At 43.0% G+C, this 275392-nt stretch overlaps 2 protein-coding genes and 2 non-coding genes across 4 annotated transcripts; all 4 read left to right on the top strand.

Annotated features, from left to right (window-relative positions):
- The first annotated feature begins 32476 nt into the window (after positions 1–32476).
- LOC124796086 lies at positions 32477–180682 on the top strand. The gene is made up of 7 exons (XM_047260172.1): positions 32477–33040; positions 94482–94592; positions 121914–122352; positions 162730–163199; positions 168889–168987; positions 180410–180572; positions 180658–180682. The coding sequence occupies exons 1-7, from the start codon at positions 32518–32520 to the stop codon at positions 180680–180682; spliced, it is 1830 nt and encodes a 609-aa protein (XP_047116128.1). The 5' UTR covers positions 32477–32517.
- On the top strand, positions 79194–79267 carry Trnat-cgu. Its single transcript has one exon. It is a non-coding gene; the product is annotated as a tRNA-Thr (tRNA).
- On the top strand, positions 180673–209135 carry LOC124795986 (peptidoglycan-recognition protein SD-like). The gene is made up of 3 exons (XM_047260066.1): positions 180673–180826; positions 187020–187121; positions 207864–209135. The coding sequence occupies exons 1-3, from the start codon at positions 180682–180684 to the stop codon at positions 208343–208345; spliced, it is 729 nt and encodes a 242-aa protein (XP_047116022.1). The 5' UTR covers positions 180673–180681; the 3' UTR covers positions 208346–209135.
- On the top strand, positions 204498–204569 carry Trnat-agu. The gene has a single exon. It is a non-coding gene; the product is annotated as a tRNA-Thr (tRNA).
- Positions 209136–275392: the final 66257 nt, after the last annotated feature.

The following is a 275392-nucleotide window of genomic DNA, read 5'->3' as shown; positions in this document are numbered from 1 at the left end:
TGTAAATAAATGTGGAACTGTCCTTTATTGCTGCATGTGTCTGAGTGAGGAGAACTGAGATTAATTTTAAGGGTATCAGTCCTTGTAAAGAAATTAAAATACGGAAAAAGTGCAACCTTAAGCTGTGTTCAAGTTTACAAACCTGCTATTTTTGTCAAAATAACTAGCAACTATTTTAAAAAAGAAAGAATAATTGTGTGTGTGTGTGTGTGTGTGTGTGTGTGTGTGTGTGTGTGTGCGAGCGTGTGCGTGTGTGTGTTTTGCATGCTCCAACAAGCAACACCACGTCTTCTCCATCCCACCGTGCTATCCTCTCCTCCCCACCTCACACCAGCTCCATATCCCCACAACCAGTTTGCTACTACCATCAGGTGCAGTTACTACTCAGTCTGGCCACAGTGTCCATAGACAACAGTCATGGTGTGCGACTTGTGCTTGTGTGAATGTGTGTGTGTGTGTGTGTTTCCTACTTTAGAAGAAGGCCTTTTGACCAAAAGCTAAAAAGGGTAGCAATTTGTTCATTGTGCCTGCCTCCTTGGTATTGTTAGTAGCAATTTATCCTCTTTGTAATATTGTTGTTACTCCATCCTGAACTATCCATTGTTTATTTTAAAGATAAAATAAAACTGAAGCAATTGTAAAAGTAACAGGCACTTCATATCCTTAACAGTGATATATTATTATTGCCTTTAGAACTAAGGTGACACTCTGTATCAACCTTTCCATTCATCTCTTACAGGTGTATTTCCTGCAGTCCATGTAGCATCAGCCCCTGGTATGGTTTTGATGCAAAGATAATATTCTCACTACTTAAACACATGGTGAAGATGAAATATTGTACTTCATATAACAATGGAACTCAGTTTCTGAGTCACTATACATCTGGTCATTTCTCCCATCTTTCATGCTGACCCATTATCTCACTAGAACTCAACTCCATACTTCAATATAAGTTTAAATCTACAAGTAAACAACAGTACCTGCACTTTGCCAGTTGCTGTCCTTTCCATAAGAAACATTGCCTCTGTCACTGGCTTGGCATCCATTGTTAATTTATGTTTGGTAATTACACAAATCAACATTGCCTGCGCTTATAACTGTTTCCTTATCAGACCAATTCACCCAGATACTTCCTGTATCTAGTTAGTCACCCCTAGTACTATGACACAGTTTAAAAGAAAAGAAAGCAGTTTATCCTTCTCACATAATACTAGCCTGGCTTGGAATACATCAACCACAACTCATGGTATGAATTCATATTCTTATGACCAATGTTGTTTGTTCTGTCTTGGCATTATGATCTAGGCTGCCAGTAATGCTGAATGGATGTTGACAACTGTGCAGCTGACACAAAATTCTGTTTCACAGACCACAACCAACGTTACCATGGAGCACACTATGCAACACACGAGAAAGTTGTTTGTCCTCCCAGCATTAGCATTTGCAGTGTCTCAGAAATGTCTAAATCCCCCCCTACCCCTTACTACCATGATTAGTCCCTCCATCACATTTATTTTCTCATATTGTATCTCTTACATTTTCTCATTTCTGGTGCTATATATCTTTATCTTTTCTTTTATCTTCCCCTCCTCTTGTTATTTACATTACAATAGCGCCATAGTTCATATTTCCCTGAAGAACAGCTTGATTTTGTATTAGTCTGAAAGACAGTGCATGCTGGCAACACAATACCCACCTGCTGAATGTAACATAAGTCACAATTTAGCACCATAATCTATATTGTCCGCCTAATTATGATTGCTCTTCTGTGCCTTGTGAGAGCTGCTTATTTATTCCTTGTTCTCAGTGTTTCTTTCCAACGTCAAATTCTTGTATAAATGTCTTTTTAACACAAAAAAAGAGATCACAAGTTCCAAAGTGTCAACTTTTATGCACTGCTACCTAGATTTCTATACTGTGTTAATTATTTAATTGCAGCAGTTTCATTCTCTTTAACATAGTCTGAACTGAAGTTTATGCGTGTGATAGAATACTTTCTTAATGCAACAACATATTTTACTGAAACACATTATATACTTGCTAAAGCTATGATATAATTGCAAAATGGTATGAAACGTTTTATTAAATATTATCAGGAGTGTATGGTGTTTTATACCCATGTTATAAACAAAGCTATTTTTAAAACATGAGAAAAATCACTGTGTATTTTTTTACAATTGCTTCTCACAGGCAGTGCCCAAGAGTTTTGTTAATGAAAATGAAGACATCCTAACAGTTCAACTCCTATGGTTGGTAGTGACACAGGTACACTGCACAAGCCAAGCAAGGCATCCTCTTTATTCTGTATATTCATAACCAAATACACAATCCTTTCACTTTTTTGTTTGTGGACATGCTGTTCCAGAGAAAAATTTAACCGTTTCACTGCTCCAGACATAAATATACGCTAATCGTTTCAGTGCTCCAGACGTATATATACTATTTGCTATAAAATATACTTACAGCGGTTCCCTGCTACAGTCGTATAGTGACGTATAACGTCGACAATCGGGCCAGCGAGTCGGAGGTAATTGTTGCGCAAGTATGCAATTTAATTGTTGGAATACTAGGAAATACCTGAATGACAACTGAATGCTGAATTCTCTTTCTGCTGAGTTCATTTGTATTGCTATATTACCTAGTTTGTGTGCGGCCGTTTCTGCGTTACTGAATAAAATGACGTGACGTTACCGTCTGTTTACAGACAATGAGCTCTGAGTATTCTAAACCAAAGTGACGACGAAGACATCATCATGCCCAATCCAGCTGATTATGGGTGGACAGATAATGACGACGACGAGCTGACAGATAAATCTGTCACCACAAGTGTAAAAAATATTTGTGAACCAACAAACATTGAACCAGTAAATGCAGATCCAGATTTTGCTGTTATCGTCGATTCTTTCTCCGATTCCAAAGAAGAGCCTGAACGTATGCCTGAAATATCTCCTAAGAGACACAAAACAGTTGATTTTAGATTGAGACTCTGATTTGGACCCCAAAGTGTATAATTTCGATAACAGTGGTTCCGGTTGCAGAATCATCAATTTAGATGATTTATGTACTGTATACGACTGCTTCCAAGTTTTTTTTAGCCAAGAAATTGTGAGCTACATAGTTGAGCAATGTAATTTATATTATGAACACCTTTGCAATGATGCCAGTGAAAAATCGAGACTGTGAGGTTGGGAAAACACAAACAGTGACGAAGTTTACTGTTTCCTTGTAAATTTTGTGATGGCTCAAGTGAGAAAAAAAATGAAATAAACAGTTATTGGACCAATGATCAGTTACTGTCTACTCTAATGTTTGTGCAAATCATGCCGAGAGATAGATATCTTCTGTTACTTAGAATGTTACATTTTGCTGATAACAGTAAGGACCCTGGAGATGACAAAATCTGGAAATTACTTCAAATTGTGGATCACTAAAGAAAAGTAGTTCCAGGTGCTTTCTATCCTTTTAAAAATTTGTGCATTGACAAAAGTTTAGTTCTCTTCAAAGGTCGTGTCTTCTTCAAGCAGTACATTCCTTCCAAAGGCCACAGGTTTGGTGTAAAAATTTTTTTGTGTTATGTGATTGTGAAACTGGTTATATTCTTGACTTTATTATTTATGTGGGTGCAGCAAAAGACATAAAAAAAGAAACTGACTTTGGTGTAAATGTTGGAATACCTGGAAGCATTGTTCTCACTTTACTTGAACGTTACCTTGGTAAAGGTCACATATTATATGTTGACAACTGGTACACTAGCCCAACGTTATTTTCTTATTTGCATGACAGAGTGACTAATGCCTGTGGAACTGTGAGAACAAACTGCAAAGGCATGCCTGCTTTATCAAAAAAACTTAGAAAAGGCGAGATTGAGTTTATGTCAACAGATAAACTTCTTGCTCTAAAGTGGCAGGACAAGCGGGATGTGAGGATGCTTTCAACTCTTCATACAAGCGAAATTACTGCGACTGACAAAACTGACAGAACCACGAATGAACCAAAAACAAAACCAGCTTGCATCGTAAGCTACACTGAAAATATGGGGGCCGTCGACAGGAGCGACGTGATGCTAAGTTCAGTAGAATGTGTACGAAAAACTGTAAAATGGTATAAAAAAATATTTTTTTCATTTGGTGGCTCTGTGTCTGCTCAGTGCGCATGCATAATATAAAACTCAAACAGGACGAAATATTTCAGTATCTGATTTTCAACAGAAACGTATCAAGGAGATCCTAGAGATTCACCAAAACAGAGGGACGTCGTGGAAGGAGATCAGCCGATGGTGACAATTCCTTACGCCTAACCGAGCGCCACTTTATCTCGTTAATCCCAATAACTTCAAAGAAGAAGGTCGCCCAGAGAAGGTGTATTGTATGTGCAAAACATGATAAACGAAGTGACACAAGATACATTTGTGTAAAATGTAATGCGCCTTTATGTTTGAATTCTTGTTTCGAGATATATCACACTTTGAAGTATTACTAATGTAATATGTTTTGTATTTTTTTCTCCTAATAAAGTACCTTTTTTGAACAAAATAAGACTTTGTGAACAAAGATTTAAAAAAAGGAAACGATTTACACAGACAGTGCTGGATTTTGCATCTCATTTTTATCTCAATAATAACAATAGACTGCTACAGACATATATATACGCACCGCGTGAAAATAACGCACACAGGGCTTGAGCCGCTGAGAGTAAATGCGCGGTGAAAGGGTTAAAAAAGTTCCCATCCCTAGGATCGCGCCAAGGTTTTGCAGGCTTCCATTGGTTGTGAGGCAAATGCAACAACTGGAACCACATCCCAAATATCCCCAATTTGAACTCCTTCTGACCCACTATTTGCTCACTTAACATAATGGTGAAAAGTTCCTGAGTCCACTTGAGGAGCTACTCTATCTAGAGAATGAAATGAATATAAAAAAGATTGTTCATACAGAGAGCTTCTGTTGAAGAAAAATTCATTAAGTGACAAGGAATTCACCAGCTTCTACATTACCAACAGTAATGTCATACCCCATTGTTAATGTCATACCCCATAACCCCATATATGTCTGCTGCTGGAGGTTGGGGTGTGGACAGGAGAAGGGTGGGGGGGATATGTAAAGTAGGCCCTGCCTGTGGCTGTCAGCAAGGCCACAGGGTACAGTCATCTGCAAGTTGCGACTCATGTCAGCACGAATGATGTGTTGGTTGGGTTCTGAGGACATCCTCAGTACTACAGGTGGCTACGTTCAAAGTAAAGACACTTTGAATGCCGAAATTTAACTGTAAATTGCCAAAACATTTGTAACGAAAATCCATGAATTTATTGCACTCCAAGAAGCTGTTGCATTCAAGTTATGCTTGAAACCAAGAGCTGGAGGAAACTGAAGTGCAAAGCTCCAAAATATTTAATGAGGTGTGGAACTGTATTGAAAATACAGGTTAAACATGATAGCAGTGGGAGTATTCATTTCAGTGGACAAAATATTGTGTCTCTCAAGGTCAAAATTTCTGGAAAGTTGCAGGACATGAGTAACCCACATAGGTGAACTCAATCATAGGATGTTTTTACTGTCCCATGATTCTGCCGTAACAGTTTAGAAACATTCAAAGAAAGTCTTCACTCAGTAGCATGAAAATGCATTTATCATGCAATAATCAGTTGTAGGTGACTTTAATCTACAGAGTATAGACTGGGATTCATTGCAGACGGTACTGACAGAGTCTTCCAAAGTAGTTCTGTACACTTTCGCAGGAAACTGTCTTTGAGCAACTAGTTCCAACAACTGACACACAATGGAAATATTATAGACTTCATAGTTACAAATGGACCTGACCTTATCAATAACTTGGGTGTACTAGAAAGAATATATCTTTGTTGTCTGCTATTTCTGATGTCTATGAATTATTGTAGGTAATACCTGAAGTTTGTAGTAGCCTAAACTGATTATAATTAATTCACTGCATCCTACATTCTTCTGATATGCATGCAAGAATGTAGTGATCTTGTATGTATGTATGTATGTACATTTTAAGTTATTACAGTGAAGGACTTACGCTTAGGATGTACAGTCCACTTCCAAAACATAGAGAAGACAAAACGTTTTCCTTAACTTTATTTTTTGGTTGACATGTTGCCAACAGGATGCGCCATCAGTCATCCAGTTACCTGCAGATGTCTTCCAGCAGTTTTTATAAACTGCGCACTTAGAACAAAGTAGTGTCTAAATCCATATATGATAAACTTTACTCTTCAATTTGAAGCTCTGATAGTTTTTTTTAGCTTCAAACATGCTGTTTTAGCAATAATTTGATCGTACTAGTGTGAAAGTTTAATTGTTTATGTGCTTTTCTGGTCGACTGAATTGCGATACTTGGTGTATTGAACAGAAAATGGGATAGTTCCTACTTCATGTGATAGATGCAGTAAATTATTTTTCTAAATGGAGTACAATATCACAAGGTGTGTTTTAAGGTTCCATTTTGGTGTCAATCCTATTCCTATTCTACATAAATGACTTCTCCATAAATACTAATTCCCCATCAATTCTGTTTGCAGTTGATACTTCTGTTTTAATTGAAGATGATGATGCAGAAAAAATTCCAAGCCCATCATAAGCACAATGGATACCTTAGAAAATTGGTTCCAGGTTGAAACTGAACATTGCAAAAACCCATACGGTACATTTCAAAACCAGACATTCCAAATGTGTGGAATTTAAAATACAACATAACAATCAACTCATGAAAGAAGCTGACACCGTCAAATTACTGGAACCAAATGTGGACAAGAACTTAAGCAAGAATACACATATTGACTTCATGTCAAATAAACTAAGCACTTTTGCATTTGTAATGCAATTACTAGCAAATTCCACTGATGAGTACATGAAAAATTGCTTATCATAGTTATTTTGAATCTGTCATTAGATATCTTCTGGGCAATCTTCTGGGGAAGTTCAAGTAGTGTATCTCGAATACTGAAACTGAAAAGAAAAGTGTTTGATACATGTGTACTGCACAGTAAACAGAGTCTCGTAGCCCATTATTTCAGAAACTACAAATCCTAACTGTACTTTCCATATACATTTATGAAATTATAATTTTCCTACACAGCAGACAAAAATTATTGGAGGAAAATCATTTTAAAGACACATATAAGACAAGAAATAAAAATAATGTTATGCTACCCACACACCAGTTGAAATTATATGCAAGGGGCTCCACAGTATAAGGGGATGACAACATATAACAAGTTAATGGAGGAAACCATATTTAATATGAGGCCAGAAATTTTAAAAATGAGGCTACAGAAGATTCTATAGGAGAAATGCTACTATTCAATAGGATTCATGGAGGATGAAATGATAATTTGAGCAAGGTATAATTAAGTGTTAGATTTTATTATATGTATAAATAACAATATTGTATTATCATTGTGATGCTGTTTGTTAACAGCAGCTGTTCTTTGTTTATGGTGAAATTTTACTGCAGTTTTTATGTGTCTGCTGCACCTGAATCAAATGATTTACATTATGTATGTTATGAGACAAACAAAGCACAATTTAGAGGGTTCATCAGACATTGTAATGGCAATTAGTGTGATAGTCAAATACAATATGGTGCAGTATCAGCACATTCAATTGTGACCAGATCTTAGGTGAATGGTGCGTAGAACACACTATCTCTTAAGCCATTCAGCTTTACACAACTGTGAATTGTAATTTATTAGTCTCGTACCATATAGGCATAGTCCATATCACTTCAGGCAGGGGGGTTACCTTCATAACCTCGGTTGTTATTGAATTTAGCGTATGTTAAAATTCAGGAGTAAGTACGAAACACGTATTTTTTTTGTCTTCTCCAGAAAAATCCCAGTTCTGAGATACAGGCTTCCAAAGATGACACTGTAAACACCATTTTAAAGATGTGAATTTCAGAATTTTTAAAAAAATGCTGTATGTCTGTAACAGTTCTAGATATTTTGTTAGAGGTTTTTTTTTTATTTGAAAGATAATTGCTTTATGATTACAATGGTATCCTCCATTTGGACATATCTGTCAAAGTTCTTTGAATTTTTTCTATAATTTTCAGAAAAAATTTTTTTTTCAAAAATGCCAATCGAGAAAATTTAGATTTTTTTTTCTGTTGATTAGTACCATGTAGTATTATATACTCTGTAAAGGAAAGCTTCCACTTTTAAATTGGACACATTTTATGTTAAAAAATCATTGCTTGTAACTTTCAAGGGTACTGTATGTCTTCACTGAAGTTGTTTCTTACTATTTTCTTTGTTACAATGTTCATTTCTATTGTCTTTGTTGAAATTATTTCTTATCACTTTCTTTGTTGCAGTTATTTCTTTTCACTTTCATTCTTGCAGATATTTCTTACACTTTGTTGTAATTTCTTGTCAGTTTCTTTGTTGTGGTTGTTCATTGCAGGTTTCTGTATTGTTCAGTGCTAATTTGTTTACTGAAGAGGCTTCTAAAATATCTGAGTCCATCCAGAGAGTTCTGTGTTTTTTGTGAGGAATTTGCCAGTTGACATAGTTGCAGTGTGATGTGTGAAAAGGACTGTTTGAAATGTCTTCTGACTGTGGCCACAGGAGAGTCCGTGGACTTGCCTTCAAATGGTTCAAGTCTTATCTCTCTGATAGACAACAGAAAGTACAAATATGTCATGAAGGCAAAGAGTATCTTCCAGATTTAAAAAAAAAAAAAACAAAAAAAAAACTAGCTATGGAATGCCCCAGGGTTCTGTGCTACGCCCTCTGTTGTTCTTGGTGTACATAAACGATTTGCTAAACCATCTGACATAATGACTCTTCCTAGCTTATACATCTATGAATGTGTATGCTTTCTGCAAACTTACCAGGAATTTTCAACATTAAAAGAGTGAAATGTTGAGCTCAGAAGGAGGATAAGGTGGTAGTGTTATACATTATATACCTTTGGGAGTAAGTTTTTCCGGAAAAGAAAGAAGAACGAAAAATATAATGTGGAAGTCTTGAGTGGAATGACAGATATTTTACTATCATCATTATTATTATTTATTTGTGTTACAGTCTTTTGCCAAACTCCTACTCTGTATTATCTAAGTAGCCTTTCAATGTATAGAATGTATTACTTAACATCTACTTTTAACAGCCTTTTTAAATAATTTTTATTTTAGTAATTTCTTTAATTTTCTTTGGAAATGTACTCATATTGTACAGTTTAATTCCTTGCTAGAAAATACTGTTTTGAGTTCTCTGTTTATTCCTTGTAGGTAAATGTAACTTCAGTCTAGACCTTGTTTCATGTTCGTGGACAGAGCTATTTGTGCAGTAATTATCACTGTCATTTTTTATGTGCACAACTGATTGATAAATGTAATCACACCATGCGGTTAAAATCTCCAGTGTTTCGAGCAGATCTTTACAATGAGATTGACTATTATTTTTTATTATTATTCTTGTGGCACTTTTCTGCAGTTTGAAAATTGAGTTCATATTTTGTGCATTTGTTCCAGAGAAAGAAATGGCATAGCTAAGAAATGAGTGTAGATATGAATAGTATGTAACTAAAAGACACTGCCTGTTACACACTGATGACAAAAATCCAAGGGAATAACACACTGATGACATTCTGTTTCAAGTGTCTTCATGTGTTCACATCACTTCAGCTGAGAATCAATATTCATTCCTAGAAATTCTGTATATAGAGGTGCCAACTATATTTAATTTAACAATGTCATTTTCCATCTTTAAACTGAAATTCCTTATGTTCAGTGTGACTTTATTGCTTATTGACCAACTGTAACTTTTCTTTTTCTGCAAGAAGTTCTCTTATTTTCTCAGTGACTATAATGTTGCTGTCATCAGCAAAGAGAATAATTTCCCCATGACTAACTCTAATAGGAAAAAACCGGTATATTTAAGGATCAGTATTGGCCCTAATATGCTACCCTGAGGAACTCTTACATTAATGTATTTTAGTTTTGATAAGTGTTTTACTAAAAGTTTAGATTTGTTTAAGATATGTGTTATCCCTATTCTTCATTCCCTATCTGGTAGGTGTGATCAGAACCTGTCATTAGTTACTACTCTTATTTAGTAGAATCTTGTGGTCAACAGTATCAAAAGCCTTAAAAAGATCTAACCACACATCTGTGACACACTCTTCTTTGTCAAGAGCATCAAGTACCAGTTTTGTGAATTCTACTATAGCTGATTCCGTACTTCTGCTGCTTCAGAATTCAAACTGTGATTCACTTAAAAAGTTGCATTTATTCAAGTAAGTCATTAATTTCTCTTTCATAACTGATTCTATTATTTTTGAAAATGGTGACTCCAGACAAACTGGCTATTCATCTTCTATGTCTCCTACAAGAAAATCTACCAGAAGGTGAATAAATGAATAATTATTTGATGTGTTTCATGAAATCAGCATCTACATCCATGCCATGAGAAAAAACACTCTCATCGTTGAACACAATTTGTCACTCCTGTGACTAGAGACCAATTCTTCAGCATGCTTAGAAGAATGAAGACCTGTATCAGGGCTGTTGTTGTTGTTGTTGTTGTTGTTGTTGTCATCATCATCATCATCATCATCATCATTGTCTTCAGTCCAAAGATTGTTTTGATGTAGCTCTCCATGTTTGTCTTGTCCAAGTATCCTCATCTTTGCACCACTGGTACAACCTGCATCCATTTGGACCTGCTTACTGTATTCAAACCTTGGTCTCCCTCTCAGTTTTAATTCCACATATTTCATTTTATTACTAGTAAACAATTCCTTGATACCGCAGGATGTGTCTCATCTACTTTTAGTCAAATTGTGCCTTTTTCCCTAATTATATACAGTACTACCTCATTTCCTTTTCCATCTAACCATCTAATCTTATGCATTCTTCCATAGTGCAATATTTTCATCTGAACTGTTTATCATCTATGTTTCGCTCCAGACAAATACTTTCAGGAAATACTTCCTGAAACTTAAATTTTTATTCAGGATCAGTTCGAGAAATTTTCCACACAAATAACATATCACTAGATGCCCCCCCCCCCCCCCCCCCCTCCTTCTTTATTCCTCACACACATTCATCCCCATCATTTTTTCACTACCAACTGTGAAATGCACTTTGTATTAATCTTTCACCCTGGTGCCCCTTGTGGCCACTACTCATTGTGAAATGTCCTTTATAGAAATCTTACAGTTGTGGCACATCTGGCTTGGCACCCCAAGCTTATGCCTTAAAGCAGCCCTGTTTATATCAGATGTTAATAGATTCCTCTTTTTGAGAAATGCTTTTCTTACTCTTGCCTGTCTGCATTATATACCTTCTCTACTACAGCCATCATCAGTTATTTTGCTGCCCAAACAGCAAAACTCATCAGTTACTTTTAGTTTCCTGATGTGGTTCCCTCAGCATTGCCTGATTTAATTCAACTGCATTATTCCATTACCCTTGTTTTACTTTTATTGATGGTCACCTTATAACCTCTTTTCAAGACACTATCCATTCCATTCAAGTGCTCTTACAATTCCTTAGCCATCTCTTGACAAAATTGCAGTTAAGTCAGTAAACCAAAAGAGCTTTTATTTCTTCTCTGTAACCTTCAATGCACTTTTTCAATATCTCCTTGGTTTCCTTCATGGCTTGCTCAGTGTGCAGACCGAATAATGTCAGGGATAGGCTACAACCCTGTCTCACTCCTTCTCTACTATGACTTCCCTTTCCTTTCCTTTGACTCACATAATTGCAATCAGGTTTCTCTACAAGTTGTAAATAACCTTTCTGTGCTCATATTCTATACCAGTTACCTTCAAAAATTTCGAAAAGTGTAGTCTAGTCAACATTGTTAAATGTTTCTCTAAATCTACAAAGGGTATAAACATAGGCTTACCTTTCTTCAACCTATTGTTTGAGGTAAGTCATAGGGTCAGTATTGTCTTGTGTGTTCCTACATTTCTCCTGAACCGAAAATGATCTTGAACAGGGCTGGTCTTTACCAGTTTAGGAGCATTATGGGATAGGAAATACTGACTGAATAATGCCTAATGCACATGCATTGGAGTTTATGGATGAAAACTGTGAGGTACTGAGAAAAAGTTACATTCAAATTTGCAGAAAATATGTGAAGGTTATTGTTAACTATAAAGTGTGTTTAGTGGTTAATAATCTCAGCTTTTCAAAACTCTTGAGTTTCCTGAATGAATCTTGAAAACTCTGCAAGATAGTGTTCATTGTTGTGAAAATTCCTGCCAGTGACAGCCTGGGACTCGAACCGGTAACCTTGCCTTTGGTGGGAAATGGTCCCACCATCTGAGCTATCAATGTACATGACCCACTCAAAGGTTCAGTCAAACTACTCATGAATGGCAAGGTTCCAGATTTGTGTCCTGGTCCAGCACAAAGTCAACAATTTTCTAAAACAGTGCAAAATCCAATGAGAGTGTAAAAATATTTGTTCTGAAATACTCCTGATCTGAATCAAGGATTATTGGTTTGACACAAATCAAGTCTATTTACTGGAACAGCCTGCCCAAGGTCACCGCTAATCAACCATTTCAAGGGCTTCAAGTCTTGCTGCGGCACACAGTATAACTTTTCAGCTCAGTTTCTACCACTCATGCCTCCCTCCTCGCCCCTCCCCCCACAATCACAACACCCTCTACAATTTTTACCTTTAACACTTACCTAAATTACCAAATTAATTATTCCTTGATGCCTCAGGATGTGTCCAATCAACCTTCTGTGATGTAATATTCTTGATACACTGGTTTGGCATTAGTGCAGCTATCCTAACTGATGTCCCTGAGAATGGTTTTATTACTTCCAAAAGCACCAAAGTTGGGTATAATTTGAGTAAGACTTCCCTGCTCCCCTGTCACATGTGATGCTCCCCTGTTGCCTGACACAGTGTTCAATCCTTGTAAATGCATATCTTCCAGAGAAACCTTCGATATGAAACTGCAACTTCCATGGATTGCCATCAGCCCTACCATACATAAAATGTATGTCCACATGTTCTTCATCCCACAAGGGTCCATTGTGATTACAGCAGATTGCTCACACAACTGACCCCATTGCTACAGCAATGCACTGCATCTATCCTGTCCATCCTGATCAAAACTCCACTTATGGCAACATTTTTTACTGGTAGTCCTACAAGACTTGAAACTCCCCTGCTTTCACTCTCCATTTGGTACATTCTTACCTGAAGTGCCGGTGTAGCACTTGCCATCAGATTTCAAAACAGGGATGAAAATTAATCACAAGCTAGAGCACTTCTTAACCCGATGACACTGACCACAGTATGCTTGTATCTATATGGATGGCCTTAAATTGAGGTGGGTGTGATATATACCCTCTTCAGCCTCTCTAGCAAGACATGCCAAATGTTTGCACTGCTGCCTGAATCGTCTATTTATATGGCAGAGTTACTGTTATCAGGAGGCTATTTATAATGGCACACAAACTTTCTGACTCGTATTGGTCCTCACAGACTCCCAGAGTGTATCGCATAAAATACAACATCTGGCATTTGATAAACAGACTAACAAATATGTCTTGGAGGCCATAATAGATGCACAGATATTGGGCATTGATGTCCGCTGTTTTGGATAAAAGGGCATCAGGGCATTCTCCATAGTGAAAATGTTTATCGCCTCACTAAGAGGAGCATGGACAGATACACCCAATATCAATCCTTATACAAATTTCAACTTGACAGCCAAGAAAGCTGCTTACCACAACTGGAATTGTAAGTGGTACACATCTTAGCATTACATGTGCAATCACTTGGTGGCCATACAACTGAACATCTCTTCTTGTCCATGGTTCACCTGGGTGAAGCTTAGTAGAATAATGTAGACTTTCTCATCAGTGTGAGGCTGGGACATCCCTGCCCACCGATATCAGTTGAAAATCATCACTTCTGCAGACTGTGAGCAGGTCAAAACAATGGTAGCAGGTCTGAACCATATATTGGCGTGTACTAAGTATTCACCTGCACAAGTGGTCTTCTACAAACAACTAGTTACAAGAGGCTACCTCCTCCTTACAAATCTCACTGCTTTACTTCACTGGTTCGATATACATTGCTGGAAAAAATGTTAGTATACTTGGAAAGTCAGTGTCAATTTTTATCCAAAGACTACATATATCACCTGGTGGATAGTACATGTACTGATAATGGTTTCAATATCATTCACCAACAGGTAGCTTAGAGTGCCATCAGTATCTAGCCTTAGGAATGGTCAGAGCCAGAAGGCTCAGTGTAAGGCAAATGTGTGAAGCAAGGAGGCAACCACACCAATGGAGATGCACTCAGGTTTCCTACAGTGAACTGAACGAGTTTGAAAGGGATCAAATTGTGGCATTCTGAGTGGCAGGATGGTCTTTCTGGAGCATTGACACACGAGTTGGGTGTGTTGCATCAGTAGTACAACGATGCTGGTATTAGTGGTCACATAAATGTTCCCACATCTGTAGATGAGATTCTGAACATCTACACTGCACAGACATCTACCAGAGTTGCCATATTGTAAGTGCAGCAGTGGCAGAACATACAGCTACCAAAAAACAGATAAAAAGGCTTGTGAGCCCAGATGTGTCACACAAACTGTTGCAAACCAATTACTAGCAGTGGGATTATGGGGAATCACACTTCTAGACTGTCTTCCACTGATGCGACCTCATCGATGTGCACGATTTGACTGGCACCAACAGCGTATCACATAGAAGATTAAATGCCTTACTATGGTCTTCAGTGATGAAAGCAGATTCTGTCTGCATGCAAGTTTGTTTGCACTTACAGCATAGACCTGGTGAGTGCTGTCTTGTATAGTGTATTCCCTATCCCGGGCCTTATGGTCTGCGGTGCAATAAACTACAACTCTCATTCACCTTTGGTGTTTCTGGAGAGGTGTTAAACAGCACTCCATACATGCAGAATGTTTTTAGACCAACTCTTTTGCTGTTCTTACAACAGGAAGGTGATGTGTTGTTCCAACAGGTTAATGCTTGCTCACACACTGCGCATTAGCTTGCCTTACAAGACTTGCAGCAATTTCCTTGGCCAGCACAATCTCTGTACTTGTCTCCAATCGAGCATAAGAAGTGACTCGTCAACCAACAACTCTTCGAGAAGAACTACGTGAGCAGGTTGAGTAGACATGGCACAACATATGCCAGCACTACGTATTAACAGGGGTGTTTCAGCTTGGGTCGATACCTGGTACCTCAGAACAACTTGTGCTATTGATATGTAAATGTATTCATTTCATGTATTCCATATGAACTGTTGCAACAATAAATCTTGAGTGAATTGCAAACTTGTAAAGGGGTGTACAATTTTTTTTACCAACGGCTTATATACAGATATTATGTTCGTTTGAGAAGTTTTTAAAATATGCCGGTACCCAGCGTTTTTTCTTTTTGTTGTGTAGATCTTGTCCTCCCATGAAACTAGCCCAGTAACAGTACAAAAAACTCAGATTATTGTTTATGGTTCTCCTTTGCTTCGTAAATGATGCCATTGTCCAGCTTTCAGTTATAAGTAGCTGTGGATCTCATTCTTCTATGGAACTGGCCCCATCTGGGTCATAGTTTTGTGTTTTTAATCTTTATTATGTACTTCTCTTTGTATTTCCCACTCTCATCATTTTTCTGTAGTGAAAAATGCACTAATGCTAAATTTGAATTCTTGAAACTACTGCTTGCTGTATGGCGTTTGTCTTTTAGCATTTATGTTTTATATTAAGAACTTAATGTATGCACGTCAAACTTCAAAAATACATAAATAAAAATAAAAAAAATATTAAAAAAACTCCACTTCTCGACAATGTTTTCTATCAACACATTACAGACTGATTCTTGTGGAGAACAAGTTAAACATTATAATGTTTACGATGAATGAAGTCAGTAGCGGATAGTTACATTCGCAATTATCTCTCAAAGGACTCATTTCTGGACAGAAATTTGCTGGTGAATTTCTGCTTCCATTATCGTGTCAGTTTTTACTGTTAACTGTTACACCTTGTACATGTACACCGAGGTGACATAGGTCGCAGAATACCTCTTAATATCATGTTGGACTTCCTTTTGCGGGGAGTATTGCAACAGATCGACGTTGCATGGTCTCAACAAGTCATTGTAAGTTGCCTGCAGAAATAGTGAGCCATGCTGCCTCTACAGCCATCCATAATTGTCGAAGTGTTGGCAGTGGAGGTTTTGAGCATGAACTGACCTTTCGATTATGTCCCATAAATGTGATGGGATTCATGTCAGGCGATCTGGGTGGCCAAACCATTCACTCAAATTGCCCAGAATGTTCTTCAAACGAATTGTGAAAAATTGTGGTCCAATAACATGGTGCATTGTCAACCATAAAACTTCCATTGTTGTTTGGGAACATGAAGTCCATGAATGGCTGCAAGTGGTCTTTAAGTAGCCGAAAATAACCATTTCCAGTAGATTATCAATTCAACTGGACCTGAGGACACAATCCATTCCATGAAAACCCAGTCCACACCATTATGGAGTCATCACCAGCTTGCACATTGCCTTTTTGAAAACTCAGCTTTTACCAACTGACATCAAGACTCATCTAACCACACAATGGTTTTCCAGCCATCTAGGATCCAACCGATATGGATACAAGACCAGGAAAGGAGCTGCAAATGAAGTTGTGCTGTTAGCAAAGGCACTCGAGTTGGCTGTTTGTGGCCACAACCCATTAACGCCAAATTTGGTGGCATCGTTCTAATGGATATGTTCATCGTATGTTCTGCATTGATGTCTGCACTTATTCCACACAGTGTTGCTTCTCTATTTACACTGATAACTCTATGCAAATGGCGCTATTCTCGGTCGTGAAGTGAAGGCCGTCGGTCACTGCATTGTCCGTGGATAGTGTTAGGAAGGAACTGATGAGGTTAAGGGGGAAGAAGGCTGAGGACAGGTGGGAAGTGGTAGCAAGGAACAGGGCCCACAGAAAGAAAACTGTATCTGACAGTTTCATCTTTGGCACAAACAGTAGATTTGCCTTGCTACCTCAGTCAACTAAGGAAGAGGCTCAAGTAGACGTAAGTGTAGTCAGCACTCCACAGACTTTCACTAGGAAACCAACTATTGCAAAAGAAGTAGCAAGTAGGAGGAAAGTTCTGTTGTTAGGTAGTAGCCATGGAAGAGGTGTGGGCCAGATCTTGCAGGAAAAATTAGGTGACAGGTACCAGGTCACAAGTATTTTCAAACCCAGTGCCTGTCTTAGCCAAGTGATAGAGTATGGAGGATCATTGTGCAAGGGTTTTACAAAGTAGGATCATGTTGTGGTAGTGGGTGGAGTGGAAAACAGTATTGATTGGGATCAGGGCTACAATATTGATTGTGATCTGGTAAAAATGGCATCTGAAACGAACCATACAAATGTTGGCTTGGTTCCTGCTTTCATGCAGTATGATCAGCCCCAATTGAACAGCTCTGTCAGGAGGGTTAATATGGAGCTAGATCATCTGCTTTGGGCAGCTGCTTTGTCAGGCGTAGGTTTGTTTCCTGTTGATGTAGGTGAGACTTCACAAGACATGGCCTGCATCTCAGTAGGAAATGGAAGAGTAAACTGGCTGGGATGACAGCAAAATCTTTAGGGGGGGGGGGGGGGGGGGGGACTGAAACTCATAACTCATGGGAGTACTTTTTTAGGCTAAGATCAATGTCCAATAATCCAACATCGATCAAAATTAAGCTTAATGAGAAGTTTAGACAGGCAAGTACTGGAGATGTAAAATATCACAAGATTCTCATAACAGTGTAGTGAAAAATAACTTAAGTGTGTCACAAGATTCAAATAAAAGCACAGTGAAAAATATTGTTGGGTAAGATAGATACTGCCTACAGGAAAATTAAAGAGACCTTTGGAGAAAAGAGAACCACTTGTATGAATATCAAGAGCTCAGATGGAAACCCAGTTCTATGCAAAGAAGGGAAAGCAGAAAGGTGGAAGCAGTATATAGAGGGTCTATACAAGGGTGATGTACTTGAGGACAATATTATGGAAATGGAAGAAGATGTAGATGAAGATGAAATGGGAGATAAGATACTGCGTGAAGAGTTTGACAGAGCACTGAAAGACCTAAGTCAAAACAAGGTTCCAGGAGTAGACAACATTCCATTAGAACTACTGACAGCCTTGGGAAAGCCAGTCCTGACAAAATTCTACCATCTGGTGAGCAAGATGTATGAGACAGGCAAAATACCCTCAGACTTCAAGAAGCATATAATAATTCCAATCCCAAAGAAAGTAGGTGTTGACAGATGTGAAAATTATCGAACTATCAGTTTATTAAGCCACAGCTGCAAAATACTAATGCGAATTCTTTACAGACAAATGGAAAAACTGGTAGAACCCGACCTCGGGGAAGGTCAGTTTGGATTCTGTAGAAATATTGGTCCACATGAGGCAATACTGACCCTATGACTTATCTTAGAAGATAGATTAAGGAAAGGCAAACCTATGTTTTTAGCATTTGTAGGCTTAGAGAAAGCTTTTGACAAAGTTGACTGGAATACTCTCTTTCAAATTCTGAAGGTGGCAGGGGTAAAATACAGGAAGCGGAATGCTGTTTACAATTTGTACAGAAACCAGATGGCAGTTATAAGAGTCGAGGGGCATGAAATGGAAGCAGTGGTTGGGAAAGGAGTGAGACAGAGTTGCAGTCTCTCCCCGATGTTATTCAATCTGTATATTGAGCAATCAGTAAAGGAAACGAAAGAAAAATTCGGAGTTGGTATTAAAATCCAAGGAGAAGAAATAAAAATTTTGAGGTCGCTTTTGACATTGCAATTCTGTCAGAGACAGCAAAGGACTTGAAAGAGCAGTTGAACGGATTGGACAGTGTCTTGAAAGGAGGATATAAGATGAACATCAACAAAAGCAAAATGAAGATAATGGAATGTAGTCGAATTAAGTCGGGTGATGCTGAGGGAATTAGATTAGCAAATGAGACACTTAAAGTAGTACAGGAGTTTTGCTATTCGGGGAGCAAAATAACTGATGATGGTCGAAGTAGAGAGGATATAAAATGTAGACTGGCAATGGCAAGGAAAGCGTTTCTCAAAAAGAGAAATTTGTTGACATCAAGTACAGATTTAGGTGTCAGAAAGTCGTTTCTAAAAGTATTTGTATGCAGTGTAGCCATGTATGGAAGTGAAACATGGACGATAAATAGTTAAGACAAGAAGAGAATAGAAGCTTTCAAAATGTGGTGCTACAGAAGAATGCTAAGGGTTATATGGATAGATCACGTAACTAATGAGGAGGTACTGAATAGAATTGGGAAGAAGAGGAGTTTGTGGCACAACTTGACTAGAAGAAGGGATCGGTTGGTAGAACATGTTCTGTGTCATCAAGGGGTGACCAATTTAGTATTGAAGGGCAGCGTGGAGGGTAAAAACCGTAGAGGGAGACCAAGAGAGGAATACACTAAGCAGATTCAGAAGGATGTAGGTTGCAGTACGTACTGGGAGATGAAGAAGCTTGCACAGGATAGAGTAGCATGGAGAGGTGCATCAAACCAGTCTCAGGACTGAAGACCACAACAACAACAACATTGCATCAGAATATTAGGAGATTAAAAAACAAAGTAGATGAGCTTCTTGTTTGTTTAGAAGATTTAGATACTGAGGGTGGAACAGATGTACTATGCCTGTCTGAACATCATACAGTCACAGGTATGGAAATGGTAAATGTAGGTGGATATAAGCTTTCAGCACATGTAACTAGAGGCATTATGAAGAGAGGAGGATTTTCCATATGTGTTAAAATCTGTCATAGTGTGAAAAATATGGAAACTAAAAAATTTTGAATACAGCAACATATAGAAGCATGTGCGTGTGAGCTTAAACTAAATAGTGGCACTTTTATAATTATAGCCGTATATAGGTCCCCATTGGGAAATTTTCAACTACTTTTGAAAAACTTGGATTCTTTGTTGTGCTATCTGTCAGACAGAGGAAAGCAAATTATTGTTTGTGGGGATTTGAATGTAGATTTTCTGGAAGAGTACGATTGAAAGTTTGACCTTGAAGTATTACTTGGTTCTTTCAATTTGACATCATTTATTGATTTTCCTACTCGGGTGGTACAGAAAAGCAGCACATAGCACACTGATAGACAAAAATAAATTTAATCAACTAAAAACTTTTCCTGTTAAGAATGGTCTGTCTGATCATGATGCACAGCTAGTTACAGTATATGTTATAGCTACATACAGTAATGCAGAATTCTGGAGTAATAAAAGAAGTGGCAGCCAACAATATCTTTTTCACCTTTGCTATTGCACTGATTCATATTGTCCAATCTGTTCTTACGTTACAATACCACTGTGTAGGATACTGTCTCGTGCAGAAATACTTGGATACACTCAAGAGTTTGAGAACCTGAATTAACTGGAGGAAATTAATCAGACTGTCATGCACAAGTTTTATCTGCGTATGAACATAGTACCGATCTATTTACCCTGAATGGCAGTTTACAAAGACACAATTCCTAATTTGTGTAGCACTCGTCTCGTAAATACATGCTCATAAAATTGCAGAAACAAAATAGTGTCTCAATATTTTTCAACATGTAAAGTGCCTCATATCAATATGACATTCACAATTATACAGTCATTGTATACGCCTATGAAAAATGACTGGTACTCCTTCCACATACTTTTCTTTATTTCCATAACAACGCCAGTGCTGCACCATAGCTGTTACTAAAACACGAATGTGCAGAAACGTGTATGAAACAAGGTGAATACGTGTAATATTCAAGTTTCGCCACTATCGCAAATTGCAGACAAGCTCCCAAAATCACGTGACTAGCCCGGTTTAATGCTGAGAAAATGCCCTGTAGGGTACATATACAGAGTGTTGCAAAAAGGTACGGCCAAACATTCAGGAAACATTCCTCACACACAAAGAAAGAAAATATGTTATGTGGACATGTGTCCGGAAACGTTTACTTTCCATGTTAGAACTCATTTTATTACTTCTCTTCAAATCACATTAATCATGGAATGGAAACACACAGCAACAGAACGTACCAGCGTGACTTCAAACAATTTGTTACAGGAAATGTTCAAAATGTCCTCCGTTAGCGAGGATACATGCATCTACCCTCCGTCGCATGGAATCCCTGATGCGCTGATGCAGCCCTGGAGAATGGCGTATTGTATCACAGCCGTCCACAATACGAGCACGAAGAGTCTCTACATTTGGTACCGGGGTTGCGTAGACAAGAGCTTTCAAATGCCCCCATAAATGAAAGTCAAGAGGGTTGAGGTCAGAAGAGCGTGGAGGCCATGGAATTGGTCCACCTCTACCAATCCATTGGTCACCGAATCTGTTGTTGAGAAGCGAATGAACACTTTGACTGAAATGTGCAGGAGTTCCATCGTGCATGAACCACATGTTGTGTCGTACTTGTAAAGGCACATGTTCTAGTAGCACAGGTAGAGTATCCCGTATGAAATCATGATAACGTGCTCCACTGAGCGTAGGTGGAAGAACATGGGGCCCAACCAAAACATCACGAACAATGCCTGCCCAAACGTTCACAGAAAATCTGTGTTGATGACGTGATTGCACAATTGCGTGCGGATTCTCGTCAGCCCACACATTTGATCACGTTGGAATGAAGCCTCATCCGTAAAGAGAACATTTGCACTGAAATGAGGATTGACACATTGTTGGATGAACCATTTGCAGAAGTGTACCCGTGGAGGCCAATCAGCTGCTGATTGTGCCTGCACACGCTGTACATGGTACGGAAACAACTGGTTCTCCCGTAGCACTCTCCATACAGTGACGTGGTCAACGTTACCTTGTACAGCAGCAACTTCTCTGACGCTGACATTAGGGTTATCGTCAACTGCACGAAAAATTGCCTCGTCCATTGCAGGTGTCTTCGTCGTTCTAGGTCTTCCCAAGTCGCGAGTCATAGGCTGGAATGTTCCGTGCTCTCTAAGACGCCGATCAGTTGCTTCGAACGTCTTCCTGTCGGGACACCTTCGTTCTGGAAATCTGTCTCGATACAAACGTACCGCGCCACGGCTATTGCCCCGTGCTAATCCATACATCAAATAGGCATCTGCCAACTCCGCATTTGTAAACATTGCACTGACTGCAAAACCACGTTCGTGATGAGCACTAACCTGTTGATGGTACGTACTGATGTACTTGATGCTAGTACTGTAGAGCAATGAGTCGCATGTCAACACAAGCACCGAAGTCAACATTACCTTTCTTCAATTGGGCCAACTGGCGGTGAATCGAGGAAGTACAGTACATACTGACGAAACTAAAATGAGCTCTAACATGGAAAGTAAGCGTTTCCGGACACATGTCCACATAACATCTTTTCTTTATTTGTGTGTGAGGTATGTTTCCTGAAAGTTTGGCCGTACCTTTTTGTAACACCCTGTATATACACTATGGTGACACTACACAGTACTGAGAGAGCCACTACATGATGCGGCGCGGAAACGAGCTCCAGTGGTCCTGATTGGCCCCAGTAAAAGGTATTTACCGGTGTATCGTGTGGTTGCGACGAAATTGCGGCATGGTGGTATAGTAGTCTGGGGCTGTTTGCCCTGGTTTTGGCTCCTTACATCTGATCATTGAGATGAATGATGTTCATGGAGACAGTTTAGATCAGTGGTTGCCAACCTGGGGATAATTACCCTCTGAGGGGTAAAATGAAATTTTCTGTGAGGGTGGGGGGTAAAATCAGGAAGCGTTCGACTACGATTTAGTTTAAAAAAACTCGTTACCACTAACTCGTTAGACTCATAATTTCTAGCTAGGTAATTAATTCTAAATTTGTCAAATGTGGGCATTATCGCATCGCGGACGCGGTGGAGGTTACAGTGAATGCATTTACGACGTCCATAGAAATTTGCGGGCTCGCGCTGTTGGCGATAACTAGTTGCATCCGGCCACTTGTTTGGCCTCATAGAGTTACCGGCTTGCTCATTGTTCTTTTTTCGTTGGTCGTTCGCTCGCCAACGAAGTTGATGGTCACGTGAAGCGAAGGCACTGTTGGTGTCTCCGATTCTGTGTGTTGTGGTTTAGTTTGGCCGTGGTACATGCTATTTTGGTGCTAATAATTAAATTCTTGATATTATTTTTTTTTTTTCAGTCTGGGAGTAAGTGTTGTTTGAGCTCAGCTCCTTACCGCTGAAACCCGAAGTGGAAATCTCTGAGATATTTAGCTTGTCGTGAAACGTGTATCGGAAAGACACATTAGAGGCCATAGGAGGAGCAGTCTTCATTGCAGTTGACAAAAATAATTGTCTCTGTTGAGATCAAAGTGGAGTGCGACAGTTAATTTATGTGGTAGAGTATAACGGGTGTAAGTGAAACCAAGTTAATTGTAGGATGTTTTTACCGGCCTTCCGATTCCGCTGTGACAGTTCTAGAGTCATTCGAAGAAAGTCTACGGTCAGTACCGCGTAAATACCCAGATCGTGCAATACTAAACACATCAAAAAAAAGTGTTGCATCACCTCGATTCCGAGAGTTTCGGAACCTGTACCGAAAATTGGGATAGAGATCAATATAAACATCATTTCTGCCCTTCCAAGTAGCACGTCCTCTTGCATTGATGCATGCCTGTATTCCTCGTGGCATACAATCCACAAGTTCATCAAGGCACTGTTGGTCCAGATTGTCCCACTTCTAAGCGGCGATTCGGCTTAGATCCCTCAGAGTGGTTGGCGGGACACGTCATCCGTAAACAACCCTTTTAAATCTATCCCAGGCATGTTCGATAGGTTTAATGTCTGGAGAACATGTTGGCCACTCTAGTCGAGCGATGTCGTTATCCTGAAGGAAGTCATTCAAAAGATGTGTACGATGGGGGCGCGAATAGTCATCCATGAAGACGAATGCCTCGGCAATATGCTGCCGATATGGTTGCACTATCGGTCGGAGAATGGCATTCACGTATCGTACACCCGTTACGGTACCTTCTATGACCACCAGCGGCGTACATCAGCCCCACATTGCGCCACCCCAAAACAGCAGGGAACCTCCACCTTGCTGCACTCGATGGACAGTGCGTCTAAGGCGTTCAGCCGGACTGGCTTGCCTTCAAACACGTCTCCGAAGACTGTCTGGTTGAAGGCATATGCGACACTCATCGGTGAAGAGAATGTGATGCCAATCCTGAGCGGCCCATTCGCCGTGTTGTTGGGCCCATCTGTACCGCGCTGCATGGTGTCGCGGTTGCAAAGATGGACTTTGCCATCGACGTCGGGAATGAAGTTGCGCATCATGCAGCCTATTGCGCACAGTTTGAGTCGTAACGCGACGTCCTGTGGCTGCATGAAAAGCATTATTCAACATGGTGGCGTTGCTGTCAGGGTTCCTCCGAGACATAATCCGTAGTTAACGGTCATCCACTGCAGTAGTAGCCCTTGGGCGATCTGAGCAAGGCATGTCATCGAAGGTTTCTGTCTCTCGTATCTCCTCCATGTCCGGACAACATCGTTTTGGTTCATTCTGAGACGCCTGGACACTTCCCTTGTTGAAGTCCTTCCCGGCACAAAGTAACAATGTGGACATGATCAAACCGCGGTATTGACCGTCTAGGCATGTTTGAACTACAGACAACACGAGTCGTGTACCTCCTTCCTGGTGGAATGACTGGAACTGATCGGCCTCCGGATCCCCTCTATCTAACAGGCGCTGCTCATGCATGGTTGTTTACATCTTTGAGCGGGTTTAGTGACATTTCTGAACAGTCAATGGGACTGTGTCTGTGATACAATATCCACAGTCAACGTCTATTTTCAGGAGTTTTGGGAAGCGGAATGATGCAAAACTTTTGTTGCTGTGTGTAGTTGGAGGTGACTTTAAGCTACCAAGTATAGACTGGGATGTCTATGGATTCATTGCGGGGTGGTACAGATAGTCGTGCGAAATACTTTAGAACTCGCGGTTTCTGAAAACTGCCTTGAGGAGTTTGGTTAGCAGCCCACATGTAATGGAAATATCTTAGGCCACGGAGCTTCTAATAGGCCGGACCTTATCGACAATGTCAGTATAGAAACAGGTATTGGCGATGTCCGCAGCTCGTGGTCTAGTGGGCAATGTTGCTGCCTCTGGATCACGGGGTCCCAGGTTCGACCCCCGGCCGGGTTGGTGATTTTCCCTGCCCGGGGACTGGGTGTTTGTATTGTCCTCATCGTTATATCATCATCATCATCACCATCATCATTCGTAACAGTGGATCGATTAGATTGTGTAAAAATTGGACTGTGTAAATGTCCGCAGCTCGTGGTCTAGTGGGCAATGTTGCTGCCTCTGGATCACGGGGTCCCAGGTTCGACTCCCGGCCGGGTTGGTGATTTTCCCTGGCCGGGGACTGGGTGTTTGTATTGCGTTATATCATTATCATCATCACCATCATCATTCGTAACAGTGGATCGATTAGATTGTGTAAAAATTGGACTGTGTAAATGTCCGCAGCTCGTGGTCTAGTGGGCAATGTTGCTGCCTCTGGATCACGGGGTCCCAGGTTCGACTCCCGGCCGGGTTGGTGATTTTCCCTGGCCGGGGACTGGGTGTTTGTATTGCGTTATATCATTATCATCATCACCATCATCATTCGGAACAGTGGCTAGATTAGATTGTGTAAAAATTGGACTGTGTAAACAAATGGTTCAAATGGCTCTGAGCACTATGGGACTCAACTGCTGAGGTCATTAGTCCCCTAGAACTTAGAACTAGTTAAACCTAACTAACCTAAGGACAACACAAACATCCATGCCTGAGGCAGGATTCGAACCTGCGACCGTAGCGGTCTTGCGGTTCCAGACTGCAGCGCCTTTAACCGCACGGCCACTTCGGCCGGCGACTGTGTAAACATGGAGACTTTGCACGGGCGCTGATGACCGCGCAGTTGAGCGCCCCACAAACCAAACATCATCATCATCATCATCAGCAGCAGCAGCAGCAGGGATTGGTGATCATTATGTCATTATAGCAACTATGGTTACGAAAGTTAATAAATCATTCAAGAAGACTAGGAGAGTGTTTCTGCTGGATAGAGTAGATTTAAGCAGGTGTTAGCATCTCACTTACAGAGTGAATTAATGTCACTTATTCCACTAAGGTGGACATAGAGGGATTCTGGGCAAAGCTCAGACAGAGTGTATATCACGGTTTGTAGAATTATGGGCCTAGTAAATGAATAAAGAACGGAAAAGACCCACCATGGTTTAATAATGAAATTCGGAAGACGCTGAGGAAGCAGAAGCTGTTGCACTCTCGGTTCAAGAGAGAACACACAAATGACGACATACAAAGCTTAGTAGCGATTCGTGCCTCTGTGAAAAGATCTATGCGCGAAGCATACAACTACTACCACCGTCATATCTTAGCAAAAGACCTGGCAGAGAAGCCGAGAAAATTCTGGTCCTATGTAAAACAGCTAAGTGGGCCCAAGGCTTCCATTTAGTCCCTTGTTGACCAGTCAGGTGTGGCAGTTGAAGACAGCAAAAACGAAAGGCTTAGTTTTCAATTTCGCGTTCAAGAAATCATTCACGCAAGAGTATCGTACAAACATAGTGCCATTTGACCACTGGACAGACTTCCGTATGGATAAGATAGCAATAAGCATCCTATGCTTAGAGAAGCAGCTAGGAGATTTGAAAGCAAATAAGTCACCAGATCCGGATGGAATCCGAATTCGGTTTTGCAAAGAGTACTCTACGTCATGTGCCTCTTACCTAGTTCTCATTTATCGCAAATCCCTCGGCCAGCACAAAGTCTCAAGCGACTGGAACAAAGCGCAGGTGACTCCTGTATATAAGAGGCGTAAAAGAACGGACCCGCAAAATTACAGACCAATTTCCCTAACTTAGTTTTGCTGCGGAATCCTTGAACATATTCTCAATTCGAATGTAATGCATTTTCTTGAGACTGAGAAGCTTATGTCCACGAATCAGCATGGTTTTAGAACGCATCATTCGTGCGAAACTCAGCTTGCTCTTTTCTCACATGATATAGTGCGAACTATGGATGAAGGGCAACAGCCAGATTCCATATTTCTAGATTTCCGGGAAGCATTTGACACGGTGCCCCGTTGCATGCTGTTAACGAAGGTACTAGCGTATGGAATAAGTTCACGGATATGTGATTGACTCGAAGACTTCTTAAATACCAGAACCCATTATGTTGTCTTCGACGGCGAGTGTTCGAGACAAAGGTATCGTCAGGCGTGCTCAGGATCGCTGTTGTCCTCTATACACATAAATGATTTGGCGAACGAGGTGAGCAGCAATCTGCTACTGTTTGCTGATGATGCTGCAGTGTACGGTATGCTGTCGAAGTTAAGTAACTGCAGCAACATACTATATGACAGGTAAAATTTGGAGTTGGTGTGATGAATGGCAGCTAGCTATAAATGTGGTAAAATGTAAGTTAATGCGGATGAGTTGCAAAAACAAACATATAATGTTCGAATACAGCATTAGTAGTGTCCCGCTTGGCACAGTCAGTCGTTTAAATACAGGGTGTTTCAAAAAGAATATACGTATTACAAAGTATTATTTTGTCCAAACTATCGATCGCCGCGCCTCGGCTCGGCAATTGGAGAAACGAATACATAGTCTAGTTTATATTAATAGCCGCTAGATGTCAGTTGTCTTCGGTTTGCTTGGTAACCGTCATATGTTTAAAATGGCTACACCGCAGCAGAAATCATTTTGTGTTTTTGAGTTTGTGAGGTGCAATTCCGTGATTACAGTGCAAAGACATTCGCAGATGATATCGACAGTTTCTAGACACAGGATGTGTATATAAACGAAACAGTTCTGGCCGCCCTCGTGTCCTTGAAGAAAATGTTGCACGAATTCAAACCGCTTTCCAATGTAGTTCTTCAGAATCAAAGCGTTGTGCCAGTCAGGAGTTAAACTGCCTACAACAACAATTTGGCGTGTTTTGAGACGTCATTTTGTTATGAAGCCGTACAAATTACAGCTATTACAAACTCTGCGTCCTAATGACAATCACAAACGTGTGGCATTTTGTAACGAGATTCTTGATGCTACTGACAATGATAACATTTTTGCACAATGCATCGTGTTCAGTGATGAAGCGACTATCCATGTTAGCGGTCAGGTAAACAAACACAGTGTTCGAATTTGGAGCCTACAGAACTCATATGCAGGCACTGAACATGTACGAGATTCGCCCGAAGTCAATGTGTTTTGTGAGATATACCAATCATCTGTTTACGACTCATTTTTCTTTGATGGAAACACGGTTAACGGTCAGTAGTATCTCGCTATGTTACAAAACTGGTTGTTGCCAAGGCTGCACGAAGACAACTTCATTTCTCAACAAGAGGGAGCACTCCCTCACTGGAGTCGCCAAGTGCGTGAATATCTGAATGAAACTCTACCGAACCGTTGGATTGGTCGTCAAGGAGCTGACGGTTTAGCATGTCTCAGCTAGGCTCCACAGTCACAGGATTTGACACTCTCTGACTTCTTCCTGTGGGGTTTCGTTAAAGACAAAGTTTATGTACCACCACTTTCACAGAATATGGAAGAGTTGTAGAACTGGATCCGTACTGCCATAACATCAGTGACAAAGGACATGCTTGCCCGAGTATGAGAGGAATTTGAGTATCGATGTGATATTGTTCGTGTCGCTGATGGAGGACATATTGAACATCTGTAATCTGAACTTGAGAGGTTCGTAAATATGTGCAAAGTTTCATATTCATATGTCTTGAAGTTTAATGCATTCGAAATACGTATATTATTTTTGTAACACCCTGTATAAGGGCGTAACGTTGCAAAACGATATGAAATGGAACGCGCATTTGAGGATTGTGGTAATTGTGGTAGAGAAGGTGAAAAGTCGACTTCGGTTTCTTGTGAGAATTTTAGGAAAGTATAGTTCATCTGTAAAGGAGACCGCATACAGGATGCTGGTGCGACATATTCTTGATTACTGCTCGAGCGTTTCGGATAAGTACCAGGTTGGATTGAAGGAGGACATCGAAGTACACTACTGGCCATTAAAACTGCTGCACCAAGAAGAAATGCAAATGATAAACGGGTACTCATTGGACAAATATATTATACTAGAACTGACTTGTGATTACATTTTCCCGCAATTTGGGTGCATAGATCCTGGGAAATCGGTACCCAGAACAACCACCTCTGGCCGTAATAACTGCCTTCATACACCTGGGCATTGAGTCAAACAGAGCTTGGTTGGCATGTACAGGTACAGCTGCCCATGCAGCTTCAACACGATACCACAGTTCATCAAGAGTGGTGACTGGCGTATTGTGATGAGCCAGTTGCTCGGCCACCATTGACCAGACGTTTTCAGTTGATGAGAGATCTGGAGAATGTGCTGGCCAGATCAGCAGTCGAACATTTTCTGTATCCAGAAAGGCCCATACAGGACCTGCAACATGCAGTCGTGCATTATCCTGCTGAAATGTAGGGTTTCCCAGGGATCGAATGAAGGGTAGAGCCACGGGTCGTAGCACATCTGAAATGTGACGTCCACTGTTCAAAGTGCCGTCAATGCGAACAAGAGGTGACCAAGTCGTGTAGCCAATGGCACCCCATACCATCACGCCGGGTGCTTCCAATGTGCATTCACCGCGATGTCGCCAAACACGGATGAGACCATCATGATGCTGCAAACAGAACCTGGATTCATCTGAAAAAATGACGTTTGGCATTCGTGCACCCAGGTTCGTCGTTGAGTACACCATCGCAGGTGCTCCTGCCTGTGATGCAGCGTTAAGGGTAACCACAGCTATGGTCTCCGAGCTGATAGTCCATGCTGCTGCAAATGTCGTCGAACTGTTCGTGCAGATGGTTGTTGTCTTGCAAATGTCCCCATCTGTTGACTCAGGGATCGAGATGTGGCTGGACCATCCGTTACAGCCATGCGGATACGATGCCTGTCATCTCAACTGCTAGTGATACGAGGCTGTTGGGATCCAGCATGGCGTTCCGTATTACCCTCCTGCACCCACCGATTCCATATTCTGCTAACAGTCATTGGATCTCGATCAACGCGAGCAGCAATGTTGCGATATGATAAACCGCAATCGCGATAGGCTACAATCCGACCTTTATCAAAGTCGGAAACGTGATGGTACACATTTCTCCTCCTTACACGAGGCAACACAACAACGTTTCACCAGGCAACGCCGGTCAAATGCTGTTTGTGTATGAGAAATCGGTTGGAAACTTTCCTCATGTCAGCACGTTGAAGGTGTCGCCACCGGCGCCAACCTTGTGTGAATGCTCTGAAAAGCTAATCATTTGTATATCACAGCATCTTCTTCCTGTCGGTTAGGTTAAATTTCGCATCTGTAGCGCATCTTCGTGGTGTAGTAATTTTAATGGCCAGTAGTGTAATTCAGAGGCGGGCTTCTAGATATGTTACCGGTAGGTTCGAACAACACACAAGCTTCCGGCGATGCTCCAGGACGGATGCTTCCTGAAGGGAAGGCGACGTTCTTTTCGAAGAACACTAGTGAGAAAATTTAGCGAACCGGCATTTGAAGCTGACTGCCGAATGATTCTGCTGACGCCAATGTACGTTGCGCTTAAGGACCACGAAAATAAGATAAAATTATCGCTCATATGGAGGCCTATGGACAGTCGTTTAACCCTCGCTCCATTTGCGAGGGGAAGAGGAAAGGAAATGACTAAAGTGCGCGTCATTTATGACGGCGGCCGAGTTTAGGTTCGATCTGCGCATCTGACGTCACAAAACACAGTGAGCCAATGAACAGAGAACGACGTTGCCAGAGCTCGTCTGCAGTACAGAGCAGGGACGAGTGTCTTCAGTTTTAGAAATGTCCAGTCATAAATAAAGTAACTGAACGAAAGCAATGTCTTGATAGTAGAATTTCTTTTATAGAAAGTTTGGAAAAAGCATTCTTTATATCAATTGCTTCATATTCTATTAATTAATTAAACCAAACAAGCAATAAGCCTCCTACTTCAGGCGATAGCAAGGAAAGGTGTTTGTATCATTCTCACTAACCGCTTTTCGCAATAAAGAACAGCGGTAATTGTTTATTTCCTATTGTACTTCGACGAAACGCGAGTAATTCATAGTCATACCAACAGTGTTTGTCGGTATTTTGCGTTCTAGTTTAAAGTCCTCCAGGAATCATATTGAATGATGAGCTGCGTTAGCATAAAAGTGTTTACCTCCTACGCGGAAGGTTTCGAGTTCAAACCTTGTTCTGTGGTTAATATTTTCTTTATTTAAAAACAATATCGAAGTGTCTTACTTCATGAATTTTATTTGTTTGAATATAATTTTTTTATATTTTTAGAGGCAATTTAAATCAACCATACGGAAAGTATGCGCTATGGACTTTTACCTCTGTAAACTCTTCAAAATTTCGTGCAGTGGTTTACTACATTTAATGCTGCACAATAACTGCGTTGAACATCGAAACAAAATTAAGTCATTTATGGGGGGAAGGTATCAGTCAAGAATACGTGTAAAAATCAAATTTTTGGGCCAAATAGTTTTTGTGAAATCGAGTGATAAACTAAGTTTGCTTGGCGCGTGCAACTGGCAACGCAGCAATCTCCCGCGTCTGGGCGGGCATGCGCGAACCGCCAAGATAAAAGAATTGAACCATAGTAGTGGTATAGGGCACCCTCCGCCATGCACCGTACGGTGGCTAGAGGAGTATCTATGTGTCTGTAGATGTAGATGTAGATGTAGAAAGTGTTGTTCACACTTTATGACAGAATTTATTTGGTGTAGAGGCATTGTCTGTAGATTCGATCTGTGTTTTGTTTGAGATCAAAACTGAAACTTTTTCTTTTGCTTATAATCTATTTACTGTTGTAATTTATTAGCCTGTGCATCAGCTTTGTCAAGAAATTGCATGTGGTGACAGTCATCAGTGACATTACATAGTTCAAAATACAATTCGTAAAGCATTGTAGTTAACTTTCGTCGTACAATGACCATGCTGTTGGTAATTGTCGCGGGAGTGGTAATAGAGGTCTCCTAGTTTCAGAGTAGCGTTGGAGAGGAGCGTGTATTGTGAGATGTTACCACAAGGCCACATCGCTCTCGCCAATAAAGAGATGGAATCTGTCAGATGCTTGCAGGTGCTAACATTTTGTAGCTATTTTGCTTTAGAGTACCTGTCGCAGCTTCTTGTTTTTTCTTCCTTACGAGCGTAAGGCTTTCCTCGCCGTGCTCCTGTCTTGCATTCGCTCTCTTTTACGCTTCTACTCTTCAAGCAACACGCCGACGCCGAGTGCATAACGCCTGCGAAAAACGAACAGTGTGTCAGTCTGGCAGACTGCAAGGAGGGGACAGGAAGGACGTTAGTGGTGGGGTTGCGCTGGAGGAGGGGAAGTAGAGAAGAGGGGTAGACGCGGTACTTGTTATCAGGTCGCGAGCCGCGTTCTACCAGTCTGCCGGCGTCGCTCGCTTCTGGGCTTGGTTAGTGATTTGCGCGTCGTCGTCGTTGCTATGGCAGCAGGAGAGCTGTCACTGCTTCGAGAACAGCCGCCCTCAATCTGCACGAGTCTGCTCGGAGGTGTGACCTCAGGCGAACGAAGTTGTAAAGCATATGAGAGAGCCTCCGGGAGAGACGATGATTTTGATGACAGCGACAAGTCTGATGGCGCCGAGGGCCAGGCGGACAGTTGCGAACATTCCTCCCACTCTGTCACCAGCCGTACCACAGAGGATCTGGACAGCTCTGAACAGCTTCATGACAGACTCACTTGTCAGTCGATTGCTGAGCACGTCGACCCCGGTGCATCGCGGGAACAGGAGAGAGCAGAAGAGGGCGGCGTCATACAGAGCGAAGGAGACGTCTTGGAGTTGCTGTCTTCTCTGCTGCACGGTGAACAGACCTTGGAGCATCTGGAAGTGTCAGATTCACAGGCAGTCACCGTCGGCAACGTCACGTATGTCTTGGGCGATATCAAGATGAAGGAAGTGGTGCAGGAGAACACCCTTAAGCAGCAGATTTTTGTGAAGAAGCGAGGTAAGAAATTACTGTGTTTATTAGTATTTATGATCGCGTCGGCAGAGCGGTCATCGGATATGCGTTGCTGGCTCAAATGAGGTGCAGGCCAAACAAAACGAGCGCAGAATCGCACGTAAGATCGTTCCATTGAAACCATCGATAATATATAAGGCACGATCAAAAAGTTTCCGTTTGAGGGCGTTGCTGCAGCGTATAAGCAACGTAGCGCGGCTCCGATGCGGGTATATAAACAGCGATACGTAGATAAGGGATTATGGCGGCATTCATGTCTTTCCGACGTGCATGCGGTAGATGTGGTAAAGTCACTGCGGCGACGTTATTACCACGTGCGACCACACAGGACCAATGTGCTGTCATTCTCATCTTCGCTGCAGAAGGACAAACGCCAGTAGACATCCATCGAAGAATGAACAATGTGTATGGGGCAACATGCCAGTCGAAGCGTCCCCATGTCCAGGAAAACTGCGCCAAGGATTGGTGCTGCTTCGCGATAACGCCTGTCCCCATGTCGCAAATGTCATAACCCAAAACTGGCGCCAACTCAAGCTGGAGAGACTCGAGCGTCCGCCCTACCGTTCTGACCTCTCCCTATGCTGTTATCACGCCTTCGGTCCCTTGAAGAAGCCCTTGAAAGGTCGATGATTCTTTTCAGACGAGGATGGGCGGCAGGCAGTTACGGGATTCTCCACGCAAGAGGGCACAGTGTTGTATCAACAGGGGATTTTCAACCTGGTGCGTCAATGGGATACTGTCTCAGTGTTCAAGGCGATTTTGCTTGATTAGCATACCGAGTCTGGACTGTAAGGCCTTCGAACGGAACTTTTTTGATCGCCCTTTAAAATTCACTGTGATACTGGCCAAACAATTTCATTCTGTGCTCACTACTCAAATTTTCTAACAAACGTTCATCACCTGCTAAAATGAGGCACCTGGATGTTGATAAATGACTGTATTTCATTTTGTTACCTTTAACGTGTGTTTAGTAGATCACATATTTGTTACCAATACAGTTTTAATAGCAACTGCTGCCATTTTAAAGTTATTCTGCCTTAACTCTGGAGAAGAGTTTGTTGGTTCATTTAAACCTTACTGGTTGATTTCATGGGCTGTTCTTGTTCATAAAGTAATGATTCTGAAGACTAGGTTGATGCGGCTCTCCACACTAGTCTACGTTGTGTGAGTCTTTTCATATTTCCATATCTACTGCACTCCACATCTCTTTATATTTGCTTACTGTATTCACGCTCTCTACAATTTTTATTCTCCACTCTTCCCTTCCTTACCAAATTAACTATTACTTGATGTCTCACGGCGTGTCGTATCAGTCTAACCCTCTTTTAGCCAAATTGTGTCATAAATCTGTTTTCTCCCCAATTCGAATCAATACCTCTCCTTCAGCTATGTTGTACCAAAATGTTAATGATTATTCCGTAGCAGTTCTCGTCTCATTTGTATTTTTGATAGTCCATGTAAGGGCAGATATGACCAAATGTTCAAAGCTTTCTCATGACTTGTCTGATATTCACCTGGACAAATGAATCAAAATTACTTAATTTTCACAAAACCGAGTAAATTAGTTTTGTACGCGTGCATCTGACGGAGCCACAACCAAATTGAAAAATCACGTACAATGTAAGCTTTTCTCTAAAAAAATCCACGAGCAAATAATCAGTGGTTCACGAGTGCTTTCGGTTTGTGATTCAGGACGAACAAGATCATTTTCCGACGGATAATAGTGGTAAAATACGTTATACTATCTTTCTGCTTTCATTTACGTTCCGTTATACAGATGCTATTTGAAGGAAATCATTTTCCTGTGTAGACTGTTTTATTTTGAAATCACTTTATTTCATAATTTCGCACCCACTGGGCATTTTCTAGCGACCAGTCGAATTTTACACCGACTTCAAGAAGAAGCGAGAAATAAAATCACACACACACACACACACACACACGCACACACACACTTACTAGCTAAGGTCCCAAAAGTTATATGTATAGCAGAGTCTCCAATAGTTTTGAACGCTCACCCTCCAGTATTGTTTTGACTCTACAACACGTCTGTACATACTTCTGTTACGATCGGAGCACTGTAACTCGAGCCGACTTGAGCTGAGATGTCGCGATGACGTCATCTCGGCTTATCAGTATATGCGCTTGCAGTGCAGTCAGTTGTTTATTTTTTAGCCATCGTGTCTTACGTATATTACAGCCGCTATCTAAGATGTCACATTAATTGCGCGTAGCCAAGGAACGTGTGTTTTTAATAGGAAATACGAAACATCAAATAACTGGACACGAATTACCATCAAATAAATAATACAACATAAGGGAAGTAAAATTAAACTTTAATGAAAGCGCTGTACTTGTGGTTTACGAGTGCATTATATTTCGGCAGAAAGCAAAAATTCCCATAAGAACTGTTCAGCATTGTCCACAAAAACTTACTAAATTGTTTCGAGGTGGAGAAAATTGCGAAAAACGCAAAAAAGCATCAAGAAATGTTCGAGCACCGTGAAGATACGTTTATAAATAATTTGGATAATTTATTTGATATTGCACATGCAAATACCCTTGAAACGGTCAAGTTGGAAGAAGACCCGATGTTTCTATTTCGGCGGAGAGAGACTGGGCGTAAAGGCGATGTTGCAGGCGTAGACCGAATACTTGCGGATAAGGAAGAAACGGCGAGGCAGAGAAAAGTTGATAAACTGAAAAGACAAGAGAAACAAAAGAGCACAGCATCTTCTTCTATATCTTCTGTTGTATTTCCTTCATCATCATCTGAAAAATGATATATAAGGCATATTTAAGTTCAGATGAAATTCATGTTGGTGACGCTGAGTTTCTAGAACGTACTTCTGAGAGTAGTTCATTGAAGAATGCTGCAAGGCGAGACGCCACACATTTTAGTATTGAAAAATTAGCAGCTGCGTTGGAGATGCCAGCTGAGTGTAAGAGATTGTGTATATATGCTTTAGGCGACAGGAGAGACACTTGGTCACAGTACAGAAGAGATCCACATGAATAAATCTTCTCTTTATAGATTTAGACAGAAGAAAAGAAGAGAATGGTCTCAAACAATTAAAACAGCTTTCAATAATGATATCCTTGCTTTTCTTACTGTGCACTGGGATGGAAAACTGCATGAAATGTCGGGGACCCAACGAAGAAAGACTTCTAATCATTGTTACATTTGGGGACTGTGAACAGCTCATTGACGTTCCAAAATTACAGAATGGTTCTGGTAAAGAGCAAGAGACCGTTTTTTGGAATTCATTAACTTACGGGGATATTGAAGACACTGTACAAATACTATGCAGCGACACAACTGCTTCAAACACTGGCTGTCTTAATCGGACGTACTTCTTAGTTGGTCATAAATTGGACAAGGAGTTGGTGCACCTCTCATGCCGTCATCACATATACAAACAAAGAACCATCGTCCGAACGGGCCTTGAATGCTCAACGGTACGGACTGGCCGCCGTGTCATCCTCAGCCTTTAGGGCCTCACTGGATGTGGATGTGGAGTGGCATATGGTCAGCATATCGCTCTTCCAGCCGTTGTTAGTTTTCGTGACCAGTGCCGCTACCTCTCAGTAAAGTAGTTCCTCAATTGGCCTCACAAGGGCTGAATGCACCTCACTTGCCAACAGCACTCGGCAGGCCCGGATGGTGACCCATTCAAGTGCTAGCCAAGACCAAACAGTGCTTAACTTCGGTGATCTGAAGACAACCGGTGTTACCATCACAGCAAGGCCGTTGGCCTATCACATCTACAGGGTGTTACAAAATGGTATGGCCAAACTTTCAGGAAACATTCCTCACACACAAAGAAAGAAAATATGTTATGTGGACATGTGTCCGGAAACGCTTACTTTCCATGTTAGAGCTCATTTTATTACTTCTCTTGAAATCAAATTAATTGTGGAATGGAAACACACAGCAACAGAACGTACCAGCGTGACTTCAAACACTTTGTTACAGGAAATGTTCAAAATGTCCTCCGTTAGCGAAGACACATGCATCCACCCTCCGTCGCATGGAATCCCTGATGCGCCGATGCAGCCCTGGAGAATGGCGTATTGTATTAGAGACATTCCACAATACGAGCACGAAGAGTCTCTACAATTGGTACCGGGGTTGCGTAAACAAGAGCTTTCAAATGCTCCCATAAATGAAAGTCAAGAGGGTTGAGGTCAGAAGAACGTGGAGGCCATGGAATTGGTCCGCTTCTGCCAATCCATCGGTCACCGAATCTGTTGTTGAGAAGCGTACGAACACTTCGACTGAAATGCGCAGGAGCTCCATCGTGCATGAACCACATGTTGTGTCGTACTTGTAAAGGCACAGGTTCTAGCAGCACAGGTAGAGTATCCCGTATGAAATCGTGATAACGTGCTCCATTGAGCGTAGGTGGAAGAACATGGGGCCCAATCAAGACATCACCAACAATGCCTGCCGAAACGTTCACAGAAAATCTGTGCTGATGACGTGATTGCACAATTGCGTGCGGATTCTCGTCAGCCCACACATGTTGATTGTGAAAATTTACAATTTGATCACGTTGGAATGAAGCCTCATCCGTAAAGAGAACATTTGCACTGAAATGAGGATTGACACATTGTTGGATGAACCATTCGCAGAAGTGTACCCGTGGAGGCCAATCAGCTGCTGATAGTGCCTGCACACGCTGTACATGGTACGGAAACAACTGGTTCTCCCGTAGCACTCTCCATACAGTGACGTGGTCAACGTTACCTTGTACAGCAGCAACTTCTCTGACGCTGGCATTAGGGTTATCGTCAACTACACGAAGAATTGCCTCGTCCATTGCAGTTGTCCTCGTCGTTCTAGGTCTTCCCCAGTCGCGAGTCATAGGCTGGAATGTTCCGTGCTCCCCAAGACGCCGATCAATTGCTTCGAACGTCTTCCTGTCGGGACACCTTCGTTCTGGAAATCTGTCTCGATACAAACGTACCGCGCCACGGCTATTGCCCCTTTGATAATCCATACATCAAATGGGCATCTACCAACTCCGCATTTGTAAACATTGCACTGACGGCAAAACCACGTTCGTGATGAGCACTAACCTGTTGATGGTACTTACTGACGTGCTTGATGCTAGTACTGTAGAGCAATGAGTCGCATGTCAACACAAGCACCGAAGTCAACATTACCTTCCTTCAATTGGGCCAACTGGTGGTGATCGAGGAAGTACAGTACATACTGACGAAACTAAAATGAGCTCTAACTTGGAAATTAAGCGTTTCCGGACACATGTCCACATAACATCTTTTCTTTATTTGTGTGTGAGGAATGCTTCCTGAAAGTTTGGCCGTACCTTTTTGTAACACCCTGTATAAGCTAATTAAAAAAATGTATTTGAATGTAAAGTACTTGGTGTAAGAATCAGTCCTTAGATATCTGTTTTCCAACGTTTGAGAGAAAACTAGATGTTATGGACCAAAACAAGAAAAAATTCCACTAACTGTGGGCTCTAAAATGCATATCTTAAGAGCTATGAGCACTTGTTCATCTTCACTACTGTGGAAAATGTCTCCTCTACTAAACAATTGTCATAGCTTTCAAGGTATGCATTTTAGAGCCACTGTTTACTAGACTTTTCTCCTTCAAATGGCTATATGCATCACATCCGTGAATGCTGATCATTCCTCTTGGCACATCGTGCATGTTGTAAAACCCGTGCGCAGTGAAATTTATTTGAAGGGCAATGGCGGAAGTAGTCTGTTATTTTGACAGTCTGAGCGTGAAAAGTGTACATTATGAATAAAAATTATCTACTGAGCTCCATATATTTGCTTTAGAGCTCTGGTACAAATTACGAAGACGTAAGAGGATCTCTGGTTGAAAAGTTCTACACAGGCAAGCTGTCTACAGATTAGATCGAAGGTTCGGGGTCGACAGGTTAAGTAGCAGACTTACCTCTCAGTGGCCATCCAAAATCAGTAACTAGTGAAGAAAATCTGCAGCTTGTTGCATTCGTTGCATTCGTTTGATCACCCAAGGAATATGCAAGAAGAGCTTCCAAGGAACTACAATTTTCCGGCAGAAGTTTAAGGAGAATATTATAAACATAACATCTGAAGCCTTATAAGCCTACATAACTAAACGCCCTAATCGATGTAGATACTGATCGAAGACATGAATTCTGTGTACGTCATGTGATCTGCAGTGAAAGTGTTCCTAACTTTGCCGGCCGGAGTGGCCGAGCGGTTCTAGGCGCTACAGTCTGGAACCTCGCGACCGCTACGGTCGCAGTTTCGAATCCTGCCTCGGGCATGTATGTGTGTGATGTCCTTAGGTTAGTTAGGTTTAAGTAGTTCTAAGTTCTAGGGGACTGATGACCTCAGAAGTTAAGTCCCATAGTGCTCAGAGCCATTTGGAGTCATGGTTTGGGCTGACAGACACAACGAAGAAGTGATAGGTCCTTAGTTTTTCAATGAGACCGTGACTACGGAAACGTCTCTTGAAAAATTAAGACGAGATATTATTGAACTGGACAATAAATCCGTACTTGAAGCGGTACGGAACAACCTCATTTTACAGCAAATAGGTGTTTCACCGTTTACGGATTATATCTCTGTGCATTTTTTGATGACAAGTTTTAAGACCGGATGGGGAGGCGGGGTAAAATCGATAGGCCTCCAAGATCCCCGTGTGATTCTTTTGTGTAGAGGACACTGAAAGACAATGTTTTCACTACAGAACTATTAAACCTACAGAATTTAAAGGATTTGATTGAACAACAATTTGAAGACATTTTCGGTAATAATGGGGAACCATGTAACCAGATATATATATCAGTTATTAAACGATGTCTAAATAACAAATGGAGGACACTTTGAACAACTTCATTACTTTGTGTAAACCATTAAAGATACGAAACACTGTACTGCGTTTTCGGTTACCTGACTTTTGCCGCACCCTGTATATATAGGATGATTCAGCTGCCCCTACCGATGTCGTTCTATGTATCCCGCAATATTATAATTGGTCTTGAAGAAACATGGGCGAGATTGCCATATTCTCTTGCTTGCTACGTGCAAACTATTAGTCCTACAGAAAAAATGAACAAGACCTTATTGTAGGAAATTTAATGTAGTTAAATTTTGTACTGGGATACGTTTTCGCTACAGGCCGTAGCTTTCGAGTTATTCGAGAAAAACGTACGAAAGTGAGCTTTAGACACACCCCCATTCCCACACTCAGCCCCCACCAGTCAGGATATCTTTGCTGCACGACACAAAGCTTTACGCCTCGCCTGGGCCCTTCAACACCGACCATAGGCTGCTGATGACTGGAAATAAGTTGCCTGGTCGGAGCGGATGGACGTGTACGGGTATGAAGAGAACCTCATGAATCCTGCATGTCAGCAGGGGACTGTTCAAGCTGGTGGAGGCTCAGTAATGGTGTGGGGCTTGTGCAGTTGGAGTGATGTGGGACCCGTGATACGTCTAGGTACGATTCAAACAGGTGACACGTACAGAAGCATCCTGTGTGATCACCTGCATCCATTCATATCCATTGTGCATTCCGTTGGACTTGCCATTTCCAGCAGGACAATGTGACACCCCACACGTCCAGAATTGCCACAGAATGGCTCCAGAAACACTCTTCTGAGTTTCATCAGTTCCAGCGGCCACCAGACGCCCCAGCCATGAACATTATTGAGCATATCGGGGATGCCGTGCAACGTGCTGTTCAGAAGAGATCTCCTCCCCCTCGTACATTTATGGAGTTTTGGGCAGCCGCGCAGGATTCATTATGTTAGTTCTCTCCAGCACTACTTCGGACATTAGTCGAGTCCATGCCACGTCGTGTTGCGTCACTTCGGCGTGCTCCCGGGGGCCTACACGAAATTAGGCAGGTGTACGTTTCTCTGGCTCTTCAGTGTATAAAAAGATTGTATCCCCTGAAAATACCATACACTCATATAATACATGTATGGCATTGTGAAACCCAGCCGTAATCTTACAATTAATACAACGCCCTTGTATCCCTTAATCTGACATGGGTATATAAATGAAAAAAAAAATGAAATAAGTAAAAGTGGTTGTCGGGTTTCGAACAGAGGGGGCTAAAGCGACAGCCAACGATGTTAGCCACTGTACCATCATTTCAGCTGAGATTATCTCTCACTAAAAGGCATGTAAATTACATCGAAAACTTATAATCCCCTTTTCTCAGAAACGGTCGAGTATATCGGGATAAGCCGAGACACGTGTTCGTTTTTGTGTACTCCTTTCCCACTGAGCGAAGTTTCTTGGAAATTTGGTTATGGCACTTGTCTTGTTCTCCTCCTCAGCATGGCGACTTTCCTGCCTGAAAGGTGGATTATATTCGGACCGAATCTGCGCGACAAATTAATGGCTGTTAGTCTGCAACATCGGCCATCCTAATTCTGAATTTCAGACAGCTTCCCACAGCCATCAAGCGAATGGCGGGCGGATTCTATGCCTTCATTTCAAATTCACAATGCAGTAATATTTCGTTTACGAAAATACACGCAATAAAATTTTCTCTGTTCCCAGACTGATAGCGAGTTAGTGTGCATCTTCCCTTCCATCTTGGATCATAATGATGATCCCATACGAATGAAATCCGGCAGTAGTAATATCATGTTAAATCCTGGAGGATCAAATATTCATGTTGCCAAAGCCATGAATAGTTCCATATGCACCAGATGAGTCCAGAAATTTGGTATCTCTAGATCCGTACTTTGCAAACCACTATGTAGTGAATGACAGATCTTACATCCCAGTGAACCACGTATTAGGATATCTTTTCTTTCCATTCACGTATGGAGCATCGGAAGGATGATAGCTCAGAGGCTTCTGTGCGTGCTGTAATTAGTCTAGCTTTGTTGTCACGGTCCATACGGGAGTAATGAAGGGTTGTGGTATGTTTCTAGATTCATCACTCAGTACTGGGTCTTGAAACGCCATGAAGTCGCTTTTTGCGGGATAGTTGTCGTCTGTCTTCAAGCTTCTGCCATTCAAGTTTTTCAGGATCCGTGGGCCGTTCTCCCATGGGTCAAACAAACAAGAAACAGTTCTAACTGCTCTTCTTTCAACACGTTCAATCTCCCATGTTAGTCCTATTTGCTATGGGTCCCCCATGCCTGAACGATATTCTAGGATAGGTCAGACAAATATCTCATCAGTGGACTGAAGTCTGCCACCAGCCTTACCTTCGACTGAGTTCATGCATTCATTAGATTTAAAATGCTGACAAATCGTTATACTCATGTATTTGTGTGAGATAACAGATTCTAGTTGTGAGTCAGTGATTTTGTAGTCATACGATACTATGTTTCTGCGTTTTACGAAGTGTGTGAGAAAAGTAATGAGGTTGAGAACACTGTGAGCGATCCAGAAATGTCGTGTCATTCTACTTGTGTAGACCCGTGTGTTCTTCCCATCCAGATGTTCAGTCCGAATTTCAGCTCCGTACAGCCATTATGTGATTTTTGAGAGCGCCATCAATGAAGTTATGTTTTTTTTGTTGTTGTTAGGAAAATGGAACAGCGGGATTTAGAGCGAAGTTATGCCACCCAGTTTTGTTTTAAACTTGCGGGATCCACGAGTGTGACCTTTGAAAAGTTGAAACAGGCCTAAAGCACAAATCATTTTTGGAAGGCTGAGAATGCATTGAAGATGAACCTCGCTCTCGGAGACCTTCAGCTTCAAAAACCGACGTGTGCGTACTCTTGTGAGATCAGACCAACAATAGGGAAGATGGATGACTCGCTAAACTTAAACGCTTTCGGCACACATCAAATTTTGACCGAAGTTTTGCACATGCGAAAGGTTTGTGCAAAATGGCACTGAAAAACCTCACAACTGAGGAGAAGGACAATCGAAGAAACGTGTTTGTTTATGTTCTTGAGATAACTGCCAATGGCCACGAATGGTTCTGTCGCGTGATGACAGGTGATGAATCCTGGATTTTTCAAAAATGGTTCAAATGGCTCTGAGCACTATGGGACTTAACATCTGTGGTCATCAGTCCCCTAGAACTTAGAACTACTTAAACCTAACTAACCTAAGGACATCACACACATCCATGCCCGAGGCAGGATTCGAACCTGCGACTGTAGCAGTCACGCGGCTCTGAACTGAGCGCCTAGAACCGCGAGACCACCGCGGCCGGCAATCCTGGATTTTTGATCATGATCCGGAGACAAAGCGGCAAAGTGAGGAGTGCCACACTGAGACATCTCCTCGTCCGAATAAAGCTCGAATAAACAAAGCGAAAGATGAAAACAATGCTGATTCGCTTTTTTGACAGTAGGGGTATGGTGCAAAGAATATTGTTCGTCCATGACAAACTGTCAACCAAGTGTTTTATAAAAGATGTTCTTGAAAGGCTCAGGAAAGGATGAATCGAGTGAGACCAGACATTGCAGATTAGTGGATGCTGCATCATAACGAAACCCCATATCACACGTTCACTTCCATCACGGAATTTTTGACCTCGAAAGGCATTCCTGTTGTTCCACAGCCCCACTACTCACCTGATGTGACTTTTTTTCTTTTCCCGAAATTGTAAAATGTCCTAAAAGGACGTCATATTGTGACTCTGAAGATCATTCAAAAGAATATGACCGGCATGTTAAAACCCTACCAGTTGAAGCCTTTCAGCGCTACTATCAATACAAGGAATTACTTTGGTGACAATATTGTTAAAAAATAAAACCTTTGGTAGGTAAAAAATCAATTTCATTACTTCTCTCACACACCTCATATATATTGTTAAGATTTCAAGTAGAAGGTACTAATTAGTTTAATAAAGTCCCACTGCTTGCGTGGTTGACCTACCGAGATTGAAACCGTGCTGTTACCAGGGTGTCACAGTCACGATCTTGTTATGGGTCTTTTTAAGTGTGGTGCTGTTCACTATCTTGAGCGGTGCATTTTCCTCTGTAGCAGTCCAGTGAGTTCTGCGATTCTTTTCCTTTGTAGGTCGCTTTAACTGTCGGTTCTCTTCATATTTTGGGGATGTTCATGATGTCTAGGCGCTTGTTGTAGAGTGCCCTCCATAGTTTTGCAACATTTAGCTTTTCTCCTTTCATTAGGTCATACGGGATACCGTCTGGTTCAGCTGCCTTACAGAGTTTGTTTCTTTCAGTTGCTTGCCAGACTACAGCTTCTGTTATTATTTTTATTTCCAGTCAAGGGGGTGCTTCCATAGATGTGAAAATTAGATCTCTTCTACTGGAGTAGATTTATGAAGTGTTTTTTTTTTAATTTTCTTTATTATTTTTTTTATGCTGTCATGGAGTTGGAAGGGGTCGTCTTTATTCTGTGTGGTTCCAGGACTTTGTAGGGCCCCGCTTCCGCTTTCCGTATTAGTTCTTCGTCCTTTATCAGAGTGTACATTTGTTTCTTTCAGGAGTGTATGGACCACTTTGCAATGGAACCTCCGTGGAGGGTGGTGCGTGTGTGGTGATGCAGTAGGTGGTGGTGGGGAAGCAGTGTAAACGCTGTGGGCAATTTACAATATAATTTTATCACATCTTCAATTCTACGTGAGGCATGTACGCCTCTCCTCGTGAGCTCTGGACGGTGTAGCTGGCGTCGGTTGCTAGAGCGGCGCCCAGTGATGCTGCACCATGCATCTGCAAGGCGGCGAAGACATGACCACGAAGGCAAGACCACGCCCAGTTGCGACAGCGGTGCTTTCCCGCAGAGCGACACGCAGCCGGCAGCCCAGCTGGTTTAAGCCTAGTGCACGCGACGACATTGGGTTGCGCCACTAGTTGCGTGGAATGAGTTGCACGCAAGTGGTTTCATATATGACAGTAGACGCGGCGACACCAGTATACACTTCAGTTTCGTCGTTTTGTGGGTCCCTGAGTCGTGTCTGAAATGAAACTTTTGGCAGCTGCACGTCGCACGAGTTGTGATGGAGTTAAAGCTTGTTGCGTGGAATCGCTGCATAAGAAAATAAAAAAGAAACGTGTTTTGAGTCGTGACTGGATGAAGAAAATGTGGTGTCACCGCCAGACACCACACTTGCTAGGTGGTAGCCCTTAAATCGGCCGCGGTCCGTTAGTATACGTCGGACCCGCGTGTCGCCACTATCAGTGATTGCAGACCGAGCGCCGCCTCACGGCAGGTCTAGAGAGACTCCCTAGCACTCGCCCCAGTTGTACAGCCGACTTTGCTAGAGATGGTTCACTGTCTACATACGTTCTCACTTGCAGAGACGACAGTTTAGCATAGCCTTCAGCTACGTCATTTGCCATGACCTAGCAAGCGCCATATTCAGTTACTATAATCTGAACAGATAATATTGTGAATCATGTACCGTCAAGAGCGACGTTCATCATTAATGGATTAAAGTTAAGTATGAAACTAATTACATCCGCTTTCTGAACTCTAATTCCTTGTCACGTTCCAGACCTCACGTTAGGAGAGTCCTTCCCTCCTCACGCCAGCCTGCGTGAGCTAAAACCCGTACATTTCGGCCACCACTAAGACTGTTGGCTCTTCTGCCAACACAACAGAAAAGACGTCAGCTCGGTTGCTCAGCATCCTTGCTGAAACAATTTATAACAGAAGATCCAAGAAGTTCTTTTAATTATCTTAGAATGTCACCAGAACTGTTCACGTTTCTTCTAAATAGAGTTAGTTGTTCGAATGCATGAAGCACTGTCGCCAGTACTGAAATTACATATCATATTGCGAGCATTACAATCGAGAACACTCGGCATGCTATAAGATACGGTTTTAGTTGGCGATGACGCTTTTTCGTTAACGCAAATAATTATTAACATTAACAGTACTAATTATTAACATTAGCAACAATAATTATTCGAAACAGGCTGCATTGAGAAGAGAATGGTTTGCAAACTACTCTTTTGAAGATCTGTACAGTGGCAACATTTCAAAATTCAAACATATGTGAATGGGGAGCACTGCAGCGACGTTTTAAATAGACGAATACTGAATAAAGAATGCAGCGTCTTGCATTTGTATAGCTTCCCTCCTGTCAACAATATTCCTTAACAAAGAGTTGGCCAACTCGAACGATGGGATTTTAGTCTTGTAGACGAGAGCATTGCCACAGGTAGAATGACACTTGCTTGTATTTTTCTTAATTCAGTTGTATATGTGCTCCTAACTCAATAAATTTTGCCCTGCAGCTCAGATAATGTAAAACCATCTATGTTACGATTGCACAGGGCGGCAAGAGCAGCAATACGTTGCTTATTTTTGTAATCAGCATCACTGAAATCACACAAACACCTATGAAAAGCATAGATATCCAAAAAGCGAATATTATTCTCCGTTCCCCACTTCATATTTCAGTTTGTCAGCACTCTACGAACACACATAACCTCAAAACTCATGCAACTAGTGTCGCCAAAGTTGCCGGCCAGGTGTGGCCGAGCGGTTCTAGGCGCTCCAGTCTGGAACCGCGCAACCGCTACGGTAGCAGGTTCGAATCGTGCCTCGGGCATGGATGTCTGTGATGTCCTTAGGTTAGTTAGGTTTAAGTAGTTCTAAGTTATAGGGGACTGATGACCTCAGATGTTAAGTCCCATAATGCTCAGAGCCATTTGTCGCCAAAGTTGGAACACGCCTCAAGTGTTTAGTTTCACCAACGAGTTGCGCAAACGCGCGGCGCACATGCGCAGTGGCAGGTAGCGCAGTTACCTGCGACCTAGTGTCGTGTAAACTAGGCTTTACGCTCCGTGGCAGCGGAGACGGCCGTGCGCCCGTCGAGACAGATTACGGATGGTTGCTGGCGTTGCAACGCTAGGTTCATCCGTGGGCCTAAGTGTCGGCGGTGGCGGCAGACACAGGCGGCAGGCTGGCGGGGCCTTGAACAAAGTACAATGAAGGATCCAGTGCGGTGGCAGATGCAACCTGGCCTCGAACCGAAGACTGCTGCTGGCGCTGCCCAGTTGTCTCGTGGTCTGGCGGTGCTCTGGTGTCGTGGTGTGGCTACTCAGCGATTCCTCAAATTCATTCTCATTTATACTCCGTTAATGCCCATTTGTTTCTCTAGAACCTGGTATCTAGTCACATCACCCATAACAGATTCGCTCGATTGTGGTGTAACGACCCGATTACTACACCGTTCTTTGCTGCAGAATCGCTGTGGTACTACTGCGACACTTAAAGCCACTGTGCAGGCTCAGCTACCCTCGCTTTGCAGTTCAATTGCGCATCTATTACTGTACCCTACATGTCGTCGTTGCATGGCTGACAGCCAGCGCTGATACCGCAGTACTCCTTGGTGGCCTCCATGCTACTTCCAGTCACTCACACTAATGATCTGGTACTTTTACCCAGAATACCGGGTAGTGCCACTACATTGCCTCCCTTCATGGAGAATGCCTGGTCTCTCAGGTCTTACTCTGATCTATTACTGTACTCTGAAAAAACTATACTCTTTATCTGTACAGTTACCTCAACTTGTCTATTCCTAACTATTACATCATCATCATCATCATCATCATCATCATCATTTAAGACTGATTATGCCTTTCAGCGTTCAGTCTAGAGCATAGTCCCCCTTATAAAATTCCTCCATGATCCCCTATTCAGTGCTAACATTGATGCCTCTTCTGATGTTAAAATCGTTCATGTCAAAATCATTCTTAACCGAATCTAGGTACCTTCTCCTTGGTCTACCCCTACTCCTCCTACCCTCTACTGCTAAACCCATGAGTCTCTTGGGGAACCTTGCTTCTCCCATGCGTGTAACATGACCCACCATCTAAGCCTGTTCGCCCTGACTGCTACATCTATAGAGTTCATTCCCAGTTTTTCTTTGACTTCCTTTTTGTGGAAGTCCTCCTGCCATTATTCCCATCTACTAGTACCTGCAATCATCCTAGTTACTTTCACATCCGTAACCTCAACCTTATTGATAAGGTAACCTCAATCCACCCAGCTTTCGCTCCCATACAACAAAGTTGGTCGAAAGATTGAACGGTGCACAGATAACTTAGTCTTGGTACTGACTTCCTTCTTGCAGAAGAGAGTAGATCGTAGTTGAGCGCTCACTGCATTAGCTTTGCTACACCTCGCTTCCAGTTCTTTCACTATGTTGCCATCCTGTGAGAATATTACATAAGTACATTAAATGAATTCGCAATTGGGAATACGGACAACCATCAGCTGCAGAATGGAATGACGACAGTGAAAATTTGTCCCGGACCGGGACTCGAATCTGGATTTCACGCTTACCGCGAGTACAGTTCATAGACGCATGGTTGACGACATATGGTAGTTTGGGTCTAGCCGTAGGTCGTACACGGATAGCCAAATGGTAAGGCAACCGCTCGCGATAAGCGGGAAATCCCAGTTCGAGTCTCGGGCCGGCAGAAATTTTCATTGTCGTCATTCCATTTTACAGCTGACGGTTGTGCTTATTCCCAATTGCGAATTCATTTAAAGAATTTCATAACGGCTGTAGTCGCCGCAGTACCTCTTCCTTTGAACAAGCATGCATTTATCGTAACCAGAATAACACAGGTACCGCAGTGCCGTATTACATAAGTACTATATCAAATAAGTTGAGCTATCTGTCATCTCTTGCCCTGCGGATCCAATCTACTGGAACTTCTACTAATCCTGGATCTGGTTTCCTGGCGCTATGTCGCCTCAAATACAAAAGAAACGAAAGTTGATCCCACGATATCACAAGTGTCTAAATTCTTTTGTTACTATGTCGAAAAATAGCTCAAACATCGCTGTACCTGTTGGCAATAAAGTATATCATGTAATTATTTGTCTTTGTTTTAAAAAAATTAGGGAAACTTTCTTTATGTATGTGCTTGGTATATAGGTCTATCGCTACTACTAACAGCGTTACGTCCTACACTACACATACAAATAAACTGCACAAAATCGATTCACGTAACTACTCTCTCGACCTTAACGTGTAATGAGTCTGAAGTATCCGGAATTCCCTCGGCAGTTGCTCATCGTTTCGCTTTTTCCTCTTAATATCCTTCCTTGCCTTTACTAGTACTTCTCGTGGAATCAACCCTGGTGCACCCCTGAATGGTTGCAGATGTCTCACATGCACAATCGTCGTCCTTGTTGGCAACTGCAGCTTCACATTCACCGGTGATGTAGTTTCAACTATTTGGTACGGGCTCTGGTACTGTGTTTCCCTTCAGCGTATGTGGATTCGCCATCATCCATTCGGCCACCTTATACTACGGTAACGTCTCCACACGCCTCACTGCTTTTTCCCATTTCTCCAAAGCCTTGGTATTTGCTCTTTGTATCCTTTTGCATGCCTCCTTTACTTTTATTGTAAAATCGTGGATTGCCTTCTTTCTGCCACTTTTCTGGTCAATCGAATTTTTCGAAACGCGACGGCATCTTCTTGCCATACATTACCTTGTATGGTGACAACCCAGTGCTAGTATGTACTTTAGAGTTATATGCATTTACGGAAAAAGCTAAGTTTGTATCCCAGTTTGAATGATTTGAGTCCATGTAGTAACTAAAAATTTTCCCAGATGTTCTGTGAACATTTTCTGTTCTTCCATCAGCCTGTGGATGTAGTGGACTAGTCTTCGACTTCTCTCTCGGCAAGTGACACAATTCTTTCATCAGGTCTGACAAGAAGTTCGTCCACCGGCCTATTATCATTGTCTGTTGCTCACCGAACTTCAGTATCCACCTATTAACTAGCGCCTGTGCAACTGTTACTGCCTGTTGGTCCAGCATTCGAACCATCTCGACGTAATGAGAAAAGTGATGTATTATGGTCAGCCCAAAGCGATTACCCACTGGTGTTCAGTTGAGAGATCCTAACACGTCCGCCCCAATGAAACAAGATTCTGTTGCTTCAGGCAGTCACTGTAACAATAGCTACTTCCGACTCAAATTGACTGTGCACAGTCCACACAATTCTTGACATATAAATCGACTTCATCTTTCCTTCCTCTCCAATACTTCTCTGCCACCCTTCTGTTAGTCGTCCTGCATCCACCATGGACTGACAAAATGTGATCATGTATCTCACGTGACGCTTCAGATTTTACATTGGGCAGCAACACCACTCGTGGTCCCAATTTCGTATCTGTGTTCAATAATCCGTCGTGAAAACTAAATAGCTGCTGTTTCTGGTACTGCCTACAGTCCTTGTCGGTGTTCTGTGCTGCTCTACATTCTGCAAGATCGTGTACCTGTGCTTGTTTTACATCTGTCTTTCTGCTTTGCCCGTCCGCATATCCATACTTCCTTCCTGGCTGAGTTTGAATGCCCATCTCGTTCCTCTACCAGTTGTGTCCTTCAAGCCTCGTAACCTCTTTAAACCTGCATGGTCCGTCATCACCATAGACTTCCTCCAGTACAAATAACATCCAAAGTACGTTACTCCTTATAACAGACTAAGCATCTCCCTCTTCGTTGTAATTTCTTTCTGCAGCGTTCAGTTGCCTTGATGCAAAGGCGACGGGGTGTTCTCGACCATCGACCTTCTCGCTGAAAACGCAGCCAGGAGCATAGCTTGATGCATCAAATGACAATATAAATTTTTCAGAAAGTCTAGAAACATAAGATCTGGACTAGATGTCAACAGCATCTTTAATTTAATTGTAATCGCACCTTTAATTTAATCGCAATCGCACCTACGAAGTCTATGGACGGATAACAGAAGTGTAGTAGTGATTATCGCTATTGGAATAGCAAGACTACAACATATGCATGCTTTGATCCGAATATTAAGGAGATATAACCTAGGCAAAAACTCCCTGAAATTCAACTCATCAAATGCTCCCTGAAATTCCTCTAACCACACAAACTTAACCCATTTCTTCAACAATCGCGTAAGCGGTCTTGCAATATCCGCAAATCCCTCCACGAACCTCCTACAATAATTTGTGAGATCGAGGAAAGATTGTAACTCCGTAGTATTTTGCGGTACTGGAAAATCTCGTACTCCTTACACCAACCTGAGATCAGTCGTTACACCATCTTCATTTCTGACAATGCCCAAATAGTTAACTTTCTCCAGAGCAAAGTGGCATTTTTCGGTGTTGAGTGTGAGATGTGCTGCCTGTAATGTGCTGTATTCTCATTTTAGGCATTATCTATGTTCCTGCATATCACTCGAATGGACGAAACACTAAGCGCTGGTGTGAATTCAGTCGTCTCAGTACTCCGTCCAACAATCACAGGAATAAAACAATAAACTGGTAGCCAAGATCGCAGGAATTCTTTTTATTCCATGATTACCGGCGCGGCGAAACTAAAGTCGCCATCATCGGATCTTCGGACACATACAGGTTACATGTGTTCTAAGAACCAATGTTCAAATGTTTGTGAAATCTTATGGGACTTAACTGCTAAGGTCATCAGTCCCTAAGCTTACACACTACTTAACCTAAATTATCCTAGGAACAAACACACACACCCATGCCCGAGGGAGGACTCGAACCTCCGCCGGGACCAGCCGCACAGTCCAAGACTGCAGCGCCCTAGACCGCACAGCTAATCCCGCGCGGCTAAGATCCAATGATGGCGGCTTCAGTTTCGCCGAAACCGGTAATCATGGAATAAAAAAAATTCCTGCGATATTGGTTACCAGCTTATTGTTTTACAACCCTCTAGATCGGTCCCACATGAGCGCAATGTGCTCCCTACAAAACCACAGGAATGTCGCATGCGCATTTTTCAACCAAAAAGGTATCCTCCTATATCGGTAGTGTTCCCCCTTTTGCTATAAAAACATCTATTTAGTCTAACTTCAGGAGCCACTTATAACTGATAGTATTCGCCATTTAAATCCAACATCAAGAGATGTTTTCTTTTGCTTAGGTTATATTTCCTTAATATTCGTATCAGGGCATGCATCTGTTGTAGTCTTGCTATTCAAATAGCGATAATCGCCACTACACTTCTGTTATCCGAACATGGACTTCGTAGGTGCGATTACAATTTCTGCCCCCCCCCCCCCCCTCCGCGCCCATGCACAATTACTTTCTTCTATTACTCCGTCAGCTAACTGTTGATCTCTGGTTACAATGACTGTGGTATTCTACATCTACATTACATACATACTCCGCAAGCCACAATACAGTGCGCGGCCGGAAGATACCCTGTACAACTAGTCGTTGCCTTTCCAGTTCGGTACGCGGACAGAGCGAGGAAAAAACGATTATCTATATGCCTCCGTATGAGCCCTAATTTCCCAAATCTTATCTTCGTGATCTCTACGCAAAATGTACGTTGGCGTCAGTAGGATCATTTCGCAGTCAGCTTCAAATGCCGGTTCTCTAAACTTTCTCAGTAGTGTTCTTCGAAATGAATGTCTTCCTCCTTCCAGGAATTCCGGTTCTCGAAGCACATCCATAACATCGCATGCTGATCAAACATACAGATAACAGATCTAGTATCTCACCTCTGGATTGCTTCAATGTGTTCTTTTAATTAAACCTGGTGCATATCCCAAACACTCGAGCAATACTCAAGAATAGATCGCACCGTCGTCTTATATGCAGTCTAGACTAACCACACTTTCGTAAAATTCTCTAATAAACCGAAGTCCACCATTCGCCTTCCCTACCATAATCCTCGCATGCCCGTTCCATTTCATACTGCTTCGCAACGCTTGCTGTATCCAAACTTTACGGGATTGCTTTTCCTACTCATCCGCATTAACTTATGTTTTCCACATTGAGAGCCAGCTGCCATCCATTACACAAACTAGAAATTTTGTCTAGGTCATTTTGTATCAATCTACAGTCACTTATCTTCGACGCCTTCCTGTACACCACAACATCATCAGCGAACATTCACAGATTACTGCCCACACAGTCTGCCAGATCATTTATGATTACAGAAGATAGTAACAGTCCTATCACACTTCCCTGGGGCACTCCTGATGTTACCTCTGTCTCCGAGAACACTCGCCATCGATGACAACAAAAAACTGGTTCAAATGGCTCTGAGCACTATGGGACTTAACATCTCAGGTCATAAGTTCCCTAGTACTTAGAACTAATTAAACCTAACTAACCTAAGGACATCACACACATCCATGCCCGAGGCAGGATTCGAACCTGCGACCGTAGCAGTCCCGCAGTTCCAGACCGAAGCGCCTAGAACCGCTCGGCCACCGCGGCCGTCGATAACAACATACTGAGGTCTATTACTTAAGAAGTCTTCAGGTCAGTCACAGATCTGGGCGCCTATTCCATATGCACGTACCTTCGTTAACAGTCTGCATTGGGATACTGTGTCGAACGCTTTTTAGAAATCTAGAAATATCGAATCTGCCTGTTGCTCTTCATCCATAGTTCGTGAGAAAAGAGCAAGCTGGGTTTCGCACGACCGATGCCTTCTAATGCCGTGCTGGTTTGTGAACATGAACTTTTTGGTCTCTAGGAAATTTATTACATTCGAACTCAGAATAGGCCCTAGAATTCTGCAGCAAACCAGTGTTAAGGATATGGATCAGCAATTTTGAGGGTCCGTTCTTTTCCCCTTCTCACATACAGGAGTCAACTGCGTTTTTTTACCAGTAGCTTGACACTTTTCGCTGGTCGAGAGATTCGCGATTAATGCAAACTAAGTAAGGGTCCAGTGACGAACTTGGATTTCATTCGGACCTGGCGACTTATTTGTTTTCAATTGTTTCAGTTGTTTCTCTTCGCCAGGGATGCTAAGACTATGCCTTCCATAGAGGAGTGTGCGATGGTCAAACGACGGTACGGTTGTAGGATTCCCCTGCAGGCACGATTTCTTAAACGTGGAATTTAAAACTTCTGCCTTCCTTTTGCTATCTTCTACTGCCAAGTAAGACTGGTCACGATTGACTGAATGGAATCCTTAGGCCCGCTTAGCGATTTTACGTAGGTCTTTGGTATACCGGTGCTTCATTTCCTGTTGGAATCCGGTGTTGTATTACTGGCGTGGCAGGCAACAGCACTCTCGGAAAAAAAAATCAGATCCTGATCCTCCAACCGAGCTCTTTCTGCTCCTTTCATATACTTCATCTTCTCACGAAATACGCTTCTAGCAGATTCCTGTGACCGCTTATACCTCACATCTCCTGTGTGGCAATCTTCGTCATCTAGAGTCTCTCTACTGTAGCTGATAACGTTCTCTTCAACAACTTTACACCTTCGGTGCCAAAATTATTGACATTGACAGGTATCGTTTTTCCTCCGTCCCTTTCCTGTGCGCGTGCAACACTACATTTCCCTGAACAATATGCCGTGTTTAATATTTCACTACACTACAATAGTTCTATTACACGTGTCACACCTGTTTGATTCGGTTCCACATTAACCCATAATGACTTTCCCGTGCCTTTCGACACACAGTCGCGTAAATCAATCCTTAATGCTATTGCTCGCAGTTTATCTGGACCGTCTTGTTTACTAGACACTCCTTGCGGCAGATTAACACTGACAAGGGAACCTCCCCATCGCACCCCCCTCAGATTTAGTTATAAGTTGGCACAGTGGATGGGCCTTGAAAAACTGAACACAGATCAATCGAGAAAACAGGAAGAAGTTGTGTAGAACTATGAAAAAAATAAGTAAAATATACAAATTGAGTAGTCCATGTGCAAGATAGGCAACAACAAGGAAAGTGCAAGGTCAGGAGCGCTGTGGTCCCGTGGTTAGCGTGAGCAGCTACGGAGTGAGAGGTCCTTGGTTCAAGTCTTCTCTCGAGTGAAAAGATTAATTTTTTATTCTCAATTATTTTCCGTCCGTCCGTCCGTGACAAACTCTTATGTTTTCATCACTTTTTTGCGAATGATTATCACATCCACAAGAAAACCTAAATCGGGGAAGGTAGAAGAATCTTTTTACCCATTCGCCAAGTGTACATGTTAGGTGGGTCGACAACATATTCCTGTCATGTGACGCACATGTCGTCACCAGTGTCGTATAGAATATATCGGATGTGTTTTCCTGTGGAGGAATCGGTTGACCTATGACCTTGCGATCAAATGTTTTCGGTTCCCATTGGAGAGGCGCGTCCTTTCGTCTACAAATCGCACGGTTTTGCGGTGCGGTCGCAAAACACAGACACTAAACTTATTACAGTGAACAGAGACGTCAATGAACGAACGGACAGATCATAACTTTGCGAAAAAAAGAAAATAAACTTTTCACTCGAGAGAAGACTTGAACCAAGGCCCTCTCGCTCCGCAGCTGCTCACGCTAACCACGGGACCACGGCGCTGCTGAGCTCACGTCCTCCTTGTTTTTGCCTATCTTACACATGGACTACTCAATTTGTATATTTTGCTTATTTTTGTCATAGTCCCACACAACTTCTTCCTGTTTTCTCGATTGATCTGTGTTCAGTTTTTCAAGGCCTATCCACTGTGCCAACTTATAACTAAATCTGAGGGGGGTGCGATGGGGTGGTTCCCGTGTGAGAACAGTTTCCGCTAGTCGTAATGTCTTCCCACTCAGTTCCTCTATAGGTCAATTATGATATGGTGTTGATGCAGATATCTAACCCTAGGATGATACCGTACCCCTCACTTACATCAGACACCACTTTCACACACTGCCAAAACTTGACTGTTCCAACCGAGAAATTCACCATGGTTGACCCCATAGGTAGTATATCATTATCCCCTGCCCCACGTAAATCATCGAGGTGGTTTCCACTGCCTCCTACCCACTAATTCTCTCAAGGCTACTGACACATTTGCTCCTGTGTCCAACAATACTTTATATTCTCTTCCACCCACAACATCTATTATGGAACATTCCGCCTCTGCATTCGTTCGGACTGAACATACTTCTGCTGGGAACTCCTGTCGGCGGCCATGGGACTCCTTTCTAAGTTTGACGGACCCCTCCTATTCAGTGGGCTACCTGTACGTAACCCTATAACCTTTCCATTGACTAAAACCTCCTCTACTGCCATTTCCACCAAATTGTTGGCGACCACTGTTACTCCAGCTGTACTGTGGGATCCATAATTTGAAACATTGCCTTTGTCTGTGTTCCGCTCGACAGCAATTAAAACACTTAACATTTGATGTAAATACCTGTTTCCGCTCTTTTACAACTGTCGACCTATCGATTTCTTCATATACCAAAGCTAACCTACCCCTTCATGAAGATCCTTAGGCATCCACGTGCGCACTCTCCTAGACATTTGCGGTGTCAAGCTCCTGAAAAACGCATCGAGTGCTGCTTGCTCGCCCTCTTGCAACACCACTTTATTTACTTCCTCGTTTAATGAGAGCTCGCATGTGTTAACGTTCATTTTCCTAATTCTGTGCGCAAGATCTTCTACTGCTTCATTACGTCTTCTGGATGCCATTCCTAATTGTTCGCGAAAAAAACTGTGCTTTATTATGCTCCATGTGTCGTTGTTGTAACCCCTGTGTCAACTGATCAAAAGTTTCTGTATTTCACAGTGCTTCTGTGCACCTTACGAACAATTTTGCTTCGCCTGACGAATGTAACCTAGCGCTCTGCAACAAACCGTCTATGTCAGCTAACGACTTAAGATCCTCTATAAATGCCAACACACCCTCAGGCACTTCACAAGAGAAAGAAGAAACAATATTCGTTACAGTCGTCGCCACTTCTAGAGTTTGCGACTTTGCAATTCTATCTCGCGATGCTTTCCTGTTGGTTCATTAAACATGACCACATTATCCGCTCTGAATTGAACCACCTGATTCACTAAAGACTGCACCGATTCTTCACTGGTGACAACTATTGTCTCTGATTTTTCCTCTGCGTCCATTATGTTTCAAATGGCTCTGAGCAGTATGGGACTTAACATCTGAGGTCATCAGCCCCCTAGACTTAGAACTACTTAAACCTAACTAACCTAAGAACATCACACACATCCATGCCCGAGGCTGGATTCGAACCTGCGACCGTAGCAGGCGCGCGGTTCCGGACTGAAGCGCCTAGAACCACTCGGTCACAGAGGCCGGCAGGCGCAAAATGCCCGAGTAAATTACACTGAGTTCAACGAATGGATACTAACAGTTCATCTTTATCATTACTCCTAAGTTATGACAGATCCACAGGTTTCCTCTGGTTTCGCAAATGTAATTTTCGTAAAATCACCCCCTCTAAACTTCGACCCCATAATTAACACCACAAAGGAATGAAATAGTCTCACTCACCCCAGTGACGACACTATGGCTCGAACGATGTGCTGTGGCGGTGGCACACCCTCTGCTGTTGATTGCTGCAATGTTGGCCCTCCTGACACAATTCTGTATGGACTGCTCTGTAGTGATAAAAAGTGGTTCAAATGACTCTGAACACTATGGGACTTAACTTCTGAGGTCATCAGTCCCTTAGAACTTAGAACTACTTAAACCTAACTAACCTAAGGAAATCACACACATCCATGTTCGAGGCAGAATTCGAACCTGCGACCGTAGCGGTCGCGCGGTTCCAGACTGTAGCGCCTAGAACCGCTTGGCCACCTCGGCCGGCTTGTAGTGGTAACTTTGTAGGGGGTGATGCGTGTGTGGTGATGCCGTAGGTGGTGAGGAGCCAGTGGAAACGCTGTGGATAATTTATAACATAACTTTATTATATCTGCAATTCTACATGCGCAGGCACGCCTCTCCTCGTGAGCTCTGAACGGTGCAATTGGCATCGCCTACTAGAACGGCGGCGTAGCAAGCCATGTCCAGTTGTGACAGTGGCGCTTCCCGGCGGAGCGCTACGCCAGGCTGCGGCCCCAGTGCTTTTTGCTCCGTAGTAGCGGAGAAGGCCGTGTGCGGGTCTCGACCAGTGCCTCTCGGACAGGCGGTGGACGGCTGCTGGTGTTGAGACGCCGAGTTCCTCCGTGGGCCTGAGTGTCGGGGGCAGCAGGTACGGACAGCAGGCAGGCAGGGTTGTGGAAACAAGTCTCGTGAATGACCCAGTGTGGCGGCAGATGTAGCCTGGTCTCGAAACGAAAGCTGCTGCTGGCGCGGCCCAGTCATCTCGTGGTCGGGCGGTGGTCTGGCGTCATGGTGCAGCTATTCGGTGATGACGAAGTCCCAAATCGAATTATGTCCTGTCCTCAAATTCAGCCTCATTTATACTCCGTTGCTTATTGTGTTTCTCTAAAACCTGGCGTCTAGTCACGTCGCTTATAACAAATAGACTGCCTCAAGTGTGGTGGCAACGACCCACTTACAAGATTGTTCATTGCTTTGGGCGGCAGTTTACAACTTCACTCAACTATCATCGCTTCGCATCTCACTTTCGCATCTGTTACTATGCCCTGCATGTCGACATAGCATGGCTGACAGTCAGCGCTGTTACCGCGATAATCCGCTGCGTCCCCCATGCTACTTCCAGTCACTCACACTTACGATTTAATACACTAATGACCATTAAAATTGCTACACCAAGAAGAAATGCAGATGATAAACGGGTATTCATTGGACAAATATATTATACTAAAACTGACATGTGATTACATTGCAATTTGGGTTCATAGATCCTGAGAAATCAGTACCCAGAACAACCACCTCTGGACGTAATAACGGCCTTGATACGCCTGGGCATTGAGTCAGACAGCTTGGATGGCGTGTACAGGTACAGCTGCCCATGTGACTTCAACACAATACCACATTCCATCAAGATTAGTCACTGGCGTATTATGACAAGCCAGTTGCTCGGCCACCATTGACCAGACGTTTTCAGTTGGTGAGAGATCTGGAGAATGTGCTGGCCAGGGCAGCAGTCGAACATTTTCTGTATCCAGAAAGGCCCGTACAGGACCTGCAACATGCGGTCGTGCATTATCCTGCTGCAGTGTAGGGTTTCACAGGGATCGAATGAAGAGTAGAGGCACGGGTCGTAACACATATGAAATGTAAAGTCCACTGTTCAACGCACCGCCAATGCGAACAAGAGGTGACCGAGACTTGTAACCAATGGCACCCCATACCATCACGCCGGGTGATACGCCAGTATGGTGATGAAGAATACACGCTTCCAATGTGCGTTAACCGCGATGTCGCCAAACACGAATGCGACCATCATGATGCTGTAAACAGAACCTCGATTCATTCGAAAAAATGACGTTTTTCCATTCGTGCACCCAGGTTCGTCGTTGAGTACACCATCGCAGGCGCTCCTGTCTGTGATGCAGCGTCAAGGGCAGCCATGGTCTCCAAGCTGATAGTCCATGCTGCTGCAAACGTCGGTCGAACTGCTCGTGCAGATGGTTGTCGTCTTGCAAACGTCCCCATCTGTTGACTCAGGGATCGAGACGTGGGTGCACGATCCGTTACAGCCATGCGGATAAGATGCCTGTCATCTCGACTGCTAGTGATAAGAGGCCGTTGGCATCCAGCACGGCGTTCCGTATTACCCTCCTGGATCCACCGATTCCATATTCTGCACAGTCATTGCATCTCGACCAAGGCGAGCAGCAATGTTGCGATACGATAAACCGCAATAGCGATAGGCTATAATCCGGCCTTGATCAAAGTCAGAAACGTGATGGTACGCATTTCTCCACCTTAGGCATCACAACAATGTTTCACAAGGCAACGCTGGTCAAATGCTGTTTGTGTATGAGAAATCGGTTGGAAACTTTCCTCATGTCAGCACGTTGTAGGTGTCGCCACCGGCGCCAACCTTGTGTGAATTCTCTGAAAAGCTAATCATTTGCGTATCACAGCATCTTCTTCCTGTCGGTTAAATTTCGCGTCTGTAGCACGTTATCCTCGCGGTGTAGCAATTTTAATGGCCAGTAGTGTACTTTTACCTAAAATACTGGGTAGTATCACAACTGCGTCCCAGGTTTGCGTTGTTCACGCTTGTCTTTCTCAGATAATTCAGTTTTTACTGGACCACGTGTCTTCTTATGTCGCGTTCACTATCAAACCAGAGTTTGTTGAATGTGTAAGTAGATTGAGGTGACGAAAGTCATGGGGTACCTCCTAATATCATGACAGACCTATTTCTTCCGGGTGTAGTGCAGCAACTCGACATGGAATTGGCTCAACGAGTCGTTGGAAATCTTCTGCAGAAATACTGAGATATTCTGCCTCTTTAGCTCTCCATAAATGTGAAAGTGTTGCCGGTGCAGGATTTTGTGCACGAACTGACCTCTCGATTATGTATCACCAATGTTCGATTGGATTCATGTCGGGCGATCTGAGTGGCCAGACCATTCGCTCAAATTGTCCAGAATGTTCTTCAAACCAATCACAATTGTGGCCCAATGACACGGCGCATTGTCGTCTAAAAAAATCCCGTCTTTTGGAACATGAAGTCCATGAATGGCCACAGATGGTCTCCAAGTACCGAAAATAACCATTTCCACCCGATGACCCAGTCCATTCCATGTAAACACAGCCCACACCATTATGGAGCCGCTGCAAGATTGAGCAGTGCCTTGTTGACAAATTGGGTCCATGGCTTCGTGGGATCCGCGATGGGCTCGAGCCCTACCATAAGCTCTTACAAACTGAAGTCTGGACGAGGCCACGGTTTTCCAGTCATCTAGGGTCCAACAGATATGGTCACGAGACATTCTAGACTCTAGACATAGTGGATCTCGAACTATTAAATTCACTGACGATATCCGAAATGGAATGTTCCATGCGTCTAGCTCCAACTACCATTCCGCGTTCAAACTCTTAATTCTCGTCGTGCGGCCGTAATCACGACGGAAATCTGTTCACATGAATAATCTTAGTACAAATGATAGCTCGCGAATAAAATGCCCTCTTATGCCTTGCGTATGCGATACTACCGCCGCTTGTATATGTGCATGTCGCTATGCTCTTGACTTTTGTTACCTCACTATAAACTATGAATATCTGAGCCATGCTGAAATTTTATCAAGATATGATTGAATATTTGAGCAGCTCTTTTAGACAGTACTTCGTCACTGAAAAAAGAAATGTACCTTATAACGACTGAGTGTAGTGACGAGAGTGGGTGAGGAGCTGTGGGGAGGGAAGGAGAATGTCAAATAGTAGTGAAAGAATGTGAGGCGTCTTATAGTTGCTGTCTATTGATTGTACAACCACACATCGTCTGTATCTTATCATACTTCTCAACCGTTACACATAGGCGCCGGCCACTGTGGCCGAGCGGTTGTAGGTGCTTCAGTACGGAACCTCGTGGCTGCTACGGTCGCAGGTTCGAATCCTGCCTCGACCATGGGACTTAACATTTGAGGTCATCAGTCCCGTAGACTTAGAACTACTTAAACCTAACTAACCTAAGGACATCACACACATCCATGCCCGAGGCAGGATTCGAACCTTGCGACCGTAGCGGTCGCGCGGTTCCAGACTGTAGCGCCTAGAACCGCTCGGCCACCTTGTCCGGCGTAGAGTTTGTAGCCCAGGTGCCATATTGACACAATAACGTGCCAACTATGGAGGTGAAGACAATTACGTTTGAATCCTTGGTAGTTAAGATTTGGTTCTGTCGATCAGTTTCGTGATCGTTTTCGAAGTTTTCGTGCATCCATATTCACAATAATAGTATAAAAAGATATACTAATAAAATATACCTACCTTAATGGTACAGCAGTAATATACGCTCAAAAAAATATTGACTGGATAACCATCAGACGTTTCAGATACAATGAGCCTTGTGTGCTTCCTGTCAGATTTATTTATTGGGGCGTGACACGTTGTCAGACGCAACTGATCAGTTGTATAAATAGTGGGACCTTTGAAAGCTTGTTCTCTCTTATACAAATTTTTGCGCATGTCCATGCCCTTACGCGCGACGTTCTTGTTGTTTTCGAATTATTCACTAGCTTGTAAAAATTGTGACACTTTCACTTTCTAGATATTTGTTCTAACGAATGGCTGTTGTCGCAACGTAATGTGTAGAAGTAATCATATAGTTTGACGTCAGTTGTTGGTAATGCAGCCTACTCCGCGATCCTATTCTGACCTTGTTTACTGTCTCGAGAAACTCTACTCGATACGGTAGAAGTTGTAAACACTGCGTACGATGTGCAGAACAATTAACAACTGAGTCCATCACTGACCCCCAGCTCTGACGAATGTTTCTTTTGTTTCTAATATTTTCATTTCAAGTATCGTCATAGAGTAAGACTATATGGGGTGAGATATTAGATTCACACTAGAGGAATTTTGACGTCAGCATACATTGCTTCCCAGATCACGGCGTAAGCAGATGCTGAATGCTATTGCGTAGTGAATACAGACAGATCGCGCGACATAGATTTTGCATACGTGTTTCATAGGCATCTTTACAGTCTGCCTGTGTTATCTGGAGAGAACTTGGCTTAACGCTTTGCAGAGATAAATGCAAGGGCATTTCGCCTGTTGTGATAAGTATTGCGGCCGAGATTTTCCTTGTTTGATTATCATTATCTTCCACAGTGTGTATTGGGCTTACAGCATTGACGAGAGGCTGTTTCAATAAAATATGCTGCAGTGGAATTGTGAAATGGCTTTCTAATACGCCAAAGGGAAAGTTTCCCAAAACATTGAATTTGGAGCTACAATATACAGGAAAATAGCGGCTTATTGTTGTAAATTACTTTTAATCGATATTTTTTATTTATCTCTCTTTTTATAATAGGCAAGTTCACACTAATACGGAAAATTTTACCGTATTTATTTGGCGTATTGCCTATACAGTTGCTCACTAAACTGCAGAATAAACAGTACGTGACAAAATTCAGAGAGTTGAATAAATTTATAACAATGTCATTTCACACACACATACACACACATAAACACACACATACATTCCCTTCTAAACTGTTATGAGCACACTTTATGTGTATACCTTGTGTAATAGTTCTGTCACAGTATGTTTTTGCAATTATCTCGCTACTTCTGCCGTCCACTCGTTGAGCCTTGTGTTTCCAGTGCTCTGTCAAATTCTTTTCACGGTATCACGTCTCCCACCTCACCTTCATCCATACTTCTTTCCTTTCCATAAACTTGTCTTCAAGCTTCTTTCCTTTACTTGTTACTTCTACAAATTCCTTCTACTTTTCAGCTTTCCCTTCTTTGTTTATCGCTGGCCTGCCTTTGGAATGTTTGATATTCGTACAACTCGTTTCCTTTTCTCCAAAGATTCAATCCATATTTCCCAGTCAGCTATTCTTCTACAGCTTTGTATTTCTCCTGCAGCCATTTCTGATTCGCTGTTTTGCCCTTTCTGCCACTCTCACTTCCTTAGAACTTTGCAAGCTTAATTTGAAGTACTTTTATATTTTCTCCTTTTGTCATTTAAATTCACTGTCCCTTTTTACAAACTACAGGTTTCTCTGACCTCTCCACAGATACCTCTTTGATGTGGTTTCATCTATGGTGTTGCTGTCTTTATTGTTGCGGAACACAAACTCCCCACTGTGGCAAGGTCCACGGCTCGTGGCCATCACTGACCTCTCGGAGAAGTAAAAATTAGAGAATTTATTGAGAATCATACCTTGTAAAAATGTTTCCACTCGGAAACATTTGCGCCAGGTTTCACCACGGATAACCCCATATTTAATAACTATAATAAATGATGCCCTGAGAGTGGGATGGGTGCCTCTAGTCTGGAAAACAGCCAACACAATAATTATCAAAAAAAGCTGCAAATAGGGATCCATCAGAATCAAAATCGTACTGACCAATTTGCTTGTTAAATACGGTGGCTAAGGCCCGTGAGAGGTTTCAGCCTCACAGGGAACTCCATGACCTCAGTCAGCACCAGTTTGTCCTTGGACCAGGAAAATCTGTTGATGACACAATTAATCAGACTTTCTAAATTGTAGAACAGACATTACAGAAGTACGCAGCTGCTATTCTTATTGAGATTGCTGGCGTCTTTGATAATCTTTGGTGGCCAGCACCAGCAATGTTTGCATGATTTCGAGAACTGACGGTACCCGGATCCCTGTACAATAGTCTTCGAGACTATTGTAGAAACAGAGCGGCTGAGTGGCGAGAGGTCGATAGCGAAGTTGTAAAAATGATTTCTAAAATATGTCTACAAGGCTCTACCTGCGGACCCATCTTCTGGGATATCACAATTGAACCGCTCTAGAATGTAATCGAGGGAGATGGACGTTCAGGCGGGATCGTTGCGTATCCTGACGACCTGTTAGTTGTGTTATCGGCCAACACAAGAGCAATGTAGGGAAACAAGGTCAGTGGTACGCTACACACAATATATAGTAATGGTGCAACCAAAACAAATTATCCATAGCAGCACATAAAACAGCATACATAATGCTTAAAGGATTATTACAAAGAAACGTAGCAATTAAAATAAATAACAAAAACATATAACGCGAAATAGTAACTATAAATCTTGAGGTATACAGTGACAAACGACATAGCTTTAACTCGCAACTAACCACAAACAAAGTCCAAACTAGCGGCATTAAATTCGAAATGACACAGACTACCACTGATATAGCTTTAACTCACGACTAACCACAAACAAAGCCCGAACTAGCGGCATTAAATTCGAAACGACACAGACTACCATTGACACACATAAAAATGTGCCGTGGTGCACATTCTGTGACTGGACATTGCCCTTATCCCACGCACTTGCAGCGCATGTCGCTTTCAGAAAGCAATCATTGCACATGCGAGGAAGTTGGTTCCCCAGAACATTTCCTTTGAAATGCATTAGATACATCTACTTACGCTATAACATAGATCACATGACAGAAACAACACTATTTGATACACTGAGGACCTAGATACATGGACGTAGTTGACGCAATCGCCAGCAACATCTCAAAAGCAGAACATGACATATAAAACAGACTCATAAACACAGAAGACGCAGAAGACGAAGAGAGCCCGCCATAGATAGCTCGAGTAGCTCCAGTACCGATGATGAAATGAGTAACAGTGACAACGCTGACATAACATAGTCATACAAAATATATGTAACATAAAGCAAGTAAAACATGCACATCTGCTCACGTGAACATTAATCAAAGATTTCAATTTATATCTTATGAAAATTAGAATAGCCTGTGGATAGATATTGTTCTGGAATACACGTTGAATCTGTACCCAATATCGTTAACTAGCTACATAAATAAATATGTCACTGTAAATGCAATAATATGGAATGGTTCAAATGGCTCTGAGCACTATGGGACTCAACTGCTGTGGTCATTAGTCCCCTAGAACTTAGAACTAGTTAAACCTAACTAACCTAAGGACATCACAAACATCCATGCCCGAGGCAGGATTCGAACCTGCGACCGTAGCGGTCTTGCGGTTCCATACTGCAGCGCCTTTAACCGCACGGCCACTTCGGCCGGCAATAATATGGATTTAATATAAATGTAATATAAAGTAAGCAAGCAAAATCAAGCAGTGCAAATACACAACAGAAACAGATAATGCGTATTACACAATCATACAAAATTAATAGGTCAACTACTCAAAAACGTCTAGTTTTATTGTACAAATATGTTTTTACAAGATTAATGATAGGTTAGTGGTGGCTTGTTATTTCTCATACAGCTATGTAGGAACAATATATAACTTAGTTAGATTACATTGAGGCAGGATATTGTTCCAAAGCCATGCAGAATTTCAGACTGAGATTTTCACTCTGCAGCGGAGTGTGCGCTGATATGAAACTTCCTGGCAGATTAAAATTGTGTGCCCGACCGAGACTCGAACTCGGGACCTTCGCCTTTCGCGGGCAAGTGCTCTACCAACTGAGCTACCGAAGCACGACTCACGCCCGGTACTCACAGCTTTACTTCTGCCAGTACCTCGTCTCCTACCTTCCAAACTTTACAGAAGCTCTGCCAGGAAGTTTCATATCAGCGCACACTCCGCTGCAGAGTGAAAATCTCATTCTGGAAACATCCCCCAGGCTGTGGCTAAGCCATGTCTCCGCAATATCCTTTTTTTCAGGAGTGCTAGTTCTGCAAGGTTCGCAGGAGAGCTTCGGTAAAGTTTGGAAGGTAGGAGACGAGGTACTGGCAGAAGTAAAGCTGTAAGTACCGGGCGTGGGTCGTGCTTCGGTAGCTCAGTTGGTAGAGCACTTGCCCGCGAAAGGCAAATGTCCCGAGTTCGAGTCTCGGTCGGGCACACAGTTTTAATCTGCCAGGAAGTTCCATGCAGAATTTGTTTACTAACTAACCTAGTAGTAGCAGTTGTTGTGTAACCTAGCAAATATCAAGTGACATACCACTCTAACAAACAACACTGACCCAGATTAGACCCGCATGGGCTGAGCAAATCGAATTTTCCCAAAGAGTGATGATCATGTGGACAAAGCTAAAATTGGTAGCACCATGTATGGCCGCTGAACTTGAAGTTCAGTACCAAGTCCCCTTCCCCAGGTGGTTTTGGCGAACGGATATCTGTATCTACTCTTTCCTTTCTTCTTTTATTCCCTTCTTAAACTGTGGCATAAATTTAGAATTCATAAATTTAAATTTTCTGCTTCCAAATTCCTGTATTTTTCTTCAAAAAATAAGTGTAATTGCTGTAAGTAAATAAAAGACGTCACCAAAGTGCAGACAAAAGAACTCCATCCAATCCCACCTCTATGTGGTGCTGCATGGGCAACAGTGCACTTGGCCTCAACTGTGTAGCACAATTCTGCTGCACTGTGGTGGTCATGTGTACTGACTAACAGATCTGTGTGGAGCGATACGGCCTGAAGAAAGTAATAAGGTGGCAGGTCCGAATAGTCATAATACATCTTGAAGAAAACGATGCAGCTTGTGAATCCCCTCGAAACCAGTAGGATTTCAATTGTTACTAGCAGAACCATTAGCGTATGTAAGGCACTGTAATCATTTCGGCATTATGCGTATGTTATAGACATCGTGAATACTGTAGCAAACGGTGCTAGCACATTAAATAAAATGTGGTGCTCATTTGGCTCTTATTGAATTTCATTATTCTTATCATTTACAAGCGCATTTCCACTGCTCATTTTGGAAGAAAGATAAGAAATATGCTGTTAATCAAATAAACCTACACGCTAAATTAGCTCAGATGGAAGCTCCATTGTTGAAAAGAAATGTATGTGATTTTAAATACGTTGTGATGTTTTTCGACGCCATTTTGGCACGAACCTTTCGCATGCGCAAAACGTCATTTAAAATTTAATTTACAGTTAAATGTTTTAACAGGCCCGATGATCAAATGGCTCTGAGCACTATGCGACTTAACTGCCGAGGTCATCAGTCACCTAGAACTTAGAACTAATTAAACCTAACTAACCTAAGGACATCACACACGTCCATGCCCGAGGCAGGATTCGAACCTGCGACCGTAGCGGTAGCCTGGTTCCAGACTGTAACGCCTAGAACCGCACGGCCACTCCGGCCGGCGGCCCGATCATCCTTATTGTTAAATGTCAGCCTGACATCACAAGAATACGCACACATTCGACGTTGCTTCATGAAGTTGCAGGTCTCCCTGAGCGAAGTTTATTTTAAATGTGTTCTCGGCCTCTCAAAAATGATTTGTGCTCTTCATAAGGAATGTTCCCCATAGGCCTATTTCAACTTTTCAAAGGTGACACTGGCGGATTCCGCAAGTTTAACACAAAACTTGATAACAAAACGTGACTCTAAATTGAACTGTTGCATTATCGTAACACACAAACAAAACACAACTTTACTGTTGGCGCTCTAAAAAATCACGCGATGGCAATACGGAGCTGAAAGACTGAGCACCTGGAAACGATTAACACACCGGTCTTCACAAGTAGAAAAACACAGCGTTGCCATAACGCAGCGTTGTCAGACTCATTACTTTTCTCATACACCTCGTACACATGAGAATCAACAGAAGGCGTAAACACGCATTATGATCCCCAATGTTAATAGCAGAACATTGCAACATTCTGATTATTCCACTACACAATGTCAATCCCCAATTATTACCAAAGGACAAATTAGAAAACATTTAGAAAACGCTAGCAGGAATGTCTTACCCCTGCCACCCAAACTTTCTAACCATTCACCTGAACGCCCCTTGTGGAAAAATACAACTACTCGATTATGTAGACCGAGCGAGATGGCGCAGTGGCTAGAACACTTGACTCGCATTCCGGAGGACGATGGTTCAATTCCGCGTCCGTCCATCCTGATTTAGATTTTTCGTAATTTCTCTAAATCGCTCCAGGCAAATGGTTCCTCTGAAAGGGCACGGCTGATTTTTTTTCCCCGTTTTTCCCTAATGAGATGAGACCGATGACCTCGCTGTCTGGGTCTCCTCCCCCCAAACAACCCCATCCTCGATTGTGTAGCTATTGCAATGGATCTGTCGAGCAGATGTTCACCTCGGTGGCATCGTGTTAATACTCAATTGTCGATATGGTGTAACAGGAAGAGTGTGTTATCTGATGGCCTATTTCCATTGTTGCAGGGACCTACCACGATTTTCTCCTGTGTACAGCTGTCGGTACTGTTGATGTTGGCCGCGCGGTTTAGGGCGTCATGTCTCGGACTGCGCGGCCCCTCCCGCCATAGGTTCAAGTCCTCCTTCGGGCATGGGTGTGTGTGTTGTTCTTAGCATAAGTTAGTTTAAGTAGTGTGTAAGTCTAGGGACCGATGACCTAAGCAGTTTGGTCCGTTAGGAATTCACACACATTTGTTGATGTTGCTGTGTTCACTGCGTTCCTTCTTCTACAGTAGATGTGGAATGCTGTCCCACACAGCCCTTGTGTATTGTACTGCATATTACTCATTACTGTCAATAGAACCTCAGATTGTCTCCTAGGATGACGAAGAAAGTGTGCAAAATTCTCAGATCCTCATTTTCAAACACAATGACACTGACAGCCATTTTATCTTCACTGGGTTTCGTCGTTATCCATTCACTCTCAATCGATAGTGTAGAACGTGAACATCTGGCAAAGTTCCTTATTTCTTACAACAGTTTTTCTCATATTCTGACACATAAACGATCGTTTTATATAATTTGATTGGTCTCAGTTCTCTCTCAGAACAGTCAAGAGATCTACAATACAAAAATGCAGTAAACCTTCAGACAGTTGTGGTCGACTCAAAAGTCTCATAAAGCAGATTATGAAACTTCCTGGCAGATTAAAACTGTGTGCTGGACCGAGACCCGAACTCGGGACCTTTGCCGTTGGCGGGGAAAGGGCTCTACCGACTGAGCTAACCAAGCACAACTCACGACACCTCCTCACAGCTCCACTTCCGCCAGTACCTCGCGAAAGGCAAAGGTCGCGAGTTCGAGTCTCGGTTCGGCACACAGTTTTAATCTGCCAGGATGTTACGTAACAGCGCACACTCCGCTGCAAAGTGAACAATTCACTCTGGAAAGCAGATTATACTGGAAGTTATTCGTGTTTAGTGTGACTTGCGTTTCTTCTAACTGATATCACATCTGACTGATAACTGGTATTACATCTGTGTGATAATGCATCTGTGTAGCATCAGACTAATACTTAATTCTGCATCTGACTAGAAGACTTAACAACCCAGAATGCAAAGAGGATCCGCTGAAGAAACTGTACTCATAATCCAATACATCGAACAGTTAAACGGATTGGAATACACTATCATACCAATTAATTACTTAAATATTATTAATTATAATTCAACATGAAATTTCAGTTCATAGTACTACGTACTACAATACTGTGAACAATGGAATAACCTTCCCAACGACTGAACACATAGTTAACCATCAACGTCCATCAGAAATCATTAAGGGTAAAAACATGAAGTACACCTGAAGTATTCCAGCATCAACTACAAAAACAACTATCTTATATTTTCTTGACTGTGTGGAACTCTGCTTATTTCTGCTGTATTTCTGCTGTAATTCATCCGTATCTGATCACTCTCGAAAGAGTGAAAAACTCTTGTGGAACAACAGGATAATTTTTCGCTCACTTGTAGTCTTGTTAGTAGAACGCCCTTCGCTGGAAAAGTGGACTGAAAGAAAAGTGCTAATGCACAATGTGTTCCGCTATGTGGTCGTGCTATGGACGAGCTCCGCCATGAGCACATGGTGTACACTCCGAAACAAAAACATTTTGGGATATAGCGAGCTCTCATATTTGAAACAAAGATCGTGAAAGTAACTGTTGATAATTAATACGTATTCTGAAATTTCATATTCTGAAATTGTACCATAGAAGGAATATAAATAGATAAATGTACGAGTGATAAGTAAACCGAAATCACATCTAATCATGGGTAATGATGAAAATCGTTTCTCCACATTTTCTATTCCACGTAATCGCACAGTAATCGCGTGGTTAAGATAAATCCTCGTTCACTGTGTAGAAATATTCAAGTAATACACACAAGGATTCTAGATATACAGTCGTCTTACCAAATTCAAGTGTTATCTACGCACGTCTATGAGTGTGAAATCTTTTCGGTTTACCAGCCGAGTCATGGCATCGTGTTGCCACAACGTTTCGCCGAGTTTGCTACTCGTCACCTTCAGGCGAAGATGAGCAGGAAACTCGCCAAAACGTTGCGACAACACGACGTGACTACTCGGCTGATAACTCGAGAAGATTTCATCAGTGAAAGTCACCCGGAAAGTCTGTTTTCCCATATAGGTCCCATTTCCCCAACAATCAGTCAAAAACTGTTCAGAGGTTGACTTCAAAGCACCGAGAAATCCCGGTGCTTTTTCATTTTTCTTTTCTTTAAGTCGTCAGTCTTCTAACTTGTTTGATGCAGTCCGTCACGAATTCCTCTTCTGTGCCAACCTTTCCTCTCGGAGTAGCACTTGCAACCTACGTCCCCAATTATTTGGTGGATGTACTCCAATCTCCGTCTTCCTCTACAGTTTTTACCCTCTGCAGCTCCCACTAGTATCATGGAAGTCATTCCCTCATGTCTTAACAGATGTCCTGTCATGCTGTCCCTTCTCCTTATCAGTGTTTTCCACATGCTCCTTTCCTCTCAGATTATGCGGAGAACCTCCTCATTTCTTACCTTACCAGTCCACCTAATTTTCAACATTCGTCTGTAGCACCACACCTCAAATGGTTTGATCCTCTTCTGTTCCGGCTTTCCCACAGTCAATGTTTCATTACCATACATTGCTGTACTCCAGATGTACGTTCTCATACATTTATTCCGCAAATTAAGGCCTAAGTTTGATACTAGCAGACTTCTCTTGGCCAGGAATGACCTTTTTGCAGTGCTGGTTTGTCCCCTTGCTGCATTCGCCATGCGTTATTTTACTGCCTAGGCAGCAGAATTCCTTAGCTTCATCTACTTCGTGATCACCAATCCTGATGTTCAGTTTAACCGCGCAGTGTGGCCGCGCGGTTTAAGGCGCTAGTCACGGATTGCGCGGCTGCTCCCGCCGGAGGTTCGAGTCCTCCCTCGGGCATGGGTGTGTGTGTTGTTCTTAGCATGAGTTTGTTTAAGTAGTGTGTTAAGTCTAGGGACCGATGACCTCAACAGTTTGGTCCCTTAGTAAATCACACACACACACACACACACACACACACACACACACACATTTGTTTAGTTCACCATTGTTTTCATTTCTGTTACTTCTCATTACTTTCGTCTTTCTTCGATTTACTGTCAATCTATATTCGGTATTCAAAGTTCTGTTCAGTCTATTCAGCAGATCCTGTAATTATTCTTCTCTTTCACGAAGGATAGCAATGTCATATGCAAATCTTATCATTATGTATGAAGATAGTAAATGTTCTCGAAGGATCAGATAGCATTGATTACCGTGCAGCTTCTCTAGAAAAAATGTAATTAATTGAAACCCTTAGCAGCCGACAGGTGTTGTTGATATACGTCGATGGGAGCAGCCGAAAATGTGTGCCCCGACCGGGACTCGAACACGGGACCTCCTGCTTACATGGCAGGCGCTCTTTACATCTTTTTTTTCTAGAACCGCTTTTTTATCCTTTTTTGGGAGGGGGGGGGGGGTAGTGGAGAGGTGGGGGCTCGGGGGGCAAAGTGGGCAGGGGTCGGAACCCGAGGCCTGACCACAGTGTCCCTCTCACCACCACCGAACCTGTAGTGCTTAGGGAAGTGGGAGACACAGGAATCAACAGTAGTGGAAGACGTTGTTATTTATTTATTTGCATGTGTTTTTGTAATATTCACTATTATCATGAAATTATGTGAACACATCGGCGAAAGAGAAAAAGAAATATAAATTCTGGGTAAAGAAAAAGAAAAGAAAAAGGAAAAGCAAAAAGAAATAAAATCCCCGCAATCTGCGACTCGATCTCCCATCCGCGGAGGTCAGAAGTAGAATCGATTGTAGGCGGCTTCAACTCAGACACCACTGGGGAAGGAGGGGTAGGTGCCCTCGGACCCAGGAACCCCCCCTCCCCCTCCCAACTCAGTGGAGGTCTAACAAAGACAGCTCGAAGGTAGTTAGCAAATGATGTTCGGTAACGAGAGCTGCATGGGCTGTTCGTAAATAGGTCCAGAAGTCGAGGCGTGATTTAGGTCCCTCATGAAAGAAATAAGCGAACGCCCACCCTTTGACCCACGTAATAGCACGACATTTCGCGGCGGAAAAATGTTTGTCCCCCGGGTATAGGAACATTCGAGGTTCAATTGTGTCAGGTGGCACCCGGAGATAGCAGGCAATGATTTGCTGCACGAAGCGCCATACATCTTGCGAAGAGGCGCATGTCAGACGGTGTTCATCAGTGTCCAGTTGCTGGCAAAGGAGAAAAAGAGGGGATTCTGACAAGCCAATGTTGTGCAGTCGCTGCTTCTTGGCAAATTTCCTGTTGACTATGTGATACCACAGTGCCGGGATGTTCATAGGGAGGAAGGGCTGGTTGACGTTAGTCCACACTATGGGCCACTGGATGGAGGGTTGTTTGGTCTCCATCACATTACGGGGAACACAGCACAGCAGCAGGCTGTAAAAATCCTTAGTCCTGGGTGGGCGCGTATCTGGGAGACTGCTATGTATGTAACTGTTGTAAGACGTGTATATTTCTAGTGTTTATTGTCAAATCACAATTTATGAAAGATGTTTATATTTTATTAATAGGATTAAGTAGGAATAATTAATATTTGTCATGTTGGAAATAATTGTGGTAGGAGGGAATGTCTGCACCAAAGTATTGTTGACAAGAGAGACCGCAAATTGTTAAATTTTAAAAAGGGCGGGAGAGACCGCGTATGGATACATTTTAAGAAAAGAGCGGGGAAGACCGCGCATTGATACATTTTGTAATGGTAGCAGGGATTGTCTGCACCAGAAAGCATTGTTGGCAGGAGAAACGGTACTTTAGCGTTCGTAGGAAGTCAGTAGTAAGCGAGAAGTGAAGCGAGTCGGTAGCAGGTCTGAAGCGAGAGGTTGAGAGGAGCGGTGTGCCTGCCAGCCACTAGCTATGATTTACAAGAGATTATAAACGGATGTACAGAGACATCAGCTAACTACGAGGTGCATTCAAGTTCTAAGGCCTCCGATTTTTTCTAATTAACTACCCACCCGAAATCGATGAAACTGGCGTTACTTCTCGACGTAATCACCCTGCAGACGTACACATTTTTCACAACGCTGACGCCATGATTCCATGACAGCGGCGAAGGCTTCTTTAGGAGTCTGTTTTGACCACTGGAAAATCGCTGAGGCAATAGCAGCACGGCTGGTGAATGTGCGGCCAAAAGTCACTAGGAGCCAGGTCAGGTGAGTAGGGAGCATGAGGAATCACTTCAAAGTTGTTATCACGAAGAAACTGTTGCGTAACATTAGCTCGATGTGCGGGTGCGTTGTCTTGGTGAAACAGCACACACGCAGCCCTTCCCGGACGTTTTTGTTGCAGTGCAGGAAAGAATTTGTTCTTCAAAACATTTTCGTAAGATGCACCTGTTACCGTAGTGCCCTTTGGAACGCAATTGGTAAGGATTACGCCCTCGCTGTCCCAGAACATGGACACCATCATTTTTTCAGCACTGGCGGTTACCCGAAATTTTTTTGGTGGCAGTGAATCTGTGTGCTTCCATTGAGCTGACTGGCGCTTTGTTTCTGGATTGAAAAATGGCATCCACGTCTCATCCATTGTCACAAACAACGAAAAGAACGTCCCATTCATGCTGTCGTTGCACGTCAACATTGCTTGGCAACATACCACACGGGAAGCCGTGTGGTCGTCCGTCAGCATTCGTGGCACCCACCTGGATGACACTTTTCGCATTTTCAGGTCGTCATGCAGGATTGTGTGCACAGAACCCACAGAAATGCCAACTCTGGAGGCGATCTGTTCAACAGTCATTCGGTGATCCCCCAAAACAATTCTCTCCACTTTCTCAGTCATGTCGTCATACCGGCTTGTGCGAGTCTGAGGTTGTTTCAGTTTGTTGTCACACGATGTCCTGCCTTCATTAAACTGTCGCACCCACGAACGCACTTTCGACACATCCATAACTCCATCACCACATGTCTCCCTCAACTGTCGATGAATTTCAATTGGTTTCACACCACGCAAATTCAGAAAACGAATGATTGCACGCTGTTCAAGTAAGGAAAACGTCGCCATTTTAAGTATTTAAAACAGTTCTCATTCTCGCCGCTGGCGGTAAAATTCCATCTGCCGTACGGTGCTGCCATCTCTGGGACGTAATGAAAATGAATGCTGCCTCATTTTAAAACAATGCGCATGTTTCTATCTCTTTCCAGTCCGGAGAAAAAAAATCGGAGGCCTTAGAACTTGAATGCACCTCGTATTATAATAAGAGGAACTAATATTATTGAATTAATTTTTTGAGAAACTCAAGACTACTGAAGGTATGTTTGCGCATTGCTAGTTGTAAGATTATTGTAAAAAGTAAGTCCCATTTGAACGCTTGTAAAATCATTTCATTCAGAATATAATTAACTTTTGCCAGCAATATTGCAATTCTAATTATAATCCATCCCAAAAACCATAAACGTAAAAGTTTGCAAAATTTTATTGTTGTAAAGACGAAATAGGTCGAGATATGAGACAAATGAGGCACGATATGGCCGCCAGACACCGGTGGTGAGATGGAAGCAGGTAGGAGGACCTCAAGCAACCTGCGTGTTAGAGATGTACCCTGGCCCATCCACTGTTTTCTCATGGTACTCATGTACAAGGCTGCAGCTCGCATACGGACATTGACGAGCCCGACGTCACCATCCCGTGGGGGCGGGGTAAGTGTCTCATAACGGACTTTAAACATGGAACCAGCCATGAGATAATAGCCAAAAGCCTGAAGGTTGCGCCCAATTGCAGTTGGCAGAGGGAGAACTTCAAATATATTTATGATACATAACAACCCACCACCTTATGCAGTTAGTGGGTCCTAGTTGATACAATTCAAGAATCTCAGAGCCGGAGCGAATGAGGAGGAGGAGGTCATCAGCATATGCCCGACAGCGAAAAGTGTGTTGGCGTAGGGTGAGGCCAGAGAGCTTGGTCGTCAAGTTCCCAATAAGGGGCTCAAGGGCAATGGCATACAGGAGGGTAGAAAGGGGCACCTCTGCCGTATCGAACGGCATATAGGTACCGGCTCTGCTAAACGTCCATTGACTTGGACACGTGAACTGGCACTGTTGTAAAGACGCCGGATGACGTCGATAAACGGAGGGGGGATGCCCATTCGAGCTGCCACCGAAAACAGGAAACGATGACGCACTTTATCGAAGGCGCTGTCGAAGTCTATAGCGACGACCGCTGCCCGGAGCCTGCAGGCCGCCGCCATCGCAATTAAGTCGCGGCATTCCCCTGTGGCAGTCTGTATGTTAACCTGTCCTCCAGGCGTCGTTTGCTCTGGCGAGAGGATATGAGGGAGTATTGTTCGGAGTCGCATTGCCAGTAAGCGCGCGAAAATATTGTAATCGGCATTGAGTAGGGTGAGCGGTCTGTAACTCGTGACCATCGAACCACGGGCTGGTTTGTGGTCTGGTATGATGATGCCCTCAGCAAAGGCGGATGGGATTGCTTGGTCAGATGTCATCAGTTCTTGATACATAGTCGTCCACCGCGGTGCCATGAGGTCCCGAAAGGTACGGTAAAACTCAATCGGTAAGCCGTCAATGCCGGGCGATCTGTTGACAGCACCCTTGACGATTGCGTTGTTGACTTCGTCTCGCGTGACCACCACTGTCAAAGCATCCGCCTCCGTGTGGGGGAGGGGGCGCGTAACGTAATGCAAAATGGAGTCGTCTGCTGCAGTTTCAGCGTCTTCTTCACTATAAGTACGGTGGTAGCGCTCGACGAATGCGTGGACATTGTCATTCTGAGTGGTCACCTGCGTGCCATGAGGCGTGATCAGAGTGCTGATGATCTGCCGACGACGCCGTCGTTCGTCGGACACTATATGATGCATGGATGGAATTTCTAAACCCGCGTGATCGTGGCGTCGCGTCCGTATCACCACCCCTTGCCGTTTTCGGCGTGCCAGCGCAATTATCTTCGCCTTAGTTCTTTGCCGTTCCAACTGGTTGTCCGAGGTTGACGGTTGAGCGTCCAGATCTCGGAGAATCGCATAATAGAAGTCAACAGTGTTGCGATGCCAGTCGGCCATGTCCTTCCCGTATCTCATCAGTGTTCTCCGGATCGCCGGCTTGGCGCAGTCCAACCACCATGTCAATGTCGAGCGGTAGCGGGACAGGCGTCGTTCGCAGGCTGTCCACGTTTCAGTGACTTGTTGGCGACATGCCAGGTCATGCAGGTGTGAAGTATTTAGTTTCCATGGCGCTCGGCTGCGCCATACTGATTGCGACGGAAGGAGGACCGTACAGATGTAAGCGCAATGGTCGGAAAAGGCCAGCGGCCAGCGTTCGGCGCCCCCTTTTCGCAGATCTAAGAGTTTGTGAGACATATATTCTGTCTATTCGGCTTGCGGAATGACTATTAAGAAAGGTATGGCCAGAACGGTCGCCGTGTTGAACTTCCCAGGTATCGTGAAGCAGGAGGTCTCGCACCACTATACGCAGTTCCAGGCATGTAGTATAGTGGGGAATCTGATCTTTGGGATGCAGAACGCAGTTAAAATCACCTCCTAGTAGGCAGTGGTCATAACGCCCTAAAAACAGGGGAGCTATTTCCTCGGAATAAAACTGGGTTCTTTCATGCCGTCGGTCGGTGCCTGAGGGAGCGTAGACATTAACGATGCGTGTCCCCATGGCAGAGTGCCATGCCCCGAGATGATGGAAGGAAGGCGACGTCGGTCACAGAAATCCCGTGGCGGACGTAGATGGCCACTCCGCGGCCCATAGGATCACTCGCGGAGTCGTGGGCGGTATAGCCATTGATATCCGGGAGACTGGTCCACTCCGCTGTCCGCGCAAGGGCGTGGGCGTTGCAGCGGAGCGTTATCCCGCTGGCCCGCAGGGGATTCTGGGGAGAGTATGATTAGTGGTGCGGCCGCGACGGCGCAGGGTCCCGTAACGGGTCCTGCTCCTCGACCTCCTCCTCGTGCCACGCCGTGGAAGCGGGCACCGGTGTATCTTCCATTTGGTCTGCAGAAAATGTTGTAATAGTGCGTGGTGTAGTGTCGCCTGTGATATGTTCATGATTTAGTTCAGCATCAGCACGGGGCGAAGGCATACCGGTGGATGTCTCCGCGCTCATAACGTCTCCGTCAGCAGTAGCGGGTTCTGAGGCCTCGTGCTGGTCGACGGTTGCGTCCTCCTCGACTTGTAACGTCTCCTATTGGCCGGAAACTGTGCGACGTTTTCGCTTGCGACGTTTCGGAGAACGTTTTTCCTTGTGCCACCCTCCGTGTCCGACGACGGAAGGGAGTCGCGTCGCTCTGGCAGAAAGGCCGCTGTAGGAACGATGAGTGAGTCGATCTCCATCGTGTTGCCGAGGTCAGGGTCAGCGTCTGGTTGCGCCGGCATCTTCGGAGCGGCGCCGATGGCCGGCCGAGGCGGCGGGTCGTCCGAGGCGCTCTCCGTCGGTGTCTGGTCGGGCTCGTTGGTGGCGTCATTTGTGGTGACCGGGCGACGTTGCAAAGCGGTAGGAGAAGCTAGAGCAGCGGCGTAGGTCACCGGTAGCACCGTAGGTTGCGACGTGGGTGGTTCTTCGGCAGCAGGAAGTTGCGTAATACGCCGTTGTAGGCATTCGGATCTAAGGTGGCCTTCTTTGCCGCATCCGGAACAGGTCCGAGGCTGGCCATCGTATATAATTATTGCACGGCATCCGCTGATCTGTAAGTAGGACGGGACGTGGCTTCGGAGATCAATGGTGGCAATTCGAAAATGCGTATCGTTCGCATACCTAAGCCTGCGTGGTCGATGGTTACCTCCCCCACATTGCCATCAGCATGACAGAAGCGGAGCCCCTGTATGGTCTCACGTAGGATGCGTTCGCAAGCCGTGTCGTTAATGATCTTAACATAGACCGTGCTGCTCACGTTTGACAAATGTATGCCTATAATATCGGTCACCGGGATCTTCACTTCATCTCGAAGAAAACGCTCCACCTCTAGTGCTTTGGGTCGGGCATAATCGTTGCAGAATGTAAATCGGAGTGTAGATTTACGGTAACGGTTCGCCATGGATCGTACACGGTAAGCCGGCACTTACGGAACGGCCGTCAAAATGCAAACAAGGCGAGGTCGCGCTCCGCACGCGGTCAACACGGACGCGTCTGCTCTGTTGCCCTGCCGAAGGCAGACTGTAAGTAGTGTGTTAAGTCTAGGGACCGATGACCTCAACAGTTTGGTCCCTTATTAAATCACACACACACACACACATTTGTTTAGTTCACCATTGTTTTCATTTCTGTTAGTTCTCATTACTTTCGTCTTTCTTCGATTTACTGTCAATCTATATTCGGTATTCAAAGTTCTGTCCAGTCCATTCAGCAGATCCTGTAATTCTTCTTTTCTTTCACGAAGGATAGCACTGTCATCTGCGAATCTTATCATTATATATGAAGATAGTAACTGTTCGCGAAGGAACAGATAGCATTGATGACCGTGCAGCGTCTCTAGAATAAATGATAATTAATTGAAACCCTCAGCTGCCGACAGGTGTTGTTGATATACGTCGATGGGAACAGCCGAAAATGTGTGCCCCGACCGGGACTCGAACACGGGATCTCCTGCTTACATGGCAGGCGCTCTATTCATCTGAGCCACCGAGGACACAGATGAATAGCGCGACTGCAGGGACTTATTCCTTGCACGCTTCCCGTGAGACCCACATTCCCAGCTGTCCACAATCTACATACGTGATGTTCCTAATATCTATTAGGATAAGTCCCTGCAGTCGCACTAGTCATCTGTGTCCTCGGTGGCTCAGATGGATAGAGCGTCTGCCACGTAAGCAGGAGATCCCGGGTTCGACTCCCGGTCGGGGCACACATTTTCGGCTGTTCCCATCGAGGTATATCAACAACACCTGTCGGCACCTGAGGATTTAAAAAATTGTCATTTAATCTTATCATTGACATCCTTTCACCTTGAATTTTAATTGCACTCTTGAACCTTTCGTTTATTTCCATGATTGCTTCGTCGATTTTTAGATTGAACAGTAGGGGCGAAAGACTAAGTCCTGTCTTACACCCTTTTTAATCCGAGTACTTCGTACTTGGTCTTCGACTCATATTATTCCTTCTTGGTTCTTGTACATACTGTTTACTACCCGTCTCGCCCTATAGCTTACCACGATTTTTCCCAGAATTTCCAACATCTTGCACCATTTTACATAGTGTCATGCTCTCTCTAGGTGGACAAATCCTATGAACGTGTCTTGCTCTTCCTTCAATCTTGCTTCCGTTATCAATGGCAACGTCAGCATTGACTGTCTGGTGCCTTTACCTATGCTAATGCCAAACTGATCGTCATCCAACACGTCCTCAATTCTCTTTTCCGTTCTTCTCTATTTTAGTCAGCAACTTTGATGCACGAGCTATTCAGCTGATTGTGCGATAAATCTCGCACTGGTCGGCCCTTGCAATCATCCGAATTGTCTGGATGGTTTCCCTAAATGTGCGATAAATCTCGCACTGGTCGGCCCTCGCAATCATCCTAAAAGTCGCTAGTCGCTAGATTCATAGGTTGTACACACCAACGTGAATAGTCATTTGGTTGCACTTCTCCCAATGATTTTAGAGATTCTGATGTAATGTTATCTATCACTTCCGCTTTATTTATTTTAAGTCTTCCAGATCTCATTTAAATTATGATTCTAATACTAGATCTCCCATCTCTTCTAAATCGACTCCTGTTTCTTCTTCTATCACGTCATCAGACAAGTCCTACCCATCATAGATCCCTTCAATGTGTTCTTTCCACCTACCCGCTCTCTCCTCTGCATTTAACAGTGGTATTCCCATTTTACTCTTAATATTACCGATGGTTATTTTGACTTCCCTAGATGGAGAGTCAGAAAGCCCTATACACTCTGAAACAGCGTCCTTTTTTCGTGAAGACTGGACTTCCCTAAGCTTCGTTACACGTAAGCTGATAACACAAGGGGCTCGTTAGAGTGCTCACTAATGACTGAATGATGCTCAAGATTCCGAATTGCAAAAATAATCTACTTTCCGAAATGACACGAATATATATAATATTTCAGTTGGCACTCTTTTTCACACAATGCACGTCAGTAATGTCACATGAGCTTACAGAAGGGAATAAAGGAACTATCATCAATCACTGACTTGACACATTTAAAGAAAAAAGATTAGATCTTCTGAAACTACCTTTAAAACAATTCAGTAGTACAAAGCGTTACCATAAAGAATGAGCAAGAAATTGCGGAATTAATGGAAGAGCATAAGAATCACCACTAAGACAATGGACTAACCTTAATGGACTAACCTTAACCCCACTGCAGACGGCTGGAGCTATCTTGAACATTGAGTGAACGTAACAAACAACATTTCTGCAGTTTGGTAGCTCCGTTGCATTTAACCATCAATGAACGGCTTCTGCTGCAAATTGCATACCTCAAGAAACTTGTGGAATTTCTTCCTTGTTGAACTGAGACATTGTCAAATTTAGAGACTGGTTTAGACGGTATTAGCGAATTGTATCCTGGCCACCTGTAGTCTAGAGGCGCGGGCAAGGTAGCTCAGCGTGTTCAGTCAGAGAGTTATCTGCCTCTGAAAAAGAAAAAAAAAAAACTGAGTGAATAGATCAACTGTGAACTTTAATACTTTAATGCGTGTCGTGGGACGTCCGCTTGGAAAAAATGTAGCGAATTATTACGAAAAAAAAGAAAAGGGGTAGGTCTTTGATTAGTAATAAAAACGTTATCTGTCCTGGGTTCTAAACCCACCATCGCTTAAATTTTGATTAATGATCTGCATTGGCGGCCGAAGACTTCCGGCATAAGAAGTCACCTACAATCTGCAGCAGCCTTGTCAAACAAGGTGGAGGAGCAGACAGAGAGTCAGGGCACTCTGTGGTCCTAGGGGTGGCAAACTGCCCCTAAAGGCGGAAGAATCGGCAATCATCAACAGCATGAGAATGCAGAAGGCAATCGAAACCACTGCATTAAAAACACATAACCTGTATCCAGAGGACATGTGTCCTGTAATTGAAAAAGCGTCTTGTTGATCTCTCCATTAGCCAAGGATTCCGGAACAGTTCTCCATTTCGGAGAGAACTGCCAAGGGGGAAGTTACCATGAGAAAATCTTGAATAATCAACGAAAGGATAACGTTCTACGAGTTGGGGGTGTGGATTGTCAGAAGCTTGAAACGGTCATTCCTTCACCACTCAGTTTTTGGTGTTTGGCTCTCCCGGCGCTACTAACCTGGTTCAAAAATGGTTCAACTGGCTCTGAGCACTATGGGACTCAACTTCTGAGGTCATCAGTCCCCTAGAACTTAGAACTACTTAAACCTAACTGACCTAAGGACATCACACACATCCATATCCGAGGCAGGATTCGAACTTGCGACCGTAGCGGTCGCGCGGTTCCAGACTGTAGCGCCTATAACCGCTCGGCCACCCTGGCCGGCTAACCTTCTGGGTCTGGGCATTTTTGGTCGTCTGGGTTTCTTAGTCCAGGACGGAGTACAGGCAGTTTCGATCCCCTCCTCAGATACCCTCCTCGCCCCGTTGCTCAGCAAATTCGAAACGTTGTTCTCATCCTCCACACCAGGGGTGAGGGGTTTCGCCACACATGTTCAGCTTCTTCCCTCTACTGTCCCTCGTTGTTTTTTTTTAAGGCCCACCCGGTCCCCCCGCTCTCCAGGACAGGCTCCAGGTGGAACTTCGCCGCTTTCAAGACGAAGGCATCCCGTCTGCCGTCGCGCACAGTCACCGGGAGACGCCTATCGTGTTAGTCGAGCTATGCCAAACGGTGCTTTATGCATATGTGGCGATTTTAAGGTGACGGTAAATTCTGGGTCCGTCATCGGTACATATCCTGTCCCATCGGTGGATGACACGTTCACACGTCTTGGGGGCTCCACCATTTTCGCCAAAATTGATTTGCGCAATGCTGCTTTCCAGCTGCCGTTGGACGAGGAATCGCAGCAGACCCTAGTCATCAGTACCCCGTGTGGCCTTTTCCAGTATAACCGCCTCCCATTTGGCATTGTCAGTGCCCCCACCATTTTCCAACGTTATTTAGAACACCTCACAAGTCAGGTGCCAAGTGTGGCAAATTATCTGGATGATGTCATCGTCAGTGGTTCGTCCGTTGTGGACCTCGCGGACAAGCTGGATCGGCTGTTTCAGGTTTTTCTGAGGCGAACCTGCGTTACCAGAAAGAAAAGTGACTTTTGCGTGTGAGATCAGTTATCTTGGGTTCATGATTGATGCTCACGGCCACCACGCCTCTGAGGACTATTTCGAGGGCATTCAAAACCTACCTCCTCCCATCAACGTGAAGCAACTACGTCCTCGGGCAAATCAACTATTATTGGGGTTTTATACCCCCCCCCCCCCCCCCCGCCGAGATTTCGGCGCCCCTGACCAGGTTATTGCGCAATGGTGTGCGTTGGGTTTCGGACACGGCGTGTGAGCAGGCTTTCACAAGTATTAAGAAGACGCTCTCCCACCCTCCTTGTCTGGTTGTTTACAACCCTCCCATGCCCCTCATCATCACCGCCGACGCATCGGACTATTGCCTAGGTGCGGTCCTCTCTCAAGTGGTCAACGGCGTTGAGAGGCCGGTGGCTTTCGCATCAATGACCGACACTCAAACCAAATACAGTTAAATTGAAAAGGGAGCTTTGTCGCCGGTTTTCGCCCTGATGAAATTCTACGATTTCGTGCATGGTCGTTATTTCACTCTGCAGATTGACCACAAACCTATGGTTTCTTTGTTTCACCCAGGTGCTGCAGTGCCCACCCGGACACCACGCCGCCTCCAGCGTTGGACGCTTTTCCTGGCCATATTCGATTTTGATATTGTCTATAGCACCTCTGACAGGCAGAGAAACGCCGATTTCTTTCCCGGCTGCTTGCCAGAGCGGACCGTTAGTTTGATACCTCCTCCTTGGTTTGTTTCCATGTGGAGCCGACGTGGACGCAGCCTTGGGCGCGCTTCCATTGGATGCCGATGTGGTCTGGTGGGTCACCGCTCAGGATCGGACACTGCAAGCTCTCTGCAGCCAAATCGCTGCAGGCTGGCCAACCAGTTGTCGTTGCGTCGGTGATGTGGAAGTCTAGCATTTTTGGGATAATTGGCACAGTCTATTTTTCTGCTGTGGCGTTATCCTTTTGCATAGTGATCTGGATGACCCCTGGGTGGTCATATCCCATACATTGCGCCGCAGTGTCCTCGATCTCCTCCATGCTGGCCACTGGGGAATCATCCTCACCAAACAGCTGGCTCGCTGACACCTTTAGTGGCGCGGATTGGATAAAGACATTGCCTCCTTCTGTCGGCCTGCACCATGTGCCAAACACGTCTGGCAGCAACCTCATGCCAGTATTTTGCGTGGCCAGCTGTTCCGTGGGAATGTCTCCACTTGGATTTCGCAGGGCCGTTTCACGGTTCCCAGTGGCTCATCCTGATTGACTCAAGGTTGGGATACCTTTACGTATCCCACATGATGAACACCACTTCTCCTGAGACTATCAAAATTCTCTGGCACCTCTTTGCTGCCGAGGGAGTCCCCAAAACGATCGTTACGGATAACGGTCCACAACGTATTTTGATCAAGTTTAAGCAATACTGTGCTGCTCATGGGATTTCCCTTGTCGACACTGCCCTATTTCACCCTGCATCAAACGGCCAGGCAGAACGTTTTATGTGGACGTTCAAGACCCAGCTCGATAAGCTGCTGAGCCATCACCCACTGGAGGAGGCTGTGCTTTTTTGGCTACATACAGCGCTGCCCCTCCCCCCCCCCCCCCCATGCCCATAACAGTCCGGCATAGATACTTCACAGTAGATCATTCCGCTCTTCTTATCTGTCCTTGTTCCTGATACTTCTCACCCTTCTGCCGCACACCGGCGCACTCCTTCCATGTCGGGCAGGAGGACTGGGTGCGGATCTCCTCTCATCCACCGGCACCCTGGGCGCCTGCCGTCATCACCAACGTCTGCGGCTGGACGATGCCATGTCTCTGGTGGGCCGGTGGTTCTGCTCCCACCGGCACCTCAACCAGCCATGCCCACATCTGGTGGACAACTACGCACAAGGGGAACTGCCAGGGCCTGTTGCCAGCCGCCCTGTGACGGAACCTCCGCTTCCACCTCTGCCTCAGCCTCTACCTCCACCGCCAGCTGCCCCTGCTGCGTCGCCGCTCCAGCTTCAGCCAGCCATGAACTTATGAACATCGACTAGGATGCTCCTACTCCTATGGATGTTTGTGGTGCTGCGCATTCTTTTTTTGAGGGGTAGAAATGTCGAAGCGGCCCTTATCAGTTAGAGGGCCTGCATAACAGACAAGCAAGGTGGGCTTCCAACCTCCCTTCAAAAGCTCAGATCCAAACATCGCCAATGGATGCAAACATCAACAGACGTTCCACATAAACGCGACACTATTTCGTGAAAAGCCATGTTGGAACTACTGTGACTATGTGTAGCACTCCGCTGAATTGGTGTTATAAGCACACCAGCAGAGTCAGACCGACGGTGTGTACCTTCACCTAGGACAGCTCCGTCCAATACCTGTGCTGGCTATAACCTAGTAGACAATCCATAGTCTGCAGTAGGAAATTGTATCTTGTTGGGCATAACGCCACTTTGTAATTGTGTAGCATAGTGTTTTGGTTATTATATCTTCTCATTGTCTTGTACTCTTGTCTGGTTTTTGCCACCACAAGAATTGTTATGTTTCTTGGCGCTCTTGGGTTTGGAAATAAGTGCACGCGAAGAAGGCGTTTTGGTTAAATAAAGCGTGTTCAGACTTGATCGTTAGTTCTTTCCTGCCGACCGCAGGACACTACAGTAGTGAATCGTGAGCTGTGGGAGAACTGGAACAGAAGAGAATTGAAGCATTTCAGATGTGGTGCTACAGATGAATGTTGAAAATTAAATGGACTGATTAAATAACGAATGAGGAGGTTCTGCGCAGGATCGGAGAGGAAATGAATACGTGGGAAACACTGAGAGGAAGAAGGGACAGGATGATAGGACATCTGTTAAGACAACAGGGAATGAGTTCTATGGTACTAGAGGGAGCCGTAGAGGACAAAAACTGAAGAGGAAGACAGAGATTGTAATACATCCAGTAAGTAATTGAGGATGTAGGTAGCAAGTGATACTCTGAGATGAGGAGATTGGCATAGGAGAGCCATATCTAGGAATGACTCAATTCTCTATCTTCATCCGCGGTGGTCAGCCAGCAGGTCGAAAAGCTGACGCCCATCGTCTCCCAGAAACGGTTGTGCTGGCGCTCAGAGGCCCCTGTCACACTGTCAAAATTGTTTGATCAAAGGTCTGTGTCAAAGATTTTGTCAGACTTGTCTCATCAATATACTTCACTTTTTCCGTTACACTATTGTAAAAGTTTTCATCATAGTTTTTCGAGAATGGATGCCTAACAGATAATCGTCTCTGCAGCAGCATTTAAAGCAGGGGTATCCCCGCGGCTCGCTTGCCGCATGCGAGCTAAAGGAAGTATCAAAGCGGCCTAAGAAATGAGCCTGTATCATACGATCGGTAAAAAACAAGTCCGTAAAATTCCGTTCATGTGAAGTTATGATAAACTGTTTATATTCAGTATGAAACTCCTGCCGTACCATGCTACTCTCTCGTCTCTGGTTGGTCCATTGCGTTTTTTTGGTTTCTTCTTTCTGTGCGGCCCTTAAATACTCATCTTCTTGAGATCGCCTCCCGCTAAAAGGCTGAATTTGCCGAACGTTAACGACCCTGTCATCTGCTTCATAATTTTTCTCTCTTTTTGCAGGCACATAGTTTTGCTTACTAGTAAAACTTTGACGTACCTTTTAGCCCATTTTATGAGCAAGCTCACAAAACATTTCAGTGTAAGTAGCAACTGAAAATGTCAAACAGCTGGATAAATGGATGCCAACTATTAACTATATATGTCAGTCATGTCACCGTCGGCTACGCGTGCAGAGGCCCCCCCCCCCCCCCTTTCCCCGCTCGCCCGCCGCCCCGTCTGCCCTATCCCTGCCCGGACGCACAGATTAGAGAGAGAGAGAGAGAGAGATCTTACATGAATTTCTAACACAGTTGCGTTAAAAGTTAAGTAGTAGGGTCATCTTGTGTTTCTCATAGTTTATCTTCGATATTCATATACGAGGGTAATTCCAAAAGTAAGGTCTCGTATTTTTTTTGTAAGTACAGAATGTTTGTGTGGTAGTTGTCAGCTCTTGCCGTCTTCGGAATTGTGTGGATGATGCTTTTCCGAAAGTCAGATGGTATGTCGCCAGACTCATGTATTCTGCACACCAACGTGAATAGTCGTTTTGTTGCCACTTCCCCCAATCATTTTAGAAATTCTGATGGAATGTTGTCTATCCCTTCTGCCTTATTTGACCGTAAGTCCTCCAAAGCTCTTTTAAATTCCGATTCTAATACTGGATCCCCTATCTCTTCTAAATCGACTCCTGTTTCTTCTTCTATCACATCAGACAAATCTTCACCCTCATAGAGGATTTCAATATGCATTATTGAGCCACAGAAAATCGTAGTTGGGTATGTGATATCGGTCATCAAAAGAGGTGGTCCATTAATGTGTGTTGCCAAATCCTTGGACATAAGGTCATCGGTCCACTCAGCCCATTCTGTGCGTGGCATTTGCAAGAACTGGAAGATGGTTAGGACTCCTTGGTTCTCAGGAATGACCAACACGGTCGCCCGATTTAACACCAGTTGAGTTCTTTTTGTATTTACTGCACCGAACCCCAGATGACTTCAAACAGTGCATCGAGGAAGCTTGTCGCTTTGTGACATAGCAACTTTACGTCTCGCCCATAGGTCATATAGAACATGCACTGATTTGTGCGATCAGGAGGATCAGTATTCGTTTAAACACCTCACCTAGATGAACATTCTGCTACTAGAACATCCATGTCAACGTAGTAAATTATATACAACATGTTGCATTCACTCCTAAAACCTTACGCATTTGCAGGTCCAGAACTAAAATTGAAAGAAATTTGAGTTAAATTCATTTTCACGCAGTCGATTTAAATACAGTAGCTACATTATAGCAAAAAAGTTCAATTAAAAAAATTAAAGCTCGTTTATTTAATTACCTGGAAAATAACTAAATTAACTATCTTCATAAACCAGCAGAAATGTACCGTTCATTACATTTACCAGACTAAATAAATATTCCTTTAACTTATTGTTTTGTAAGTCAGAAACAAAAATACATCTGAAACACCGTGTATGACCTGAGAACAACGGAGAGACGACAACGGAGATGCAGTGCAATGTGTCCTTACGACCTCGCCGACTAGCAGTATTCAGAGGCGCTACTTGTTAACCGTCCTTGTGTGGTTGGGCGGCGAACATACGAGATCACATGTGACCTTCCTTATGATTGGCCGTAATAGGGAAGCGTTGCTAGCTCGTCCGTGCAGGAATCGTGCTTGATGATCATTTAATCGTCGATGTTTCGTCTTCCGACTTATACCGCGATACATCAAAGCACATTTGTCTGTATTAAAAGGGCAGTTTCAAAGCGACGCTCTCTGTTTCGTTTTTTGCGGTTGGCTTGACTGCACGTTTCTCTGTCCATATATCCATTTTCCCAGTCCTTGCTGTACTTCTCACCAGTCTAACACACACAGACGCAAAACCCTTGCCCCTCAATTTTTTTATGCTACTGCGATAAAACGCGCCAAGCGGCTATCCGGTTAAACGATTCTCTACAGATTTTGGTGAATACGATTACACTATCGGATCAAAAATACTCTGACACACCTTTGTGATGTAGAATTGACCACTAGGTGTCACGAGAAGTGGACCCGACAGTACAATAGGAGGCGGGGAGTATCGTGTTGTCAGTGGAGAAGCAGTAACAGCAGCACGTCATTCTCAATGGTGAGAAGTCTTCTGAAGTAAGAGTGATTTCAGGTGTGCCGCAGGGGAGTGTCGTAGGACCGTTGCTATTCACAATATACATAAATGAAATTGTGGATGACATAGGAAGTTCATTGAGGCTTTTTGCGGATGTTGTAACAATGGAAAATTGTACTGAAATGCAGGAGGATCTGCAACGAATTGACTCATGGTGCAGGGAATGGCAACTGAATCTCAATGTACAGAAGTGTAATGTGCTGCGAATACACAGAAAGAAAGATCCTTTATCATTTAGCTACAATATAGCAGGTCAGCAACTGGAAGCAGTTAATTCCATAAATTATCTGGGAGTAGGCATTAAGAGTGATTTAAAATGGATGGCCATATAAAATTAATCGTCGGTAAAGGAGATGCCAGACTGAGATTCATTGGAAGAAACCTAAGGAAATGCAGTCCGAAAACAAAGGAAGTAGGTTGCAGTACACTTGTTCGCCCCCTGCTTGAATACTGCTCACTGGTGTGGGATCCGTACCAGATAGCGTTGAGAGAAGAGATAGAGAAGATCCAACGGAGAGCAGCGCGCTTCGTTACAGTATCATTTAGTAATCGCGAAAGCGTTACGGAGATGATAGATAAACTCCAGTGGAAGACTCTGCAGGAGAGACGCTCAATAGCTCGGTACGGGCTATTGTTGAAGTTTCGAGAACATACCTTCACCGAGGAGTAAAGCAATGTATTGCTCCCTCCTACGTATATCTCGCGAAGAGACCATGAGGATAAAATCAAAGAGATCAGAGCCCACACAGAGGCATACCGACGATCTTTCTTGCCACGAACAATACAAGACTGGAATAGAAGGGAGAACCGATAGAGGTACTCAAGGTACCCTCCGCCAGACACCGTCAGGTGGCTTGCGGAGTATGGATGTAGATGTAGATGAATGTATTGGTCAGGAGAGGTCAGTGACTTCGAACGTGGACTCGTCACTGGATATTAATTGACTAAAAAATCCATCAGGAACATTTCAACCCTACTAAAGCTGCCCACGTCGACTTTTGGTGACGTGGTTATGAAGTGGAAATGCGCAGGAACAACCACACCTCAAAAAAACCGTGTGAGAATAGTCAGGCATTGTGGAGGGTAAAAAAAGTCGTATGACATCAGTGGGAGGAATGAGTCCAGTTCCAAATTGCTACCCCTAGTCGGCTAGCATAATGGATGTGCTTAGGAAGTTAAAAAGGAATGTATAATGTTCGAGTAGCTCCTCATTAGCCATACATACCTGTCGTCAGTACCTAGCAATGCTCGAGGTGCTGTGAGGAACAACTCCACTGGACACTGGATCACTGGAAAGGAGTGGTTTGGAATGATGAACCACGCTATATGCTGCGGCAATCAGGTGGAAGGGTTTTGGTTTGGCGAATGCCTACTGGACGTTACATGCCATACTGTGTAGCGCCAACAGCGAAGTACAGAGAAGGTAGTGTTAAGGTATGGGGATATTTTTTTGTGATTAGGACGTGGTATCCCTACTGTGCTTCAGGAAACGCAAAATGTGGAAGGACATGAAAACATTTTACAGCATTGTTGACTGTATACAGCTGAGGAACTGTTTGGAGACGACGATTGTGTGACGGTCCACCCTGTCAGTATTTGTGAGGCGATGGTTTGTTGACAATGACATTCTTGAAATGTCCAGACCTTTCCAGAGCCTCGAGATGAACCCAGGGGAACATCTTTGGGATGACTAAGGATGTCGATTTCGCTCCAGACGCCACTGTCCAACGACGTTACCTTTTCTGGTTTCGGCTTATGAGGAAGACTGGGCTGCTATTTCTTCAGAGACATTCATATATCTCACTGAAAGCGTCCCCAGCAGAGTTGTCATGAAGGAGAAGGATAGGCATACACCATACTAATGTCCACTAACAGGTGTCCGAACTTGGTGCTTGGGCCTCTCGCCTAGTAGACTTGCAACTTCTTTCACACCTGAGGTTTGCGAGTGGCGTAACTAGGAAGGGGTTACGTTAGCAAACAAGAGAACTTCAATCGACCAGGCCAGTAGGCAGCAGTGCCAGTGGTGGTGGAGGTCACCGATCCTGTGGACCTGCTTACTTGGGAAAAAAGTGCGTTGGCTTCCATCGACCACGTGACAGTAAATAATTCCCCCAGTTACCTCTACGCAGCCTCAGTATTTAGGGCGGCACAACGGTGCTCCAAGGCAGTTTTCGGTCGAGCTTCGGGCCAGGCACCAATTGCACTCGCAGTTCTTCAGTCAGAGTCTCTTTGCAATCTTCGCTACATGTTACACCAAGCTGTTGGCCAGTCTCCCCCCGACCGAGAGAGCCACCAGTGTCCATCACCACCATCACCCGGGCATGGCCTCTGCATCAGTGACAATCAGCAACTGCATTGACCAAAGACCTTCACTACGTTATTTTGTTTTACTTCCGAGTGAATGTCTTTAATCATTAAGGCCTTTGGCGTAATTTAGGTGAATAATTTATTAACAAAACTGTTCTACATTGTTTACCTGGCTATGCTCTCAGCCGGACCAAGGCATTTCAATTGGCGACAAGGACTTCTAGGGCCCAAAATCCTGCTGGAAACCCGAAACTTAATGGAATACTGGAAATTTATTTGGATTACTCTATTTGGATTAACTGTTTGTCAGTGCTTGTACTTTTGATGTCAATAAAAAGTGTTACTGTATTATGGGGTGTTTCGAGGTGTAGTAGTCACTACAGTATCACAGAATACCTCTGACCAATAGTGTATATTGGTTTATATGCAAGGTGAATCCTTATGGTGCCTTCAAAATTTTGGAAGTTGTTCAGTGATATTATCTGAGAATTTTGGTGTGAGGGGCCAGTGGCCTCCAGTGGCTCGTTACAGGGTGAAAAGGTTATTATCGTTTATTTGGTTAGCCGAGAGCACTAATGCGCTGCTCCCTGGACTCAGGTAGGGGTGCCGGCCCCACATCGAATCCGCCCAGCAAATTAACGACGAGGGCCGGTATGCCAGCCAGCCTGGATGTGGTTTTTAGGTGTTTTTCCACATCCCACTAGGTGATTACTGGACTGGTTCCCATATCCCACCTCAGTTACATGACCCGCAGACATTTGAAAACATTCGCGCTATTTCATGGCTTCCAATAGATGCAGACAGCCGAGGTACACTACTTCCGTCCCAGGGGGGGGGGGTATGGGGTGACTACAGGAAGGGCATCTGATGCGGCCACCCCCTGGCACTAAAACTGCCGAATCCATGGTAACAGGGTCGACCCCGCATTGCACTGGGACAAAGACCTAAGCAAATGATGGTGTTTATCGTTTCTATGAAAATACCTTTAGAACAATGAAAACTGTAATATCAAACTACCAAAACGTACAATACAAAACACAGAATAGGGAAACAGCACTAAGACAGATGCAACATCACTTCGATGTGGTAGCTGTAGTTGTGGGAACAGCATTAAGTGAACGTTCTTCATCAGTTAACCTATACATACTGGCGTATATCGCTGTCAACGTTATCCTTCACTGTCAGAACAACAAATCCTGAACAGAACCGAGCAGTACTGAGCGCAGCTTGAGGGCGAAGAGTATAGCGGCCATTACTGTTATCAGCAGTTAATACCTTTAGCGAAAATAACAAGTTTGTTTCCAAATAAGACAGAAAGCGATTGCTGTCGACATTTGCACTGTCGTGCGGATGTTTTCAGTGCGATACAAATGCAAACGTAAATGGGAGTAAGTGTTAAATCTTGCCTAGTCGTCAAATGTGGGGTGTCTAGGAAACCTGCTTTTTCGGATCGCTAGATAACATCCAAACAAATCGTATTAATGGGCAGTTACAATAATTAACTTTCTGTTGCGCAGATGTGTCGCAAGCAAAGGGCGACATACGAATAACCAAGTTTCTTCAGTACAATTAATCCTTAGTCTGATACATAGAGGGTTCAAGCGAAGTAGTGAGCTTTGAGGCTTCTGTGCAAGTCGATAGTTTTGAGGCCGCTGTTTGACTGGGCCGTGACAAATCTGGCGCGACGCTTATGTCTTCTTCGCATAGAGGCCGCTGCTGTTGTGTTGTCGTACTGGAGAGGAGTCGGTCAGCGTGTGACTGCCTGACCGCTTCTCACAGCTATCTCTGCTCTGTCGTTCCCAAATGGCGTGCCGGCGCTTGACTTTACGCCGTAACTGCAAGAAATACTGTTACAATGTAACGAGCCACTGGAGACCACTGAAATCTTGCAGCAAAATATTCATAAAATATACCTGATAAACCTCCCAAATTTTGTTGCTGCAGTTCAGGTCCATCCTGTACAACGGAACCCTTACAGAATCGCTTTGTTGTACAGTCTGTCTATCTGGCTGTCTGACTATTAAAGACCCTTTGTCGCAGGAACGAGTAGACGTTGCAAGTTGAAAATTATGTCACATACTCAGGTCTATGGTTCCTTATCACTGTAAAGTATTGAAGTTTCTAATTCAATATACTGAAAAGATATGTCCATATACGCCACCTGTTTTAATACTAGCTAAGTCGCTCATCAAAACCTATAGAATTTGTATTGTATTGTATGTTAACTGGGGCGTAGAAAAGATGGAGAGGCTCTGTTCCCGCCACAGCCGCAGTGGTCCACAAACTCACGACGACTACCGCAGTCCACTTCACCGCTCCGCTGCCCCACATGGAACCACTCTTTCAGGGTTATTGTACGGTTTGGCCCCCTGTGGACCCCCCCCCCCCCCCTCCAGGGAACGTCTCACACCAGACGAGTGTAACCCCTATGTTTGCCTGGTAGACTAATGATGGTGTACGTGCACATGGAGAACTTGTTTGCGCAGCAATCGCTGACATAGTATAGCCGAGGCGGAATAAGGGGGACCAGCCGCCATTCGCCGAGGCTGATGGAAAACCGCCTAAAAACCATCCAGAGACTGGCCGGCTCACCAGACCTCGACACAAGTCCGCCGGGCGGATTCGTGCCGGGGACCAGGCGCTCCTTCCCACTCCGGAAAGCCGTGCGTTAGACCGCACGACTAACCGGGCGGGCAACCTATAGGATACTTCCCCTTAGCCTAGAATCATGAAATTTGGCAGAAAGCAAGGTTTGACATTACAAATAAAGGAAAAACTCCGAAAATGGTTAATTTGTGACTGTCACACACAAAAAATTATTTCTTTTGTTATTTGTTATCCGACTTCAGACTTAAAATTGAAACAGTCTCTAAAGTCTTGGAATTCCCAGGACCGATATCTTGCCAGTATCAATGTAGATAACAAGGAAAAATCGTCGAAATTCTTCATTCCTGGGGTGGGTGAACTGTCAATATACATAATTAAATTTGTACGGAACCCTCAAAGTGCGATTCCTACTCGCACATGGGCGTTTTTTAAAATAATCATTACTATAGACAATATATAAAACACCAATGAAAGATATTTTCAAAATTCAGTGGCTTGTTTTTTTTAGTTGAGAAAATGGCACACCTATATAATGCATGCGGCCACTTACGCTTCATATTAGACGGCGACCACTGCAGGGTTAATGTGCACAAGAGTTGGGGACGGAGGCCAGCTGCGTATTGTATATCGTATGCATTAATGGACATTTCGGTGCCGCTGGAGCACGTGATGTATTTTTATGTATTTATGATTGAAGCCTCCCAGAAATAACATTGTGTACATTCCACAGGTTTTGTGCAGCACTAGCCTCAAATAAAAGAAGTCTTTTGAGCTAAATATTTCTTTGAGTTTGGCCCTTCCACTCTCAGGTCCTTGCTCTCTAGCCTTAAGTGGTACCAGAAGTACTCTTTGAGGCTTACAGAGGATAGACGTAGATGTAGACGTAGAAACGCCTGTGTGAAGTTCTGGACTATCCAGTAATCACCCATCAAATACCACGGATACACAGTCGTACTAAGCTACCACTGCCAACACGACAGTATTCAGAACTGGTCCTGGTTTGATACAAACCAGCAGTTGCTGCTCTCTTTATCGAAAACGACCATCACCGTTGCAGAATCTACTGTGATCACGAGATGCCACTTTGTGCCGTCTGTACACTTTGCATGCACTTACAGCATAGTCTGTTATGTCTTAATCAATTGGCGGTGACCTTTGCCCTGCTGACGTGTAATCTGCGGGTGTTACAGGGGAGTCTACCGACGACCAGCTACAAGTGGTGAGCCGCAAGGAGTGGCTGGCGGAGCCTCCCTCGCAGCCAGTGGACGTGGTGGAGGGCCCCCTTGACCTGGTCATCATCAGTGAGTATCGCTGTCACCGAGTGCTGCTACTCATGCTACTCACTTCAGATCTAGTGCTGAAAGTGAGGTCTGTAACAAAACGCTCATTCAGCAGTGATAAATACCTTGTTATTAAACCCTGTGGCAGACTGAAACTGTCTGCTAGATGTGTTCCGAGCGTAGACTCTTACATTTGGCTGGTAACGCCAGCCGGCCGGGGTGGACGACCGGTTCTAGGCGCTACAGTCTGGAACCGCGCGACCGATACGGTCGCAGGTTCGAATCCTGCCTCGGTCATGGATGTGTGTGATGTCCTTAGGTTAGTTAGGTTTAAGTAGTTCTAAGTTCTAGGGGACTGATGACCTTAGAAGTTAAATCCCATAGTGCTCAGAGACATTTGAACCATTTTTTTGGTAACGCCAACTGAGCTATTCAGGCACAATTCATGATCATCTGTGGAGTTTAATTAGTAGGAAGAAGGTATTGGTGGAGAGAAACTCGGAGAGTGCATGGTAAACTTGTTTGGAGAAAATGTCAAAGGACTACATTCGAGTCTCATCTGGTTCGTAGCCTTAATCCATTCACTGTTTTGACTGCCATCTCGTCCATAGCGTCAAATGGTAGAGCAAAGTCTAATGCTTAAGTTGGGAAGGTACTGTATCTAAGGGTAAGAAAATTTTGGTCGGATCCGATTATTGTGAAGAAACCGGAGCCGAGGTTGAGGCTGTAATCTGGGTGGAGTGCGTTGGTTTGCCGTTGTCAGGACAGGAACCCATGGTCTAGCGGTAGCGTCTCTGAGTAGTAATCAAAACGTCCTGGCTCCTGGGCTAAAACTCCGCCACTGCTTAAATTTTGAATAAAAATCACCAGCAATGGCGACCAAAGACTTCCGGCGTAAGAAGTCACCCTCGTTCTGCCTACGGCCTTGTCGAAGAGGGCAGAGGAGCCGACAGAGTTCAGGGCACTCTCTTCCCCTTGGGGTGGGAAACTGGCCTTAAAAGGCTGACGAATCAACAGTGATCAACGGAATGAGGATGAAGGAGGCAACGGAAATCACTACATTAAAGATTCATTATGTGTATGTGGCCTGTAATTGAAGAAAGTGGTATGATGAATCTGACTAGTCTCCCATGCGCCTCTCCAGGAGCGGACGGACAAGGGAGAGGTGACCATGAGAAAAAGATTGAGTAACCAACAAAACGGCAGTGTTCTACGATTTGGGGCGCGGAATGTCATAAGTTTGAACGGGGTAGGGAAGCCAGAACATCTTAAAAGGCAAATGCAGAGGCCCAAGCCAGATACAGTTGAAGTCTCTGAAATGAAATGGTCACTTAAGTATAGGGTAATCTGAAAAGCAACAGGAAATGGTATAACGGGGTAGGATTCGTTATGAATAGGGAGGTAGGGAAGAGAGTCAGTTACTGTGAACAGTGCAGTGATAGAGTTGCTCGTATCAGAAGCGACAGCAAACCAACACCGATAAAAATATCTCATTTGTACACGCTGACGCCGCAAGCAAAAAATGAAGATAAAGAGAAACTATAGGAGGATGTTGTGGAGGCAATTTGTACGCAAAGATAGACGAAACTCTAATAGTCACGGGAGATTGGAAAGCGGCTGTAGGAGAAAGATAAGAAAAGATTACGGTAGGATATGTCCCTGGTATAGAAATGAAAGAGAAGGAAGACTAATTGAGGTTTGCAATAAATGTTGTTGTTGTTGTTGTTGTGGTCTTCAGTCCTGAGACTGGTTTGATGCAGCTCTCCATGCTACTCTATCCTGTGCAAGCTTCTTCATCTCCCAGTACCTACTGCAACCTACATACTTCTGAATCTGCTTAGTGTATTCATCTCTTGGTCTCCCTCTACGATTTTTACCCTCCACGCTGCTCTCCAATGCTAAATTCGTGATCCCTTGATGCCTCAAAACATGTCCTACCAACCGATCCCTTCTTCTAGTCAAGTTGTGCCACAAACTTCTCTTCTCCCCAATCCTATTCAATACCTCCTCATTAGTTACGTGATCTACCCACCTTATCTTCAGCATTCTTCTGTAGCACCACATTTCGAAAGCTCCTATTCTCTTCTTGTCCAAACTAGTTATCGTCCATGTTTCACTTCCATACATGGCTACACTCCATACGAATACTTTCAGAAACGACTTCCTGACACTTAAATCTATACTCGATGTTAACAAATTTCTCTTCTTCAGAAACGATTTCCTTGTCATTGCCAGTCTACATTTTATATCCTCTCTACTTCGACCATCATCAGTTATTTTACTCCCTAAATAGCAAACCTTCTTTACTACTTTAAGTGTCTCATTTCCTAATCTAATTCCCTCAGCATCACCCGATTTAATTTGACTAAGTTCCATTATCCTCGTTTTGCTTTTGTTGATGTTCATCTTATATCCTCCTTTCAAGACACTGTCCATTCTGTTCAACTGCTCTTCCAAGTCCTTTGCTGTCTTTGACAGAATTACAATGTCATCGGCGAACCTCAAAGTTTTTACTTCTTCTCCATGAATTTTAATACCTACTCCGAATTTTTCTTTTGTTTCCTTTACTGCTTGCTCAATATACAGATTGAATAACATCGGGGAGAGGCTACAACCTTGCCTCACTCCTTTCCCAACCACTGCTTCCCTTTCATGCCCCTCGACTCTTATAACTGCCATCTGGTTTATGTACAAATTGTAAATAGCCTTTCGCTCCCTGTATTTTACTCCTGCCACCTTCAGAATTTGAAAGAGTGTATTCCAGTTAACATTGTCAAAAGCTTTCTCTAAGTCTACAAATGCTAGAAAGGTAGGTTTGCCTTTTCTTAATCTTTCTTCTAAGATAAGTCGTAAGGTTAGTATTGCCTCACGTGTTGCAACATTTCTACGGAATCCAAACTGATCTTCCCCGAGGTCCGCTTCTACCAGTTTTTCCATTCGTCTGTAAAGAATTTGCGTTAGTATTTTGCAGCCTTGACTTATTAAACTGATAGTTCGGTAATTTTCACATCTGTCTACACCTGCTTTCTTTGGGATTGGAATTATTATATTCTTCTTGAAGTCTTAGGGTATTTCGCCTGTCTCATAATATATAATGCAATAAATATCAGTCAGTAATAGTGAATTCTCTGTTCAAGAATCACGAGAGGAGGAAGCATGCTTGGAAAAGGGTGGGCGATACAGGAAGATTTCAGTTCTGTTACGTCATGGTCAGGCAGAGATTTTGAAATCAAATATTTGATTGTAAGACTTGCTCAGTTCAAATATAGACTCATTTCACAATTTAGTAATGATGAAGAGTACGCTGACGTTTAAGAGACTAGTCAGGAACTCTCAGTGCGCAAGGAACTGAGATACAGAAGTGCTAAAGAATGAAGAGGTACGTTTGAAGTGCTCTGTAGATACTGCGATAAAGAACAGCTCGGTAGGCAGTTCAGTTGAAGAGGAGTGGACATCTCTAAAAAGGCCAGTCACAGAAGCTGCAAAGGTAAGCGTAGGTGCAAGGAAAGTAACTGTGAAGAAACCATGGATAACAGAAGAAATATTTCAGTTGATCGACGAAAGAAGAAAATACCAAATTGTTCAAGGAGATTCAGAATACAAAAATACAAGACACTTAGGAACGAAATAAATAGAAAGTGCAGGGAAGCCACGGCAGAATGGCTACATGAACAATGCGAATAAATCGAAAACGAAATGATTGTCGAAAGTACGGACTCTGCATACAGAAATATCAAAACGGCCTTCGGTGAAATTAAAAGTAACGGCGCTAACATTAAAAGTGCAATGGAAGTTCCACAGTGAAATGCAGAGGAGAGAGTGGATAGTTGTAAACAGTAAACGGAATGCCTCTATGAGGTGGAAGACTTGTCTGAAAACAAAAAAAAGAGTCGACAGGGAGGAGATAGGGGATACAGTATGAGAATGAGAATGTAAAAGAGTTTTGGACAACTTAAGATCAAATAAGGCAGAGGGATGGATAATATTCCATCGGAATTTCTAAAATCATTAAGGGTAGTGACAGAAAAACGACTACTCACGTTGGTGTGTAGAATATATGAGAATGCCAACATACCGTCAGATTTCCGGGAAAACATCTTCCAGACAATTCCGAAGATAGCGAGAGCCGACGAGTGCGTGAATTATCGCACAGTCAGAGTAACAGCTCATACGTCCAAGTTGCTGACAAGAATCATATACAGAAGAAAGGAAAAGAAAATAGGGGATCAGTTCGGTGACGATCAATTTGACATTAGGAGAGGTAAACGGTTCAGAGAGGCAGTTCTGACGGTGTGCTTGATAATGGAAGGAAGTAATCATCTTGGGGTTGAAGCTCTTTTTTTTTCGTGTTTGCTTTTTGGATAGGGTCTGCCTTTAGCAAAACACAATTTTGTTTGCTGCAGTTGCAGCATCTTCAGTGACTTTTATTTTTCATCTGTTAAAGATGAAGAATTTTCTTTACTGTTTGTATACATGTAACTATTAGTTTTTAAGTTGTAATTACAGATATTTGAAAAACACATAAATTGTGAATTCATACCTTTTTACCTTTAAAGAACCAAGACACTTTCGTAGGATTTGTTGACCTACAAAAGTGTTTGACGTTGTAAAACAGTGCAAAGTGATCGAAATTCGGAGAAAATAAGGAATAAGCTGTAGGGAAAGACAAGTAATGTATAAGAATCAAGAGGGAACAATAAGACTCGAACGAAGCGCTCGGATTACAAAGAGAATGAGGCAGGGATGTAATTTTACGTCCCTACTGTTCAGTCTGTACATTGAAGAAACAATGACGGAAATAACAGAAAGGTTCAAGAGTGGAAAGAAAATTCAAGGTGGAAGGACATCAACGTTTCACTGACGACACTACTATCCTTAGCGAAGGTGAAGAAGAATCACAGGATCTGTTGAGGGGAATGAGCAGCCTAATTAGTGTAGAATATGGACTGAGAGTAAACCGAAGAAAGACGAAAGTAATGAGAAGTAGCAGAAACGTTAACAGCAAGAAACTGAACTTCGGAATTGGGGATCATAAAGTAGACGAAGCTAAGGAATTCTGCTACCTTGGAAGCAAAATAACCCATTATGGACGGAGCAAAGAGGACATAGTAGGCAGACTAGTACTGGCAAAGATGGCGTTCCTGGCCAAGAGAAGTCTACTAGTATCTAACATAGGCCTTAATTTGGCTCAAATGGTTCAAGTGGCTCTGAGCACTATGGGACTTAACATCTGTGGTCATCAGTCCCGTAGAACTTAGAACTACTTAAACCTAACTAACATAAGGACATCACACACATCCATGCCCGAGGCAGGATTCGAACTTGCGACCGTAGTTGTCACGCGGTTCCAGACTGAAGCGCCTAGAACCGCATGGCCACACCCGCCGGCCTTAATTTGAAGAAGAAATTTCTAAGAATGTTCGTTTGGAAGACAGCATCGTGTGGCAGGGAATCATTAACTGTGGGAAATCCAGAAAAGAAGAGTATTGGAGCATTTGAGATATGGTACTACTGAAGAACGTTGAAAATTAGACGTACTGACAAGGTAATGGATGAGGGGTCTCTTCGTATAATCGTCAAGGAATGGGATGTATAGGAAACACTGACAAGAAGATGAAGGGCAGGATGATAGGACATCCGGTAAGACATCAGGAAATATACATGATACTAGAAGGAGCTGTAGAGGCTAAAAATATAGAGAAAGACAGAGATTTTAATACATCCAGCAGATAAATAAGGACGTAATTTGCAAGTGATGCTCTGAGATGAAATAGTTGGCGTTGGTGAGGAATTTGTGACGTGCACCATCAGACCAGTCGGAAGACTGATGGCTCAAAAAATAAATAAATATATAAGTAAGTAAAGAAATAAATAAAAGGACTTCAATTTATAGGAAATACAACATCATAACAAAAACAAAAAAAAACAACAACGTGTTATATCTATGGCAAACTTAGAAATTTTCTGCAAAAATCGACAATTTCTCTGACTTATTTTGTTGGGCACTAAATATTTAGTTTGACACATTCACAGAAAATGTTTTATAGTGTCGCTGATATCGGCTATCATTACTCATTATCAGAGACGTGAAAGCAGCATCAGATGATCTCCAAGTGAAGTTTTGTCAAAGCCTGGTTAGCAGCAGATGCTGCATTCAGCCGTTCTGCTGATGGCCAATGGTAGCTGATACTGGTGATCAACGTAAAACATTTTATATGATTGCGTCATCAAAGTATGAAGTGTTCAGTGGGAAATTTTCTATCGCCCACGAAGGGAGAGTGAACGGTCAGATTGAAACTATGAGCTGGGTTGTGACTTGTGTTTGGAAAAGTAAGTCGGCTAGAGTATTACCTACGAAAGGCAAGAGTCTGCTGCACAGTGAATGATGCATTCTACGAGAGCTTTTCGAAAATAAGACCCGATCGTCTGCGGAGTGGAGACCACTGCGAAAATCAAAAATGTTTTTATTTGTAACAGGCAGCTACACCTTCTAGCTATTTTTCTACACAGCCGCCGCCACGACTGATATTTGTCGTAGCGTTGTACCAATTTTACAATATCCTCGCCATAGAAGGCAGCCGCCTGTGCTTTCTGCCTATTCTTTACGCTTGTCTTCAACTTGCTGCCTGTGTCTAAAAGTTGTCTTCGTAGCCAGCGGTTCATGTCAGCAGAGATGAAACTCAGGGGGAGCTAATGACGGGTTTGTACTGTGGATGAACAAACACTTCCCATCGAAAACGCTGCAGGAGCGTCTCCATTGGCCCTGCAGAATGCGTCCGAGAATTGTCTTGAAGGAGGAAACGCATGACAGTTACGTTATGTGGGCTGCATGACATCAGGCGAAATCTCACACCAGACCCTCATACTTGGCGGGAGACGTTGTTTCCTAGGCATCTTTACGTGCTCACTGTGTGTTCAGGACTGAAAACAGCGGTGTGACCCAAACGACGGGTATGCTGGAGACACTGCCCAACACATCTGTGCAAAGCTTCATATGATTTTCGTTGTGACTTCCATTTCGCGGCCGATTGAACCTTACTTTCCAAATAGACCACGTAGAAATGGAATAATTCGTTGACTTTAGCTAAGATATTCTCTGCCACATACCGTTTTCCTGCCCACAGATTGGAATCCCACATCCTTGTACATATTGACTAGAGTGAGAAGAGCATTTCGAGAGCTAGAACAAAAGTTGCTGCTTTGTTCTTCCGATTCTTGCCGGAATATTTCCTGTCCCTCTCCGCCTGCCATCCGTGTCGACGCTTCATCGGTTGAGTACCGTCCACTCCGAGCTTCGTCACACCTGTAGAGGTTACCACCACCGTCACCTTACTGATGTCGATACAATCATCACCGTACAGACCTTTCATCTTCCTATGAAATTCAGTTGGAGGCGTAGTTTCTACGGCTATAAACTCTATCACATCACGTTGTTTCTCACCCACTGACATAGTTACGCTACATATTGCCAGATCACACGATGAAATTCAGAGTCCCTTAACGACAGAGGGCGCAAATTGCGTTATCGAAACAGGAATGTCGACTGACAAGGGGAGGTCACGACTAACAGATTTACTTCAACTGTGTGCAGCTTCAGTAGGCCATTAAAACAACATAATATGCAAGTGGTAAGATGCATTACTGTGTCAATTCCGAGAAGATCGCAAGAGAAGTTTTGCGCGTCTTTTATGTAACAAAATGCCTCTGAGCACTATGGGACTTAACATCTATGGTCATTAGTTCCCTAGAACTTAGAACTACTTAAACCTAACTAACCTAAGGACATCACACAACACCCAGCCATCACGAGGCAAAGAAAATCCCTGACCCCGCCGGGAATCGAACCCGGGAACCCAGGCGCGGGAAGCGAGAACGCTACCGCACGACCACGAGCTGCGGACTTATATGTAACACATGTAGACTCTGTGCGTAGCGCCTGCGTGTCAGAGATCGCGGTAGTCAAGTGGGTTTTGCACCGGCACGGTAGCTTAGCGTGTTCGGTCAGAGGTTTAGCTGTCCTCTGTAATACACTGAAGCACCAAAGAAACTGGTATAGGCATGGGTATTCAAGTAAGCAGGCAGAATACAGCGCTGAGTCCGGCAACGCCTGTATAAAACAACAAGGGTCTGGCGCAGTTGTTAGATCGGTTACTGCTGCTGCAACGGCAGTTTATCAAGATTTAAGTGAGTTTGAATGTGGTGCCATGGTCGGCGCACGAGCGATGGGAGACAGCATCTCCGAGGTAGCGATGAAGTGGAGATTTTCTCATATGACCATTTCAGGAGTGTAACGTGAATATCAAGAATCCGGTGAAACACCAAATCTCCGACATCGCTGCGACCGGAAAAAGATCCTGCAGTAACTCGACCAACGACGACTGAAAAGAATCGTTCAACGTGACAGAACTGAAACCCTTCCGCAAATTTCTGCAGATTGCAATGCTGGGTCATCAATAACTGTCAGCGTGCGAACAGTTCAACGAAACAACATCGATATGGGCTTTCGGAACCGAAGGCCCACTCGTGTACCCTTGATGACTGCACGACGCAAAGCTTTACTCCTCGCCTGGGCCCATCATCAGCGACACTGGACTGTTGATGCCTGAAAACATGTTGCCTGGTCGGACGAATCTCGTTTCAAATTGTATCGAACGGATGGACGTCTACGGGTTTGGACACAACATCATGAATCCACGGACCCTGCATGTCAGTAGGTTCAAGCTGATGGAGGCTCTGCAATGGTCTGGGGCGTGTGCAGTTGATGTGCTATTGGTCTCTTGATACGTCCAGATGCGACTCTGACTATTTACACGTGCGTAAGCGTCCTATCTGGCCACCTGCATCCATTCATGTCCATTGTGGATTCCGACGGACATGGCCAGTTGCCGGCCGCGGTGGCCGTGCGGGTCTAGGCGCTCCAGTCCGGAGCCGCGCTGCTGCTACGGTCGCAGGTTCGAATCCCGCCTCGGGCATGGATGTGTGTGATGTCCTTAGGTTAGTTAGGTTTAAGTAGTTCTAAGTTCTAGGGGACTGATGACCACAGCAGTTGAGTCCCATAGTGCTCGGTGTGGCCGTGCGGTTCTAGGCGCTTCAGTCTGGGACAGCGTGACCGCTACGGTCGCAGGTTCGAATCCTGCCTCGGGCGTGGATGTGTGTGATGTCCTTAGGTTAGTTAGGTTTAAGTAGTTCTAAGTTCTAGGGGACTGATGACCACAGATGTTAAGTCTCATAGTGCTCAGAGCCATTTGAACCATCCCATAGTGCTCAGAGCCATTTGAACCATTTTTGAACATGGGCAGTTACAGCAGGACAATGCGACACCCTACAGGTCCAGAACGCTACAGAGTAGCTCCAGGAACACTCTTCTGAGTTTAAACAACTCCACTGGTCACCAAACGTGCCAGACATGAACATTATTGTGCATATACTGGATGCCTTGCAATATGCTGTTCAGAGGAGCTTTCCATTCCCTCGTACTCTTACGGATTTATGGACAGCCGTGCAGGATTCATAGTCCCAGTTCCCTCCAGCACTACTTCAGACATTAGTCGAGTCCATGCCACGTCGTGTTGCGGCACTTCTGCGTGTTAGCGGGGCCCTACATGATATTAGGCAGGTGTACCAGTTTCTTTGGGTCTTCAGTGTAAGAAACTGACAATAGATTAAAGAGGAACTTGAGCGGATGTTATGGGACGCCTGTCGCGAACAAATGCAACGAACTATAACGAACAAAGTTAGATTCTTAAAGAAAAAAAGTTGTTAGCGATTGAGATTCGTGGGACGATCGTGTATGAAGCGACGGTTCGGCTGCGGGTCAAAGGCTTAATCTATATTCTTTCTTCACTGATCATATTATTTAATTTATATGACCTTTGAGAGGTAATATAATTTAAAAAATCACTTGCTTTTGCATGAAGCTTTAGTGAATTTCATGTTATTTGGCAACTTACTATTTTTAGTTAATAGAACAGACATATTTATAATTATCGGCAAGTAAATGAAAAAAGGTATAGAGTTTTCCTGATAATGTATGCCTATCGTCATGTGTGAAATCCCTTATACAGACAATCTGTTAAAGTACCAGAAACTACTTTTCTCCTCGACGCTTCAAGCTGCAGACACAGAAGTCTGAGCGGGAGTCGAAACTTCGCCTCACACACGTTCAAACGCTAATCAGCTGACCACCAGGAGCTCTAACCTCCGACATCTAGACACAGGTACATCAGTTACATATAGACGCGTAAAATTTCTCGTGCGATTTTCTCGGAATTGCCAGAGTAGTGCAACTTACTGTTTGTACATTATGTTGTTTTAATGGCCTACTAGCGATGTACAAAGTGTTGATCCCAATGTCATGGCCTCTTTTCAGTACGCCCTTGTACAAACTAAGGGGTAAAAACAATACAAGGTTTCTAGGACAATAAAAATGAGAGAACTGAAAAGAAATCTGATTTTGAGTTTTTAATCATAACGTTGAAACTTTTGTCTCCACCAGGTCGTGGAGTGCTGGCGATAGTTTTTCATTATTTGTGTTCTGTATAAGATCATAGTTGCCATCCAGATGGACCATAGGAGTTAGAATTCAGGGAAAAGGGGAAGTAGCAGTTACACTCTCCGTTGCAGTATGGGCGTCTTGTAATTTTCTGCAACAGTGGTGTGTCGGGTCATAGATTTAATAGGATTTGTTTCTGTAATACACTGAAGCACCAAAGAAACTAGTATAGGCATGGGTATTCAAGTACAGAGATATGTAAGCAGGCAGTAAGTGTTTTATTGTCTTTGGAGATTCTCCTGTCCAGATATGCAAGCATATCGACTAAAATCAATAGGGAATTAAAATGTTTGTTGTGTATGTATGAATGAACGAGGCCTGCTATCGCTGTTCTTAACTGTACTATTGTAACTTCTTAAAGGAAACTTGAATGATAACTCCACTCATGGCTACTGGCTGAACGGAATAAATCTGTTGTGAAAAAGAATGCCTATGGTGTGGCAACGTCTCATGTCTTTGCTTAAAAATAAAAGTGAACTTAAGCGCCCACATACACTCATCCACTCATACCATACAACGGAATATACAGATATAACTATAAAATTACAATAACATTTAGTATTCAAGTAGGTAAGAAAGACTATTTCAGCTCGTGGGGAGCACCGAATATTATTGTTACTCTTATTAACATTTCTTATAAATGCTTCCAGAATCAGATTTTCACTCAGCAGCGGAGTGAGCGCTGATATGGAACTTCATGGCAGCTTAAAACTGTGTACCAGACCGAGACTCGAACTCGGAACCTTTGCCTTTCGTGGGCAAGTGCTCTACAACTCAGATACCCAACCACGACTCACGATCCCCTCCTCACAGCTTCAGTTCCGCCAGTACCTCGTCTCTTACCATCCAACAGTGGTAGAACACTTGCCCGCGAAAGGCAAAGGTCCCGAGTTCGAGTCTCGGTCCGGCACACAGTTTTAATATGCCAGGAAGTTTCAGGTTGTAAATGTTTGAACTGTTGCGAATCGAATGAAACTGTGCGGAGCAATTCAGGGGCAGTTAATCATCACTGAATTGAAATGGTATGTGTAGCAAAAGTGTTAATCCTCTACTACTTTCCAGAATGAAACTTTACTCTGCGGAGTGACCACCCTCTTGCACAGTTAGTTAGCAAACATGTTTTCACGGACATGAGTTACAATTCAAAATATCGTGTACGCTGTCCCCTCTGCAAGCCCCAGAAGTCTGTAAAGGGAATTTTTCAACTCCCTGTTAACAGACTAAGATAAGTATCTGTGGAGTTTTAATTCTTTTCAGGTTTAAAACAGGTGAAAGTAAGTAATGCACGTTTTGACCATTTCATCGAATAAGTTGCACATAATCCAAAAACCAAGCACACTCACCAAAATCTATTGCCAACCTAGGAAATCTGATGAAATTCTAGCCCTGACTGATGTGTAATACACGTAGTAGTGATAAAATGACATTCTTTAACAGGTCAAAGGGATTAGCGCGAATCGTATGTGACGTGTTTAGATGTGTAATGTTTATAGTAATATGCACCTACGTTTAGTTTTGTTGGTATTGCAACGGCACATCGAGGCTGTATAAGGGCAGTAGTCATGTTGGCCAAGATCGGTTCGCTTTGCGAGATCGGTAAGTCAAGACGTGCGTTCATGATCGGCTTGTCAGCAGCATTAGCGTTTGAAATTTTTTGACTGACAAATTTAGGACATGTGGAATTTTTGCAGGATTTCGGGAACTCAGAGGTTTTTCCACCGTCGGGTTTTGAACTGCAGCATTGTGTTTAAAGACTTGTCGATTTGCAGTACAGTTTCGTAGTCTTTGAAAGTTACTCACAACCGATATTCCGAACTTTAACTTTGAAAAGCAATGTGATGAACCTGACTTCGTGCATTCCGAACCTAAGTCACAAACAGATCTTCCGCTGCATTCACAACATTAAGGATCAATCAGTATTTTAATTACTGAACAGTACTCAGCTTGTGTTAAGCACGTTTATTCGTTTTGCCAATGATAATCGTCTCTGCAGCTTAATCAAGCTATAGGAAGTTAAGAGAACAGGGTATTGTGGCAGATACGTGGCCCTCTGCTAGACTTATGAAGCCTAAAAACTTTAAAAATCGGTCTCGCACTCAGTTAAGAGTGTAATTCTTTTTACACGCATAAAAATAGGTGCTGCTCTTGATTATTTTTCAAATAAAACAAAAAAATCTGATGATATAGTTCTAGTTATTACACTCCTATCTGTAGGAAACATTTTTCTGTCCACATCTGACGCTCTCTGAAAGCGCTGTAACCGCTGAACAAAGTGGAAAGACTCCTTGCAGCCGGAACATTAATCATCGGCGGGAATTCCCGAAGCCCATCTACTGAACTTGAAACAAAATAATTTTGTATAAGTCATTTAAAACATATTTTATACCAGCATACATAGAAAAATTCAAAAATGTTACCTTCTAACAGAATGGTGACATATTGAAACAAATGTGCACTGAAAATAGACTTTTGAAGATATAGCAGAACGGTTACGTGTGCTGGTATAGAATTCAATTTAGAATGGTGGCATCTAGCTCCAATCAAAATCGTATGTAACCGCTCTCAAGCTCTGTTTCTCGTCAGTTTAAGAAATACAGATTTTAGGAAAACGCATTTGCAGTTACTTTTCTGGTAGTTAAGATTAAGATGCTTCTAGTCAGCTATCTCTAGATAATACAGAAATTCTTCGAGGTCCAAAAGGAATCCTACTCCACCTTGTTCGTGGCTATGGTGGTCCTGCCGGCCTCTTTGTCAGCTTCTCTCATCTGCTGCTCTGTTCTCTCGATAAGCTTTCCATCTGATTTTGTTCAGAAGTTGTAACGGCTTGGTCCGATCTCAGGTTCGAGCACGTTCATGTTGTTATTGTTGTTATCTTCAGTGCAAAGACTGGTTTGATGCAGCTCTCCATGCTGCTCTATCCTGAGCAAGCATCTTCACCTCCGTGTAACTACTGCACCCTACAACCGTCTGAATTTGCTTAATGCGTTCATCACTTGGCCTTCCTCTACGATTTTACCCCCCCCCCCTCTCTCACGCAGCCCTCCAGGACTAAATTGATGACCCCTTGTTGCCTCAGAAAATGTGTCCTACCAACCACCCTTCCTTCTAGTCAGGTTGTGCCACAGATTTCTCTTCTCCTCAGTTCTATTCAGTAGCTCCTGATTAGTTACGTGGTCTACCCATCTAATCTTCAGCATTCTTCTGTAGCACCACATTTCAAAAGCTTCTATTCTCTTCTTGTCTAAACTGTTTATCGCCCATGTTTCATTTCCATACATAGCTACACTCCTAACAAATACTTTCAGAAAGGAATTCCTGACACTTAAATCTATACTCGATGTTAACAAATTTGTCTCCTTCAGAAACAATTTTCTTGCCGTTGCCAGGCTACATTTTATATCCTCCCTACGTCGACCACCATCTGTTATTTTCCTCCCCAAATAGGAAAACTCGTTTACTACATTAACTGTCTCATTTCCTAATCTAATTTCCTCGACATCACCTGATTTAATTCGAGTAAATTCCATTATCCTCGTTTTGCTTTTGTTGGTGTTCATCTTATATCATCCTTTCAAGACACTGCCCATTCCGTTCAACTGCTCTTCCAGGTCCTTTGCTGTCTCTGACAGAATTACAATGTCATCGGCGAACCTCAGAGTTTTTATTTCTTCTCCCTGCACTTCATTTTTACTCCAACTTTTTCTTTCGTTTCCTTTACTGTTTGCGCAACATGCAGACTGAATAAATCGGGGATAGGCTACAACCCTGTGCCACTGCTTCCCTTTCATGCCCCTCGATTCTCAAAATTGCCATCTGGCTTCTGTACAAATTGTAAATAGCCGTCCTCTCCCTGTATTTTCCCCTGCCACATTTAGAATTAAGAAAGAGAGTATTCCAGTAAACATTGTCAAAAGCTTTCTCCATGTCTACAAATCCTGTAAATGAAGGTTTGTCTGCAGGTTTGCCTTTCCTTAACCTATCTTCTATGAGAAGTCGTAGGGTCAGTATTGCCTCACGTGTTTTAACATTTCTACGGAATCCAAACTGATCTTCCTTGAGGTCGGCTTCTACCAGTTCTTCCAATCATCTGTAAAGGATTAGTGTTAGTATTTTACAACCGTGACTTATTAAACTGGTAGTAAGGTAATTTTCACGCCTGTCAGCACATGTTTTCTTTGGAATTTCTTGCTCACCAAAAGGAAGAGTTTTGTCATGGATGGCTCTCCCAAGGACATCAGTAGCTCTACCGGAATGCCGTCCGAAGTGGCCGTGCGGTTCTAGGCGCTGCAGTGTGGAACCGCGAGACCGCCACGGTCGCAGGTTCGAATCCTGCCTCTGGCATGGATGTGTGTGATGTCCTTAGGTTAGTTAGGTTTAACTAGTTCTAAGTTCTAGGGGACTAATGACTTCAGAAGTTGAGTCCCATAGTGCTCAGAGTCACTTGAACCATCTACCGGAATGTTGTCTACTTCCGGGACCTTGTTTCGACTCCAGTCTTTCAGTGCTTTCTCAAAGTCTTCTCACAATATCATATCTCCCTTCCATCTCCATAATATTGCCCTCAAGTACATCTCCTTTGTACACGCCTTCTATACACACCTTCTACCTTCCTGGTTTCCCTTCTTTGCTGAGGACTGGTTTACCTTCTCCTAAGGTCTCCCATTTTCCTGTAGGCAGCATGTATCTTACCCCTTGCCGGCCGGTGTGGCCGAGCGGTTCTAGGCGCTTCAGTCTGGAACCGCGTGACCGCTACGGTCGCAGGTTCGAATCCTGCCTCGGGCATGGATGTGTGTCATGTCCTTAGGTTAGTTAGGTTTAAGTAGTTCTAAGTTCTAGGGGACTGATGACTTCAGATGTTAAGTCAACTAGTGCTCAGAGCCATTTGAACCATTTTTATCTTAGCCCTAGTGATATGTGCTTCTACATCCTTACATATGTCTTCTACCCATTTAGAGCCTTCTGTCGATTCATTTTTTAGTTGTTTGTATTCCCTTTCGCCTACTTCATTTATTGCGTTTTATATTTTCTCCTTTCACAAATTAAATTCAAAATCTCTTGTGTTATCCAAGGATTTCTACTAGCTCTCGAATTTTTACTTACTTGCTCCTCTGCTGCCTTCTCTATTTCATCTCTCAAAGCTACATATTCCTCTTCTACTGTATTCTTTTTCATTGTTCTTGCCAATCGTTCCTCAATACTCCCTCTGAAACTCTCGACAACCTTTTGTTGTTTCGGTTTATCCAGGTTCCATCTCCTTAAATTCCTGTCTTTTTTGCAGTTTCTTCAGTTTTAATCTGCAGATCATAACCAATAAATTGTGGTCAGACTCCATATCTGCCCCTGGAAATGTCTTGCAGTTTAAAATCTTGGTTCCGAAATCTCTGTCTTACCATTATATAATCAATCTGAGACCTTCTGGTGTGTCCAGGTCTCTTCCACGTTTACAGCCTTCGTTCATGATTCTTAAACCATGTGTTAGCTATGATTAAATTATGCTCTGTGCAAAATTCCACCAGGTGGCGTCCTCTTTCATACCTTTACCCAGTCCATATTCGCATACTAATTTTCCTTGTCTTCGTTTTCCTACTATCGAATTCCAGTCCCCCATGACTATTAAATTTTTGTCTCCCTTAACTACCTGAATAATTTCTTTTATTTCACCATACATTTCTTCAATCTCCTCCTCATCTGCCGAGCTAGTTGGCATATAAACGTCTGCTGCTGTGCTACTGTGGTAAGTGTGGGCTTCGTGTCTATCTTAGCTACAATAATGCGTTCAGTATGTTGTCCTTATTAGCTTACCAGCGTTTCTATTTTTTATTCGTTATTGAACCTACTCCTGCATTATCCTGTTTGATTTTGTATTTATAACCATATTTCACCTGACCAGAAGCCCTGTTCCTCCTGGCACCGAACTTCACTAATTCCAACTGTATATAACTTTAACCTATTCATTTCCCTTTTTATATTTTCTAACCTGCCTGCCCGAATAAGGGACCTGACATTCCACGCTCTGATGCGTAGAATGCTAGTTTTGTTTCTACAGTTAACGACATCCTCCTGAGAGTCTCCTGGGAGACTATTTTACCTCCGGAATATTTTATCCAAGAGGATGACATCACTTTAACCACACTGCAGAGCTGTATGCCCTCGAGAAAAATTACAACTGTAGTTTCCCCTTGCTTTCAGCTGTTCGCGGCACCAGCAAAGCTAGGCCATTCTGGTCGATGTGACAGGTTCAGACCAATCAATCATCCAGATTATTGCCCCTGCAACTACTGAAAAGGCTGCTGTTCCTCTTCAGGAACCACATGTTTCTCTGGCCTCTCAACAGATACCCCTCCGTTGTGGTTCCACCTACGGCAGTGCTATCTGTATCGCTGAGGCACGCAAGCCCCCCCCCCCCCCCCCCCCGCCCCACCACACCAACGGCAAGATGTGTGCTTCATGGGAGTGGAGGGGCGGGGGGTGAGCTCGTTATGGATATTATCACGTTCATAATATACATCATGTCTGTTAGGCAAATGGCGAAATAACATGCTGCCGCATTGGCCACTTTTTCCCGGTCTGACTGGTTTTCGAGTACAATTTTTCACAACTCGCCCAGTAACTCAATAAAGGAGCTTCTGGTGTCTTTGGGAGGGACATAATGACCGATGTAAACGACACAGACAGGCCAAGGAGCCACCGTATTTAAAGTCAACTGGGAACTTTAGCCGCCACGTTCTGCAGCGTCAGGACAACTGATACCTAGGTGAGCACGGAATCATATGTTTATGTTTGTTATACCATAGCATTTGCTGCTGTCGGTCACAGAAATGACGCATTGCGGGAGACGATTCGCGTTATTAGGTGCGTTTGGCGTGTACTGTATCATTTTAAGCGTTATATTGGGTATGCTCGAGCTGCTGCATTATTTTGGTGACTTTACTATAATGTAAGCAAGCGTGTTTTAGTAATTACTAATGTATCTTTCCCTATAGATACAGGCGGTTCCGTTTATGGCTTTTAAATTCGATTATTCTATTTCTGACTCGAATAACAGTTCACTCTTAGTAGTACTGCCTTACATACACTGAGGTGGCAAAACTCTTGAGATACCTCCTAATATCGTTTCGGATTTCCTTTTGTCCTGTGTAGAGCGACAAATGGACATGGCATGGACTCAACAAGTCTCTGGAAGTCCCCTGCTTAAACATTCAGCCATGCTGTTCCTACTGTGAAAGTGTTACCGGCGCAGGATTTTGTACACGAACTAACCTGTCGATTAAGTCCCATAAATGTTCGATAGGTGGCCAAATCATCCGCTCGAATTGTTCAGAATGTCCTTCAAACCAGTCGTGAGCAATTGTGGCCCGGTGACATGGCACATTGTCATCCATAAGAATTCCATCATTGTTTGGGAACACGAAGTCCATAAACAGTTGCAGATGGGCTCCAAGTATCCGAAAATAACATTTTCCAGTCAATGATCATTAAGTCGAACCAAGGGACCCAATCCTTTCCATGTAAATAGAGTCCACGCTATCATGGAGCCACCACCAGCTTGCCAGTGCCTTGTTGACAACTTGGGTAAATGGGCTTGTGAGGTCTGCATCACAGTCGAAGCCTACCATTAGCTCTTACCAACTGAAACCGAGTCTCATCCGACCAGGTCAATGTTTTCCAGTCGTCTACGGTCCAACTCGTGCGGTCACGAACACACTTGAAGCGTTGCAGGCAATGTCGTGCTCTTAGCAGAGGCACTCGCAACTGTCGTCTGCTGCCATAGCCCATTAACATCACATTTACCCGCAACGTCGTAACAGATACGTTCGTCGTACGTCCCACGTAGATTCCAGCGTTTATCTCACGCAGCATTGCTTGCCTCTTGACATTGACAACTCTACGTAAACGCCGCTGCTCTCGGCTGTTAACTTAACGCCGTCGGCCACTGCATTGTCCTTGGTGAGAGATAATGCCTGAGATGTGTTATTCTCAATCCACTCTTGACACTATGAATCTCGGAATATTGAGCACTCTAATGATTTCCGAATGTCCTATGCGTCTAGTTCCAACTACTATTCCGCGCTTAAAATATGTTAATTCCCTTCATGCGGCCACAATCTCGTCGGAAAACTGATTGCAAATGGCAGCTCCACAAAAGCACTGCCATTTTATACTTCGTGAACACAATAATACCACCAACTGTATATGTGCATATCGCTATCCCATGAACTTTGTAAAAAAAAATGGTTCAAATGGCTCTGAGCACTATGGGACTCAACTGCTGTGGTCATAAGTCCCCTAGAACTTAGAACTACTTAAACCTAACTAACATAAGGACATCACACACATCCATGCCCGAGGCAGGATTCGAACCTGCGACCGTAGCGGTCGTGCGGTTCCAGACTGTAGCGCCTTTAACCGCTCGGCCACTCCGGCCGGCGAACTTTGTAAGCCCAATGCATTCATCAGAAGTACATTTAACAGATGTTTGGTATTTGTGATGAAAACAAACCATTGTCGAGCATACAAACAATAAAAAACGTAGGTCGAATGTTTAACTAATGATGAAAACTCCAGCATTATGCTGATTTTGTGTGTCTTTGAGCAGTTCTAATGCTAACTGAAGGCAGGACTTTGATGTAATATTGCTCTGGGATATTTGTTTCTTCGGATAAAAGCAGTTATCAGATCCCCAAAGTCAATTCATTCAGGTTGAATTTTTATACATTTGTATAACCTGTTTCGTGATTCAGTATCTGATGTGATATCAACCTTCTGCTGTCGTTGTTTCTACATCCATAAACTTTCAAGAATTATTTGATAACGGATAAAATAAAACTGAATCATATTAGTGTACGTTGTGCACTGACCTAAAAAACAAACCCGTGCTGACAATCTAATATTTCTGTTGTAAAGCTAATAGGGATAGAGAGAACCAAAATAGAACACGTTTATGCTTTACTGCAATTCTGTTACATAAGCGTACAGTTATTCGATATTAAGATGCGGCCCATGCTACAGGGTGGTTTTTTCCACCGTGTACAAACTTTTGGAACGACGAGAGGATACAGAACAAAAAAGGTCTAATGAACTTACGTCCGGAAATGCATGGTTTCCATGCTAGAGACATTTCAATCATACTTTGTTACAGAGACTGCGGTGTAATACGCGCTGTGCCATGAAGTCAGTTACAGTATGTGTTGAAAATGGTTTCCATGTGCCTCAACGCTTGCGTGTACGCGCCGTAGCATGTTCTGTCTCACACGTTCGAATCATCAATGACACTTTTTGCAGCAGGGGAGGCAAAGTCACACGCAAGAAACGCCGATAGTTCCAGCCTGCTGGGCGACGTGGAAGGAAGGCTGGACCCGAAATACGATCGCCGATTATCCCGGCCCACACGTTCCGACTGCACCGATGCTGATGATTCGCTATCATCATACGATGGGGGTTCTGCAGAACATCTCACAGATGACTTTTATGAAAGATGAAGATATCACTACGCGTAAAGCTGGCTTCACCTGTGAATAGGGTGGATGGCACAAATTACGGAAGGGTGGTTGGCTGGTGAAGAAACCAGTGACAAAACCGCTCCCGATGTGGAAAGTCTGTCGCTAGTAAGCCCTGCACACGCTGTAAGTGATAAGGACAGTAACAATTGTTATGGAGAATGTTCCACACAGTCGTCTGGCTTGCCCTTTACTAGCGAGCCAATTGCCTGGTACTGACACGGCGGTCGCTTTCCGCAATGTTAATCAAATTTTCCTCCAAGTCTTTTGTCCGAACATTTCTGGTACGTCCTTCATGGTTTCTTGCTTCCTGAATCAACCTTGTCTCAGACAAACGGTGAAACGCTGTTGCAAACATTGAATGGTGTGCTTATTGTCAGCGAGGATAAGTCTCCTGATACAAATTGCTGCCCGCCACCCGTTGCCATATGCCTTTCCGTAAATTCATACCATGTCGACAAGCTATCGATTCGAATATGGAACCATTGTGTAGAACGCTGTATCACGTTCAAGGTGCGTCAGCAAGGAAAGTGAATGGGACACAACAGTACCATTTACTATCACAGGAGAGGGCGCTGGGGCAGTGTCACCATAGAGGAGGATACCAAGCATTCTATAGCTGTGGCTGCATGGTACAGCGCGTATTACACTGCAGTCTCTGTAACAAAGTATCATTGAATAAATCGTCTCTAGCGTGGAAACCAAGCACATCCGGGCATAAGTTCATTAGACCTTTTTTGTTCTGTATCGTTGATCAATATCTAGAATTTGTACACGGTGGAAAAATCACGCTGTATATTTCTACATTGTTGTTGTTGTTGTGGTCTCCAGTCCTCAGACTGGTTTGATGCAGCTCTCCATGCTACTCTATCCTGTGCAAGCTTCTTCATCTCCCAGTACTTACTGCAACCTACATCCTTCTGAATGTGCTTAGTGTATTCATCTCTTGGTCTCCCTCTACGATTTTAACCCTCCACGCTGCCCTCCAATGGTAAATTTGTGATCCCTTGATGCCTCAGAACATGCCGTACCAGCCGGTCCCTTCTACTTGTCAAGTTGTGCCACAAACTCCTCTTCTTCCCTATTCTATTCAATACTTCCTCATTAGTTACGTGATCTACCCATCTAATCTTCAGCATTCTTCTGTAACACCACATTTCGAAAGGTTCTATTCTCTTCTTGTCCAAACTATTTATCGTCCATGTTTCACTTCCATACATGGCTACACTCCAAACAAAAGTTTTTAATTCTTCTCCATGGATTTTAATACCTACTCCGAATTTCTCTTTTGTTTCCTTTACTGCTTGCTCAATATACAGACTGAATAACATCGGGGAGAGGCTACAACCCTGTCTTACTCCCTTCCCAACCACTGCTTCCCTTTCATGCCCCTCGACTCAAAGCTGCCATCTGGTTTCTGTACAAATTGTAAATGGCCTTTCGCTCCCTGTATTTTACCCCTGCCACCTTTAGAATTTGAAAGACAGTATTCCAGTCACCATTGTCAAAAGATTTCTGTAAGTCTACAAATGCTAGAAAGCTAGGTTTGCCTTTCCTTAATCTTTCTTCTAAGATAAGGCGTAAGGTCAGTATTGCCTCACGTGTTCCAACATTTCAACGGAATCCAAACTGATCTTCCCCGAGGTCGACTTCTACCAGTTTTTCCAATCGTCTGTAAAGAATTCGCGTTAGTATTTTTCAGCTGTAACTTATTAAACTGATAGTTCGGTAATTTTCACATCTGTCAACACCTGCTTTCTTTGGGATTGGAATTATTATATTCTTCTTGAAGTCCGAGGGTATTTCGCCTGTCTCATACATCTTGCTCACAAGATGGTAGAGTTTTGCCATGACTGGCTCTCCCAAGGCTGTCAGTAGTTCTAATGGAATGTTGTCTACTCCCGGGGCCTTGTTTCGACTCAGGTCTTTCACTGCTCTGTCGAACTCTTAACGCAGTATCGTATCTCCCATTTCATCTTCGTTCTTTTCCATTTCCATAATATTGTCCTCAAGTACATCGCCCTTGTATAGACCCTCTATATACTCCTTCCACTTTCTGCTTTCCCTTCTTTGCTTAGAACTGGGTTTGTATCTGTGCTCTTGATATTCATACAAGTGGTTCTCTTTTCTCCAAAGGTCTCTTTAATTTTCCTGTAGGCAGTATCTATCTGACCCCTAGTGAGATAAACATCTACATCCTTACATCTGACCTCTAGCCATCCCTGCTTACCAGTTTTGCACTTCTTGTCGATCTCATTTTTGAGACGTTTGTATTCCTTTTTCCCTGCTTCATTTACTGCATTTTTATATTTTCTCATTTCATCAATTAAATTCAATATTTCTTCTGTTACCCAAGGATTTCTATTAGCCCTCGTCTTTTTACCTACTTGATCGTCTGCTGCCTTCACTACGTCGTCTCTCATAGCTACCCATTCTTCTTCTACTGTATTTCTTTCCCCCATTCTTGTCAATTGTTCCCTTATGCTCTCTCTGAAACTTTGTACAACCTCTGGTTTAGTTAGTTTATCCAGGTCCCTTCTCCTTAAATTCCCAACTTTTTTGCTCTTTCTTCAGTTTTAATCTACAGTTCATAACCAGTAGATTGTGGTCAGAGTCCACATCTGCCCCTGGAAATGTCTTACAATTTAAAACCTTATTCCTAAATCTCTGTCTTACCATTATATAATCTATCTGATACCTTTTAGTATCTCCAGGGTTCTTCCATGTATACAACCGTCTTTCATGATTCTTGAACCAAGTGTTAGCTATGATTAATTTATGCTCTGTACAAAATTCTACCAGACGGCTTCCTCTTTACACACATCAAAAAAAGTTTTGCATCACCTCGGTTCAGAGTGTTCCGAAACTTGTACAGAAAACTGGAATAGAGATCAACATAAACATCATTTCCGCCCTTTTCATTGCTCATGAAAACCACACATTGCATGTTGTACCACCAGACAGCGAGACCTTCAGAGGTGGTGGTCCAGATTGCTGTTCACACCGGTACCTCTAATACCCAGTAGCACGTCCTTTTGCATTGATGCATGCCTATATTCGTCGTGGCATACTATCCACAAGTTCATCAAGGTACTGTTGGACCAGATTGTCCCACTCCTCAACGGCGATTTGGTGTAAATTCCTCAGAGTGGCTGGTTGGTTACGTCGTCCATAGACAGCCCTTTTCAATCTATCCCAGGCATGTTCTATAGGGATCATGCTTGGAGGACATACTGGCCAGTCTAGTTGAGCCTTGTGTTTATCCTGATGGAAGACATTCAAAAGATGTGCACGATGGGGTGCGAATTGTCCTCCATGAAGACGAATGCTTTGCCAATATGCTGCCGATATGGTTGTACTATCGGTCGGAGGATGCCATTCACGTATCGTACAGCCGTTACGGCGCCTTCCATGTCCACCAGCGGCGTATGTCGGCCCCATATAATGTCACCTCAAAACATCAGGGAAACTCCACCTTGCTGCACTCACTGAAAAGTGTGTCTAAGGCGTTCAGCCTGGCCGGAATGCCTCCAAACACAACTTTCCAACGATTGTCTGGTTGAAGGCATATGCGACACTCGTCGGTGAAGAGAACGTGATGCCAATCCTGAGCGGTCCATTTGGCTTGTTGTTGGGCCCATCAGTACCGCGTTGCATGATGTCGTAGTTGCAAAGATGGACCTCGTAATGGACGCGGGAGTGAAGTTTCGCATCATGCAGGCTGTTGCGCACAGTTTGAGTCATAACACGACGTCCTGTGGCTGTACGAACAGCACTATTCAACATGGTGGCGTTGCTGTCAGGGTTCCTCCCGGCCATAGTTCGTTGGTAGCGGTCATCCACTGTAGTAGTAGCCCTTGGGCACCTTGAATGAAGCATGGATTCGACAGTTTCTGTCTCTCTGTATCTGCTTCATGTCCGAACAACATCGCTTTTGTTCACTCCGAGACTCCTGGACACTTCCATTGTTGAGAGCCCTTCCTGGCACAAAGTAACGATGCGTACGCGACCGAACAGCGCTATTGACGGTCTAGTCATGGTTGAACTACATACAACACGAGCCGTGTACCTCCTTCCTGGTGGAATGACTGGAACTGATAGGCTGTCGGACCCCCTCCGTGTAATAGGCGCTGCTCATGCATGGTTGTTTACATCTTTGGGCGGGTCTAGTTACTTCTTTGAACAGTCAAAGGGAGTGTGTCTGTGATACAATATCCACAGTCAGTGTCTGTCTTCAGGAGTCCTGGGAAGCGGGGTGATGCAATACTTTTTTTGATGTGTGTATAAGAAAGGCCCATCATTGTCGTTTCAACAGTGCTAACTTTGTGTATACTTGTCTGATCTGTTTTCCTATGTCTTCCATTGATATAGTTTTGCGCAAATGATGTAACGTACAAGTGAAATAATGCTTTAACAACAGCGTTAGCGGAATACACTAATGACATTCCTATTGAAATTCAGAGCAAACTATCACGTGAATCAGTCCAGTAAGAAAACTCGGCCGAAGACCCAACGTTCTGAGTACATCAAGACATAATCTTAAGGGAACAGTAGTATTATCCATTGGCATTCGACAATTCCTTAATACACTTTCTGCAATTCTGAAAACGCACTGGGCGTGATTAATGATTCAGAAAAATAATTTTAGGTTAGATTTCGATCGTAAGGCTCTGTTGCATCCACCTAACTAATACGATCAGTGTGATGACGTTTCAAAATATGGTGGTCATTATTACTTGTTGCTGCCACTCAGAGCGCTGTTGATCATGCAGGGTGACTCAGCCACCTGCACCAATGGGCTATATGCAACTCAAAGCCTTCAGCTACCACGCTCAAGATTTTATAATTCTGCCACTCCCTATGCTCAGACTATTAGCTCTAAAGAAAAAAAAATGAATACAACTTATTTGTTGGAAATTTAATGTAGTAACAATTTGTTCTGGGATGGTTTTCGAAGTACTGAAGTAAAGCAATAAAAGTTACCTCCAAGTGCGACTTTCTTAATAGCTCGAAAACAGTGGCCTGCATTAAATTTCACACAAAAATGTCTTATTCACTTTTTATGTAGGACCAATAGTTGCACGTCGTCAGCGAGAGAATATGAAAACATCACACGTCGTTTTCGAAGGTGTTGCGGGTTGCACAAAACCCTACGCTAGGGGCAACTTAATCACCCTTCATACTTCTCTGGATGAACGCTACAAGAATGTGAGACATCTCGGGGAACATTTTAAACAAACAAAAATCAGTTTTCTATAAATTTTCAAAGAGTGCTACCCCCTTAAGCTCCTTTGCACATAGACAGTGTGTAAAGTCAGTGAATTCATAGGTCGCAACATCCTTTTCAGACCAAAACTTTTTTATGGAGGAAGGAAATTTTTCTTTGTGTGACATAGGTGACTTTTTAACGATTTTAGACGCAAGATTTTTACAAAAATTTGTACCCATTTTCATAACATACATTGTAAACCTGGCTTCATTTTATGGACTAAAATATCTAATTACGAAATGTTCTCCATTGTAATAAATACACTACTGGCCAATAAAATTGCTACACCACGAAGATGACGTGCTACAGACGCGAAATTTAACCGACAGGAAGAAGATGCTGTTATATGCAAACGATTAGGTTCTCAGAGCATTCACACAAGGTTGGCGCCGGTGGCGACACCTACAACGTGCTGACACGAGGAAAGTTTCCAACCGATTTCTCATACACAAACGGCAGTTGACCTGCGTTGCCTGGTAAAACGGTCTTGTGATGCCTCGTGTAAGGAGGAGAATTGCGTACCATCACGTTTCCGACTTTGATAAAGGTTGGATTGTAGCGTAACGCGATTGCGGTTTATCGTATCGCGACATTGCTGCTCGCATTCGTCGACATCCAATGACTGTTAGCAGAATATGGAATCGGTGGGTTCAGGAGGGTAATACGGAACGCCGTGCTGGATCTCAACGGTCTCTTATCACTAGCAGTCGAGATGACAGGCATCTTATCCGCATGGCTGTAACGAATCGTGCAGCCATGTCTCGATCCCTGAGTCAACAGATGGGCTCATTTGCAAGACAACAACCATTTGCACCAACAGTTCGACGACGTTTGCAGCAACAGGGACTATCAGCGCGGAGACTATGGCTGCGGTTACCCTTGACGCTGCGTCGCAGACAGGAGCGCCTGCGATGGTATACTCAACGACGAACCTGAGTGCACAAAAGGCAAAACGTCATTTTTTCGGATGAATCCAGGTTCTCTTTACAGCGTCATGATGGTCGCATCCATGTTTGGCGACATGGCGGTGAACGCACATTGGAAGCGTGTATTCGTCATCGCCATACTGGCTTATCACCCGGCGTGATGGTATGGGGTGCCATTGGTTACACGTCTCGGTCACCTCTTGTTCGCATTGACTGCACTTTGAACAGTGGACGTTACATTTCAGATGTGTTACGACCCGTGGCTCTACACTTCATTCGATCCCTGCGAAACCCTACATTTCAGCAGGATAATGCACGACCGCATGTTGCAGATCCTATACGGGCCTTTCTGGATACAGAAAATGTTCGACTGCTGCCCTGGCCAGCACATTCTCCAGATCTCTCACCAATGGTAAACGTCTGGTCAATGGTGGCCGAGCAAATAGCTCGTCACGATACGCCAGTCACTACTCTCGTTGAACTGTGGTATCGTGTTGCAGCTGCATGGGCAGCTGTACCTGTACACGCCATCCAAGCTCTGTTTGACTCAGTGCCCAGGCGTATCAAGGGCGTTATTACGGCCAGATGTGATTGTTCTGGGTACTGATTTCTCAGGATGTATGCACCCAAATTGGGTGAAAATGTAATCACATGTCAGTTCTAATATGATATATGTAATGAATACCCGTTTATCATCTGCATTTCTTCTTGGTGTAGCAATTTTAATGGCCAGTAGTGTAGTAAAATAATCAGTCAATAACTATCGTGCAAAATAACAATAACGATATTCAGTTGTACTGTGGAATATAGCGTACCCACCACATATATATATTCTGGTGGCCACGAGCTGTTGCGCACTGATACAGTGTCTTGTTGACATTTTCACAGTGGTGCCCAACAGTTGGCAGCACTTGCACACGATGGAAAGGTTGAATGATCACAAATGTGTTCCTCAGGTTTCCATTGGGGAAAAAATGCTGTTGCAACTAAGACCCAGTAAATGTACACTACTGTAGCCAGAGGGTCTGAAAGGGATAATGCGTGGAAATTCTGAGGTGGAGAAGTAATTTTCAGATCGATCATTGGTATCTTTGACAGACCACACAGCCTCCCTATCGTCCGAGACGCCGGCCTTAAACATGATACTGCTCCGGCGGATACAGCTGATGCACATGGAGGGTCAGGGCTGGTTCGACATCGCCTACAACTTCTTGGTGGGGATGGACGGCGTGGTGTACGAGGGCCGCGGCTGGGGCATCGTCGGCAGCCACACCAAGAACTACAACGCAGTCAGCGTGGGCGTCGCCTTCATCGGCCACTTCATGCAGGAGCTGCCCTCCCCAGAGGCGGTCGCCTCCCTGTGGCGGCTGCTGGACCAAGGCGTGCGCCTGGGCCACCTGTCCCCTGACTACCGCATCCTTGGATACTGTCAGTGCCGGCCGTCGGAGAGCCCGGGCCGCGCCTTCTTCTCGCTGATACAGACGTGGCCCCGTTGGGCTGAAACGGCGCCGCCTCCTCCTCCAGAGGCCTCCACCACGTACGTACTCTCTTCCTCTGCTACTATTGGCTTGGTGCGTAAGTTCGTAGCGTTTTTCCGTAAATTTACCCTACTGGCCATTAAAATTGCTGCACCAAGAAGAAACGCAGATGATAAACGGGTATTCATTGGACAAATATATTATACTAGAACTGACATGTGATTTCATTTTCACGCAATTCGGGTACATAGATCCCGAGAAATCGGTACCGAGAACAACCACATCTGGCAGTAATAACGGCCTTGATACGCCTGGGCATAGAGTCAAACAGAGCTTGGATGGCGTGTACAGGTACAGCTGCCCATGCACGACACCACAGTTCATCAAGAATAGTGACTGGCGTATTGTGACGAGGCAGTTGCTCGGCCACCATTGACCAGACGTTATCAATTGGTGAGAGATCTGGAGAATGTGCTGGCCAGGGCAGCAGTCGAACATTTTCTGTATCCAGAAAGACCCGTACAGGCCATGCGACATACGTTCGTGCATTATCCTGCTGAAATGTAGGGTTTCGCAGGGATCGAATGAAGGGTAGAGCCACGGGTCGTAACACATCTGAAATGTAACGTCCACTGTTCAAAGTACCGTCAGTGCGAACAAGAGGTGGCCGAGACGTGTAACCACTGGCACCCCATACCATCACACCGGGTGATACGCCAGTATGGTGATGACGAATACACGCTTCCAATGTGCGTTCACCGCGATGTCACCAACACGGATGCGACCGTCATCATGCTGTAAAGAGAACCTGGATTCATCCGAAAAAATGACGTTTTGCCATTCGTGCACCCAGGATCGTTGTTGAGTACTCCATCGCAGGCGCTTCTGCCTGTAATGCAGCGTCGTCGAACTGTTCGTGCAGATGGTTGTTTGTCTTGCAAACGTCCCAATCTGTTGATTCACGGATCGGGATGTGGCTCCACGATCCGTTACAGCCATATGGATAAGATGCCTGTCATCTCGACCGCTAGTGATACGAGGCCGTTGGGATCCAGCACGGCGTTCCGTATTACCCTCCTGAACCAACCGATTCCATATTATGCTAACAGTCATTGGATCTCGACCAATTCGATCAGCAATGTCGCGATACGATAAACCGCAATCGCGATAGGCTACAATCCGACCTTTATCAAAGTCGGAAACGTGATGGTACGCATTTCTCCCCCTTGAACAGGGCATCACAACGACGATTGACCAGGCAACGCTGGTCATCTGCCGTTTCTGTATGAGAAATCGGTTGGAAACTTTCCTCGTGTCAGCACATTGTAGGTGTCGCCACCGGTGCCAACCCTGTGTGAATGCTCTGGAAAGCTAATCATTTGCGTATGACAGCTTCTTCTTCCTGTCGGTTGAATTTCGCGTCTGTAGCACGTCATCTTTGTGGTGTAGCAATTTTAATAGCCAGTAGTGTAGTAAACACAACAGATACGCAGAACAGACATTAGTCATCAATAACATCCTTCACTATTTACAACAGTCTGCGAAATCTGGAGTAACTTTTCGACTCCCCAACTGTAAAAATCACGTGGTTTTGAGGCGAAGAATTCATTGAACCACTTTCGGAGCCAATTTTCACCGGGAAAGGAAGTTCCTGGGAGGTTCTTCGATATCGAGCGGAGAAGATGAAAATCTGAGGGTGCAAGGTCAGGTGAATAAGGAGGAGTCGGTATGAATTCCCAACTCCTGTAAAGTGTCTGGCAGAGTGCGGGCGTGGATTATCGTGGGGTAGCACCACTCCGCCCAGCCTTCCCGATCGTCGTTCTAGGATTGAGTCTGCAGTTGTTGACAAGTCAGCAGTGATTGATACACTTCGAGGATGCAATTACTGGTGCACCACACTGTCACTGTTCCACCAGATGCATAACATTATCTTTTGTGGATACGCACAGGTCTTTGTATGGGGAGCTACTGCTTTGTTTGTGCTCAGCCATTACTTTCTTTTCCTTATGTTAACATAAAGATACCATTTATCGGCACCAGTAACGATACGAAATGGGTATGGTCGGTGCTGTTCACGAGTCAGTTGATAACGAGTAAGCAGAGATCCACATATGACCACCTGCTGTTTTTTTCTGATTTTTATTGTGTCTCACTGTTTAGAGGCACTAAACGCGTCGGTGTTTTCAGCTCGTTACTAAATGCAAATAAGTAGGAGGCAGAGTTGATAGGAGCTGAAGGAGTCCAGGTTGCAATAATATGCGGTACGGCACACTGTTAGAGAGAAGGATTATTATTCAAAAACACATAGTACAATGAAATTACTTATCTTCAGTAGTTTTTAGGACTCCAGTTGCGGCTATGAACTGTCAATCTCGTAACATGGAATGAACTAATACAACGTATTCTCAGGGAGTAAGCCTGATTGGCCCTCCTCAGAGAATGAATGCAAACATTACAGAACTGGCTGAGGGCCGGTTATGAAAGTGCGTCTGTCTAGGTTGAAAGCTAGCTAAGAAGTGAACGAGGCACACTCCAGTTCCGTCGAGCTGCACAGCCCGCTAGAGTGCGCTGTGCTCGGCAGACGGCGGGCTGCCAACCTTTTGTTACCGCGGCGTTGTAGAAGTATCTGTGGCAATGATACTACAATTTTGACTTAAAGCATGCGGTATCCATGCACCCGATTTTTGAACCTTCCTCATTGCATTCATATGTCGCACAATGATGGAATAATCACAGTTCGTCAGATTTGTCAGCTGTCACTGTGGGTAATTGTGGATTAATGTGTTTAAACGATCTTCATCAAACCCCAAAGATCTTCCTGAACACGGAGAGTCATTAATGTCAAAACGATTCTCATTAAAAAGAGAAAACCATTCTACCGCCGTCCTCTGGCCAATCGAGTTATCCCCATACACAGCGCAAATGCCTCCGCTGCTTTCACCCCTCTATTAAACTCAAAGAGAATATGTCCGAAATGTTCCGATTTCTTCACTTGACACTTCATTTTCTATGTGAAAATGACAAAATGGCAATACGCAGCCTCAACTAAGAACGGTGAGCTACAAATAAAAAATGACAACTATAATTCAACCCGTAGCAACCGGAATACCAACATGTAAAACAAAATCGCTACAAACTTATGCCCAGACCTAGTACATTAAAATAGACATTAGGAAAAATAAAATGATTATGTAATAATTCCAAGTCAAAAAAAGGCAGGTGGCTGCAAAGTGTATTAGCGAACGGTCATTTCATAAGTCTTTGTTACAAAACACTGAAATGAGTTACTTACTGAAGAATGGAAAAACTGGTAGAAGTAAGAATCGGTGTACATCAGTTTGGATTGCGGATGAATACATGAACATGCGGGACATCATAAAAGATAGGTTAAAGAAAGGCAAACCTACGTTTGTAGTAAATTAGCCTAGCACCCTCTACTACGCACCCATACACTCCATCACCTAAAGGGATTCTTTTGTTTGTCTTTCTTTAATCGAATTTTTATGTTGTTCGGAAACTGCAGCATGTTCTCAACTTTTCACGTTGATTAAGGCCGTAGAAACCTAGTCTTGTATTTCTGACCAAAAAGCGATTCTAATAGTCGGAGTCGTAAGTCTTAGGTAATCCTACCTTTTGAGTTGTTGTTGTGGTCTTTCCTTAGAAAATTTCATCCACTAACACATATTACTTTATTTCTAACGAAGAGGTCAAGTACCGTTTTTGGTGATATAGCTTTAAAAAATGTTTTAATACAACTAAATATTTTCATAAAAGTTTTCGTGGGCTACTTCACGCCATTAGGGGTTGAATGGCCAGAAAACTGCTACCAGTTTTTCTGAATTTCTAATAAAGAAGCCAAATACAAATTTTCAGAGATTTCGTTTCAAAAATGCTTTCGTAATGAAATATCATACAAAGTTTCTTCCCCTATTTCACTCCCCCCCCCCCTCTCTTAGACATGTGGTCTACGGGTAGACTCTTTAATTAGTAATGAAACATCCGCGATCCCGGGTTGAAAACCCGCCACTGCTTAAATTTTGATTAATAATCGTCACTGACGGTCAAAGACTTCCGGCATAAGAAGCCACCCCCATTCTGCCAACGGCCTTGTGAAAGAGGGCGGAGGAGCGGACAGAGGTTCAGCGCACTCTCTTGTTCTTGGGATGGCAAACTGACCCTAAAGGTGGAAGAATCAGAAATTATCAATGACATGAGGATGAGAAGGCAATGGAAACCACTGCATTAAAGACGCATAAAGTGCATCCACGGGGCATGTGGCCTGTAATTGAAAAAGTGTCATAATGATCTCGCCAATAGCAAAAGATTCCGGAATAATTCCCCATCCTCCGAGAGTCGGGGCTTGGAATGTCAGGAGCTCGAACTTGGCAAGGAAACTAGAAAATCTGAAGAGGGAAATCCAAAAGTTAAATTTAGATATAGTAGGGGTCAGTGGCGTGAAATCGAAAGAAGACAAGGATTTCTGGTCAGATGAGTGTTGGGTAATATCAACAGCAGCAGAGAATGGTATAACTGGAGTAGGATTCGTTATGAATAGCGAAGTAGAGCAGAGGGTGTGCTACTGTGAACAGTTCAGTGATAGGGTTGTACTTATTAGAATCGGCAGCAAGCCAACACCGACAACGGTAGTCCATGTATATGTGCAGACCTCACAAGACCAGACAGACCAGACCAGATAGAGAAAGTGCATGAGGATATTGAAAGAGTAATACAGTACGTAAAGGTCGACGAAAATCTAATAGTCATGGGGGACAGGAATGCAGCTGTAAGGAAAGGAGTAGATAAAAAGGTAATAGGAGAATATGGACTTGGGACAAGGACTGAGAGAGGAGAAAAACTAATTGAGTTCTGTAATAAATTTCGTCTAATAATTGCGAATACTCTGTTCAAGAATTACAAGAGGAGGAGATATACTTGGAAAACGCCGGGTGATATGGGAAGATTTCAGTTAGATTACATCATGGTCAGACAGAGATTCCGAAATCAGACATTTTATTGTAAGGCGTACCCACGAGCAGATATAGACCCAAATCATAATGTAGTAGTGATGAAGAATAGGCTGAAGTTGAAGAGGTTAGTCAGGAAGAATCAATAGGCAAAGAAGTGGGATGCGAAAGTACTAAGGAATGACGATGTATGCTTGGAGTTCTCTAAGGCCATACATACAGCAATAAGGAATAATACGGAATAAGGAATAATAATAGGCAGTACATTTGAAGAGGAATGGACATTTCTAAAGAGGACAATCACAGAATTTGGAAAAAAACCATAGGTAACTTCAAAGAAACCTGGGGAATAGAGGAAATACTTCAGTTGATCGATGAAAGAAGGACCTACAAAAATGTCCAGGGAAATTCAGGAATAAAGAAACACATGTCGCTGAAAAATGATGTAAATAGGAAGTGCAGGGAAGTTAAGACGAAATGGCTGCATAAAAAATGAAAAGAAATCGAAAAAGAAATGATTGTCGGAAGGATTGACTCAGCATATGGGAAAGTCAAGACCACATTCAGTTAAATTATAAACAAGGGTGGTAACATTAAGAGTGCAACGGGAATTCTGGCGTTAAATGCGGAGCAGAGAGCGGATAGTTTGAAAGAGTACACTGAAGGCCTCTATGCAGCGGAAAATTTGTCAGATGTGATGGAAGAAGAAACAGGAGTCGATGTAGAAGAGATAGGGAATCCAGTGTAAGAATTTAAGGGAGCTCTGGAGAACTTAAGATCAAATAATGCAGAAGCGAGAGATAACATTCCATCAGAAGTTCTAAAACCACTGGGGAAGTGGCAACAAACCGACTACTCACGTTGATGCGGAGAACGTATTAAGTTGGCGACATACCAACTGACTTTCGGAAAAATGTCATCTACACAATTCCGAAGAATGCAAGAGCCGACAAGTGCGAGAATTATCTCACAATCAGCTTAACAGCTTATGCATCGAAGTTGTCGATAAGAATTATATACAGAAGAATAGAAAACAAACTGAGGATCTTTTAGATGACGATTAGTTTGGCTTTAGAAAGGCAAAGGCCTCGGAGAGGCAATTTTGATAATGGAAGAAGACTAAAGAAAAATCAAGACACGTTCATAGGATCAGTCGACCTGGAAAAAGCCTTCGACAATGCAAAATGGAGCAAGATGTTCGAAATTCTGAGAAAAATAGTGGTAAGCTACAGGGAGAGATGGGTAACATACAATATGTACAAGAACCAAGAGGGAAGGGAGGTAGACATTCGCCCCTACTGTTCAATCTACACATCGAAGAAACAATGATGGAAAGAAAAGAAAGGTTCACGAGTGGAATTAAAATTCAAGGTGAAAGGATATCAATGATACGATTCGCTGATGACATTGCTATTCTGAGTGAAAATGAAGAAGAATTATATGATCTGCTGATTGGAATGAACAGTCCAATGAGTAGAGAATATGGATTGAGAGTAAACCGAAGAAAGACGAAAGTAATGAGAAGTAGCGAGAACTGCGAGAAACTTAATATCAGGATTGATGGTCACGAAGTAGATGAAGTTAAGGATTTCTACTGCCTAGGCAGCAAAATAACCAATGACGGACGGAGAAAGAAGGACATCAAAAGCAGACTAGCACTGTCAAAAAGAGCATTCCTGGCCAAGGGAGGTCTACTAGTATCAAACATAGGCATTTCTGAGAATGTATGTTTGGAACCCAGCATGGTATGGTAGTGAAACATGGACTGTGGAAAAACCGGAACAGAAGAGAATCAAAGCATTTGAGGTTTGGTGCTACAGACGAGTGTTTAAAATTAGGTGGACTGATAAGATAAGGAATGAGAAGGTTCTGCGCAGAATCGGAGAGGAAAGGAATATGTGGAAAACGCTGATAAGGAGAAGAGACAGGATGATAGAACATTTGTTAAGACATGAGGGAATGACTTTCATGGTACTAGAGGGAGTGGTAGAGAACAAAAACAGTAGAGGAAGGCGGAGATTGGAACACATCCAGCAAATAATTAAGGACCTAGGTTGCGAGTGCTTCTATGAGATGAAGAGGTTGCCACAGGAGAGGAATTAGTGGCAGCCTGCTTTAAACAAGTCAGAAGACTGATGACTCAAAAAAAAAAGTGTGTTGAACTCCCAAAAAGGTCATTGAAATATGTTTTTTTAAAATTTTTAATTGTAAAATTCAAAGACCAGTTTTCATAGATGTAGCTTTAAAATAGTTTAAAAATTATTTGTTTTTCAACAAAACTTTCATCCACTATTTTAGCCCGCTAGAGACAGAATTTCCAAAACTGCTGCACTCATTTTTTATTTTTCACCATAAACCACATAAAAATTTTTGTAGTTCTGGGTTCAAAATTGCCTTAATAGCGACATATTTTCAAAAAATCTTTCGTCCCCTACGTCACTCGCTTCGAGGTGGTGTTTCGAAACATTCCTTACTAAACGACGCATACCTTATGAGATCAACACTGTCTCCAAATTTCAAGTTTCTATCCTCAGTGGTCTGGGCTGGACGGTGGTTAGTCAACCAACCAGTTAGTCAGGCCATTTCCTTTTATATGTAGATTTAGACAATGCTTTTGACAATGTTGGTTGGAATACAATGCTTGAAATTCTGAAAGTAGCGGGGATAATATACATGTTCGAAAGTTTATCTACAGCTTGTACAGAAACGAGACTGTTGTTACAAGAGTCGGAGGAAGTAGTAGAGATATGGATAACCTGGCCCACTTAACACTTAAACGCAGTACTAAACTGTGCTATATACTTCCATGACTTTGTCACCTCTTATTCATGACATCATAATCATGACTCACAAGCCACGCCCGTTTTCGTTAAGATGTCACGTTGAAGGGAAATTAAAAAAAAAACTAATGAAACAGGTTATTAGTATGTATCCGCCATGTTCCATCTACGTGGCTGTAGTGGGAATCATGAACAATAGAGATCGACTTTAGCCTTGTTCTGCACACCTACGTGACGCATTCTTCGCCAGCCAGTGAGCGTACTGTAGTGTTCTGAGCACTTTGATATGAATATCGTAGCCAATGTGAACATTAAACGTCAATGTAGGGAGTAATTTAGGTGGTTCTTATTCCATTTGTTGCGAGTTGTCATCATTTATGGTGGTGGTAAGAAACAAATTCTACAAAAACAAGTAAGAGAAATAATTTGGAGGAAACATGCTTTCATCAGGCATAAACTACGTGTATGCACGTATTGCTATTGCGGCCTGGAAGAGCAAAATTTTATTCGCCGTCTTTCGCCCGAGCTGTGCAAGCCACTACCGTTCATGAAATGGACTACAGTAGCTTTATTTCTTTTTATACAGCGTGGTCAGAAAATGTCTCAAACGATCGTAGAGATGTTGCAGGGTAGGTTGTACTGAGATATAAAGCTTCTGAAAAAATATCGATACGTTGCGACGTTTCCGAGTTGTTTAGGATTGAAATCAGCCAATATTGGCTACGTGCGCTCATTTTCTAGCGGCCTACCAGGGGCGTTGTTGCCCAACGGGTGCTTTACTTGGTCACCTGAAACTTGAATTTCCGTGCGCGACTACCTGATCGGCAACTTTAATGTTAAATAACTCGGAAACTGCATAACATATAGGATTTTTTTCCAAACATTTGTGCTACCGACGCAGGTTTTAATCCTGCCTCGAGCATGGATGTGTGTGATGTCCTTAGGTTAGTTAGGTTTAATTAGTTCTCAGTTCTAGGCGACTGATGACCTCAGAAGTTAAGTCGCACAGTGCTCAGAGCCATCTAGACATTCATGTCTCAGTACAACCTGCCCTGCAACTCCCTATGGGCGTTCCAGACATTTTCTGACCTTCCTGTATATGTAATCTTCATCTGAACTGCATAAAACAGCACCATGCTCAAAAAAATATCACCAATGCTACAGTACTTCCATCATGCGAGCTTTCCACTTTGCGACTTGAAGCTGTAACTTGTAAAAAGTAGGGAATCTAAAGTCATCCCTGAATTCCGGAAGTAAGACCATGTTGTTAGCCTAGAATATTACTTATTCAGCCGCCACTAACATGTGGAACAGACGCTGTCGAGGTACCGCCACTAACATGTGGAACCGTCGTGCCCTCTGTCCATTCTGGCCTTGGACAAGAGGCTGCCTCTTCCGCCAGCTCAGCTGTACCCAAGTACATCTACTCCGCCTTCGCTGCCGTTCTTTTTGTGATAACCACGCTCCTTAGACACACTTTGTGTGCAAAGAAATGCAGTTCTCCAGTTGTTTCATCTTTCGTGCCGATTACAATGATGTCAGCAACAAGAGCGTGATCTCGTCAGAATGAGGAGTCAACATCAAAATATTTCTTTGTACAATATGTTATAGAGAGAGAGAGGGAAATAAATCGAACAACAATACTCTAGACATAAATTTTAGTACAAAAAATTACTTTTCTCTCATGGTTCAACAAGAACGTCCATTCTGCTCGTTGGCGTAAGTCGGATATCTCACAACTGACAGTCATGCTGCCACTGACCCAACGACTTTACATTCAACGTAGCAGTCACTATTTCGGATTTCTCATCTCACATTTCAGCTGGGACGTAGGAAGTGAGGGACAGCCATTGTCGTCAGTACGAGGTGCATTCAAGTTCTAAGGCCTCCGATTTTTTTTTCTCCAGACTGGAAAGAGATAGAAACATGCGCATTGTTTTAAAATGAAGCCGCGTTCATTGTCAATACGTCCCAGAGATGGCAGCACCGTACGACAGATGGAATTTTACCGCCAGCGGCGAGAATGAGAACTGTTTTAAATACTTAAAATAGCGACGTTTTCCTCACTTGAACAGCGTGCAATCATTCGTTTTCTGAATTTGCGTGGTGTGAAACCAGTTGAAATTCATCGACAGTTGAAGGAGACATGTGGTGATGGAGTTATGGATGTGTCGAAAGTGCGTTCGTGGGTGCGACAGTTTAATGAAGGCAGAACATCGTGTGACAACAAACCGAAACAACCTCGGGCTCGCAACAGCCGGTCTGACGACATGATCGAGAAAGTGGAGAGAATTGTTTTGGGGGATCGCCGAATGACTGTTGAACAGATCGCCTCCAGAGTTGGCATTTCTGTGGGTTCTGTGCACACAATCCTGCATGACGACCTGAAAATGCGAAAAGTGTCATCCAGGTGGGTGCCACGAATGCTGACGGACGACCACAGGGCTGCCCGTGTGGCATGTTGCCAAGCAATGTTGACGCGCAACGACAGCATGAATGGGACTTTCTTTTCGTCGGTTGTGACAATGGATGAGACGTGGATGCCATTTTTCAATCCAGAAACAAAGCGCCAGTCAGCTCAATGGAAGCACATAGATTCACCGCCACCAAAAAAATTTCGGGTAACCGCCAGTGCTGAAAAAATGATGGTGTTCATGTTCTGGGACAGCGAGGGCGTAATCCTTACCCATTGCTTTCCAAAGGGCACTACGGTAACAGGTGCATCCTACGAAAATGTTTTGAAGAACAAATTCCTTCCTGCACTCCAACAAAAACGTCCGGGAAGGGCTGCGAGTGTGCTGTTTCACCAAGACAACACATCCGCACATCGAGCTAACGTTATGCAACAGTTTCTTCGTGTTAACAACTTTGAAGTCATTCCTCATGCTCCCTACTCACCTGACCTGGCTCTTAGTGACTTTTGGCTTTTTCCAACAATGAAAGACACTCTCCGTGGCCGCACATTCACCAGCCGTGCTGCTATTGCCTCAGCGATTTTCCAGTGGTCAAAACAGACTCGTAAAGAAGCCTTCGCCGCTTCCATGGAATCATGGCGTCAGCGCTGTGAAAAATGTGTACGTCTGCAGGGCGATTACGTCGAGAAGTAACGCCAGTTTCATCGATTTCGGGTGAGTAGTTAATTAGAAAAAAAGAATCGGAGGCCTTAGTACTTGAATGCACCTCGTATTATGCATGGCCTGTTGTGGCAACAAGTCCGTAGTCTACGTCACTTTCTCCAAACGCTAGAAAGACACGCAACTCATGTAGTATAACTGAGCGAAAAGCAGTCAGTGCCATCTCTAATGACACCGAAGCTGAAATCGTTATAGGTACGGAAAGCTGGATGAAGCCAGAGACAAATTCTGCCGAAATTTTTACGAAGGTACAGACGGTGTTTAGAAAGGATAGATTGCATGCAACCGGTGGTGGCGTGTTTTTCGCTGTTAGTAGTAGTTTATCCTGTAGTGAAGTAGAAGTGGATAGTTCCTGTGAATTATTATGAGTGGAGGTTACACTCAACAACCGAGCTAGGTTAATAATTGGCTCCTTTTACCGACCTCCCGACTTAGTAGCATTAGTGGCAGAACAACTGAGAGAAAATTTGGAATACATTTCACATAAATTTTCTCAGCATGTTATAGTCTTAGGTGGAGATTTCAATTTACCAGATATAGACTGGGACACTCAGATGTTTAGGACGAGTGGTAGGGACAGAGCATCGAGTGACATTATACTGAGTGCACTATCCGAAAATTACCTCGAGCAGTTAAACAGAGAACCAACTCGTGCAGATAACATCTTGGACTTACTGATAACAAACAGACCCGAACTTTTCGATTCTGTAAGCGCAGAAGAGGGAATCAGTGATCATAAGATCGTTGAAGCATCCATGAATATGGGAGTAAATAGGAATATAAAAAAAGGGAGGAAGGTTTATCTGTTTAAGAAGAGTAATAGAAAGCAGATTTCAGACTACCTAACAGATCAAAACGAAAATTTCTGTTCCGAGACTGACAATGTTGAGTGTTTATGGAAAAAGTTCAAGGCAATCATAAAATGTGTTTTAGACAGGTACGTGCCGAGTAGAACTATGAGGGACGGGAAAAACCCACCGTCGTTCAATAACAAAATTAGGAAACTCCTGCGAAAGAAAAGAGAGCTTCACTGCAAGTTTAAACGCAGCCAAAACCTCTTAGACAAACAGAAGCTAAACGATGTCAAAGTTAGCGTACGGAGGGCTATGCGTGAAGCGTTCAGTGAATTCGAAAGTAAAATTCTATGTACCGACTTAACAGAAAATCCTAGGAAGTTCTGGTCTTACGTTAAATCAGTAAGTGGCTCGAAACAGCATATCCAGACACTCTGGGATGAAGATGGCATTGAAACAGAGGATGACACGCGTAAAGCTGAAATACTAAACACCTTTTTCCAAGGCTGTTTCACAGAGGAAGACCGCACTGCAGTTCCTTCTCTAAATCCTCGCACAAACGAAAAAATGGCTGACATCGAAATAAGTGTCCAAGGAATAGAAAAGCAATTGAAATCACTCAACAGAGGGAAGTACACTGGACATGACGGGATACCAATTCGATTCTACACAGAGTACGCGAAAGAACTTGCCCCCCCTTCTAACAGTCGTGTACCGCAAGTCTCTAGAGGAACGGAAGGTTCCAAATGATTGGAAAAGAGCACAGGTAGTCCCATTCTTCAAGAAGGGTCGTCGAGCAGATGCGAAAAACTATAGACCTATATCTCTGACATCGACCTGTTGTAAAATTTTAGAACATGTTTTTTTGCTCGCGTATCATGTCATTTCTGGAAACCCAGAATCTACTCTGTAGGAATCAACATGGATTCCGGAAACAGCGATCGTGTGAGACCCAACTCGCTTTATTTGTTCATGAGACCCAGAAAATGTTAGATACAGGCTCCCAGGTAGATGCCATTTTCCTTGACTTCCGGAAGGCGTTCGATACAGTTCCGCACTGTCGCCTGGTAAAAAAAGTATGAGCCTACGGAATATCAGACCAGCTGTGTGGCTGGATTGAAGAGTTTTTAGCAAACAGAATACAGAATGTTGTTCTCAATGGAGAGACGTCTACAGACGTTAAAGTAACCCCTGGCGTGCCAGAGGGGAGTGTTATGGGACCATTGCTTTTCACAATATCTATAAATGACCTAGTAGATAGTGTCGGAAGTTCCATGCAGCTTTTCGCTGATGATGCTGTAGTATACAGAGAAGTTGCAGCATTAGAAAATTGCAACGAAATGCCGGAAGATTTGCAGCGGATACGCACTTGGTGCAGGGAGTGGCAACTGACCTTTAACATAGACAAATGTAATGTATTGCGAATACATGGAAAGAAGGATCCTTTATTGTACGATTATATGATAGCGGAACAAACACTGGTAGCAGTTACTTCTGTAAAATATCTGGGTGTATGTGTGCGGAACGATTTGAAGTGGAATGATCATATAAAATTAATTGTTGGTAAGGCGGGTGCCAGGTTGAGATTCATTGGGAGAGTCGCTAGAAAATGTAGTCCATCAACAAAGGAGGTGGCTTGCAGAACACTCGTTCGACCTATACTTGAGTATTGCTCATCAGTGTGGGATCCGCACCAGGTCGGCTTGACAGAGTAGATAGAGAAGATCCAAAGAAGAACGGCGCGTTTCGTCACAGGGTTATTTGGTAAGCGTGATAGCGTTGCGGAGATGTTTAGCAAACTCAAGTGGCAGACTCTGCAAGAGAGGCGCTCAGCATCGTGGTGTAGCTTGCTCGCCAAGTTTCGAGAGGGTGCGTTTCTGGATGAGGTATCGAATATATTGCTTCCCCCTACTTATACCTCCCGAGGTGATCACGAATGTAAAATTAGAGAGATTCGAGCTCGCACGGAGGCTTTCCGGCAGTCGTTCTTCCCGCGTACCATACTCGACTGGAACAGGAAAGGGAGGTAATGACAGAGGCACGTAAAGTGGCCTCCGCCACACACCGTTGGGTAGCTTGCGGAGTATAAATGTAGATGTAGAACAACTGAGATAATACAGTATTGCAAATGATTTCCACCAACCATTTTGCTGAAGCTGTATCCATCTCACTGTTGAGTGTTGTCCACTGTAGAATGAAATACCCATAAGCAATTACACTTCGAAAACCACCCAACATCCGAAAAGTAAATTCCTTCGTAACAAATCGAGTTTGTGGCGCAGAACCCTTGGCAGTCAAAGAGGAACGAGTGCATCCCACAGTCTGCATTCAACTGTGGATTGACAAGAGAGGCTGAAATACAACTTTCAGATGCGTCCATGACCGAGAAATTTGGAGAAGAACGTTAGCTGCATACTTTTCGGCAATCAAAGAGGGTATTGTGTGTGTTTCTGGAAAAATGAATTCAGAGCAATGAGCTATTTCATACTACCAAACCATCAAACGCCCTTCGTAAGCATGAGGAAGTTTCCTTATCTTGAGTGAGATGTTCGACAGTTTCCAGTACTGCAGACTATCAATCAGTTGTGGCTATCAAGGCTTATTACATGCTCTAAAGATCCAAGATAGCCAGGCTTCTAGCCAGGCTTCTAGCCAGGCTTCCGATCACATGATTATGATGTCACTTCCGGCACTCCTGATTCATCGAGAAGTCTTCCTTCAATATGCAGACGATTATCACATGGCAGAGGGTAAGCATTTTCAATTTGTATCGCAACCGATATGGAATCGTTATGAGCGATAGCTGGTTGACCCAATGATTTGTTGTTACGATATACGAAGTGAGTAACAGAGTCATCAACGAAAATTTTTCTCTTGCATTCAGTAAGTAACTCTTCTTTTTCTTTTTCTTCTTCTTCTTCCTTCTGTTCCCTCATCACAGTGTGGAATGAGAGTTCACAGAAAATGATGTTAATATTTATAGAACTGTGTATCCTTGCAACGATAGTATTTGTCGATTGTGAAGAGTTAACACATTTTTCTCTTTCCTATTGTTCTTCTTTGTATTTGCTTTTCCTTTTTTTCAGACATAACATGCTGCACATTAGTTTCCTTAAGTGTAGTCAAATCCACAAGATTTCAGTTTTGATCGGTAACTGATATTATTAATTTTGAAACGTATCTCTCCAAACTGGCATGTAAGTAAGCGAATTTGGTGATTGCTCAGTCTTATATCTAGATGGTACTGCAAGAAAGAACTGATGTAACTTGTATGTAGGAGCAGCACTGTGGATTTAAACTCCAGAAATGTTACAGTAAATGCGTAGGAAATTAACATTCTGAATATTACTGCTGTTAATGCTCTTTTTAAGATTTCTTTTCAATTCCGATTCTCTCAAAACCTAAATCTGACCTTATAATGTTATCCTACTTAAAATCAACGTATATACTGCTCCCCATCTCTCATCGTTTGAGAGTTTTGTTGTAACTGGTGTTCAATTTGACAACGATTTTTTATTTTTTCTCTGAATCATATTCAGTCCTTCTTGATGCAGTACGACTTAATCTCCCCCAGCAAGGGAGAAATAATGACATGCAGTTAATACGTTCCACGTTTTAAAGTAATTCTGCCCAAAATTTCCTCATCATCTACCTGATTATTAAAGTAGAACTTACCGTTTCTCGATGTAATTTTCGGTGTGGAATTGTAGGTAAGTAAGTTGAGTAGACAATTTCTTACATACGAGGAGACGAATTTAGCATGGGATAAAAGACAGCAGCTATAAACCAGGCCAAACCTTAGACGATGTTCGGTGGCATGCATTGTGATACTGCCGGTCTGCGCTAAAATACTTGCTATTGTATCTAGAGTTCAGAAACGTTAAACAAAGGTAGTCACACCTCTCGCTTTTAGGTGATTGAATCATATGGGTGGCCGAGCGATTCTAGGCGCTTCAGTCCGGAACCGCGCTGTTGCTACGGTCGCAGGTTCGAATCCTGCCTCGGGCATGGATATGTGTGCTGTGCTTAGGTTAGTTAGGTTTAAGTAGTTCTAAGTCTAGGGGACTGGGGCCCTCAGATGGTAAGCCCCATAGTGCTTAGAGCCATTTGAACCATTTGAATCATATTGTAGTTGTACTTTACTGTATAGTTTTTTTTTAAATACGTCACTATTCTCAGAATGACTCTGCCTGAAAAGGCCTCGGCTGGCCCAATTTTACTGATCGACCGCCGCGTCATCGACCGCCAATAGATGTCATTGGATGCGTATATGTAGAGGAATATGGTCAGCACACCGCTCTCCCAACCGTTGTCAGTTTTCGCGACCGGAGCCGCTGCTTCTCAATTGGCCTCAGGATGGCCGAGTGCACCCTGCTGGCCAACAGCGCTCGGCAGACCTGTATGGTCACCCATCCAGTGCTAGCCACGCCCGACAGCGCTTACGTTCAGTGATCTGACGGGAATGGGTGTTACCATTGTGGCAACGCTATTGGTCATAATACGTTACGGGAACTATCGATGTAGTACACAACATTATCCTTCTTCTTGTAAGATAGGCAATGTGAACCAGGTCCACTACTCATTCAAAAGTTAATAATCGCACTATCATATCTTATAGAAGTTTCGGCAAAGGGTGAAATTTCCAGTATTTTAACCTAATATTGTAAGTAATTATTAGTAATTTCTCTCGTTGGAAGATTGTTTAAGGAGAAATTTTTTTTCGTCAGGTACAGACCAGGTCCAGTTTTCCTATACGGTACTAAACACAGCACTTTCCCTTTATGATGTGCTATTGCTTCCATTGTATGTTATGTCTTTGCATCTCATTTAGCTGTTGCAAGCGGGTTTTGCCTCTTAACAGCCTTAGCCATCCCCCCACACCACCAGATAATCCTCCACGTGCAGATGATGCACAAATGTTGGAACGAGATTTACTAATCCACCTATTATTGGGATGGGCATTATACGTTCTCTGTCGAGCGATTTGGCTCTTGGAGCAACCTAAAAAGCAATTTTACGAGAAGTTTCAGACCTGCTATGAGATTACTGCCAGCTTTCTATATTTGAGACTAGTATCAACCGGTTTCAGTTTTTTGTTCATTACATTCTCTGCATTATCTTAAACATCGTCTTTTTTTTCTCCATCTTTTTCACATCTATATCAATTTCAACCTTTGCTTTCTTCTTCTTCTTCTTCTTCTTCTTCTTCTTTCATTCCACCCACTTTGGGGTACTCTGGATCAATCATTTTTTTGTACGTTGTTCTTTTCTTAGGGCCCAGTATTTCTTCATTCTTTCTGGTCTTCTTTTCCTCTCTTCTTCCGAGATGAAGGGTTTGGACTTTTGTGTAGATTTGTCTTGGAACCCTATGTTTTTTTCTTTAGTAATTAATTTAGCTGTTCGATCAATAGTTGAATTTTCTGAACTTTTTAATTCTACTAGGTCTTTCTCAGTTTCTTTAAACCAGTTGGGTTTCGTTTTGCGGTTACGGAAAAAGTCAAAGATTTGTTTGGTTAATCTGTTGGAATTCTTCTGAGAATGTGACCATAAAAATTTATCCTTTTTCGCACAGTGTCTGAAAGTTTTTCAATTTTCTTCTAGAGAGTTTCATTTTTGATGTATGTAGTCTTACTGTCTTGAAATTTTGGTTTTATGATTTTTCTTAAAATTTTCCTTTCCTTTAGCTCAAGTTTTTCCATTTAGCCTTTGAAATTCATGTTTAGTGTATCTGCTGCATACAGTGCTTCTGGCTTAATCACTGTCTTGTAATGTGTAATTTTGGACCACCATAAAAGGGATTTTTTGTTCCACGTATTTTTTGTTAGTTGGAAGGCCAATTCAAGTTTATTTTTTCTGGATTCCGTTGCTTTGCTTTCCCCAGCATTCAAAACTAATCCATTCTCAGAGTTATTTGAATTCTTTTACTATTTCAATCTTTTGTTCTTGAACTTTGAGGTATTTACATGATTGCTTGATGTTTGTCATTATCTTAGTTTCTTCAAAGGAGATGTGAAGACCTATTTTAGCTGCTTGTTTCTTTAGTTCAAGGATTTGCTCCCGTGCTTCTTCCATTGTTTCCGCAAACAGGGCTATATCATCTGCAAAAAGCAATGGAATATACTTTAAGGTTCTTCTTTTTGCAACCCAGTCTTATACCACTCTTAATATTTGTTTTCCATTCTCTGACTACTTTCTCAAGCGCACAATTGAACAGCAACGGTGAGAGCCCATCGCCCTGTCGCACTGCCGTTTTTATTTCATAGGGTTCCGATAATTCGTCCCTAAATGTAGCTTTCGCAAATGTATTTGTAAGGGTCGCTTTTATAATATTAGTTTTCTCATCCAAACCCATTTCTTCCAGGACTGATAATAGAAGCTCTCTATCAATCGAATCATATGTTTTTTCGAAATCAATGAAGGAGATTACGTATGCCTTTTCCGTTGATTTTTGGTATGCCATGATAGTTTTGAGGTTTAATATTTGTTCCGAACATGATCTACCCTTTCTAAAACCTCCCTGGTATTCCCCGATTTCCGGGTCCAATTGCGGTTCTGCCATGTTCAAAAGGACTTTAGAAAGAATCTTCTATGTTATGTCCAGCAGTGATATTCATCTGTAATGTTGTGGTCTGTCTTCAAACCTTTCTTGTGGATAGGGTGGATGAGAGCTATTCTCCATTCTATGGGGATCTTCTTCTTTCCATATTTTATTGAAAACACACTGAAGGGATGTAATTGCATTTTTGTCAGCTTTTTTCCATAGTTCGGCCACTATATGGTTTTCTCCGTACGCTTTGGTGTTTTTAAGTTCTGAAATGACCTTCTGTAGTTCTTCAGTGGTCGATGGTTCCGAATCCGGCTTCTCGCGGTTATTTGGGACGAATTCAAATTTTTCAAGGATGGGTTCACAATTCAAGAGTTTCTCAAAGTAGCCTGCTAGTATTTTGCAGTTTTCCACGTTACTGTGAGCGATGGTCCCATTTACATCTCGAAATTGGAGGGTGGGTGCTTTGTATCTTGATAAGCTTTGTTTGAAAATTCTGTAAAAGTTTCTTGTGTTGTTTTTAGTAAATTCTTCATCAATTTGGAGGAGAGTTTTGTTTTCATGTATCTTCTTAATCCTTTTTATATTTTTATTTAGCAGTTTTATAACTATAATGAAATTCAGTCTGCTTTCCTCTGTTTTCTGTGAATGCCAGTTTTGCCATGCTTTTTTCTTGTTCCAATGAGGTCATCACATTCCAGCGGCCACCAGGCATGTTTTTTTACTTTTTATGTTCGTTGCTATCCGTCTGGCTGTTGTAATGAGGCTTTCCTTGGTATCCTCCCTACTTTGTGTCTGAATGATTTCTGTTGCTTTTGTGAATTCATCTCATTTTAATGTCTTTTCCGTGCTGTACTTCCGACCCCATACTTTGTTTCATGCTGCTTTTCCTATCTGGGATGACTTTGAACTTAATGTTAGAAAGGTAGTGGTCTGAATCCAAGTTTGCACCCCTGAGTACCCTACCTTTCATAATTTATTTGCGAGAAATCTTCTTGATTGCCACATGATCAAGTTGAAATTCCCCAAGGCTGGGATTTGGGGATATCCATGTCTTTTGTCGTCGTGGTAGTTTCTTGAAAGCTGTGGATTTAAGAATTAAATTGTGTGCTTGGCAAAGTTCCATTAGCCTCACACCATTTCTGTTCATTCTCTTGTTTTGCTTACACTGCACAAGCCGCAATTTTTTTCTGAGCTCAGCAGCTTCTGCCTTCACTCGTTCAGTGATTTATCAGCCAGACACTCATCGATTCGATAGCTGTCTGACAAACCACGTGGGCGCTGGTTGTACAAGTGATGTCACGTTCCTTGAATGTTGCATCTAATGGATTACCTCCAATATCACCTCTATTTGGTCGTTCCACCAACTTTCATCCCGGTCTGCATTTTGAGTTGCCATATATATATATATATATATATATATATATATATATATATATATATATATATATATATGTGTGTGTGTGTGTGTGTGTGTGCATGAAGATTGCGACAGATGAAGAAGACGCTCGTGAAAGAAAATTATGGCAGAGATAGGAGGTCGACTAGGGGCATGAAAGTTTAGCAAATGAACAGGAAAAATACATGATAATGTATATGGTTTCAGATTTGAACCGCTATCAGGACCGTGGCAGATAATTCACAGTAAGTGTCGATAAAGGTGATTTAATAATTCGCAGTGTAAGATACTCAGGAACGAGAGGATTATATAACATATTGTTTGAAGTTAAGCCGCCTGAAAAGCGTTTCACAACGGGGTTATCAGTACACACAAACAAAACTATCTATCCTACAAATCACTGAATTCCAAAAAGAGGCCAAGCAGTAAATTTAATCATAGCTTTTAGTTCGCATTAGATGAAAGTGGTGAGTCATTATTGAGGTAAGTCGACATCCAAATCAACATGGGACAGAACAAAAATGCACTTGACGTTCATGACTAGAAGACAGTCTCCAATGAATGTCAGAACATTTCCACTGGAATAATCTGAATGAGTTGGTGGAGCCATTAGTTTTCTTGCTAACTTCGAAAATAGTGGGAAATGATTAGTGATAATCAAACAACATTTATGGAAGAGGAGCTTGGGGAAAGGTGGCATCGATTACTGCTTCAAAATTACGATAACTGTCGAAAATAATAAAATGAAAGACTCGATTTCCAAATGGAAAGTTGCTTAAGAGAAAATGCCATCAGTTAAAAGAAATCCACAAAAGATGCATTTCGCAGCAAATTCGAAATATTTGGAAACATCGCACATAATTATTGCGTGTAATTTTACGTATCGAACAGCATATATTGGATCTTGGGAACAGATGAAAAGGGATCGTATTCGATTTCAGAGGAGAACTGAATATATAGACAGAAGTATAGCGCCAATTTTACAAGTTCGCCATTAGGATGAACGTGTCAAGGTGTGGTGGGCGAAGCTGTTGCAAGTGCATATCTGATCACAAGAACTGGGGACAGTAGCCACGCCGACCGCTGTCGCCGAGCGATTCTAGGCACTTCAGTCCGGAACCGCGCTGCTCCTACAGTTGCAGGTTCGAGCCCTGCCTCGGGCATAGATGTGTGATGTCCTTAGGTTAGTTAGATTTAAGTAGTTCTAAGTTCTAGGGGACTGATGACCTCAGATGTTAAGTCAGTGCTCAGAGCCATTTGAACAATTTTTGACAGCAGCTACTCGCAACTGCCTCTTGTTTTAACACCGGAGGAGTTACAGCTCAGCTTACCATGATGATTTAGGTAGCGGTAGTTAATTTTCATCACAAAATTGTAGTTATTGCCGTGAAGCCAATCAATGGAAGCATTTTCGTTTCTTGTACAGCTTAGAGGTGAACAGGTGTCATGAGCATTTGAGATTGTGTTACCGATTCTTCGAATGCTACACATCTTGAGGGCATACCTCAGTCGAGTTTGTTTCCCGTTCCTTTAATGTATAAGTCTCGGAAGCGAATCGTAAATATGAAAAAAGACTTAAGTCCACATTTTCATGGTTTTGAGTTATCGGTACAGAAGTGTTCAGATGTCCAAGCCGTATTGTTTAATACCAAAGTGACTTTATTCCACAAATTCTACACAACATTTCCAGTTACAGAATATTCGTGTTTACCAGAAAAACAGCCTTAGTCCAGGGCTTAAGTTGTTTTACTTGTCAGGTGATGTTAATTATTAAGAGATTCATTTATAGCTTTAAGTTGGTAAAATGTCTATTACATTTTTTATGAAGTATGCTTGTGATACATAAGCTGAAAAAGAGGTCTAATTTCAGTTCTTTACGTACAGCTGTTGTAAAAAACGAAGAAATGGGTAGGTGCAGCAGAGCTCCTAGTTCACAAACTTCGCATCAAAAAGTTCTACAAAACGCTGGAAAATGCAACCAACTTTTTGCACTGGGAGAGAGTATTTTCGTATACCAGTTCGGGACAGTATTATTATCGTCAGCTGACTGTCCCAGTTCGTTCTGTGCATGATATGAAAACTAAGACAGTATTCTGAATCTACCACACTGATTAAGGTGCCGTTTTCCCCTCCTTCAAAACCTTTGTTTCATCTAGCGTTACGGAACTCTGGTCGTTTCGTGACAGTTGTGCAGCCCAGAAGAACCACAACATTCTCAACAGGTTGTCAATGGCTGCAAGTGCTCAGAGGCTTATTTTATCAATCAGAGGAGATTCCTGTCTGCCATCAGATAGGAACTTGGCAATGGTGAAAAGAAGACTGAGGTGTGTGGACAGTTTCTACACAATGAAGGATGTATGTGAACACATAGCTAGCTCCAGTGCTAAAGGAAATTTTACAGTTACTGTAGTTGAAATCAAGGATGTTTCTGATTACAGTAACTGACAGCCGCATTATTACAAAGGAAATGCCAACTCCATAAGAGACTCTTTTATCAAGGATGTTCCTAAACATAAAAAATGTCGTTCACAATTTCAGCCATTATGGAATTCAGGTGTTCTGCAAAACAGATTGGAATAGTTCTGAAGGAAAGATTCATAGTAGGAATAATTCAACATTGTTTCATCCTTGCGTCGAGATATCCACATATCCTAGAACTACCGATCATGTTATCCGAATGGCGTGTGTCCTGTCAGTGAAAACAAAGTTGAATATGTACACAAAATGCTGAAGTACATTCCTGAAATGATGAATCCAAAGCAATTTAGCAAAGAACTACAGCTTGGGAAACAAAGATAAATGAGTAAAACTACAATTTTATTTCAGAAAGTATTTTCTGTATGATTATTTCCCTGATGATTTACTGATCTTTTTAATCTGAATGTGTTTTTCAATAAACAAAGGTTTATGTGATGTATATCAGAATTTTATTACATAAGAAGTACAGCTGGGGTTAGTTTACAAAACTACCTAAGTTTTGCTTTCTTAAAACAAAATTTGAACGTGATGAGGATGCAAGGTCATATCCTTGTAATTTACTTGTATGCATCATAACTACAATAATTTACAAGGTGCATTCAGGTTCTAAGGCCTCCGATTTTTTTTCTCTGTACTGGAAAGAGATAGAAACATGCGCATTGTAAAATGAGGCCGCGTTCATTGTCAATACGTCCCAGAGATGGCAGCACCATACAGCAGATGGAATTTTACCGCCAGCGGCGAGAATGAGAACTGTTTTAAATACTTGAAATGGCGACGTTTTCCTTACTTGAACAGCGTGCAATTATTCGTTTTCTGAATTTGCGTGGTGTGAAACCAATTGAAATTCATCGACAGTTGAAGGAGACATGTGGTGATGGAGTTATGGATGTGTCGAAAGTGCGTTCGTGGGTGCGACAGTTTAATGAAGGCAGAACATCGTGTGACAACAAACCGAAACAACCTCGGGCTCGCACAAGCCGGTCTGACGACATGATCGAGAAAGTGGAGAGAATTGTTTTGGGGAATCGCCGAATGACTGTTGAACAGATCGCCTCCAGAATTGACATTTCTGTGGGTTCTGTGCACACAATCCTGCATGACGACCTGAAAATGCGAAAAGTGTCATCCAGGTGGGTGCCACGAATGCTGACGGACGACCACATGGCTGCCCGTGTGGCATGTTGCCAAGCAATGTTGACGCGCAACGACAGCGTGAATGGGACTTTCTTTTCGTCGGTTGTGACAATGGGTGAGACGTGGATGCCATTTTTCAATCCAGAAACAAAGCGCCAGTCAGCTCAATGGAAGCACACAGATTCACCGCCACCAAAAAAATTTCGGGTAACCGCCAGTGCTGAAAAAGTGATGGTGTCCATGTTCTGGGACAGCGAGGGCGTAATCCTTACCCATTGCGTTCCAAAGGGCACTACGGTAACAGGTGCATCCTACGAAAATTTTTTGAACAACAAATTCCTTCCTGCACTCCAACAAAAACGTCCGGGAAGGGCTGCGAGTGTGCTGTTTCACCAAGACAACGCACCCGCACATCGAGCTAACGTTATGCAACAGTTTCTTCGTGATAACAACTTTGAAGTCATTCCTCATGCTCCCTACTCACCTGACCTGGCTCTTAGTGACTTTTGGCTTTTTCCAACAATGAAAGACACTCTCCGTGGCCGCACATTCACCAGCCGTGCTGCTATTGCCTCAGCGATTTTCCAGTGGTCAAAACAGACTCCTAAAGAAGCCTTCGCCGCTTCCATGGAATCATGGCGTCAGCGTTGTAAAAAATGTGTAAGTCTGCAGGGCGATAACGTCGAGAAGTAACGCCAGTTTCATCGATTTCGGGTGAGTAGTTAATTAGAAAAAAAATCGGAGGCCTTAGAACTTGAATGCACCTCGTAGTACACCATTCGCTCCAGCAAGGTAACAAACAGATTTTGTTCTTCCTGAAAATTTACGTCTAGGGCTTCAGACGCTTTGCAGATTCACGATTTACATCTACTTGAGCCAGCTCAGTGAAATATGACGATTCATTGAATGCCGATGTTAAGGAGGCTTGATTAGTTTTCTGACAAGTCACGGTTTGCTTGTTAGATCAGTTTGAACTTGTTGAAACTAGTTGAAACTATTTTGAACTTGTTGACTCAAGCAGATAGGTGAGATATAAAATATAAGTGTCCACTATAAGCAGCATTCACCTGACCAAAAGTCATGTCCCTTTTGCCACCGATCTTCACTAATTCCCACTATATCTAACTTCAACCTATTCACTTCTTTTTTTAAATTTTCTGACGTACTCGCTCGGTTAAGGGCTCCAACAATTCACGTTCTGATCTGTAGAAAGCCAGTTTTGTTTCTCCTGCTAACGACGTCCTCCTGAGTAGTCCACGCCCGGAGATCCGAATGGGGGACTATTTTGCCTACAGAATATTTTAAAGAAGAGACGCCATCATTTAACCGTACAATAGAGGTGCATCTCCTTGGGAAAAATTGTGGCTGAAGTTTCCCCTTGCTTTCAGCCGTTCACAGTGTCAGGACAGCAAGGCTGTTTTGGTTGATGTTACAAGACCAGATCAGTCAATCATCCAGAATGATACCCCTGCAACTACCGATAAGGTTGCTGCCCCTCTTCAGGAACCATACATTTGTCTGGGCTCTCAATAGATACCCCTCCATTGTGGATGCACTTACGTTACGGCTATCTGTATCACTTGAGGTGCAGAAGCCATTCAACTGACGGCAAGGCCCATGGTTCATGGGGGGAGGGGGGGGGGCTATAAATACAAAATCAAAGGGGGGGGTAATGTAGGAGTGGGTTTGACAATGAATAAGAAAATAGGAATGCAGGTAAACTACTATGAACAACCTAGCGAACGCATTGTCGTAACCAAGATAGACACGAAACTCACGCCTACCACAGCAGTACAAGTTTACATTCCAACTAGCTCCGCAGATGAAGAGATTCAAGAAATTTATGAGATAAAAGAAATTATTCAGATAGTTAAAGGAGACGAAAATTTGGTAGTGAAGGGAGAGCTTAATTCTAAAGTAGGAAAAGGAAGAGAAGGAAAAATAGTGGGTACATATGGACTGGGAGAAAGGAACGAAAAAGGGAGCCGCCTGGTAGAATTTTGCACAGAGCGTAATTTAACATCGCTAATACTTTGTTTAAGAATCATGAAAGAAGGTTGTATACGTGGAAGAGACCTGGAGACATTGGAAGGTTTCAGACAGGTTATATTGCAACGTAACCCTCTGGGTGTGTGTTGGGTTAAGTATCAGTAGAACTGTACCCAGTCGGAGGATTACCGTTGCTTAACGAGTCCAGAGCTTATGTAAGTTGCCCTCTGTAGCTTTGGCTCAAAATTCTCGTGGTTCACGAAACAATAGGCCCGAAACTTAGTACTGGGGTGTTAATGCTTCAACAAGGTGGTTTAATTAACCCACCAAATTATAAAGGCAACGGATAATGCACCTATAAAAGCCGCTACTGAAAGCACCTAAACAGAGCTTATTAGGGGGCATCTAATCTTTTAATATTTGTTGTTTGGATCAAACATGTGACTAGCTAACGGGATTCATTTGTCTCTCATCTCTTAGGGAAGATTAATTAATTTCTAATTTTCTGTACTGGGGCATTTGAGCTATTTGAAATTGACTATGGCTTTAAATTATTGATGACAGGTTTGAGGAAAAACTATTGGCAGTTCTATACTGATTGGAATTTATTGTCTGAATGATACCAAAACAATTGTTAACACATTAGTACTAAGCAAGAACCAAAGTCATACAACTGCAAGGGCATCAGCCCTATTTACTCTTAAACAAGGTCTCTCTAACAAAATAAGCCTATGGTTATTACCACGCAGTTGTGGGAAAGGGGAGGGGGGAGGGGGTGCTGACCTGGCTTCAGTGTAAGTACATATTGAACCACAGTCATGCCTAGACCCATGCTTTGCTTTGGTATTATTACTAAGTATTACAACTGATACGCAGAGCAAGTCCAGCTATCTAGAACTCAAGTATATTGCTTAGTACCAATAGGATGCACGATATGCTAACGTGTTTCATAAGGATATAGCATGTTGTCTGCTTATATTTGTTTTGTCAATTCGGATTAATTTATGTGTTAAGACTACACAGATACACTGTCACATTCCAGGACCCAGCTCCCTATTAAACATAGCTGGCTTGATTGTAACCCGTAAATTGGAGCAAATAATTTTGAGACACATTTACGGTTCACACATAGATAAAATGGGGCACACACGCACATTTAATAAGTACCAAGTGGCTGGGAAATGATGCAACTATCAGGGTCATCAAAACTATACATAAAATCGGGGCTCTTTCAAATAAATAGTACCTTACTATGCTTGTTTCAGGGTAAACATCATTATAAAGCAAAAGGTAAAGTGGCGGGAGAACGCTTATCTAGTACCACGTGGCGGTAAAGTTACGCGAATGTTCATGATAGCAGAATTATCCATAAAAAATCTGACATCTCTCTAATAAACGGTATCGTTCACTGAAGGTTGCGTGGCAGCCACCATTATTCAAAAGCAAAGTGGTTGGAGGAGCTCAATAACGTTTACCTCGTGCCACGTGGCGGGGAGAGTTATGCAAGTTTTAATAGCATCACAAATTATACCGAAAAACGGAAATTTCTCTAATAAACTGTAAAGCAAAGTGATTAAAAGAGCTCAAGAACATCTACCTATTACCACGAGGTGCCAAAATCACACGAGTATTAATGCCGGCAAAATCGGAGCTCATTGCCAGGTAAACAGTACTGTACTCCGCAAGTTACACAGTAAACTTCATTCTTAGCAAGGAAAGATGTTTAAAGAGGAGGACACACGCACATCTACCAACTAACATTGGTCCCAGTTCGCAGACGTGGCTAAGTTGGAGTGACTCAAAGCATGGAAAATTCACGAAATCTTGACATACCAGATTAACTCGACCGTTCATTGCAGTCGTGCACTACCGTTTAATATTTATTTGGGTCTCATATTGATAAATCTGATCTGTTTCCTTATAAATGGCCGTCGATCCCGTTTCGCGCCAAAATGAGCCCGCACACATTTCCTAACATCAAATTTAATTTTAGGCACGTATTTATAATCACGGAGCTAATTTACTAGCGAAACTGTACTGAAGCTAATTGAACATCTAAGCGATAACCGATCTATACTTTAATGCCATGACCGTTACTCCAACTGGCCACATGGCGAGAAACTGTGTACACAAAGAAAACATCGAAAAAATCATAAAAATCCCCCAAAACTTTACTATACAGAAGAGAGCACACAAAAAGGCATGAAATGAAATAACTATCTTCACACTTAGACCTAAAATACGACGGTGAGCTTAGGGTCCATGGTCCATGCTTGTGCAAGGCACAAACCCAAAGTTCTTAGGGAAATTTAAAGCAAATAGCGAAAATAAATTCCCTTATGGGGGTTTGCCGGTAATGTTACACCTGCTTCCACCATCCTGACCTTAATCAGCAGCAGTTTTGAAACATTCCAATACCTTACATCATACTACCGTAAAGTGCAGAACTCCCAACTTCTGCGTCTGTACCGCGCCGCTGCCCAGGAACAAGTGCTCTTCCATCCGAATTCGCCTAACCGTTCCGCTTACAAACGTGGTGGGTGTGGCGCGCCAATCTGACAGAGCCAATTTGCGCGCCGACGTGTCATCTTTGCCCCGACCTGCAAACTTGGTCTCTGCTAAGCTTGTTCACGCTAGGGGGTTATTACTACCCTACCACAGAACGACCATTCATGCAGTGTTACAATCTCTGCCTAAAGCTTTCTGCCAGTTCACACACTCCCCCATTTATGCTGTCCAGGCCGCACAAAGGAAAGGAAAATGGGAAACGTGGTGCACAACAGAAAAAAAAATCAATAAATAACACTGTTTAGTCCATTCTCTTCTTTTGCACACCAGCTGAGGTATTACCTGCAAGAGAAGAAACTGTTGCTAATAATTTCTGCGTGCTAGAAATTTAATAAAACTTTGGAACGGTACAACAAGTTCCGTTTCAATATAATGGTTAGATAGAGATTTAAGAACCAGATTTTAAACTGTAAAATATTTCCAGAAGCGGATGTGGGCTCTGACCACAGTTTATTGGTTATGAACTATAGATTAATACAGAAGAAACTGAAAAAGGTAGAAAATCAAGGGATGGGACCTGAATAAGTTGAAAGAACCAGCGGTTGTTGAGCGTTTCAGAGGGTGCATTAGGCAGCAGTTGACTAGAAAACGGAGAAGGAATACCGTATAAGACGAATAGGTAGCTTTAAGAAATGAAATAGTGAAGACAGTAGAGGATCAAATAAATGAAAACAAGGCCTAGTAGAAATCCTTGAATAACACAAGAAATATTGAATTTAATTGATGAGAGGAGAAAATTTAAAAATGCAGAAGATCAAGCAGGCGAAAGGGAATACAAACGTTTAAAAAATGAGATTGTAAGGTTACTGAAGCCTATTTCACTAGGGGAATGATAGATACCGTTTACAGGAAAATTGAAGAGGTCAATGGGGGAAAAGAGGAACAGCTGTGTAAATATCAAGAGCTCAGATGGAGAAACAGTCCTAACCAAAGAAGGAGAACCTGAAAGGTGGAAGGAGTCTATACAAGGGACATGAACTTGAAAGCAATTTTATAAAAACGGAAGTGGACAGAGATGAAGATGAGATGCGAGATATGATAATGCGAGAAGGATTTGACAGAGCTCTGAAAGATCTAAGTCGTAACAAGGTCCTGGGAGTAGACGGTATTCCATCAGAACTACTGATAGCCGTGGAAGAGCCAATCATGAAAAAACTCTTCTACCTGATATGTGAGATGTATGAGACAGGTGAAATACTCTCAGACATCAAGGAGACCGTAATAATTCGTATTCCAAAGAAAGCAGTTGTTGACAGGTGCCGGCCGAAGTGGCCGTGCGGTTAAAGGCGCTGCAGACTGGAACCGCAAGACCGCTACGGTCGCAGGTTCGAATCCTGCCTCGGGCATGGATGTTTGTGATGTCCTTAGGTTAGCTAGGTTTAACTAGTTCTAAGTTCTGGGGGACTAATGACCTCAGCAGTTGAGTCCCATAGTGCTCAGAGCCATTTGAACCATTTTTTTGTTGTTGTTGACAGGTGTGAACATTACCGAACTATTAGTTTAGTAAGTCATGGTTGCAAAATATTAACAAGATTTCTTTACAGAAGAATGAAGAATCTGGTAGAAGCTGACTTGAGGAAAGATTAGTTTGGATTCCACAGAAGTATAGGAACACGCGAGGCAATACTGACCCTACGATTTATTTTAGAAGATAGGTTAAGGAAAGGCACCCCTACATTTACAGTTTTGTAGACTTGGAGAAAGCTTTTGATAATGTTAAATGGAATATTCTTTTTGAATTCTGAAGGTAGCAGGGGTAAAATACAGAGAGGGAAAGGCTATTTACAACTTGTATAGAAACCAAATGGAAGTTACAAGAGTCGAGGGGCATGTAAGAGAAGCAGAGGTTGAGAAGGGTGTAAGACAGGATTGTAAGCTATCCCCGACGTTATTCAATTTGTATATTGAATAAGCAGTAAAGGAAACCAAAGAAAAATTTGGGTTAGGAATTAAAGTGTAGGGAGAAGAAATAAAAAACTTTGTGGTTTGCCAGTGACGGTGTAATTCTATCGGAGACAGCAAAGGACCTGGAAGAGCAGTTGAACGGAGTGGGCAATGTCTTCAGACATGGATATAAGTTGAACACAACAAAGGCAAACAATGATGATGAAATGTAGTCGAATTAAGTCAGGTGATATTAAGGGATTCAGACTAGGAAACAAGACACCTAAAGTAGTAGATCAATTTTGCTATTCTGGCAGCAAAATAACTGATAGTAGTCGAAGTATAGCGGACATAAAATGTAGGCTGGCAATGGCAAGAAAACATTTTTGAAGAAGAGGAATTTATTATCATCGAATATAGATTTAAGTGTTAGGAAGACTTCTGAAGGTATTTGGCAGGAGTGTAGCCATGTATGGAACTGGAACGCGGACGATACACAGTTTAAACAAAAAGGGAATGTGGTGCTACAGAAGAACGTTGAAGAGAAGCTGAGTCAATCATGTAACCAGTGAGGAAATACTGAACAGAACAGGGGAGACAAGAAATTTGCGGAATAGTTTGATCACAATAAGGGATCAGTTGATAGGACACATTCTACGACATCAAGGAATCACCAGTGTAATGTAATTCAATTCAATTTATATATGCTTTGATAGCTTTTAATAAAGTGACGCCAAAAGAGAATTACTTTAATAATACTATGTACAGTGTAATGTTTTTTAATTTAATTTAGCCCAACGCAGATCAGCAGTCAGCAAACTAGCTCGGTACTCAGTGCGGTTACGGGATTACAAATAATTAATTGTCTCTCTCCTCTCTCTTCAATTATCACAGATATTCCTATATATATATATATATATATATATATATATATATATATATATATATATATATATATATATATATATTATTGGTGTTTTGCCCTTAAAGAGCGCATTTGGACTAAACTACATGGCCAGTTCCTTTTGCTGCCTTCCTTGCTGCCCAAACTTCCCTCATTCGCTCGCTGTGTTTCTGTTTCCGGTCCTCTGTCCATGCTTCTTGTCGGCTTTGTGTCTTCGGCTTCATCTTGATTGCCTTTTTGGTTGCCCATATTTCTTTCATCTTCTGGCTGTGATCTTGCTTGCGTTCTTCGGTCCATTTTATGCCTGTTCGTTTGTCGCATTGAATCTCATGTAGTTTACTTTTCTTAATGATGTTTCTGAACTTTATTCTGTCGTTTATTGTGTCTGCTGTTATGTTGAGCTGGTTCAGGTCGTTTTCTACCTCTGCCACCCATTTGTTGTTTCTAGTGGTTACCCAGTCAAAGATCTGTTTGGTCAGCCTGTGTGATGGCATTCTGTATAGGTGTCCATAGAACTGTAGTCTGCGTTTTCTAATCTTTTGTGTGATTGTCTCCGTATGTTTGTACAGTTCCTCTGTAGGTTTCTTGATCCATATTCCATTGTTGTTAGTTGCGCCAAATATTTTCCTAAGTATTTTCCGTTCTACGTTTTCTAATTGTCTGATACGTGTATGCCCTAGGATTAGTGTGGTCTCTGCTGCATATAGTGCCTCGGGGAGCACCACCGTGTCGTAATGGCGTAATTTGGCTTTTTGTGAGATAGACTTCTTGTTGTAATGATTCCACACTACTTTGTATGCCTTGTCCAGTTTAGTCTTTCTTTCTTCGTTTGAGTCTCTGTTATGTCCACTCATTTGCAGTGTTTCACCGAGGTATTTGAAGTTTGCTGTTTTGTAAATCGTGCCATACTTTGTGTTCAGAGATGAGAGTTTCTTTGTGCTCATAAACTGTGTCTTTTCGTAAGAGATCTGTAGTCCAGTTTTGGAAGCGATTTCCTGCAGTTTTTCAATAGCGTCTTTTGTTTCCTTTATACCTTTCGTGACAATCACCAAATCGTCTGCAAAAGCCAGGCATTTAATCTGTAGGTTTCCTAAGGTTATCCCCTGTTGTGATGTTTCCCATTCTTTTATGACCTTATCTAACACCAGATTGAAAAGGAGAGGTGAGAGGCCATCGCCTTGTCGGACACCTGTGCGAATTTCAAAGGGCTCTGATAGTTCCCCACAGAATTTTACTTTGGAGGTCGTGTTGGTTAAAGTTTGCTCTATGATAGCCCGTGTTTTGTTGTCTACTTTGTATTCTGCTAGAATTTTGAAGAGAGTTTTCCGGTCGATAGAGTCGTACGCCTTTTTGAAGTCAACAAAGGTAATGATCAGGTTCTGTTTGTGTTGTAAAATCACTTTCAGGTTCCAAATTTGTTCCGCACAAGACCGCCCTTTACGGAAGCCTGCTTGGTATTCCCCAATCAAGTGGTCGGTTTGGCATTCTAGTCTGTTCAGTAAAGCTTTAGAGAGGATCTTGTATGTGACCGGTAGTAGGGATATTCCTCTGTAGTTGTTCGGGTTAGTCTTGTCACCTTTTTTGTGTAGTGGGTGTATCAGGGTAGTTTTCCAGTCGTCAGAAATTTTCATGGTCTTCCAGATGTCTTCCAAGATCCTGTGGATGTCTTTAGTGAGTTCTGGGTCTTGTAACTTCCAGATTTCCGCGATGATGCCATCTTCTCCTGGTGCTCTACGATTCTTGAGTGACTTTATTATTTCTTTAACTTCTTCTAGAGTTGGAGGTTCACTATCTGGATTGTATGTGCTCGTTTCTGTCAACATTTCTTTCATGGGGGGGGGGGGGGGGGTCCGTGTTGAGCAGTTTTTCAAAGTACTTTGCCAGAATGTCACAATTGTTTTTGGTATTGGTTTCTAGGGTTCCATCCGGTCTTCTGAAGCACAAGTTGGGTGGTTGATATCCAGTCATATTTTCTCTGAACGTTCTGTAGAAGTTTCTTGTATTGTTCTTCATGAAGTCCGATTCGATCTCTGTCAGTCGCCGTTTGTCATATTGTCGTTTTTCACTGCGAATGATTTTGCTTGATTGCTTCTGTGTTTTCAAGAAGTTCATCCAATTCTCTTGGGATTTATGGCAACTAAATTTTTTTCCATGCACTGATTCGTTGGTCAATAGCTTGGTCACATGTGTGGTTCCACCAACGGTGTTTCCGTGTTCGTGGTGCTTGTGCTAGTTTCATGGCCTCTCGGATTCTTCGTGAAAGTTGTGTCCAGTCTGTCGTTTTCTCCATTTTAATTTTGTGTAATATTTGTGTCTGGTTTAAAGTAACGTATTCTGGATCTGGTCTAACAATTTTGTTCTTCTGGAGCTTTTTCTTGGGCAAAAGACGAATCGTGATCTGTAGTAGGTGGTGGTCTGAGTCGAAGTAGCCTTTACGGGTGTCTATGTTCAAAATTTCTTTTTGTGAGTCTTTCTGCACTATTACGTGGTCGATTTGTAGTTCTTGCTTTCCGCTGGGGAATTTCCATGTGGTAAGTTTTCGTGTTGGTTTCTTGAATTTTGTTGACATAATGGCGAGGTCGTGGCTTTTGCAAAAGTCTATCAGATGTTTTCCGTTTTTGTTGGTGTCCTTGTGTGGAGTATGTTTTCCTGTGATATGTCTGTATATCTTTTCTTTTCCGAGTTTGGCGTTGAAGTCTCTCAGTATTATTTTGACTCTATGTGCAGGAATTTTTCTGATAGTTTCTTCCATTGTCGTCCAGAAGTCATCAATTTCGTCCGGGTTTTTCCTGTTGTAGTCATTAGTCGGTGCATGTGCGTTGATTATTGTGTAGGATTTATTGGCTGATTTCACTGTGATGGTGCTGATTCTTTCGTTTGGTGACGAAAAGTCGATTATGCTATCCGTGATGGACCTGTGTACTGCAAATCCTGTGCCAAAAAGCCTTAGGTTTTCCTTTGTATATTCTGAAATTCTCCGTGTTGAAATGGTCTTCGTCTGTGAATCGTGTTTCTTGCAGTGCACATATTTTGATTTGAAATTTTTCGAGAGTGTCTGTCAGTTGTTGCCGATTTAGTGTTTGCGTTTGGTCTTGAGGGAGTTTGAGAAGCTCCGATTCTTCTCATGATGTCCGTGAGCCCCCGGAATCCGATGCTCACGACAATCCCAGTCTATTGACTGGGGCCCGGGGTAATGAGATTTTTCTCGTTGTACCATCATGATGTTTAGTAGTTGGATGTATGGCATGCTGCCGAGTACAACCTGACTTTCCAGATCAGGAGGCTGGTTGAGGCCGCCACTGACATGTGGAGCAGACGCCTTTCGTAGCCGCCCACTGTGGGAACAGACGCTACTAGTAGTTTTGGTCCGCCCCGAGTATTTCATTTCCTCGGTACCACCTATATCTAGGAGGCATTCCCCTATCCGCCACCTCGGGAGGCGCTCGGTTGCGGGTCTACTAACGCCCCGATATATATATATATATATATATATATATATATATATATATATATATATAAGCACATGAGTTTTAATTGCACTTTATATATATATATATATATATATATATAAAATCATCGATATATAATTATATCAAAAGCGTAGTTAAAACTCATGTGCTTAGCACCAGATAGTATTTCGTAGGTCAGTTCAATGTTAAGTAATAAAAGCCGTAACTCCAGGTCGTGGTTTCGTCTCGAATACCAATATAAGATAACAAGCATGATCTTTTGCAGATGAAACTTTACACTAGAACTAGAATCCCGTAACCAGGCCTTTCTGCCCGGGATGTTATCTCGCAACCTTGAGAAAATATGAAAGTGAAATATATTAAATTATTCGTAGCGGCCGCATAGCTCGTGGAATCCGAAAGAAAGTTTAGTGTCCTAACCGGCGTCTCGTCTCGAAGATGAGCTGAAAGAAAATTACTAATTTTTTGTAGTATGGCACCTAACAATGGCCAGTGTTCCGTTAAGGTCACGTCTACTCAGGACAAGCAAGGCTTACGTTTACAAATAATTATGTACCGTACACAAGTTTGAAGTCATGAACAACTGTATTCTAATTTCGTTTACAACTTACATAGACAGTTACATCAAGATGAACCTCAGACAATCGTTCTTTCCTTTTCGAGTCCAAGAACAGAAGAAGACAAAAGAATAGAAAGTTCAGACACAGAATCTCGAATGTCCATGGAATATATTGTAACACAATGCATTTGTTAATTCTTTGTCATACATCACCAGCTATTCATACAGTAATTATCACTACATGGTATTTACAAACTTCAAATTCATGACCACCCCAGGAGATTCAGTACACCATTTTAGTATTGGATGTAAATTGGGGAGTTTGGAGTAAATAAGCAGATTTTGGAGGATGTAGGTTGCAGTAGCTATTCGGAGATGAATGGCTCGCACAGAATAGAGTAGATTGGAGAGCTGCATCAGACCAGTCTTTCCAATGAAGACTACAGAAACAACAAGAACAACAACATAGGTAGCATGTTACTGATGCTGGATCATCATAGACTGCATGGTAATAATCATCCTCATTCCATACCTTTTTCTTTCTGAGCAGGTATGCAACATGATCCAAATGCTTTTTAGGAAATGAAAAGGAAAATAATACAATCACCCTAGAAGAACTGCTATGCAGTTTCTGAATAGTTTGTTAATTTAAAAGTGTAAGATAAATACGAACGTATTTATTATACTGAACTCGTCCTGATCCAGGATAATAATCTGGTAGATTGTTATACTGAGGATGTATTATTCTTACTGTATACATTTATCTCACAAAATGCAATTCAGTATTAAAAATGGTTCAAATGGCTCTGAGCACTATGGGACTTAACATCTGTGGTCATCAGTCCCCTAGAACTTAGAACTACTTAAACCTAACTAACCTAAGGACATCACACACATCCATGCCCGAGGCAGGATTCGAACCTGCGACCGCAGCAGTCGCGCGGTTCCGGACTGAGCGCCTAGAACCGCTAGACCACCGCGGCCGGCAATTCAGTATTATTTCGATATTATAATGGCAGAGACAGCTGCCTAAACTTGGTTAGCCGATGGAAATGTTTCACATATTTACTAAAAATTGTAACAATCTACTATTTGTAGTGGGTGATACTGTAAGAAGATGGATAAGAAGTGTATTACATTTATATGTTTGCACTGTGTGACAGTATAAGATGAGAAACGATTTGTGCTGCAAGACAGAACTAACTGTTATATTCACGGTTGTGAAAAATATAAAGACCGTTAAATGTGATTTATAGCTGATTCATTGTGTGAAAATGTAAAAAACGAAAGCAATTTATATCTAGAGTATTTTTGATTACCTTTCCCCTCCCATTCCCTCTGTGATATATTATATTGTTACTATTACTATTTCATTTAAGTAACCATTAAATGCGACCACACACACACACACACACACACACACACACACACACACACACACACAGAGAGAGAGAGAGAGAGAGAGAGAGAGAGAGAGAGAGAGAGAGAGATGAAATTTGCTGAGGAACAGAATTTTAGCCACTTACGTATTTTTGAGTTTGTAAATATAGTGTGTGTGTGTGTGTGTGTGTGTGTGTGTGTGTGTGTGTGTGTGTGTGTGTGTGTGCGCACGCCTGCTGAATGGTGCAAATTTATGCAGTTGAAGCAAAGCTTACAAATTTTTTGGAACTACCGTAGTATTGGCAACGTCTTTTCGTATAATATGACGACATTTTACGTAATGTAGATAAAAGTTACACATTTTTCTTTAAAATACTGATTGCCTGATCTGTTGGTGTGTTTTTTAATTTGCTGCAAATGTGAGATCATGAAAAAAGGGGCACGGCTTGTGACATCATGATTATCATGTTCAAAGTGGCCACCAACTTGAGGTGTGGCGTCAATGGTATCGCACAGTCTACTACTGTGTTTAAGTGCGAAGATGGCCAGGTAGCCCAGAGCCCTACTACTGAAAGGCATAAACGGGAAGTTGTAGTTAAAAAGGGGGTGAGAGAGAGTTGTAGCCTATCCCCAGTGGTATTCAATCTCTACATTTATCAAACAATAAAAAACAAAGAGATATTTGAAAATGTAATTGAATATTAGGGGTTAAGAAATAAAACCTTTAGTGATTACCAACGAAACTGATTTCCTATCAGAGATGGTAAAGGTCTTGGAAGATCAGTTCAGTGGAATTGATAGTGTTCTGATAAGTGGTTGTAAGACTATTGTCAACTAAAGCAAAATAAGGGTAATGGAATTTAGTCAAGTGAAATGATGGGATGCTGAGGAAATTAGATTAGGAGATATGACCCTACAAACACCAGATGAGTTTTGCTATTGGGGTATCAAAATAAGTTACGATGGTAGAAGTACAGATGATACATGATGTAGAAATAGCCAGATAAGCGTTTTCCAGGAACAGTAAAAGTGTTATTAATCTCTTTTCTGAGGTGTTGCCTTGTGAGGAAGTTAAACGTGGACAATAAAGATTTCAGAAGAGAAGAGAGTGGAAAATTTCAAATGTGGTGCTACAGAAGGATGCTGAAGAGTAATGGGTAGATGTTCTAACTAATGAAATCTTGGTCCTCTTTTTATTGTGCCTTTTCCCGCATCTGCGAAGGCTTGGCGTGGTTATTAACTAAGTTGGCATGGTTAATTTCAAGAGTGGCTCAACACTTTTTCTGTCGCTACCCCATTACCCCCTGGGATGCAGCGTGTGTTGCCCACTTATCTGCGTGTGGTGTGATTCATATGAGATTGTATGAAAGTTTTATAAAAGGCTGCGAATCGTGTAGATGATGCCTGGAAACTGCCTGAAAATCACATCCAAGTCAGCTCCCACACTGATCCCTCATCGTTAATGTGCCGGGCAGATTCGATATAGGGCACCTCCCCATCCAAAAAGCGCCGCTTTAACAAGAATAGCTAGACGGGTGGGTAAAACCGATCAGGAGACTCTGAATCGAATAAGGGAAAAAATAATTTTAAGGGACAACTTGAGTGTAAGAAGGGTTTGATTGATAGGTCACGACCTAAGACATTAAAGAACCGTCAATTCCGTAGTGGGGTGAAATATGAGGGTAAAATAACGTAGGGAGACCGATGTTTGATTACATTAAGCAAGATCAAGTGAATGAAGGTTTTAGTGGTTATGCAGACATGAAGAGACTTGTATAGGATAGGTTAGATTAGAGAGCTGCATCGAACCCATTTTCAGCCTGAAGACTGCAACAACAACAACAATACAGATACCGAACAAAAACTGTTGTCTCCATCACCAAATAAAAGTGTTACAAATTTCGGTGGCAGATAAGAAACATCACACCAAGGAAAAAAGGCCATACAAACGTATGTCGAAAATTCCTTTGTTTTGAGCTACTAATGAAAAAATTAAACGTTTTTTTTCAGAAATAAGCGCTAACAAAGATTGAAAACGCCATTCGTTTGATTATACACATGCATGCACTGACTGGATCATCAAACATAGTCTTCTCTTTCATACAGCCGTGCAAGCTCACGTCCGTTAGCATTCGCGCTGTCTTAAAGAAAGATCTTTTTGCTCATGAAATAAATAATACAATAAAAATGCAGGTTTTAAATTACTATGATTTTATGGGAAAGTATGCAGTGCAGGACCATAAAGGTCTGGTGGTTCATTGAACCCTCTGCCAGGCACTTTGTTGTGAATAGCAGAGTAAGTGCATAGATGTAGATGTAGATAAAGGTAAATTTAATTACTGCCTTCCGAGAAGACTGGCAGAATGGCTGGCACACTGAACATCCTTCAGGAGGGTTGTGCTTCGAATCTCCATCCAGCCATAATCAAGATGTAGTTTTCTCGTGGTTCTCATACATCATTTAAGCCAAATGCTGTGATGATCGTTCCATTGAAAATATGAGAACAGATTTCCTCCCCCCTCCTTCCCTATCGGAGCTACGAGAAGCACATCACTACTTACGACTTCATTATCGACTTTGAATTAATCATCTTTCATTTCTTTACAGCGTGCATCATATTGGTCGTTTCTGTTACTTTACAGAATCTCTGTTTAATTATGTAGTGATGTACGAGTAAAGGAAATGAGCCTAGCAGTTTACAGTCGAGACAAGGTCTGCATAAAACTTCACGGCATGTACTCACTACATGTAAGGAGAATGTAATGCAACGCATAAATAGCGGAAAAGTTAAGACCCAACACTGTAAAAGCAAAATAGGGGAAAAAGGGGGCAAACGTATACTGAAGCCAGTAGAAAAAGAAGAGAAACATCCATTTAAAAAACGAACTGAATGGTCATCTTTACTGATCTGCTTTCATTATAGAGATAATTGAGTCATGGTTGCAATAAAGATGGGTTTATTAGTTCTGCGTTTGCGACACGTTTTGTCTGTGCTGCGAGGCATCTTCAGGAAATCGAACTATAGATAAATAATCATCTCTTGAAATGAGGGTCACACAGGGTAGCCACGCTGTCTAAGGCACTTTGGCCATGTTTTGCACAGCTCCCCCCCCACCCCCCCCCCCTCCATCGGAGGTTTGAGTAGTCTTCGCTCGGGCATGGGTGTGTGTGTGTTGTCCTTAGTGTAACTTTAAGTTAGATGAAGTAGTGTGTTAGCCTAGAGACCGATAGCCTCAGCAATTTTGTCCCATAGTAACTTACCACAAATTTCCAAATGAAACGAGAAGTCAGACGCATGAAATTGACTTTTCATTTCATGAGGTGATTATTTACAGATTATATTGTCTGAAGATGCCACTCAGTGCAGGGGAAACTTATTGCAAATGAAGAACTAATAAATCTGTCTTTATTGCAACCATGACTGATTTCTCTCTATATAATTACCACTGTTACTGTACCAGTGCCACAGAATTTGGGAATAAACTGGAATGACTTTTGTCAATCTGGTATCTGTTATATATATATATATATATATATATATATATATATATATAAAGCAGAGTGTATGTATGTGTGTATATCTGGGATCTGCTTCCAAACCCCTGTATTGATTTCAACCAAATTTGGCACAAAAACGGCAGGCTTCATGATTATCACCACTGTGGAGTTATAACCAAATAGCTCCATTACAAGCAGAGATATGGGGAGAGAAAACGACAGGACTCTTGTGTGTGAACAGTATTGGCATGTCAAATCAACCTGCATTTGCAGGCAGCCTAAATGTGAGGGGAAAGAATTGGTTTTCTGGGACCTGGCATGTAGGTTGCACTGCATATATGTTATGCTGAAGTAGTGTTGGCCTGCTTTATCAACCTGTTTTGCATGGTGGCCTGTATGTCAACAGCAAATAAATGATTTTCGAGCCCCTGATATGTAGCCTTTCCTGTATAACAGGCATGTTGTCGGAGTAGTATCGGCCTGCTTTAATGAATTGTATTGCAGGGACTACATACGCCGATGAGCATGGCTGCTGACAAGTTGAGATGAGTAAAGAGGGGAAGGACAGAGTGGGGGAGGAGGAGATGGACAGAGAGAGGGGAGGACAGGTGGAAGAGGAAGATGGGGAAATGGAGATGGAAAGAGGATAGGAGAGAAGGATACTGTCAGAGGGAAGGGAGCAGAAGGTAAGGTCAGAGAGAGGGGATGGAGGAAATGTGCAAAGAGAGGGGCAGGGCAGATGAAAAGACAGAGACAACGAGGAGGAGGAGGAGATATAGTTGGGTCGATGAAGTGAATAGACAGGAGGAAGAAGAAGTGGACACAAAGAGAGGGAGGAGAAGGTGTGTTCATTGCATGTGTCGAACTATATGCTTGTTACTAAGGCTAGTTTTTAATAAGAGAAGTGTTCAGAAACATCCTATGGTCTTCTGATGTAGATTATTTTCGTTGCAGGTACGGTTCTCAGCAAAGTGGGACGCTCTCTGTACAGACAGTGGCGACCACGATACCTGTACGAGATGATGTCGATAATGGAAGTGTAATATCTGGCACATTAGAAACGGCAGCAGGAGATGATTTATCGCAATTGGACAGCACCCTCAATCGCCAGCTATCAGAGACAGCCAGCAAGGTCCATAGCGTCACGTCTTCTCTTGCAGAAGAACCTCAGGTGCAAGATACTCTGGACCATGACGAGGACGTCAGCGAAGAGGATTCCGCGGACACAGATCAGCAAGACGAGACTAGCAACGACCAGGCGTTCGCTGGGGATTGGTATCAAGAGCGGAAGGCAGTACATGTGTCAAACTCACGAAATGTTCGAGTGGGCGAAGTCGCCTACGTGTTGGGGTCACTTAACATCAGCCAAGTTTTGCAGACACACAGTGTTGAGAAGAGGCTGTTCATGAGCAATGGCTGCCAAGGTAAGAACAGCACCCTGAAATATTCCTTCTGCTCTGCCGCAATGTCAGTTTAGTAAACTTGTTCCATTACTTTTCTGTTTGCGTGCTTCCACAGTCCTGGAATATTTTAGAAATGGCGTGTTCCGCCTTACCTTTTATTTATTTTTTTAACAATCACGATTTCGGCCGCTGCATCATTGTCTAGTTATAAGTATAAGAAACCTTCAATTCAATTGCTATTATTTTTATTTTTTAGGAAGTGTAGCTATCAGCTGAGAACATCACAACATACGAAAACGCCATCATAATAAAGTTGTCGTTCCTAAAATACAAACAGGAACCTTTAAAATAGTGCACCCAGAGGGGTGAAAGGTACAAACGTGAATCTTCGCAAATAGGTCTCTGGCAATACATCACGGACAGTGGGACAGCAGTCGGACATGAAGTACTTGAATGATGATAACAAAACCAACAGCTGTGCTGGATTCCAACGTCGTTATTTTTTTTAACACATGATACATTGAAACCCTCCCGTCTCCTCTATATCTCTTTTGTTACGCAACCTTCCCTTCTACAGTAACCTATGAAACCTTCCCTTAGGATTTCTATCTCTTGCTTAATAATAACAAATGAAATCTTCCGTTTGAAATTAATTCTCTTTCTCAATCTTCGCATACAAATTTAAATGCTGCTTATTGAAAGTGATTTTCTGATTATTTCAACGAAACATAGAATGTGTCGTCGTCGTGGCCCTCAGTCGTTGCCTGCAGTAACCCAAAACTGTTCCTTACCTTTTTTACTGTTACTGGATCGCCATCTGACTGCTACTTCGAACTGCGACATAAGTTTACTTGCTCTGTTTTACTGTACTCTATTAGCTGCTGGTGGGTTGTCATAATAAGTGGCAGTATTTATTACCAAAGCTGACGTTATTCTTTAATAGCAAAGCTGACGTTATTCTTTAATTGATTCGACTGAAGTTACGTAATTCATAGTTAAACTTTTTCTTGACAACAATAACATTTTGCAAAGTTTTACGCTAATGGTTTTTGGGATGGATTATAATTAATAATGCAATTTTGCTGGCAAAAATTAATTGTATTCTGAATGAAATGATTCTACAAACGTTCAAATGGGACTTACTTTTTACAATAACCTTACAACTAGCATTGCGCAAAAATACATTCAGAAGTCTTGAGTTTCTCAAAAAAAAAAAAAAAAAAAAAATCAATAATATTAGTTCCTCTTCTGATAATAGTTAGCTGATGTCTCTGTACATCCGTTTATAATCTCTTGTAAATCATAGCTGGTGGCTGGCAGGCACACCGCTCCTCTCAACCTCTCGCTTCAGACCTGCTACCGACTCCCTTCACATCTCGCTTACTACTGACTTTCTACGAACGCCAAAGTGCAGTCTCTCCCGCCAACGATGCTTTCTGGTTCAGACAATCCCTGCTACCATTACAAAATGTATCAATGCGCGGTCTTTCCCGCTCTTATCTTAAAATGTATCCATACGCGATCTCTCCCGCCCTTTTTAAAATTATATCAAGATGCGGTCTCTCCTGCCAACAATACTTTGGTGCAGACATTCCCTGCTACCACAATTATTTCCAAAATGACAAATATTATTTATTCCTACTTAATCCTATTAATAAAATATAAATATCTTTCATAAATTGTGGTTTGACAATAAACAATAGAAATATACACGTCTTACAACATGACACCAAACGGTGTCATTTTCAGGCCCCAAGCGTAACCTGCCATCCTCAACCGCAATGACAAAGACCTACGAAGTCTTCGAACGGGAACAGTTATCAAGCGTATACTCCAACATGTGCAACGAACAGAATTGTATGCAGCGGGGCCAAAATTAACTGGATTCTGTACTTGCTACGAAGGTGGGGTCTGAAGATGACGCTATTTGGTGGCGAAACTCGCAGCATTTGTTAAAAAGAATAAACGACGTTGGTTTCTAACACAGCTATTAGTTTTGTTACCATTATTCGAGTACTTTGAAAAGTACAGTGAGATCTGATATGCAGATGATCCAAGTGAGGTGCCAATGCGCATGGCCACAGAACCTCCAATAGCGCTGCAGTCAGGCAGGCGGTCCTATTTAAACGGCGCGTAGTGGACCAATCACACACGCGACGATCATATCCTGACTCTAGGAGGACGTTAGTAAGCGCAGAATGCCAGATAGACGTCATAGAACGTTGCTCACAGTTAAGCCAGCTTGAGAGGGGCCTAATCATCGGCTTGAAAACCGCAGGCTGGTCGAGACGCCGTGTGGCTCGCCAGGTCGACCGTTTGAAATGTTCCTTCAGACGATGTTGGGTGCAATGGACAGGAGATGGCACCCACAAACGATGTTCTGGTTCTGGTGCTACCAGGAACACAACGAGGCGAGGGGATCGAAGGATCGTGCGACAAGCGTTCAGGGAGCCTACAATGGCTCACTCCACGAACCAAGTAAATGTATGCGTGCCAGTTGTTCCACAAACCATTTACAGACGCCTTGCGGACGCGAATTTGTAGTCTAGCCACCCTTGCACTGTACTGCCGTCAACACTTAGACACTGGCCACACTATCTACAGTGGTCCCAAACCAGAAAGACTTGGACTGCCGCAGACTGCCAAAACGTTATGTTTAGTGGTGAATCTCGATTCCTTTTGGGAACGGATGATAACCACATACGGTTGTGGAAACAGCCTGGTGAATGGTACAGTTCCATGCACGCTGTCAAGTATCACATCGCCAGCACAGCCGACATAATTGAGACCTGGTAGTCAGGGGAAGACAGGATTCGGTTACGATTGTGGACGGGGCTGTAGTCAGTTGCTATTGATTGCCTTCTATAGTTATACACATTATTTCAAAACAGTAATTCCAGACTCAATAATAAATAAAAAAACACACGTTATTAATGAAGGAATAAACAACTGTGTAAAATAATAGTGTTTTCAGAGCGTTGCAATTTAGCAATCACCATAAAATACAGATACAACAGATAATGTTTTAAAAACAAGCCATTGTGATCACGACTGAAAGCCTTATACGCCAAGAATGGCAATAAATTAAGAATGTTTAAGAACTCGCTGCAATTTACAACTTACAAATATTAAAATAGTAACACAGCAGAAGGCATCAGACGCCAGACATGGCAGTAAGTAAGGTTTTAAGGCTTACTGCTAAAAATACCAATACCAAATTAAAATTTTAAGGCAAATAGGCACAATTATGGCTGAAGGCGTTACACGCCAGGAACGGCAATTATATTAAAAAAATTAGAAAGCTACCGTAAAACAGCAAATACAATAGCAAAGGCTAATTTTAAAAAACAAGCAACTGACCACCAAATGGGTGAAATAAAATGATGGTAAACCTTGTAAGACAACCCTTACACTTAAAATACAGATACAACTGATAATGTTGCCGATACCCTGTAATTGCGGTTTGTGGAACCTTTATGGGCCAGGATTATACTGATGGCATTCTTCAGTCCTACGTGGGAACTTCCCCGCAAGGTCTGCCAGGGCCACTTTTCCGGGAAGATAATGCTCGTCCATATACAGCTCGAGTTGCTCAAGACTTTCTATGTCATATTCCAACTTTTCCATGACTTGTCTGCTCCCCAGACTTGTCCTCTATAGAGCATGTGTGAGACCAGCTCTGTAAATAATTTAGATGTGGCTGTTCAGGATCTGTGGACCAGTCTGCCTCAGGACAACATCAAACGTCTTATGAACTCGATGCTGGACCATATTTCGGCATGTACTTCAGCAAAAAGTGGCCCAACGCGTTATTGATGCTGCACTGTATTTGTCTACTTGTACTCAATGTATTTGTTTACATGTCTTGATTTTGTGGTCAAGGGAACTTCTCATCTGTATCGTGATGTCTAATAAATTTTATTTCGATCCAATGCTCTCTTCTTGGTGCGCTATTTGCAATGTTCGTGAGTGTGCTAATGTTGTAATTCTAGGTGGTGCGCAGTGGTCACGGATACCCAAACCAGAGAAGCTGTTATATATATCAGGAAAATTATAACCTAAGAAATCTGCGAGTTAATTCTTAGTAAGTTATTATTACCATTTTTTACCACATCTTAATCATTCACCATTCAGCACTGGACCGACAGCTTCAAACTTACAATACAGTATTTTATATAAAAAGAATACAACTGACTGAATGCCAGTCTGCGGAAGAGAAGTACGCACATCACTTCACGCTAGAAACTAAACAGCTATCAGAGTAGGAGTTGGGGACAGGTAACCCTGAAAAAAAAAACCCGGATTCTGTTTCATCTTCCAGTGTTTTCTGGGAGCACTTGGCAGGGGTAGAAGTATAATTTGGACCGGTGTGAAAGTGTTTGTACCGAATAAGGAGAAGAAATGTCCTTATGAAGAGGTTTGGATTTCAGAAGAAAAGATAAAGTATAACATTTCACTTGAACAATTCATGTACAAAAGTACATAGTGGTAAAAAAGAGATTATTAGCATGATTTATTGGAAAATCCATCTTTTACACGAGATTTGGGCCTCCTTAACTTCCATCCATTCTCATACATAAAGTTATATGTCTGCAAAACCCAGGATGAGTCTCGTTGCACGAGTTCTTCTCCCCGCAGGTAGTCCGTGCAAAGTGCATGTACCTAATGTGCAGTTGCAATAACATTTCTACTACAAGGCCAATAAATTATCCCCTTGAGTGCAGCCACTCTACAATTGCCAGGGTGCAACTAGGCACAGGTGAGGCGCACATACTAATTCTCGCTGAATGTCAAACATTCTGGCATGGTAACACAAGCAAGAAATAATAGTACATAAATTCACCGCAGATAGCAAAGTATACAATCTGAGTAAATTCGTTTGTGTCAGGTGTTTACAAATAGAATGAAGGCTTTCACGACCGGGTGACATGGCTGTTGATATACTTTCCGGGATGTGAGGTCGTGGTCCAAGAACTTTTCTGCTCCTTACGTTTCGTGCAGGACTGCGCTGGACTTCCTCAGAGGCGCTGCTCCGCTGAGTCTTGCCGGCTGACTGGTCGGGTGTCTGAGAGGGACTTATATATTGTGAGAAAGGGGGGCGTGGTTCAGGTGACACGTGATGAGCAGTGATAATCCATAGCAAAGATAAGGTTGACTATCGATTACCACCTTGTCAAAGACAAAAATTGTTAGCAATTTTGTAGAGCCACTGTCCATATATCGCTAAGTTTCATAGCCTCCTCTTTCCTATTAAAATTATCGTGATGTTTATAAATTTCGATAGCTTCTCTATATAGTCGTGGATAGTAATTTAACGTTGTAGATAAGTTTTATCTACAGATGTTGATTCGCTTAGCCCGATCAGCTTTAGATTCTGTTCAGTAAAATTGATTTAATAGAGTGTAATGTTGTTGTAACGGAGAAGGTTATTGTCAAAGTGCTCTGTAGTGCCCATAATAAAATTATTTCCTAGTACTTTTTTGAAAGTGACCTACACTTAAAATTTTGTAACTTATTATAATAGAAGGCGACGAGAAATGACATTTCGCTCATTATTGATAGCTTAAGAGATGAAGACCATAAGTGATCTAATTATCCTCTGATAACAATTCCATTATTCGTCTATAGTGCATCTTAACAGCGTAGCTGAAGAAATGAGGACGAACGTTTCGACACTGGCTCCCATCTTCAGGAACGATCTTTGTTGCAGAGAAGGAGCTACGCGTGGTGCGACGCAGCGAGTGGCGGGCGCGGCCGCCGGCGAGGCACGTGACTCCGCTGTGCAAGCCTGCCACCAAGGTCGTCCTCTGTGAGTACACTACATTACACTACACACGACTCATCCGTTTCAAGTTCCTGCGTATGGGCGTCTGCAAATGGGGAGTGGGACAAGAGGGGACAGTTCACCCCTACAGGAACCAGGGGTACAGACGTTTTGTTAATTAAAACAAAATATTTTCAAGTATTTCTGGAAATCATTGTAATTCTACTGAACTGCATATTTAGAATCGTCGAATGTAGAGACGCACTGTGGTTTTAGCAAGTACTACATAAATGGGGTTAGTTCGGTTGTCAGTGTGCTTACAGCAAGTTATATTTCTAAATGAGATTTATATATTAATACCATCAGCTGCTTATGGGCGTGTATATATATCAACGGGGACAGGTGAAAATTTGTGCCCCTACCGGAACTCGAACCCGAGCTCTCCTGCTTACATGGCAGACGCTCCATCTGAGCCACCGAGGGCACGTAGGATAATACGTCTGCAGGGACTATCCCGCGCACGCCTCCCGCGAGACCCACATTCTCACCTTATATGTCCACACAATACATTCGTAGTGTCCCTACCCAACACACTCATTACTCGCGGGAGACATTCTTACCAAGTCCCGTAAGAGTTCGGGTAATATGTGTCCATCCGCACAGAAGAGGAAGGTCATGGCTGGTATTGCCAGAGCTATATACTTATATGGATATGGTGTCTGTTCTTTCGGATATTTCCGAAAGAATAGACACCATATCCATATAAGTATATAGTTTCTTTCTTGTCTTGTAGTCACGGCGAAGCTTAAGAGGACATTGTCGAAATATAATGTGTAACTTTTCTACTTTGCTTCCCCGTACAGCTCTTATCGTTGTACGGAAAGGGGTAGTTGGAATACCCACCACAGTGCTTTGTATAAACATCGGAGGAGCTCACCTATCCGGTGTCCATTCCCAATTTTCACAGGGTCGTCACTGCTCCTACTCCCCATCGTCTCTACATAGTATGTTACGAATTTTCTAGGACACACAGACAAGATCTGTTAAGACTAGCTGAGGATGCATCCAGTTTTACTCTAACGAACGTGAGGCGGTGCATGAACGTTCGACTATGCTAATTATACGGAACCAAATGCATCAGTCACAGAGAAGGACTACAATTTCTACGCTAGAAGAGAGGATAATGATTATGAAATTTCAAAATCGAAAATAAGTCCTCTCCAGGAGCCAGCACCTACTCAAACTGTATGGAACGCACGATCAAGCAACAGAGCAACGAAAGAGTCTGGATGCCGTAGCTACTCAGCAACATGTCAAATTGGATAGATCAGTCCTTGGGTGGTAAAAATTCTTCTTAAAGGCTAATTTCACGGTTGTTTTGGAAAATTTCCTACGTTCATCACGTCAGATACTGTCAGAGACCTATACTTTATCCCAGTAGATGTACCTTTTAAAACACATGGTTTTCAATTCTTATGTCTGCCCTTGGTGGCTAGTGGTCAGCGCGACGGAATGTCTTACCTAAGGGCGCGAGTTCGATTCGCGGCTGGATCGGAGATTTTTTCCGCTCAGGGACTGGATGTTATCATCATCATTTCATCCTCATCGACACGCAAGTCGCCGAAGTGGCGTCAACTTGAAAGACTTGCAGGAGGCGACCGGTCTACCCGACGGGAGGCCCTAGCCACATGGCATTTCCTATTTTCCAATTCTTATTACATGTTTCACTGGATCTACTTTTACTGTGCTGACAAACATTACAAGTTAGAAGACACGAAACACAGATTAATATCATCGTACGTGACGGTCTGGAAGGAAAAAGAAAAGTATTGATGGCGTCAAAGTTAAATAAGCATTTTGCCTTATTTACTATTTCTACACTTTGAGGAGCATTATGAAATTATATGGGACTTATTTAATTGGCCTGAATTTTTTTCGCTTTCGGATTGTAATCATTGTAAAATAATATTATTCTTAAGTGAATTAAAATATTTGTTATGAAATTTTCGAGCTTCATTCCCTAAATATACGCACAACTTAATGATGTGAGAATGTAACTACAGCTCGTCAAATCAAGAAGGAGACAGCCATATTCATAAACTATTAATAATATACTAATAGAGATGGTGCAGTAATGACCCATCTTTACCTTTCAAGCCGGCCGAAGTGGCCGCGCGGTTCTGGCGCTGCAGTCTGGAACCGCGAGACCGCTACGGTCGCAGGTTCGAATCCTGCCTCGGGCATGGTTGTGTGTGATGTCCTTAGGTTAGTTAGGTTTAACTAGTTCTAAGTTCTAGTGGACTAATGACCTCAGCAGTTGAGTCCCATAGTGCTCAGAGCCATTTGAACCATTTTACCTTTCAAGTAGGCATATAAAAGTTATCTACTTTCGAAATATCGAGAGGATAACTATTGAACGTATGAGATACTATGAGTTTTGTGTATTTCCAATGAAATTTGTCAAAAATGGCAGTTTTAGAATCTTGCCTCCTCTTGGAGAAGCTTCAAAGTTTCTACGGACGCCCATGTTGCTGTGTCTTACCGTTTTCGAGTGCTGACCGCAAGAATTGTACATGAAATGGACATTTACCGTTCTTGGGGGGTTCAACTGTGACTGAAGTGGACATGACTGAGTGAGAAGGCTCAGTGAGCAGACACTGGATTCGTATCCGCGAGGACGACAGAAGCCACTAAATACAGCTGCCAGGACGGTGTTCAGATGCTTCTACATCTAACAGTTACTTTCAGACCCCACTCAGGTGACACAGTTCCTGTCTCTAATCCTTGGAGCCAGAGCATATTGTTGTACTGTTGCATGGAACTTCGAGGCAATAATATGAGGCTGCGTTCAACTGGCTCACAGACATGCACAGCTCGTCTGCTATTCACTGCCAATTCGCCCCAAGTTATCTCCCTGTGTGACCATGGTTCACATCGCCTTAGGTTATGTGGATAGCATTTCCAAAATTATCCTTCTGCACAGCACAAGAACTACCAAACGTCGGTGCCTGAAGTGGCCCAGGAAGAATACGTTTCGCTATAGGTCTTGTGGCTACAGTTATTATAAGCGAGCTGTATCCTCTGCGAGCTGTCGTCTTGCTGCCTTCGAAGGCTGTGTAGAGTTCTTGAAATAGCAGGCTTGCGAATTTCTGACAACATTACAGTGTTGCCTTACGGTATCACGTTGCACCCGGTTCAATGGTATGTTTTTACATGTTTGTTTCTGCGGGTGACTGTCGGCAAGATACTGCAAAGCTTCACAAAATGGTTCAAATGGCTCTAAGCACTAGGGTTCTTAACTTCTAAGGTCATCAGTCCCCTAGACTTTTGAACTACTTAAACTTAAATAACCTAATGACATCACACATATCCATGCCCGAGGCAGGATTCGAAACTGCGACCATAGCAGCAGCATGGTTCCGGATTGAAGCACCTGGAACCGCTCGGCCACAGCGGCCGGTAAAATAAATATTAAAATGTAATGCGATGCAGAATTTAAACCTCTTACATGACTGACAGGTTAGAAAATTTAAAAAGGGAAATGGATAGGTTAAAGTTAGATATAGTGGGAATTAGTGAAGTTCGGTGGCAGGAGGAACAAGACTTTTGGTCAGGTGAATAAAGGGTTATAAATACAAAATCAAATAGGGGTAATGCAGCAGTAGGTTTAATAATGAATAAAAAAATAGGAGTACGGGTAAGCTACTACAAACAGCATAGTGAACGCATTATTGTGGCCAAGATAGACACGAAGCCCACGCCTACTACAGTAGTACAAGTTTATATGCCAACTAGCTCTGCAGATGACGAAGAAATTGATGAAATGTATGATGAGATAAAAGAAATTATTCAGGTAGTGAAGGGAGACAGGGAGACAGAAATTTAATAGTAATGTGTGACTGGAATACGAGAGTAGGAAAAGGGAGAGAAGGAAACGTAGCAGGTGAATATGGATTGGGGGGAAGAAATGAAAGAGGAAGCCGCCTGGTAGGGTTTTGCGCAGAGCATAACTTAATCATAGCTAACACTTGGTTCAAGAAACATGAAAGAAGGTGGTATACATGGAAGAACCCTGGAGATACTAGAAGGTATCAGATAGATTATATAATGGTAAGACAGAGATTTAGGAAACAGGTCTTAAATTGTAGACATTTCCATGGGCAGATGTGGACTCTGACCACAATCTATTGGTTATGAACTGTAGATTAAAACTGAAGAAACTGCAAAAGGGTGGGAATTTAAGGAAATGGGACCTGGATAAACTGGAAGAACCAGAGGTTGTACAATGTTTTAGGGAGAGCATAAGGGAACAATTGATAGGAATGGAGGAAAGAAATACAGTGGAAGAAGAATGGGTAGCTTTGAGGGATGAAATAGTGAAGGCAGCAGAGGATCAAGTAGGTAAAAAGACGAGGGCCAGTAGAAACCCTTGGGTAACAGAAGAAATATTGAATTTAATTTATGAAAGGAGAACATATAAAAATGCAGTAAATGAAGCAGGCAAAAAGGAATACAAACGTCTCAAAAATGATATCGACAGGAAGTGCAAAATGGCTAAGCAGGGATGGCTAGAGGACAAATGTAAGGATGTAGAGGCTTATCTCACTAGGGGTTAGATAGATACTGCCTACAGGAATATTAAAGAGATCTTTGGAGGAAAGAGAACCACTTGTATGAATATCAAGAGCTCAGATGGACACCCAGTTCTAAGCAAAGAAGGGAAAGCAGAAAGGTGGAAGGAGTATATAGAGGGTTTATACAAGGGCGATGTACTTGAGGACAATATTATGGAAGTGGAAAAGAACGTAGATGAAGATGAAATGGGAGATACGATACTGCGTGAAGAGTTTGACAGAGCACTGAAGGACCTGAGTCGAAACAAGGTCCCGGGAGTAGACAACATTCCATTAGAACTACTGACAGCCTTGGGAGAGCCAGTCCTGACAAAACTCTACCATCTGGTGAGCAAGATGTATGAGACAGGCGAAATACCCTTAGACTTCAAGAAGAACGTAATAATTCCAATCCCAAAGAATGCAGGTGTTGACAGATGTGAAAATTACCGAACTATCAGTTTAATAAGTCACAGCTGCAAAATACTAACGCGAATTCTTTACAGACGAATGGAAAAACTGAATGAGGTCGACCTCGGGGAAGATCAGTTTGTATTCCGTAGAAATGCTGGAACACGTGAGGCAATACTGACCCTACGACTTATCTTAGAAGAAAGATTAAGGAAAGGCAAACCTACGTTTCTAGCATTTGTAAGCTTAGAGAAAGCTTTTGACAATGTTGACTAGAATACTGTCTTTCAAATTCTGAAGGTGGCAGGGGTAAAATACAGGGAGCGAAAGGCTATTTACAATTTGTACAGAAACCAGATGGCAGTTATAAGAGTCGAGGGGTATGAAAGGGAAGCAGTGGTTTGGAAGGGAGTGAGACAGGGTTGTAGCTTCTCCACGATGTTATTCAATCTGTATATTGAGCAAGCAGTAAAGGAAACAAAAGAGAAATTCGGAGTAGGTATTAAAATCCATGGAGAAGAAATAAAAACGTTGACGTTCGCCGATGACATCGTAATTCTGTGAGAAACAGCAAAGGACTTGGCAATGGCAAGGAAAGCGTTTCTGAAGAAGAAAAATTTGTTAACTTCGAGTATAGTTTTAAATGTCAGGAAGTCGTTTCTGAAAGTATTTGTATGGAGTGTAGCCATGTATGGAAGTGAAACGTGGACGATAAACAGTTTAGACAAGAAGAGAAGTGAAGCTTTCGAAATGTGTTGCTACAGAAGAACGCTGAAGATTAGATGGGTAGATCACATAACTAATGAGGAGGTATTGAATAGAATTGGGGAGACGAGGAGCTTGTGGCACAACTTGGTTAGAAGAAGGGATCGGTTGGTAGGACATGTTCTGAGACATCGAGGGATCACGAATTTAGTATTGGAGGGCAGCGTGGAGGGTAAAAATCGAAGAGGGAGACCAAGAGATGAATTCACTAAGCAGATTCAGAAAGATGTTGGCTGCAGTAAGTACTGGGAGATGAAGAAACTTGCACAGGATAGAGTAGCACGGAGAGCTGTATCAAACCAGTCTCAGGAGTGAAGACCACAACAACAATAACAACAACAACATGACTGTATTACGAATAAAGCAACTTAAGAAAGCAATAGTAAGAACCGAAGAGAATAGAAAACAAATTCTCCGAAAGAGGATCACTCTTGCGAACATCGCATTAGAAGGCCAGCACGCTGCATATAAAGGTACTAGCGACAACGTGTTTTCCTGGAGTATTTACTTGCTTCAAAACAGTCCTCACAAAAAGAAGCTCACGTAGTAGCCACGATCTCATTCGGATCTCTACGAGAGAGTTCTTCTCATTCTCTGTAACATTGAAAAACAATTTTCAGCTGTTTTTGTACATGTTTTTTTACAGTGAGATACTACGTACCATTCGGTCATCAGTCCCCTAGAACTTAAACCTAACTAACCTAAGGACACCACACACATCCATGCCCGAGGCAGAATTCGGACCTGCGACCGTAGCGGTCGCGCGGTTCCAGACTGAAGCGCCTAGAACCGCTCTGCCACACCAGCCGGCCCCATATTCCGAAACGTAAATTCCAAAGGAAGGCATCATTGCGACCGAGCCTTACGACAGCAGACGCAACGTGCTAGCCACTGACGTCACAGGCATTACATGACTCAAATGGAACGTTTTCGCGGGTCATCAAACTATTGGAATTTCATTTCTGGCCCGCATCTCGTGGTCGTGCGGTAGCGTTCTCGCTTCCCGCGCCCGGGTTCCCGGGTTCGATTCCCGGCGGGGTCAGGGATTTTCTCTGCCTCGTGATGGCTGGGTGTTGTGTGCTGTCCTTAGGTTAGTTAGGTTTAAGTAGTTCTAAGTTCTAGGGGACTGATGACCATAGATGTTAAGTCCCATAGTGCTCAGAGCCATTTGAACCATTTTTCATTTCTGTTTTTTTTAATGCAGAAGTTCATGAGGGAATGAATAATTAACTATTAGATACGATTTCCATAAAACAGTTAAATTAATTCTACCATTTTCAGAGGGAATAGCAGAGTGTAATGAGCAATTTCCTAAGCAGGTCTTAGAAATGCTAGAACAACGAATGGAGGCAGTCCCAGCATCTCCTTGCCAATGTACATAAGTAACTTTCTTTTCTTTTAAAGCGTTTACGCCAGTAGTTAGAAATAATTGACACGACAAACCGTACTTTATTTACTGCGGACCTCATCTCACCGCGCCGCAGACACAGCAACCGGCCACGCCGACAGGCTGCACACCGCGAAGCGGTTGCGTGAACGATTGATCACACTAGACACTTGTTGTTATTCTGTTAATTTCAGTTAAATATGTCGTAGAGAACGTATTTCACGACCGTGAATATAAAAGTAAAGAACGTTTGTTTCTCCAGATATTTTTATTAAAAATAACGAAAAACTTATCTTTCAACATATCTCAGCCTGCCGGAGTGGCCGAGCGGTTCTAGGCGCTTCAGTCTGGAACCGCGCAACCGCTGCGGTTGCATCTTCGAGTCCTGCCTCAGGCATGGATGTGTGTGATGTCCTTAGGTTAGTTAGGTTTAAGTACTTCTAAGTTCTAGGGGACTGATGACCACAGAAGTTAAGTCCCATAGTGCTCAGAGCCATTTGAACCATTTGAACGTATCTGAATATCTCAACTATTTTTATATGTAGCCGTTGTACAATTACCGCAGCAATCTACTAACTTTCCTATGCCTTCTGCGTATTCAGTTATCGCAACTAGTTTGAACCAACCTCTGACGCCCTCTTTCTGTTCGTTGCCATTTCAATAGTGCTTTCGGCAGAAGAAGAAAACATGCCTAATGCCGCTGATGCCATTATTCTTCACTGACACACAATTTAAATATAGGCCTATGTCTGACACCTTTCAATGGCAACAGCGGTCGACTGCAGCCGCCATCTGCCCGTTGCGCTCGCGTATTCAAAGCGTGTGACGTCACGCCAGTGAGTGGGAGCACTCGTAAACGGGATTTTGCTGCTGTCACTAGCGAGCCAGGATGTTAATCTGCCAAGCAGAGACGCTACGATCCTCCTTGATAATCTATTTCACAGATGGGGTCGTAAGGTTGGTTGGTTGATTGGTTGATTTGGAGAAGGGGATCAGAGAGGCCATCGGTTCCACCGGAGTAGGGAAGGATGGGGAAGGAAATCGATTGTGTCCTTTCAAAGCTACCATCCCAGCATGTGCCTGAAGCGATTGAGGGGAATCACGGAAAACCTAAATCAGGATGACCCGGCACAGGTTTCAACCTTTGTTCTCCCTAACGCGAGTCCAGTGCGCTAACCACTGCGCCGTTTTGCTCAGTCGTAACGTTGGGTTTTAATGTGAAATCTATCCGAACATTGCATAATAGCCTGGAATATTTTATTAACTGTGACATTTTCGGCAGTAGTAGTTTAAATTTTGCACATTGAATGCTTGTCAAAAACAGCGGTGGCGGAAAACTTCCACCAAATGTGTATCGTCGTTAATTTTGTCACATTTTGAAATCGCACAAGTAAACAGGAAAACAATCACTATGATGCCAGCGAGGGAAGCTGTAAGACGCACACTTGTGATCAAAAGTATCCGGACACCCCTAATAAACATATGTTTTTCATATTAAGTGCTTTGTGCTGCCATTTACTGCCAGGTACTCTGTATCAGCGACCTCACTAGACATTAAACGTCATAAGAGAGCAGAATGGGTGTTACGCGGAACTCACGGATTTCGAACGTGGTCAGTTGATTGGGTGTCACTTTTGTCATACGTCTGTACGCGAGATTTCCACACTCCCATACATCCCTGGGTCCACTGTTTCCGATGTGATAGTGAAGTGCAAACCTGAATGGACACGTACAGCACACAGCAAAAAAGCGTACTGGCCGACTTCGTCTCTTGACTGACAGAGACCGCCGACAGTTGAAGAGGGTCGTAATGAGTAATAGGCAGACGCCTATCCACACCATCACACAGGAATTCCAAACTGATAATAAATGAAAAGCACCAGTTTAGTTTTGTTCTACAATATTGTAGAACAAAAGCAAACTGGTGCTTTTCATTTATTATAATGTTGTTCTACCAAGAACCGACGGAAGATTCTGTTAATATGAATTCCAAACTGCATCAGGATCCACTGCAAGTACTATGACAGTTAGGCGGGAGGTGAGAAAACTTGGATTTCACGGTAGAGCGGCTGCTCATAAACCACACATCACGCCAGTAAATGCCAAACGGCTTGCTTGGTGTAAAGAGCGTAAATATTGGACAATTGAACAGTGGAAAAACGTTGCGGGGAGTGACGAATCACGGTACACAATGTGGCGATCCAATGGCAGGGTGTCGGTATGACGAATTCCCGGTGAACGTCATCTGCCAGCGTGTGTAGCGCCAACAGTAAAATTTGGAGGCGGTGGTGTTAAGGTGTGGTCGTGTTTTTCATGGAGGGGGCTTGAACCCCTTGGTGTTTTGCGTGGCACTATCACAGTACAGGCCTATATTGATGTTTTAAGCACCATCTTGCTTCCCACTGTTGAAGAGCAATTCGGGGATGGCCGGCTGCTGTGGCCGAGCGGTTCTAGGCGCTTCAGTCCGGAACCGCGCTGCTGCTACGGTCGCAGGTTCGAATCCTGCCTCGGGCATGCACGTGTGTTATGTCCTTAGGTTAGTTAGGTTTAAGTAGTTCTCAGTCTGCGGGACTGATGACCTCAGATGTTAAGTCCCATAGTGCTTAGAGCCATTTGAACCTTTCGGGGATGGCGATTGCATGTTTCAACACGATCGAGCACATGTTCATAATGCACGGCCTGTGGTGGAATGGTTACACGACAATAACATCCCTGTAATGGACTGACCTGCATAGAATCCTGACCTGAATCATATAGAACACCTTTGGGGTGTTTTGGAGCGCTGCATCAGGCCTCACCGACCGACATCGATACCTCTCCTCAGTGCAGCACTTCGTGAAGAATTGGCTGCCATTCCGCAAGAAACCTTCCAGTACCTGATTGAAGGTATGCCTGCGAGAGTTTAAACTGTCATCAAGGCAACAACATATTGAATTACAGCAGTACCGATGGAGGGCGCCACGAACTTTTAAGTCATTTTCAGCCAGGTGTCCGGATACTTTTGATCACATAGTGTAGCTCTGGGGGTGGGGAGGGATGAAGAGGGGGGATGGGGAAAATGGCAAAGCACGTCAAATCAAAACGAGCGTTACTTCTAGAACGACCCTCGTAAATAAGACATTATGATCGAGAAGTATATATATATATATATATATATATATATATATATATATATATATATATATATTGGCCACGACATCTTGGTAGATGATTGTTGCAGTGTCTGTGTGTTTATGGGTTGCATTTTTTCATATGACTTGTCAAGCCAATGGCAGCACGGCATCTCTTGTCGCAATTGTATCAGGCTGCTGAGGCAGGAGCAGTGGTAGCATTGCGAAGCTTTTTCTGCCTTAATCCGTCTAACAAGCCTTCATCATGCTTCGAAATTCCAGATGATATACCATCACGCCACTCAGGTCTCATGCTAGCCCGTGCCTCCCATCTGTTTGTGTCGATTCCAAAGCTCTCCATATCTCGTTTACAGGAGTCCTTGAACCTCAATACAGGACGTCCTACAGGTCTTTTGGCTATAGAGATCTCTCGAAGCATCACCTCACGTGGTAATCTGTCAAGATCCATACGGTGGACGTGTCCCAGTCAGCGGAGTCGTCTCTGCTTCAAGATAGCTGAAATACTGTTGCAGTTAGTTTTAGATAGCACTGCTCCGTTGGTCACTCGGTCCTTCCACGTTACTCCAAGGATGGATCTCAGGCACCGCATGTGGAAAGCATTATGGCGACGTTCTTGTTTGGCATAGGTAGTCCATGTTTCCAATACATACAAAAGGATGCTGAGGACGCAAGTTTGATATACAAGAATTTTGGTGGTCAAAGAGAGTTTGTTGTTTTTCCAAACACGTGTAGAGAGTTTGCCAAAAGTTGTCGCAGCTCTTCCAATGCGAGCATCAATTTCCTTGTCAACAGACATGTTTGATTCTATAGTAGATCCAAGATAGCAGAAGTTATCTACGACTTGCAGAGAAGTGCCATCTAGTGTGATATTCGGCTTTGCGTTAGTACCCTGAACCATAATTACGGTCTTACTGCTGTTTACACTCATCGAGAATAGGTGGCATGTGTGACTAAATCTTGATACTAGCTCTTGCAGTTCTGCGGAGTCCACAACAATTGCTGCATCATCAGCATACAGAAGTTCACGTGTGACTATCTCGTAGCGCTTTGTCTTACTCTTCAGAAGACTGACATTGAAAAGTCTTCCATATTTCCTAGTATCAGATGTACTCCAACATTGCAATTCTCGAGGAGTAAGAGGTCGTTTTATTCTGGGGCAGGTCATACGGATTCAGGCTGCGTCGCGGAAGCAGAGAAGGAGGCTGGGCACTTGCGGACGCTGCAGGAGGTCGCGGTGCACGGCAGGGGCCTGGAAGACATCCACTACAACTTCCTGGTGGGCGGCAGCGGCTGCGTGTTCGAGGGCCGCGGCTGGGACGTCAGGCCCGGTCTGCCGCGCAGCTGCGACGACTCCAGCGTGGCTGTCGCCTTCGTCGGCGCACACCACGACCATCCGCCCACCGCGCAGGCCGTGGAGGCCTTCCACCAGCTGATGGCTGTGGGCGAGCGGGAGGGCCACCTGAGCGCGGACTGGCGCCTGCTGGCCCACTGCCAGCTCCACGACACGGACAGTCCGGGCCGCGCGCTCTACCAGCTGCTCAAGACGTGGCCGCGATGGGCCGGCGCACGCGGCGCAGGTAGGCTACACCCGCCCTCTCTTTCTCCAGCTACTGTATGGAACAGCATCGGCTGCTGGTTCTTGCAAGGGAACCTCCCCATCGCACCCTCCTCAGATTTAGTTATAAGTTGGCACAGTGGATAGGCCTTGAAAAACTGAACACAGATCAATCGAGAAAACAGGAAGAAGTTGTGTGGAACTATGAAAAAAAATAAGCAAAATATACAAACTGAGTAGTCCATGCGCAAGATAGGCAACATCGAGGATAGTGTGAGCTGAGGAGCGCCGTGGTCCCGTGGTTAGTGTGTAACCTCCCCACAATAAAATGATGAGTAATATTCACATTTCGTGTGACCTCCCAACAGATAAATTATATAATAACCTCCCAACAGTAAAAAATATAATTATATCGCTCACATTCAGTATAACCTACCAACAGAAAAATTGCATAACCTATCAATAATAAAATGAGACTAATCTCTCAATAAAAATGGTGGCTCACTTATAAACTTTCAATAACTGATTGTGGATTTAAACTGGTAAATTTTGAACGTCAGCAGCGCTGCGTCATGGCCCTGAAAGATCATTCTGAATGAAAAATGAAAATTCTTACCTCAATAAAGTCGCCGGATAACGCGTACATATCTGCTCCTATAAGAAATTTTTGTGGCACAGCTCAGTGCAATGCTGGCCAATAGGTTTGTCATGTATAAAAAGGAACAACTGATTTTTCTTTACAATAATTGGGATGACCATGGATTGGAGAAATTAGTATATTCTTTAAATTGAGATGAATGATTGTCAAAAAGTTAATTTTTATAAGAAAGATTATTATTAAGAGATTTCTTTCTAAGAACATTTGCATGGGACTTGACGTAACAATACTACATATGCGCGAGGCTGCTTTTACCTTATACTAGAATGCTCAGACACCGTCATCGCTCCCCCACGACCGTCCCAGCCAACTCCACACACACGACTGCTCGCTAGCAACTACTTACTCCCACTGCTACACAGTTCCTACTGTTGACAACAGCTCTCTGGTCAGAGATTCTCTTATAGCTTACATATCGCAGGCAGCGCGTGAGGAATCCATCGAAATTACATCTGCTCGAGCGCGCTAGCAACAAATTCCTTTATCATGGACCTCTTACAAGTATGAGCAGCTGCGGAACGAGCTTGGTACAAGTCTTCCCTCGAGTGAAAAGTTTCATTTTTCTATTTTCTCAAAGTTATGATCGTTCGTTCATTGACGTCTCTGTTCACTGTAATAAGTTTAGTGTCTGTGTTTTGCGACCGCACCGCAAAACCGTGCGATTAGTAGACGAAAGGACGTGCCTTTCCAATAGGAACCGAAAACATTTGATCGCAAGGTCATAGGTCAACCGATTCCTCCACAGGAAAACACGTCTGATATATTCTATACGACAATGATGACGGCATGTGCGTCGCATGACAGGAATATATTGTTGACCCACCTAACTTGTACACTTGGCGAATGGGTAAAAAGATTCTTCTACCTTGCCCTATTTAAGTTTTCTTGTGGATGTGATAGGTTCGAATCCTGCCTCGGGCATGGATGTGTATGACGTCCTTAGGGTAGTCAGTTTAAGTAGTTCTAAGTTGTAGGCGACTGATGACCTCAGATGTTAAGTCCCAAAGTGCTCAGAGCCATCTGAACCATATTTTTGTCTGTCTGACTGTTAAAAAACCCTTTTCTCAGGGACGAGTATACGTATCAAGTTGAAATTTATGTCACATCCCTACTACCCCCCCCCCCCCCTCTGATTTAATGGCACGATGGCCGAGTGAACAGCTCGCCAAAAACTGAGCACAGATCAAGCATGAAAACAAGTAGAAGATGTACTGAACTGTGAAAATACGAGCAAAATCGAAATAGTGAGCGGTCCTAAGCTCAAGATGTACAGCGCTGAAGGATCTTGGATACACCACGGCATCCTGGTTATGCTATTGGGTTCTGAAGAGGGAGGTCTTGTTCGAACCTCAATTTTCAATCAAGTTTGTGTCTCAGTGTAACGTCAATTTGCAACAGCGAGGTGTAAAGGTGTAAGGAAGGGACCTCCAGACATACATACGTTCTATTTGTCCTACACAAGTACCACATGTTCTGATTCTTGCATTCCACTTTGGAAGTTTTGGCTCTTGAATCCCTTTGCTGTAACGTAGTTCACTCCCTGTTATTTGTTGTTTTCATTCTTGTGAGAGGTCTATGTGTCATCTCGCCTGCTCTCACTAGTCATCACATTTATTGCGACGGTAGGACTTTCTTATCAGATGAGTTATATTCTATAAGCAACTGCCAAGATCACAGAAATGCAACAGACAAGTCAACGACCGGACAGAATGTTCATAATTTTGTGAGAGAAAAAAAAAAAGGAAAGTGAGACACAAGGGACATACGAAAACGGATCTCCCGCTTTGTATACCAACACTGTGACGACACAACTACAACGCCGTGATTCTTGCAACTCGCCCGATGTTGTACACATTGACCTTGTACCGTTCACTGCTTGTATTTTGCTTGTTTCTCCACAGTTCAGTACACCTTTCTGTTTTCATGCTTGATCTGTGTTTGTTTTTTAACGGGCTATCCATTGGCTCATTTTACCACTAAATCTGAGGGGGGGGGGGGGGGGGAGGTGCAGGATTGCGATAGGGACCTTCCCTTCTAAGTTAATGCAATGAAAAAGTACGGGCATTTAAGTCACATATTTTGAGACTCGTAAACTCACTGATCAAAAGCTATAGCGCATTTCACATCGACCCAGAATAATGAAATTTGGCAAGAAGCAAGGTTTCACAGCACAACTAAAGTAAAAAATCCGAAAAGTGTAGGAGACACAAGCCTTATAGGTCGATGCAATCAAAAAAATATGGCCATTTATGTCATATATTTTGTTACTCGCTAGCTGACTCATTGCCACAGTGGTTACACCGGTTCCCTTCAGATCTCCGAAATTAATCGCTGTCGGCTTTGGCTAGCACTTGGATGGTTCACCGTCCTGGATCTGCCGACTTCTGTGGGCAAGTGGAGTGCGCTCCTCCCTTGTGAGGCCAACTGAGGAGCAACTTTTTGAGAAGTAGCGGCACCGGTCACGAAAGTTGACAACGGTCGGGAGATGGGTCTATTCGCATCCGGTGATGCCTAAGGGCTGAGGGCCGAGGTTGACACGGCGGCCGGTTAGTACCGTTGGGCTTTCAAAGCCTGTTCGGACGTTTCTTTGTTAATAAATAATTCAAGAACAGTCTTAATGGCATTTATTATTGTTATAATACCGCCAACCGGTTTCAACCCGACGTAGGGGTCATCTTCTGGGCGTTTGCACCATTGGTCAAAGATGAACCCTACGTCGGGTTGAAACCGGTTGGCAGTATTATAACAATTTAGACTGTTCTTGAATTATTGATTAATCATACTAATCGCTGCTTCTCTCCACAACCATGTTCTCCAAAAATCGTTTCTTTCTTGTTTTTTTAAACTGATCAGTACCTATAGGGTTCTTCCCGTTCACCCAACATCATGAAATTTGGCAAGAAGCAACGTTTCACCGTTCAAGTAAGGGAAAAAAATCCGAAAATTGTTAATTTGCAATTATATCATAAGAAAAAAAATTACCATTTTTTATTCAACAGCCCGTCTATCTCGCCATCTGTTAAGACCCTTTTTTTCTCAGGAATAGGTGTACATATCGAGCTGAAATTTATGTCGCATACTAAGGTCTGTAGTTCCTTGGTGTAATAAATGCAAGCTTCTAAAGCAATGCAATAAAAAGATATGACTACTTTTGTCACATATTTTGATACCCACAAATCCACTCATCAAAACCTATGGGGCACTTACCGTTGACCAACAATCATGAAATTTGGCAAGAATTAAGGTTTAATGCTACAAGTAAAGTAAGGAATCCAGTAAGTGTTAATTTCTGATTATATGGGGTGTATCAAAAAGAATCATCCTGTTTGGCACATCTGTATTCGTGAAACTAATAAATTGCAGAAACAATGATCCGAGGGAAGTCTGGAATGCCAACACAACTGTGTAGGAACCAAATCAAATGGTTCAAATGGCTCTGAGCACTATGGGACTTAACATCTGAGGTGATCAGTCCCCTAGAACTCAGAACTACTTAAACCTAACTAACCTAAGGACATCACACACATCCACGCCCGAGGATTCGAACCTGCGACTGGAGCAGTCGCGTGGTTCCAAACTGAAGTGCGAAGAACCGCTCGGCCACACCGGCCGGCTGTGTAGGAACCGTGCGCAGTAATCGCCACATGACACAAAATCAACTAGACCCAATACTACCTCTGGAGGTGGTATGGGTGAAGTTGTTGTTCGTCAAGAACTCACCAGACGCTGTACTGGGATACGAGTACATTCACAGAACGTGCAGTGTTGCGGGTATTCGTCGGCGAGTTCTGGTCCACCAGTTGGTGGACTTCCACGTTAACAGAGCGGCGCGTCTGGCCACGTTGACAATCGTCCCTATTAGCTTTGAAGGTACCGGTTTCCCTAAGTCGTTGTTCCAATCTTGCAGAAATGGCAAGTAATGGACCTTCGTGTTACAGGCGTCCTGCTAATAGACCATTTAGTCGACTTTGGGCGTAGATGAGTAACATGTCGGTGCACTCTGAAGCGCGTATCTTGTCATTCCGTAATGTAGCGTCTTTCTCCTCCACTCAGTGCCAATTCATTGGGTTGTTCTCCGATGACACGATACATGACGTCACACAAGATATCACATTACACGGGACACCGACCTCTGTCAATGTATATTGACTTCCATCGTTAAAAGTCGTTTATCTTCCAAACAGTAGATTGCCAAATGTGAGTTTATTGCCAAATATTACTGTCATGAGTGCTCTTTAAAACACCTATAACTATGTAACAGAAATTCTGAATCATTCTGTACACAGCGCGTATCACAATTACAAGCGAAAACTGACACGAGAGAAAGGTACGACGCAAAGGCTTGGAGGGGGGGGGGGGGGGGAGGCGCCTATTGATAGTCGTTCGCGTAAAAAAATGTTCTCTAACCGGCGCTGGGTGTAGATAAAGTGCTTGGAATCGATCTTCGATTGATAAAAAATTGGCCACGCGTGAGTAGGACTCGCACGCTAAGGGTTCCGTACGAACTTACTTATGTACATATATAGTTAATCGATCCTGGGCATCGAGAATCTCAACGATTTTTTTCCGTTATCGATACCGGTGAGGTACTGGTCCCGGGAATTCCAAGACCGTGTCAAAATCTGTACAGTAGATCCCCAGACTAGCTCGGACATACAAATAGCAAGGGACTTCAGGTTATATATGCAGAGAGAGGAGATTTAATAAAACGTTTTTTACTTACTTACTAAAACATGACTATAACTTACATTTGATGTTATTGCGTGCAACAATGTACGTCTATTATGCATTCGGCGGTTGATGAGTTCAATGTATGTTCAAATGCCAAAAGGTGTTTTCAACTGATATAATTACAATTTAACAAGTTTCCGAGTTTTTACTTCATTTTTACTGTGAAACGTTGCTTCTTGCCGAATTTCAAGATTCTAGGTCGATGGAAAGTGCATCATAAGTTTTTGTGAGTGAGCCTATTGAGTATCAAAATATGCGACATAAAAATGACCGAATATTATGACGGCATCGACTTAGAAACTTACAAGTTTTACACCGCCAAGGGACCATGGATCTTGGTATGTGACATAAATTTGAACTTGATACGCTGAACCAGAGAAAATGGCCTTAACAGATGGACAAACACACAGATGGATAGAAAAAACAAAACATATTCCTTCGCGTTATATAATTGTAAATTAACAGTTTTTAGATTTTTTTCCTTTTTTTTTTACTGTGAAACCTTGCTTCTCGCCAAATTTCACCATTTTAAGTGAACGGGAAGCCCCCTAAGGGTTTTGATGAGTGAGTTTTCGGGTATAAAAATATGTGACAGAAATGGCCGTCTCTTTTGATTGTAGTGACTTAGAAGCTTAAAATTTTTACATCTCCAAAGGACCATAGAACTGACTATGTGACATAAATTTGAAGTTCATACGTCTTCCCTTTCCTGAGCAGGCTGAGGCACGGAACCGTGAAAGGCCAAAATTCAGCAGGATTATATCGCAGCTCCGCACTACACGCTCGCTTCGCTGCCTGCCTGATGCACTGGTCGCGTTTGTTCCAGAAATATTTGACCTGAAACTGGTGTCGCGAGTGCAGTGGCTGGCCATTCCAGCAGTAGCGCCAATCTCGAAGCTGCAGCGCCCTGTCAAGACGGTCGTCATCTGTAAGTATCCAGGGGTATGTACCATATGACGCGTAGTGTGTTAATGTGTTTCTCATCTTTCCATTGGCTGCGTGCGTACGGATATCAGTAATATCCTGTAACGATGAATTTCCACGGGAAAACAGAACTAGCAATCTGTCAATTGGATCAACATAATTTTTACCTGTACATTCAAAGGGATCGACTTTTCTCCCTCTCTTTTAGTTGACATTCGATCTCTTAACAGGTACAAGTCGAAGCTAACAACATGCTGGAAAACTGTGAGACTTGCAGAATGTCATTTTACTCCTATTACTTACATTTATTTTGATTTCAAATGGTAAACAGCAACAGTCAGTCATGTTTTCCGCTCTAGCTTTATTAGAGCAGATCCAGACTTCGAATAGCAACCACACATTACCTGCGCTGAAAATACACCGAAGCGCCAGGGAAACTGGTATAGGCAGGCGTATTCAAATTCAGGGATATGTAAACAGGTAGAATATGGCGCTATGGTCGGCAACGCCTGTATAAGATAACAAGTGTCTAACGCAGTTGTTAAATCGGTTGCTGATGCTACAATGGCAGGTTATCAAGATTTAAGTCAGTTTGAACGTGGTGTTATAGCCGACGAACCAGCGAAGGGACACAGCATCTCCGACGTAGCGGTAAAGTGGGGATTTACCCGTACGACCATTTCACGACTGTACCGTGTATATCAGGAATCCGGTAGAACATGATATCACCGACATCGCTGCAGCCGGAAAAAGATCCTGTAAGAAAGGGACCAACGACGACTGAAGAAGTGCAACCCTTCCTCAGATTGCTGTAGATTTTACTGCTCGGCCGCCAACAAGCGTCAGCGTACGAACCATTCAACGAATCATCATTGAAATGGCCCAGTCATATACCCTTGATGACTGCACGACACAAAGCCTTACGCCTTTCCTGGGCGCGTCAACACCTTCAGTGGATTGTTGATGACTCGAAACTTGTTGCCTGGTAGGACGAGTCTCGTTTCAAATTGTATCGAGCGGATGGAGGTTTACGGGTATGGAGACAACCTCACGAATCCATGGACCCTGTATGTTAGCAGGGAACTGTTCAAGCTGGTGGGGGCTCTGTAATGGTGTGGGGCGTGTGCAAGTCGAGTGATGTGGGAGTCCTGATACGTCTAGATATGGCCCTGACAGGTGACACGTACGTAAGCATCCAGTCTGATCACCTGCATCCATTCGTGTCCATTGTGCATTCCGACGGACTTGGGCAATTCCAGGAGGACAATGTGACACCCCACACGTCCAGTATGGCTGCAGAGCTGCTTCAAGAACACTCTTGTGAGTTTAAACGCTTCCGCTGGCCACCAAACTCCCCAGACATGAACATTATTGAGCTTATCTGGGATGCCTTGCAACGTGGTATTCAGAAGATATCTCCAGCTCTCGTACTCCTACGGATTTATGGACAGTCCTGCAGAATTCATGGTGTCTGTTAGCCCCAGCACTGCTTCAGACATTCGTCGAGTTCATGCCACGTCCTGTTGCTACACTTCTGCGTGCTCGCGCGGACCTTAGACGGTATTAGGCAGGTGTACCAGTTTCTCTGGCTCTTCAGTATATAAGAACTACACAGTCAGAACATGGTATTCAAAAATTACAACTCATGACATAACCTATATCGCTCGTGCATTAAATTACATACCCAGTATTTCGGAGTTGTTATACATGCCCTGGTACGTCTACGCCTTTTGTTAGGGCTCTTGTCACAGTCCATTAAAGACTACTTTGTACTGAAGGGTTTTGCAGGGAACACATCGGTTGGCTCTGTGGCGCGCGCTATATCAACTACGTAATACGTTACCTACATAGGAAAGCAATTAAGGTCGCTAATAAAATTTAAAAGTTGCAAAGGAATAAAATAAGATAAAATAATATGCAGTTAAGATTATTGATGTTGCTGTACTGGCCGACTGCCACATTTAACGGTTAACATTTGAAGACAAAAAAATGCCAAATTGACTCCTTGTCATCGAGTTATTTTCTTAACCTTTAAAATGGTTCAAATGGCTCTGAGCACTATGGGACTTAACTTCTGAGGTCATCAGTCCCACAGAACTTAGAACTAATTAAACCTAGCCGGCCGGTGTGGCCGTGCGGTTCTGGGCGCTTCAGTTTGGAACCGCGTGACCGCTACGGTCGCAGGTTCGAATCCTGCCTCGGGCATGGATGTGTGTGATGTCCTTAGGTTAGTTAGGTTTAAGTAGTTCTAAGTTCTAGGGGACTGATGACCACAGATGTTAAGTCCCATAGTGCTCAGAGCCATTTGAACCATTTTACTTAAACCTAACTAACCTAAGGACATCACACACATCCATGCCCGAGGCAGGATTCGAACCTGCGACCGTAGCGGTCGCGCGGTTCCAGACTGTAGCGCCTGGAACCTTCGGCCACTCCGGCCGGCTAACCGTTAAATGCATAAGTAAAGTCAGTTTCATAATATTTACAAAAAAACTAGCAAAACATAAAGTAGACTGTTGCCGTTGGTATTGATTTGAATGGTTTAGGGCGTGGCGTCTTTGATTAGTAATCTAAAACTCGGGGTCCCGGGTTCGAAACCCGCCACCGCTTAAATTTCGATTAGTAGTCAGCATTGGCGGTCGGAGACTTCCGACATAAGACGTCACCCTCATTCTGGCAACGGACAGGGCTGAGGGACAGACAGAGGCTCAGGGCACCCTCTTGTCCATGGGGTGGGAACCTGCCACTATAGGCGGAAGAATCAGCAATGATTAACGGCATGAGGCTCCAGAGTTCAATGGAAACAAATGCATTGAAGATACATGATGCGTATCCACAGGAAATGTGGCGTGTAATTTAAAAAGTAAAGTGATCGCTCCATTGACAAAAGATTCCGGAATAGTGCCACATTCGGATTTCCAGGAATGAATTGCCAAGAGGGAGGTTACTATGAGAAAAATATTGAATAATCAACGAGTCGGGGCGTGGAATGTCAGAAGCTTGAACGTGGTAGGGTAGCTAGAAAATTGGAAAAGGGAAATGCAAAAGCTCTAGATATAGTAGGGGTCAGTGAAGTGAAGTGGAAAGAAGACAAGGATTTCTGGTCAGATGAGTATAGGGTAATATCAACAGCAGTTGGTATGATGTGAGTAGGAAGGTAGGGCAGAGAGAGTCACATCATCCACAAAATTCCGAAGACTGCAATGGCTGAAAAGTGTGAGAATTATCTCACAATCAGCTCATGCATCCAAATTGCTGAGAAGAATAATATGCAGAAGAATGGAAAAGAAAATTGAGGTCGTTTTAGATGACGATCACTTTGGCTTTAGAGAAGCCAACGTTGCAGTTGATAATGGAAGCAAGACTACAGAAGAATCAAGACACGCTCATGGGATTTGCCGACCTGGGAAAAGCGTTGAACCGTTTAAAATGGTGTAAGATGTCCGAAATTCTGAGAAAAATAGGGATAAGCTATAAGGAGAGACGGGTAAATATAATTTGTACAAGACCCGAGAGGGAATAAGAGTGGACGACCAAGAAGGAAGTACTCGGATTAAAGAGGGTGTAAGACAGAGATGTAGTCTTTTGCCCCTACTGCTCAATCTGTACATCGAAGAAGCAATGATAGAAATAAAAAAAGGTTCAGGAATGGAATTAAAATACAAGGTGAAAGAATATCAGTGATACGATTCACTGATAACATTGCTATCCTGAGTGAAAGTGAAGAAGAAGTACGGTTGACACCAGTAATCCTTTCCCTTTCCTTTCCTTTCTTTCCCCCTCCACTTTCAATTTAAATATAATATATCACACTGCCGATTCCGCGCGGACATGCCTGAAAGAACAGACACCACGAATTCATATAAAACATAGAAGTGAATTAGAAACTAAATAAATAGAAACTGCAGGGAAGCCGAGGTGAAATGGCTGCAGGAAAAAAAAATGTGAAGAAATCGAAAAAGAGATCGTCGTCGCAAGGACTGATACTCCATACATGAAAGTCAAAACAAGCTTCGGTGAAATTAAAAGCAAATGCAGCAGGTTAAGGCTGCAATGGGAATTCCGCTGCTAAACGTAGAGGAGAGAGCGTATAGAATGAAGGAGTACAATAAAGTTCCCTACGAGGAGTATCAATATTGTCTGGTGGCATGATCGAAGAAGAAATGGGAGACAATGTGGAATACACGTGAGAACCAGTATTCGAGTGAGTTTAGCAGAGCTTTGGAAGACTTGCGATCAAATATGGCAACAGGGATGGATGACATTCCATAGGAATTTTAAAAATAATTGGGGGAAGATGCAACCAAATAAAATTTCAAGTTTCTCTATAGAATCTATGACCCTGGAAACATGATAGACTTTCGGAAAAAACCGTCCACACAATTCCGAAGACAGCAAGGGCAGATAAGTGTGTGAATATCGCACAATCAGCTAAACGGCTCATGCATCTAAGTTGTCGACAAGAACAATATACTGAAGAAAAGAGCATTGCGGTTCTTTAGCTGACGAAGCTTGACTCCAGGAAAGATAAATGCTCCAAACAGGCAGTTCTGATAGTGTGCTTGATAATTTGTCTCAACCAGAGGCTTCGTCGACTCTGTGACGGTCTTGGCTGCAGATTTCTAGACTTGCGCTATTGGGTAGGGAATTGTAGGATGCCCCTAGATAGGTCAGGGATGCACTACACAAAGGAAGCGGCTACTCGATAGCAGAGTACTTGGGGCGTGCACATGGGGGTTTTTTAGACTATGCGGTAGTGCGAGGTGTCCTGATGAACACTCACCAGTCGACGTGCAGCCAGGGAAATCAGGCAGGGAAATCAGTGTAAAGACACTTCAGCTATCAAGATATTAGGAGTAAATTTTCAGAGTGTTCGGAATAAAGTCCCTGAATTTACTGCCCTCCAGGAAGCGTGTGGGGCGCAAATTATTCTCGGGACTGAGACCTGGCTGAACCCTGAGATAGGAAGTTCTGAAATATTTAGTGAGGGTTGGAACGTGTATCGGAAAGACAAATTAGACACCGTAGGAGGTGGTGACTTCATTGTTTTTGACAAAAATATTGTGTCTACTGAGGTCGAAGTAGAGTGTGATTGTGAAGTTACCTGGACACGTTTCACAGAGCTTGGGGAAATAAAGTTAATTGTGCGGTGTTATTACCGGCGAACAGGTTCCACCGTGACAGTTATAGATTCATTCAAAGGGAGTCTACATTCTGTATCGCAGAAGTACCCGGATCACGCTATATTAGTCGGAGGCGACTTCAACCTACTTAGTATAGACTGGGATGTCTATAGATTCATTACAGATGGTACAGACAAGTCGTCGTGTGAATTACTTTTGAACACGTTATCCGAAAACTGTCTTGAGCAGCTAAATTGACAGCCAACGCGTAATGGAAATATTTTAGATCTGCTAGCCACGAACAGACCAGACCTCATCGACGGTGTCAGTGTTGAGGCAGGGATTAGTGATCAGGATGTTGTCATTGCGACTATGGTTACGAAAGTTAAAAAGTTGGTCAAGAAGGCTAGGAGAGTATTCTTACTAGAAAGAGCAGATAAACAGTTGTTAGCATCCCACTTAGTAAATGAATCGACTTCATTTACTTCTGGTACGATGGACGTGGGAGAATTATGGGCAAATTTTAAACACATTGTAAATCACGCATTGGAAAAGTATGTGGCGAAAAAGTGGGTTACAGACGGAAAAGACCCACCGTGGTTTAACAGCGTAATTCGGAGAATTCTCAGGAAGCAAAGGCAGTTGCACTCGCGGTACAAGAAAGATCGAGAGAATGAGGACAGGCAAAAGTTAGTAGAGATTCGTGCTGCTGTAAAAAGAGCGATGCGCGAAGCAATCAACCACTACCACCGTCATACCTTAGCAAATTATCTTGCTGAAAACCCAAGGAAATTCTGGTCTTACGTAAAATTGGTAAGCGGGTCGAAGGCTTCCATCCAGTCACTCACTGATCAGTCTGGCTTGGCAACGGAAGACAGCAAAACGAAAGTTGAAATTTTAAATTTAGCATTTGAGAAATCTTTCACGCAGGAGAATCGTACAAACATACCGCCGTTTGAGTCTCGTACAGATTCTCGTATGGAGGACATAATGATAGACATCCCTGGGGTTGTGAAGCAGCTGAATGGGTTGAAAATAAATAAATCGCCAGGTCCTGATGGGATTCCAATTCGGTTTTACAGACAGTACTCTACTGCATTGGCTCCTTACTTAGCTTGCATTTATCGCGAATCTCTTGCCCAACGTAAAGTCCCGAGCGACTGGGAAAAAGCGCAGGTGACACCTGTATATAAGAAGGGTAGAAGGACGGATCCTCAAAATTACAGACCAATATCCTTAACATCGGTTTGTTCCAGGATTCTCGAGCATATTCTCAGTTCGAATATAATGAATTTCCTTGTGACAGAGAAGTTGCTGTCCATGCATCAGCACGGCTTTAGAAAGCATCGCCCCTGCGAAGCGCAACTCGCCCTTTTTTCACATGATATCTTGCGAACCATGGACGAAGGGTATCAGACGGATGCCATATTCCTTGACTTTCGGAAAGCGTTTGACTCGGTGCCCCACTGCAGACTCTAACTAAGGTACGAGCATATGGGATTGGTTCGCAAGTATGCGAATGGCTCGAAGACTTCTTAGGTAATAGAACCCAGTACGTTGTCCTCGATGGTGAGTGTTCGTCGGAGGTGAGGGTATCATCTGGAGTGCCCCAGGGAAGTGTGGTAGGTCCGCTGTTGTTTTCTATCTACATAAATGATCTTTTGGATAGGGTGGATAGCAATGTGCGGCTGTTTGCTGATGATGCTGTCGTGTACGGGAAGGTGTCGTCGTTGAGTGACTGTAGGAGGATACAAGATGACTTGGACAGGATTTGTGGTTGGTGTAAAGAATGGCAGCTAACTCTAAATGTAGATAAATGCAAATTAATGCCGATGAATAGGAAAAATAATCCTGCAATATTTGAATACTCCATTAGTAGTTTAGCGCTTGACACAGTCACATCGATTAAATATTTGGGCGTAACATTGCAGAGCGATATGAAGTGGGACAAGCATGTAATGGCAGTTGTGGGGAAGGCGGATAGTCGTCTTCGGTTCATTGGTAGAATTTTGGGAATATGTGGTTCATCTGTAAAGGAGACCGCTTATAAAACACTAATACGATCTATTCTTGAGTACTGCTCGAGCGTTTGGGATCCCTATCAGGTCGGATTGAGGGAGGACATAGAAGGAATTCAGAGGCAGGCTGCTAGATTTGTTACTGGTAGGTTTGATCATCACGCGAGTGTTACGGAAACGCTTCAGGAACTCGGGTGGGAGTCTCTAGAGGAAAGGAGGCGTTCTTTTCGTGAATCGCTACTGAGGAAATTTAGAGAACCAGCATTTGAGGCTGACTGCAGTACAATTTTACTGCCGCCAACTTATATTTCGCGGAAAGACCACAAAGATAAGAGTGATTAGGGCTCGTACAGAGGCGTATAGGCAGTCATTTTTCCCTCGTTCTGTTTGGGAGTGGAACTGGGAGAGATGATGGTAGTTGTGGTACGAGGTATCCTCCACCACGCACCGTATGGTGGATTGCGGAGTATAGATGTAGATGAAGATGGACGCCAGAATTAAGAAAAATAAAGACACATCCGTAGGATTTGTCGACTTAGAAAAAGCGTTCGACATTGTAAAATCGTGCAAAGTGATCGAAATTCGGAGAAAAACAGGACTAAGTTATAGGAAAAAACGTGTAGTATACAATATGTACAAGAACCATAAGATTGGAAGATCAAATGCGAAGCGCTCGTATTAAAAAGGGTGTGATCCTGGGATGTAGTCTTTGGCGCCCCATTTGTTAATCTATACATCGAAGAAGCAACGACGGAAATAAAAAAGATTCAAGAGGTGGATTAAAATTCATGGTGAAAGGATATCAATGATAAGATTTGCTGATGACGTTGTTAACCTCAGTGAAAGCGACGAAGAATTACAGGATCTTTTGAGTAGAATGAACGGTCTAGTGAGTACTGAATACGGGTTGAGAGTACACCGGAGAAAGACGGAGTTTATTATTATTATTAGTGTTATTAATCGTATGGCAGTTTACATATTATAAAACGTAAATTTTCGCGGCCAGAAATGACACAATTAATAAAATGTTCCGGGATATTATGCCGTGTGCGAATGGATTTCACCTTAAAAGCCAACGTTTCGTCCCCAACTGCGAAGGACATTTTGAAGGGGGATCGTAGCTACTTGGAATGTTCGATTCACGCCCTGGCTCTCTGCTGGCTACAGCAAGATTCCTCTTCCGAGTGCTTCCGCGCAGTGGCGCGACGTCATACGTTTTGTGTGCTTGGGCCACACGGTTTACCGAAAACCCACGCACACAGACCGTTACCTACACAGGGTTCGAACCACCATTCACAACAAAAACGATGCATCATCACAACGTTGGCGGATAGAGCTAGGGAAATCTGCGAACCAGAGCTGTTTGACGGAGAATTAAAACATCTCACCAGTGCATTCCTCAAGCTTGGTTATTCGTTCGCTGAGGTGAAAAGAGCGTTAAGACCACCGCGTAGAAATCATAACGGAAGCTCAAGCGCCTGTGCCATCGGTAGTTTTCCTGCCGTTGCCGTTGCTGACAGCATAGGAATAATCATTAAAAAAGGAAACATGGCGGTAATGTACAAATTCAGCCGGAATATACAAGATCACCTAAAATTGGCCAAGGATACTCGCCAACCGCTGGAAAAAGCAGGAACTTGTAGGATTTCCTGTAGATGTGGGGTTGTGTACTACGTGGGTACTACAAAAAGAACGGTCAAAAACGACTAGAAGAGCACAAGGGCAATTGAAAAAGAGGGCAGATTGACAGATTAGCTGTTGCGGAACGTGCTTTGCAGCCAGGATACCAACACATTCATTTGATAGGACTCAAGCACTGGCAGCCACAAGCGGATACCATGAAAGGTTATATGGAGACGCCATAGAGATTGTAAAACACCCCAGGAATCTAATAGGAAGGAGGAATCGTGAAATTGAATGACTTCTGGATTCCTGTGCTGAAGAAGATGTGAAGCAGTCTTCCATCACGGGATGATAGCAACAGCGAACGATGGTAGTCGACAACGCCAAATGCGCTCGGGTAGACAAAACATGTGACGTCACGCCACTGCGCGGAAGCACGCGGAAGAGGAATTTTGCTGTAGTTAAGAGCGAGCCAGGGTGTGAATCAGATAGCGAAAGTAGCTACGATCCCCCTTGAAAATGTCCTCCGCAGATGGAGAGGAAACGTTGGGTTTTAAGGTGAAATCCATTCGACCACGGTAATAGACTGGAAGATTTTATTAATTGTGATTTTACACATTACTTTAGAATTTCAATGAGGATTAGCAGGCATGAGCATAGCGAGTAACTTAACGTCAAAATTGGTACCCATGATGAAAATGACGCTAAGAAGTTCTGCTGCCTCGGAAACAAAATAGCGTGTGGCAGACGAAGTTGGACATAAAGCTCAGACTACCACAGGTAAGAGGAAGTCTGTTAGTATAAAGAAAAGCCTTAATTTGAGGAAGATATTTCTAAGAATGTACATTTTCAGCACAACATTGTATGGTAGAGAAACTTGGGCCGTGTGAAAAGCGGAAAAAATGAGAATCCAAGGATTCCAGATCTCGTGCTATAGAACGACATATTAGATAAGGACATATAAGATAAGTAATGAGGAGGTTCTTCACAGAATCGAAGAAAAAAGGTACTTATATGAAACACTGACAAGAATAAGGGACAGGAAGACATGACGTGTTAAAACAGCAGGGTACAATCTCTATGATACTTGAGGAGGCGATGCAGGGTAAAAACTGTATGGAAAAACAGATATTGGAATACATACAACACGTAATAATTGAGGGCGTGTGGTGATAGTGGTACTCCGAGATGATTAGGCTGGCACGACGAAGGACTTAGTGGCAGGCCGCATGAAACCCGTCAGAAGACTGAAGACTTAAAAAAAAAAAAAAAAAAAAGCCTACCGACAATGTCTGATCAATACACTACTGACTAATAACTATCGTAACTGAAGGCTCTGAAAAAAGAATGAGAGACAGTCACTGTAAATAACTTTTAAAGTTTGTATCACCCATTAACGACAGGAATATTTCCTGGTTCAAACAGGCATGTAGTGTAATTAAACGCAAAACCCCTCCATCCGTAATGTTTCAACCGCCTTTTGTTTCTGTTGCTAGTAAAATGTGATCTACTGATGAAGTTTACAATGTATTATCGTAGCATATATTGCTCAGGCGTCTTCAGGCATATCAGAGACGTAGAACAGTTTCATTAACGTTAAATGTACTAAAAATTATTGTTTGAGGGCTTTGGCAACAATTCTGAGAAATAGGAAATGTGAGGGTGCAGCTCCCAAAAAAATAAAAAATTGCACTTCAGACTTGAATCCTTTTCCAGACTGCAGAATCATTTTCACCAAACACTGGTCTCCAGGAAAATTGTAGTCACTAACATTCCACATAAGTTGTGAAAAGTGGCTAGCGTTTTGGCGATTCCATTTTGGTGTCTTGGTGTGGGAAGGTATGGTCAGTTGGCGCATAGAGCTTCTCATCTTCATCGTGGTTGGAAGAATATCCCAGAGGTACAGAATGAGATACTTCACTTACTGCGCCTGTGGTCTAAAAAGAAAAAAGGTAGCGTCTTTGATATCAGTAATCAAAACGTCCTCAGTCCTCGGTTCGAAATCCGCACAGCTTAAGATTTTCTGAATAAGAAGTCACCCTCATTCTGCCAACGGCTTTATCAAAGCGGGCGGAGGAGCGGGCAGAGGTTCAGGGAACTCTCTTTGTCCTTGGGGTGGGAAAGGAGAATCAGCAATGATCAACGGCATGAGGATGCAGAAGGCAAAGGAAACCATTGGATTAAAGACACTTAACGTGTATCCACAGAAATATGGCATGTAATTCTAAAAATATAAAGATTGAATAATCAACGAGGATAACATTCTACGAGTTGGGGCGTGAAATGTCAGAAGCTTGAACGTGGTAGGGACGCTAGAAAATCTGGAAAGGGAAATCCAAAGGCTCAATCTAGATGTAGTAGGGGCCAGTCAAGTGAAATGGAAAGAAGTAGGATTTCTGGTCAGTGAGTATAGGGTAATATCAACAGCAGCAGAAAATGCTATGACTGGAGCAGTATTCGTAATGATCAGGAAGGTAGGGCAGAGTGTGTGTTTCTGTGAACAGTTCAGTTGTACGGTTGTTCGTATCAGAATCGATAGCAAATCACCACCGACAACAATAGTGTTAGATTGCATCATGGTCAGACAGATATTCCTAAATCTACGAGGTGTAAGATTTGTCTGATGGAAAAGAAGAAGAAACAAGAGTCGATTAAGTAGAGATAGAGAATCCAGTATTGAAATCAGAATCCAAACAGCTTTGGAGGAGTTAAGATCAAATAAGGCAGAAGGGATAGATAACGTTCCATCAAAATTTCTAAAATCTGTGGGGGAAGCGGCAACAAAACGACTATTGACTCTGGTGTGTAGAATGTATGAGTCTGGCGACATACCACCCGAATTTCGGATAAATTTCATCCACACAATTCCGAAGAATGCAAGAGCTGACAAGTGCGAGAATTATCGCACAGTCAGCATCTCATGTATCCAAGTTGCTGACATGAATAATGTATAGAAGAATGGAAAAAAATGAGGATCAGTCAGGGGACGGTCAGTTTGGTTTAGGAAAGGTAAAGGCACCAGAGAAGCAATTCTAACGTTGCGGCTGATAATGGAGGCAAGACTAAAGAAAAATCAAGACATGTTTATAGGATTTGTCGACAAGGAAAAAGCGTTTGACAATGTAAAATGGTACAATATGTTTGAAATTATCAGGAAAATAGGTAAGCTATAGGAAGAGACGGTTGATATACGACTTGTACAATAGTCAAGAGAGAATTATAAGAGTGGACGACCAAGAAAGAACTGCTCGGATTAAAAAGGGTGTAAGACAGGTATGTAGTCTTTCGCCCCTACTGTTCAATATGTACATCGAAGAAGCAGTGATGGAAATAAAAGTTCAGGAGTGGAGTTAAAATGCAAGGTGAAAGGATATTGATGATACTATTCACTAATAACATTGCTCTCCTGAATGAAAATGAAGAAGAATTACATGATCTGCTGAATGGAATAAACAGTCTAATGAGTACAGAATATGGGCTGAGACTAAAAAGAAAAAGACTAAAATAATTAGAATTAGCAGAAATGAGTGCAGCGAGAAACTTACCATGCGGATTGGTGGTCACGATTTAGACGAAGTTAAGGAATTCTGCTACCTAGACAGCAAAATAATCAATGACGGACGGGACAAGGAGGACATCAAGAAGGAGACTAGCACTGGCAAAATGTCCATTCCTGAGCAAGAGAAATCTACTAGCACCAAACATAATCCTTAATTTGAAGAAATTTATGAGAATCTACGTTTGGAGCACAGCATCGTATGGTAGTGAAACATGGACTATGGGAAAACCGTAACAGAAGAGAATCGAAGCATTTGAGATGTGGTGCTATAGACGAATGTTGAAAATTGGGTGGACTGATAAGGTAAGGAATGGGGAGGTTCTACGCAGAATCGGAGAGGAAAGGAATATGTGGAAAACACTAACAAGGAGTAGGGACAGGACGGTAGGACATCCGTTAACACATCATGGAATGGCTTCCATGGTGCTAGAGGGAACTGTAGAGTGCAAAAACTGTAGAGGAAAACAGAGATTGGAATGCATCCAGCAAGTAACTGAGGGTGTAGGTTGAATTCCTACCTGTGCACATTGTGTTCCTCTGTAATCTGAATTTTTCTCTTGTTACGCATCCACCACATGAACAGATTAGAGAGGCCTTGAATCCAATACAATGGATTTGGAATAATTTGGGCCGACAAGCAGCAGCCCAGTGATTGTTTTCAAGAATTCATCCATATTTTTGCACTTCTGTATTTCAGGCATAGGATTGATTGGCAAAAAGGCTGTTGTACCATATTTACTATTTTTTATGAGGATGGCAAGGATGGCATCAAGTTATATATATATATATTGCTAATAGTCTGTTTCAGAACGATTCTAGTGAATAGTTGTGGGTACCATAACGTTTTAAATATTTTGTTCAAAATGTTCAAATGTTTGTGAAATCTTATGGGACTTAACCGCTAAGGTCATCAGTCCCTAAGCTTACACACTACTTAACCTAAATCATCCTAAGGACAAACACACACACCCATGCCCGAGGGAGGACTCGAACCTTCGCCGGGACCAGCCGCCCAGTCCATGACTGCAGCGCCTTTGACCACTCGGCTAATCCCGCGCTGCAAATATTTTGTTATTAAGCTTTTCTGTAACTGGGCCAGACTGCTGTTCAGGAAGTACGCTTCAGTACGCTTCACTGTGTCTAAATTGGTTTACCTTCCGGCATAATTACGCACAGTTTGAATAGTAAACTACCGGTTTATGGCGTCGACGACCGTCTTCAGATCATAAGACGGATGCAGTAGCTCTCCCTAGTCTCTGAGAAAACCACATTGTAACTTGCAATTGTGGTAATTGTGTTGGGAGAATAGACTATTTACGAAAGTAACATTTCAGCGTTTACTGATGTCTCCACATGAACCAAATTTTGGACAGTTACGGAATAAAATATACACATGCAAACCACCACCTCCCGGCCCCCTCCAGGTCTAATAAAGAGAGAGATTAAAGTGCTAGATAGTTGCCAATCTACATATCTGCTCAAGAAACCGCGCTAATTAAGCTGTCCGCAATGAAATTAGTAAACGCTAACTATCTGCCCAACAATGGATCAGTTGGCGGGAAGTAATCATAAATTTTCGTTAGTTAGGTAAAGGGATGACTAAGTATGGAATGAAATTCACAGGTAAAATAAATTCCCGAATTTATTAACAAAAATTTGATTTACTTCAGACATTGTTAAATAATTCAGTAACAGCTTATTCTAGATGGAACAGACAGTAACAATAAAACGAAGAAAAAGAAAACTGAAATGACATACGGTTGGTAAAGTTTAGGAAAGAAGACCACTTGACGCTGAGTTCAGCTCCCTAACTGAGCCAAATCGCGACACTCCTACAGTGATTGCTTATCATGCTTAGAATAGAAGTTGTGCACAGTGCCTGCCCCAGTGACCAAGCTGAAACTAATCGCGAGGTGATGGAGAGTTACTAAATTCATCGAGATCTATACTGCTCTCTCATTTTGCATTTAACTGTGGAATTCCCGTTACACTCTTAATATTAGCACACTTCCTTTTAATTTCATTGAAGGTTGTTTTGACTTTCCTATTGTAACACTACGCTACTGCGCACGATACTTATTAAAGCCTGTACTATGGTAAGTTGACGGGCTTCACCTTATAAGAAAGGATTTTGGTATGTATGTTGACCGCGTGTACCAGAATGGAGGCAAAATCAGACTTTTACCCACTCAGTAACAACAATGATACGTCAAGCAAGTCTGAAGTGCAACTACACGTTAGGACGGACAAGAAACAACACAGCAGATGCTACCAATTTGTTAATAAAACGGTCGCCAGCCTAATTAGGTATTAATTAAGTTTCTTCCCTGTACAAGCTGAAGTACGTGTATTCAAAACAACACGTAATAACACTGCATAATATGGTAAATTTTAGAACCAGAAAATCTACTGAACTAATAATTTCACTTTCTGTACTAATATGAACAAGCCATAAATACACAACAATACACTAGAATGTTTACTACAAACTTCGTACAGTCTATTGATCTGATTAAAATCGGGCATAGGTTACCCTAGAAATAGCACTTTCCAAACACACATACAGTGTCAATTTTGAAAAAGGTAAAACACTAATAACTTTTGGTTTTATCTTGACTTTAACTTTGCTGGTCAAACCAGTTCAGTACATTTCAGAATTTACATGAATGGAAAAGAAAAAGGGGGGGGGGACCCTGAAACTGTTATGATCACTGTACTGAAATTTTTGATTATCGAAATCGTTAAGCACTCAAGATTTCCAATATATGAGTTACTACTCTTTTTGTCTTATTTCTTGCTCATTTAACTACCATTATTTTTGTCTCAAATTAATTAGCCTTCATTACTAAACCAATTTCAACATTATCTTCCAACTTTGTCAGACCTATATTATTTACCTATATATTCATTAACAACAAAGTTCCTTAAACATCATTTTAACATAGATAGGTCTGCAGGGAATTATTATTAACATAAACTTTAAATCTTCATCTCGGGACACTCGGATTGCACAACATGTGGAAAGGACCCTGTCTAGGTTAGTGATGAGGATAATTAAATGATAGGACAGTTCTGGCAAAAGTTAAGTTGTTATTGAACAGTAAGGAACAAAAGTAACACTGGTCCACACGAATACAGTACTAAAAGATTCAACCTGTTCGTATCGATGCGGCGGTTGGCGGGCGGCGAGATGGCGAGGCGCAGAGCACACATACAATCACAGCTATGGCTCTTGATGTATCGGCACTTTACTTCTTCATAGCGTCGCAATATTTTTCCATTTAGTGCCTATGTAATTTTGCCATGCTGTATAGTCGTCGGAAACGGCACATCCGAGGCTCAATGAAACTACGTCTTCCAGGAGAGCCTCCTCGATCCAGAACGTGTTAGACCGATGCCCAACTCCGACTACTACTGCTGCTGAGCCCGTTATGCCGTGCAGCGCCCGTGTGCATTTTCCCGCGCTCGCCTGCCATCCACCTTTTACCGCTCCCCTACAGACAGAGTATTCACCCGAGGTTTTGCATTCTACATATCCTAATACATTGCCTACGTATGGACCAGGCACATAATTACAACTTTAACATCTTACAACAGTATCAACATTTCTTACATTTCCATTTTGTTATAATATTGCTTGCAATTGGACATAAACATTAATATTCACATCGAAAATTGTTTACAGTTTCTTTAACGTAATGGCATGAAACAAAAAAGAGATGAAATCAGAACATCGATTACACTAATTTATCGAAAATCAAAAGAAATGTAAATTATTATATGTACAATAGTATAGCGTTGGTGTTGTTACACTATATACTGAGTCAGCCCGCCCGACGATCATTTCCATTTAAATTTCTTCACATTTCTCATGCAGCCATTTCGTATTAGCTTGCTGCAGTTCCTATTTATTATATTCCTCAGTGACTTTTATTTCTGTATGCCTGAGTTCCCTGAACATTTTTGTTCTTCCATCATTCATCGATCATCTGCAGTGTTTCCCCTGTTGCTAATGGTTTCTTTACAGTTATCTTCTTTATACCTAAGTTTTTCTTTCAAACTTTTGTGATTGCCCTTTCTAGAGATATCCATTCCTCTTCAGCTGAACTGCCTACTGAACTGTTCCTTATCGCGGTATCTGTAGCCTCAGAGAACTTCATGTATATCTCTTCGTTCCTTAGTACATCCGTAGTCCATACAGATATACGAAGTGTAAAAATTAGTAAACAGAGCTACCACGTCTTGCAGCTACAGTACCTTCAAACTAGCATTCAACAAGTGAAAACTGAGCTTGGATGACAGATATAGGTATGTCATTCCATGCTGTTTCAGCTCTATGGCAGCATTCTGCTCAGTGATCGAATGCCTGTCTCTCATCATCACATGTTTTGAATGGATGACAGATCTGAAGAACATGTCGGCCAGGGCAACAGCTGAACACCTTCTGTATTGATATAGGTCAGGAAACTACAGGCCGTTAAGTGGTAATATTGTTATGAGACAGCGTCACAGAGACCTCGAACACAAAGCTAGTGCCCTTAACGCATCAGAAAGGTAACAGGTACTGGCCGAATTATCGCCTAAGACAATGGAACTCTATACTACCACGCCGTCCTGGCCCAGTATATCCTTTGTTGTGACCAGGCGAAACTACTTTCGTCTGGCCACAACTGTGGTTTGGTTGACTGCTCTGGAAGAAGACTCATCAACTAGAACACATGACATATTAATTCACTTTATTACATAAATGTATAAAAAAATCTACTTAACTTTGAGGCTTTAATCACGTGTATAGACTGAAGCGGCGAGTGAAAATTTGTACCAAGGCTGGGAATCGGACCCCGGTCTCCTGTTTACTCAGAAGGTACATTAGCCACTAACCCACCTTGACACAGCGGTTAACACAACTGCATGGATTACCCTGGCATGCTTCCCACCTCGATCCAAATTTTCACTGTCGCAACAGTCTATTTTAAATTCTCCCTTACGCAAGAACAGAATCTGGATTGAGAAGGCAGGCGTACCAGTATAATCCATGCAGTGATGTGATCTGTTGTGCCAATGTGGCTTAGTGGCTAAAGCACCTGCCTAGTAAGTAGGAGACCTGGGTTCGATTCCCAGTCTTGGTACAAATTTTCACTCAACGCTTCAGTGTATATACATAAAGAAAATCATATCTCTATGCGACCAGTAAAGTCTCTGAAATTGTGTAATTTCATTTGTATTTGATACATTTCTGTGTCACAGGAGTACTGCATAATGTACAGCTCTTATGGAATAGCAAAGCATCACTTGATGCACTAATTAACAAACTGTTCTCTTATAGCAAAATGTTCCGCATTTAAATGAACACGTCAATCAGAAAGTTTAACTTTCACGTTGGTCCTATAGTATGATGATGACTCCTTAAGATGAGGTCACGAACTAGTCAGAGCTCTTGCTAGTTCAATACTATATTGACCTCAGTGTGAGGGCGCGACTTCGCTGAGAGAGGAGGTGTGCTCTTCAGGATTGACTCCCACACATCGTTGCATTTTGTAGGGAATCCTCGCTAATGTCCGTGGTGTCTATTGGGGTTGCCAACTTTGGTGTGGCAATGTGACCTCTGTAAAATACCACATCCGTGACAATTGCAACCCGGCAACTTTTGTTCTCGTCGGAGCCTGTGCATATAGATGTATCGATCGTAATGCTGCAGTCAGGACTTGGAATCTGAGAAGCCACTCCTGTGTCCAGCGCTGACGAAAGTCGCACCACTGTCAGACCGCCCGTCTGCTGTTGCTTCAAAGGCAGTCACAACAATGGTGGCCATGCTAGCAGTCTTTAGTGCTCTACACGGAATCATACAGTCTGTGCGGAATATCGCTTCCGGACTTTTTTTGGTACGATAAAAGTGTAAGTGTCTGTGTAGATACCTGTCTTGCTGCAAACGAGCCCAATGGCTGACCCAGACTATGTGACGTGGTTGTACTGTCTGTTACAGCTCAGCGATCACTATTTCGGTGCTGTCTGGCGCAAGCCATGTAGTGCTGTTTAGATCCTAGCACGGCGTTGAGTGTAGCGCTGCTAAACCTATCTATTCTACACTGACGGAAAAAATCGCAACATCAAACAATAAGTAAAGCAGGGTAGTGAAATTTTTAGAATAGATTTCTCTGGGTGACACATTTAAGTGACTAACATTGCAAGATCGCAGGTTAACATAAGCGCGAGGTAAGTTATTCAAAATGTGAAATTCTGGTACATGAATAACCGGTGAAACCGCCAGAGTATCGAAAGCAAGCATCTAACCGTGCATGCATTGTTTTGTACAGGTTCCGGACGTCAGCTTGAGGGATGGAGTTCCCTGCCTGTATCAGTTGGCCAGCCAATACAGGGACGGTTAATGCTGTTTGTGGAGCACACTGGAATTTGTCTTCCGATAATGTCCGATATTTGCTCGATTGGAGACAAATCTGGTGATCGAGCAGGCCAAGACAACATTTCGATACTCTGTAGATTATGTTAGGTTACAACAGCGGTATGTGTGCGAGCATTATCCTGTTGCAAAACACCCCCTGGAATGCCGTTCATGCATGACAGCACAGCAGGTCGAATCACAAGATTGACGCACAAATTTGCATTGAGGGCGCTTGAGATAACTACGAAAGTGCTTCTGTTTTCATACGAAAATGCACCCCAGACAGTAACTCCAGGTGTAGGTCCAATCTGTCTAGCATGCAGACAGGATGGTGCTGGCCCTCAACTGGCCTTTTCGTAACCAACACGCGTACATCACTGGCACCGAGGCAGAAGCACAACAGACCTCTACCCTGCGCTCCAATGAACTCTCGCTTGACACCACTGAAGTCGCAGATAGCGGTGGTTTGGGGTCAGCTACAGGGCGTCTGGCTCGGAGCTGTCCGTGAAGTAACCGATTTGTAACGGTTCGTTGTGTCACTGTGGTGACAACTGCTGCTCAAATTTCTGCTGCAGACGCAGTACGATGCGTGGCAGCCATATGCCGAACACGATGGGCTTGTCTCCAGGTAGCGCCAAGTGACTTTCTAGAGTCGAGTCTCCTTGTGACTGTTCATTATCGTGATCACCGCTGCTAGAAATCACGTACAGCGTCTACATTCCTGCCAAGTGTTTCTGCAAAGTCACGGAAGGAACATCCACCGCCTCGTAGCCCTACTACAGGACCTCGCTGAAACTCAGTAATGTGTTGATAACAGCGTCTTTGTCGCCTTAAAGGCATTCTTGACTAACGTCAACTTACCACGCCAGATCTCCAAGGTAACTGACGCTTAAGATCTCTACAGCGTGTATTTAAAGCAAACCTGATTTTCATCCTCATAGTGGCGCTAATAGCGTCACTCTTATGCGGTTGGTGCGAAATTTAAATAGACACATCTCTCAGATGTAGAAACACGCAACTCCTTCTTTGTGTTGCGATCTTTTTTTTCCATCAGCGTATATCTGCAGGAGTGCCGAGAGATTCTGACAAAAACAAACAACAATATTATAGAACGATAAACTGTAGTCTCAGTAGCTCATTATCTTGCCGCTATTAAATTGCGACTCATTCTGATAGACCTCTCAATTTTTTAGCCAAGGCATAACATGATCTTCTCAAAAACAGCCTACATTCACATGCAACTTTTGAATAAGAAAGCGTTCCTTGTATATTAAATGCAGAAGGCATTACTTCTTTTTACTTCGTACAGTTACACTCAACCCTAATCATTTGCGTATGCAAGCATATAGTGCGTGACAGTTTAAAGTTTGTTGAGTGCCACCATCGTGGTGCTGCTTTTTTAATGGACAAAAAATGGTTCAAATGGCTATGAGCACTATGGGACTTAACAGCGGAGGTCATCAGTCCCCAAGAACTTAGAACTACTTAACCCTAACTACCTAAGGACATCACACACATCCATGCCCGAGGCAGGATTCGAACCTGCGACCGTAGCGGTGGCTCGGTTCCAGACTGAAGCGCCTAGAACCGCTAGGCCACTCCGGCCGGCTTTTAATGGACAGTCCGCTCCGATAGCTGAGCGGTCATTGTGACGCACTGTCATCCTACGGGCCCGGGTTCGATTCCCGGCTGGGTCGGGGATTTTCTCCGCTCAGGGACTGGGTGTTGTGTTGTCTGCATCATCATTTCATCCCCATCCACAGCGCAGGTCGCCCAATGTGGTGTCGAATGTAATAAGACTTGCAACAAGGTGGCCGGACCTGTCCCGTAAGGGGCCTCCCAGCGAATGACACCAAACGCTCGAATGTATTAAGACTTGCAACAAGGTGGCCGGACCTGTCCCGTAAGGGGCCTCCCAGCGAATGACGCCAAACGTTCATTTCCACTTCCATTTAATGGACAGCAGAGTATTTTATTAATTTTGGAGTGTGAACATACACTGATAGAGATGCTGATTTTCCAGGTCACACCAGAACAAAGGAAGCTACAGGTGCGGAGGGTGAGCGCCGTCAGATGCGCAGCCTCCAGAACTTCGAGGTCCATTGCCGCGGGCGGGCGGACCTGCCGTTCCACTTCGTGGTGGCGCCGTCTGGCGCCGTGTACGAGGGCCGCGGCTGGGAGCTGGCGGCAGACCTCAGCCTGGGCGTGGAGACGGACGCTCCAGAGGACTGTGGCGGCCGCTGCCTGGTCGTGGCGCTGATGGGCGCCTTCTGCAGACGCCTGCCGACGCCTACCGCGCTCCACGCCTTGGAGACCCTGCTGGCGCTGGCGCAGGACCGGGGGGTCCTGGCACAGGACTACCACCTGGTGGGCCACTGCCAGCTGGCAGGCACCATCAGCCCGGGCGGGGCGCTCTTCTCGCTCCTCAAGCAGTGGCCACGCTGGACCGACCGACCGTTTGGAGATGAAGATCGCGACGCTGAAGAAAGCGACCATGTACAGTGACAGTGACTGCTCGTGTATTGACTCGTTCTGATTTTCTGATGCTGCTTAATAGAACAAACCTTCCGTCTAAATCGTGACAATGAAACAGTTAATTTTCTCAAGCAGATCGACTAAAAGGATACTGGACAATAGAATACAAAGTAGCTCTTCCAGTTGTAATAACTCTGTAGCTGAGACTGTTACATCTACATCTGCAGGGTGTCCCAGAAATGTTGCGACAAACTTCTAGGGGATGTGGGGCACATCACAAGGATTGAGAATTGCATAGCAACGCCGTCATATTCCGCTAGGTGGGGCTCTACACAAGAGTTTTGGCACCCACACTTACCGGCTTTATAGAGCCTTGATTTCTTTCTGTGGTGAGCCAAGAAATCTCTCATGTATCGCAAACCTGTGGAATCTGAACTGGATCCCGTCGCTGCTACAATCAAAGAAACTGCCGGTGTCTGGTGTCCGGCAGTCAATGCTACGTCGATGTCTGTGTGCATGGCGTCTGATGGTGCGAACTTCGAGCATCTGTTGTAACATCAGAGCCGTATTCATTTCGTACACCATGTGTACTCGTTATGTCCAATAAATGTTTCAAGTGAACCTCTCTCAGATCTTCGGCCTCTGTTGCTACTTACCCCTAATGTTTGCGGTCATGGGTTCCTACGCAATTCTCAATCCTTATCTTGTGCCCCACATCGTCTAGAAGTTTGCTGCAACATTTCTGGGACATCTCGTACATCTAGAAATACACTCTGAAAGTTACCTAATCGTGTGTGTTGAAGGGTCCACCTCCCACCTCCCCCCCTCCCCCCCCCCCCCCCCCCACACACGCACACATTCACGTTCTAGTTGTGAATGGTGGCTGAGAACGATTGTTGGTAGGCTTCCATGTGAACTCTAATATATCTTCTTTTATCTTCATGGTCTTTCTGGGAGGTGTACGTGGGAGTTAGAACTATATTGGTTGACTTTTCTGCGAATGTACGCCATCGTCAATATTATGAAAATGCTACCCGCCTTACAAAAGAGACGTTGGGTCACGTATACGAACAGCTGAAAGACTGCTCTCCATTAAGCTTTTGGCCAAAAGGCTTGTTTCGAAGTATAAAAAACACACAAATTCACAAAAACGTGTGTGTGTGTGTGTGTGTGTGTGTGTGTGCGAGAGTTATGATTCTGTGAATGTGTGTGTGTTTTCTTCTACAGAAAAAGGACTTTTGGCCGTAAGTTTAATGTATACCAGCTCATCGTCTCCTCTACACGGTGAGTAGCAATCTACCATTTTCAAAATGCTGTCGTTAATCCATTCTGGACTTTCCATTGTTTAATGTACACTTTCAGAATTTAACAGTACACTACATTGCAGTATACGACTCCTGCCTAATAACAACTGGCACTAGTGTTGACTAAGCTTCTCCGCGATACATTTGATATTACCTTATTACATGACGCAGAGACGAGACGTGCTACTCTTTTTTGGGTCTTCTCTGTTTATCACTCCTGTCTAGTAAGGGTCACAGACTGACGATCAGTACTGAAGTATCGGTCGAACGAGATATTTGTAAGTTGCCTCCTTTCTGATTGGACTACAGTTCCTTTCTTGCAATGAATCTTACAAGCGTACTGTAAGAACTTCGCCGCATCGCTTTGATTCCAATTGGCAGGGTGTGTAGGGCACGACTAGAACATATGTGAACGGGAAGACGCAACACTCAACCGCCAAGAAAATTGATTTCGAAAATTTTAGGCTTCTCATCTAAATCTGCATGGTACTTTCTGTTGAGCTGTTGTTGTTGTTGTGGTCTTCAGTCTTGAGACTGGTTTGGTGCAGCTCTCCATGCTACTCTATCCTGTGCAAGCTTCTTCATCTCCCAGTACCTACTGCAACCTACATCTTTCTGAATCTGCTTAGTGTATTCATCTCTTGGCCTCCCTCTACGATTTTTACCCTCCATGCTGCCGTCCAATGCTAAATTTGTGATCCCTTGATGCCTCAAAACATGTCCTACCAACCGATCCCTTCTTCTAGTCAAGTTGTGCCACAAACTTCTCTTCTCCCCAATCCTATTCAATACCTCCTCATTAGTTACGTGATCTACCCACCTTATCTTCAGCATTCTTCTGTAGCACCACATTTCGAAAGCTTCTATTCTCTTCTTGTCCAAACTAGTTATCGTCCATGTTTCACTTCCATACATGGCTACACTGCATACAAATACTTTCAGAAACGACTTCCGGACACTTAAATCTATACTCGATGTTAACAAATTTCTCTTCTTCAGAAACGCTTTCCTTGCCATTGCCAGACTACATTTTATATCCTCTCTACTTCGACCATCATCAGTTATTTTGCTCCCCAAATAGCAAAACTCCTTTACTACTTTAAGTGTCTCATTTCCTAATCTAATTCCCTCAGCATCACCCGATTTAAATTGACTACATTCCATTATCCCCGTTTTGCTTTTGTTGATGTTCATCTTATATCCTCCTTTCAAGACACTGTCCATTCCATTCAACTGCTCTTCCAAGTCCTTTGCTGTCTCTGACAGAATTACAATGTCATCGGCGAACCTCAAAGTTTTTACTTCTTCTCCATGAATTTTAATATCTACTCCGAATTTTTCTTTTGTTTCCTTTACTGCTTGCTCAATATACAGATTGAATAACATCGGGGAGAGGCCACAACCCTGTCTCACTCCTTTCCCAACCACTGCTTCCCTTTCATACCCCTCGACTCTTATAACTGCCATCTGATTTCTATACAAATTGTAAATAGCCTTTCGTTCCCTGTATTTTATACCTGCCACCTTCAGAACTTGAAAGAGAGTATTCCAGTTAACATTGTCAAAAGCTTTCTCTAAGTCTACAAATGCTAGAAACGTAGGTTTGCTTTTTCTTAATCTTTCTTCTAAGATAAGCCGTAAGGTTAGTATTGCTTCACGTGTTCCAACATTTCTACGGAATCCAAACTGATCTTCCCCGAGGTCCGCTTCTACCAGTTTTTCCATTCCTCTGTAAAGAATTCGCGTTAGTATTTTCCAGCTGTGACTTATTAAACTGATAGTTTGGTAATTTTCACATCTGTCAACACCTGCTTTCTTTGGGATTGGAATTATTATATTCTTTTTGAAGTCCGAGGGTATTTCGCCTGTCTCATACATCTTGCTCACCAGATGGTAGAGTTTTGTCATGACTGGCTCTCCCAAGGCCATCAGTAGTTGTAATGGAATGTTGTCTACTCCCGGGGCCTTGTTTCGACTCAGGTCTTTCAGTGCTCCGTCAAACTCTTCGCGCAGTATCTTATCTCCCATTTCGTCTTCATCTACATCCTCTTCCATTTCCATAATATTGTCCTCAAGTACATCGCCCTTGTATAAACCCTCTACATACTCTTTCCACCTTTCTGCCTTCCCTTCTTTGCTTAGAACTGGGTTTCCATCTGAGCTCTTGATATTCATACAAGTGGTTGGGTCTCTTCTCTCCAAAGGTCTCTTTAATTTTCCTGTAGGCAGTATCTATCTTCCCCCTAGTGAGACAAGCCTCTACATCCTTACAGTTGTCCTCTAGCCATCCCTGCTTAGCCATTTTGCACTTCCTGTCGATATCATTTTTGAGACGTTTGTATTCCTTTTTGCCTGCTTCATTTACTGCATTTTTATATTTTCTCCTTTCATCAATTAAATTCAATATTTCTTCTGTTACCCAAGGATTTCTATTAACCCTCGCCTTTTTTACCTACTCTGTTGAGCTAGAATCACGTAATTGGGTCAGAAGCAAGGTTTCACAGTACAAGTAAACAGAAAAATCGGAAAATTGTTAATTTGTACTTATGTCACATGTTTATTTATTTATTTATTTTTTGCCTCGAGTTATCCGACTGTCTGTCCGTTTGTTAAGACACCTCTTTCTCAGGAACAGGTACAAGTATTAAGTTGAAACTGATGTCACATTCCAAAGTCCATGATCCCTTGGCAGGGTAAAAAACTTTAGCTTATAATTTAATGCAATGAAAAGATTGCATTTACATCACATACTATTTTGAGATTCACAGATTTACTCTTGAAAACCTATAGGGTATGACCAAGAATCATGAAATGTGGCAATAAGCAAGGTTTCACAGCACAATTAAAGGAAGAAATTATTTTGCAATAGTTCACAAAAGTCATAGAATTCCTGAAGCCAATATCTTTTCAGATATCGATAACAGGCAAAACTCGTCGATATTCTCGATTCCGAGGATGGATGAACCGTAATAACAGGATGTAAACTTGCGCATTCATATAAAGAATCTTGTACAGGCCGTTGCTCAAGCGTCTCGGCACTCTTAACTTTGGCACTCCTCTCTCCCACGGTATATTTTGTTAATAACATTGACCAATCGAGAAGACCGGGAGCGTTCACTCCAACACCTGACAAATAAGTGATTTACGTTTAGCTAACACTTCCTTCAAGAGTACACTGAGTGGTGTGCACTATTCCGCCAGTTTCATTCTAAATATGCTTTCTTCGAAACTAAAACATATGAGTGATAAAAACGAGATGTTAAGTTCTGAATTGAATGTTTCCTTGTGACATTCTCCTTTTATTCTGTACAGGGCGTTCCTCGCTGTAATTTACAGCATTTACTGTAATATGTGATTTAATTGTATTTATTGTAGTTCTGTTTATGTGTTTTTAATTTACTATCTTTTATAATTTATTTTAGAAGCTTTGTGTGAGTTATATAGTGTTTCGTTCTATGAACGAGTAGCTTGAGCTTATGTGACACCACAGAACCGAAAAAAAATGAGAACTAAATAAATACATCAAAACGCTTTTACTTTAGTGTCATAATACTTGTTTCGTGTGTACTACTGAACCAACCAAGTCAGTAATCTTACTACAGCAGTAGATCATCAATTTTATAGGATTATCAGCCTAACCCATTCAAACCTACCACAGCCTAGACCCAAATACTACCGTAGGAAAAATTGCTCAGTAAGACTAATAAAATTTATAGATAACAATTTAATGCAGGAAACACTGTGATGACATAAAAATAACGAAAAACGCACTGGAAAAAGTGTTGAATGCATCCAAATTTGTGGAATAGAGTAACCACTGAATGAAATGACAAACTACATTAGAGTGTACACCTAAGGTAACGTATCTAATTACATGATAACTCGAGCGCTCTAAAACCCTTGCCTCACTTCCGAACACTCTTAGAGTCTGTTCACTCCATCTGCAACACTGATGCTGGGGAAGGCCAGCTCTACTAGTTGCAGGACAACCTGGTGAAGACAACGAAGAGTTACCAGCCAGCTTGGAGTCTACTGTTATGGGTCCACAGCCGTCCGGCTGAGAAGGGAACCAACTCTGAGAGCTGGATTCGTGCCGGCCACACCTTTGACTACTCAAAGATGAGGCCCAGGCCAGTCATCCATGAATGAAGAAGTGATTTGCCTGTCTACTAGCTGCTCAGGTTGGGAGCAGGGTGCCTCTGCCGCCACTACTGGACGGTAAAAGTACTGCGTTATGAGCGGAATGCTGGGACTGTCTCTCAGTCTGTACTCCGTGTCACTGTTGGGTCTTCCGCATATACGCCATCATACAATCGACAACAGGTGCTTGCAGATTTCTGGTCTAAGTGCAGCTCAATGAATGAGAGTGGTGATGCTCCAACGTACTTCCATAGCCGTGCCAGGCTGCAGAGACGCACAGGCCACCATACCTTTCTATGACGAGGCCGTCGCACAGACCACAGACAACGCAGGGGCCGTGCCAGCATATTCCTTGTCGGGGGCTGACACGCTACCCCGTGCCTCCATGCAACGTGGGCATAGTACGACCTCTGCTGGTGCGCACTGGGAAGAACACAGAATGATTGTAAAACTCTTGGAAATAAATGACTATTCATTGAATGACGTTTCATTAGCGTCCCCAGCGCACAACGAGACCACACCTACGCCCACGCAGGAAGCCGCATCTGGTGGGCTTCATCAGTACAAGACAAATGTTCCCATAATATTAAAATTCATAAAAGACCCCAAGAAACCTAATAGCAATAGGGCAGTACTACGTCTGTGACATCTGCAACACAACCTTGAATGTAGAAGCGTGACTCAAGTCAAGCCATTGACAGAACCGAAACTTCTACATGGAGATGTACAGTACACGAACTTAACACGACATATGGAGGATGGGTGTGAGGAGAAAAATCAGTATCCGCCATATTCATTTATGTACTAGAACGTGGTGTGGCGGTTGCACACGAACCTTGTGTGCCAGTAACGCAACGAGTTTGTAGTTGCAACACTTCTTTATTGGTTACACATACACATGAATTCATCAGCAGTAATTATCAATTAACAACACTTGCATATGGAGGCCCTATCCACAATTAGTATTTGCAATACTAACTGTCACACTTGTGACAACGGCCCCTTTACGTGCCGGTAACAACAGATAACCAAATGTTTACAATGTCGGCCATCGCCTTTCTCACTCAGTTTTACACTTACTGAAAAGATAAAATTGATTTCATGCTATCTGACCCGAAGGGTACTCTTAATAGTTCTGTTTACACTTACCATTCTACTACACTCAAACGTCCGGAAGATTCTAAACTTTATGCAAAACGTCAGTTTGATGAACGCGAGCAAACGTTAATCTATTACCATTTCACAAACACACGATCGAAAGAGTGAACTTATACTAAACTTTGGGCAGTAGGAAATCTTCTGCCTAAAACAAGCCTCTCGTTGAATGGAATAGGGAAATCGCGCGTTAATGGGGTCCGGACGACCTTGAGTTCAAATCCTGAGATTTCTGTCACACTGCAAGCTTGCGGGGCGAGGTTTGCTCGCGTCGACCACTGTCACGTTTCTGAAAACTGGAAAACATGAGCGGCAGGCACACTGTAGTATATAAAAGTTACACAAATACATAGAAAAGCAATACCCTAATATAAACACATTACAAGTTAACCAATGAACTGAATTAAGGAGCTTAGTTTCCTTTGATAAAAAAAAAAAAAGAAATCTAGATACCACGTGAAAAGATGTGCCAGTCTGCACGCAATGACTTAAGGCAACCTGTCTTTGCTGAATGGCTGACACCACATAAATCAAACGTGCAGTACCTAACGTGACAATCAACCTTCAGATGAGTATTTGAAATTGCATTAGGAACTAATATCACTTCAATAAACACAATAAATTATTAAGAAACAACTACCACTGATTCGTAAAACCAGATAATTCTAAATCTGTAACTACATTAAGAAACGACGTTCGAGTGAACCAGCTTCCTTCAGCGTGCCACTAAGCACCAAAGCCAAACTTACAAATGCGAGGCGCTATTTTTAGCCACTTTAATAACATAATTTCATGGCCGTTCCAGAACATAACTCGCCTCGCCACCACTGCAGTGAATGTTTTACTGGCGACTAGCACCAGCAACTGCAACAGTCAACAGTCCTTAAGTACGCAATAATATTCACTATATATAGAAAGAGGAACCCACCACGAAAGCTTGGCGATTAATTTTTTTTCCTTCATGTTCAATTCACACGCCTTCCATCCACATAGCTCTGGAGGCATTAGCAAACACTGGTCGCCACTGGCCAGCCGTGTCAATACGACTTTAATACTTTCCGGCAGCGGCTCATGCTTCTTCATTGCTCCCACTCAACTGCTCCTCACGGCACGTGACACCGTGTCGCCAACTCCCCACAACGACAACGCCGAAGGCATGTCACGTCACGTCACGTCACGTCACAGACTCACTCGGCTCATGCGCGGACCCCTCTCCTCGACTTGCGCAGGCGCTCCTCACAGATAGCCTGCCTCAGACGCAAAGAGAACAATGCACAGGGACAACGATCAAAGATGGAAGTAAGAATCGATATCGCCTGACGCCAGAAACCCACCGGCTCAGAACGCTTGTGGCACTCCTCACGTAAATTCTACTGATATATTCTAATGTCTTCTTTTTCATACGATGATAACGAACTTCGAACGTTTGAAATTCAGTATTATCAAAATGTACCTTGATAAAATTTGTAGCGCTAAATTTTCTGATTAAGTATTTCGTTTGAGTAATGATGGTGATATAGAAAAGATAGATTTACCTTTTTGGTGGAAAATACATTGGAATCCGTAATGAAAACCCCCTATAGTAATTTATTGTGTATCAAGTAAGACCTAAGAAATAGATCATACCTACTGTGTTCAATTAATAAGGTCCTTCACTGCGTAAGTAAAATTATTGCTTTATGTAATATTTATAATTTACAGTCTTAGACTTTATTTGTTGTAAATAAATAAGCATATTTCAGAATTTCATAAATATCTGTGCAATTAATATTTTCTAAGGCGCAACAGCGTAGATGGGAAGGGTGGTAAGAGGAATGACGATTCGATACGAATTGCGCTAATATCGACAACGGAAGTGGCCATCTATTGTGCACTCTTTGCAGACGGAAGGTAATGGAAGGTTTGCTACAGGCTTGTCGGTCATTTTTTCTTTTCTAGTTTTTATGTAGTTTTTAACACAGTACTCCCTACATACATACATCAAAAAAAGTTTTGCATCACATCATTTCCAGAGTTCCGGAATCTGTACAGAAAATTGGAATAGAGGTCAACTTAAACATCATTTCCACCCCTTTCACTGCTCATGAAAACCACATATTACATGTCGTACAACCATACAGCGAGACCTTCAGAGTTGGTGGTCCAGATTGCTGTACACACCGGTACCTCTATTACCCAGTAGGCACGTCCTCTTGCATTGATGCATGCCTGTACTCGTAGTGGCGTACTATCCACAAGTTCATCAAGACACTGTTGGACCAGACTGTCCCACTCCTGAACGGTGATTCGGCGTAGATCCTTCAGAGTGGTTGGTGGGTCACGTCGTCCATAAACAGCCATTTTCAATCTATCCCAGATAACGAAAACTTCGGACTCCAGCTACCAAAAATGCTTTTGATCAGAAGCGTATTCGGAAAAGACGTTTATATTTATGAGCAACATAAATTTGATTAAAGAGAAACAAAAAAAAAATTTGCGCAGACCATACCGACAACACGAGTAAAGCAGCAGGCGCTGCCCTAGTAAGACATATAAGGACGCTAGTTCGAAGGGAGTAATGGCACTTTATCTGGTTACATCATAATTCGTAAATTCAGTGCGTGAGTAAGAAGAATCGCCTGTACGTTAGTGTTGTTTTTTGTGTATGTATACTGATGAGCCAAATCACTATGACCACCTATGTAACAGCTTCTTTTCCTGCCTTTGGAACGAAATACGTCACTGATTCTACGTATCAGGGACCCATCAGTTTGTTCGTAGGTTTGTGGAGATATGTAGCATTAGATATCTACGCAAAGCTCACGTAATTCGCGTAAATAACAGGCAGCTGATATACGTACGTGGTGATGGCGCCCAATAGCGATCCAGATGGGTCGCACAGGATTTACATCAGGCGAATTTGGTCGCAGAGACAGCAACATGAGTCCACTACAACGCTCCTCAAACCACTGTAGCACGGATCTGGCTCCGAGACCATGACAATTATACAGCTGAAACTTGACACCGCCGTCAGATAAGATATCAAACATGAAGGGATGCAGGTGGTTCGTAGCGGTCAACGTTTCTTCAATTACTACCAGAGGTCCCATGCAAGCTCAGGGAATGTCTCCCACAGCATAATGCTGCTCCCACCAGCTTGAGTCCTTGGTGCGCAGCGCGTTTTGAGCCACCGTTCACCTCTGTGGAGGGGAGCAGCGATCTAGTGGAGCAAAAGTGTGATTCACTCGAAGAGCCGACACGTTTCCATTGATCGACCATCGAATCTCGATCGTCCTGTGCCCACTGCAATCGTAATTGACGATGTCGTGGGATCAACATGTGAACACATGAGGATGGTCTGTTGCGGACCTCTATGTTCAACAATGTGCGGTGAACAGTGTGCTACGAAACACCTGCGCGTGCAGTAACATTATGCTCTTTCGGCAGAGATGCCACAGATCACCCACCATCTATCCCACTTTACAGAGCAGACAAGCCTCCGAACCCCACTTTCTGTGAAGCGTCATGGATGCCCAATCATTTAGCGCCTAGTGGTAGTTTCACCGTCCTTATACCTCTTTCCGTTGATGCTCGCGAGATTAGCACGTGAACATACCTTCGGCCTTTCCGAGATACTCATTCAGATGCTCTGCTTAATAGTAATCTGCTCTTTGTCAAAGTCGCTTATGTGAATGGATTATCCCATTTGCAGCCCGTACCTTCACTAGGGTGATTCACCGTCCGTGTCTGCTTCGCTTACATACTTCTGTCACCGCGTTGCCGGCCGCTGTGGACGAGCGGTTCTAGGCGCTTCAGTCCGGAACCGTTCTGCTGCTGCGGTCGGAGGTTCGAATCGTGCCTCGGGCATGGAAGTGTCTGATGTCCTTAGGTTAGTCAGGTTTAAGCAGTTCTAAGTCTAGGGGACTGATGACCTCAGATTTTAAGTCACATAGTGCTTAGAGCCATTTGGACCATTAGTTTATTGTTTCAGTTTTATCGCTACTGCCAGTTTAGTAGAATTCTACAACCTACCTAGCTAATCTGATTGGCTCCATCCTTTTAACAGCCCCATACAATTTTAGCCCGCGGTTTTTTGTATCTGAAGAAATAGCGGTATACTTTTCAGTTTCCGTATATCCTCTTACTCAGTATTCTTCTTCTTCATCCGATTATTTAAAACAATAGAAAATGGCGTATAGAAACGACGTGTTTCATGATTTAGCCTTTCATCGCTAGGCAGTCCTCAGCAACACCTGAGTGATGTTACTGTAAGCTTTCGACACGATGGCCCATAATTGCGGAAGGTAGGTGAAAATATTGTCGTGGACAATGTAGTACTACGACCCAGTCCATTACAAATTTCCGTTTTCGATAGACAGACAAACCTGAAGACACACCACCATCAATGACAACGTCACCTCTCACAAAGATTTGAGCTAACTAAGAAATCAGTATTTCAAGAGAAATGATAAATTGGAACAGTATCGTATGCATTTTCACTTACAATAAAAATTTAAAGGAATTAGAATCGCTATGAGAAATTCAAATTTATTTTCTGTCTGCATTTATGTAGCAAGGGAGAAAAACGGTTCCATTTGAAATTCGAGGAAATGAAGTGCCAGATAGTTTGATCTACTCCACCTGTTGAAGTACGACGAAGAAGTACAACGAATTCTGTTTTGCTGAGAATTTAACTTGAATTAGCAAAATGGTTCAAATGGCTCTGAGCACTATGGGACTTAACATCTAAGGTTATCTGTCCCCTAGACTTCGAACTATTTAAACCTAACTAACCTAAGGACATCACACACATCCATGGCCGAGGCAGGATTCGAACTTGCGACCGTAGCGGTCGCGAGGTTTCAGATTGAAGTGCCTAGAACCGCTCGGCCACAATTGTCGGCTTAAATTAGCACTTCCAAGCGTAATATTTTTCTGCCCGTCTTTGCTCATGACACGTAATTATCCTAGCAACAAACAAGGAAATTAATTTTACATACACACAAGTTATCTTATATCTAGACTCCGAAAATGGAACAAGCAAGTTGTAAAAACGACAAATTATCCCTTGTGACATGGAATACTGGATGAAAACACCACTTTCCACTGTCTCTTCAAAGCCGTATATAAATCAAGAGGTAAAAAAAAAAAAAAATGGACATTTCTTGCCGGAGTCATTATAGACAGAGCGACCCCTGTCAGGCACTTAAATGTGATTTGCAGAGTATCCATGCCGAGGTAGATGTAGCGATCGCTCCGTTCGAGAACAACGAGTAGTGAGAGATAGCAACCACGATACAAACGTTCGTGTACAGTCAGTTAAGCAAACTTGCGGAAAACGTAAATCTAGATGTCTTAACGGCGGTCTGTAGCCCACTTCTTCGATTTAGAGGACGGTCCATTAATAATATCGTTCGGTATTTTTTTTAAACGCATATAAGACATGCGGCCAGTACATTGAACAAGAAATGTTGCTGTTTGTCATCGAATAGTTGTGGATGTCGCATCCAGAAAATCGACATGGAAGATTTCGGCTGCTTATTCCCATCGCTACACGTTTTCTTGTCTCTCTGTCTTCCACAGTTCCGAGCCATGTGAATGTTATCATTTTCGTGCAACACGATGTAGCGCTCTTGACTCCGCTATAAATTTATCCCGCAAAATCCCCTTCTAAGTTCGGAGGCTCACTTCCTTCCTGACCTTAGTTGACCCAACGAGCGGACGGTTCTTTCCCCGTCCAGCAGACGCAGTTAATCTGCAAATTCTACATTTGAAAATGAAACGCCGGTCAATGTGTCACCGCTTCTAGCGTGTATCCCCCAATTCTTCTTTATGATATGGAACATCTGCTCGCTGCATATAATTCCTTGTGATATTTCCTCATATCAGGTATTTCACAAGACTACTTTGGACTTCGATAGTTCGTTTTTAATTCCGACTTGAAGTTTACATATTTTGCCACATTGCATTAGACTTCAGCAGTGTGTACGAAACAGAACCCGTGTACGTCATTTCAGGCCGCTATTTAAATGATCGTATGGCATTGTTGGCCGGGAGGCCCCATCCGGGGAAGTTCGGCTACCGTATTGCAAGTCCTGTTTAGTTGACGCCACCTCGGCGACTTGCGAGTCAATGATGATGAAGAACACACAACACCCAGTCATCACGAGCCAGAGAAAATCCCTGACCCCGCTGGAAATCGAACCCGGGACCCCGTGCGCGGGAAGCGAGAACGCTACCGCAAGACCACGAGCTACGGACTTCAGACCGCTATTAAATTCGCGTGTTACTGAGACACTAGTGAGACTCGAGCGCTGTTACATCAGAATACCACCTGCTCTAAGAAGTTCATTCACATTCTGCGGAATTATTTAACCGCTGTTCTGTTACAATGTCTTTTTCTTTCTCTCTACAGTCCATTGTGATAAATTTTTAAAAAAGCGAGGTCATCAGCATGTATGTGGTCTTTACAACGAGATACAATTTATGACTCATCATTTACTGTAATGGAGGGAGGTTGAACCAAATTCAGAACCTTACGCAATGCCTGAAACTATTTGTTTGTATTGCGACTTTGTAATTCCATGTGTCAAACACTGGATGCTGGGAGACGGGTATGATTGAAACCACTGTTGGCGTACCCAGCGGATTTGAGGGCGAGAGACAGGGCAGGGGGAAGCCAGTTACGCTCGCATCTAGAGAAAAAAGATAGGTTTCCAAACCTAACTCCCACACTTCCCCGCCATACAGACAGGCGTACCAATTCACCATTTGTTTGCAGAAAGACGGGACATGAAATCGATACTAACCAGTAGTAAGTATACTCAGAAGCATTTGTCGGGAAATCTCAGCACTATTATGTCATTCACCGTGAAAGTAATATTATGGATGGCCTCCCCTCATCCTACGTCACTCTGCCCCTCCCCCTCCCTCCCCCGCCCACTGTCCCTCTAGGTACCGCAAATGTCGTATCACGGTGTTATGTCATTTTACGGTCTTCATGGAGATGCGACGATTCTAAGGACGTCTTCACGCATATCGTCTGCTGGTTTTGTTGCACTAAGATGATTTTATGAGTAATACGATTCATCCAATTTTCTCGCAGTAAAAGCATTATAGACCTTAAAAATTAATTACGAAGTAATAACATTTAACTGCACTATATTTAATTCTTCCTAACAGCAAACCGCTGTTAATCACTTACTGCGTATTCGAGATAAAACATTTTGCTACTGAGTGGCATAAGCACTATGGTGTCTCACTGTTCAACTAACAGGCCGGCTGTTAAATTCACCTTGCCCACTCCAGAGAAATTTCCGCTGGATAATTTTAAACTACTATTAGCAAGATAAAGAAAAAGGCGAAAATTTCTGAGCCTACTTCGGTCTCTTATCCTTCTTGAACTTTTTATCTTACCGACGCTCCTCGTACAGGCAACCTGAAATTCTGGCAATAATACGGTTTCCAATTATACAAGTATAAAATAAGACGTACATCACAAATGGTTGCTATTCGCTTTTTTCCTTTGCATTCAAGAATCAAACATCTTCACAATTCAGAGCCTACATTTATTGTTGTCAGCTTCAGGTAGAACCTGATCTTCTGAAATATATGATTTTCGATTATTTCAAACGTTACGTATGGAACACAGTTTTTATTTATTTATTTACTTTGAAAAAAAATGGCTTCCGTAACCAGTCACAAATGATTTTATTTGACACCGTATTTCTGTTTCAGAGGTTTTAACACTAATTTTGCGAATTTCTGACCACATTTGATCCAAGAATCATTGTTCACACTTGTGAGAGCTTTGTCTTGAAGTGATGTTACTGCGTTGTAGCAAAAGAAATCAGAGCATCGCGCTTTAGCCAAGAGTGCATCAACAATATGGCCAGTAACGAAGAAGCCGCCAATACAATTGACACCAAAGCAACCGGAAGATAAGTATTAAAATCACTAAAGGACTAAAACATCGACAAATAAACCATACTGTGCGTTAATGTTTGAAAATATCACTTCAATAATAGAAGGGAAAGAGTGGTATGATACATCCTGTGTAAGACTTCTCTGCTGTTCTTGTGTGTCGTAATCAAACAAAAAAATGGTTCAAATGGCTCTGAGCACTATGGGACTTAATTTCTGAGGTCATCAGTCCCCTAGAACCTCGAACTACTTAAACCTAACTAACCTAAGGACAGCACACACATCCATGCCCGAGGCAGGATTCGAACCTGCGACTGTAGCCGTAATCTAACAAATCAGGCCGAACAGAACACCTGAACTGTCCTTCTCTTTCATGAAAAAATATAGCCCAAGAACAATTATGAACACAAGAGAATGGACAAAATTACGTTCAAATTCGAGAGTGCATAGGAACATTACCCAGAGGCAACTGTTGTAAATTTACAACACTTCATTACAATAGTTTACATTAAATAAATAGCTTTGAGTAAATTACACTGTCAATTACAAAAATCCATCTGAACAGGCCTTTGAAGGCCCAACGGTATCGATCGGCCGTCGTGTCTTCCTCAACCCAGAGGCGTCACTGGAAGCGGATATGGATGGGCATATGCCCAGCACGCCGCTCTCCCGACCGTATGTCAATTTACGAGACCGGAGCCGCTGCTTCTCAATCAAGTAGCTTCGCAGTTTACCTCTTAAGGGCTGAGTGCACCCCGCTTGCCAACAGCGCTCGGCAGACCGTATGGTCACCCATCCAAGTGCTAGCCCAGCACGACCAGCGCTTAACGTCGGTCATCTGACCGGAACTGGTATTACCACTGCGGCAAGGTCGTTGGAGTCAATTACAAACCATGTTACAAACGGATACAAGACGCCCCCAGGCACCACACGATTGCAACTGCGGCCACCGGAAGCATGACGAACACTCTCATCACAGGCTGGTCCAGGGAACTTCCACACAAGAAACGGACATTGATGCAACAACAAACATAATGATTTCACGAGCTCACGACTGTCCCCGAACTCTGGATTGTAACACAATGGCAATAAGTATCATTAATAAATATTTTCGTAAATAAGACAACTTTAAAACCCAATTTTTTATAAAATATACTCGGCAAAAGTACCTGGCACAGCAAAATTACTCAGCAGCTACTTTACTTGAAAAGGCAACATATACCCTAACAATAGCCGTCCAATAGCAAACAACTAGTGAACGGTCGATATGGTAAGCTGATGGGCCAATGATTCAAATTTAAGGCTTTTAAGCAAGACTGCATCTCCTATAAACTCAACCTTCTTAAGATAACTCGGTCAAATGGAAATCACACAAAACCTTTAAAAGGAACTTTACAGACATATGAAAATAAAACAACTTCTTTGGAAAAGCAACCAGTACATTGACAACCAAATTAACAAAGATTAATAAAGCTGAGTACTGCTTGGAGTAGGGCAAAAAAAAACACTGAAAAGTTGTGGTACAGGCGATGTACAAAGTTTGCAGATGCTCACTTAAGTAGCTTATCAAAGCCATTTCTGGGTCAGGTACGGTTATAACCGGTTTCGTATCTCTAGATGAGACAAAGACATCCGATGTCAGGTTACTGAATTGGGCGACGTGTATTCGAGGTTGTCTTCACTCCTCCATGCCCCAGGGAACCATCGAGAACTGATCAAGGTCACCCAAGGGAATCACATAGGCAATTGCGCAACTGATATTAAAAGTGATGACGTAATTCTGTAGTCGTCAATGGCATAAATATGGCGGTAATTCCGTATCTGCTTTCCTTCCCACCCCTATGGACAAAGGAGGATCAGGCACCTCCTTCACACTTCATCCTTTACAACTGGGGCACATGAGATAGTAGGGTCTTTCTGCAGCAGGGTAGTATATGGAGAGGGTTAGTCTGCATCTGTCTGTTTATAAGGAACTAGAAGGTACCTGTAGTCTAAGGATAGTCGGCAGGGTTCCCGGGTTCAAACCACGACACCGCTTAAATTTTGACAAAAATCGTCATCAGACTTCCGGCGTAAGGAGTCACCTCTCATTCAACCAACGGCCCTATCAAAAAGGGCGGAGGAGCCGACAGAGGCTCAGAACTCTCTCTTGCCCTTACGGAGGGAACTGTCCCTAAAGTCGCAAGAATCAGCAATGATCAACGGCGTGAGGATGCAGGTGGCAGCGGAAACCACTGCATTAAAGACACATAATGTGTATCCATAGGACTCGTGGACGGTAATTGAAAAAGTGTCATGATGATCTCTCCCTTGGCAAAATAATGTGGACTAATCCCCCATTTGGATCTCCGGGAGGGGTCTAACAAGGGGCAGGTGACCATGAAAAAAAAAGACTGAATAACCGACGAAAAGATAATGTTCTACGAGTCGGGGCATGAAATCTCAGCAGTTTGATAGTGGTAGGGAAACTAGAAAATCTGAAAAGGGAAATGCTAAGGCTCAGCCTATATGTAGAGGAGATCAGTGAAGCGAAATGGAAAGAAGACAAGGATTTCTGGTCAGATGAGTGTAGGGTTATATCAACAGCAGCAGAATATAGTATAACAGGAGTAGGATTCGTTGTCAATAGGGGGTTAGGGCACAGAGTGCGTTACTGGGAACAGTTCAGTGATAGAATGGTTATCATCAGAATCGACAGCAAACCAACACCGACAACGGTATTTTACGTAGATACATGCCGACGTCGTAAACCGAGGATGAAGAGGTAGAGAAAGTATATGGGTATAGTGAACGGATAATTCAGTACGTAAACGGAGATGAAAATCTAACAGTCATGGGGAAATTGAATGCGGCTGTAGAGGAAGGAGTAGAAGATAGGGTTACTGGCGAATATTGGCTCGGTATTAGAATGAGAGAGGAGAAAAAGTAATTCAGTTCTCTAATAAATTTCAGCTAGTAGCAGCGAATACTCTGTTGAAGAATCACAAGACGAGGAAGTATATTTGGAAAAGGGCGGGTGATACAGGAAGATTTCAGTTGGATTACACCAAGGCCAGACAGAGATTACGAAATCATATACTGGGTTGTAAGATGCACCCAGGAGCAGATACAGCCTCAGATCACAACGTCGTAGTGATGAAAGTAGCGTGAAGTTTAAGAGATTAGTCAGGAAGAATCAGTATGCAAAGAATTGGGATACGGAAGTACTGACGAGATACGCTTGAAGTTCACTAAAGATGTAGATACAGTAATAAAGCGTAGCTCAGTAGGCAGTTCTATTGAAAAGGAATGGGCATCTCTAAAAAGGACAAATCACAGATGTTGGAAAGAAAACCGTCGGTACGAAGATGGTAACGGTGAAGAAATCTTGGATAAAAGAAAAAATACTTCAGTTGATCGATGAAAGAAGGAAATACAAAAATGTTTAAGAAAATTCAGGAACACTGAAACACAAGTCACTTAGGAATAAACAAATAGGAAGTGCACGGAAGCTAAGACGAAATGACTTCATGAAAACTGTAGAGAAATCGAAAAAGAAGTGATTGTCGGAAGGACTGATTCAGCATATAGGAAAGTTAAAGCAGCCTTCGCTGAAACTAAAAGCTAGGGCGGAAACATTAAGAATGCAATGGGAATTCGACTGCTAAATGCGGAGGAGAGAGCGGATAGGTGGAAAGAGTGCATTGAAGGCCTCTATAAGGGGGAAGACTTGTCTGATGACGTGATCGAAGAAGAAAAAAGAGTTGTTGTAGAATAGGTAGGGGATACAGTATTAGAATCAGAATTCAAAAGAAGTCTGGAACACTTAAGATCAGATAAATCAAAAGGGTAGATAACATTTTCTAAAATCATCGAGGGAAGTTTCAAAAAACGACCATTCACGTTGGTGTGTAGAATATATAAGTCTGGAGATATACCATCTGACTTTCGGAAAAACATCATCAACACAATTCCGAAGACTGCAAGAGCTGACAAGTGCGAGAATTGTTGCAGAATCAGCTTAACAGCTCATGCAACCAAGTTGTTGGTAAAGACACTGGAAGGGCAATTCTGACATTGTGGTTCATAACGAAAGCAAGACTAAAGAAAAATCGAGACACGTTTTGGGGATATGTCGACCTGGAAAAACCGTCCGACAGTGTAAAATTGTGCGAGTGGTTTGAAATTCTGAGAAAAATAGGGGTAACCTACAGGGAGAAATGGGTAATATACGAGGGCAGTTCAATAAGTAATGCAACACTTTTTTTTTCTCGGCCAATTTTGGTTGAAAAAATCTGAAATTTCTTGTGGAATATTTTCAAACATTCCCGCTTCGTCTCGTATAGTTTCATTGACTTCCGACAGGTGGCAGCGCTGTACGGAGCTGTTAAAATGGCGTCTGTAACGGATGTGCGTTGCAAACAACGGGCAGTGATCGAGTTTCTTTTGGCGGAAAACCAGGGCATCTCAGATATTCATAGGCGCTTGCAGAATGTCTACGGTGATCTGGCAGTGGACAAAAGCACGGTGAGTCGTTGGGCAAAGCGTGTGTCATCATCGCCGCAGGGTCAAGCAAGACTGACTGATCTCCCGCGTGCGGGCCGGCCGTGCACAGCTGTGACTCCAGCAAGGGCGGAGCGTGCGAACACACTCGTTCGAGATGATCGACGGATCACCATCAAACAACTCAGTGCTCAACTTGACATCTCTGTTGGTAGTGCTGTCACAATTGTTCACCAGTTGGGATATTCAAAGGTTTGCTCCCGCTGGGTCCCTCGTTGTCTAACCGAACACCATAAAGAGCAAAGGAGAACCATCTGTGCGGAACTGCTTGCTCGTCATGTGGCTGAGGGTGACAATTTCTTGTCGAAGATTGTTACAGGCGATGAAACATGGGTTCATCACTTCGAACCTGAAACAAAATGGCTCCCCTACCAAGGAAAAATTTAAAGCCATACCCTCAGCCGGTAAAGTCATGGTTACAGTCTTCTGGGACGCTGAAGGGGTTATTCTGTTCGATGTCCTTCCCCATGGTCAAACGATCAACTCTGAAGTGTATTGTGCTACTCTTCAGAAATTGAAGAAACGACTTTAGCGTGTTCGTAGGCACAAAAATCTGAACGAACTTCTCCTTCTTCATGACAACGCAAGACCTCACACAAGTCTTCGCATCCGAGAGGAGCTCACAAAACTTCAGTGGACTGTTCTTCCTCATGCACCCTACAGCCCCGATCTCGCACCGTCGGATTTCCATATGTTTGGCTCAATGAAGGACGCAATCCGTGGGAGGCACTACGCGGCTGATGAAGAAGATATTGATGCAGTACGACGTTGGCTCCGACATCGACCAGTGGAATGGTACCGTGTAGGCATACAGGCCCTCATTTCAAGGTGGCGTAAGGCCGTAGCATTGAATGGACATTACGTTGAAAAATAGTGTTGTGTAGCTAAAAGATTGGGGAATAACCTGGTGTATTTCAATGCTGAATAAAACAACCCCTGTTTCAGAAAAAAAATGTGTTGCATTACTTATTGAACTGCCCTCGTACAATACGTGTAAGGGCCAAGAGAGAAAAATAAGAATCGACGAGGAAGCACGAAGTCCTCGGATTAAAAAGGGTGTAAGACAGGGATGTATTCTTTCGCTCTACTGCTCAACAATAAATCGAAGAAGTACTGACGGAAATACGAGAAAAGAAAAGCTCAAGAGTGGAATTAAAATTCAACGGTTAAGGATATCAATGATAGTATTCGGTGATGACGTTGCTATTCTCAGTGAAAATGAATAAGAATTACAGGTTTTGCTGAACGGAAGGAACAGTGTAATGAGTAAAAAGTATGGATCGAGAGCACATAGAAGAAAGACGAAAGAAATGAGAAGTAGCAGAAATGAGAACAGTGAGAAAATAAACGTCAGGAATGACTATCACGAAGTAGATGAAAAAAAGGAATTCAGCTACCTAGGCAGCAAAATAACCTATGACGGACGGAGCAAGGAGGGTATAAAAAGCAGACTATCACTGGCAAAAAGCCAGAGAAGTCTACTAGTATCAAACAGAGATCTGAATTTGAGGAAGAAATTTCAGAGAATGTACGTTGGAGCACAGCATTGTGTGGTACTGAAAAGCGGACTGTGGAAAACCGGGAAGAGAGTCGAAGCTTTTGAGATGTAGTGCTACAAAGAACATTGAAAATTAGTTGGACTTGTAAGGAATCAAGAGGTTCTCCACAGAATCGGTGAGGAAAGGAATATATGAATACTTACAAGATGAAGAGACAGAATAGTAGGACATCAAGGAATAACTTCCATGGTGCTAGAGGGGACTGTGGAGGGTAAAAATTGTAGAGGAACACAGAGACTGGAATACATCCAGCAAATAATTGAGAACTTAGATTGCACGTGCTTCTCCGAGATGAAGAGGGTGGTACAGGAGAGGAATTCGTGGCGGGCCGCATCGAATCAGTCAAAAGACCGGTGACTCAAAAAAAAAAGTTAAGTCATGTCATTTTAGTTCTATTTCTTAACAGCAGTTCTAATATAAAGTGGCACCAACGGACCATATCTAAGTAGATACGTGAGTACTCTCAGTTCTACATGTTTTTCCACATTTTTCATTATTTTCCCCAATTTTAGGTATTTTTCATTTATTACAATGAAATGAATACCCTTAGCTGCATACAACCGTTGATATGAGTCAACGGGAAGAGTTGAAAATGTGTGGCCCAACTGTAACTCGAACCCGGGATCTCCCGCTTACATCGCACGCACTCTATCCATCTGAGCCACCGACAACACAGAGGTTAGTGCGATTGCGGGGACTTATCTCTGGCACGCCTCCCGTGAGACCCACATTCACAACTTATTGTCCCACACTATATTCACAGTGCCTCTGCCCATCATACTCATTACTCGCGGTTTTACCGCCGATTCCCATAAGAGTTCGGGCACTGTTTGTGCGTCCGCACAGAAGAAGGTGGTCAAATGGCCGGTGAGCCTTAACTATATGTATGGTATCTGTTCTTTCGGACATGTCCGAAAGAACAGATACTTTCGGACATGTCCGAAAGAACAGATACCATCTTCATAAATACATATTTCACTTATTTCTGGATTTTCACAGTATTACGTATTTTGTACAAGTACGCAGGATCCACCCCACTGTTCCCGTTGCCGCGTTGACTTGATGATGTACCTACTCAATCACACTGCAGCATGCGTCCGAAAACTCTCCAACTTCGTATGTTTTAACTGGGAGACCTGAATGGGCACCAGAGCAATAGGTTGTTGGCTGTGTCTGTTTGTTATTAACAGATAACGCCTCTCACGGTCTATTTGTTAAAGGGAAATTAATATTTTGTGGCACGAGCAGACCACCCAGACAGATATGTAATCATTCCATTTTTCCCACTATTTTACATATTTTATCCAATTACGTCATTTATGTGTCACCATCGTGTTGCTGCACATCATGACGTGTCGCCTCACAACGTTGCATTGCGTGGTGTCGTGTCAGGTGGAACGTCGCGTCACGACGTCACATCGCGTCGCGTCGACGTCATGATGCACTCGACAGTATCCTGATTTATGTTACATTACTTAGCCACTACTTCATTACTAGTGTGGGGCGTCATAGAGCTAGAAACGAACACGTTGGTATACATAGTTGCAACATAGCGTATTCCATAAGCACTTTCGATTTCTATCTAAAAACATAGTATGTGTAAGTACTATATTGTGCGACGTAATAGTAAAATTCTGATTCTTTCATCGAAAGAGACTGTATTTGTAACACAGCGCTCAAAATATGCCTCTGGAGAACTCTCCAGCGAAAATAATGACGCCTGCAGGATAGCCATCCACTCAGAGCCCGACATGTGGGTGTGTACCAGCGAATCCCAATGCTTGGAATATGATCAGGGACACCGCACCCAGCAATTGTCGTAAAAGTTGCGGTTGGTGGTTGACACAAAAGACAGTGCTGCTGTATCTGTTCTGGCCAAAGGATCTGCCGCCCGCGGTAATAACGCTAGTGTATTCACAGGGGGTGAAACTCGATCGCGGCCACTAGGTCGCGAACGGGAGAGCTCCACATGTTTGCTCAACACTAAGCCTGACCATCTCCTCAGGCGTAGCAGAGAAATTTGCGTTATTTGAACAACATGTATCTGTAACCGTCTCTGAAGAGAGCGACCTACTAGCTGGCACAAATGGTTATCAATCGTTCAGGAGCCGCCCGCGGTGGCCGAACAGTTCTAGGTGCTGCCGTCCGGAACCCGCGACTGCTACGGTCGCAGGTTCGAATCCTGCCTTGGGCAAGGATGTGTGTGATGTCCTTAGATTGGTTAGGTTTAAGTAGGTCTAAGTTCTAGGGGACTGATGACCTCAGATATTAAGTCCCATGGTGCTCAGAGCCATTTGAATTTGAATCGTTCAGGAAGTTGGCATCCCGCTACAGCAAACCCCGTTGCAGCGCGCCGACGTCTTTGCAGATAAAAGCTGCTAACTGTTTAAGCGTCACGCACTCCTCTTCTTGCCTCTTCATCCTTTCTCACTGGACCACCTAGGCAAACCAGTCATAACTCGCAGAAGAAATTTGTGGACTCCGTTGCCAATCAGAAATATACTCCCCCTTCACTCACAACCGTGAGTGACTCCAGTTTCACCCAGGTAGCACTCCCAAGCGTAGTGAACACATGTAATTAAGACATCTGTACAAAAAGAAAATACTGCAATATTATTAGCATATGTAACTTTACTTCAAGTCTTGTACATTAACCACAGGTAAATCCGAGTGTGGTCATTGCTATTAACGTAATTTCGACTGATCCATCGAATTCCAAATATATCGCTGAACAGCTAGCACAATGCACTGTTTGCTACAAACATTTATTTGTGCATTAATAAAGAGTATCGTTTAAACGTGGTCAGGACCAGTTCCGATGACATTCTCCACTACAAGTGAACCATGCTGGGGATATCGGGAAAACATTTGGTGTTAAAATGAAATCCTGGTGGGCTAGGTCTGCCAATGTTCCCAGATGTGTACTCTCGCAATGTTACAGTGCGACATAAGTGTGAGAGTCATAAATAGATGCGGAAATACTCCGAAATATGTACGTCCTCACTACACACAGACTGAGTGATGACCACAGTGCACCAAACTAAACTATTTGTACAATCAAAGTCATAGATTCACTGAGGTCACGATAGGATAAAATGTGAGTTCAGAGAGCTGCGCAGATAGAGAACCGCTTGTCGATAAGACAATTCCCCAAAGACCAGTTATCATACCAACGTAGGTCAAATTGCGAACAACACAGGCATAACGACCGCTGGAAACGGATTGCACATGCTTGATGCAAGTGCAATTACGACCATAATTATGACGAGGTGCTGCCAGTATCTGCCGGTTCTGCCTCACCAGTGAATCACGGGGCCCCACATCGTCTGAGCCTGCTGACAGTCATGAGAATACTGTCCAAACCTCCACTGTGAAACGTCTGTGCAGCTAGTCTCGAGGTCCACAATCTTAAACTGAGGACATTGCTGACGGTAGGCGCGGAAAGTGGCTCTTGCAGAGCTGATAGATGAAGGGGATTCACCGACCTGCGAATCCGTCCAATTAACGGTCAGAAAATTCTTCCCCTTCCTCCACCGCCTGTGATCTGGGCATCGGGAAGACTATGCTGGCAAGCAACTGTTAAAACGGAACAAGAGCCAAACTGTGTTCACACACAATATCTGTGTGTGGACACAGATGACGGTTTTGATAACACTACCAACGATCTGATATTACTTTTATTAGCCATACATGCTTATTATCAGAAAAAGCATTATTTAGTAGCATAATCACCCCATACTTGTTCTGGTTACAATAATATAAGGTATAAGTCCGCAGAGTTTCACAGCCGGCGCCTTTTGAATACAATATTTTTGGGTGATGGGCTGCGTCATTGTAAACTACTAAAGCAACTAAATTGCTGATATTTCGACTGACTTGTTGTGGTCCTCTTCAGTTCGGTTGATATTAAAAATATCATCAGGTATGGGAAGTTTTACCACGAATCCACAAAATATTCGATATTCCAGCGATTTCGGTCAGAACTCCAACAAGTGACAAATTTTCATTGTTGTTTACTGTAAAATAAGATATTTTATACCTTCCCCTCCACAGTCGTAGCCAGATTACACCACACACTATGTTTAAAGCAATATGTAAACGTTGTTTGCACATATGCAACAAATGCCTCTTTTTACAATTGCAATTTATATTCGTCCTTTGTGGTGTCTTCGCCACATACTGCAGATTTTGTTTCTTGGCTTCTGTGTCTTCCATTTCCAATTTTCATTTTCGTACTTTAATGAAATTAAATTAAATTTAAAAAATAAATATAAAATGAAATGATTTTGTTTTCAAATGTTACCTTTTTTAAATTGTTTTTGTTATTTGCTCTTGCTTTCTTTCTGTACGAACTTTGTTGTAGAACCTCTTATTTACGTGTGGTAATAAAAATTCATTTAGACAGAATTAAGTACATTTAAAATTACGTGAACTTAGTCAACCCTCTCATGCTGATAAATTGATATTAACTGATTAAGAATATTTAGTTGAGAATTAAATCTTTTACATAATTCGGCCTTGGCACACATTTTCTAAATGCTGTGGGTTTTTTTAAAATATTTACTGAATTCCTTCCCGGCGTCAGCAGAAAATGGTTAAATATTGCCAAGCCGACCTGAACGTTTAATTATCATTGATAAAACAAACTTCACTATACATTTAAGTTATTTGAAAGAACCAACAAATTGTTAAATTTCAACGTTAACTATCCGCCTATGAATGCACAAATGTGAAACTAGTAATAAATTCCGTCAGTCTCTGGATCGCTGTAAAAGAAAAACATTTACTTAATTCACTTCTAATTTTTATCTGCTCCAGATTTACGGGTTTGGTTAATTTTTCTTAGCGGAACAATTTTTTAAATGTGCCGCTGCTGAAAATCGTTCGGTCGCGGCACAGCCCAGCAACACCGCTAAAAATGCTGAAAATTCTTTAAAGAAATATTATAGATGACATGGGCAAGCTAATTTACATTAGTAATACACACTTTTGGTAAATTATAATGTATTTAGACCACAACAATAATTCAACTTGCATTAGTTTGTAATTTCTCCTCTAATGGCGGCTAAACCTAGATACAGACAGATGAAGTCCACCCATTAATAAATGCTACGTCACAGGTTCCTCTGTCTCTCAGCTCTCGAGGAAGACGACAAAGAATGCACATTATGTATTCTTATTTATACCACTCCTGACCGTTAATATCTCTTTGCAATCTGCGGCTGTATTTTACATTTTTCTTATCGCAGATATTGATATATTTCGTAATTATATTATGAGTATAAAAATATTACAATCATAAATACATCGAGAATATTATTACAGAAAATATTACAATAATAACGAATGTCCTTTATACAAAATTAAATAATATTTTTTGTTAAATAATTACAGTATATACAAATTTCTTCATAGCGGCGTATATAGTACAATTAAATTTTAGTTTATTAATAGTGTGTGTGCTGCCAGGGAACGTTACAGTACACACAACACACTGACAGCACTTAAAGTGGTAATTTCTTTAATGGGGAATGGCTTAAGCTTGTGTGATACATTTTCTCGTTTTCTTAGGACTTGTGGGATAACATTGTTTATGGGTACCAATCCTAATGCGGTGTTATCGTCATCTGACGGTATTGTGGAGAACAACGGTTTAATACAGCTTTTCTGTGTAATACTTATGTCGTCTTTGATGGAGTCAATGTTAAGAATTCCACATAGTTCACGGATAAATAATGAAAACTGTAAGCAGAAAGAACACAGTCTTAACCTTATGTTGGTCTTGAGCTTCAGGAGGGTTTATGTGTACTCGTTACAGCTACTCTTGACCGATTACATCACCTGCATAATGATCCTGTTTTTTTTTTTTTGTGCCTACAATGTGATGCAATGTCTACCACTTCCTCGGTATAAATGACGACAAAATCGATATTTGTTTCCCAGTGGTCTCTGACGTGCTCTGTCTCTCAACCTTTTGCACAGATATCACTTAGCAGGCAGACTGTGCAGTAATTTGTGCGGTGATTCTAATACATCACTCATCGTTATACCTTTCTAGGGAAACATCCAAGAGATCTCCCCAGACGTTTTGATCTAGTGTTTATGTCACATTTGGACATAAAAATGAATATATGGTGACGTTTTCGCGTCATACTTTACTTTTTGAGAGATTTACCTTCCCCTCGGAAAAACGTTAGCACTTCGACATACAACGCGTGTTTATACTATGAAACGATGCAATACTGTTTTTAACAGTGCTACCAATACAAACACGTTATTTAACCTTTATAACACTGCAATCCACAGCATTCCATATAAAAAATTACCGATTTTATTAGATCTTGAATTAATGTACGTAGAAATTTTAACATATTCAACCGATGTAGTTTATACTTAAACAATAAAATAGAATACTTACCATGTGAGTTTATAAGTGATATATATATATATATATATATATATAATTTTATTCGAAAAATTGTAAATTTTATAATGAGATGAAAATCCGAAAACGTGAAATAAATATTTTCCATTTGACTCCCTTTAAGGGTAATGTTACAAATACGGCTAAGTACAGGGCTAACATGTGCAACAAAGTACTTCAATATTCTGCTAGGCACTCTATCATATCCATTAGAGCCCTTAATCTTCTGTTATTTAATTATTGACAGGATCTCCCCCTTGTCATATCGCAGGGGAGCATTTCAGATATCAGTCTCGGAAAGATATTTTCCAAGAGAGTTATATGATTCCCTGTAGAAACTAAGTTTTTGTTTAATTTAACAGCAATTCTCGAAAAATTATTGTTAAATTCTGTACACATATCTGACTTATCAGTAACAGAAATATTTTTGCCACGAACTGACTTTTTTATCGTCGACATTGTACTTATGACCAGACACTACCTTCATAACTGACCATATGGTTATAATTTTATCATGTGAATTAGCCATTCTATTTACGTACCACATACTCTTTTCCTTCCTAATAACATTTTTAAGTACTTTGCAGTGCTGCTTGTAATGGGCTATTGTTGCTTGATTGTGACTACTTCTAATAATTTGATATAATTTCATCTTTGTTCTACATGATATCCTTATCCAACTAGTCAGCCATCCAAGCTTCCTTTTACTGCTAGTACCCGTTTAGAACGTTCTAATGAAAAGCAGATCTGGAAGAGCATGAGAAATGTGTTAAGGAAAGCTTTATATTTGTCATCCATGTTATCGGCACTATAAACGTCCTGACACTCTTCTTCCTTAACGTCGTTTAAAAATCTGTCTATTGGCGTTGGATTAGCTTTCCCACATAGTTTGTGATTATATGTGACATTTGTTTGAGTACAAAAGCCTTTTAGTGTTAAAATTTATGCATCATGGTCTGCAAGACCATTCACCCTTTTACTAACAGAATGCCCATCTAGTAATGAAGAATGAATAAAAATATTGTCTAGGGCAGTGCTACTGTTCCTTGCATCCTAGTTGGAAAAAACACAGTCTGTATCAGATCATATGAGTTTAAGAGATCTACCTGCATCCTTTTTCTTGCACAGTCATACACAAAATTAATATTGAAGTCCCACATATAACTTATTTTTAGTATTTCCTGTAAAGTGAACCAAGAACCCTCTCTAGCTTGAGCATAAATTCCCTGGAGTCAGAGTTAGGGGACCCATAAACAACAATAATTAGAAGTTTTGTTTCACTAAATTCAACTGTCCCTACACAACTTTCAAATATCTATTCAGTGCAGTGGCGTGACGCGTTTATGGACTCAACTGGAATGCTGTTTTTTACGTTCATGGCCGCTCCCCCACTCCGCAAGGAACTCTTTGGAAAACAGCTAGCTAATCTGTATCCTGATAAAGGAAGCCTCTGAGTCGTCAAATTATTTAAGTGGTACAAGGTGTATCTGCGACACACGCTTCCATACTCACAGGGCATAACCCTGGGTGCATTGAATAATTCCTCTGCCACCAGAACTTTGCAATGCGAAAATATTTTATTGAGCCCAACCTACATAGGTAGGAATGATCATCAAAATAAAATAAGAGAAATCAGAGCTCGAACAGAAAGGTTTAGGTGTTCGTTTTTCCCGCGCGGTGTTCGGGAGTAGAATGGTAGGGAGATAGTATGATTGTGGTTCGATGAACCCTCTGCCAAGCACTCAAATGTGAATTGCAGAGTAATCATGTAGATGTAGATGTAGAACTTGCACAAGCACATCACCTTCCAAATGTACAGGAGTTCATGCTCAAGGTGTAGTGTTGGCAGAAGAGCCAACACTGTGTTTCTAGAGGAGGTCGAAATGCACGCTTTTAATTACACGCTGACTGGCGTGAGGTCTGGAACAGGAAAATATCTTGAGAATTGCAAATAAAGTACGTAGATGATGTAATACTTAACTTTAATCTACAATTGTAGAACATCGCTCTTGATGATACAGCTTCACATAAAAAATATCAATTGAATACGGCGCCTTGCTAGGTCGTAGCAAATGTAGCTGAAGGCTATGCTAACTATCGTCTCGGCAAATGAGAGCGTATTTGTCAGTGAACCATTGCTATGAACGTCGGATTTACAACTGGGGCGGGTGCTAGTAAGTCTCTCTAGACCTGCCGTATGGTGGCGCACGGTCTGCTATCACTGACAGTGGCGACACGCGGGTCCGGCGTATACTAAAGGACCGCGGCCGATTTAAAGGCTAACACCTAGCAAGTGTGGTGTCTGGCGGTGACACCACACAAGGTTCTTTACATGGTAAAGGATTTAGTGCACCTCGCCTTATCCACCTGCTTGCAGACTCTCGGATGTGGCATCATGGTGGCACATTTGATGACAACAATGATTGTGATAAACGTCGTTACATCTCCACCAGAATCTTTTGCAGAAATAACCAGATCTGGGACGTGTTGGGTGGTACTGCAGAAGCCAGAGATTTGGAAGTGACCCGATCTTGAAATTTAATTTAAATCCATATGATACATTTCTGGACATAGATTCCAAATCGAAACTTTATCTACTAACTCCCCTCAGAAACATCTGAAAGCCTGTAATAGGAATTTTAGAACACCGTACATTAAACATACAGGCTGTTTCAAGTCTTTATATCACCTCATGGGAAACAACTTTTGTTCCAGACAAAATGTTCGCTGACATATCCAAGAAACTCAAGACTTACTTTATTGCGCGATGACCCTGTGACGACGGAAGTTCACCCTCCTAACAGGGTCTAATGACTAGTTTTGAAGCATACTACCTGCTACAGAGAATCAAGAACTTTAAATTCGACTTTTCATAAGGAATAGATGACTGGCTTCTTGGCATCATACACTGAGGTCACAAAAGTCATGCGACAGCGACATGTACATATACAGAAGGAGGTAGTATCGCGTATACAATTTATGAAAGGGCACTCCATTGCCGGAGCTGTCTTTTGTACTCAGGTGATTCGTGTGACAAGGTTTCCTACAGATTATGGCTGCACTACGAGAATTAACAGACTTCGGGTGCAGAGGCACGTGATATTCCATTTCGGATATCCTTATATAATTCAATATTTCACAATCCACAGGGTCAAGAAGATGTCGAGAATAGAAGATTTCTGGCGTTATCTCTTACCACGGACGACGCAGCTACCGACGGCCTTCACTCAACGACCAAGAGCAGGGGCGTTCGTATAAAGTTTCCTCTGCTAACAGACAAGCAACAATCAGCAGATACCAATTTGAGACGCACGACCGAAGTATCTGTTAGGGCTCTGCGGCGAAATTTGGCATTAATGGGCTGTGGCAGTAGAGGTTCGACGCGAGTGCTTTGTTAACAGCACGACATCGCCTGCAGTTCTCCTCCTGGGCTCGTGACCGTATCGGTTGGACCCTAGATGACTGGAAAACCGAGTCCCGATTTCAGCTGGTAAGAGTCAATAGTATGATTCGACAGAGGCGCAGACCCTACGAAGTCATGGACCCAAGTTGTCAACATGGCACTGTGCGAGCTGGTGGTGGCTCAATAATGGTGTGGGCTCTGTTTACATGGAGTCGTCTGGGCCCTGTGATCCAACTGAACCAATCATCGACTTGAAATGGTTATGTTCGGATCCTAGGACTTCATGTTCCCAAACAACGATGTCATATCACTGGACTACAATTGTTCGCGTTTGCTTTCAAAAACATTGAGCACAATTCGAGCGAATGATTGGGACAGCCAGATCAACTGACGTGAATGTTATCGAACGTTTATGGGCCATAATCGAGAGTCAGTTCGCGCACAAAATCCTGCAACGTCAACACTTTCGCAATTATGGACGGCTACAGGGGGAGCATAGCTCCGTATTTCTCCACGATACTTCCAACGGTTCGTTGAGTCCATACCACGTCGAGTTGCTGCACTGCGCCGGGTAGAAGGAGGACCGACAAGATTCCCCAACCCTTGTCAGTTAAGTGTAAAAGGCATACGCATGCCACAGAGTGTTTACGCCGTGCCACCTCTCAGCGGTATTTTCGTTTTTACTTTTCATTTCAGAGTAGCAATTGTCAGTTGGATATATTCCAATCTCTGTTTCCCCTCTCCAGTTTTTCCATCCACAGTTCCCACTAGTACCAGGGAAGTTATTCCCTGACGTCTTAACAGGTTTTCTGGTACCGCGCGCCGCGGAATTTGAATCCTCGCCAGACGTCATGGACGTCGAAGACCCATAGAGGTCTCTGCACCATCGCGCCGTAAGCTGTGGTGGCGTGTGCCTCCTGGCCCGCTTTTAGTGTGAGGTCGCCACAGTGGAACACGTGGTTGCAGCGGCCAATAGCGGCGTCACCGATAGAGTACTTCAGCAGCTGCCTGTCGCTCAGCCTGCCAGTCTAACCTTGCGTACGTCTCAGGACATATCGCCTCGCATTAGACAGCGTATTTACTTTCGTGTTGCTTGGTGTTCTTGACTCTGTTGTCTGTTCTTGCTGTTGTAAGGTCCTTCGTTGATCGTGTCCGTCCTCTCCCGTTGTGTTGTTGTTCACGGGGGCGCTCCTCGGGTCCCGCCACGTTTCCGTCATTTCAACCTACAGCGGTACTTTGCGGGCAGGCGTATCAATTAGCATCATGTTAATTAAAATTGGGGATAAATAGAAATTATTTTGGAAGAATTAAAAAGGGGAAAGTAATACGAAACTTTAATAACTGCACAGTATTACTAAGAAGCAATACAATGAAAAGTAATAAAAAGCAAAATACACTCCCGGAAATGGAAAAAAGAACACATTGACACCGGTGTGTCAGACCCACCATACTTGCTCCGGACACTGCGAGAGGGCTGTACAAGCAATGATCACACGCACGGCACAGCGGACACACCAGGAACCGCGGTGTTGGCCGTCGAATGGCGCTAGTTGCGCAGCATTTGTGCACCGCCGCCGTCAGTGTCAGCCAGTTTGCCGTGGCATACGGAGCTCCATCGCAGTCTTTAACACTGGTAGCATGCCGCGACAGCGTGGACGTGAACCGTATGTGCAGTTGACGGACTTTGAGCGAGGGCGTATAGTGGGCATGCGGGAGGCCGGGTGGACGTACCGCCGAATTGCTCAACACGTGGGGCGTGAGGTCTCCACAGTACATCGATGTTGTCGCCAGTGGTCGGCGGAAGGTGCACGTACCCGTCGACCTGGGACCGGACCGCAGCGACGCACGGATGCACGCCAAGACCGTAGGATCCTACGCAGTGCCGTAGGGGACCGCACCGCCACTTCCCAGCAAATTAGGGACACTGCTGCTCCTGGGGTATCGGCGAGGACCATTCGCAACCGTCTCCATGAAGCTGGGCTACGGTCCCGCACACCGTTAGGCCGTCTTCCGCTCACGCCCCAACATCGTGCAGCGCGCCTCCAGTGGTGTCGCGACAGGCGTGAATGGAGGGACGAATGGAGACGTGTCGTCTTCAGCGATGAGAGTCGCTTCTGCCTTGGTGCCAATGATGGTCGTATGCGTGTTTGGCGCCGTGCAGGTGAGCGCCACAATCAGGACTGCATACGACCGAGGCACACAGGGCCAACACCCGGCATCATGGTGTGGGGAGCGATCTCCTACACAGGCAGTACACCACTGGTGATCGTCGAGGGGACACTGAATAGTGCACGGTACATCCAAACCGTCATCGAACCCATCGTTCTACCATTCCTAGACCGACAAGGGAACTTGCTGTTCCAACAGGACAATGCACGTCCGCATGTATCCCGTGCCACCCAACGTGCTCTAGAAGGTGTAAGTCAACTACCCTGGCCAGCAAGATCTCCGAATCTGTCCCCCATTGAGCATGTTTGGGACTGGATGAAGCGTCGTCTCACGCGGTCTGCACGTCCAGCACGAACGCTGGTCCAACTGAGGCGCCAGGTGGAAATGGCATGGCAAGCCGTTCCACAGGACTACATCCAGCATCTCTACGATCGTCTCCATGGGAGAATAGCAGCCTGCATTGCTGCGAAAGGTGGATATACACTGTACTAGTGCCGACATTGTGCATGCTCTGTTGCCTGTGTCTATGTGCCTGTGGTTCTGTCAGTGTGATCATGTGATGTATCTGACCCCAGGAATGTGTCAATAAAGTTTCCCCTTCCTGGGACAATGAATTCACGGTGTTCTTATTTCAATTTCCAGGAGTGTAGCAAAGACCAAGTGGGACACAAAGATATAGGGGCGCGTTTGTTTTTTAATACATAAAAAAGAACATGCAACACATTATTGAGCTCTCTACCTTCAGTTATCGCTATCGGGCTAGTCGATGAAAAAGTGGTACGCGACTGCGAAACTCGTTAGGGAGATTATTTAAAGACTCTTCAAGCACGTTTAAAATACATTACGTGTGACGAAGTGATCAGAGACTTTTATTGTCGGGTGAAGTGAAATTCCAACAACGTAATTCGAACTTTGTGTTAGCTGGGAAAAATACTCTAGGGAAACTATTATGGTTGTGGAACCCACGATAGTTGTACGCAACGGAAAGCTATAGTTTACGTAATTCTGCATTTTATAAAATTGTGAAATGCGTGTGCGCGGATCATTAAGAGAATCTTATCCTTGGACGGTTGCGGGGGTAAATGATACAAACAACGCGCCAGCATAAAAGTAGTTCGCTTATTAACTACCAGATGTTAATTAACGGGGACCTAAAATACTAAAAACAGTGCATACACCGTTAAATTGAACCCTGCATGTGAAAGACAATCACATCGAACATTTCGAGAGCGAAGAATAAACATTTAAGTGCCGAATTGAGAGCCTGGGTCGTGTCGATATTTGGACATTATATGACACGCGATATTCAGAACACGATATCGACCATTCTAATACTGAAAAGAAGGATAGGATAATCACCTCCAAATCCCGATTCATATTTCATAGTTAGTGAAAAGAAAAGTTTTAATAAACAAACTACATTTCAATTTTATCCACTATTTTGGCTTCATTACGTAGTCTTGACTACATGATAAACAATATCTGTGGAAGTTGTATGCACCGTATCGTCATAATATTTAGCCAACCAATAATGTGGGACACCAAAAATGTAAATGCATGAAATTGTTCTTACAGCGGATGTATAATGTGTGAGTGTGACGAACTATATTGAGGCCGGCCGCGGTGGTCTAGCGGTTCTAGGCGCTCAGTCCGGATCCGCGCGACTGCTACGGTCGCAGGTTCGAATCCTGCCTCGGGCATGGATGTGTGTGATGTCCTTAGGTTAGTTACGTTTAAGTAGTTCTAAGTTCTAGGGGACTGATGACCACAGATGTTAAGTACCATAGTGCTCAGAGCCATTTGAACCATTTGAACTATATTGAGAAACTGAACATCCATTACGTACTTGCATGTTTATCTGCGAAAATGGTGGTTATCGGTATATCAGCATAGAGTTCGAATAGAATCGCTGGAACATTGCAAACCATTCAGATTAATCGAACATCTAAATACGCATAATGCTGGTATCACCAGGATGTGTTCTTTCTCCTCACCCCCGTGGCAGTAATTGAATTAAGAGTCAGCCGGGAATAACATTTAAATCAATTGACGACCTTTGAGCTAGCGTCACGAATTTTCAAACGTCCACTGCCATGTATGAAGGCGAGTGACACCACGAGTGCTAACGTCGATCGAAGTGTGTCGTCGTGATCGTATTGAATGACATTGAGCGGTCACAAACCCCGCGACTGTTCCGGTCGCCGTTACAACAGGTTTCCTACCATTATGTCCCTTCTTCTTGTCAATATTTTCCATAGCTTCCTTCCCTCGCTGACTGTGAGGAGAACCTCCTCATTCCTTAGTTTATCAGTCCATCTAATTCTCAACAACCTCTGTAGCACCACATTTCAAAGGTTTCGATGTTCTTCTCTCCCACAGTCCATGTTTCACTACTATATAGTGTCGTGCACCAAACTTACGTTCTGAGAAATTCCTTCCTCACATTAAGACCTATGTTTGTTACTAAGACACTTCTCTTGGAATGCCCTTTTTTGGTAGTGCTAGTCTGCTTCTTATGTCCTTCTCGATGCGTCAGCGTCAGTCATTGGTTATTTTGCTGTCTAGGTAGCAGAATTTTTTTTAACTTCATCTACTTCGTGATCGCCGGCTCTGCTGTTAAGATTGTGGCGGTTCTCATTCCTGCTGCTTCTCATTACTTTCGTTTTTCTTCGATTAATTCACAATCCATATTCTGTACTAAGTAGGCCGTTCATTCCATTCAACAACTCCTGTAATTCTTCCTCACTTTCAGTGAGGAAAGCAATGTTATCAGCGAATATTATCACTGATATCTTTTCATAGTGAATTTTAATCTCGCTCTTGAACTTTTCTTTTATTCCCGTCATTGCTTCTTTATAGACTGAACGAAAGGGGCGAAAGAGTACATCCAGGCTTACACCCTACGGGGTCTAAGGGCAGCGTCTTCCATTAGTAATCAAAACGTCCTCGGTCCCGGGCTCCAACACAGCCACCGCTTAAATTATAAATAAAAATCTTAAGAACTGGCGGTCGAAGGCTTCCTGCATAAGAAGTCACCCTCGTTCAACCAACGGTGTTCAGAGAGGGCAGACGAGAGGACAAAGGTTCAAGGCACTCTCTTGCCCTTGGGGTGGGAAATTACCCCTAAAGGCGGAAGAATCAGCAGTAATCTACTGCATGAGGATGGAGACGGCAAATGAAATTACTGGAAAACCACTGCATTAAAAATACATAATGTAAATGTCGTGTGACTAGGGCCCCCGTCGGGTAGACCGTTCGCCGGATGCAAGTCTTTCGATTTGACGCCACTTCGGCGACGTGAGCGTCGATGGGGATGACATGACGATGATTAGGACAACACAACACCCAGTCCCGCAGCGGAGTAAATCTGCGACCCAGCCGGGAATCGAACCCAGGCCCTTAGGATTGACATTCTATTGCGCTGACCACTCAGCTACCGGGGGCGGACAAACACACAATGTGTATATAATTGAAAAAGTGTCATGATGCTCTCTCCACTGTCAAAGGTTCTTAAATAGTTCCCTATTCCTATCTCCAAGAGGGGAATGCCAAAGGGAAGGTGACAATGAGAAAATGATTGAATAACCAACGAAACGATAACGTTCTGGGTGTCTGAGCGTGGAACGTTGGAAGTTTGCACGTGTTAAGGAAGCTGGAAAATCTGAAAAGGCAGATGCTAAGTCTCAATCTACATACGGTCGGAGTCAGTGAAGTGAACTGGAAAGAAGACAAAGATTTCTGGTCAGATAAGTATGGGATGATATGAACAGCAGCAAAAAATGGCATTACGGGAGTAATATTCGTTGTGAATGTGCATTAGGGCAGAGGGTGAGTTACTGTGAATAGTTCAGTGATCGGATAGCTCTCAGAACTGTCGGAAACCAACATCGAGAATGATAGTTCGCATATACATGCAGACAGCGCAGAGATAGAGGAAGTATGTAAGGATACCGTTCGGGTAATTCAGTTCGTAAGGGGAGATGAAAATGTAATAGTCATGGAGGATTGGAATGCGATTGTAGGCGAAGGAGCAGAGGAAATGGCTACCGGAGAATATGGGTTCGGTACTAGGAATGAGATAGGAGAAAGACTAATTGAGTTCTGCAATAAATTTCAGCTACTAAAAGCGAATACTCTTGGAAATGGCAGGGAGATCCAGGAAAATTTCAATTAGATTATATTATGGGCACGCAAAGATTCCGAAATCAGATACTGGATTGTAAGGCGTACCCATGAGCAGATATAGACTCAGATACAATTTAGTACTGTTGAAAAGTAGGTTGAAGCTTAAGAGCCTAGTCAGTAAGAATCAGTGCTCAAAGACATGGGTTAAAGAAGAATGAAAGACTAAAGCGATACCCTTGAAATTCTGGGAGGCTATAGAAACTGCGATAAGAAACAGTACAGGAGACAATTCAGTTGAAGAATAATGGACATCTCTAAAACCTGCGAAAAAACCACGAGTAACAGAAGAAATAGTTCAGTTGACCGATGAAAGAAGGAAATACAAAGAAGTTCTGGCATATTCAGGAATACAGAAATACAATGCACTTAGGAATTAAATAAACAGGAAGAGGAGGAAAGCTAAGGTGAAATTGTGAATGGCTAATGTGAATGGCTAAGACGAAATGCCTCCATGAAAAATGTGAAGAGCTCTAAAAAGAAAAGATTGTCAGAAGGACTCACGCAGCATATAGAAAAGTCAACCTTCGGTGAAATTAAAAGCAAGTGTGGCAACATGTAGAGTGCAATGAGAATTCCACTGTTAAAGGCAGAGGGAGGAGCGCATATGTGGAAAGAGTACATTGAAGGTCTCTATGAGGGTGTTGCGGCCACATGTAGTAAGCGTTGCTTCATGCAGTGGAGAATAGCAAAACAGAGGCAGCCGGCGATAGAGGCGTTGCGAAGTAAGTGCGGCACAGATAGCTTTGCTGACAGTTGCAGTCTACCAACAGACTGACGCAAGGACACACACAGACCGAGCGCCAAGCGAAGCCTGGAGAGTGCTGAGTAAGGAGAAGTGAGGCCAACACGCTAAGTTACGCTGCAATTTACTGCGGGAGTAATAACAAGAAGCTGCCACTGAGGGTAAAAAACGTCCCCCTGCCGGATATAAATAGCGGAGCGCAGACAGCGACAGACAAAAGCCATTAGGAAGCAGTTCGGATTTGAGGACGGACGTGGTCCGTGTCCGAATGATCAATCTTTGTAGGTGACGATTCCGGAAGTCTGTTCCAGCTTGCAGGAGTCATCCGTTCGCCGCCAGATGTCAACTTCAGCTCTGGGGGTCGGCTCGAGTTCGGTCGGCAACATGGCTGACTAACTACAGCGAGAACTTCCCGCAGGACCGGCCGCAGCGCGGTCTCGGTCACAGGCGCCGCCGGGGACTGACGCCCGGACTTCACGGCAACCCGGCCCATGGTGTGTGGTCCGTAAATGACGGGACCTCGTAGACATCGCTACTGACGGCTTCCCAGCCCCTGGTGAAGCAGGCGTCGGCAGCTGACCTCACGGCGACGCGACGAGTTCATCTCAACCACAGGGCATCCTGGCTTCAGCGGAGCACAGGTAGCGTGAGGCTAGCGAGAGGGATCAGCGGCGGGCGTTGCGCGCATTGTCGGAGAATCTACACGGCAGCAGCCAGGCGGAGGGATCCGCGGGGCTGGGCAGCGACGACGGGGAAGAAATTGTAAAGAAAGTTCAATAAATAATTGTAAAACTCCACGCCGTCTCAGTGTTTGGCGCAGCCGCTGTGTCTGCTGCTAACAAACGGCATAGACGCCGTAACAAGTGGACATCTGTCATAACCAAGGGGAAGACTTGTCTAATTAGGTAACAGAAGAAGAAACAGGAGTCGACAGACAGCAGATAGAATCAGAATTTAAAAGAGGTTAGAAAGGCTTAGGATCGAATAAGGCAGAAGGCAGAAACAGAATTCCAACAGAACTTCTAAAATCATTTAAGGAAGTGGCAACAAAACGACTGTTCATGTCGATGTGCAAAATATATGAGCCTGACGATATATCATGGGAATTTCGGAAAAAATATCGTCCACACACTTCCCAAGATTGTAAGAGCCGACAGTTGCGAGAATTGTCGCACAGTCAGCTTAACAGTTCATGCAGGCAAATGCTGGCAAGAATAATATACACATGAATGGAAAATAATATTAAGAATGTGTTAGACGACGATCAGTTTGGTTTTAGGAAAGGCAAAGGCACTACAGAGGCAATTCTGATATTGCGATTAATAATGGAAGCAAGACTGAAAAATAATCAAGAGACGTTCACAGGATTTGTCCACCTGGAAAAAGCGTTCTACAATGTAAAATGGTGCAAGATAACCGATAGTCTGAGAAAAATAGGTGTCAGCTATAAGGAAAGACAGGTAATATACGACATGTACAAGAGCCACGAGGGAATAACAAGAGTGGATGACCAAGAACGAAGAGATTGGCTTAAAAAGGAAGTAAGGCAGGGATGTAGTCTTTCGCCCCTACTGTCCAGTCCATACACCGAAGAAGCAATGACTGAAATAACAAAAAGGTTCAAGAGTGGATTGAAATTAAAAGTGAAAGGATATCAATGATAATATTCGCTAATGACATTGCTATCCTCACTGAAAGTGAAGAAGAATTGCTGGATCTGATGAATGGAATGGACAGTCTAATGAGTCCAGAGTACGGACTGAGAGTAAATCGAAGAAAGACGAAGGTTGTGAGAAGTAGTAGAAATGAGAACCGCGAAAAACTTAACATCAAGATTGATGGTCACGAAGTAAATGAAGTTACGGAATTCTTTTACCTAGGCAGCAAAATCACCCATGACGGACGGAGCAAGGACGGCATAAAAGCAGAGTAGCATTTGAAAAAAGGCCATTCCTGGCCAAGAGAAGTCTACTAGTGTCAAATATAGGTCTTAATTTCACGAAGAAATTTCTGAGAATATAAGTTTGGAGAACAGCATTGTATGGCAGTGAAATATGGACTGAGGCAAACCTGAAAAGAAGAGTGTGCAAGAGAAGAATGTTGAAAATTAGATGGACTGACAAAGTAAGGAATGAGGAGGTTTTCCGGAAAATCGGCAAGGAAAGGACTGCCTCAAACCAATCAGAAGACTGATGAATTTAAAAAAAATGGTGAGTCAGTCTTTCCGACAATCATTTCTTGTTCTATTTTTTCACAATTTTCGTGCACCTATTTCTCCTTAGCTTTCCTTATTTCTTTCGTTCCTAAGTGACTCGTATTTACGTTTCTCTGAATTTATCTGCGCATCTTTGTACTTCCTTTCCGATGTAAGGAAATATTATTATTATTATTAAGCATCAGATTGAGAAGGGGAAGCAACATATACTTGCGTGGCTCCCTTTCCCGTTTAGAAAGTGCCGCGTACTATTATGGAACAGTGAGGTTTTGTGCGAGCGATGTACGATTTGAGAAGTGAAGTTTGCTAAGAAATTCCCTGACGTCACTCACACTGAAAATGTACCTAAGGGCCAGTTTAAAACTGAGTTTGACGAATATTACAAGGGGGGCGGGGGGGGGGGGATAAAAGTAGTATGTTATCGTCGACCTCGGCTATTCTGTCCCGACATTGACACGTCGGACGCGGTTGGCTCTGTTAAAAACCCTTGGCACAAAGAAAGTAAATGATTAAGGTTGTCCAACCACTAAAGCCATCACAAATTTAGAGTAATTGACACTATAATTACGAGCTTGGATTTGAAACACATGGAACGTGTTAATACTTACGTCAATAACAATGACAAAGTCTGAGTGGTTTGTAATGTCCATAAAAGTTTATAAATCATGTAGAAATGTCCATTCATTAACCACACTGTGTTTTCCACACATACTAGTCTCACACGGTCAAAATAACAACATTTATCAATAGATTTAAACAAATTACAAATCTTTAAATGAGGCTTATGTAATGGTGCGTCCGTATTATACAGGAGATAAAAAGAGAGTGATATCGTCCGGAAGTGGATGATGGCTTGCGCGCTTGTTTTTTTTAAAAAAATATTCAAATGTCTTCAGAGTCTGTCTTTAATATCGATGTTTTTACATGCGCGCTGAATTAGTCTATAGTTTCTTAGGCGCGTCAGTGGCGCTGGATTCATTTCTCCCTGTAAATCGTCAAAATGCATCATTACGATGCGTAGTTAAATATTATACATTGGCAAATAAATGGCTCTTGGCCTCTTTCATTACTCAAATCAGTGTTTTATGTGACGAGATGTGGCGGTGTGAAAATACAACATCTCACCTTCTTTCGTCGATCAGCTGAAGTATTTCTTCTGTTTCAATGGTATAGCCAATATAAAAAAGGACTTCTAGCGCCACTAGAAAGTGTAGTGAACATTTTGCTTCTAACAAAAGTTGTTCCCCATGACGTGGTGTCACTCTTAGACGTTCGATGCAAAGACTTTGTAACACTCTGTACATGTTATGTTACCACAGCGTTGATAATGGCTGCTGCGAAGGTCGCTGAGTGAAACGGCTCCTTATTTAGGTGTCCTTTTGTTCGGGAATAAGTTGGTACTGACCGCGTTAGAAATCAGATGGCAACGCCTAAAATGTTTAGTAGTGCAGTGCCCTAATGGTCAAGTCAATTGATTTTGTAAATGACAGAAAGAACATCTTTAAAGTTTTGAAGTACGTTCGTTCGCCGCATACGCAGAGGGGCAGCCCCTATGACGCCAGTCGAGCGGGTGTCGCATTCCACATTAGCTGTCGCGTCACGTTCCGTAACATTAGAAGCCGTGTCACGTCAGCCGCACCGCCTCACTTCAACAGCAGCAGCAGCAGCTTCATCTGAGTATCAGGGCAGCATCGGGAACCGCAGGCTGTAGTTGCAATGCGAAGTGAACGCTCCCAGGATTCCCCGTGGGGAATCCCCCGCGTGACGGTCCTCTTCTCACGACGCTTGGGAACGACCCTTTCGCGCCCTTTGCGCGACAGCTGGATCACTCAGCCCAAGTCCCGCGGGTAGTGACCATCCTGGACTCTGTATCAAGAAGCGACTGTGTCAGACCAGACGTTGTGTACATAGTCCCGCGTAGTCAGCGCGTACACAGCTTTCCCACTAGAGCGCGCCCCGCTAAGCACAACAGCAGGCGCAGCGCTCGTCCGTCTCCGCACTACGAGATGGCGCTGTCTTAGAGGCGGATTAAATTCTGCTTCCGCCGATCCGCGTATTAATATATAACGCAGCCAATGAGATTGCTGCTAACGTAGAATCTTTTCTCCTCGTGGATCACACTCGCGCAGTGATACCTGAACGCGCGAGGTATTATAACGAGTGTACAGACCTCCGATCAGTGAGTCCGCATTTATCTGCACCCGTCTGTACCACTCTGCATTTGTCTATACCAGTCTATAGTCAAGTTTCAGTCTGCGCCTAATAAGATATCATATTCCTGTACATATCCATGAAGAGAAATGCATAGACCCTTTGTCAAGTATCAGAGATGTGAGAATAAGATTAACGTACCAAGACCCAAAGGAACTTCAGATTCTCAATTGTAAGTAGCATCCAGAACCAAGTTAAGTTATTTTTATGCTTGTTATTATTTTAATAAATGTGTGTAAAAATTAAGTTGGTTACCGTCAATCTGCTACTCTAAGCGTGCAAGTGGCATTTCTGTCGTCTGACCTAACGGCAGAAGATAAACACGCCACAATAAGACCACGAGACATATTGCTGACACTCGCCTACTTCGTTAGAGCGACAAGTCCAATAATCTGATGGTGTGTGTACGGAAGGTCTTACAGTACGCACACCACACCAGGGAACGAGTTCGTGCAGAAAGTCTGGTCCATATGCTTCTGACAGTGCTGGTATCGTTTCAGCCGAGGCTGAGACAATATGTCACCAAGTCGGAGAGCAAGTGCAACAGACAGTATTTTGGCGGAACAACAGCGGAATTCAAGGCCAAACACTTCCCTACTGTCCTCCTCACTGCAACTTTCACCCTTCATCTAGCGTGCTAGGAGGAAGAAGTGGAGGTATACACACAAAAATTATCCGACGAACAGGGTGAGCAACAATCTGCGGCTGTTTGCTCATGATGCTGCGGTGTATGGGGAGATGTCGTTGTTGAGAGATTGTAGGATGTTACTAGGCGACTTAGACAAATTTTCTAGTTCCAATGACGAGTGCACCAGCAAGCTCTAAATTTAGGAAAACGTAAGTTAATGCAGACGAGTAGGAAAAGCAATCCCATAGTGTTCGAATACTTGCTTGACACAGTGAAGTCGACTAATTATTTATGTGTAACGTTGTAAAGCGATATGAAAGCCGCGCGGGGTAGCCGCGCGGTCTCGGGCGTCTTGCCACGGTTCGCGCGGCTCCCCCTGTCAGAGGTTCGAGTCCTCCCTCGGGCATGGGTATGCGTGTGTTGTTCTTAGCGTAAGTTATTTTAAGTTACATTAAGTAGTGTGTAACCCTAGGGATCGATGACCTCAGCAGTTACGTCCCATAGGAACTTAACCACAAATTTCCAAAAAACAATTTCCGATGTGAAACGAAACGAGCATGTAAGGACTGTAGTAGAAATGGCGAATGGTCGACTTGGTTTACAGGGAGAATTTTAGGAAAGTTTAGTTCATCCGTGAAGGAGACTGTGGTATCACAGATAAGTACCAGCCCCGCGGGCATCTCACAGTTGGCGACGGTAACGCACGTTGCCGGCCGCGGTGGCCGAGCGGCTCTAGGCACTTCAGTCTGGAACCGCGCGACTGTTACGGTCATAGGTTCGAATCCTACCTCGGGCATGGATGTGTGCGATGTCCTTAGGTTAGTTAGGTTTAAGTAGTTCTAAGTTCTAGGGGACTAATGACGTCAGATGTTAAATCCCATAGTGCTCAGAGCCATTTGAACCATTTTTTGAAACGCACGTTTCCGACAGACACCGATAGCGGTCACGTGGGGGCCCAGCTGATCCAATGATGTGCGCTTCCTGAGCCACGTCTTAAGTAGCCTCGACTACGAGTGGGAATCCGTGGGGGAAAGGCGACGTTCTTTTCGTGGAAGACTTTTGAGAAAATTTAGATAAATGGCATTTGAAGCTGACTGCAGAACGATTCTACTGCCACCGGCGCACATTTCGCGTAAGGACCACTAAGATAAGATACGAGAAGTTAGGGTTCGTATGGAGGCATGTAGATAGTCGTTTTCCCCTAGCTCTATTTGTGAGTGAAACAGGAAAGGAAATGACTAGTAGTGGTATAAGGTACACTTCGACACGCAGCTTGTGGTGGCTTGTGGGTATGTGGATGAAGATGTATTGTAAGAGGAAAGCAAGGGATTACAATAAGAACTCGCAAATACGTCAGACCCAGTAAGAGATTGTCCGACATACTAAAGGAAATACGTAAAATTTGAGGTAGGGATCAAAAAACTTGAGTGCAACATTCATAATTTGCAAGTGCAAACCAGAAATTGACTCTGAGGAAATAGCGAAACGGGCTCAAACACGTATCACATACGTGGCAGGCCTGAGAGGGCAACCGGAAACCAAAGAAGAAGTGAGAATAGGACAAGGCAAAGCCAAACAGTCGTCAACTATCTTCATCAAGTCTATGGCCCACCAAGACCCAAGCGCTGTCAGCCGAACAATCACTAAGAACATTAACCAAAAGAAGGAGCAATTTTGCCAGAAGACAATTAAGGCGACTGCTTCTGCAGGGACATTGGACGACTGTCACAGATTTATCGAGAGAGAGAGAAAATAAAAATCATCATAGTGTGAGGGACAGAGGAAACGGAAACCACTAGTTACAATAGGTCACATTCTAGACACATTAGGGGACAATAAATTCCGAGGTAGACTTTATGAACTCAGGCTCAGTGAAAATATGTCTCGTGAAGTCTTTGAAAGGCGTTAAAATTGATTTTAGAAGTGGTGCCAAAGGTCGAGGCTTCAATCATCAGGTTTTGGAAATTAGTCAGGCAATATACAGGGATATACTCGTATACAATTCCATCACTTACTGTTCAGGATTATGAAGTTGTAGCGCAATGCTACAGGGTCTGCGGCAACAGCCGCTCAACAAAACTTAAAGTGTAGAGTGCAGGGGGAGTTTTGAGGTCAAAGTCCCTGGTGGAAACATTGTTGATAGTAAAGAATGGCTGTTATTGACTTCAACAAATGATCTAGTGAGACGACTGTCTCTGCTGTCCCTGGCTTGTCCTGATGAGTGGCCATCAGCTTCAACCCTAGCTGCTGAGCCGACACTCTGCATTATTAGGAGAATGCCCATGGTCGGCGGGCAGCCTCTATAGGCCATGGCCATTGATGTAAGAAGTACACTACATTCCTTGGCCTCATGGAGGCCTGGTAGCACCACGCTTTGCTCGCGTCACTGCGGAAGCACGCGAAGATGGCTGTGGTGACGTATTGTTCGGTGCCCTCTGGCAGAAAGTGGATGGTGGCTGGTGATGTGGATCCAAATTCCGCTAGAAACTCAGCGTCGGCGGCAGCAGGCAGGGAAGGAAGGTAGGTGGGCCTTTGGTACCAAGTCGCGTGAAGGACTTACTGCTGACAGCAGGCACAGCGCGGCTTCGATCTCATGGCTGCTGCTGGCGATGCCCAGTCGTCTCGCTCTCCGGTGTAGCTCTGGAATCGTAGTGGTGCTGCTGCTGGTTCCCGGCAACGAGAAGTGAACACGTGCCTCGAAATTTAAAATTATTTATGAGCCTCTTGTGCGCATTTGTTTCATAAAACCCGGCACCTAGTCACCCCAAGACTACTACATGGTTACTGCTGTGCAGTACAGTTTACTACTGTGATCAGCTACCCTGTCTTCACAATCCAGTTGCATGTCTGTTATCATGACTCACGTGTCACCAAACTGACGGCTACCGGCTCGCAGCTGTTAACGCAACACTCCACAGTGGCTTCCACACTGTTTGTATTACTTTTCCTATAGATTTACAACTTTTACTCGAATACTGAGGAGTGACAGTTTACATTTAATCTGCAAAACAGCTATATAAATCGTGCACTTTCAACTACTACACAAATTACTATACTAATTTCTCGAGCCATAATATCTTGCTCAGGGGATCCATTCTATGGGAGCTTGAGTTGCCCTTGGCTCAGATTCCGCCACAGCTCGTCATTTCAAATGCATAAGGGCTAGGCGGAAAAAAATCAGAGTTACCACAGTACTAGGCATTGCGGAACACGAGGTCATGGACACATGACATCTACCATCCCAATCTGTTCTACAACGGTAGCTCTGCGGTAATCTGCCCCAGTTGTAGAAACTGACTTAACGAAAAATCCATACTTGGTTCCCAGGTGTCGTAGACGAATTCATCCCATTTTCCAATCCTTTCATCTCAGAGTAGTAGTTACAATCGAAGACCTGAATTATTTTCTGATAGTGTTACAATTTCTTTTTTCCGCCACGGCTTTTACGCTATACAGCTCCCTCTTTTACAACAGAAGTTATTTCCTGATATCTTAATAGATTTCCTTTGGCACCACTTCTAAAATCAATTTTAACGCCTTTCAAAGACTTCACGAGACATATTTTCACTGAGCCTGAGTTCATAAAGTCTACCTCGGAATTTATTGTCCCCTAATGTGTCTAGAATGTGACCTATTGTAACTAGTGGTTTCCGTTTCCTCTGTCCCTCACACTATGATGATTTTTATTTTCTCTCTCTCTCGATAAATCTGTGACAGTCGTCCAATGTCCCTGCAGAAGCAGTCGCCTTAATTGTCTTCTGGCAAAATTGCTCCTTCTTTTGGTTAATGTTCTTAGTGATTGTTCGGCTGACAGCGCTTGGGTCTTGGTGGGCCATAGACTTGATGAAGATAGTTGACGACTGTTTGGCTTTGCCTTGTCCTATTCTCACTTCTTCTTTGGTTTCCGGTTGCCCTCTCAGGCCTGCCACGTATGTGATACGTGTTTGAGCCCGTTTCGCTATTTCCTCAGAGTCAATTTCTGGTTTGCACTTGCAAATTATGAATGTTGCACTCAAGTTTTTTGATCCCTACCTCAAATTTTACGTATTTTATTTAGTATGTCGGACAATCTCTTACTGGGTCTGACGTATTTGCGAGTTCTTATTGTAATCCCTTGCTTTCCTCTTATAATACATCTTCATCCACATACCCACAAGCCACCACAAGCTGCGTGTCGAAGTGTACCTTATACCACTACTAGTCATTTCCTTAACTGTTTCACTCACAAATAGAGCTAGGGGAAAACGACTATCTACATGCCTCCATACGAACCCTAACTTCTCGTATCTTATCTTAGTGGTCCTTACGCGAAATGTGCGCCGGTGGCAGTAGAATCGTTCTGCAGTCAGCTTCAAATGCCATTTATCTAAATTTTCTCAAAAGTCTTCCACGAAAAGAACGTCGCCTTTCCCCCACGGATTCCCACTCGTAGTCGAGGCTACTTAAGACGTGGCTCAGGAAGCGCACATCATTGGATCAGCTGGGCCCCCACGTGACCGCTATCGGTGTCTGTCGGAAACGTGCGTTTCAAAAAATGGTTCAAATGGCTCTGAGCACTATGGGACTTAACATCTGACGTCATCAGTCCCCTAGAACTTAGAACTACTTAAACCTAACTAACCTAAGGACATCGCACACATCCATGCCCGAGGCAGGATTCGAACCTATGACCGTAACAGTCGCGCGGTTCCAGACTGAAGTGCCTAGAACCGCTCGGCCACCGCGGCCGGCAACGTGCGTTACCGTCGCCAACTGTGAGATGCCCGTGGGGCTGGTACTTATCTGTGATACCACAGTCTCCTTCACGGATGAACTAAACTTTCCTAAAATTCTCCCTGTAAACCAAGTCGACCATTCGCCATTTCTACTACAGTCCTTACATGCTCGTTTCGTTTCACATCGGAAATTGTTTTTGGAAATTTGTGGTTAAGTTCCTATGGGACGCAACTGCTGAGGTCATCGATCCCTAGGGTTACACACTACTTAATGTAACTTAAAATAACTTACGCTAAGGACAACACACGCATACCCCATGCCCGAGGGAGGACACGAACCTCTGACAGGGGGAGCCGCGCGAACCGTGGCAAGACGCCCGAGACCGCGCGGCTACCCCGCGCGGCTTTCATATCGCTTTACAACGTTACACATAAATAATTAGTCGACTTCACTGTGTCAAGCAAGTATTCGAACACTATGGGATTGCTTTTTCTACTCGTCTGCATTAACTTACGTTTTCCTAAATTTAGAGCTTGCTGGTGCACTCGTCATTGGAACTAGAAAATTTGTCTAAATCGCCTAGTAACATCCTACAATCTCTCAACAACGACATCTCCCCATACACCGCAGCATCATGAGCAAACAGCCGCAGATTGTTGCTCACCCTGTTCGTCGGATAATTTTTGTGTGTATACCTCCACTTCTTCCTCCTAGCACGCTAGATGAAGGGTGAAAGTTGCAGTGAGGAGGACAGTAGGGAAGTGTTTGGCCTTGAATTCCGCTGTTGTTCCGCCAAAATACTGTCTGTTGCACTTGCTCTCCGACTTGGTGACATATTGTCTCAGCCTCGGCTGAAACGATACCAGCACTGTCAGAAGCATATGGACCAGACTTTCTGCACGAACTCGTTCCCTGGTGTGGTGTGCGTACTGTAAGACCTTCCGTACACACACCATCAGATTATTGGACTTGTCGCTCTAACGAAGTAGGCGAGTGTCAGCAATATGTCTCGTGGTCTTATTGTGGCGTGTTTATCTTCTGCCGTTAGGTCAGACGACAGAAATGCCACTTGCACGCTTAGAGTAGCAGATTGACGGTAACCAACTTAATTTTTACACACATTTATTAAAATAATAACAAGCATAAAAATAACTTAACTTGGTTCTGGATGCTACTTACAATTGAGAATCTGAAGTTCCTTTGGGTCTTGGTACGTTAATCTTATTCTCACATCTCTGATACTTGACAAAGGGTCTATGCATTTCTCTTCATGGCTATGTACAGGAATATGATATCTTATTAGGCGCAGACTGAAACTTGACTATAGACTGGTATAGACAAATGCAGAGTGGTACAGACGGGTGCAGATAAATGCGGACTCACTGATCGGAGGTCTGTACACTCGTTATAATACCTCGCGCGTTCAGGTATCACTGCGCGAGTGTGATCCACGAGGAGAAAAGATTCTACGTTAGCAGCAATCTCATTGGCTGCGTTATATATTAATACGCGGATCGGCGGAAGCAGAATTTAATCCGCCTCTAAGACAGCGCCATCTCGTAGTGCGGAGACGGACGAGCGCTGCGCCTGCTGTTGTGCTTAGCGGGGCGCGCTCTAGTGGGAAAGTTGTGTACGCGCTAACTACGCGGGACTACGTACACAACGTCTGGTCTGACACAGTCGCTTCTTGATACAGAGTCCAGGATGGTCACCACCCGCGGGACTTGGGCTGAGTGATCCAGCTGTCGCGCAAAGGGCGCGAAAGGGTCGTTCCCAAGCGTCGTGAGAAGAGGACCGTCACGCGGGGGATTCCCCACGGGGAATCCTGGGAGCGTTCACTTCGCATTGCAACTACGGCCTGCGGTTCCCGATGCTTCCCTGATACTCAGATGAAGCTGCTGCTGCTGCTGTTGAAGTGAGGCGGTGCGGCTGACGTGACACGGCTTCTAATGTTACGGAACGTGACGCGACAGCTAATGTGGAATGCGACACCCGCTCGACTGGCGTCATAGGGGCTGCCCCTCTGCGTATGCGGCGAACGAACGTACTTCAAAACTTTAAAGATGTTCTTTCTGTCATTTACAAAATCAATTGACTTGACCATTAGGGCACTGCACTACTAAACATTTTAGGCGTTGCCATCTGATTTCTAACGCGGTCAGTACCAACTTATTCCCGAACAAAAGGACACCTAAATAAGGAGCCGTTTCACTCAGCGACCTTCGCAGCAGCCATTATCAACGCTGTGGTAACATAACATGTACAGAGTGTTTCAAAGTCTTTGCATCGAACGTCTAAGAGTGACATCACGTCATGGGGAACAACTTTTGTTAGAAGCAAAATGTTCACTACACTTTCTAGTGGCGCTAGAAGTCCTTTTTTATATTGGCTATACCATTGAAACAGAAGAAATACTTCAGCTGATCGACGAAAGAAGGTGAGATGTTGTATTTTCACACCGCCACATCTCGTCACATAAAACACTGATTTGAGTAATGAAAGAGGCCAAGAGCCATTTATTTGCCAATGTATAATATTTAACTACGCATCGTAATGATGCATTTTGACGATTTACAGGGAGAAATGAATCCAGCGCCCCTGACGCGCCTAAGAAACTATAGACTAATTCAGCGCGCATGTAAAAACATCGATATTAAAGACAGACTCTGAAGACATTTGAATATTTTTTAAAAAAAAACAAGCGCGCAAGCCATCATCCACTTCCGGACGATATCACTCTCTTTTTATCTCCTGTATAATACGGACGCACCATTACATAAGCCTCATTTAAAGATTTGTAATTTGTTTAAATCTATTGATAAATGTTGTTATTTTGACCGTGTGAGACTAGTATGTGTGGAAAACACAGTGTGGTTAATGAATGGACATTTCTACATGATTTATAAACTTTTATGGACATTACAAACCACTCAGACTTTGTCATTGTTATTGACGTAAGTATTAACACGTTCCATGTGTTTCAAATCCAAGCTCGTAATTATAGTGTCAATTACTCTAAATTTGTGATGGCTTTAGTGGCTGGACAACCTTAATCATTTACTTTCTTTGTGCCAAGGGTTTTTAACAGAGCCAACCGCGTCCGACGTGTTAATGTCGGGACAGAATAGCCGAGGTCGACGATAACATACTACTTTTATCCCCCCCCCCCCCCGCCCCCCTTGTAATATTCGTCAAACTCAGTTTTAAACTGGCCCTTAGGTACATTTTCAGTGTGAGTGACGTCAGGGAATTTCTTAGCAAACTTCACTTCTCAAATCGTACATCGCTCGCACAAAACCTCACTGTTCCATAATAGTACGCGGCACTTTCTAAACGGGAAAGGGAGCCACGCAAGTATATGTTGCTTCCCCTTCTCAATCTGATGCTTAATAATAATAATAATATTTCCTTACATCGGAAAGGAAGTACAAAGATGCGCAGATAAATTCAGAGAAACGTAAATACGAGTCACTTAGGAACGAAAGAAATAAGGAAAGCTAAGGAGAAATAGGTGCACGAAAATTGTGAAAAAATAGAACAAGAAATGATTGTCGGAAGGACTGACTCACCATTTTTTTTAAATTCATCAGTCTTCTGATTGGTTTGAGGCAGTCCTTTCCTTGCCGATTTTCCGGAAAACCTCCTCATTCCTTACTTTGTCAGTCCATCTAATTTTCAACATTCTTCTCTTGCACACTCTTCTTTTCAGGTTTGCCTCAGTCCATATTTCACTGCCATACAATGCTGTTCTCCAAACTTATATTCTCAGAAATTTCTTCGTGAAATTAAGACCTATATTTGACACTAGTAGACTTCTCTTGGCCAGGAATGGCCTTTTTTCAAATGCTACTCTGCTTTTATGCCGTCCTTGCTCCGTCCGTCATGGGTGATTTTGCTGCCTAGGTAAAAGAATTCCGTAACTTCATTTACTTCGTGACCATCAATCTTGATGTTAAGTTTTTCGCAGTTCTCATTTCTACTACTTCTCACTACCTTCGTCTTTCTTCGATTTACTCTCAGTCCGTACTCTGGACTCATTAGACTGTCCATTCCATTCATCAGATCCAGCAATTCTTCTTCACTTTCAGTGAGGATAGCAATGTCATTAGCGAATATTATCATTGATATCCTTTCACTTTTAATTTCAATCCACTCTTGAACCTTTTTGTTATTTCAGTCATTGCTTCTTCGGTGTATGGACTGGACAGTAGGGGCGAAAGACTACATCCCTGCCTTACTTCCTTTTTAAGCCAATCTCCTCGTTCTTGGTCATCCACTCTTGTTATTCCCTCGTGGCTCTTGTACATGTCGTATATTACCTGTCTTTCCTTATAGCTGACACCTATTTTTCTCAGACTATCGGTTATCTTGCACCATTTTACATTGTAGAACGCTTTTTCCAGGTGGACAAATCCTGTGAACGTCTCTTGATTATTTTTCAGTCTTGCTTCCATTATTAATCGCAATATCAGAATTGCCTCTGTAGTGCCTTTGCCTTTCCTAAAACCAAACTGATCGTCGTCTAACACATTCTTAATATTATCTTCCATTCATGTGTATATTATTCTTGCCAGCATTTGCCTGCATGAACTGTTAAGCTGACTGTGCGACAATTCTCGCAACTGTCGGCTCTTACAATCTTGGGAAGTGTGTGGACGATATTTTTTCCGAAATTCCCATGATATATCGTCAGGCTCATATATTTTGCACATCGACATGAACAGTCGTTTTGTTGCCACTTCCTTAAATGATTTTAGAAGTTCTGTTGGAATTCTGTTTCTGCCTTCTGCCTTATTCGATCCTAAGCCTTTCTAATCTCTTTTAAATTCTGATTCTATCTGCTGTCTGTCGACTCCTGTTTCTTCTTCTGTTACCTAATTAGACAAGTCTTCCCCTTGGTTATGACAGATGTCCACTTGTTACGGCGTCTATGCCGTTTGTTAGCAGCAGACACAGCGGCTGCGCCAAACACTGAGACGGCGTGGAGTTTTACAATTATTTATTGAACTTTCTTTACAATTTCTTCCCCGTCGTCGCTGCCCAGCCCCGCGGATCCCTCCGCCTGGCTGCTGCCGTGTAGATTCTCCGACAATGCGCGCAACGCCCGCCGCTGATCCCTCTCGCTAGCCTCACGCTACCAGTGCTCCGCTGAAGCCAGGATGCCCTGTGGTTGAGATGAACTCGTCGCGTCGCCGTGAGGTCAGCTGCCGACGCCTGCTTCACCAGGGGCTGGGAAGCCGTCAGTAGCGATGTCTACGAGGTCCCGTCATTTACGGACCACACACCATGGGCCGGGTTGCCGTGAAGTCCGGGCGTCAGTCCCCGGCGGCGCCTGTGACCGAGACCGCGCTGCGGCCGGTCCTGCGGGAAGTTCTCGCTGTAGCTAGTCAGCCATAGTGCCGACTGAACTCGAGCCGACCCCCAGAGCTGAAGTTGACATCTGGCGGCGAACGGATGACTCCTGCGAGCTGGAACAGACTTCCGGAATCGTCACCTACAAAGATTGATCATTCGGACACGGACCACGTCCGTCCTCAGATCCGAACTGCTTCCTAATGGCTTTTGTCTGTCGCTGCCTGCGCTCCGCTATTTATATCCGGCAGGGGGACGTTTTTTACCCTCAGAGGCAGCTTCTTGTTATTACTCTTGCAGTATATTGCAGCGTAACTTAGCGTGCTGGCCTCACTTCTCCTTACTCAGCACTCTCCAGGCTTCGCTTGGCGCTCGGTCTGTGTGCGTCCTTGCGTCAGTCTGTTGGTAGACTGCAACTGTCAGCAAAGCTATCTGTGCCGCGCTTACTTCGCAACGCCTCTATCGCCGGCTGCCTCTGTTTTGCCATTCTCCACTGCATGAAGCAACGCTTACTACATGTGGCCGCAACACCCTCATAGAGACCTTCAATGTACTCTTTCCACATATGCGCTCCTCCCTCTGCCTTTAACAGTGGCGTTCTCATTGAACTCTACATGTTGCCACACTTGCTTTTAATTTCACCGAAGGTTGACTTTTCTATATGCTGCGTGAGTCCTTCTGACAATCTTTTCTTTTTCGAGCTCTTCACATTTTTCATGGAGGCATTTCGTCTTAGCAATTCACATTAGCCATTCACAATTTCACCTTAGCTTTCCTCCTCTTCCTGTTTATTTAATTCCTAAGTGCATTGTATTTCTGTATTCCTGAATATGCCAGAACTTTTTTGTATTTCCTTCTTTCATCGGTCAACTGAACTATATCTTCTGTTACCTGTGGTTTTTTCGCAGGTTTTAGAGATGTCCATTATTCTTCAACTGAATTGTCTCCTGTACTGTTTCTTATCGCAGTTTCTATAGCCTCCCAGAATTTCAAGGGTATCGCTTTAGTCTTTCATTCTTCTTTAACCCATGTCTTTGAGCACTGATTCTTACTGACTAGGTTCTTAAGCTTCAACCTACTCTTCATCAGTACTAAATTGTATCTGAGTCTATATCTGTTCATGGGTACGCCTTACAATCCAGTATCTGATTTCGGAATCTTTGCGTGCCCTTAATATAATCTAAGTGAAATTTTCCTGTATCTCCCTGCCATTTCCAAGAGTATTCGCTTTTAGTAGCTGAAATTTATTGCAGAACTCAATTAGTCTTTCTCCTATCTCATTCCTAGTACCGAACCCATATTCTCCGGTAGCCATTTCCTCTGCTCCTTCGCCTACAATCGTATTCCAATCCTCCATGACAATTACATTTTCATCTCCCTTTACGAACTGAATTACCCGAACGGTATCCTTACATACTTCCTTTTTTTGCTGCTGTTCATATCATCCCATACTTATCTGACCAGAAATCTTTGTCTTCTTTCCAGTTCACTTCACTGACTCCGACCGTATGTAGATTGAGACTTAGCATCTGCCTTTTCAGATTTTCCAGCTTCCTTAACACGTGCAAGCTTCCAACGTTCCACGCTCAGACACGAAGAACGTTATCGTTTCGTTGGTTATTCAATCATTTTCTCATTGTCACCTTCCCTTTGGCATTCCCCTCTTGGAGATAGGAATAGGGAACTATTTAAGAACCTTTGACAGTGGAGAGAGCATCATGACACTTTTTCAATTATATACACATTGTGTGTTTGTCCGCCCCCGGTAGCTGAGTGGTCAGCGCAATAGAATGTCAATCCTAAGGGCCTGGGTTCGATTCCCGGCTGGGTCGCAGATTTACTCCGCTGCGGGACTGGGTGTTGTGTTGTCCTAATCATCGTCATGTCATCCCCATCGACGCTCAAGTCGCCGAAGTGGCGTCAAATCGAAAGACTTGCACCCGGCGAACGGTTTACCCGACGGGGGCCCTAGTCACACGACATTTACATTATGTATTTTTAATGCAGTGGTTTCCCAGTAATTTCATTTGCCGTCTCCATCCTCATGCAGTAGATCACTGCTGATTCTTCCGCCTTTAGGGGTAATTTCCCACCCCAAGGGCAAGAGAGTGCCCTGAACCTCTGTCCTCTCGTCTGCCCTCTCTGATGACCGTTGGTTGAACGAGGGTGACTTCTTATGCAGGAAGCCTTCGACCGCCAGTTCTTAAGATTTTTATTTATAATTTAAGCGGTGGCTGTGTTGGAGCCCGGGACCGAGGACGTTTTGACTACTAATGGAAGACGCTGCCCTTAGACCCCTTAGGGTGTAAGCCTGGATGTACTCTTTCGCCCCTTTCGTTCAGTCTATAAAGAAGCAATGACGGGAATAAAAGAAAAGTTCAAGAGCGAGATTAAAATTTACTATGAAAAGATATCAGTGATAATATTCGCTGATAACAATGCTTTCCTCACTGAAAGTGAAGATGAATTACAGGAGTTGTTGAATGGAATGAACGGCCTACTTAGTACAGAATATGGATTGTGAATTAATCGAAGAAAAACGAAAGTAATGAGAAGCAGCAGGAATGAGAACCGCCACAATCTTAACAGCAGAGCCGGCGATCACGAAGTAGATGAAGTTAAAAAAAATTCTGCTACCTAGACAGCAAAATAACCAATGACTGACGCTGACGCATCGAGAAGGACATAAGAAGCAGACTAGCACTACCAAAAAAGGGCATTCCAAGAGAAGTGTCTTAGTAACAAACATAGGTCTTAATGTGAGGAAGGAATTTCTCAGAATGTACGTTTGGTGCACGACACTGTATAGTAGTGAAACATGGACTGTGGGAGAGAAGAACATCGAAACCTTTGAAATGTGGTGCTACAGAGGTTGTTGAGAATTAGATGGACTGATAAACTAAGGAATGAGGAGGTTCTCCTCACAGTCAGCGAGGGAAGGAAGCTATGGAAAATATTGACAAGAAGAAGGGACATAATGGTAGGAAACCTGTTGTAACGGCGACCGGAACCGTCGCGGGGTTTGTGACCGCTCAGTGTCATTCAATACGATCACGACGTCACAGTTCGATCGACGTTAGCACTCGTGGTGTCACTCGCCTTCATACATGGCAGTGGACGTTTGAAAATTCGTGACGCTAGCTCAAAGGTCGTCAATTGATTTAAATGTTATTCCCGGCTGACTCTTAATTCAATTACTGCCACGGGGGTGAGGAGAAAGAACACATCCTGGTGATACCAGCATTATGCGTATTTAGATGTTCGATTAATCTGAATGGTTTGCAATGTTCCAGCGATTCTATTCGAACTCTATGCTGATATACCGACAACGACCATTTTCGCAGATAAACATGCAAGTACGTAATGGATGTTCAGTTTCTCAATATAGTTCAAATGGTTCAAATGGCTCTGAGCACTATGGGACTTAACATCTGTGGTCATCAGTTCCCTAGAACTTAGAACTACTTAAACCTAACTAACCTAAGGACATCACACACATCCATGCCCGAGGCAGGATTCGAACCTGCGACCGTAGCAGTCGCGCGGTTCCGGACTGAGCGCCTAGAACCGCTAGACCACCGTGGCCGGCCTCAATATAGTTCGTCGCACTCACACATTATACATCCGCTGTAAGAACAATTTCATGCATTTACATTTTTGGTGTCCCACAACATTGGCTGGCTAAATATTATGATGATACGTTCTATACAACTTCCACAGATATTGTTTATCATGTAGTCAAGACTACATAATGAAGCCATAATCGTGGATAAAATTGAAATGTAGTTTGTTTATTAAAACTTTTCTTTTCACTAACTAAGTATGAAATATGAATCGGGATTTGGAGGTGATTATCCTATCCTTCTTTTCAGTATTAGAATGGTCGATATCGTATTCTGAATATCGCGTGTCATATAATGTCCAAATATCGACACGACCCAGGCTCTCAATTCGGCACTTAAATGTTTATTCTTCGCTCTCGAAATGTTCGATGTGATTGTCTTTCACACGCAGGGTTCAATTTAACGGTGTATGCACTGTTTTTAGTATTTTAGGTCCCCGTTAATTATCATCTGGTAGTTAATAAGCGAACTACTTTTATGCTGGCGCGTTGTTTGTATCAGTTACCCCCGCAACCGTCCAAGGATAAGATTCTCTTAATGTTCCGCGCACACGCGTTTCACAATTTTATAAAATGCAGAATTACGTAAACTATGGCTTTCCGTTGCGTACAACTATCGTGGGCTCCACAACCATAATAGTTTCTCTAGAGTATTTTTCCCAGCTAACACAAAGTTCTAATTATGTTGTCGGAATCATTTTCACTTCACCCGACAATAAACGTATCTGATCTCTTCGTCACACGTAATGTATTTTAAGCGTGCTTGAAGAATCTTTAAATAATCTCCTTAACGAATTTCGCAGTCGCGTACCACTTTTTCATCGACTAGCTCGATCGCGATAACTGAAGGTAGAGAGCTCAATAATGTGTTGCATGTTCTTTTTTATGTATTAAAAATCAAACGCGCCCCTATATCTTTGTGTCCCACTTGGTCTTTGCTACTTTGCTTTTTATTACTTTTCATTATATTGGTTCTTAGTAATACTGTGCAGTTATTAAAGTTTCGTATTACTTTCCCCTTTTTAATTCTTCCAAAATAAAGTCTATTTATCCCCAATTTTAATTGACATGATGCTAATTGACACGCCTGCCCACAAAGTACCGCTATAGGTTGAAATGACGGAAACGTGGCGGGACCCGCGGAGCGGCCCGTGAACAACAACACAACGGGAGAGGACGGACACGATAAACGAAGGACCTTACGACAACAACAAGAACAGACAACAGAGTCAAGAACACCAAGCAACACAACCACGTCCACTCTTAAAGAAAACACGAAAGTAAATACGCTGTCTAATGCGAGGCGATATGTCCTGAGACGTACGCAAGGTTAGACTGGCAGGCTGAGCGACAGGCAGGCGCTTAAGTACGCTATCGGAGACGCCGCTATTGGCCGCTGCAACCACGTGTTCCACTGTGGCGACCTCACTCTAAATGCGGGCCAGGAGGCACACGCCACCACAGCTTACGGCGCGATGGTGCAGAGACCTCTATGGGTCTTCGACGTCCATGACGTCTGGCGAGGATTCAAATTCCGCGGCGCGCGGTACCAGAAAACCTGTTAAGACGTCAGGGAATAACTTCCCTGGTACTAGTGGGAACTGTGGACGGAAAAACTGGAGAGGGGAAACAGAGATTGGAATATATCCAACTGACAATTGCTACTCTGAAATGAAAAGTAAAATCGAAAATACCGCTGAGAGGTGGCAGGGCGTAAACACTCTGTGGCATGCGTATGCCTTTTACACTTAACTGACAAGGGTTGAGGAATCTTGTCGGTCCTCCTTCTACCCGGCGCAGTGCAGCAACTCGACGTGGTATGGACTCAACGAACCGTTGGAAGTATCGTGGAGAAATACGGAGCTATGCCCCTCTGTAGCCGTCCATAATTGCGAAAGTGTTGACGTTGCAGGATTTTGTGTGCGAACTGACTCTCGATTTTGGCCCATAAACGTTCGATGACATTCACCTCAGTTGATCTGGCTGTCCCAATCATTCGCTCGAATTGTCCTCAATGTTTTTGAAAGCAATCGCGAACAATTGTGGTCCAGTGATATGACATCGTTGTTTGGGAACATGAAGTCCTAAGATCCGAATATAACCATTTCAAGTCGATGTTTGGTTCAGTTGGATCACAGGACCCAGACGACTCCATGTAAACAGAGCCCACACCATTATTGAGCCACCACCAGCTCGCACAGTGCCATGTTGACAACTTGGGTCCATGACTTCGTAGGGTCTGCGCCTCTGTCGAATCATACTATTCACTCTTACCAACTGAAATCGGGACTCTGTTTTCCACTCATCTAGGGTCCAACCCATACGGCCACGAGCCCAGGAGGAGAACTGCAGGCGATGTCGTGCTGTTAACAAAGCACTCGCGTCGAACCTCTGCTGCCACAGCCCATTAATGCCAAATTTCGCCGCAGAGCCCTAACAGATAGTTTGGTCGTGCGTCTCAAATTGGTATCTGCGGGTTGTTGCTTGTCTGTTAGCAGAGGAAACTTGATACGAACGCCCCTGCTCTTGGTCGTTGAGTGAAGGCCGTCGGTAGCTGCGTCGTCCGTGGTAAGAGGTAACGCCAGAAATCTTTTATTCTCGACATCTTCTTGACCCTGTGGATTGTGAAATATTGAATTATATAGGGATATCCGAAATGGAATATCACGTGCCTCTGCACCCGAAGTCTGTTAATTCTCGTAGTGCAGCCATAATCTGTCGGAAACCTTGTCACACGAATCACCTGAGTACAAAAGACAGCTCCGCCAACTGAGTGCCCTTTCATAAATTGTATACGCGATGCTACCTCCTTCTGTATATGTACATGTCGCTGTCCCATGACTTTTGTGACCTCAGTGTATGATGCCCAGAAGCCAGTCATCTGTTCCTTATGAAAAGTCCAATTTAAAGTTCTTGATTCTCTGTAGCAGGTAGTATGCTGTAAAACTAGTCATTAGACCCTGTTAGGAGGGTGAACTTCCGTCGTCACAGGGTCATCGCGCAATAAAGTAAGTCTCGAGTTTCTTGGATGTGTCAGCGAACATTTTGTCTGGAACAAAAGTTGTTTCCCATGAGGTGATGTAAAGACTCGAAACAGCCTGTTTGTTTAATGTACGGTGTTCTAAAATTCCTATTACAGGCTTTCAGATGTTTCTGAGGGGAGTTAGTAGATAAAGTTTCGATTTGGAATCTATGTCCAGAAATGTATCATATGGATTTAAATTAAATTTCAAGATCGGGTCACTTCCAAATCTCTGGCTTCTGCAGTACCACCCAGCACGTCCCAGATCTGGTTATTTCTGCAAAAGATTCTGGTGGAGGTATAACGACGTTTATCACAATCATTGTTGTCATCAAATGTGCCACCATGATGCCACATCCGAGCGTTTGCAAGCAGGTGGATAGGGCGAGATGCACTAAATCCTTTACCATGTAAAGAACCTTGTGTGGTGTCACCGCCAGACACCACACTTGCTAGGTGGTAGCCTTTAAATCGGCCGAGGTCCATTAGTATACGCCGGACCCGCGTGTCGCCACTGTCAATGATAGCAGACCGAGCGCCACCATACGGCAGGTCTAGAGAGACTTACTAGCACTCGCCCCAGTTGTAAATCCGACGTTCATAGCAATGGTTCACTGACAAATACGCTCTCATTTGCCGAGACGATAGTTAGCATAGCCTTCAGCTACATTTGCTACGACCTAGCAAGGCGCCGTATTCAATTGATATTTATTATGTGAAGCATGTATCATCAAGAGCGATGTTCTACAATTGTGGATTAAAGTTAAGTATTACATCATCTACGTACTTTATTTGCAATTCTCAAGATATTGTCCTGTTCCAGACCACACGCCAGTCAGCGGGTAATTAAACGCGTGCATTTCGGCCTCCTCTAGAAACACAGTGTTGGCTCTTCTGCCAACACTACACCTTGGGCATGAACTCCTGTACATTTGGAAGGTGATGTGCTTGTGCAAGTTCTATATCTACATCTACATGATTACTCTGCAATTCACATTTAAGTGCTTGGCAGAGGGTTCATCGAACCACAATCATACTATCTCCCTACCATTCTACTCCCGAACAGCGCGCGGGAAAAACGAACACCTAAACATTTCTGTTCGAGCTCCGATTTCTCTTATTTTATTTTGATGATCATTCCTACATATGTAGGTTGGGGTCAACAAAATATTTTCGCACTGCAAAGTTCTGGTGGCAGAGGAATTATTCAATGCACCCAGGGTTATGCCCTGTGAGTATGGAAGCGTGTGTCACAGATACACCTTGTACCACTTAAATAATTTGACGATTCAGAGGCTTCCTTTAGCAGGATACAGATTAGCTAGCTGTTTTCCAAAGAGTTCCTTGCGGAGTGGGGGAGCGGCCATGAACGTAAAAAACAGTATTCCAGTTGAGTCCATAAACGCGTCACGCCACTGCACTGAATAGATATTTGAAAGCTGTATAGGGACAGTTGAATTTAGTGAAACAAAACTTCTAATTGTTGTTGTTTATGGGTCCCCTAACTCTGACTCCAGGGAATTCATGCTCAAGCTAGAGAGGGTTCTTGCTTCACTTTATAGGAAGTACTAAAAATAAGTTATATGTGGGACTTCAATATTAATTTTGTGTATGACTGTGCAAGAAAAAGGATGTAGGTAGATCTCTTAAACTCATATGATCTGATGCAGACTGTGTTTTTTCCAACTAGGATGCAGGGAACAGTAGCACTGCCCTAGACAATATTTTTATTCATTCTTCATTACTAGATGGGCATTCTGTTAGTAAAAGGGTGAATGGTCTTGCAGACCATGATGCATAGATTTTAACACTAAAAGGTTTTTGTACTCAAACAAATGTCACATATAATTATAAACTATGTAGGAAAGCTAATCCAACGCCAATAGACAGTTTTTTAAACGACGTTAAGGAAGAAGAGTGTTAGGACGTTTATAGTGCCGATAACATGGATGACAAATATAAAGCTTTCCTTAACACATTTCTCATGCTCTTCGAGATCTGCTTTTCATTAGAACGTTCTAAACGGGTACTAGCAGTAAAAGGACGCTTGGATGGCTGACTGGTTGGATAAGGATATCATGTAGAACAAAGATGGAATTATATCAAATTGTTAGAAGTAGTCACAATCAAGCAACAGTAGCCCATTACAAGCAGCACTGCAAAGTACTTAAAAATGTTATTAGGAAGGAAAAGAGTATGTGGTACGCAAATAGAACGGCTAATTCACAGGATAAAATTATAACCATATGGTCAGTTATGAAGGTAGTGTCTGGTCATAAGCACAATGTCGACGATAAAAAAGTCAGTTCGTAGCAAAAATATTTCTGTTACTGATAAGTCAGATATGTGTACAGTATTTAACAATAATTTTCCGAGCATTGCTGTTAAATTAAATAAAAACTTAGTTTCTACAGGGAATCATATAACTCTCTTGGAAAATATCTTTCCGAGACTGATGTCTGAAATGCTCCCCTGTGATATGACAAGTGGGAGATCGAGTCAATAATTAAATCACAGAAGATTAAGTGCTCTAATGGATATGATAGAGTGACTAGCAGAATATTGAAGTACTTTGTTGCACATGTTAGCCCTGTACTTAGCCGTATTTGTAATATTTCCTTTAAAGGGAGTCTAATGGAAAATATTTATTTCACGTTTTCGGATTTTCATCTCATTATAAAATTTACAATTTTCCGAATAAAATGATATATATATATCACTTATAAACTCACTTGGTAAGTATTCTATTTTATTGTTTTAAATATAAACAACATCGGTTGAAAATGTAAAAATTTTTACGTGCATTACTTCAAGATCCAATAAAATCGGTAATTTTTTATATAGAAGGCTGTGGATTGCAGTGTTATAAAGGTTAAATAACGTGTTTGTATTGGTAGCACTGTTAAAAACAGTATTGTATCGTTGCATAGTATAAACACGCGTTGTATGTCGAAGTGCTAACGTTTTTCCGAGGGGAAGTGACGAATAGATTGGTAAATCTCTCAAAAAGTAAAGTATGACGCGAAAACGAAGTGTTTTTAAGAAACGTGGGTTTCATGGTAATATATTTTCTAATAAAGGGAAACATTGTGTTCAACATGTGGTGTGTGAAGTTACAGACAATCAAATACATGCAAACTCGTCAGTATCTAGAGAGACACCCATTAGTGCTTCGAAGATTACAATAAAACGTTGTGAGACACAGCTTTCTCAAAACGAAAGTGATGTGAGTGGTAGGTTAGGTTATATTCTGATAGATTTACTCATCCTAACACGGGTGTTAGGTGAATGTGTGTGTTTTAAAATATATGGAGGGCCAGTTAGTTTACATGAAGAGAGTGAGGTCTAGAATGGACTAGCCAGGAAACATATAATTAATTGTGCCATTTGTAAATATACTCATTCATTTTGGAACTCTGTTAAGTGTAAAAATTTTTAGTCGATCTGAGGACGAAGGAGGAGTGTGTTACACTAAGTACTTATGTGATGGAGACTCAAAAGCATATAACAGTGCATTAGCCTCTCAGCCTTATGGTGAGACGATTATCACAAAACTGGAATGTGTTAGTCATGTTCAGAAGAGGATGGGCACCAAGTTGAGGAAGTTGAAACAAAATTTGAGAGACAAGAAGCTTTCTGGTGGTAAAACCATAAGAGGCAGGCTGACAGACAAAATGATTCATGAACTACAGCAGTATTATTGGATGGCCATTAGAAATAATGCTGAGGATTTGTTGCAAATGAAGCAGGCAGTATAGGTTACCTTCTTCCACAGACTGTCAACTGATGAAAAACCGGTACACCACCTTTGCCCTCCTGGACCTGATTCATGGTGTAATTACCGCAATGCCCAGTACTCAAACAGTTCATACAGCCATAAACATTCCATCCCAGCAGCAGTCATGGATATCGTAAGACCTATTTGCAGAGACCTGGCAAATCCTGAACTGCTGAAGAAGTGTCTACAAAGTCAGACTCAAAATCCCGATGAGTTGTTCAATAATTGTATATGGACTCACTTACCAAAAAATATTTTTGTTGGAATGAAGACACCAAAGTGGGGCGTCAGTGATGCTGTTATTGCTTTTAATGATAACAACCTTGGTAGGGTGAAAGTGCTACAGCATATGGGAATTAATCCTGGAGCAAACTGCATAAAAGTATGCAGTGCAATTGGCACTAAGGTGTCCAGAAAGAAGTAAAGAAGAAAAAACTTGGAAAAAGACCAAGAGGATGATATATGGTATGGTGCAGGGTGCTTCTGAGTGACTAAAAACAAAAAAATAAGCATATATTAAGTGAGTTACAGTCTTTTGAAAATTTAAAAGCTATTCCTGAAAATTTACAATTTCTGTTGCATTTTTCCCTAAATCTCAGAAACCATTTCGAGTAGAGTAATGAAATTTTCAGGGAGTAATAACATACATATCCTGAGTCTACTGAACTAAATGAAGAACATAATGTTACGTATAATTAAAATTATTTTGAATAACGTACAAAAAAGTACACAAAATTTTAACTGTGTAATTAAAAAATTGTATTTTCGAAAGCAATGGCTGAAATGCAATTATTGTAGCTCAGTAGACTCAGAATATACAGTTTAATGTTCTATAAAAGTTTCATGTCAATGACTACAGTGGTTCCTGAAATACAGGGAAGCCAAGTCAACATTGTCGGGATACGGCGTTCCAACTCCTCTTAAGAAAGGTTAGCTTCCTGCACAATTACAGTACTCAGTAGTAAAGCCGCTTTATAAAAAGGGAGAAAGGAAATATTTAGACATATTTCTACGCCATCAGTGTTTCCTAAAGTTACTGAAAAGGCTGTGTATGTAAACTTACTTTGTGTTCTGCCTTACGGCAGGTCTTGTCAGAGAGGTCCACTGCATGAGCGTCTAGGGAAGTGATTCCAGTGGTGGTGTCCCGTGGCCTTCCACTGATAAGGATTAAATGATAATGAGGACAACACAACACCCAGTCCCTGAGCGGAGAAAATCTCCGACCCAGCGGGGAATCGAACCCGAGCCCCTTGGCGTGACAGACCACCGTGCTGACCACTCAGCTATCGGGGAGGATAATTGATTATTTCATATCCGATAACTTGTTGTCAAATGTGCAGTTCGGCTTTAGAAGTAGTTTAACAACTGAAAATGCTATATACTCTTTTCTCTGTGAGGTACTCGATGGATTAAACAGAAGGTTTTGAATGCTAGGCCTTTTTCATTTAACTAACGCGTTTGATTGTGCTGATCACAAAATATTGCTCCAGAAGTTGGACCATTATGGAATACAGAGAGTAGCTCACAGTTGGTTCACATCTTACTTTAATAACAGGCAGCAAAAGGCCGTTATTCACGGTGTTGAGAATGGCTCTGATGTGGGATCTGAGCGGGGTATGGTCAAATGGGGGTGCCCCAGGGATCAATGTTGGTGCCACTGCTGTTCGTTATTAGTATAAATGATATGCCCTCTAGTATTACAAGTAATTCTAAAATATTTCTGTTTGCTGATGACACTAGCTTAGTAGTAATGGGTGTTGTGTGCAACATTGGGTATGTTTCAAATACTGCGGTTCATGGCGTAAGTTCATGGCTTGTAGAAAATAAACTAACGCTAAATCACAGTAAGACTCAGTTTTTACAGTTTCTAACACACAATTCAACAAAACCCGACGCTTTAACTTCACAGAATGGGCGTATGATTAGTGAAACTGAACAGTTTCTAATTCTTATTCGTTCAGGTAGGTAATAAACTGTCGAAGAAAGCTCACGTTCAAGATCTAGTTCAAAGACTTAATGCTGTCATTTTTACTATTCGAACGGTATATGAAGTAAGTGATCGTTCGACACGAAAATTGGCCTACTTTGCTTATTTCCATTCGCTTCTGTCGCGTGGTATTGTATTTTGGGGTAACTCTTCTCATTCTAAAAGGATATTTTTGGCTCAGAAACAGGCAGTTAGGGCATTAAGTGGTGTAAGTTTGCGAACCTTTTGTCGACCCCTGTTCACTAGTTTGGGTATTTTGACATTGGTCTCTCAATATACTTATTCTTCATTGTCGTTTCTTGTTAACAGTATCAGCTTATTCCCAAGAATTAGCAGCTTTTACTCGGTTAATACTCGACAGAAATCCAACCTGCGTTTGGATCGCACTTCCTTAATTTTTCTGCAGAAAGGTGTGCAGTACACTGCTGCATCCATTTCCAATAAGCTACCGCAAGAACTCAAAAATCTTTGCAGTAGTCCACGCCCTTTGAAACGGAAACTGAAGAGTTTCCTCATAGGTCACTCCTTCTATTCTGTTCAGGAACTCTTTAAAAAATTAAGGTTATTTTATGTTATATTGTTGATTGCGTTTACGTAAACTGATGGCTTGACTTTTTGGGTTCATAAACATTTTATTTTATCTGTTATTGCTTTTATGTTGTAATTTTGTGTATGACACGTTCCATGACCTTCCATATTTTCCCCTCAGTTTGGTCCTACGGAACTTGACGAGTAAATAAATAAATAAATAAAAACTAATAGCCGGGTCGCCACGTGGAGAAGCCCCACCGATGCCACCGTTGTGCGTGTACCGTGAAGCAGCAGAATCTGAAAGTGATCCGATCAGCAAGTTTGTTTTACATCCAAACACTAAATTTCCAGATATGGATTCCTTATCAAAACTTGAGAAGTTGTGACACAGTCACGAAAAATTCTTCAACGACTCAGGGAAATACTTGGTTTAGTCATTCCAGTTTTGGATCAATGAAACAATATTATGAGAAGGAAAGTTGCTACTCACCATATAGTGGAGATGCGGAGTCGCAGATAGGCACAACAAAAAGATTCTCTCAATTAAAATGTGGTTTCAATTGCCAGAGACTGCAGTAGTATGTGTGAGTTGCGTTTGCGTAAGTGTGTGTGTGTGTGTGTGTGTGTGTGTGTGTGTGTGTGTGTGCATATGTGTGTCTATTGTTGACGAAGGCCAATGACCGAAAGCTTTAATTGCGAGACTGTTTTTGTTGTGTCTAGCTGCTTCTCAGAATCTCCACTATACGGTGAGTACCAACTTTCCTTCTTATTTTATTGTTACGCTCCATCCTGGATTTTCCATTGTTCCGTTTTGGATCAAAATGTTTATTCGTAATCAGGTAATTGATTTCTGTTGGTAATGACCATCTTCAGAGGTAGCAAAATATAAGCACATAGAAGTAGCCTAATTTATAAACGCAATTCGTCAAATTATCTGAAAGCTATCAGTTTCGTTTAGCTTTAGTGAGTGGAAGCGAATCTGAAAGTGAGTCTGAATTTGTACGTTGCTTAACGCTAACTGTTGGTGACAAAATTCAACTGTGAAAATAGGTAGATAAATCTAACTGAGAGAATATTAAGAAAATCATGCCTTTCTGAAACGTATTTCAATCACAAAATATGACTAGGCACTTCGATAAAAGAAAACTGATTACTTTGAAAGCAAAGTTAAACCTGTGGAATTGAATCAAAGAAAGAATATGTTCTTTGCACAATTTGTCTTAGCTGGGTTCAAAATGCTCTCTTAGCTACAACCCATCTCGGTAACAGAGCTGTTCTAAAAACGTTTTTCTCATTCTTGGTTCATAATTTTTTGATATTCGTTTTTAAATACTTGAAAAGTAGTTGACTCTTATAACGTGGACAATGACCCTGGTTTAAATGAACGCAGTTCCAATTTCATTTTCTTAGACTTAATAATATGCCATGAAAGTTCAACTATACTTAACCTTTCTCTGAAATAACGTAACAATAATAAAAAAATTGAACTT

The sequence above is a fragment of the Schistocerca piceifrons genome, chromosome 4, assembly GCF_021461385.2.
Source record: "Schistocerca piceifrons isolate TAMUIC-IGC-003096 chromosome 4, iqSchPice1.1, whole genome shotgun sequence".
In the NCBI taxonomy this organism is placed as follows: domain Eukaryota; kingdom Metazoa; phylum Arthropoda; class Insecta; order Orthoptera; family Acrididae; genus Schistocerca; species Schistocerca piceifrons.
The sequence above is the reverse complement of the archived record's forward strand: the minus strand, read 5'-3'. Positions and strand labels throughout refer to the sequence as shown.

What these genes read in the sequence shown, in the direction of transcription:
- LOC124796086 (XM_047260172.1), top strand. Translation starts at nt 32,518, where the DNA reads ATGGCAGCAGGAGAGCTGTCACTGCTTCGAGAACAGCCGCCCTCAATC. An exon ending in CCTCCAGAGGCCTCCACCAC is followed by an intron (nt 122,353 to 162,729) that starts GTACGTACTCTC and finishes TTTTCGTTGCAG; the next exon opens with GTACGGTTCTCAGCAAAGTG. An exon ending in TGCCACCAAGGTCGTCCTCT is followed by an intron (nt 168,988 to 180,409) that starts GTGAGTACACTA and finishes ATTCTGGGGCAG; the next exon opens with GTCATACGGATTCAGGCTGC.
- LOC124795986 (XM_047260066.1), top strand. Translation starts at nt 180,682, where the DNA reads ATGGCTGTGGGCGAGCGGGAGGGCCACCTGAGCGCGGACTGGCGCCTG. An exon ending in GGCCGGCGCACGCGGCGCAG is followed by an intron (nt 180,827 to 187,019) that starts GTAGGCTACACC and finishes CGTTTGTTCCAG; the next exon opens with AAATATTTGACCTGAAACTG. An exon ending in TGTCAAGACGGTCGTCATCT is followed by an intron (nt 187,122 to 207,863) that starts GTAAGTATCCAG and finishes CTGATTTTCCAG; the next exon opens with GTCACACCAGAACAAAGGAA.